Source organism: Taudactylus pleione, unplaced genomic scaffold (assembly GCF_031769625.1).
Source record: "Taudactylus pleione unplaced genomic scaffold, aTauple2 ptg000105l, whole genome shotgun sequence".
Lineage (NCBI taxonomy): Eukaryota > Metazoa > Chordata > Amphibia > Anura > Myobatrachidae > Taudactylus > Taudactylus pleione.
The window spans coordinates 7,983,092-8,271,449 of NW_028284507.1; the positions used below are offsets into that span (position 1 = coordinate 7,983,092).

Genomic DNA, 288,358 nt, shown 5'->3' on the forward strand with positions numbered 1-288,358 from the left:
GCAGGTTCAGGTACTCAGGCAGGTGGTAAGGTATATGGAGGGTGCAGGGTAAGTCCAGCAGGTTGGAGCAGGCAAGGTTCAGGCTAGTAGCGTAACAGACAGGCAGGCAGGCAGGTAAGGCACAGGTACTCTCTCTCAGCCACAGCTGAGAAACACGTTGCACTGGCAAAGAAGGAAGGCTCTGGACCTTCCTAAATACTCAGTGCCGCGCTGTGACTGGATGGAATGAGCACATGACCTACCGGGATTGGACAGAAGGAATCACATGGCTGCAGGCAAGATGGCGGCGCCCATGCCAATGGAACGGAAGCACTGTCAGACCTCACCAGGCCTAGTGACAATGTGCCTGCACAGAACCACGTGCAGCCAATGCCCCTCACCAAACACCAGCACCGCTGCCAGAGACCCCCCGCCATAACGACCTCACAGGTAATACCCGGTGACTACCATGCTGAGAAACCCTGGCCGTGACAGATAGATAGATAGATAGATAGATAGTAGAGATGAGCGGGTTCGGTTCTCAGAGAACCAAGGCCACCCGAATTTAGCATATCCGAGTCAAATTCAAGCAGGCTCGGAGGTTTCCGCCTTACTCGGTTCTCGAAACCGAGGCAAAACCATAGAGACGGAAATCTCGCGGTTCGCGAGCTTTCGTCTCTATGATCAATGTAGTATATAAGGGACCATGCAACGGACGCCATTTCCACTCTAGCTGTGTAAAGTGAACAGGGAGGGTGGGTAGTGTAGGGCTGGGAGAGGTATTGGTGCTATCTGCTGTGTCCTGGGCTGGTGACTGCTGATCCATTCTGGTCTCTCTGGTCACAGTGCTGTCACTGTGTTGTCTGGTGATCCATTCTGGTCTCTGGTCACGGTGCTGTCACTATCACTGTGTTGTCTGTGCTGATACATTCTGGTCTCTGGTCCCGGTGCTGTCACTGTGCTGTCTGGTGATCCATCTGGGCTGTCTGCTGTGTCCTGAGCTTGTGCTTTGTCCATCTCTGGGCCCAAGTTCTGGACTCCAAAAAAAAAAAAGAGTGTCTTTTAATATTTTTCTGTGTGTGAATGCGTGTTAGGCTTAACCACAGTAGTGCATAAGAGCCAGCCAGCAACGCACGTTGCACTTGCAACCTTGTACCGCCCAACTCCAGTCATTCTTAAAAAAAAAAACAATACAAGGGTCACTGTCTTATATATTTTTTTCTTCTGTGTGTGCGTGGGTGTTAAGCTTAACCACATTAGCGCACAAGATCAAGTGACTACAGTCGTGTTCAATAAAAAAAAAAACCAATACAAGGGTCACTGTCTTATATATTTTTTTCTTCTGTGTGTGCGTGGCTGTTAGGCTTAACCACATTAGCGCACAAGATCAAGCGACTACAGTCGTGTTCAATCAAAAAAAAAATTAAAGTGTCATATTGTTTTCTTGTTTGTGTGTGTGGGTTTTCGGCTTAATGTGAGTGATTATGACACTGCTTTTAGACTGCAGAAAAAATATGGAGGGCTGTCACATGACAGGAGAGCAAGGCCAAGAACCACATGTTGTAGCTGCCGCCAGCAGTGCAAGGCTATCAACTTCCTCGACCTCTAGGAAGGCCCATGCCCCAGGGCTTAAGTCACGCTATCGATATGGTAGTAATAGTAAAGCAGGTTTTACTGAAATTAAGAGAAAAAAATTGAAAGGATATTTGACTTTAGATAAACAAAAAACTGGCAATATGCCATTCACTACACGAAGTGACAAGGAAAGGATAAACCCTTGGCCTTCTTACTTTATGAGGAAGACTGCTGATTCTGATAGGCCTTCTGCTTGTAGTAGTAGTGGTGGTTGTCCAATTAAAAATGTGAAAGTTGTTAAGACAGCTCCTGAAAAACCAACTGTGTGCCCTGAGAAATCGAAATCACAATTCCCCAAGGAGAGTGCAAGTGTGTCTACGGTTGCCATGTGTGAGCCCGACCTAAATACTAGTGTACTGGAGGATCCTCCAAGTTCCAACATTTGTTTGCCCTCTGTAAATGTGGGGAAGGGCAGTCAACATCTTGCACACATAGTCATTGAGGATTCTTCTGTGGAATTGCACATGGAGGAGGAGGATATTTTGGTGGATGAAGGTGCTAAGGATGATGAGGATGCTGGTGTTGGTGATGAGGATGTTCATGCTGAGGATGTCCTTTGTGTAAGTAAGGCAACAGCTGTTGCCCATGGTTTGAAAAAGCCAAAGCCCATTCTTGTCATGCCGGGTCAAAAGACAAAAAAAATATACTTCTCACGTGTGGAATTATTTCCATCCCGATCCGGACAACAGTTGTCAAGCCATATGTGCCTGTTGCCATGCAAGAGTGAGTAGAGGGAGGGACCTAAACCACCTAGGAACCTCCTCCTTGTTACGTCACTTGGAGCGCATTCATCAAATATCAAAGTGTATGTTGCCAAGTTCCAAAACTCAAAATGTAACAAGTCCAGTGTCACCTACCTGCTCCCTCTCTGTGAGATCCAAGAGCCTTCGATCTCCAACACCAACACCTGCATCATCAACATCCTCATTCGTCATCGGGAGTAGTCCTGCTGCATCCAATGTTGGTATTCCAAACATGATTGACTCCTCTCCTATCCGTGATTCCGCAGAAGGATCCTTGATGACTATGCCTGTTGCTGCTGCTGCTGCTGTTGCTGTCAGTGGATCTTCATCCCAGAAGGGGACCAGGAGGAAGACTACTTGCAGCGTATCCTCCAAAAAGCAATTAACTGTTAAACAATCGTTTGCAAGGGCAAACAAGTATGACAGCAATCACACAGTGGCACAGCAGATTACTGACGCTATAAAAGCTATGCTGGTATTAGATGTGCGTCCAGTATCCGCCATTACTGCAGTGGGTTTCAACAGTTAATTCAGGTCCTGTGTCCTTGCTACCAGATCCCTTCTAGATTCCACTTCGCTAGAAGAGCAATTCCAAATCTGTACAAGGACATAAAAAAGAACCTTATTAATGTCCTCAGAAATGCCGTTGTACCCACTGTGAACTTGACCACTGATATGTGGACAAGTGGGACGGGGCAAACTAAGGATTACATGACTGTGACAGCCCACTGGGTAGGTGTATTGCCTACAACAGCAAAGGCAGCAGCAACATCTCCCAAAAGACAGGCTACTCTTTGTATAACTGGTTTCACTAAGAGGCATACCGCTGAGAACCTCTTAGAAAAACTCAGGGAAATCATTGCTAAATGGCTTACCCCACTTGGACTCTCCTCGGGATTTGTGATTTCGGACAATGTGACCAATATTGTGAGAGCATTACATCTGGGCGAATTCCAACACTTCTCATGTTTTGCTCACATAATTAATTTGGTGGTACAACATTTTTTTAAAAATGACAGGGGCGTGCAGGAGATGCTCTCGGTGGAACGTAAAATATCCGGACATTTTAGACATCCGGCGACCACTTGTCGAAGATTGCATGACCAGCAGGTACAGTTAAATTTGCCCTTCCATCAGCTGAAGCAAGAGGTAGTAACTCGGTGGAATTCTACCCTCTATATGCTTCAGCGGATGGAGGAACAGCAAAAGGCCATCCAGGCCTATACAGCGGACTATGGCCCTGATTCAGAGCCGGACGCTCTGACCAGAGCGCTCGCTCTGAATCAGGGCCCACCTCCATTAATATGGAGCGTCCTCCTGGACGCTCGTATAGCTGTGGGTCACCACCCACAGCATATACGAGCGTGCAGGATGATGGTCGCGATGGTCTTGACCATCGCGACCATCGAAACTGCGAGCAAAAGCCTGCGGTTGTGTTTTTCAACCCAAGGCCAGGAGTGATTTTGGCTCTATCAGAGCCAAAATCTCTCCCACTGACATCACTAGTGATGTCAGTGGGGCCGGCTTCAGACGGTAGGCGTTCCCTTGGGAACGCCTCCGTCTGGCAGGCACGCCCCCGGCACGCCCACCAAAGGGGGTGTGCTGTCAGTCAACATCGACAGCACGCCCCCTTTGATGAGACACTCCGAGCGAAGGAAAGTCCTTCGCTCATCGCGTCTCGCGCATGCGCACGACGGAGCTCGCTCTGTCGCGCGCATGCGCAGTGCAGACCATCGACCCACTTGCGAGCGGACAGCCGCTCGCGAGTGGGTCTGAATGAGGGCCTATGACATAGGCTGTGGAAGGGGAATACACCTTACTCAAGCGCAGTGGAGAATTATTTCCATGTTGTGCAAGGTTCTCAAACCCTTTGAACTTGCCACACGTGAAGTTAGTTCAGACACTGCCAGCTTGCGTCAGGTCATTCCCCTCATCAGACTTTTGCAAAAACAGCTGGAGAAACTGAAGGAGGAGCTGAAATGGAGCGATTGCGTAAAAGTATGTCGGACTGGTGGATCAAGCCCTTGACTCACTTCACCAGGATCCAAGAGTCGTCAATCGATTGAAATCTGAAAAATATATTTTGGCCACCATTCTGGATCCTAGGTTTAAGTCCTACCTTTTTAGTTTTTTTCCAAAAGACCAAAATTGAAAACTATGCAAAGAGCTGTTGGTCAAAAAATTGTCAGCTGCAGCCGCATGTGAAGCGCCTTCATCTCCTCCTTCAGTTTCAACAGCTGCCAGGAAAAAACTACATTTTCCTTACAGAATGCCTGCTGGTCATGCAGATCAGTCACCAAAAAATGACATCTGGTCGGGCCTGAGAGAACTGCCTGCTAGTGACATGTCTTCTACCGTGGCTATATGTGATACGGTCTCCATTCACAGAATGGTGGAGGACTATTTCAGAGATAACATCCTAATAGACATGTCAGACAGTCCCTTTCAGTACTGGCAGGAAAAAGAGGCAATTTGGAGTCCCATACACAAACTGGCTTTGCATTACTTAACTTGCCCACCGTCCAGTGTATACTCTGAAAGAGTTTTCAGTGCAACTGGCAACCTTGTCAGTGATCGGCGTAGGAGGTTACTTCCTCAAAATGTGGAAAAGATGATGTTCATTAAAATGAAATATATATTCCACGAGGAAGATCTCGACCAACAATTACATCAAAAAATGACAGAGGCGCCTATGGTGGAATCCAGCGGGGATGAATTGATATTGGGAGGACGAGGATGAGGATTATGACAACTTGTAATGTATAGCCAGTTTGTGTATGGGATTATTTTCTTTTCCAGGTCCAAAGCACATTGGCAACTTGTTTTATGGGGGTCCAAACAAACCAATCATTTCAGCCACAATTGGCAGTCCTTGTCGCTGAAATGATTGGTTTGTTAAACTGTCCTGTTGCGTATACAACATAAGGGTGGGTGGGAGGGCCCAAGGACTATTCCATCTTGCACCTTTTTCCATTTCATTATGTGCTGATTGGGACATTGCTGCCTGACATTTTAAATTAATGTTATGGTTGGTTTAGGAACCAATGATTTTTTTAAATTAATCTATGATCAATTTAACAGCCAGAGGTTGCAACCAATGAATTGTTTTTTAATTAATTTATGATCAATTTAACAGCCAGGGCCTGCAACCAATGAATTGTTTTTTAACTAAATTATGATCAATTTAACAGCCAGGGGCTGCAACCAATTAATTGTTTTTTAATTCATTTATTATCAATTTTACACCTGGCTGTCACTGTCATAGGCGTAGCTGCGCAGGGGTGCTGTGCTCCTGTCTGTCGAGGGGCTTCTGCCTAAAATAATAAATAAAAGGTTTATTTATGTGCATGTCAGCCACACCTGTCATCGGCATAGCTGCGCAGGGGTGCTGTGATGCTGTCTGGCAAGAGGCTGCATGAATATTGCAACGAAACTTTTTTTTAAGTTATTGGGTTACAAAAAGTTTTTTTGTTTTAATCTTAAACATAGCAGAAATTTTATCCTAACAGCTTATAAAGTTGTATGCACTAAAAAACTAAAGCCTATATTTATAATATTTGTAAAAAACTAAAGCCTAATTCTGCCAAAAGAGAGACTGACACCACGGCTAAATATAAGAGTCACCTTCTGGATGTGAATTGTCTCATTTGCATGGGGAAAACACAACCCTCAGATGAGATGGATCAGCCAGTGGACAACATTGAAATCACCATTAAAAAGTCACAATGGAAGACTACAGTGTGGAGAATCTTTCTTCACGGTCAGGAGAGGCCTCAGAGAACATGAAAAAAGATGCTCTAGGTGCTGAACTTCAAGGGATTTCTCCATCATGTTCTGCAGTATGGAAAGGTTTCATGCACATATTTTCTATAAAGCAATTCAAAGTTACAGCCTTCAAAGTGTCTGGTAATTCCTGGCAAAGGTGGCTGTTATAGATAGCCAAAGATTATTACAAGCAAAGGATTAATCTGTCCGTAATCTGTCTGGGAATTCATGGATTGTATTTGGCCTGAATGCACTAAGACATCCAGTTATTCTGTCACTGTGTTCTGTAGCCCACTAGTTTATTCCTACCTGAATGGCAAAATGAAATATGGAATAGTAAGCACAGACAACATGGAGGCCTTTGTTATTCCACTGCCTGCAATCCAACCAATACCTCCCAGACTACACCCACTGGGGGGACGAGGTCTTGATAATGACCTTCCCCATCTGTTGCTAGGCCTTCTTCCAAACCATCCATGCTGGACTTACTGTCCAAAAAGGGTAAGCAGGGTACAGAAAGAGGAGCTAGATGTCCCCAATGACATTTTTTTTCTTCTATCATAGATGATGTGGAGAGAATAAGAGCTTCAAATGTTTGACTTGGAACAGGGGCTCCCACCTATATGGCTTCCGTCCAGAGAACAGAGCTATGTTCCTCAAGAACTGTCTATGCCTGAGCTGATAGGTAGGTAGTCTCTGTCTGTTGGTAAACACCCTTCAGGAGATGGCAACCCAGAATAACAACAACTATAATAATGTGTCCACTGATAACCAGCCTGATCCCTTAACAGCAACATACCCCACATGGCCAACTCATAACATGACATCCAGTTTGCAACCTCCTCTTCCTTATGACACTAATTCAGTCGCCATGGTTGCTCCAGTCCAAGACAGTGGGAACAATGGCAATTTGAAGGCCACTAACTAACTCTGTTTTTTTTAATGTCCCTTTACAGGTTGGGAAACAGAACAGAAGATTTATTTTTGGAAAGCACGCTTCCTGGTCCCCTTCTGGGATGAGAAAAAAATGCCAGCAAGCAGGCTTGGCGCAGCCGCACAGCATAATACTTAAACCTTAGGTCTGAAATTTTGCATTTGCTGCTCAGTTCCGCTTGTTCACAATATATCTCATATGGTTAAGTGGACAGTGGGAACAACGGCAGTTTGAGCTAACTATGGTTTTTTTTATGACCCTCTACAGGTTCGGAAATGCCAGTTTATTTGCAAAGCATTATTTAAGTCATTTGTTTATTTATTTTTGGAAAGCACACTTCCTGGTCCCCTTGTGAGCTGTGAGGTGGTCAAAATTGACTGGAAAGGAGTGGAAATAAATGTTATTGAGGTTATTAATACTGTAGGAACAAAAGAAGGCCCATTTTATGTGATTTTAGCTCAAAACCAAAACACGAAAACAAAACACGGAGATGAGGTTTTGGCAAAACCAATCCAGATCCAAAACCAGGGGAGATCCAGATCCAAAACCAAAGCACGGGGGTCGGCGCACATCTCTAATAGATAGATAGATAGATAGATAGATGTAGAAACCCCACAGAGAGTGAGTCACTGTAGATAGATAGATAGATAGATAGATAGATATAGAAATGAGACAATGTAGATAGATAGATAGACCCCCCTAGAAAAGTGAGATGCTGTAGATAGATAGATATGTGATACCCCCACAGATATTGTATAAGTGTGGTGTGATGTGTTTCAATCTTACCAGGTTAGGATACATTTCTTGGTTGCTCGGAGAGGTAAGGAGGGATGTACAGGCATAGAAGTCACTAATTTTGCTTCAAATGAGTGTTTCAGTTTATTACAGAAGAAATGGTGCAGATTTGATTAACAACAATCTATAGTGCTAGCAGTTATGCATTAACAAATAAATTACCCTACCAAACAAAATAGATATTTTATTGTACTGGACACTGGAATGACTGAGTTCTCTTTGCATCCAGATGAAACAGCAAACTGGAGAGGCTGCAGATACTAATAGGTTATTGCAACAAACATGCATATTGGAGCAGATTGATATGCTACTGGTTACATTACATACGGTGTTACCCATCATACCCCAATACAAACAAGACTAAAACAACAATTTACCCTTAAAGTATATTCAGAACTTAATTTTATTATTTACCTGAGTAAAGTTACTGCATGCATGTAAATGACTGTTAGTAATAAAGGTCAGCGCTCTCTGTAGAGTCGGTGCACTTTCCGTTGCCCGGGTTAGTTTAATTGAAACATAACTATTCCTTTATGGCAATTGTTATTCATGCAATCTAATGCACAATTTTAGCGTGCTTGTGTCCTGCCTGAACGTTTCCTGCCTGCAAGGTGGTAGAGAAGATTGAATAGTTTTTAATGGCACATGCAGAGGCAAATTCATACTGGGACTTCCCTGTGAAGATAGCAGGGGTATGAAGGTGTGGGACCTAACCAGATGGTCAAATCTCTCAATGACCAGCCCCTGACTAAGTTTTATATACAGTTCTGCAGCTACCCTGGAAGGGGAAAGAATGGAGATATGTGGCTTGACCGGGGAGAATTAATTCTGACTGTCACAATGTCCTGTCAGGACTGATGGCTGAGCGGTGGGGATAGCGTGTGAGGTTATGATTACAGGTGTTTCACAGACCTCACTCCTGTTAGCTGCTCCGGATTTCCATAAGTGAGTTGCGGTGACGCTGTTTCTCTGTCCGTCTAGCTGCTCATGGCTATCAGTCACCGGGAAGAAGCGCTGAGAATCGGGTGAAACACACACACACCGTGCAGCTCTGCTCCCACCGGCAGTGACCTCAGCGCAAACCACCAACTGTCGTTTATCTCTAGCTCAATCCTTGAGCCTGCCACAGTACTCACTGGTCCCCTAATGTCCACCGCCGCTGAGAGATCCATTGCAAAGAGTCCCCGAAACCCAATGAAAAAAGTTATATAATGGTCTGTATTAGACAGTGGCAGGAAGCAGATTATTACTTAACATTTATGTAGGGAACATCAATGTGGGTAGGTACATTTGTAATACCGGACGTTTAGTAGTTCCCCAGTGTATAAATGGGTAGACCTTTTGTTAATAGCACAATTGTTTTATTATCCAACAAATTATGCCCAAATGTGTCAAGGACTAGATGGGGTGCCACATATACAGTAGATAGATAGATATAGAAACCCCCTAGAGAGTGAGACACTGTAGATAGATAAATTTATAGATATATGTAGAAACCCCTCAGAGAGTGAGACACTGTACATAGATAGATAGATAGATAGATAGATAGATAGATAGATAGATATAGAAACTCCCCAGAGAGTGATACACTGCAGATAGATATATGTACATACCCCCCAGAGAGTGATAGACTGCAGATAGATAGATAGTTAGGCAGATGTAGAAACCTCCCAGAGATTGTGACACTGTAGATAGATCGATAGATAGATATATAGATAGATATAGAAACCCCCTATAGAGTATTTCTACCTACAGTATATGCTGATGTGTACACATCTCAGGCTCTGCATTTGTAGTTTATACATTCATTTGTTAGCGTTCGCAATTATATTCCTATTTCAACAAGAGAACCAAGTCAAACTGAACTGCTCATCTCTAGTTTTAGATCTGAGTTCCGAACTGGGCGAGAAAACCTGAGTCAGAATTTGATTCGATTTGGAACTTCAAAGTTCGGGTGTGTTCGATTACCAGCAAAAGCAAACCGCTCATCTCTAATTGATGTCTCCTTGTAAATGGATAATGATAGATGTCATGTCGTAATCACAGTGTTAAACACACATTTGTAATTCCTGACGTTATTTAGTAGTTCCCCAGTGTATAAACGAGAAGACAATTTGTTAATAGCACAATTGTTTTATAATCCAACAAGTTATGCCCAAAGGCGTACCATATATTAATTCCAAGAAGAATTTATACATATAATGTACACATCAATAAATATTTAGAAAGAAAAGAGAAATGTACTCTCTTAGGGCCTCATTTATCAATGAGTTTTATCACTCACAACGAGTGATACAACTCGCTGCGTATGATAATGGAGTTCCAGCCAATCAGCTCCCAACTGTCATCTGTTTGAAAAATGACAGTTGGGAGAAGGGGGTGGCTGGAAAATTTTAGCCTGGGAGGAAAGCACATAGCACTGGCCCACAAGCAGTGGCCAGTCCTTCTTACGGCCCTATATATGCTGTCACGCAACATGAGCCCGCTGCAAGCAGCTGTGTGCTGGCGAAGGTGGTGACTCTGAGCATAGGCTCTTACCTAAGCATAGCAGTTATCTCACCGGCTCCTATTCCCTTCAGCTATGCAACATCATATGCGCAGTAATCATAGCTGAAACTAGACATTTGAGAATGGATGGTCCTAGTTCCAACCCCTCGCCAGAATTTATGTTACCTTGGAAGTGTTCCACTCTGTTTCGTGACCATTAGTTAGATGATGGAGGTAACCATTGTAGCCTATAGGCTACATTTCACAAAAGTACCGGGAGAGGGATCTGTAGGATCCCTATCCAGCACTTACCACTAGCGCATGCACAGCCAGCAGACCGCATATGCACAGTAGTGCGGCAGCTGCCAACAAATTAAGGTGATCGCTAAAGCAAATACTATTACACATCGCAGAGACAGGCTTCTATCGGAGTCCCTGTCCCTGATGTGTTCAATGACACATGCTAGCGGTATTGGGTCTAGGACCTACTAATTACTAAATATGCCCCACATACTGTACATAAATATATATATAGAAATGAGGGTTGGAAAGAACATGCGCCTGATAGTGTAATAGTTTTTAAGTAAGATGCACGTGCTCAAGTATAAAAAGTGCGTACCAAATAAAAAAACTTTTAGGCTTATCTGTAATACTTTACTGGAATTCCATGTGGTGGGATGGACCCGGGATTCCAAATAGCTGGAAACCTTAATAGGAGGGGCTCAATCAGAGCCAGATGAGACACATAAGTGTAGTACTTCTTTAAAAGTACAATAGCATAGTTAAAATATATTGCGTACCAGAAGAATACTTGGATATCTGCGTATAATGCTGCGTCTCCTAGTCACTCCTTCAATATCCTATATTGGCCCCAATAGTTTGCATACAGGTAGATTTTGGTCGGCTTCAAATAAGCAGAAAATGACCCTTTCTCAGAAATGCTTTTCAAAATGGGGTTTTAATGACACATAGTACAGGGGGATATGGAGTACACAAGGACTAATAAAACATTAAAACAAATAAAGTTATAAAGTGCTTATCTGCAAATGGTCAGCAGTATGGAGAGAGAAATTTGCAAAAATCTAAAAAAAACTTTTACACGTTGCCATTATGGGGTATTGTGTGTAGAATTTTGAGGACAAAAATGAATTTATTCAATTTTGAAATAAGGCTGTAACATAACAAAATGTGGAAAAAGTGAGGCGCTGTGAATATTTTCCAGATGCACTGTATATATAATATATATATATATATAGATATATATATATATATAAATACACACACACACACAGTGTATACAGGGCTGGATTAAGACTTGTGGGGGCCCTGGGCCAACTAAGTAGTGAAGACCCCCACCAAGCCACAGGGAGCCTCGGCAGGGTCACACCGACCTTATGTGGGCAGGGGCGAACGCAGGATTTTCTGGGGGGTTCTAATATATAAATATATATTGGTAAAGTATAAATTGACAGTTGAGGGACAAGTTTGCTAGATATATTAAACGTATTCTGTGATGTATATAATAAAGTATATCTCCTGTAAATTAGGTATATACCAAGTGAGCATAAATAAATAAATATAGATATATAAGGTTCATAACATTAGGAGAAATAATCCTGACAAGTGAATATTTATAACAGCTCAGGAATCAAAAAAGTGCTAGTGCAATAAGTTAAGTACAAAAAAAATAACTATTTAATAGAACACAATAAAAACATATGTATTTAAAAATTAATAGAGTACCATAAGGGTTCAGACATATAAGTTAAATATAAAACATATAAATGGCAGTAAAAGAACAATTTAATATTTTAGCAGCTTATCTGAATGTAAGATAGAGGCAGTATTCCACAGTTCATGAAGCAGCAGGTAGACCCAACGCATTTTGTCTTATGACTTCATCAAGGGGATGATGTATGGGTGTGGTGGTCCTGTATTTATACCCCACTAGGAGTTCAATGGAGGTCAGGTGTCCGCGTTACTTCCTGTATGTTGGAGAACTCCCATAACAATATATATGTATGTTCCATTAGTTCATCAGCTTGGGGATTGTATATTACAATAGATCCCATTCGAATATTGTCCTTATAAATAGTTTAAAACCAATTTTAGTTTGGGCTACTTCTGCCCTTTTTAACATGGCTTCCGCCCTCACTCCAGGACGTCATTTCCGTTGTTGACGGTTGTGTTGACCCAGGCGCACGCTTTCCTTGGATCCTTGCCTTGTGCCTAGCCGCACGTGTTCAACGCTAGCATCGTCACCTCCACCTCGGCACACATGTTCCTCCGCCACTTCCATCACTTGGTCCCGTATCTCGGCCGCATCCTGGGTTGGGTGTCACTTCCACCCTTACTTTGTACATGAGTGAATGGTCCTTCTGCCCTTCTGTTGTAATCGGATAATAGTTTCTCATTATTACTTCTTCTATATGTATTGGGCACAACATCCGCCCATATATGAAAAAACTTTTAGGGTAAATCTTCAGTGTTATTCTAAAACTAGAGAGTAAAAGATAAATATTAGAGTTTGATACCAATACATAACAGAAATGTTTGGTTATTGATTAGGTTAATTATCAAATTATACTAGTTCCACTGGGGCCATATATATTAATGACCAAAAATAGGTTGGAACGGAGTGCATTTCAAAAACAGAGTGCGTATTTGGATGGATTATATAGAATATATAAGGTAGATCTTTGTGGATATTTGTAAATAAATCAAGTGTAAAAAAAACTACTAGATATAAGTTCATATATAGTTTGAATAATAATTCTAATCGATAGGTGGTTAAAAAATTTTGGTTAACAATTTTTTGGTTAAAAATTTTTTTGTAGTCCTTAGTTATCTTCAAGGAAGAGCATAACTCTGCTTGGGATTCTTCAGGGAGGAGCATAACCTCAGAGAGGGCCATATCTGATGGTTAAGAGTTTAATAGTCCTTATTAGCTTCTCTTTGGAAGTACTTCTTGCCTTTGTTTCCTTCTCTTTCTTTTTCCTTCAAGGTGTGCACTAATTACAATACCTGGGATTCCCAAGATGTCTCCAATCTTGGTACTGGTCAGGCCCAAAACATGATCAGCTCTCGCCCACACAATTGGTGCTTACATGAGTTGGTATAGTTGTAAAAAATGCATAGTATTCTATGGTTCCCTTCTTAGGCAATGTCACCTTGTGACTTCATCTTGTTTCAAACGTCCAAGTATATTTGCAGCACCATGTATTCTTAAGAGGTTACCCTTCTTAGTACTGACCTGGCCTATCATGCTTTGCTTCCAAGATTGGACGAGATTGGGCTCACACATGATAGTATGGCAGCAAATAGATTCTCTAAATGGTCAGAAATGCCAGATTTTCTACCAAACCTGTACTTCCCCCAGACAATCGTCCTTCAGGGTACTGGTCAGGCCCATCCATAAATTGTGGTGGTATATTGGTAGATATGAATTAAACACATCACAGAAAAGGAGCGATTTCATAGTACTCATTGTAGCCTTTGGGTGTCAGTGTATCTAGTTCGAATAACCAAAACATTTCCCTTCTTGATCACAAATTTCCCAAATCTCCTACTCTCTCTTCCAGGGTCACATGTTCTATTGCTTTGAAGGTAATCTCTTCAGGATTAGAGTTATGCTCTGTCAAAAAATGTTTGGAGACTGCATGTCCCTCAACTTTATTTTTGACGTTCCGAATATGCTCTTGATTCCTCATTTTGAGTGGTCTCTTGGTTTTTCCTACGTACTTGAGTCCAAATGTACATTCCAACAAATAAATAACCGATGTAGAATTACAATTCATGAAGTTCTTTATGGTATACTCCTTGGATCCATCCGAGTTTGTAAATGTTTTTCTTTTAGGGTGGAGGAACTTACAGATGTTACAATGTCCACACTTGTAACTTCCATTACATTTTAAGGTGTTCGTAGTTAATTTGTCTTTTTCTTTATCCATTAGCATACTTGGTGCCAATATATCTTTCAGAGTTTTTGACTTTTTGTATACAATCTGTGGTCTTGCTGGCAAAATCTTTTTAAGTACTGGGTCCATCAGAAGAATATTCCAATTTTTGTTGAGGGATTTCTTGATTTGATTCTCATGCCCATTGTATGTGGTGACAAATGGTACCATCTCCTTTCTCTGTGATTTTGTCATCTTGTATTGCAGTAGATCTTTTCTTTAAACATGCACACACATATAAACATGCACACACACATATATATATTACATACACACATACTTACACAATAACACATATACAGTATTCACACACTAAAACATATATAAAAATTAATATGTACATACACATATATACATACTAACACATCCACAGTATGCACGCAATAACACATACACATACAGTATACTGTATATATATATATATATATATATATACACACACAAACACATACATACACATGCAGTGGGTAAAAAAAATATTGAACACAAACATTTTTCTCAGTAAATATATTTGTATTGGGGCTATTGTAATGAAATTTTCACCAAATGTCAGCAACAACCCATGCAATCCACACATGCAAAGAAATCAAACCATAGATGTCCATAAATTAAGTTTTGTGTAATAATGTGAAATGACACATGGAAAAAGTATTGAACACATGAAGAAGCCAAACATGTGCCTTCCGGCACACTGAGTCCGAGGGAGGGGCGCGCGCTGCTCACCACGCAGGCTGCACAGCAGAGAGCCTGTCACCTGTGAGACAGTGTGAGTGAGGATGAGAGAAGTGCTCTGGCCGGAATGTCTCTTGCCAGCATCCTCCTCTTATCCACACGCTTTTAACGGCCGATTTTGCCCCATTCGATGTCATTCGAGCTTAGTCAATTTCCCTATTAGGATTAAGCTAGCTACACACTGTCAGACTTTTTTGATTGGAACAAGAAACAGGGCGATTTTTCAGCAAATTGCCAGCCCCAATATCTGTGCTACGATTTGGGTATGAAATCCTAGTTGTCGGGATGCCGCTGGTCAGAATATCGACAGCGGTATCCCGACAGCCAGAATCCCAACACCCATAAGAAGTAAAGGTAAGGTTTTTCCAACCCCTACCCTAACCCTCCCTTCCCGGTGCCGTACCCTAACCTACCCCCCTAGTTCCTAAGCCTATCCTCCCCCTCCACGCACCCTAAACCTAACACCCCCTCCCTAGTGCCTAAATCTAACCTCCCCCCGTAGTGCCTAAATCTAACCTCCCCGCACCCTAATCCTAACACTCCCTCTCTGGTGCCTAACCCTCCACCTAATGCCTAACCCTAAACCCCCACCCTAACCGCCCCCTAACACCCCAATACTTACCTTCGTGATGCTGACGGTCGGGATGCTGGTGGCGGTATTTAGACCATCTTCATCCTGCACACCAGGGTGCTGGCTACATCCCCTGTGCTACACATTATGCAATTATTTATTAGAGGCTACGGATTTTCCCACCACACCACACTGATTTTGCATATGTCCGCCCACAAGGAGAATGACATAGTGACAGGAGAACACAGGAAATAGCAGATTATTGCTAGCTTCAGCATCATATCAACTCATTCACCTTACCCTTTAGGCAGAGTCGGCAGTTTAGCAAAAGACCAAGGGCCCAATTCAGACATGTTTTGCTAATGCAACCACAGCTGTAAATTTGTACACATCTGCTGTGTGAAGATATGTTAATGTCGCAGACGCCGGGATTTGTAATGTGATGTCAACAGATGGCATCGCAAATCCAAGTACTGCATACAAAGACGCAGCATCGGTTGCAGATCCTCCGTTTATCAACCTTCTGAGTATCCCCATGATCATGCAGAATGGCCATGTGTACTGAGACACCAGTCCCATTTATATTTCATATGGAATCATAGGCGCAGGCTGTGACAAGCCCCCCAAAACAGTCATATGTGTATGTATAAATAAATTAAAAAAGCAATGAAATTCCATAGACAAAAAAACTTTACTGTTTCACATGATCCATTAAGACTTTTTAGACATGATCTGAAAATTCACAAAACCTACTAAATTTCTGCCACTCAAACAAAAAAAAGCAATGAAATTCCGATAATTAAGGCTGACGCCTTAATGGACGTGTTCCTTGCGCAATACAGATAATGGTATGCCATCACACCCTCTGGTTACCTGCAGATTCAGCACTCTCACAGAGTGAGATTGCTGTCGCTCACAAAATGGTGGAGCTGCTAACTCACAGAATTGTTTGCTCATTGGAATACGCACATGCAGTCTATGCAACTGAGGTCTGAGCAGAAGATAGAGCAGCGCAGATGGGATAACAGTGGTGTGGATGGGGGAGGAGACAGAGTGGTGTGGATGGGAAGACAAAAAGCCATAGAGGGGGGTAGATTAAGCATAATAGATGGGGGGAGCCAAAGTAATGCAGATAGGTGGAAAACAGTGGTGTGGATGGGGGGGAAAAGACAGCACCGTGGATGTGGGGGAGACAGAGTGGCGCGGTTTGGAGGGACAGAGCAATGTGGATAGGGGCTACAGATTGGCATGGATGTGGGAAGACAGAGCAGTGCAGATTGGTAAAGACAGCTTGGTGCAGATGAGGGAATACAGACTAGCACAAATGGGAGAACACACTACAGTAGGTATTGGGGAAGACAGATTGGTGCGGATGATGGGGACAGAGTGGTGCGGGTGGGGGGGACAGAGTGGTGCAGATGGAGGACAAAAGAGTTGCACAGATGAGGGGAAGATAGAGTGGCGTGACTGGGGGGAAGGCAGTGGTGCAGATGGAAGGAGGTTGGGGGGAAGGCAGTGGTGCAGATGGAAGGAGGTTGGGGGAAGGCAGTGGTGCAGATGGAAGGAGGTTGGGGGGAAGGCAGTGGTGCAGATGGAAGGAGGCAGGGGGGAAGGCAGTGGTGTAGATGGAAGGAGGCTGGGGGGAAGGCAGTGGTTCAGATGGAAGGAGGCTGGGGGGAAGGCAGTGGTGCAGATGGAAGGAGGTTGGGGAAGGCAGTGGTGCAGATGGAAGGAGGTTGGGGGGAAGGCAGTGGTGTAGATGGAAGGAGGCTGGGGGGAAGGCAGTGGTGCAGATGGAAGGAGGCTGGGGGGAAGGCAGTGGTGTAGATGGAAGGAGGCTGGGGGGAAGGCAGTGGTGCAGATGGAAGGAGGCAGGGGGGAAGGCAGTGGTGTAGATGGAAGGAGGCTGGGGGGAAGGCAGTGGTGCAGATGGAAGGAGGCTGGGGGGAAGGCAGTGGTGCAGATGGAAGGAGGCTGGGGGGAAGGCAGTGGTGTAGATGGAAGGAGGCTGGGGGGAAGGCAGTGGTGTAGATGGAAGGAGGCTGGGGGGAAGGCAGTGGTGTAGATGGAAGGAGGCTGGGGGGAAGGCAGTGGTGCAGATGGAAGGAGGCTGGGGGGAAGGCAGTGGTGTAGATGGAAGGAGGCTGGGGGGAAGGCAGTGGTGTAGATGGAAGGAGGCTGGGGGGAAGGCAGTGGTGTAGATGGAAGGAGGCTGGGGGGAAGGCAGTGGTGTAGATGGAAGGAGGCTGGGGGGAAGGCAGTGGTGTAGATGGAAGGAGGCTGGGGGGAAGGCAGTGGTGTAGATGGAAGGAGGCTGGGGGGAAGGCAGTGGTGTAGATGGAAGGAAACAGAATAGCACAGTTGCATGAAGACAGTTTTAGTTTGAGTGGCAGAAATTCATTAGGTTTTATGAAATTTCAGATCATGTCTAAGAAGCCTTAATGGGACATGTGAAACTGTAAGGTTTTTTGTCTATGGAATATATATACATACACACACACACACATTAGTATAGCATTACTAATGGTGCATACACATGGTCAGATTTTCTTCAGATCTGAACGATAATGATTTAAAAAATCGTTCAATCGTTCATATCTGAAGGAAAATCTGACATATCTGTCAGATCTGTCAGATGAACGATTTGAACGATGCGCGTTCCCAATGGTCAGATAACGATATCTGACATCTGATGTGTTTGCAGTCAGACTTGGATGATTCCATTCATGTTAATGCAGTCAAAAATCATTCAAATCGTTCAAATCTGTGGTAAAATTGTTCAAATCGTTCAATCCTTCATCTGACAGATCTGATAAGTCTGACCGTGTGTATGCTCCACAAGTTGTAAAATATACAAATTCATAGAAAAGGAGCAGGTCCTGTTGCGTAAACAGAGAAGGCCGTCTGGCTTCTGTGTCAGCAGAGCAGCCGCAGGGATCACTGACACACTGACTGTATGACTCACTGTGGATAGAATGAGTCATACAATGGGACCAATGGGAAGTGGAAGTCCTGACTGGGGTCGCCTGTAATTACAGAACAGAAGGAGCAGCTGGCTCTGCAGTGGAGCCGGAAGAAGCTTCATTCATGAGCTGCACACCGACATTTAAGAGGTCTCCTTTCATGCCTGTGCTGCTAAACTGTGCAGCCACAGGCAGCGGTCTGGCTCAGCAGCATATTCTGACCGACCCAAGATGGCCCAATATGAGACCGGCCTGGGTAGCATATGGCCTCTGCTCCCTGGCCCCTGGTTGGGAGCTTGGTCGGGGAGCACAACAAAGACAAAAATGCAAAGTAAATCACATATCATGTAGAATCTATGCCTTAGTTGGGAGTAAATCAAAGTATCCCCATTTGCCTAAGTTGGATAATGTTCTAAAAGAATATCTGTGGACATGTTTGCTGCATAGGATGATTTACAATGTGTGAGGTGAAAAGTTGCAGTCCCAAAGCTTTCATCTGAATGAGAGATAGCTTAGGTGTTGGGCTGTCAGATAAGGTGCAGGCAATGTAATCACTTAGAATACCGGAATGGACAATAATACATACATACATACATACATACATACATACTACTAACTGCTATACCCTCTCAGGCTGAGCCCACCTTCTGGCTAGCAGTAAGCTAATGCAAATTGCAGGTATACATGAGAGCAGTGATTGGTGCACAGTAGGAGAATGTTGACGCGCGTTTCGCTGCTGGCCGCTTTGGGAACAAGCATGTGATCAAATGTGCAAGAACTCAGTCGCCCACTTTGAGCATCTTTAGATGCTGTAACGCTGCTTGGTACTCCACCATCGGTCGCACAAACGAAACTTGCACCAGTCCCATGCTAGGTGCAGATTCAGAGTATGGCTGCCAATATTACAGATAAAGCACCTATGTATGCAGCCTCTTCAGTGACACGCCCCTGAGATACTCCCATAACACGCCCATACGAGGGACCATTTTTGTTCGTTTGAATAGCCACATCCCAGTCACCGCCCAGGAACGCCCAGTACATTTCTGATACAGCGCACCTCACAACAATCACAACTGCACCTCGGTGCATACACACCATGTGACACATACGCTATATATGAGTTTTTAGAGATTTTTGCGCAATAGCAAGAAATCGCTGAACTCCCTGAACATCTGCATCGCGTGAGACTCAGAGTCAGGCCCTAAGACCGGGTACACACTTAAACGACATTGGCCTGATATGTCGGTTCTGGGGAAATTGGAGTGACAAATCGGCCATATCGTTAAGTGTGTATGCCCAATTTGCGTGCTCCTGTGGTTGCATGCGATATCTTCTGGTTAGATATCTTATACGATGCCATGCTGCATCATGCGGATCGGCCGGCTTCACTATATATATATATATATATATATATATATATATATATTGGTTCTGATGTGTAGCTAGCTTAAGTCTCTGGTATTCTACTTTAATTCAAAATTTTCTTTCATTTTTGTTTGCTGATCAGCATAAAGAAGATGATTTAACAACTTGCCCCCTTCACAGTTTAATCTCCTAAGACTACCTTACAGAAACAAGGCTGTGCCTGGCTGGGCTGCTGTCTTGATATAGAGTCTTTTCAGAAAGTAGGAAATCCTGCTGTTCTGTGTTAATGTCAACATCAAAGGCAATGACTGAAATTGCCTTCATAATACCCCATAATACATTATGTACGTTTAATGACAGCTCATTTATCAGAAGAATATTTTACCCCTTGAGTTCTATAACATAAATCAGAATTATTTTCTTCCTTTAAAAGCAACATAATCACTTGCATTTGAGAGACGTATCCTACGGTACCCATCAATGTGACAATAAAAACTAGAAGCTTTGTGCTTTTGAGGGACAACACGGGTGCAGCTTTTGAATATAATTGTTGCCTTGCTTTTTCCTGCTGTCTGAAAGTAAATTGATTTCAGAACCAGATAGAGGTTTCTTCCTATAGAGCTATAAAATAACAATCTCAACAAAAGATAATTTTCTCCTAGTAAAACCACAAAACAGTTACAGCAGGCATCCACAAATAAATACATACACAGAAGTCAAAACTGCAGATATTAGGCATACTGTATTCCGGTGTTATTATGCACTACAGACGTGTCTAACGCTTCTCTACATGAGGTACTGTAGCCTGAAAAATAAAGCAAGTAACTTGAGATTCCTATTGACAGAAATGATAGCTTAGCCATATAGAAGCAGATGCTAACACTTATTAAAGGGAGAGCTACTGTAGCTTTTAAAACTCTGGTGTTGATCCAAGCCTGTGGAACACTATAAAATACTGTAAGAGCTAAATATTTAGGGCCGGTTTCAATTAGACGCGAAAAGTCTATTGTCGCTTTTCACCTGTTTGCGGCTTATCTCCAATTCAATTCCAGGACTTTTTTGCCTAAGCGGAAACTTAATGAGCTGAAATAGGCGGAAAAGTTTATCCAATGAATGGCAGGCGTAAAAAAGTGCAAAATCTCTATTTTGGGGTGCAAATGTGAGGAAATTATTCAGAACCCTTTGGAACACCCAGGGCAAATCAGCAAAAGAAAACAAAAAAACTCAGAACCCCCCCAAATATGTAATTTTTGGGACACAAATGAAAAAAGTGGGGGACAAGGATAAAAACTAGCAAAATAGGTTTCTTGGGGAGCTGTGTGGATGGGCCAAGTGTTTTTAGGATTGTAGGCAGTAGGTGGATTTTTCACTGTATTTAAAAGTGCACTTTAGAGACACAAAAATATGCTAATACCCATTTTCAAGTACCCCAAATTTGAGGACTATTTATTTTACCCCAAAAATACTGTTTTATATCATTCTTCACCACGTTTAAAAAAGAAACTTCTAGAAAGCTTTTAGCACAACTTAAGAATACAAAGTATGTTTATTAGGGCTAATAGTACACATCTGTAATGATTTCCAGTGTCAGTGCGTCTTATTTTGGGGGTACAGACTGATTCCCCCATTCTATTCAGTACTCTCCGCCTGTTATGCATTCGCCTATTTGCTTTTTTGCCTGTTCTGCAATTGAATAGGGTGAAACGCGGGGACGCGCATTCCGTGAATTTGCGTCCCAAACAGGCGAAGGCGGCAGAAAGTACAACAGGTGAAAAGTCTGGGACTTTACGCAGCTAATTGAATGTCATGGTTGGTGTTTGAGAGTTACCTGCCACACAAATTTAACCAACTTGAACAATTTTCTTTGTCCTTTTTTCAGTGTTTAAAACCATATGATGGACGATGTCATTTGCTCCCATACATTACCAGGTTTTCATTCCAACCAGCCAGATTGGCTGCTGTGGTACTCAGTTTTCAACCACAAGGTTTCTATGGGGGCTGCTCTCTTACCAAATTTACCAAATTCCTGAAAACAATGCATTCTGCAGCTTAAGATGGGCATCCGCTATACAATTATCTGTCAGATATCTGTCCAATCTGGCTGGTTGGAATGAAAACCTGGTAATGTATGGGAGAAAATGACATCATCCATTTGCTCACAAACACTGGAAAATAGCCAAGAATGGACGTTCAGACAAAGTGGTTAAAACACAAATTTAACCAATTTGAACAATTTTCTTTGTCCTTTTTTCAGTGTTTAAAATCATATGATCGACTGTCATTTGCTCCCATACATTACCAGGTTTTCATTCCAACCAGCCAGATTGGACAGATATCTGACAGACAATTGTATAGTGGATGCTCAGCTTTAGTTGGATGTAAGTACAACAGCAGCCTCAGAACTGCTTTGCTGCACTATACAGTAAAATGCAGATGGATATTAAGTTAGGGGGAGTCTTATTTGTGGGTTCTAATGCCAGGGCCTAAGTATGTGTCTTTACTGTTTAAAGAAAGAATAAATTAATTGAAACACAAATTGTACACATCCTAAAATAATTAAACAGCGCCAGTGTTATGCCGTCTCTTGTTACTAATAGACGACCAAAGCAAAAGCTGCAGCCAGCACTGTGGTGCTTGAAGTTCTAGCAATTCCAAGTAACCAATAGCTGCCATGGCTCACTGGTAGTTATAGTTCTACTGCAATACTTAATCTATCTATCCAGTGCTTATTTGTGTTGGTAATCAGGGGAATAATTACAAAATTTTGTAACTAGCTCTGAAACAGGCAGAAATCAGTGAAATAATTTCATAAATAAATAGATTTCTGACTTGTACAGTCGGCTGCCAGCCACCGGGGAGAGAGGAGGGGGCCCTACACGGGGAGTGCACACGGGCCCCTGCACGAGGAGTGCACACGGGCCCCCTACTCTCTTTAGACGCCCCTGTATCAACTTATAACATAGTGCCGGCCAGTGGCGGCTCCAGAGGCGGGGCTGCAGCACAGTCCAAAATTCAAATAGGGGAGCCACACCAACTGACCTTTCAAACACTGCTGACTGGGACTCACTGCCAATTGGTGTGGCTCCCCTATTTGAATTTTGAACTGTGCTCTGGAGCCGCCACTGGTACCGGCACCTTTTTTTTCTGAATACTGGTACCTATTTTCAGGTATATTTCACTTATTAGCCTGACACCCACCAAGGGTGCCAAAAAGAGCTCAAAAGTAAATTGCCCTTGGTCTGGTTTTCCCTGGGGGTAAGAGATGTGCATGTTTTATATAGTCCTGATTTTCCTCAGGAATCCCACTCCCTCCTGACTGGGCTGGTTTCGACATGTTCCCGGTCTCTCTTACGGTGCGATCAGCCCAGCCTATCATAGCCTGGTTCTATCATAGGGGGACTCCATGCACACTGTCCCTCTACATTACTGGTAACCAGCCTAGTCTTTAGCACTGGTGTTGGTTACTTATTTTGGGTACAGGGGCATTTTTATTAATCTTTTCTCCAAATACATCAAGTTGATGATAATAACTGCTGTACCTTCATGCTGTCTGCCCCAAGATGCCCCAGAGTGTCCTTTCAGGTGGCCACATATTTACACTTTGAGGAGCACACAACCGTTTAAGACAAATCCTGGGTCCCACAGTCCCTTGTGACCAGCAGGGAGTAATTCTGACATGAGGGTGTTGGGAACACACTGACACATATTTTTCCCAGACACATTTCTTTCTTGTGTAAGTATCTCTGGGCAGTGTGCAGGCATTCATTACACTTTAGTTATGCCTATTTCTGTTTGAGGTATTTTATACATTGGATCAGGGCCGGCTCCTGGTCATCTAGTACCCCGTGCGAGAAATTGTGGAGCGCCCTCCCCCACCGAATCCATATGTAAATTTAGTGCCCCCCCCCCCCACAGTCACTGTTCAGCCCTCCCCTACCCTCAGCAAGTGCTCACTGCATAGCAGCCAGTCCCCTCCTCTCACTTTTCAGCAGGGTAGTGAATAGATCCCCTTCAGTATTTGTACCCTGACACAGAGGCCCCCTCCTCAATCAGCAGTGTGTGTCACCACCAGTAGCTCAAATTCATTAAATAAATACAATAATATTCAGTTTCAAACTCACCATCAAATTTAATGTCAGCCCCACTCCAGGAGTTCATGTAACTTCGCCAGTACTGCTGTACCATCTGCACCTGCGGCAGCACCGCGGTTCACTCCTGTCCCGAGTCCTCCTCCCACCAATACCCCCGCAGGTACCGGCCGCCGCCCACCAGACTCTAAACTACTCACTGCAGTGCACTGTGGCCGTCACTGACAGTCCAGGTTTCTCACCGCGTCCTGTCCCCTGCTGGCTGCCACTGCTTTATCGTGGTTGGCAAGGCATGTGTGCTCCTCCACTGCCTCTGTCTTCCTTCTTCTCTGTTGCTGACGATGACAGCCAGAGCAGTGCGCTGGCAGGGATGTCATCAAATGCCAGCAAGTTGGCGCTGGCAGATTCAGACGGAGTCTGTCACTCAGTAACTGTGAGAGACTCACTGCTGGGAGAGAAATCAGTGCGGCAGGCAGAGGGGAATAGGCACGCCCAAATTTGTTGACCGAGCGATGGTGGGACAGTCCCCTTAGATTGGGACTATCCCACTGAAATCAGCATGGTTGAGAAATATGACACAGGTGGTGGCGCTAACTGTTGGAGTTATGTAGACACACACCACACACAGAACAGCCCAGTTACTTAACCAGTGGTGTTGGTTTATTGACCTCAGTGGGTACAGCCGTACTCACTGTTACATACACACTGTAAATGGAGCGTGGTTCTATACAGCTCACCGGCCAGTGAGTGCATGCTGCAAATGGGTAAAGGTGCAGGAATGCTGAAACAGCGTTATATGCATGTATTAACCAGGTCTCTCCTGGAAGCTAAGTAGGAGACTTCTGTCTCTCAGTTGGGAGACCAGACTGCAGAGAACTATCACTCAGCTTGAAGAAGTGTAAAAACCTGATAAGGCATGCTGTGCACAAACACGACCTTCTACTACCGTAGCACCGACTTGTTCATTAAATTCAACATTTCTTCAAAATTACTCTACAGTAGTTATTCATTTTGGTACCAAATAATTCTAAAAGTAAATCAAGCATTTAATTGGACATTCTACAGGAAACATGCTTATACAATTATATCACTGGAGTGAAGCATAATAAATATTGCATATGCTATAAAGTATGTGTCTGTGTAGAACAATATTCATTTTAACACATTGAATTTTCTATGCAGTGTTTTTCAAATCAGCTGCATCTTTGGCAATTTCGGATGCTGGAATTAAAGGGGAAGTTCTATTCAATTCAAAACCAGGAGTCTTTTGTTTATAATGCAATTGCCTCTTTAAATCCAGTGGGCGAAATTGCCGAAGACACAGTTGCGTTGAAAAGCGCTGTATGGTAAATTTAGCCCTTCATCATCTTAGGAAGAAAACTTATAATAGACTGCATATTAATAGGGCAGTGACACTTTATGCAGTAGTTGTGCGATAAATACATTCAGTCTATGGCGGCTGGAGGGTGCTGCTTACTGCCTGTGTAGATGAATCTTCGCTCAACTTCTTGACACATTCTATTAAGTCAAAAACTGTTTTATAGATTCTTAGTTATACAACAAATACAAAGCCACTTTCCTTAACAGAGGAGATCCTTGACATTCAAAGTGCAATAAAGACATCAAAGTACTTATGTCTGTTATATGCTACATGTCATAAAATAACGAATACCAACACATATACAAATAATGTCAATTGTTAATAGACAGCTTACCATGTCTCCAATACACCCCAGAGTCTAAGACTGCTGCATGGGACTTCCTGAGTTTTACAAGTATGACAAATAGGTGCACTATAGGTTACACACATAGAAGGGCAATGTTGGCCACATACAGTAGGTTAAGTGATTCACACTTTTATAATGGGTTCAGTATGTGTGCATGAGATTTATATTTGTCTACAAAAGGGTTTTCTGAAAAAGATTTCATGATTCAAAGCATGAATAGTTAATGTTAACCTTCATGATATTGATATCTATGTTACTCATTTAACCCCATTCTTCCCAAAACATCTGCTTGTACAATATTGTCCTTCATACATGCATGCTCCCTCATCTGTTCAACGTTTACATGGGGACCTTACTCACAAGAGTACATGCGTGGCTAGTACCAAAACGTGATCACTTTCTGGCTCATACTTTGAGAGGTGTTTAAATTCCAGACCCCAGTCATTCTTTTCTGCCTCTGGATATGTGTGAGGACTGATGGTGTCAGTTAGTTTTCAACAGATATAAGCCGGCATTAAAATTAAATTGGGAGTTAAATAAAATAGCATAATACAATGTTAACAAAAGGCCTGGTGCATTTAAAGACACACTGAGATGGATTTACACAGCAGCAAGCCGCTGATAGTGGACGTCTCAGCATTTGGACCACGGTATTAGCATCGGATGCAGACACGTCTGCGTCCAATTCAGAATCAGGCCCAAAGAGTGAAATAAATTAGAGGCAGGATTTGGGTGTTTTGCTGGCTGCCGGACTGGTACCGGGGGGATCTTGCTGGTAGATTTTGTTTACCACCCTTTGCTAGTCATAAGTTGATTGAACCACTTGGCTTTACTTTCTTTTCCATTATCTAACTCCTGCCCGGTGATGAAAGAGCAACATTTCATTTGGGAATTTAGGTTAAAATGCTGCACAAGAAACACTCGGGCAACCTATCTAGAAACCAGATGTGTAAACCTTTAAGAGCTGTCCAAGGTATTTGAGGTCTTGAAGCAATGTTTCTATGTCCTGTCTCATTGTGCAGGAACCAAGTGTAAGGGCCTTTGGGAGCTAGAGCTTACTTGTGTTTCTCAGGATGCTTGTTTTACCCTCTGGCGCCCTCAGAGGTCATTTTGTACAGTGCAAGAAATGAGAGCAAAAAGACCTTCTGGTGGTGCACGTGGATAGTAGTGCCCCCCAACACAGCTCAAAGTGCATGTCTACTTGTCTACTACTGGGAGACACTTCTGCAACTGTACAGAACCTAGATGTGCTGAGAGGTGAGATTGGTTTGCATTAATCATGAGAGAGATGGGACATTTAATACATATGGTAAACCAGGCAGCTTCATGGAAATCTAGGCATTCTTCTGCCAGTCAATGGCATGGTGGGTTCCAAACTGTTTTGCCCTGCAGATCATCCATTCTCTAGACTTTAGAATGTAATGAAACCCAAATCCCCAGAATGAACACATGTGACACATAAAATGAATAAACAAGCAATGTACTGTATCATCAGTTTGTTGTTATGGTTCTCTTAAAAAAATGTATGGCACAAAGTACAAAGCAGTTGTTATGTTAAATATCTCAATGGAGCTTTTAAAATTACAAGAGGCATTTTTCATACTAGACGTACAGTATATATGTTAGGGTTAACGTCTTTTAATTGAAGAGTAAAACAAATAAATATGAAGACAAAACTGACATTGTAAGAAGTGCTGCATATCTGTTTCATGTGCATTAGATATCTGCAATAATATAATTAATATAATCTCTTTCTCTTCTCATCCTCTTTATATTTCCCCTGAGAGCTTGTTCTGGACTAGACAACTTCTGAAAGCATGCTTAGTCGTCTGACGGTTACTGGGAGGGACTGCAGATTATGTCATGCAGGGGAAGGAATGCAGTTGCTAATACACCTGCAATAGGACGATTGTTGTGTACTGCGTATGGATCGCAGTGCGTGTGCGCGAACCGGCCACTGCGATCGGGACTGCGATCACGGTAACTGCGCAGACCCATCGCAGAGTGATTGACAGGAAGTGCCATTGTGCCATTTGTGGGTGGTGACAGGGGGGAGGGTGGTCGACGAAACACAGACGTGCCAGTGCGTTTGAACGCCGTTGCAGGAGCGTGCATAAATTATCCATTGCGATGCCATACACAGCCTGAGGCCTGATAGTGTGCATGGAAGTTAGCAATTTCTGGGTAAGGTCAGGGCTTGTGCAAGTGTGCGTGAGGCTGTGGTGGTACTCGATTGTACCGATGGTTTCGCAGTCCTGCTAAACATTACGGATGTGTTTAAGGTAAAGTGGGCATCCTTATGTAGTGCAATGGCGGCATTGCAACCGCAATGAATTAGCATACTATCGAGGTTGAACTGCGTGCGTAATCGCTATTGCATTCGCAGTTGCGTTCCGTTGTAAATCAGGCCCTATAAAGCTTTATTTTTCAATCAGTCTTAACAAAATTTGCAATAAACAGGTTCCAAGATATCCATGTAGTGATGGCGTCATTAACTTGGCTACGCCAAGAAGTGGTCATTTAGAGAATTCTATTTTAAAGTGGCTTTGGTTTGTAAATCACAACCCATGGTTAGTAAAAAAAAAACATTTTGGTGTAGAAGAGAAGCAGATAAACCATAAAAGTGAGAAAGGTTCCCCCTGAATGTAACCAAAACTGAGTTGTGGTCCACTGTTTCGTTTGAGGTATCTTTGAGGTATATTGAATAAAATGAATTTACTAAACTATATGTAGGCAAAGTGTTCAAATTCTTGGAAACTGTGATTTTTAAAACCTTATTATAAGAAACATACAGTAGTGGTCTTATCTAATCAATTTTCAATTGTTAGCATGCCTGAGTCCTTCCTTCTTATGGAACGCGTTGTACAGGGACCATGAAGCATCTGTGTCAGGAGTAAAGGGGCAGCTAATCAGGCCATGCTGATAATGGAGAGTCACTGCTTCCTATGTACAGCATCTCATTACAATCATTTACTGCTTCACCTCCTGTTGACCACAGAGAGCAATCTGAATAAGTTATAGCTGTCCAGCGGTGGTTAAGAATAAATGTTTCCTAAAAAGCAGCCATATTCCTCAGCTTCCTGGACAAACTCCTGTGGTGACACTTTAATATAATCTGGACTTTATTTCCACAGAATTATTTTTCATTTAATTGTTTTTACTGAATAAAAGCCCTGCACAGATGCCACAGTCCTTATGCTGACTGTCCATTTGGCAGAAGGTCCTTGTGAGGGTTCACCAGAGGGTAAGTGACAGACTCCAGTTTGGCAGCTGGAAACTGCTCGTAGAGCCGCAGCTCCAGGTTCTCTGCGCTGAGATGACTGTGGGCGCTGCGGCCATCTCTCCTATGAGGAAAAACTGTTGCTCCAACTTTTGGCTTCTCCAGCTGCTGACTGTCCCTCTTGTCAGCTGTTTCTTGTGTGCGAAAGTGACAGAACAGAATGGCCACTAAACTCTTCTTGAAGTTTTCATTCATGAATGTATAAACCACAGGGTTGTTGAAAGAGTTAAAAAATCCAACGGCTTGTACAATGGCCACAATCATTTTAACTGTGACGTCATCGTACTCCTCGTCCAGGTCATCTGTGAACAGCAACAGGGATAGGAGTGCAAGGTTACTTACTTAGAGAATATATAAAACAAAGCTACTCCTGCTTTGTTGATGAATGAAAGAAATAGAACAGCGACATCAACTGGCAAAGGGTTTTATTGCACCCATTAAATTAATGTCCTATACCAGAATGTCGACATGGTCTGAATGTCGACATTAAGGTTAGGCTGCAGTTGGGGTTATCTTTGGGTTAGGCTGCAGTTGGGGTTACAGTAGGATTAGCATTGAAATCCGTTGAAAATTATATGTTGATATGCAGTCAACATTTACGACGCCGACATTCTGGCAATATTGACATTATGTCAATATCGACATTTGGCATGTCAACATTGCATTTTTAATAGATTTGTGCCCTAGCCATGACCCTACCCCAACCTAACAGCAGCCTAACACTAAGCTAACCCCAACTGCAGCCTAGCCACCACAGAGACTTGCCCAACCATTATAGAAGACATAGCCTGCAGACTACATTGCATGGTTAGTTCATCCATGTTTCTACTCTACCAGGTAACTGACCCTGTAATAGAGTAACAGTGTATAATTTGAGTGCACAGTCTGGAACCTGACATTAGGAGGAGGTGTGGCCCTCAGACAGTGGGGCCCACCAGCGATTTCCCATGTACGCCTGTGGGCCAGTCCAACCCATATTTATCTATGCTCACACATCTAGGCTTTATTACATAATATGCTGCAATATGTAATGTGGGCCATACAGTTTAATGAGGAATATCCTGAACTATTCCATAGTTTCCTCTCTTATGGTGCATACACACGATCAGATTTTTCCTTCAGATATGAACGATAACGATTTAAAAATCGTTCAGTCGTTCATATCTGAAGGAAAATCTGACATATCTGACATGCCTGAACGATGGACGATCAACGATGCGCGTTCCCGTTTGTCAGATAACGATATCTGACATCTGATGTGTTTGCAGTCAGACTTGGACGATTCCATTCATTTTAATGCAGTCAAAAATCGTTCAATCGTTCAAATCGTTCAAAACTTTGGTAAAATCATTCAAATCGTTCAATCGTTCATCTGACAAATCTGACAAGTCTGACAAATCTGACCGTGTGTATGCTCCATAAACCTGTCTCCTTGTTATTCTCCAGAACTTGTAAATCAAGCAAAATGGCAACGATTAGAACATTATCTATATTGTAAAATATGGACTTCTCAGAAGAGTATTATGGAAACCAATAAAATAACACTTGATAAATAATTTGGTAACCAATCGCATGTGAACTTTCACTAGTCTGACTAGACTACGTACATCTGCATAGTTGCTATGGGTTACAATACATAATTGGTCTTTCCAACATGTTATAAAATAAGCTTATATGTATCAATACGAATGCAGTAAAAAAAAATGTGAACCTGTGATGTCCATATCAAAATAACCCTGATACCTTCACAAATATTAAGAAGGATCTGAGTGTGATTGTTGAAAACAACATTAAACTACTATAATACAATTTGCTACAGTAGCTGCTCCCCCAAAGCACATTCCTTTAATCCAGCTGTCAGAGCAATTGGTATTTGGCTCTGTTACAGGAAATAAGGATGTATCAGACTCATGCTGTTTGTGCACTTACGTTTTTAAGAACTGTACACATTTTATTATGCCATTAAGATTCTCAAGGCTATTTCGTGTCTATTATGCATTTTCCCATTAGACACAGGCATATTATTTCTTAGAATAGGACTATTAGTGATAAGGAGAAAGCAGAGCAACAGGGATGAAGACCAGCACGACAAAAGAGCTAAGTAGAGAAAGGTAGGGAAACATTGTGGTTAGTTGCCCGTGGTCCCCGAGTCTTAATGAATGATTTTGCTGAATTATTAATAATTATTGTCCAGTATTCCATGCAGTAGGAGTACCATAGTTGGCTAATTACAGTTGTAATAGAAGGGGGAGTCTGTGACTTCCATTCGGCCGCTAGTTGACAGTTGGAGATTAATGTGATGTAATAGATAACTTTGGATTGGTGCTTAGCTGTGTCTGGGGGGTCAGAGGCAGCCAGTATTATTTGGGACATAATGGAAGATCAATTGAAAGGACCGAAAATATAATTTTTTTCAGGGCTGAGCAACAGCTGCTTAGTTTTGGGCAAATCCACCAGATATGTAAGAAGTTGCCAAAGGTTGGGCATCATCTCTAGCCTCTAAACTCCACTGGGGCAGGCTCTGATGAATTATTCCCTGTGAAGCACTGCGGCAACATACGATGGTTCAAAATATTTATATACAGGTGAGTGAGTTTAATTGAAAGGTATTAAAGTAAAGTGCACGTGTACATACACAGATGGAGCATGGTCCTTGTGCTAAATATAGATGGGATACAGTTATTGATGCTAAACTGCATTAAGATGAAGTGCAATTCCTCATTCTAATAGCAAATCAATACTATTAATCTCTGATCTAAATAACAAGCGCTCTGAAACAAATGTGTTGGATCATCCAGCATTGGCAATGCTCACTCAGATAGGCGGCTTAGCTGCATCTGTAACCTCTCTCTCATATATGAGCTTAGCATGGACACAACTTACTGTATTCAAACAGGATGTGGACCACATGGAACGGGGCCCAGCAGGCCGTGAAGAAGAGCACGACGATAACCATCATCATTACAGCTCGCTTCTTTTTCCTGGGAGAGGAGCAAGAGACATTTATTTTATTTATTTATTAACAGTTTCTTATATAACGCAGTATATTCCGTTGCGCTTTATAATGTAAACATTAATAGAACAAAACTGGGTATAATAACAGATAGATATATAGGTAGGAAGGCCCTGCTCGCAAGCTTACAATCTATAGGGAAATAGGCATTGATAGACAAGGATAGGTGCTATATATTGCATTTTGGTCCGGCCAGAAGGCACAGTTTCTTGGTGGGCCGCATGATCCATTCACACCGGAATGTCGGTCAAATGTCATGAGGTTGTGAGAGACGATGTCTGAGGTTGTGTGTGGACTGTGAAAGGGGTTGTAATTAGAAATGGAAGCTATGAAGGTTATGTGGGCGGTTCTAGGATCTGATAAGCTTGCCTGAAGAGGTGAGTTTTCAGGGATCGCTTGAAAGATTGGAGACTAGAGGAAAGTCGAGCCATACATGTGGATGAAATGTGCACTCACCAGGGATAACACCAGCACCATTCCCATGAAATTACTTGTTGCACTTACTGGAGATTATAAGGCCAAACAATGTTGAGCGGCCATTTTGGCAATGAAGGAGGCTGTACTATACATAACATGATAACATAAAGGCATCCATGTTCTAGAGCTTAACAGTCAATCTTTATTTTGCTGTAGCTCAGTGTTAAAGAGTAACAAAGCTCAATAAATACTCATTATCAAACTGCATGTACAAGGGAGGCCTCTCATCATGATTGTCACAATGACACAAATGTATTTATCATTATGTAATGCTGTTGCAGTACTTGTTGACATTGGGTCTGATTCAGGTCCGAACAATATTTTGTTTCTTCACACCGTTTCCAGATTGCTGGAAAACGGCGCATGCACAGGACCCGAACTCCGCATACACAGGCCGTGTCCTGCGTCCTTACAGTGCGGCGGTCAGGTGAGTGACAATCTGTGGCTATTTGGGTATGGGAAGGGGGTGGCCCTGGGCTGCATTTCTGGAAATGGGGCCATGTTGCCTCCGTTTCCTGGAATTGCCAAAGCCAGGGCCTCGCAAGCTGCCAAGCTTCGTCAATGGTGATCCAAGGTAACGTCTACAGGCGCTGGTCTTTTATCGCAAATGCATGTAGGAGGTGTTTCCTAGACATGTCCTGCTGAATTTGCATTTATGTGGACGGTATTGCTCTGCCGCTTCCCTGCAGCTGTACTATACTGTCCACAACAGAATTTGGCCCTTTGATGTATTATTTTCTAAATGGAGGTTTGGGGCCTATTTCTGAGTCTCTCAGGTCCGATTGCGGCCCATCTAGTGATTTTCAGCATACATGCTGCATACGCATCTGTGCTAACATACGTGCGAATTTAGAGCTGTACCCATCTCAGCTGTTTCTATGAGGCCGCTAAATGTGCATTTCTGGGTAGAAACTGCATGGCAATAATGCAAACTCATTCAAAAGATCTACTGTTACTTGCAATTGTGAGTCATGCATATCCATTGTGGACACAAATTCAGACATGGGGTGGGTTCAAGTGTTGCTGACAATGATGACGTATACTCTCACGGATGGAAGAGTGCGGTGATGAGATCGCATAGATGTGCACAACTCTGAATGTGCGTATGGTCACATTAGCATTCCATTTGCATTGCATTCCCAGTGGGCATCCAGAGTTACATTCACATTCACATTACTCAGAATCAGGTCCCTGATATCCTGTAGACCTCTAAGGGCCGTATTCAATTAACGGTGAAAACTGCGTTTTTTTTCGCCATTGGCGAAAACGGATGTTTTTTGCCAAAAAACAGCGATATTTTTGCCAAAAAACAGGCGAAAACGCTATTGGTGAAAAAAACTGGAGAAAAGTTTCCTCCATCCCAGACCAGGCGAAAAAAAATGCAAAATCCCTATTTTTGGCTACATATGTGGGGATTTCTTTCAGAACCCTTTGGACACCCCCCCTAATGATAAATGACCCAAAAATGTTTTCGTAAGTTGCGCACTTTGGCGAAAAACGACTGTGCAATTTTGGGTGAAAAAAAAAAAAGTTGAAAATAATACAAAGCTATTTTTTCTCCAGGAAATTACTGTTACATGTAAATTGGGGGTACATTAAAATGGGTGTAAGTATATTTTCGTGTCGTAAAAATGCAATTTTAAAAATTAAAAAAAACGCCTGCTGCGACCACGTGCAATGTTTAGAACACTTCACACATCCATACCACCCCCCGAAGAATAAGACCCAATACATTAAAACCATTTTCAACAACTGAGCAAATTTGGGTAAAAAAAAAATTAATTTTTCGACAAAGTTCGCAACTTACGAATTTTTTTTTGGGTCATTTATCATTAGGGGGAGTGTCCAAAGGGTTCTGAAAGAAATCCCCACATTTTTAGCCAAAAATAGGGATTTTTCATTTTTTTTCGCCCGGTCTGGGATGGAGAAAACTTTTCTCCAGTTTTTTATTGGCAATTGCGTTTTCGCCTGTTATTTGGTGAAAATATCACAGTTTTTAGGCGAAAAACTGACGTTTTCGCCGCTAGTCGGATACGGCCCTAAGTATGTTATATAAAATCTTGCATGTCTGCTTGCAATTTCAGGGTCTATATATTAAGCTGTAATCAGCCAAAAATCTGGAGAATGTCTACTGTAGCATATTACCCATCTCCAGGGCTGCCATCAGAAATTGTGGGGCCTGGGACTGACAAAATAGGCATCCACTTGCCCTCCCCCCCCCGTGTTTCTGAAACTCCAGCCCTGCAGTGTCACCAGCAGCCCCATTAAGCCTCCCCATTCAGCATTCCTTCTACCTCCCTAGCCAGCACCCCCTTCTGCCTCCCCAGCCAGCATCCCATTCTGTCTCCCCAGCCACCCTTTTGTGCCACCAGCCAGCCCCCCTTCTGTGTCTCCAGCCAGCCCCCCTTCTGCCTTTCCAGCCAGCCCCTTCTGTGTCTCCAGGCTGCCCCCTCTATGTCTCCAGCCTGCCCCCTTCTGTGTCTCCATCCTGCCCCAGCCAGTGTGTCTCCAGCCTGCCCCCTTCTGTGTATCCAGCCTGCCCCCCTTCTGTGTCTCCAGCCTGCCCCCCTTCTGTGTCTCCATCCTGCCCCTGCCAGTGTGTCTCCAGCCAGCTCCTCTTCATCTTGCGGCTCCTATGAGTAGCGTGGCGTGAGTCAAGATGGCAAGCGCACTGTGCAGCATTAAAAAAAAAGCTTTAATGCCCTGTACATGCCCCTGTCACCGGGCCCCTAGAATCTGCCCAACATGGGCCTGGCAAGTCACTTAGGGGAGCTTCGGGAACTGTCCCGAGCTCCTGGTGGCCTTTGGTGGTAAAAGCCAGGGGCAGACCCCCCCATTTCTGTCCCGGCTTCGGACTCCAGTCCTAGCAGTCCCCCCCTGATGGCGGCCCTGCCCTCCTCACAGGTGTGATATGTATTACCGCCGGCCAGCCCGACAAAGGAGGAGATCCCGATCCTCCTTACTAAAGGTAAGTATAAACTAATCTAATTCTACCCCCTAACCCTAACCCTCCTTTAGGGTGCCTAACCCTAACCTCCCCCCCTGTGCCTAACCCTAACCCCCCTCTAAGTGCCTAAAACTAACCCCCCCTTCCCCACTGCCTGAACCTAAGTCCCCCAGGGGGGTGCCTAACCCTAACCACCCCCCGGGGGTGCCTAACCCTCCCTCCCCCTAGCCTAACCCTAACCTCCCGGGGGGAGGGGCTAACTCTAAGTCCCCCCCGGGAGCCCTAAACCTAATCTCTCCACCCCCCCGCGGCTGTCCGCTGCCGCGCCCGGCATCCCTTTGATCGGGATGCCGGGCGCCGGTCTCCCGGCGTCGGTAAAATGACAGTCGCCTGTCATTCAACCCTCGCTGGGATTAAGCAGTCTGGAAGCCGGCGGTCGGAATTTAGACCGTCGGCTTCCAGACTACATCCCCTCCTCACTGTGGAAGCAAGCACATCCAGTGGACTGAATTACACTAGGAAATTTCAGGAGTCTCCTGGACCATCTGGCAGAGTAGGCAAGTATGGAATAAACCCCTTATTTCCTTAGTATGAAAACATATTTATATTTATGACATGCCACATTTCTCCTGCCTGTAAATGATTTGTTTCCAGTCATACAGTATTTATGAATAGTTTTGTCTGGCATGAAACAAATTTCAGCTCTAGTTATTATTAAACTGACCAACGAATATTTCTGTCAGCATAAAGTGATGTAGATAAGCAGCACATGGTAATGAAGAATGTGTGTTCCAGTGTTACACATGACCCCTGTCATTGGAATCCCAAGGTTAAGGACGTTAGAAGCCAAGAGCTAATTAATTCAGGTCATGTCTACCGGTTGCTGCAACACAGTGATTAACGTGAAGGTTGTGTCCTAAAATGACTATATTATGAGGCCATGTAAAGAAGCGGATTATCTTACATCTTCATCATACTATCTCAGAGTACTATTCCCATAGGACACAATAGCTTGTAACAAAATAATTTCCATATCTAAAAAGTCACAATGTTCCAGCTTGTTAATATATACAATACTTGCACTGTTATATCTGAAGCAATATTCAAATGCAGACAAATTTGTATAATTCTGCCTTTTGTTGGAGATAAGTCATTTTTTTTACCTTACGCTGCTTCATTGTGATTCTGATATATATAATTTAGAAAATATTTTTTTGCTTTTTAGATGAGAAAAGATGAGATTTTCCCAAATGTCTCCATATGATGGACAATAAACATCCTAACACCGGAAAGAGGGGAATATTCAATTAGCCACAGGCATTAACTCCCGGGTGTAACACCTGGAGCTTCAACTACCGGGTTTAACGCCTGGAGGTATTCAATTAGCAGCTTTTATTTGCGCAGTACGTCCTATTTACAGCGGATATCTGTTCACACCTCAGGAGAATAAATCCACTTTAAGTGCAGACAGCGGGCTGTGATTGAGAACTTAACCAGGAAGCAGTGGCGTCATGAGGGGGGTGTGGGCTGCACCCGGGTGTCTCCCTCAGAGGGGGTGACACCAAATTGCTTGCTCCTCTGCAGTGACAGAAGAGGAGCCACAGTGCAGACTGCCCAGTCTCCAGGGGAAGCCCAACAACTCCGGTTTAGCACTCACTAAATTAAAAATTTAATGAGGTGCGGATACATGCTACTACATTTAGCGCTTAGGGCCCGATTCAGACCCTAACGCTAAGCTGCGGATGCACGCCATGGGCGATTGTCGCCCGACTGCGCATGCGTAAGCATCACAGTGCGCGTACGTGAACTAGTCATTGCGATTAGGAGTCGTGCGCTCTTAGCATAAAGACTGAGCGCTACTTTGAGTGACAGATTGTGCCGTTTGTGGGTGGTAATAGGGGAAGGTGCTTGTGATTGGGGGAGTGGTGCTGCGAACGCAGGCATGTCTGGCCATCAAAACGGAGTTTTATGGATGTGAATAATTAGCATGGAAGCGTCATTGAACATGTCACTTGGTTGTATTTCAGCCTGCAGTGATCGCAGTGCTTGCGGTGGGGTAGGGTCTACCTCAAGCTCTGCGTGCAGCTCCGGTTGCTCTCAATGGTTCAGATTAATTACACACTTACTGTAGATGACGTGTGCTAAGTAAGAAAAGTGGGAGTCTTTATACCGGCGTGCGCTCACTCTGCCGTCACTCTCTAAGACATAGAGGGCATCCTTTCACCAGACAGTGCGATTGCGGAATTTGCATACCCGGCCCCTTTAGGATGCGAGCGATCACGGCTTAGCATCCTGGTCTGAATCGCCCTCTTAGTGCCTTATGAGAATTCGTTCAACTAATGTAGGGTTCATGCAAGCGGCAAACCCGCGCCATCCATTAATTCTACGTCGCCATGCAAGAGATACATCAAAAACAAGTTTCCCTTCCCTGTTCACATGGAGCTTTTGATGCATGCCCACAACACTCCCGCACGTCAGGGTGGTTACATGAGATCACTTTGTCAGCGCCCAGTTCACGCCCCAAAATGCCATTTTGCAGGGAAAGATAGTTCAGAATAGGACGGACATACAAAAAATGTGTAAATTCACTTCTGAGCATGCGCTGTATGCAAAAACCCGCAGTTTGCATCCGACTCAGAATCAGGCGCTAATCTTTCGCTGAGACGTTAAGGATAGTCCCTTATATGTTAGCTTGGAAATGTTCATTTTTTTCAAAAGTGTCCAATATCACAATATAACATAATATTTTATTCTGTATATAAAATTCAGTTTTCTTGCTATATTGGTATTTTTCAGGCTTCATATGGTAATATATACATATTACAGATTTGCATATTAAATGTAAAGCATGTCATTGTAATCATGTATGATGGTGGGGGTATAAGGCTCTTGGGTCCCCCCAGCCTGCACCACATATGCTTACATACAGCTGCCAGCACAAAGGGCCCCTCTGGCAACTATGCATTCTACATATTAAAAAGGTAATGGCCATAATTAGGCAGGTTCCCGATATAAACAAAGAAACATGAACTGTCATTCTAGCAAAGAACTGACTGCTGTATAGTCTGCCAACTGTGTTTTCTATATATATTTTATATAGCATTGTTAAGGTGCGTACACACGGTACGATTAAATTGCACAATATCAACTATAACGATCTCGATCATATTGTTATCGTTCAGATCGTGCATTTTTCGGTGCCTCCAACCCACCAACGACCTGCGATGCGTCCTTCGATTGTGTATGCAGGGCAGGTCGATATCGACCAGGCTTCTATAGCGACCCGCAATTATTGATTGTGGGTCATTGGCGGGTTGGTGGTGTGCGTTATCGTGTGTATGCACCATTAGTCTCGTACATGTGTCATATTTTTTTCTTACTATTTCTTACTAAAAGTGATTTCAGGTCTCACCAGTAACATACAAGGAAGCAATATAATCTACTGTACTGCTTCCTATTCAGCTACGTATTCCACTAGCTTATCCCAGGGTGTTACCACATGTCCAGATCATCTGCAATGATCACTGCTACGTCTCCATTGTTCTTGAGTCTTGTATTCTGAGATTCTGTTAATCCAATACAGGGCTGGCTCTAGGCTGTTCCAGCAGAGCGGCCGCATGGGAGCGCCACTCTTTAGGGGGCACCGTGCAGCTGCCACCTCCGGTTCCTTGGCCTGGCAGGCCGGCTAGCCATGCCCACCGTGTCCTCTAGAGCCTTCAGGGAGCAAATTTACTAAAGCTCGATTAGAGATTCATTTTTATGATTCAATTAAATCTCCTGAGATCGAATTGAATTTGAACAGCACAATCCCTTAGCAAATCTCAAATTTACTAAGAATGGATTTTGCTTTCGATTTTCAACTGGAATTTGATCTTGTTTCAGTTTAAGAAGGGATTTGCTGTTCGATTTTGCATATTCATGTCCAAATCGAACAGCAAATCCCACTCCAAAACGAACTTCAAAGCCCCAAATTAATAGAACTACTTCATGCTTTCATTTTCAGCATGAGCAGTTTGTTTTGACACAGATACATGCATACATCAGTGAGGCTCATGCATGTATCTTACTATAAAAAGCTTGTAAAGAGTTAATGTTTAAGCAAAAAATTACGTGGGGTATACATCTCATTGATGTATGTCTGTATCTGTGTGAAATCGAACTGATCATGCTGAAAACAAATGCATGAAGTTCTTCTATTCATTTGGGGATTTGTAGTTCGAGTTTGAGTTCGTTTTGTCATCTGATTTACAAATCGAATGTCAGTAAATTAAGGGATCCTATTGTCCTCTATGTGAAAACATCGATGTTTTTCAGACATTCGATTTCATTTCAAATTCCTTTTTTCTGTTCAATTTGGCCCTTAGTAAATTCCTTCATAAAAAAAAATCGAACCAAATTCGAATGCAAAATCTAACAGAAATCAAAATCGAACAAAAGTAAATATACCCCCAGGTATCTTAGAAACGGCCCGGGCCAGGAGTAATCCCATCGATGGAGAATTAGCAGCACAACATTATAGGTCACGTAGCCGCATGCCGCCCTGTCCGCACACAGTAGTGAAGCGCTGCAGTGACTTAGTGAGTGTGTTATTTTTTCCTGTCAGGGCCAATGTATGCTGTGTGGGCTAATGAATCTGTTTTTTTTCCCTATGGGGGACAATGTGTGTGTTCTTTTTCTCTAGGGGACAATGGCCCTCATTCAGAGCCGCTCGTTAGCGGCAGTACGCTCGTTCCGAGCGATGTTTGCACATCTGCGCATGCGTACGGTTTTTAGTACGCATGCGCGAACCAGTCAGTGCGGCCGAAAATCGTTGGTACGCAATATAGCGAGGGCCTGCTATTTTGAGTGACAGAATGAGGCGTATGTGGGTGGTAACAGGGGAAGGTGCTTGAAAATGGGGAGTGGAGATCCGAACGCAGGCGTGCTTAAAGGTCAAAACGGGCGTTTTATGGGTGTGCATATTTAAAACAGCAGCGTCATTGACCACGTCACTGGGTTATTTTATAGCCAGAACTGCTCGCAAATTTGTGGTAGCAAACACCAACCACAAGAATAGCGAGCAGTTCATACGCTGGTCGATGTACTCGATTAATCTAATAAATAGCGGACATGACGTAGGATGCGAGCGGCCAGGGGGCGTTTTTAACAAATAAACGAGCGTATGTTTTGCTCGCTCGTTCAGACTTAGAGGTGTGAACAGACTGCAATGTGCGTACGGATCATTTGAATAGCCACCCCTTGTTTTTAAACGAGCGACCACAAATAGCGAACGGCTCTGAATGAGGGCCAATGTTTGTGTTTTTCTTTCCTGACGGGGCTAATGTGTGTTTTTGTCCTGTGGGGGCCAATGTGTGTGTGTTTTTAATTATGGATATAGTTGGATTAAGGTGGGTTGGCGGTCCAAAATATCTTGCACAGGATGCTAGTAGACCTGGGGCCGGCCCAGATTTTCCCCCCATTATGTGTTGTCATTAGCCTTTGGTAAAACAATATTGTCATATAAAGCCCCAAGATTTAATCAATGTTGCATACATCATACATTTGTCTTTTTTAATAGTTTGCAAGGAACAATACTCAACTATTACATGGAACAAGTCATACTTATGTACAGTCATGTTTGCAAGAAATCAAGTGTAGCATCTAGAGTCTCATGTTCTAATACAACACTCAGTAATAATCCCATAAAATATTGAAATACCGCCATGCATGGAATATAAAAGGGTCACTATTAGGAGACAGTACATCTAAATGCTAATGTGTAACTTGCGGGGGATAGATGTTTTCAGATCACATTACACAAATATAATGAACTAGAATGTGTATAGGTAACTTTGGGCCTAATGTGCTGTTTGGCCACATTGGGAGAACTTGCACCTATTACTTTATATGTTGCTTTATCCTCTAGGGTTTTTTAATCATCTAGGTAGTGTTGTTTATGTCCGTTTCTATGACACTGCTCAGCTCTGCCCTGATCCGTGCATTGTGTCCAATTATATCTACGATGGATATCATTTAATTCCCAGAGCAGGGCTTTGGCCATTCTAATGGAAATGAAAAACATATGATCCGGGATAATATGAGGATTTTGCTGACAGGCTTAGAACGATATCAGAAAGATGTTCTTAGTAAAAGTCTCAGGAAGCAACTCATTAAAAGCTTTCTGGTTAGTTAAGAGGAGAAGTTACATATCCAGATTATAACTCATAATATAACTGTCAAATGGGGGGCATATAGTTCTAGGTTTGGTAAAATACATTCCAATATACTGAGATCATAGGCTTGAGTTGTACAGTTCTGAGCTGCAGGGGAGGTGTGTTACTCCTTATTGTTGCAAAGGACCTATAGCAAAATTTGTGGATGCTTCTTCATTCCTTGCATTGTCCTCCCTTTGCTCTAAGCATATGGGGATGAGGGGGGCCTCACTGTACATATGTGGCTCCCATACATATGGAAAAGATCAGAGTGAGTGCGGGCATAGCGGACTTAAAGGCCCCACCAGCACCCCTCACTGCTGGGCTCAGTAGCCATTTTACCCCCCTGCAATGTCCCAGGTTGTGTCCTTGAATAATTAAACACATAGGACCTGATCAGAGGTAGATGCTAATGCTGCCGCTACTGCCACTTTTTATGCCAATGCTGCTGCCACTTTTTATACTAATGCCACTGCTACTGCCACTTTTTATGCTAATGCTGCCGCTACTGCCACCTTTTTATGCTAATGCCATCGCTACTGCCACTTTTTATGCTAATGCTGCCGCTACTGCCACCTTTTTATGCTAATGCCACCGCTACTGCCACTTTTTATGCTAATGCTGCCGCTACTGCCACATTTTTTTTGCAGTCTTTATTCTAATGCTGCAACCAATGGAATTTGGACAGAGATGCCCACCGGCTGAGGCGCTATTCCGCCACTATGTGTAAAAAACGGCACGATCAGTCACACATTGATCACACCATCGAACATTGCAGCAGTCTTATGGAGATGCAAAATGTCTGCCTGAACGAGGGCACTGGAAACAGTGCAACTGTGGAAAAATTGACAGTCGCTGCGCACGACACACCCGCTCCTGGCCGGCCACCCACTAGTTACCACCTAGATATGCACATTGAAATTCTGCCTCTCTTCATCCAAATTTGCTCTGCATCACCTGGTGGTAACCAATGGGGAACATGCGCAGTGCGACTCCAATGGATGCACAGACTGAAAACATTGGCAGCTTGTGATTGACATCAACACTGAGCCCGCCTCTGAATCAGGTCTATAATGGACTTATATATAGGAGATTCATCTCCTAAGGAAACCACCTAAGGGCTACTAAGGCGGAGAAACGCGTAGAGACGTGTCCTGTTGCTTTTGTTGGATTGATGTGTGTGAGGATTTTGACAGAAAAGTGGGCTAACAGCTGCTATATGCATCGCTGTTTAGTGATATATACCACTGGCCATCACTGTCCTGCCTTGGATTTTACACACATTCTTATGGTGTACTAAATAAGGCATTTGAGTATTGAGATGGATTATCAGTATTACATGTACTGCCCATTTGCTTAAATAAACTCTCACTTTCTCCTGCAAATATCAGCAACATATAATACTGCTTATGTGCAAAAACTAACTTTTCACCTTTATCCTGAATGTTGCAAAAAGTTGCCTAACAACTGAGGGGTCTATGTACTAAGACTTGGAAAGTGATAAAGTACCAACCAATCAGCTCCAAACTGTCATTATTCAAACACAGCCTGTAAAGTGACAGCTTGGAGCTGATTGGTTGGTACTTTATCTTTCTACAAGACTTAGTACATAGACCCCGAAGCTCTAACTGTCGAATGTATCTTTATTTCTCATCTGGAACTAACCATTTAGTATGCTTTGCATGCTACAAAAAGCTAACATTTGAAACTGTAACAGCTTGTTATATTTTCATTCTGAAACTGCCACCAATTATCTTGGATTTATGCCATCTGCCAAAGCAAGGTTATAATAACTTCAAAGGCTATTGCCGCTAGTTTCTTTGGATTACGTAAAGCTTATGCTTTATGCTAGAATTATTTGCTATTAAGTTTAATGTAAATAAATATTTGTGCATTTTTAATGTATTGTGTGATGAGTTATTAAAGTAATATATTTCTAACTGACTAGCGCCTCTAGTTGTTTTTTGGTTCCTATATAACTGCTTCAGAGGATTCCAGTTCCTCTTATATTTATAGAGGCAGCTGTCAGTTAGTTCATTCATCCTGCCAATGAGTTACTGTACACTAATTTTATATATTTAGGATTAGATTTTTATATAGCCTTTTTAAATGGTTAGCACCTGTTTTTGCTGTGGTTTTATTGTTGTATTTTGAAGTGGAGGAGGTTGGCACCAGAGCGCGACTTCCGCCAGAGGCACTCAGCAGAGAACTTTGGAGAAAGCGGATCAAAATAAGGTGGCAGAATTAGAGAGGGAATCATTGAAGATTGATTGTAACAACTGAGGCAGCAGAGTAAAAGGCATTAATAAGGGGTGGTCATAGAAGAAGCCAGTTTGGACAGGGCAGGTAAGGGTATTCATGGAAGAGAAACTTATGTGAGCTAGCGCGACAAGATTCCACCTTGTAAGAATGGTCTTAAGGGAGTAGGGGAAATGTAATGCTGAAGGAAAGTATATGGTGGTCAGAGAGAGGCAGGACGGAGTTGTTGAAGTCAGAAAGTGTAAAGAAATGAGAGACCAGGTCAAGGGTGTGACTGTTAACGAGAGAGGAACTGTAATGTTCTGGTTTAGTTGTGGACCCGGGGTGGTGACAGGAGCTGACACAGAAGCGGATTGAAATAAAAAGGCAGATTCTTTAATGTGTGATTTGGCAGACATGAGAATGGCAAAAGCAAAAGTCCAGGTTTAGCACTAAAGTGCACTTGTAAACTGTAGTGAGGGTAAGGGGAGAATGTCCAGATAGTGGCAGGTGAGAACAGTCCAGTATGCAGGTTAGTGAGCTGAAAAAACACAGGCAGAGGTGATGAGTCCAGCTGGGAGTGAAATGGAGATAAGGTGCAGGGTGTCAGCAGGCTCAGGCACTCAGGCAGGGGAAAAGGTAGTGGAGGATGCAGGGTAGTCCAGCAGGTTTTCTGGAGCTGACAAGCAGGCTGGCAGGTAGCGTTTACATAGGTAACCAAAGGTGAGCACAGATAGCTCCCTCTCAGCTAGGCTGAGATACACGTTGCACTGGCAATGAAGGAAGGCTCTGGACTTTCCTAAATACCCCGTGCCACGCTATGACTGGCTGGAAGGAGCACATGACTCACCAGGATTGGGCAGTTGAATCACATGGTCAGAAGGCAAGATGGCGCGCCCATGCCAAACGGAACGGAAACACCACCAGGCCTCACCAACCCTGAATGACAATGTGGCCGCACAGAACCACGCGCAGCCAATGCCCCTCACCAAACACCAGCGCCACCGCCAGACGCCCCCCACCATAGTGACCTCACAGGCAATACCTGCCGACCACCATGCCGAGAAACCCTGGCCGTGACAGGAAGAGGAGGCCCATTGGCAGAGGCTAAGGGGTATATATTTACTAAAGTGCAGGTTTATAGACAAGTAGGTGTTGCCCATAGCAACCAATAAGATTATATTATCTTCTATAAGGTGCTAGATAAATGATAAGTAGAATATGATTGGTTGCTATGGGCAACAAATCTACTTCTATAAACCTGCACTTTAGGGAACATACCCTTAAATGAGGAGAAGAGGGAGAGACGTTTGGATGTATCAGGTTTAGAGCAATTGTTGATCAGTAAATTATAGTCCCGTAGGATGAGGAAGGAGAACTTCAAAGAAGAGGCGGGTTGAGTGGACCTCAAAGGAGGAGAATGAGAGCGATGGTTCCAGGGTAATGGTGCAGGGTCTCGACACTGCCACCATGATGGCCTACATGTTTGGGGGTGTGGGAGAAGGTGGGGCCTCATACGACAGCTGGAGAGGTAGTGTCAGTAGCAGTTACCAGTTTAACATGATAGTGAAGAGGTTCAGGGGGTTATAGATGAAAAGGTCATGGGTTGGGATCTGCTTGTTGCAAACTGACCTGAAATTCGAGAGGGGATGTGAGAAGGTGAGGGATGGAAGGAAAGAGATATGGTTGAGCTTGGAAGGTTTACAGGAGTGTTGGGAAGCTTTGGTGTATCTACAATGAATGCAGGGTGTGGGGCCAGGGGGGCCCGCACCACACACCCTGCATCCATAATTATACTTATCTCTCCAGACTCCCACGTAAGTCAGCACTTCAGTACAATGGAAAACATAAATAAATGAAATGGCACGGCAGACATTTTAAAGGTGTTTTGCACAAGTGCAATAGAGAAGTCTCTGGGAATCTGTCATGGGCACCATGTTCCTGGAGACCTGCACCTGCATTGTAGACTCTGGCACAAAGCCTGAGTCTACTGCGCTGCCAAAAAATATGGGAACCCGCACAGAGCCTGCACATGGGCAATCTCCTCTCTTACACCACCTCTGTGGAGAAGAGTATGAGGTGAGGGGAATGAGACAGGGTGAGAGTGGGGATAGGGTGTGATCTGGGGAATAGGGGTGAGAGAAGAAATCTAAGGGGAAAGAGAAGGAGAGAGGGAGGTCTAGTCATGATGAGGCAGTAAAGTAGCTAAAGTTTTAACAGTGGTGGTATTATACAGTAAACAGACAAAAGTAATCAATATATAACACAGTAATTGATGGAGGTAAATAAAAGAAGGATAAGTAGTATTGAGAGACAAAGCATAAATGTAACAATAGGAAGCACAATGAATGTGAGGGAATAGACAAATATGATGTGGTAGGCCAGGGACAATAAGGAGATGAGGGAGTGAGTGTCTATGGGGAGTGGATGCAAGACAGACAGATAATCCTAGCTGGCAGTGCGATTGGCATTAATGAGATTATGTATGAGCCATTATACAGTACCTGGTGATCTTTGCCATCTCATTACGGCTCAATGTATTCAGCACTGAGCAATCCCCAATGCGTTTTTTAATCCACAGTTCGTACCCGATACGGGTGTAGAGGAGCAGCATGGCAGCGAGGGGTACTAGGAACAGGGCCACAAGGATGAATATGGCATAAGCTCTGCGCAGGCTGGCATCGCTCCAGGACTCAAGGCAACACACATGGTACAAGTTATACAGCAAGTCATATTTCACCTGTAAGACAAAGGTCTGTGTTACCAGCTTAGTAGTACTAATACGAATATTACAAGTCATGAAAGTAATGTCCAGCCTAATACGGAGTCTTTTGTATGGACCACAGAACTTGCATGGCAATGCTGGCAGACAGTGGTGGCACTGGGGAGGTCCTGGGGATATAGTAGCCTGTTTCTTACCTCTAAAGTCTGTACATGCAGCATTGGGGAGCCGACAACAATAGCAATAGTCCACACAAATCCTGCAAGAGAGAAGAGAGTGGTCTACATCACACATTCCTTCTATGTGAGTAGAACAGAACACTGTGTATTCTGTATATAGTACTGACTTCAGTGGAATGATAAGTAAGGACATCAACTATCACGACTATCAGTAAATCTACTCTCAGTAAACAAGAAGCAAAATCTGAATCTTAGAGAATAAAGATAATTGATGCCAGGAAGGATGATCTCCTCCCTGACACTGCAATAAGACACCAAATGGAGACTATTCATTAAAGTGGTCATCCCTGGTAAGTTACTAATCTATCTAAGTAAGAACCTTATTTATTCAGGTAGCAAAGCCAGCGATATTGCAGATAACTCGTGCATTACTATAAATGTCAGAGCACACCTCAAACAATGTATCGACCTAAACGTTTTCTCAACTTCACTATGGTGGTTAACGCCATCTTTCCTATGGGAATAGGGATCAGAGTGCAAAGTGGGATCTATTTGGATCCCTCCGTCTCCCCTGGCCCTCACAGTGTGCATGAGCGGCCATGGCCTAAGGTTGAGCATATGCAGTAACACTTCCGGGACAGACCCTACCTGTGTAAACTTTTGCCGCTAATATTAGCAGTGAAAGTTTAGATGTTAGGCTTCATTGGGATAGCTGCTTATTGGAGCTGCTTTACCGTCACATGTCAGCCATTTGACAGAACTGGCCTGCACGAGGTATTTACTAAAAGTACTATACATCTTCTATGCAGAGATCCAAATTGCATTTTAAGAGTGTATATTATTCCACCTTGTTGATGGTCTTACATAATATCTGCATAAGACATTTGCTGTCAGTACTTGCACACAGATCAGCCATCTGATTAAGGGTTGACCTGCACGAGGTATTTACTATAAATACTATACATTTTCTATGCATAGATCCAAAATTGCATGTTAATACTGTATATTATTCCACCTTTTTGATGGTTTTTACATAATAAAATAGGACTGCTTTGCTGCTACTTTAACCGAATATTGCCTATATACCGACTGTTATCTGCTGCTATAATTATTTACACTCCTTTGCACTTTACTGAATATCAGTGTTTGCCTTAGTATTAACATACACTGGATGGTATATAAACATTGTTAATAATATCCTTTAAACTTTGGAACAGCATAATACCAATGAAACTATACTATTTGATATTTTGTTTGAATTAATATCATTATATGCATTTTGCTTATCTTTGTCTTCACACTCCTATCGTCTGCTGCCTGCAGCCCGGGAATCCTCTCATTTACTGTCCTATGTTTTTTAAGTAAGACCGTGGATAGTAGAAATGAACGTCTGCTACAGTGGGACGATATTGACTGTTGTTCCCAAGGGTCACTGTTGGACACTGGTCTCTTACTCTCCACCCTATGCCTTTGGTAAGATGGGAAGCAGCAGAACCTAGTGTCATTCAGGCTTTTCATACCTTGACTTTCATCCTTCTGAACTATATGGTAACATTTGGTGCAATTGGATAGATTTTTTAACCATAAGGAGTAAACAGCAACACAGTGCTACAGTCACGCCTGATATGATATAAAAATCTTATGTGATATTTTGTGATTAACCCAGGGAGTATTTTAATTAATTGTTTCTTTGTTATATGTATTTTTGTCAGTAATTGTATATGTGTCTTACCTATGGCCGTATTCAATTTGAGGCGAAAACGGGTGATTGGCGATTCAATTTCAATTATCCCCGTATTCAATCTCATAGACTTTTTGCTGGGGATAACTTTTCTCCATGTAATACATGGCGAAAAAATTGCAGAATTGGGGTTTAGGGGTGCAGGCTTAAAAAAAATAGCCCTGGGAGTGTCCCCTAAAAGTATTCTGGGTCAATTTAAAAAAAAAAAAAGTCTTCAGGACACCCCAAAAAAGGTACTTTAACTTTGGGGCGAAAAAAAAAATTTTGGGGACAAACTTCTAAACTAGCTAAATTGATCTCGGGGGGGGGGGTTCCCAAGTATCCGTCAGGTGTCTTCAAGAATGCGGCTGGTAGCGGCAGGTGCATTTTTTGAAGAATTTAAAAAAATAACTTTAGGGACTTAAAAATATGCTTACGCCCATTACCCATTTTCTTGTACCTCAAATGTGATGGGCATAGTTATTTTAGCAAAAAAAAAAGCTAAGTGGTATTCTTCACAGGCGCATTTATGCACCTGCCGCGGCTATTAAAAAAACCCTGATTACCTTCAGCAGGCAAAATCGGGGGTACCCATAGAGATCCCCCATGTCAGGACATCTTTAGGGGGATGCCAGGATGAATTCCCGAAAATTTACAGGACTTTTTGCCACTTACCTTTCCGCTGGGTTCCGATTCCGCAGCTTCTGAATTGAATACGGGGATAAGCGGCCACGCGCCCGATACTTTATCCCCTGTCAAACCTCCGATGTGGTGCGAAAAGTCCGGCATGTGAAAAGCCCTGACTTTTCGCACCTAATTGAATATGGGCCTTAGTAACTGTTTGTCATATTTCTCCGTCCCATGACTAATGATTCCTCATACCCCTCTGACAATTCGTTCACCCCCTATACCTCCTGTTTCAGATGTCTGTTCTGTAAGTCATTTTATTATATATCCTTTGATAATTAATAAAGGTTATGTTTTATAAAATTTAGCTATGAGAGTGCTTTGTTGGTCATTTTGGCCTTCTCCTTCTTTTGGAACTATGGTTGTTTACTCTGAGTAGCACCACCTCAACTCACTTATGCACCTTATTATAGAATAGAGGATATTTGTGGATATAGATTTTCTGATTCATAGAATTGCATAAAAACTGTTTATTGAATCACAGTAGCATTACCTGTGCGGTGGACCTTTTTCCCTTCCCCTCTTCATCCCTTTGTTTTAGCATCCCTAAATCCACTTACTCAGAGGCTATGCGGCTGCATCGGGAGCAATTCGAGGCCCCCCTCTCCCACCTCACTGTCTGAAAGGCAGTAGTAAGGGTATTTGGGTTCTCTCCATTGTTCTGTAGCTATCCACAGTATCACATCTTAGTAAGAGGACACACTGCTCCTTCTGTCACACCGTAAAGGGCATACTGCATTTGCAGACCTCTTATCCAAGTAATCCAGGTAATGTTTATGCATAGGTCAAAAATAACTGTGTTATCTTTGCCATATTAAATAATCATTTACTAATGACACTAGTAGTCCCCATATCATATTACCATATCTCATACATGCCGACTTACTGGAAGCCCCTTCCGTGAGGGGGCTGCCAGGTCGGTGTAGCAGGGTGGGTGGGGGCTGCTGAAGTGGGCGGAGCAGGGGCGTGCCCATGCATTTGCGTCATTGCGGCCCCGCCCCCCACTTTATAACGACGATATTACCGGCATTACAAAACATGGGGCGGGGCTACGATGACGCGATTCGGCGCAAATTGCATCACCGCCCACTGAACCGTCCAGTTTCACGTGCGGTTGCAGGGGGTCAGCGGACAATACGGGAGACTTGCCTCCTCTTGCAGTATACTGGGAGCGGCACCCGATTTTCGTGAGGCTCCCGACAGTTCCGGGAGAGTAAGCAAGTACTGTATGCCAAATCTGCAGAATACATTTACATAGAATGAAGTTTGTGCACCCATGTATCATCTGGGTGATTACATCCACTCACGCAGAGCAATATTTGTACCATGGCACTTATTTTAATTGTTGTGACTACATTACAAAAGATCATCTCATCCTTTGTTCTATCTTGACTTGATGTTAATATTCATTCAGTACCTTATAGAATTTTGCTATAATTATTATCATATGTTGCTATTTGCTTACCTGGTTTTATACATACTTTGCTTGAAGTGTAGTAATATACATATATTATTGATTTGTTTCTCTTGACTACCAAAAACTAACAAAAAAAGAGTATGTAGAAATTCATGTGTTTTGTTCGTGTTACAGATTTCGCTACATTCACTTTTAAAAATGATTTGTTATTAAGGTTTACAGCATCTAAAATCAAATGTTCGCATTTCATTCCACATCCAGGACAGGTCAGTATATCCACTGACTGCATTACAGGGCATACTTATCAATTATTGGATTTTAGCCCTGATAATTGTAATTTCTTATTGCCAATAGACAAGATTGCAAGACAACAGTAGTACAGTATATGTGAGTGGTTTACACCAGCAGGTGCAGGGGCAAACGCAAGTTTAGCAGAGGGGGAATGGTGTGTGTATATATACAATATGTAGACAAAAGTGATTGGACACTGAAAGCAAATAGAGATTGTATTGATGTCAGTACTTTGTAGGACCACCACATGCAGTGATTACTGCAGACACCCTTCTTGGCAAACTGTCCACAAGTTCCTGGACAACAGCAGGCGGTATGTTTTGTCATTCCGCCTTAAATGCAGTGACCAACTATGACACTGAAGAAGGTTGAGTCGGTCTAGAGTGCACCAGTCACTCCAATTCGTCCCAGAAGATCTCAATGGGGTTAATATCTGGACTCTGAGCTGGCCAGTCCAGCCGGGTAACCAAAGTTTCTGTATACCAGTCCAGCATTGCCCTGGAAACATGACAGGTGGCATTGTCATCCTGATAAATACATTTGTTGTTTCCGTAGAACTGGAAGTGCATGGGCCTCCCTACAAGGTGTTCTTGTCGAAACTGCTACATTAGTGGCCATTTGGAACTCGTGTGTAATGGTATGCATAGTATGCATTTCGCTTGCTACTGGCGGCACTGCATAGGGGGGGATTACTACTGGGGGCACTGCATAAGGTGGACCACTACTGGGGGCACTGCTTAGGGGGGACTACTATTGGGGGCACTGCATAGGGGGGGATTACTACTGGGGGCATTATATAAGAGGCTCTGCATAGGGGGGACTATTTCTGGAGGTACTGCATAGGGGGGATTACTTCTGGGGGCAATATATAAAGTGCACTACTGGGGGCACTGCATGGGGGGGATTACTACTGGGGGCATTACATAAGGCACACTGCATAGGGGGACCACTACTGGGGGCATTGGATAGGGGGGACCACTACAGGGGCCACTGTATAAGAGCTTGTGTAGCTATCCGAGGGGGGGGGCAAGGCTGAAGCTATGCCTAGGGTACCAAGAAACCTTGCACCGGCCCTGCTCATAGCAAGGTGACATGAATTATCAGAGTTCAAACAGGGCATGATAGTGGATGCCCAACGGATGGGACATTCCATTTCCAAAGTTGTGCGGACATTCAACATTCCTTGATCTATGGTTTCATGTGTGTACTGGGAATACCTCCTGGAAGGCATTATCACCCACTGTGGACAGCGGAGTGGTGACCATGGGTGCTTGTTGATCGTGAGCAGAAGCGTCTGCCCAGAATTGTCTGTGGTAACAGACAAGCGACACTGGCTCAAATCACATTCACATTCAATGCAGGAGGTACCAGACACATATCCTGCAGGTCAGTGCAGCTTTCTTTAGCTTCCATGGGATATGGGAGCAGAAGACCCACCACAATACCCCTATTAACACTACGACACCGGACACAGCGCCTCACCTGGGCTTGTGATGTCGCTAATTGGACCCTGGAGGACTGGCAACATGAAGCGTGGTCCGATAAGTGATTGTTGCAGCGGTTTCAGGCTGATAGTAGGGTTCGGGTGTGGCACAGACCCCATGAGGTCATGGAGTCTAGTTGTCAACAAGGCACAGTGCAGGTTAGTGGTGGTTTCAAAATAGTGTGTGGTGTGTTCACGTGGCACGGGTTGAGTCCACTGGCCCGCCTGAACACATCATTGACTGGTAACTGCTATGTTGTATTGCTTGATGACCATTTGCAGCCCTTCATGGACTTTATGTACCCCCACAAGGATGGAATATTCCAGTAGAATGATGCACAGTGTCATCAGTCCCAAGTTGTCCAGAATTGGTTCGAGGACCATTCTGGAGAGTACCAAAGAATGGTGTGGCCACCACATTCACCCAACATGAACCCAATAGAGCATTTATGGGACTTAGTGGAGAGGTGCATATGCACCCAAAATCCTGCACCTACAAATATCAGGGAGCTGTGGGAATCTAGATGGCATGGGTCAACATCTTTTCAGAGGTCTTCTGCCCACTTGTGAAATCAGTTCCATGTTGAGTTGATGCACTTCACTGGGCTAGAGAGGGTCCTACATGATACTAGGCATCTATGCCATAACTTTTAGCACTTTAGAGTCTTACACTAAAGACACTTTATTGTGTAAGACACTAAAGTGCCAAGTGTATTAAGTTCAAATCAATGCTGACACCTGTTGTCTTTCCAATTAAAATATGAAATGGGAATATGCTTTATTGTTGCAAACTGATTGCTAATATCACTGTAATAATGCATATTGATTGCAGAAACATTACTATAGTATTAACAAGATTCGGACTTGGAACGTAAAGTGACCCTGCATAAAATTCTGAATGTGGCCTCACGTAGGTGGGACCAAATCAGCTGAAGACGGGACTAGCACAAACCTCATTGGTGGTATGCAAGGCCTATTCAACTTGCAACAGCATGAGAGTCACAACAGTAGGCATTTTAAAGAACCAATCAGGTATTTTTCAGATCATTATATACAAGGCAAGCATTTGAGGGACCTATACATAATGTAGGCATTTTAAGAAACTGTAGATAATATTTGAATTCCAGAGGCCAATATACAATACAGAGTGCTCCCCCCAGTGGCTGCAGTAAAACTACAAAGGGCATCCTAGTGATAGTGCATTAGACTGACCAGCATACAATATAGAAAGCATGCAAGTGACCAATATAAAATACAGGGTGTCCTAGTGGTCATAATACAATAAATAGAACATCCATGTGATATTCATACAATACAGAGAACATCATTGTCACCAATATAACACTAAGAGAGCATCCCAGTGACCTCCATACATTAAAGAGAGCATCCTCATGATCACCATACAATACAGAGAGCATCCAAGTGACCAATATACAATATAAAGAATTTCTTGCTGCCCACCACAAAAACAATTCTAATGATCACCATACAATACAGAGATCATTCTCGTGGTCAATATAATATGCAGAGTGCATTTAGTGATAGTTATAAATAGCATCCTATTATCCAACAAAGGGGGGTAGTCATGAATGCTTGGAGAGAGATAAAATTGTGAGATAAAGCACCAACCATTCTGCTCCTAACTATCACTCTACAGGCTGTGTTTAAAAAATGACAGTTATGAGCTGATTAGTTGGTACTTCATCTCTCACAATTTTATCTCTCTCCAAGCTTTCATGAATACCCCCCAAAATATACTGAGCATCCCCTTTCCCACAATACAATACATAGTGTGTCCTTACAAATTCCAAACAATACAGAGAGAATCCAACTGGATGACATAGAATACAAAGAGCTTAATGGAGAACTCCACACAATCAAAAGTGACGTCCTGGTCAAAAACTCCTGACTTTCCAATTTCATAAGGAGTTAACAATTATGAGGATTGACCATATGATAAAAACTGAAATGTATGCTAATTAAATCAATAATAGAGTATGTCATTAAGGTTTTGTCTAGTCAATGATAATATGTGAAGCAGGAAACAAAACATCCTTACCAAGCATCTTGTAGGCTCTCCTGTTTGTGTACTGCCTCTTCATTTTCAGCGGGTGGACAATTCCCTGGTATCTCTCCACTGCAATGCATGTCATGGTTAATGTACTGGCCACCACGGCTGTAGTCTGTATAAAAGGAACCATCTTACAGACAAATGGCCCTTGGAGGAAATAAAATGAAGCAAATGATTACCTATACTGCTTTATAATAATTAGCATATCAGTATTACCATTGTTTATTTGTATATTACCAACATTTATACATACTGTAGCACTGTACAGAGAATAATTATCATTCACATCAGTCACTGCACGATTGGAGCTCACTGACTAAGGGCCCGATTCAGAGATGGCCGCTAAGGCGATCGCAGCTGCGATATTGCATGGAACGCAGCTGCGCAAATATGCTAATAATTCCAAAGCTTACCTGAGCATAAGGACGCCCATTGCTGCCTTCTCATATGTATTAGCTGCGTAAATATCGGTAACATCTACGCACTTCGAGCGGCCATCTTCCCTTGCGACAGGTCTGACCAGACGCAGAATGGGCAGCTCTCCTGACACACAGAGGGCTCTCATGCTGCATAGGAGATCTCAAGGGCTAATTTATGTATGCTCATGTAATGGCGTTCAAACAGTCAGACACGCCTGTTTTTTTCTGACCACCCCCCTGTTATTACCCCCAAATGCTGACTGCCTGTCACTCACTTTACGAGTGAATCCTCTGTGCGAACCTAATCGCAAAGTAAATGCGGCGTGTGCGCATTGCGACTTATATGCATGCAAACAATCGCTCGATCTGCGTAAATATCACCATTGCATTCATCTCTGTATCAGGGCCTACATTCCCTAACATACAAGCCCTAATACACTATAATTACATCATAGTTGCCGACATTCAGCTCCCTCCTTCAGGGAGGGAGCTGAATGCCTGCACACAGCGGGGAGCGTGGCGGTGCGCTGACTCCTAATGGGGGCGGGGCCAGGGCGTGTCCGCACGATCGCGTCATCATTGCCCCGCCCCCTTTTCACAATGCCGAAAATAAAGGCGTCATCGGGCCCCCCGCTGCGGGGGGTTTCTAGCTGTATTCGGGGGGTAATGCGGCAGCCGGGAGGCTTGCCTGCCTATCCGGGGGGTCGCGAGCGGCAGCTGATATTCGGAAGGCTCCCGACCAAATCGGGAGGGTTGGCAAGCCTGAATTACATTTGCCAGAATCCTATTAACCTACCAGTATGTTTTATGGAATGTGGGAGGAAACCTATGCAAACAGGGGGAGAACATGCAACTGGGCCCCAGGGTTGTGAGGCTGCAGTGCTCCCTTGTGAAACTGTGCTGCCCATAGTATAGATATGTCTTTGTAAATTTACATATCCTTATCCAATATCAGAGCTAGTCACTGTACCATGACTATCATACTTAATATTTTTTCATTAATTCCATACATATAATTTTATTTTTTATGACTTGGTTCTGTACTGACTGTGGGCCTGATTCAGAGCCGGACGCTCTGAATCAGGGCCCTCCTACCTAATATTGGAGTGGCCTCTTGGACGCTCGCATAGCTGTGGGTGACCACCCACAGCTTATGCGAGCGTCCATGATGATGGTCGCGATGGTCAAGACCATTGCGACCATCGGGCTTGTGACGAGACCCTGCGGTAGGGTCTCGGTGACCACAAGCCCTGGAGTGATTTTGGCTCTATCAGAGCCAAAATCACTCCCACTGACATCACTAGTGATGTCATTGGGGCCGGACCCAGACGGTAGGCGTTCCCATGGGAACGCCTCCGTCTGGGCAGCCACGCCCCCGGCACGCCCACCAAAGGGGGCGTGCTGTCACTCACCATCGACAGCTTGCCCCCTTTGGTGCGAGACCCCGAGCGGCAGCTACCCCGTCGCTCGCCGGGTCTCGCGCATGCGCACGACGGAGCAGCCTCCGTCGTGCGCATGTGCATTTGGGTAACATCGACCCGCTTGCGAGCCTCCTGCGCTCGCGAGCGGGTCTGAATGAGACCCTGTATTTGTTGATACTCATTGTGTGAAGGAACAAAACAATATACAGGTATCACAATTATTTTGTTAGATACATATTAAGATGCATTGCAATGATATTTAGTAAACTGTGGGTTTCAAATGCTAACCATAAACCCAAATAACTCATTTCCGTACAGTGAAAACAAACATTAAAGTTTTTGCAGAAAATTAGTATAACTAGGTGTGCTTTGTATTCACTGACTAATACTATATATATATTCTCTTATGGATTTGTGATAAAATACATGATGACACTTGGGACACAAGTGGACAAACTGTAGGACCTGATTCTGAGTTGGACACAGCACTGGCTGTGGAATCTTCTTGCAATGATCAGCAGACTGCACATGTACCGCACCATGCATCCACATCTAGCCAGAAGATATGAGAGCGGCTGCTACAGATCTCTACATCCGTGATACGACTGTTTCTGGGTGGAGGACAGCTACCTTGCAAATGCACAGAAGAGATCCAAATCTGGGAGTGCTGTGAGTGTATCGCCAGAGATCTGTGCTAGTTTCAGGCCTGCGTGTGTAGAGGGACGCCTATTTCTTATGGATCTTTGGTATGCGTTCATCATGTCGACATTCGGAATGTTTCCCCAGAGTGTCGACATGGTCTGAATATCAACATGGACAGACTATCAACACCCAACATGATGGCATCCACAATGTCAACATGGACAGAATGTCAACAGCCAATTTTAAGGACTAGGGTTAGTGTAAGGCAGTGATTATGGTTAGTTAATGCATCTATAGAAAACCGTATGGTTACCATGCCAACTGTTGACATTAAAGTCAGGTGATTTCTTAATTTTTTCAGCTTGAAATCGGGTGGTTTAATGCGGCAAATTTGGCCGTTTTGAACAATAGAAATGATATCACCATTGGCTCAATTCGGAAGTACTTTTCACTTATTTCATGCAAATCGGGATTTACCATTATTCGTTTTGCTAAAGTCACCTGTTTTACAGTCAGTTCGGGGACTCAATAGAAGTTTTCAATGCACCACCTCCTGAGCTGTGAGTTGTCATTCAACATACACAATTCAGCAGGGGCTGGCTGGCAACTTTCAGCCTGGGGGGCAAACAAGGGCAAGTGGCCCAGCTTTTCTACCAGCGAATGCAATTTTAAAATGGGCGTGACAATCATGTTGGGGGTGTGGTTTGCATAATATGGTGCTGCAGAGCACCAATTTTTTTTTTGCAGGGGTCCTATCCTATATGTGATAGCTATTTATGGGATGGGATGAAATATATTGCAGCTGTCCCATGTGTTTGTTACTTATGTATCATGCACATTGACATTTATGTAGTGGGGAAATGTAATAATTATTTAGGTGACATGCACATGTGCAAGTACAACCTACATAAATATCAATGTGCATGATATATAAGTAACAAAAACATAAGACACCTACACTATATATCATTCCATCACCTAAATAATTACATATAGTATAGGAGGACCCCTGCAATATATAATAGTGAAGTGTCCTATGTATTTGTTAGTAATATAAAATATGCTGGCAGTGGCACTTACGTTGCACTTGCGTGTGTAGTAATTGTTTAGGTACATTCACATGTACATGTCACCTAAATAAATACATGTGCAAGTGCAACATAAATGCATGATATTTTATATAATTAGTAAACATATAGGACCCCAGCAGTATTTATAATACATACAGTATGCACAGGGCTGGCAACAGGAACCTTGGGGCCTGGCACATTGATATCTCTGGGGCCCTCAACCCCCCCCCTTGCTCAGGATCCCGGCGGTCAGAATCCCGACGCCGGCATCCTGACAGGGTTAGTATATCGACACCTGTCAGTCGGTATCCTACCCTCCCCCTTCTTCCTACTCCTCCCTCCCTGATGCCTAAACCTTACCGTCCCCCCGGGAAGCAATCGAGAAGCCGACTGCCTAAATACCGGCAGCCAGCTTCCCGACTGTCTTATCCCGGCAATGGTGAAATGCCGGGCGTCTAGATGTATACGCCCGCATTTCCCCGACGCCGGGAGACCGGCGCCCGGCATCACGATCGTAGTGATTCTGGGCGCCGCGAGCGGACAGCCGCGAGGGGGGAGGGTTAGGTTTAGGGCTCCCGGGGTGGGACTTAGGGTTAGGCACCCCCCCGGGAGGGTTAGGGTTAGGCTAGGAGGAGGGAGGGTTAGGGTTAGGCACCCCCGGGGGGGACTTAGGGTTAGGCATCCCCCCCGTGGGACTTAGGTTTAGGCAGCAGGGAAGGGGGTGGTTTGGGTTAGGCACTTAGAGGGGGGATTAGGGTTAGGCACTTGGGGGGGAAGTTAGGGTTAGGGGGTTGGGTTAGTGGATACTCACCTATCCACGATCGGGATTTCCAGCGCTGTCGGGCTTCCGCTGCTTCTCACTCTGCTCCTGTCGGGCTGCCGCTGACAGGAATCGAACCGGCATTATTTCATACCCATTCCGTCCCCCCTAATACCTAATCCTAACCCCCCCAAGTGGTGCCTAACCCCCCCACCATGGATTCTAAAACTAACCCTCCCTGCCCGTGACTTACAACTACGCGCCCTGCTATACCTACAGGATTCCAGCATCGGTATCTAAACTGGAATTTCGACGCCTATGTTTAGTTACAGGTCGGGATTTCGATACTGGGATTTATCAGCTGGCATCCCGTCTGCTGGCAAACTGACTGTATCCTCTCTATCTAGCTCATGTATGGGTTAGTGTGAAAAATGAAAAAAATGCAGTGTATCTGTGTGTGTATATATATATATATATATATATATACATACATATATATATATACACACACATATATATACATTCACATACATGCACAGACACACAGCAAGAAAGAATGGCAGCGTCAGAATAAATTAGAGTATTTCTGATGTCGCCGAGTGCCGCCATTAATTCTTGCTGTGTGTGTACGTATGTGTGTATATATATATATATATATATATATATATAAAAAATTAACAAAGGGGGTGCACTCACCAGTCTTCTAAAATGAGTTTTTATTTCATCTTTTTAAAAAAATTTTACAGCATCATAGTAAAGCTCCGACGTTTCGGTCCTAGTCATGGACCTTTGTCAAGGTACCTTGACAAAGGTCCATGGCTAGGACCGAAACGTCGGAGCTTTACTATGATGCTGTAAATTTTTTTTAAAAAGATGAAATAAAAACGCATTTTAGAAGACTGGTGAGTGCACCCCCTTTGTTAATTTTTTGTATGCAGGGATACAGGTGATCCCATTTGGGTAGCTACCCCAGCGATTGGATTTTTAGACGTGAGTGTGGACTAATACTGGACTTTATATATATATATATATATATATATACACACACATACACACACACACAGCAAGAATGGTGGCACTCAGGAGCTCATTCAGAGTCGGTCGTGAGTGCTGAGCGCTCACGACCGATTCGATGTTGCTCCACAGCGCATGCGCACGACGGAGCCGGCTCCGTCGTGCGCATGCGCGAGACCCGGCTAACGACGGGTGATCCGTCATTAGGGGTCTCGTCGTAGACGGAGCGAGCTGTCGATGTTGAGTGACAGCTCGCCCCATTTGCTGGGCGGGCCGGGGGCGTGCCTGGCCAAACGGAGGCGTTTCAGTAGGAACGCTTGCCATTTGGCGGCGGCCCCACTGACATCATCAGTGATGTCAGTGGGGAGCTTCCTGCTCAATCAGAGCAGGAAGCTCCCTGGGGCTTTAGGTTGACGAGACCCTACCTTAGGGTCTCGTCATAAGCCCCGATGGTCGCGATGGTCTTGACCATCGCGACCATCACCCTTGTCGGTCGTTAGAGCTATGGGTGTTAACCCACAGCCTAACGATCGTCATGGAGGCGGCCGTTCAGGATGCAAGTGGCCGCCCTGTTTCAGAACGACTGCTTGCATCCTACGACCGCCTCTGAATGAGGCCCTCAGGGCCTAATTCAGACCCGCCCGCGAGCGAAGGACGCTCGCAAGTGGGTCGATGGTGCCCGAATGTGCATGCGCACGTTTCAGTCTCACATGACTTTTATAAAGAACACTGTTCTTGATAAAAGTCATGTGAGACTGAAACGTTGAACAAGGCAGACACAGTTGTCAAGTTTGATTCTTTCATTTCATCAGACCTGTGAGTGCCGCCTTTCCCTTTCTACATATATATATATATATATATATATATATATATATATATATATCTATATATATATACACACACATATGTATACACACACATACATACGTATATATGATAAAAAAAATTACAATGACAATTACTTACCTGGCCTGAGAGACTTTACTTGGAGTGTGTGGGTGGGTATGCAGCCCATTGCCATTATATAAAATAAATGTGTGACAGTGACACACTCAAGTGCCACTGCCCTTACCTGTTTGCTGGAGTTGCTGCTGGAGTCCACCGGACATGGATGGGGGTGGAACCGTGAGTTGTGGCTCACGAGCTCCGCAAAGGCCCATGGGAGGAAATGCTGCGGCTGGGCATGCGCGGCAGCCCTCCCGCGGCCATTTTAGTATAGGGAAGCCCAGAGCCAGGACTCTGATACCCGATCGGAGCTCCACTCGGGGTAGCTGCGGCGCCATGTGGCCGGGTAGGTAGTGTGGGCTGGCCTGGCAGAGGGGGACATGGGACTGGCCCAGCGCCGGTGGCCCAATCTCCTCCCTAGCTGGGCAGGGAGCAGGAGCTTCCGCTGCCTGCCTGCTGGAGCCTGGCGGCCTGGGAATACTAAAATTGTTCCGGCCTGGGGGCAGATGGCACCCTGCCGCCCGGCCCAGCCCGCCACTGCAAATCAGTGTGATTTGTGTATGTTTCTGAATGGAACGTGTGTTGTAAGGGTTAATGAAATAAATTATGTGAGGTCCCCCCCAAAAGGCTAACCAGCCCCGGACTTGTCAGCCTGTCCTGGTACCTAAAATTACGGGGAACATAATGTGTAGGGTTCCACCGTAAATTAGGTACCAGCATCAGGCTGCAGGGACAGTCCTGATTTTAACTATAGGGGGAAAAATATTGCGTAGGGGTCCCCCTATAATTAAAACCAGCTCTGGATCCGGTGTTTTTTTACACATTTCTTTACAGGTGAACTACAGTTACCAGTGGGCACTTAATGCCCCGCATGCTGGGACTTGTGGTTCTCCAAGTACCAGCATGTGGGGGAGGCTTGCTGGGGACCTGTAGTTCCACTGTAAAGACAATGTTGTTAAATCTATTTTCTACACACTACATACACCATCAACCATCTACCCACCATCCCAGGGTGGCAGGAAAAGCCCCGGGCTATCAGCCTAGGCCAGGGGTGCCGTGGAGAGGGGGACCCCTTTATTTGGGGAGTTCCCAAATCCCCAGGGATCCCTGTCCTGACTAACGGTCGGGACTGATGCTGCGGCTGGGGGACCCGGTGAAGTGCTCCCCTGGCTGTGGCATCACCTCCCCCGCTAGAAAGGGTCTGGTGCTGGTTTTAATTATAGGGGGATCCCTATGCAATTTTTTCCACCCTATAATTAAAAGCAGGACTGGCCCTGCAGCCTGGTGCTTGTACCTAATTTACGGTGGAGCCCTACACATTTTGTTCCCTGTTATTTAAGGTGCCAGGACAGGCTGGCAAGTCTGGGGCTGGTTAGTCTTTTGGGGGGGGAACTCACATCATTTTTGTTTTATAAATTTAATCCTAAAAATAAAAAAAAATAAATTTTCTGCACATATTTCACTGATATGTGCAGGCTGCTTGTTCGGGAGACAAATTCGGCCGTTTAAATCGGGACTTCAAATCTGACAGGATCGACCAAATACACCATCAATCAAAATGATTCTGTCAAAACCGGGAGCTCGGTAAATTGTCGATTTTGTTTGTGAAAAAAAATCCTATCCGAGTTGAAAAACGGGGCAAATCGGGACCAAATCGAATCTTAGTAAATTTACCCCATAGAGAGAGGAAATAAAAGTTGGTGGACAGCCCAACGAATGGTGAAGACTTATTCAGAAAACTAGTCCTCAAATCATTCTGGACTGCCTTCTTTGAAAAACCTGTACGAATAAGAGGTATCCTGCTAGTGTGATATAAAATGTTTCCCGTATATTAGAACGGTTATTAAAGAATACTTTTAAAGTTCCACTTAGGTCCAAACCACTGGTGTGGTGCAGGTTGTCTATTTAATTTTATAGTATGAAGATTACTTCAACCCACACAATGGCTTCCTCGATTGCATGTAGGCGGCAAGCACATTTAACATGCAATTGTGTCAGTGAATAAGTAGCGACAATCTTGTTCTGTATTGTATTACTCACTCCTGGGCAGCAGCAATTTGTCTTAGGCTGCTAATCATCTCATCGGAATAATCATGATCTAATCTGCTGCAAAATTTAGCACTAGCTGAATCTTGCAGTGGAATCAGCTGTTTCGCAGAGGTATTGATTTCAGTGATACAGTATTCATGCTTTGCCTCGCCAGTCCATGCTTTCACACTGTATTTGTACATTCACAGTTTGTGGAAGTTATGGAGCTGTAACTAGAGCCTACATGACGGCAGTCAATTTATTCTACTGTATACAGTCGGTCGTGGTACTGGAGGACAGGTTTATGCACGGGAACAAAATTAACAGAGGGAATTCAATGTGGAATCATAAGTCTCAATGCTTACATGTAAAATTTTGCCAACTTAATTCATATCTACTTAAGAATATTAAATTTACATAGTGTAGGGACTATCGGTTCTTCTTTCAAATTGTAGATCCAGTACATTTGCCCATAAGTTTACTTGCTCTTCTGATACAGAGACATCAGGGGCTAAAGCTATAACGAGATGGGGTGGAGGATTGAGGCAGGATTTGATGAGTTCACATAATAGGTTTCTGATAGTGTTGCTAAAAGTTAATAGAAGGAATATATGCCAAATTGTTGGGCTTTTGTGACAAAACAATCCAAAGAGCTGCCGGTGAGATATATTCAATCAAACATTTCTTAGGAATATCTCATCCTGTTTTATATTGGAAAATAAAAAAGAATGCCTATTTTGGCACAGCAATATTTGTAATACATCTGCACTGATTACGGGACCTTTTATGTTTTTTTTTCCTAACTAACCATATTTAAATATTTTCTTACTGGCTGTGGAGCACTGTGTATATTTCCTTTCCTTTAAGTTCCTTTACTAAAGAAATGGAAATGAAACAGGTTCAAGGAGTGAACCAATAGCATTGCATGCAATATACAGTATACAGTATGTGATAAGATGTAATACATTTTAAAAGTGAAAAAAATAGCATTTTTATGTGTGGCACCACTGTCCCCAAGAAGTCCTGGAAATCATAACTCATAACCTGCTGTGCACTATGCACCAGCATACCTATGGCAGTATGCTAGAACCTGCAAAGTACTACAGGCCGCAGCAAGCAATGGATACCAGGGAATGCATTGCAAGTGCTTATATTTAGAGTCACCACCTTTTTCATTTTCAGATTTCTGGACAAGGGACGTGGCCAAAACCACAGTCGGGTTACAACCATTTTATTTGTCAGATTTCAGGCCAATATCTAACCAGTCAACAGTGTGACTGCAATCTTTGCATTGCAGTCTGAGCTGCTGGGTGGGTGGGGGGTGATTAGCAGTGATCGGGAAACCCTGGCTGAGATTGGTGGCAGGTTATTTTCCAGTAGCCGCCCAGTGGGTGTTTCTGACTAGTTACATACGATGTGACCACAAAAGGCAAGTGGTTAAAAATGTCTAAATATGTTAATAATGGAAATGTTTTACTTACCTGGTGGTCCAGCAGGAATCCATGTGGTGTCCTCCTTGTCCCAAACATAAGGACCTGTGATTGACAACTCCAGGCTGCACATTGTTGCTGAGGTGAAGCTGGTTGCAAGGGTCCCATGTAGGTGTTGTCCTTGCAAGATGGCTTTGCCTACCGCTACACACACACACTGTCCACCCACAACTGGAACAGAGACCACCCCATAGAGGGCGCACCCCTTGCAACCATCCCCATTTCAGCGGGACAGTCTCATTTTTCAGGCACTGTCCCGCTGTTCCACCCGCAGGCCGAAGTGTCCCGTGGGCAGTCGGGAGTTTGTATGCAGAACGCAGCGGTGCCGGAGAAGCTGAATGGATGTATGCAGTGCAGGGAGACAAAGTGCTGGGCTTGCCCCCAGCCTGACATGAACAAGAGGCATGCCATGCATGCCCCCAAATACCATCGCATAGGGGGCGTGACCTATGGTAATTAGGCCACAGACCATTTTCTCCACACGTGCGTTATTTACAGGCACTGCCCCATTCCTGCACAGGGCGCGGCTCCTCTCGGAGATGGCCCTTTATGTGAGGGTAAAACAAGATCATGAGCGATGGATCATATCAGTGTGGAGCTTTACTGAGATAGAGACTGCCATCATATGAGCACTAACGGGTCCTCCTTTCAGGCCATGCAACGAGCCAGACACAATTGCATAGTGGGCAACTGCAGGAACTTGGCAGACAACTATATGACCTGGGTCCTCCTAAGCCTCTGGGCCACATAGCAACAGCACCCCCTGCACCCTTCATAGCTACACCAATGCGTGGGTTCCCCTGTATGACCAGGCCAGGCTACCGTGGGAAACCCCACGCTGTTCTTCCTGCCATGTTGGCAATAACCAGCCAAGTCTGTGAGCACTGGTGCACAGTTCACTTTTTTGGGGGGCTGGGGAGGTGAATATAACGCAACAACATGGACATGTGAAGGCACCATATTTGTGGCATGCATTTCACATGTAAGTTATGGAAGCAAATACTTCTAACTGTACCTGAGGCTCTATATGTGCATACTGTATATTTTGCTAAGTGTAATAAAAATGTAAAAAACTTAGTGCTGTTGTGATACGAGCTGTCTGATACTGTAGAACGTTTGTTTCTCATCTGTGAGCAGGGGAAGACTGCTGTGTGTGCATGATTTGTGTCAATGTAAAGTTGTTCTTGCATAGGAGTAATTTTTGATTAATTGCTAAACTGTCACTCACAGAATAAACAGATGCTTTGTTTGCCACATGAGATGTCATCCTGCTTGCCTTGATTCTCCCAGGTTAGAAGTAGAACATGCAACACTTGTTTCTTGATCTGCACACTATTAAAATAAACACGTTATCCCTGATCCAGCAACACTGTCATTCTTCAGGCACTGCCGATGGCTGTCCAAACACAAAAACACTCAATAATATTCAGACACACTTCCGATATAACCTGAGATCTATATTTTCAATCCAGTATATTGTATATCTAGCATAGTGTGCCGGTCTGCAAACTCTTTCCCAGGAGCACTGAAACCTGCTCTGCCAGTCTGTCTGCTCTTGTTAAATCTCACCTTTCATCGTTGGCACAAGCGTGCACATATTGGGGCTGATTCTGATTTCCAGGTAAAGTGGCTGTACTGTATTTGTAGGCAGCCGCGGAGCTTTGTTTTACTACCTTATGCAAGAATCCATACGCTAATGGGAGGGTTCCTGCATTTGCAAGAGGAAAACCGTGCCACCCACTGATTTTACATAAGGCACCATCATAATTAGTGTCTGCACTTGAACTAGCTCCATGCTTGGTGCAAAAGATCGACAGGCTTCCCTTCCCCGTACGCACAGCTCGCAGAGCACGACACTCACAAGTCAGGGCCCAATTTTATGGAAAGAAAGAACTGGCGAAGTTCTGTATGACTCATAATAGTATGTACATAAGCAAAAAATGCATAAATTAGCATTCACACATGCGTTGTATGCATAAATGTATCATTTGCATCTGCGAACAGAGGACCTCATTCAGAGGCGCTCTGAATCAGGGCGGACAAATTTTTTTTTTTACCCGGCCACCTGGCCGCTCGCTAAGCTTTGCGTGACCACCCACAGCTTTTGCGAGCGGCCAGGTGATGGCTGCGATTATCGGAACCATCGGGCTTGCGACAAGACCCTTGTGGTAGGGTCTCGTCTGCCACAAGCCCCTCAAAAAAAAAAAGCCCCTCAAATAGAGCAGGAAGCTCACTACTGACATCGCGAGTGATGTCAGTAGGGCCGCCCACAAATGGCTGGCGTTCCTTCAGGAACACTTACATTTGTCCAGCCTACCCCCTCCCCGCCTACAAAACAGGGTGAACTGTCGATCATCATCGACAGCCGCCCCATTTGTAGCGAGCCCCGGAGCGAGTGAATGTCTCACTTGCTACGGGGCTTGCGCACATGCGCGTCACGCGCTGCGCAGTGCCCCACCATCGACCCGCTTGCGAGCGCATAGCACTTGCGAGCGGGTCTGAATGAGGTCCAGATATAAATCCGACTTGGAATTAGAGATGAACGGTTTGGATTCTGTGGAATCCGAAGTGCTCCGAACACCAGGGATCAGAGTCCACCTAAGCCGCGGCTCGGGTGTTCCCGTCTGACTCGGATCCCACTTCGAGGCCGAATGTCATCCTCCCAACGTCGGATTCTCGTGAGAGTTGGTTTCTATATAAGATTGAGCAGTGTACAAATGAAATGGCGCAGAGTCCTGGTCTCAGCTTCATTTCACTTGCATGCTGCGCACTGCTCTGCTCTTTAAAGTGGCTGTATCCAAACTCACAAGTGGCTGTGCTGGTAAAGTGACTGTAGGGGGCACACTGCACGCTGATGTATGCTGCGCTATACTCTGCTGATTAAAGTGGCTGTGTCCAGACTCACAAGTGGCTGTGTGTACAAGGCATGCTGATGTATGCTGTGCTGTACTTGTGCCCATCTGCTCCAGTGTTAAAAAAGTTTAAAAAAACTGTTGTTTTTTTTTAGCTGTACCCCACTGTGTATACAAGCACTGTGACTCATTGGTCCGTAGCCCACTGTGTATACAATTACTGTGACTCTGTTGGTTATACCCCACTGTGTATACAACATACTTGCCGACATGTCAGCAGGGGGATCCGGGAGCAGGCTGGCAGGTTCGTCCAGCAGGGAGGGTGGGGGCGGTTCAAGTGGGCGGCCCGGGGGCGTGCCAACGCGATCGTGTCATAGTGGCCCCGCCCCCCGCTTTATAATACCAATATTACTGGCATTACAAAGCAGGGGGTGGGGCTACGATGACACGATTCAGCGTGAATCGCGTCATTGCCCCCCCCTGGACCGCCCACTTTTGCGGCTGGTGCGGGGGTTTGCAGGGTGCCAGCAGCCATTCCGGGAGACTTGCCTAGTCTTGCGGGGTGTCGGGAGTGGCACCCAATTTTTGAGAGGCTCCCGTCAGTCCCGGGAGAGTAGGCAAGTATAGTATACAAGCACTGTGACTCCTTAGGCCGTACCCCACTGTGTATATAAGCACTGTGACTCTTTGGGCTATACCCCACTGTGTATATATAAGCACTGTGACTCTTTGGGCCGTACCCCACTGTGTATATATAAGCACTGTGACTCCTTGGTCCATAGCCCACTTTGCAAACAAGCACTGTGACTCTGTTGGCCATACCCCACTGTGTATACAAGCACTGTGACTCCTTGGGCTATAGCCTACTGTGTATACAAGCACTGTGACTCCTTGGGCTATAGCCCACTGTGTATACAAGTACTGTGACTCTACTGGCTGTACCCCACTGGATGGGTGGGAGGGCCCAAGGACTATTCCATCTTGCACTACCTTTCATTTCTGCCACTGCTGTGTGGCAATGTTTCATAGATGTGCTTTAAACTGCGTTGTCTGTGCCGCTGCTCTGACGCTTAGTAACCAGCCAGCTCACTGCAGCTCACTTTGGCCAATAATGTTGGAAACAATTTTGTGAGCTGTGAAGTAGTCTAAATTGACTATAAATTACTAGTTATTAATGTTATTGAGGTTAATAACATTAGGAACAAAAAAAGCCCAAATTATGTGATTTGAGCTTTTATTGTCAATTTTTGTAAAATTTCTAAATCCAAAACCAGTCACGGCGCTTTGGCAAATCCAAATCCAGAAGACGAATCAGAGCCAAATCCAGCAAAAATGGTCCGGCGCACATCTCTACTTGGAATCAGACTACTTGGGCTAAATGTAATAGGGTGAGAGTTTAGAAAATGTGAGAGTAAACTCTCACACTTTTTAAACTTGGCCAATATAATAGAGTCCGAGAACATACAAACGCGCATGTTTTTCAGACTCAAAAAACTCTCACAATTTAAACTCTCATCCAGATGTTTTCAAATTTTGAAAATGCAACTCGACCAATGTAATAAAGAGAGAGTTTACTGCTAAACTCTCACATCTTCTAAACTCTCAACCTATTACATTTGGCTCCTTGTTTGCTTACCATAATGTTGATGCAGCAATACAGAATGTTGTACTGCCACAATTGTAAAATGCAGCAGAATATATTGGTACTATATAAATAAATATAATTATTTTATTTATTATTAATAACAGTTTCTTATATAGCGCAGCATATTCCGTTGCGCTTTACAAAAGGAAACATAAATAGAACAAAACTGGTTAATAACACACAGATATATAGGTAAGAAAGCCCTGCTCGTAAGCTTACAATCTATAGGCATATAAATATAATAAATAATGTAGAGATTATAGGAATATCTGGTCCTATTGCAAGTTATGTTCTTTTGAGATTCTGTTATAATTCTGCCCACGCAGATAAATAGGAGTTTTAATCCCACTCAGGAAACCTGAGGGGGACTTGTGTAGTTTAATTAGTATGTATCAATGATGGTATCCTGTCAGCAGGAAAATCAATTACCTGGACAGAAGATGGGTAAACAAAAGTCATTTCATCCATGTCTACATATAGAGGACTTGGACCTGATTAGATTGTACATGAAAGCCATCTCTGAGCACCAAAAAGAGCATTCAAATAGCAGTGGTGTGCTAAAACTTCAATCAAGAACAAAGACCAAAACAATATGTTACCAGTCTTGATGTAAAAATGTATATCTCTTTAATAGCTGCAAGCTTCAAAAATCATAGGAAAATACCTGACATGTGTGTGCTGGATAGATTTGATGTGGGGGCTCCTTAAACATATGGTTTGGGAGAAATTAAATATCTAATCCATTTACACATTCCAGAGCAGTTCACAGCTTAAATAATAGAGTTTAATGTAAACGTACCACATACATACCTATTTTTAAATCCTTCTCTGTGGTGACAGAATTTCAAAATAAGTAAGTATTTGGGCTGCTGAGGGCAACCCAGAAAATTGAGAGTCTCCCACAACCTCCGGGAGAGTAGGTAAGTATGACATAGCATATTTTATGAGGCAACTACACAAGGGAAATTATGTAGAGTTATTTGTACTTTGGTTAAAAGTTACTTTGGAGGTAATGGCATGGACCCTGGGTTATTAACTGGCCAGCCATTCATCTGGGACTCGGTCTTGATATCACTAAGGAAGGGGGGGGGGGGGTTGTAAGTATTTTGTAAATATAGTGTTCCTTCTCCAGTCTTTGAAGAAGCCATTAGATCTCTAAGGTTATGCTATGACTATTTTTTATTGCTAGAAGCAGAGGTAAACCAACTAACTCAGTGCCAGTTTGTGTCGCAGAGAGACTGCGCAATTGTGATAGAATGTTTGTGGACCTGTGGACCCTTTTATTCCCACAGGTGGTGGCAAACAAAATAGGTATATGGTATATGAGCAGAGTGATACAATAATAATTGTGAGAATTATATCAGGCTCTGCCCTCACTACATCAGGACTTGAGGAACTGTGCGACTGCAGTTCTGATGCTAGTGCAGTGCCAGTCCGGGTGACATGGGTATTGGCTCTGACCTAGTCTAAGTCAAACATGGATACCTATAGGCAGAGCTATTTTTCAGCAGGAACTGAGTTCCAAGCAGAAACTCACTTCCTGAACCTCTCATTAACCATGACGTAATGTTCTTGGCCAAAATGTGCTTTCCATAAGATAAGTTTTATTTTAAAGTCTATTTTGAGTGCCTTCTTTTCTAAGTACTAAAATATATATATTATATATATATATATATATCCATCAGATAAAGTGCAACAATACCACACAACCATCAAGGATTAAATAACAGAGGCAATACTTACAGGGTGAGAGCCATGCAATTAGAGTGTCACTACTCAGACCATGCTGGAGCGCACGCCCGTTAGTAAAAAAATATTCGCCACGGGCTTATTGCTGACCCCAGTGGTCAATGCTTGTCAAACTGAATTTCGATGATTAGCCAGCTGTTCACGGAAGGGTCTCATTGTGAGGCCAATATATACCAGGGAGCAAGGGCAGGTTAGCATATAGATTACAAACTCACTTGTACATGTCAGTCTGTGTCTAATTTTAATCGATCTCCCTGTATGGGGTTGTTTAAATGTATTGCCAATGTTCATACTCCGACAGGTTGTGCAGTTAATGCACCGAAAGCATCCTGTGAGCATTTCCTTGACATTAGATGGGGACTTCCATAATGTTGGTCTCATCAGAAGTTGCCTAAGGCTTGCCCCTTTATGTAGGGATAGAAGAGGAGTTTTATCCTTTAATGGCAGAGATGTATCAGTTCTTACAATCTTCCAGTTCTTGTGGATAGCCTTTTGAACACTGTTGGCATGAGTGTCATATAGACTGGAGAAGATAATGTGATTCTTCAATTTCTCTTGGTCCGTTTAACAGAGGCATGACTGAACAACCTTATGAGAATATCCTTGTTGTTAAAAAGCGTAGTTCAATCTCATGTAACTGAAGTTTGGCTATATCAGTTTCATTGTTATTTCTCAAAACATGTAGGAATCGTGACACAGGAAGACTAGATTTAAGATGTTCAGGGTGAAAACTAGTTGCAAGCAATAATGTATTGTGGTCCGTCATTTTACAAAACAAAGTAGTAGCAATCTTTGTATCAATCCTAAATACAGCCAAATCAAAAAAATCCACACGTTCATTGTTGACTGTATATGTGAACTTAATCGGGAAGGGTAGGTCACTGAGCTCACTCATCATTGCCACAAAACTGTCATGATCACCAGACCAAATCATAAATAAATCATCTATAAAATGTTTTAAATACATAATATTTTTTCCATACTTGGGGAGAATGTAGGTCTGCTCAAAGAAGTGCATGTAAATGTTAGCATACATAGGGGCACATTTGACCCCATCGCAGTCCCTGAGACTTGCATATAAAACCCATCTGTGACCGGATGCCTTTCGTCTAGGCCGGCCCTGGTCACGGGTTAGCACTTTTGGAATCCCAATCACCGTCAGTGACCACCTGTCACTGACTCCGCCCACTGCGCCGTGGTTGTGTAACGATGCTGCCACCACCAAACTCTACCATCGGTGTTTGGAACTGCTTCTGCTGTGTATGCGTTTGACTAGCTGCGGCTACACCCCCTGATTGGTGTCGGCTGATTCCTCCTGATCCCTCGCAATGGACGAGGTCTGCACGGTAGCTTGCCAGAGGGCTTGAACTTGGAGTCAGGCAAATGGTGTTTTATTGCTCACAGTCTTAAAGAAGACTCAACCTTCCGAATGAAGTGAAATAATTAGCATACAGAATTCTTATCAAGTCAGCAGTTCTCCTCAAAGAAGTTACAGGGTTGTACAATTTTACCAGGCACGAAGCCTCCTTTTATGCCACTCAGGGCACAGTGCCACAAGGGGTAAGTCCACCCTGGGTTCCTTCTAGCCAATCATGCTAGCTCACAAAATGTAAATTAACAACATATTACATTTCAAAGGAGTCACCCACACCTAAACAAAACTGATTTATCATACAGTGTAACTGTATAACATGTTGATATAACATTTCACAGGAAATAGTAAATGACATTCATCCTTCCCAGTGGAAGTATCAATCAGCTTGGCATTCCCAACCTTAACACATTCAGTGACATCCAAAATGTTCCTATAAAACAAATTGTCTTTTCAAAGGAAGTTCTGTAACTGAAGTGTTTGGCTATATAACACCATTCACACCTTCAAACAGAAACCTTCCAGCCAGAGTTCACTGACCACAACAGGTCTTCCTATTCATCAGACCTCCTGCTAGTTTCTGCAGACACAGAGGCAGGTCATGTCATATTCAGGCATATATTCAAGAAGTGCATTTTCTCTACAAAATATACATTTTAAAAACCATATAGTGCATAGCCTATTAAATATACGTTGCTTCATGCACTAATGCATTGCAGAGCAGCTGCAGTGCATTACAGCAATACATATATATTTTAATACAGTTTATTATAAACTGTGTGCAGTGTGCTTTTAAACTGTGTCCTCACTGGGACCGTAACTGTTTCAGTGCTGGTCGCAGTGGCTCCCAGCGTGCAGCCACACTCTACCTACACTCCCCCAGTGCAGTGGGTCCTGGCTGCGACATATAAAACATTAAAAAACACACTTATTAACACTCAGCTCGTAGCACAGGGTATACATTTAGAATGGGCGCCTGGCGCCTTTTTGTCCTTTTAAAAATGGCGGCACAGCACAGGGGTTAACCCCTTCAGTGCTGTGGCAGCCATTAACCCTGTGTGGCCTGAGTCCGGCCACACCATCCTTATACTGAAAATAGTTGTATTTCAAAACACATCTAAGAAGATCTAACATGAACTCAATCGGAGGCATAGATGTTACATTTTGGACATACATGAGAGATTTCCATGCTGCATCTACACCGTCATCATGCGGGATGACAGTGTAGAGGGACCCAACAACGATGGTAGCAAATAACATACTGTACACACATGGATCTCACCCACATCCTTCAACTTGCAGATAAAATCTCTTGTGTCTTTGATGTACAGTAAGTGGGTATCTGATCAGCAAAGACCTGCAAAAAAGCCATTCAGATATTGTGCTAATGGTTGTAGAATAGACTTCTGAGCCGATATTATCGGGAGTCCAGGAGGTTTTATAAAGGTTTTGTGCACCTTAGGCAGTGTGTACAAAATTGGACAAACATGAAATTGTTTCATCTAACCATCGATGGAGGACATCATCTATAATGTTATCCACTTTGCTTTTGATATAATTTGTAGGATTATACGTCAATCTTTTGTATGTGGTAAAGTCAGACAATTGTCTACATATCTCTGCATCGTAATCAATAAAATCTTGTATGACAATGGCTCCACCTTTATTGGCAGGCCATACCACCAGATCGCGTTTTTTGTTGTAAACTTTTCAAAGCCTTACGTTCATCTGTGGTTAGATTGTCAAAGTAGGTTTTACAATTGTTCTTATGATTGACATCAGTCAACCACTGATAAGTGTTAATACACGAATTCGTCGTGTTATGGTCAAAGAGCTAGGTTGTCTGAGAATAGGTAGGATATCCTTATAGGGAAGTTCATGCTTGTTACCAAAAAATTCACGTAATCTAAACTGCCTACCCGTTTTGTAATGGTCGACAGCCCACTGGAATTCACTATGTTTCTGGAGAGGAACAAACGATAAGCCTTTATTTAACAAGGAGATTTAACTGTTACTTAATGAGTGTGACAGCATATTAAATATAAGGTCTATATCTATTTTTTGCATCTTTTTCTTTTTGTGCCCACCTCTTCTCGGGTGGGGTCTAGTCCTCGTCCAGTTTCTTCCTGACGCCTGCTCACACCTAAAAAAGGCTCTTTCGGGGGCAGGCTCTGTTGAGAGTCAGACTCAGAGGCTGACTGGAATGAGTAAAAATCAGGTCTATTAAAACGTCTAGTGTGAGTAACTCACGGCTGTCTACATTGTCTAGAACTCTTTGAGTCAACGGTCAACCATTTATATACGGAATGCTCTTTATAATCATTATTTACAGTCTCCAACTTACGTCTCTTGAATGCAAGTAACTCACTATTAAAATTATCAAGGTTAGTCTGTAATCTATCAAACCATTTCTCAGTTTTATCATCAACCAAACATTTATGATAACTGTCACAGAAGTTTTTAATCTCAGGTTTGAGTTTACTCAATTCACTCCCAACCTTCTCGATCAACAAAAGAAGTAAATCAAGAAAACATTTATTCAACACCCCACACCATCAGCTGCGAAAATCTGGATTATTCCGGGCCGATGGTGAGGGTGTTAGACACACAAAATCCGCTAGGAATTTTTTTGGATCTGAAATATTCAGAGAGAAACTGGCCATGCAAAGTTAAATCAATTTCTCTTTTCCTCAATTTTAACAGCCTAAGATGTCTACTGGGGCTTCCGCTGGTAACTCAGCAAATTCCAGTTGACCAAACAGAACTCGCTCAGCATCATTATCAGTCAGGCTGATAATTCTATTTTCAGCCTCTTTCAAAATATGAAGATATTTTGAAAATTATAAACTATTGAGATATATATATATATATATATATAAAATTATTTTTCTATAGCTCCACCTCCAGTAGCCCCACCCACAGTTCCTGAACCTATTTTTCCAGACAAATAGCCCTGCCTACAATTTGCTACACTAATTACCTTATCACTGTTACAATATAGACCATGTTTGTAGTTTAAGTCTTTACTACTCGATAGTGTGATAAGCAGAGATGAGCGGTTCGGATTCTGTGGAATCCGAACTACTCCGAACATAGGGGATCCGAGTCCACCTGAACTCTGTTCGGGTGTTCCCCGCCTGACTCAGATCCCCGTTCGGGGCCGAACGGCGGCCTCCTGATGTAGGATTCTCACGAGAGAATCTGACGTCAGGGCTCCTCTAGTGTAGGGCAGACCGCTGTAATAGCGGTCTTCCCTACACAGACACAAACACACAGCCGCCAGCAGCAGCTGTGTGTTTGTAATAGCATCCAATGAGAGTCAGGCAGACTCTCATTGGCTGCTGCACGGAGGGAGCCGCTTGGAGCTCACTCATGAGCTCTGTCTTCCGGCTCCCTCCGTGCATAATACAGCAGAGCAGAGTGGACGGCGGCAGGAGCGGGGATTCAGGTACGTTTTTTTTTTTTTATATGTGTGTTTGTAAGGGGGTGCTACTGGGGGCATGCTAATGGGGGCACTGCTACTGGGGGGCATACTACTATTGGTGGCCTGCTAATGGGGGCACTTCTACTGGGGGCCTGCTAATGGGGGCACTACTACTGGGGGCCTGCTACTGGGGGCACTGCTACTGGGGGGCATACTACTACTGGGGGGCATACTACTGGGGGCACTGCTACAGGGGGCAATGCTACTGGGGAGCGTACTACTGGGGGGCATGCTAATGGGGGCACTGCTACTCAGGGGCATACTACTAATGGGGGCACTACTACTGGGTGCCTGCTATGGGGGTCATACTACTGGGGGGCATGCTAATGGGGGCAATACTACTACTGGGGGCATATTACTACTTGGGACCTGCTAATGGGGGCACTACTTCTGGGGGCCTGCTAATGGGGGCACTACTACTGGGGGGCATACTACTGGGGGCATTCTAATGGGGGCACTACTACTGGAGACCTGCTAATGGGGGCATACTACTATTGGGGGCACTGCATAGGGGGCCCTACTACTAAGGGGACTGCATAGGGGCACCACTACCGGGGGCATTGTGTATGGGACACCACTGCTGGGGGCATTGTATAGGTGGCACTACTACTGTGGGCATTGTATAAGGCGCATTACTACTGTGGGCTTTGTGTATAAGGGTCACTACTGTGGGCATTGTGTAAAAGGGTCACTACTGTGGGCATTGTGTAAAAGGGTCACTACTGTGGGCATTGTGTAAAAGGAGCACTACCGTGTGTCGTAACATGAATAAGAGACACTACTTTATGGTATAATGTGAATCAGGGCCTATGTGCGGTGTAATGTGAATAAGATTGTGCACTGTGACTCCTAGGGCCGTAGCCCACTTTGTAAACAAGTTCTGTGACTCTGCTGGCCGTACCCCACTGGGTGGGTGCACTACTTTTCATTTCTGCCACTGCTGTGTGGCAATGTGTCATAGATGTGCTTTAAACTGTGGTGTCTGTGCTGCTGCTTTTTCGCTTGGTAACCAGTCAGCTCACTGCAACCTTTGGCCAATAATGTTGAAAACTATAATTTAAACTGTAAGGTGGTCTAAATTGACTGTAAATGACTGGAAATTAATGTTATTGAGGTTAATAATACTCTAGGAAGAAAAAAAAGCCCAATTTATGTGATTTTAGCTTTTTTTTGTCAATTTTTGTAAAAAGATCCAAATCCAAATCCAAAGCCAGTCACCGCAGTTTGGCAAATCCAAATCAAAAGCCGGACAACGAATTAGAACCAAATCCAAATCCAGCAAAAATGGTCCGGCGCACATCCTTAGTGATAAGACAATTGTTTCACTATTTGTTTGTTTGGTATCAATAGGAGATTATTTCCCACATACTGTGGGTATGGATGCCATTTTTAATTAATGTCTGAAATATATTAACATTGGTTAACTGTTCAATTAATATAGTGGAAGCACATAATATGATTCCACAGGCATCTAATTATTGAGAGAATCCACTCTGCAAATGAATAGGGGTGATATAATAATAATAATAATAATAATAATAATTATTATTATTATTATTATTATACAGATTCCCTGTGTGACCCTCTTCAAAAAAGGGTCTTCTCCTGCAGATGAAATTGCCTAGGCATAACACTCCAGCAAAAGGCTTTTTGTCATTCATTTATTTTCTTCCTGGCGAGGCTACACATGTGCACTAAGCACTTTTCACAACCGGCAGTGCACTTGTTAGATCACACTAGGGGTGGATTGTAATCCTCAGGCTGCCGGGGGAAAGACCAAGAAAAGTCCTACTGGTCCTCCCAACCATCTCATTTCTGCTGAGCCGTCCCGATTTGATAGGACTGTCCTGCCATCTTATACAACAAGTCAAGGTGTGTTAGGATGAGGACCAGAGGTTGGGTGTGGCATAGCAGCACAGAAATGCTACGTATACCCACTGATGTATGACCACGGGCACTATAATATAGCCCTCTCCTTGCCATGCCATGACTCCATGACCCGATTTGGACATTCATAATGTTCGAAGTTATGTGTATAAGGGGCAGATGTACTTAGCTCTGGAAAGTGATTATTTGGAAAGTGATAAACTACCAACCAATCAGCTCCTAACTGTCATTTTTCAAATACAGCCTGTAAGTTGACAGTTAGGAGCTGAGTGGCTGGTAGTTTATCACTTTCCAATTTATCACTTTCCAGAGCTTAGTACAGATGTGTCCTGCTACATCGTTGCTGCTTACGCAGCAAATCGCAGCATGCATGGCACGAGGCAAGAGCCCGCGAGCGGATATGCGCACTGTGCTCGCACTCGTGCCTCCATAGGATAGCATGGTGCGATCACAGTGCGCGACATAGTGTACCGTAGCATATGCTGCTGCGAGTAAACCCTTCTATGGACGTGCCCTAGAAGAACAGACAAGGGAGGGCTGGAAAGTATACAAAATCGATGCTGCCGAGGGCCATACTTGCCTACTCAAGGCACCCGGAATAGTGGGCAAGTAACCAGCACCCCCTTCTAGTCACCCGCACCCCCCCTCCACCCGCTTGCTTCGCCCCAAGTGGCCACCCACTTATAGAGTGGGCAGTCCGGGGGGGTGTTGATGCAATTCATGCTTATTCGCATCATCGTAGTCCCGCCCCAACTATACAATGTCTTTTGTCCCTGATGAAGCAATCGTGCCGCCACACCCCCTGCACAGCTAATCTTTAGGGCCACCACATCTCCTCTTTGCTGACCTGTCTGCCCCCTCCCAGAGGAGGAGGCAGCAAAGTCAGCAAGTATGCCCAAGGCTTTAAATACACAAACTACTCTAGTTAACTTATCATGCACCCAAATGTTCTAACTACTCCATCCATGCACCCCCTCCTCCCCTCCTCCCCTCCTCCCCTCCTCCTGTCTGTACTAGAACAAAATATATTTTGAGCTGGCAAAGTGCTGTCTATGGTTGTAATAAATACAGCTGTGGGACAGGGCACTACAAAATAAAAAGAAAAAAGCACATATAGCCTAATTCATTATGGATTGCTATTGCGATTACGAATGCAGACTTGCGATTGTTGCGTACTGCGCATGTGCGATGGCTCCACTGTGATTGTTCATGCGATCGCAGAGACTACGCAGACCCATTGCAAAGTGATTGACAGGAAGAGAGCGTTTGGAGGTGTTGACGGGGTGGTGGTCGGCAAAACGCAGAGGTGTCAGTATGTTTGAACGCCGTTACAGGGGCGTGTATTAATTCACCACTGCGACAGCATACGTAGCTTGAGTACTCACTGCGTGTGATGAGGTTAGTAATTTCTGAAGTCAGACCTGCTGTAATTGTGCATGAGGGGCCGATGTTACTGATGTTCCTGATGTATACCCAGGATTGCAAAGTATTACCCATGTGAGGAAGCGTTAGTGGGCGTCTATATGCTAGCTTTGGGCGTCTCTATAATAGCTTTGCGATTGCAATCATTCGCATATTTTCGCAATGGACCTGCGTGCGCAATTGCATCTGCGATTGCAAGAGCGATCCGTAATGACACCGGCCCATGGTACAGTATGAATTCTGGCATAGGGGAGACAATGCTGAACAAGCTTTTAGAAGGAAACAACTCCGTTCTTCTTTCCACAAAATGGCGCAGTGTACTGCAATATGGGGGATTTTGTTTTGTAATAAATCGTAAAGAAACATAAAATATACAATAAAAAAACTAAATTCTGACAGGAAAAAACAGCAGTTTGATAAGATTTGGAACCAAGAGATAAAACCAGTATGAAGCAGTGAAAATGTTTAGATTTCTAGTCCTTATTTTCCCAGGATATACAGCCATTGACAGATTTACAGCCAGATAAAAGCAGTAGGTGCAGGCAGATTCATAGCTGGTTTTGGGAGATGCTTGTGTTTGATTAAATAAATCTTACCTTATCTAGCCAATGAATTATATTTGGTCACTGCTGCTAACACAATCATCTACAGTGACATTCAGTATAGAGCAGGCGTAATGCTGGTGAACAGTACACAATGCAGACATCAATCTGGTGGCTAGCATGTAAGGCAAATTCTTAACCCAGTGGTTCCCAAACGTTCTTGAATCACAGGGTCCTAGAGTACCATAATTTGTTTCACGACACTCTTAGGCCAAAAGTTTCTTATTGAGGAAAACATCAAAAAATATTAAATTAAGTAAATTGTGCTTATCCAGTTCTGCGGTGGTGGACAGGGTTGTGCTCCTGTTTGTCCATATTTTATGATAGGCGAAATCAGTGCCAATCACAAGGGGCACCAAGGGTGGAAGGAGTGGGTACTACTTACCTGCCGGGCTGGCTGGAGGTACCCGGGTCAGCGATCGCCTCTACTGCTCTGCTCACTACCAATAAAAATTTGATAAAATCAGACGCTATGCACCATCAGAGCTGCCAAGAGCTGGGCCAGGGGTATGGCCTAATCGCCCGCCCCTTAAGAAAAAAAAACATTGTTGCGGCTCTGCACGCTGGGGGGGGGCTTCTCAGCTGACAGGGAGGAGGGGGGACCACGACGGACACGGGCCCCCACTGGGCCCCTCCAGCAAGCCTAGGCCCGGGTAATTAGTACCCACCCCCCCCCCCCCTCTTGACCCTCCTGTGCACCATAACATAGTTATAGTGAACCACAGTTTCACCAGTTCTTAACCACTTAACTGACTAATATTTTTTCCAAAAAACACTCAGAAATTGTCAGGTTTTTGAATAAGGTCAAGAACAATAAGTAAAGCTTATCCAACACTTTTTTATATATAAAAAAAGTAAAATAAAATAAATAAAATTTGTAAAAAAAGAAAAGAAAAAAAAAATTTGAAAATATACATATATTGATTATTATCGGTGCAGATGATGGGTGCTGGGGCTGCTGATTCCCAGTCGGCTGCTCCTTTCTGCATCTGCCGGGTATTCATGCTAACAGCGGGCTGTGCTGGCTTCACTAAACCGGTGGCTGTTCTTCTCTGCAGCCACCGTGTACACACTGAGGACACAGCGGTCACATCGCTGTAATGATTTCCCAGCAGCTGCGAGAAGCAGCGCCAGGTACACATAGGCAGAGGCTCACTAGCCGACTGGACCATGAGTATTCTATTCATATATGAGTACTATATGCCTGTTTTTATATGTCTATTGTGAGTGCATTATTTTTAAATCATATTTACCCTTTTACAAAAAGGTCTCTGCACTAGCACTTTCTTCTGTGTATCTCCCCAAACTCATTTACCGTGGGGTATCTGAAAAGAGGGGTATACATTCCTATTTTTCAGATTGAATTTGGTGGTAAATATCCTATTGATCATATGAATAGGACACCTCCTGGATAATAACTTCTCGGTGATTCAAGTGCACAGAAAACACGCTTTTAAATAGGGTGATTAATATTTATTTACATACCGTACCAGAATATGTTTTTTAGTACAAGCGCCTATTGTGACATTTTATCTTCGTATTAACCATGTTCTTTTAGGGTGCTAATGAGAAGCCCTTTTAAAATGTTTAGTGGGCTGCTGTTTTACTAATATTGCGCAAATAATGATATTCATTTATACAGTAAACACTCAAAAATCTGGCACTGCACCTGCTAGGTGAATTATATTATACAGACTAGTTCTAACTGCTGTATATGAAACAAAGGTGGGAAATATACCCACCCACAAAATAGAGTAAACAAAAAAAGATAGTTCAAAGCGATGTCAGGTGTCTGAATTTAATTACATAAGAATTTCTAAAAAAAATCTATATACTGTATATTCCATTGACATTACATCATATCAACATAAAACATAAAATACAATAAAAAATCAATATTCACTTATAGCAAACAATCAATCACGATATATGTCTGCAGATTATAGGAGAAAAGAAGAGAACAATTGAATACTATATTGCCAGGTAATTTGTGTCTTACTAGACAGTAACAGTAACTTGTATCCACTTATATGAGCAAGTTATGGCCGCAGCATTTCTTTGGTCTTTACAATTGGCACATCTTAGACAGTTACTAAATATAAAGGATATCTAGTAGGCTGGAGATCTTCAAATAGACGTGCAGACTCTCATTCAGTCGTCATTAAGGGCTCCATTTACTAACGAGTTTTAAGGGTAGTGCGAAATATGTTTTTCACTCGCTGTGTTATTTATCATTTTATTGCCTTTATTTATTATTGCCCATGTCCGCAGCAAGCCCTAATGTTATTTTCCCTGTCATCGCTGTTTCTCTATGTCAGCTTAGCTGAAAAACGATATTTGAATCCTTGTTTGGGACATGCGCAGTGAGACTGGACACCGGAATCTATATGGGGTTTTTTTGTGTGCGGTGCTTCCCGGCCGGCTAATTGCATGGGTGCACTCCACGAACCCTGCTTGGCTGTGGCAGCTACCCAGTTTCCCAGCCCAGCACAAGATGTTGTTTGCTGGACAGGGAAGGCTGCTGCCAACGGGTGTTTCCATAGAAACCCGGGAGTCTCACTACATGCTGGGCATTCATCCGGGTGCCGGAGAGGAGAGTGCAGGGCACACACTGACGTGTGTCATAAAGTTAACGAGCGCTATTTTGACAAATATCGCTCATTCGTAAATAACAAATCTTGCCATGATCTACGAGGGTGCGAGGTACTGATAGCGCTGCTTAAAAACAGCTCTATCTGCAATAATAAATAAAAATATATGTTATTTAACACATAAAAGTAGTTTTAAGACCCTAAACTCGTTAGTAAATGGAGCCCAATGTCTGAATTATTGACACATGGGAGATAATGGATGCTCGTTTTGGTGTCTCTAAAATTGCAAGAAATCACCAAAAATGTATGTGGTCTGCTGGTTTATAAAAATCCTGCTTCTCCTATTGAACTTTAGTATGGAGGGCTTGTAAATAGTGAAAGAGTCTAGTAACTTCTGTACTTTAGCTTTCAACACCGCCACTCCCAGTTCGCGGCATACGTTGTACACAGCCACAGAGTGCAGAGAGCAGTGTAAAAGTATTTAGAATTGGTATCTCACCGCCATTGTTTGCCCTTAAGTGGTCCGAGTGATGCTGAGCCTGGGATGTTGTAGGCAATATTTCACCGCTGCCGCTCACCTTCTCAGGCTCAAATAGTAAAAATCCCTGCGGGATAATATCGATGTTTGACCGGCCAGCACTTCCAGACTTCCAGACACCTCGTATGACTCTGATTACTGGGCTTAAAAGAACTGGTGCAGAATCCGAGCATCACTGTTTCCTGAGGAAGCCACTGAAACAATTGGAGGAGGAGAAATGTGTAGAGACCTCTTCCTGCAGTCTCTTCTGCTTGCCTGCTGTCTGCTGTGTGGGGGAGAGTGGTCGCACTGATTCCCCAATGACCCCCCCCCAACCACACCCTCCTCCGATCTTCCACTGGCTGAGGGACGCAAGGCATCTATCTCCTGTGATAATATTATATATTACACCCAGTGCGACTATTCCAGCCTGACACCCCCGTTTGCGGAAGGGGTTATGCTCTCATGCTCGTGAAGTCAGACCCCCAGTTGTATGATATTTTGATGGCATGACTGTGCGTCATGCCCCCATTCATGTCATGCTGGGGGCCTGCCAGGTGCTCCAGAAGCTGCAGGGCAGCCCCCAACATCTCCAGGTAAAACATGAATCTCCGTTGCTTGGTGACACCATATGAGGGGGTGACACCGATATAGCAGAGGAGCTCTGTTGCATTGGTGTAACCTCCTCGGTTGGTGTCACCTAGTGCAACCTGCATGTCACTGAGGCTATTCATTTCAACTACTTACAAACCTTTGAGAGAGATAAAATGGAAAAGTTGCCCATAGCAACTAATCAGCTTCTAACTGTCATTTCATAGACTGTGCTAGATAAATGACAGTTAGAAGCTGATTGGTTGCTTTAAGGAACTTCTCCAGTTTATCTCTCTCCAAGGTGTGGACCCCCATGTTTTGATTTAGATTTTGCCAAAGCCACCCTCAATTGTTTGGTTTTGTATCTGGATTTCTTTAAACATTTATAAAAACACAGCTAAAATCATGTAATTTGGGCCTGCCTTTGTTCCTACAGTATTATTAACTTCAATAACATTAGTTTCCAGTAATTTCCAGTCATATTGGCCAAAGGCTGCAGCGAGGTGACTGGCTAAACAAAGCAACAGAGCAGCGGCACAAACACATGTCAATTAAAAAAATAATATAGCACATCTAGAAAACATAGTGGCACTGCAGTGGCAAACAGGATGGCAGTTTAATATAAACTATATGATGCTATAGAATGTTTTCATTAATCAAATTAATCATTAGTCATAGATCAGAGGCCTGAGGCCAGCACAGGTAAATGGAGGTTGCAGTGTTAGTGGAAGCCAGGTTACGGCTAATTGATTGATTGATTACAGAACATAACTATAAAGAAAAAAGATAAATGGAGCAAACTATTAAACAACAAAAATCTAAAATCACAATGAGATCAATTAATTGATTGATTAATTTATTAGTGTTAATAATTTAACTATAAAAAAATCAGAAAAATTAAAAACAAGCAACCAAAATCCCAATGAGATTGATTTCTCAGGATTCAAGGTAGAGTAACAGCCTAGTCAAATTTAATAATTATTAATTATGATTTGATACTACTACTCTATCTTCTGAGAAGCTGCATGAAACTGGGCCTATATGCCCAGATAAGAAGCTGGTGATGGATGGCATTACAAAAGAACATGTATTCCCTAGTAAATTACAGTATTATACAGTATATTGCCTATCAAACACACACAATTTTAGCAAAGCCCATAATGAAAAGAGGTGTAAGATGGAATTTTCCTTGGGCCCTCTCATCCCCTTTATGTTGTATATTAAAAAGGACATGCACAGTTTAACAAACCAAGCACTTCAGCAACAGGGACTGAAACTTTTTTGTCAGAAGTGTTTGGATTGTTTGGGCCCCACTTAACAAGTTACCAATGGACTTAACAGTGTTGTTAATCATCTCTACAGTTTAAAGATGTCATTATCATCCTCACCCTAATAAGTGTAAATGTCATCATTACCACACTATTAGCTCATCCCCACTGGAATACACCATTACAAAAGTCTCTGTGCTTTGTTGTAACTGATGGCAAAGGTAGTCTATTTTTTGTTGGGAGCCAATTAACCTAACAGTATATTTTTGGAATGTGGGAGGAAACCGGAGCACCCGGAGGAAACCCACGCAAGCACAGGGAGAATATACAAACTCCACACAGGGCCGTAGTGGGAATTAAACTCACAACCTCAGTGCTGTGAAGCAGTAATGCTAACCATTACACAGTCTATGCGGCCTATTTGAAAGTTGACACCTTTAGACTCAGAGCGAGAAGGTGTTGCATGCAAGGTTTTTATAGAAATGCCTGACTCTGTTTAGCCCCGACTTCTGCAATAGGCAGTAGCAGGAACATCACTCGCAAAGGAAGGACGTGGCCTGAGCCCTTTCTTGCCACTGCGGGTGATGTATGGCATGCTGGCAATTTTATGTTTTTTGACAGTACATTTTCCCTTTATTGTTAGAGGTGTTTTTTTCTTTAACATTGTGAAATATTTGTTCAAAAAGAGAAAACAAGGAGGCGCACCATAGTGTAGTAATTTAAAAGTATAATGTTTTACTAAAAGGAATATATAAACTGACATATAGGTGGTTTTAGGTATATGAAATCAAAAGTTTTTTACCAATCAAGATGTGAGCGATGGGTTGATTACTTGTAAGAATTTAATGTTTGTTTTAAATTATTGTTAGTAAAGACTACAACAAAATGGCGCCTGTAGTATACCATGCTGAAACATGGCACCTATGATTAAATAGGAATCGGTATGACATACCGCCAGACCTAAGTCCGGCGGATGAAATACCGATGCCGGAAGTCCAGCAGATGAATATCTCAATGGCGCCTGGTAAGTATCCTAACCCTCCCCTCTCCCCCCCTAACCCTCCCTTAGGGGTGTCTAACCCTAACCTCTCCCCCCCTAGTGCCTAACCCTAACCTCACCCCAGGGGTGCCTAAACCTATCCCTCCCTCCCCACTCCTTAAACCTAACCCCTCCCCCACGGCTAACAGGTCCTGATGTCCGGCTTACCCACGTTCGGTATGCTGGGCGTCAGGATTTTGGCATGGGGCTGATAGGCGTCGATATTTAGATGCCTATCATTAGTCCCATGCTGGGATTTCACAGTTGGAAAGCCGGTGGTCGGTATTTCAACCGCGGGCTTCCAGATTACATACCGATTAAATATATTGGTTTTCCCTCCAGTGAATGCCTATATATTAGTCCAATTGGTTATTAGAGATCATGTGACTGTATCTTGATTGATTGTATTGTGTGACATGTGGGTATATAATAGGGGTGAGCGGGTTCGGATTTCTGAAATCCGAACCCCCCCGAGCCCCCCCGATCCGAGTCTGATCCGAGTCAGGCTCGACTTTTCCCGCCTGACTCGGATCTGAAATCGAGGCAAAACGTCATCATCCCGCCTTCCGAGTCTCGTGGGTTTTGGATCCTATATAAGGTACCCGCGTCGGCGCCATTTTCTCACTCGGCTGTGGACAGTGAAGAGGGAGGGTGGGAGTTAGGGCTGTGTAGTGTAGTGTAGTGTAGTGCTGCTGTTGTCCACTAGTTCAAAGTCCATAGGGGCTGGCTGTGTTGTGCTGTGCTGCTGTTGTTAATAGGGGCTGTGTCCACTACTTCAAAGTCCATAGGGGCTGGCTGGACTGTGTTGTGCAGTCAGTTCTCCATAGGGGCTGTGTCCACTCCAAAGTCCTGTGCAGTGTCCCAATCCTAAAGGAGTGCTGTAGTGTTGTCCAGGGGGTGCTCTGTCCATCAGGGGTGCTCCCCCCAAGTGCTAAAAAAATAATATATTTTCTGTGTTTGTGAATTGTGTGCGCAGTAGCTGCACGTGCATCAACAAAGTAGTGCCAAGCGTGCGCCTGTGTCATAAGTAAAGGGCCGGCTGGCTTGACCGTTAAAGGGTGCTGTAACCCCCGAAAGTACACTCCAGTCCAAACCAAAAAAAAATTATTTTCTGTGTTTGTGAATTGTGTGCGCAGTAGCCGCACGTGCATCAACAAAGTAGTGCCAAGCGTGCGCCTGTGTCATAAGTAAAGGGCCGGCTGGCTTGACCGTTAAGGGTGCTGTAACCCCCGAAAGTACACTCCAGTCCAAACCAAAAAAAAAATTATTTTCTGTGTTTGTGAATTGTGTGCGCAGTAGCCGCACGTGCATCAACAAAGTAGTGCCAAGCGTGCGCCTGTGTCATAAGTAAAGGGCCGGCTGGCTTGACCGTTAAGGGTGCTGTAACCCCCGAAAGTACACTCCAGTCCAAACCAAAAAAAAAAATATTTTCTGTGTTTGTGAATTGTGTGCGCAGAAGCCGCACGTGCATCAACAAAGTAGTGCCAAGCGTGCGCCTGTGTCATAAGTAAAGGGCCGGCTGGCTTGACCGTTAAAGGGTGCTGTAACCCCCAAAGTACACTCCAGTCCAAACCAAAAAAAAAATTATTTTCTGTGTTTGTGAATTTTGTGCGCTGTAGCCGCACGTGCATCAACAAAGTAGTGGCAAGCGTGCGCCTGTGTCATAAGTAAAGGGCCGGCTGGCTTGACCGTTAAGGGTGCTGTAACCCCCGAAAGTACACTCCAGTCCAAACCAAAAAAAAAATTATTTTCTGTGTTTGTGAATTGTGTGCGCAGTAGCCGCACGTGCATCAACAAAGTAGTGCCAAGCGTGCGCCTGTGTCATAAGTAAAGGGCCGGCTGGCTTGACCGTTAAGGGTGCTGTAACCCCCGAAAGTACACTCCAGTCCAAACCCCAAAAAAAATTATTTTCTGTGTTTGTGAATTGTGTGCGCAGTAGCCGCACGTGCATCAACAAAGTAGTGCCAAGCGTGCGCCTGTGTCATAAGTAAAGGGCCGGCTGGCTTGACCGTTAAGGGTGCTGTAACCCCCGAAAGTACACTCCAGTCCAAACCAAAAAAAAAATTATTTTCTGTGTTTGTGAATTGTGTGCGCAGTAGCCGCACGTGCATCAACAAAGTAGTGCCAAGCGTGCGCCTGTGTCATAAGTAAAGGGCCGGCTGGCTTGACCGTTAAGGGTGCTGTAACCCCCGAAAGTACACTCCAGTCCAAACCAAAAAAAAAAATATTTTCTGTGTTTGTGAATTGTGTGCGCAGTAGCCGCACGTGCATCAACAAAGTAGTGCCAAGCGTGCGCCTGTGTCATAAGTAAAGGGCCAGCTGGCTTGACCGTTAAAGGGTGCTGTAACCCCCAAAGTACACTCCAGTCCAAACCAAAAAAAAAATTATTTTCTGTGTTTGTGAATTGTGTGCGCAGTAGCCGCACGTGCATCAACAAAGTAGTGCCAAGCGTGCGCCTGTGTCATAAGTAAAGGGCCGGCTGGCTTGACCGTTAAGGGTGCTGTAACCCCCGAAAGTACACTCCAGTCCAAACCAAAAAAAAAATTATTTTCTGTGTTTGTGAATTGTGTGCGCAGTAGCCGCACGTGCATCAACAAAGTAGTGCCAAGCGTGCGCCTGTGTCATAAGTAAAGGGCCGGCTGGCTTGACCGTTAAGGGTGCTGTAACCCCCGAAAGTACACTCCAGTCCAAACCAAAAAAAAATATATTTTCTGTGTTTGTGAATTGTGTGCGCAGTAGCCGCACGTGCATCAACAAAGTAGTGCCAAGCGTGCGCCTGTGTCATAAGTAAAGGGCCAGCTGGCTTGACCGTTAAAGGGTGCTGTAACCCCCAAAAGTACACTCCAGTCCAAACCAAAAAAAAAATTATTTTCTGTGTTTGTGAATTGTGTGCGCAGTAGCCGCACGTGCATCAACAAAGTAGTGCCAAGCGTGCGCCTGTGTCATAAGTAAAGGGCCGGCTGGCTTGACCGTTAAGGGTGCTGTAACCCCCGAAAGTACACTCCAGTCCAAACCAAAAAAAAAATTATTTTCTGTGTTTGTGAATTGTGTGCGCAGTAGCCGCACGTGCATCAACAAAGTAGTGCCAAGCGTGCGCCTGTGTCATAAGTAAAGGGCCGGCTGGCTTGACCGTTAAGGGTGCTGTAACCCCCGAAAGTACACTCCAGTCCAAACCAAAAAAAAAATTATTTTCTGTGTTTGTGAATTGTGTGCGCAGTAGCCGCACGTGCATCAACAAAGTAGTGCCAAGCGTGCGCCTGTGTCATAAGTAAAGGGCCGGCTGGCTTGACCATTAAGGGTGCTGTAACCCCCGAAAGTACACTCCAGTCCAAACCAAAAAAAAATTATTTTCTGTGTTTGTGAATTGTGTGCGCAGTAGCCGCACGTGCATCAACAAAGTAGTGCCAAGCGTGCGCCTGTGTCATAAGTAAAGGGCCGGCTGGCTTGACCGTTAAAGGGTGCTGTAACCCCCGAAAGTACACTCCAGTCCAAACCAAAAAAAAAAAAATTTTCTGTTTGTGAATTGTGTGCGCAGTAGCCGCACGTGCATCAACAAAGTAGTGCCAAGCGTGCGCCTGTGTCATAAGTAAAGGGCCAGCTGGCTTGACCGTTAAAGGGTGCTGTAACCCCCGAAAGTACACTCCAGTCCAAACCAAAAAAAAATTATTTTCTGTGTTTGTGAATTGTGTGCGCAGTAGCCGCACGTGCATCAACAAAGTAGTGCCAAGCGTGCGCCTGTGTCATAAGTAAAGGGCCGGCTGGCTTGACCGTTAAAGGGTGCTGTAACCCCCAAAGTACACTCCAGTCCAAACCAAAAAAAAAATTATTTTCTGTGTTTGTGAATTGTGTGCGCAGTAGCCGCACGTGCATCAACAAAGTAGTGCCAAGCGTGCGCCTGTGTCATAAGTAAAGGGCCGGCTGGCTTGACCGTTAAGGGTGCTGTAACCCCCGAAAGTACACTCCAGTCCAAACAAAAAAAAAAATTATTTTCTGTGTTTGTGAATTGTGTGCGCAGTAGCCGCACGTGCATCAACAAAGTAGTGCCAAGCGTGCGCCTGTGTCATAAGTAAAGGGCCGGCTGGCTTGACCGTTAAAGGGTGCTGTAACCCCCGAAAGTACACTCCAGTCCAAACCCAAAAAAAATTATTTTCTGTGTTTGTGAATTGTGTGCGCAGTAGCCGCACGTGCATCAACAAAGTAGTGCCAAGCGTGCGCCTGTGTCATAAGTAAAGGGCCGGCTGGCTTGACCGTTAAAGGGTGCTGTAACCCCCAAAGTACACTCCTGTCCAAACCAAAAAAAAAATTATTTTCTGTGTTTGTGAATTGTGTGCGCAGTAGCCGCACGTGCATCAACAAAGTAGTGCCAAGCGTGCGCCTGTGTCATAAGTAAAGGGCCGGCTGGCTTGACCGTTAAAGGGTGCTGTAACCCCCGAAAGTACACTCCAGTCCAAACCACAAAAAAATTATTTTCTGTGTTTGTGAATTGTGTGCGCAGTAGCCGCACGTGCATCAACAAAGTAGTGCCAAGCGTGCGCCTGTGTCATAAGTAAAGGGCCGGCTGGCTTGACCGTTAAGGGTGCTGTAACCCCCGAAAGTACACTCCAGTCCAAACCAAAAAAATAATTATTTTCTGTGTTTGTGAATTGTGTGCGCAGTAGCCGCACGTGCATCAACAAAGTAGTGCCAAGCGTGCGCCTGTGTCATAAGTAAAGGGCCGGCTGGCTTGACCGTTAAAGGGTGCTGTAACCCCCAAAGTACACTCCAGTCCAAACCAAAAAAAAAATTATTTTCTGTGTTTGTGAATTGTGTGCGCAGTAGCCGCACGTGCATCAACAAAGTAGTGCCAAGCGTGCGCCTGTGTCATAAGTAAAGGGCCGGCTGGCTTGACCGTTAAAGGGTGCTGTAACCCCCAAAGTACACTCCAGTCCAAACCAAAAAAAAATTATTTTCTGTGTTTGTGAATTGTGTGCGCAGTAGCCGCACGTGCATCAACAAAGTAGTGCCAAGCGTGCGCCTGTGTGATAAGTAAAGGGCCGGCTGGCTTGACCGTTAAGGGTGCTGTAACCCCCGAAAGTACACTCCAGTCCAAACCAAAAAAAAAATTATTTTCTGTGTTTGTGAATTGTGTGCGCAGTAGCCGCACGTGCATCAACAAAGTAGTGCCAAGCGTGCGCCTGTGTCATAAGTAAAGGGCCGGCTGGCTTGACCGTTAAGGGTGCTGTAACCCCCGAAAGTACACTCCAGTCCAAACCAAAAAAAAAAATATTTTCTGTGTTTGTGAATTGTGTGCGCAGTAGCCGCACGTGCATCAACAAAGTAGTGCCAAGCGTGCGCCTGTGTCATAAGTAAAGGGCCGGCTGGCTTGACCGTTAAAGGGTGCTGTAACCCCCAAAGTACACTCCAGTCCAAACCAAAAATAAAATTATTTTCTGTGTTTGTTAATTGTGTGCGCAGTAGCCGCACGTGCATCAACAAAGTAGTGCCAAGCGTGCGCCTGTGTCATAAGTAAAGGGCCGGCCGGCTGGCTTGACCGTTAAAGGGTGCTGTAACCCCCGAAAGTACACTCCAGTCCAAACCAAAAAAAAATTATTTTCTGTGTTTGTGAATTGTGTGCGCAGTAGCCGCACGTGCATCAACAAAGTAGTGCCAAGCGTGCGCCTGTGTCATAAGTAAAGGGCCGGCTGGCTTGACCGTTAAGGGTGCTGTAACCCCCGAAAGTACACTCCAGTCCAAACCAAAAAAAAAATTATTTTCTGTGTTTGTGAATTGTGTGCGCAGTAGCCGCACGTGCATCAACAAAGTAGTGCCAAGCGTGCGCCTGTGTCATAAGTAAAGGGCCGGCTGGCTTGACCATTAAGGGTGCTGTAACCCCCGAAAGTACACTCCAGTCCAAACCAAAAAAAAATTATTTTCTGTGTTTGTGAATTGTGTGCGCAGTAGCCGCACGTGCATCAACAAAGTAGTGCCAAGCGTGCGCCTGTGTCATAAGTAAAGGGCCGGCTGGCTTGACCGTTAAAGGGTGCTGTAACCCCCGAAAGTACACTCCAGTCCAAACCAAAAAAAAAAAAATTTTCTGTTTGTGAATTGTGTGCGCAGTAGCCGCACGTGCATCAACAAAGTAGTGCCAAGCGTGCGCCTGTGTCATAAGTAAAGGGCCAGCTGGCTTGACCGTTAAAGGGTGCTGTAACCCCCGAAAGTACACTCCAGTCCAAACCAAAAAAAAATTATTTTCTGTGTTTGTGAATTGTGTGCGCAGTAGCCGCACGTGCATCAACAAAGTAGTGCCAAGCGTGCGCCTGTGTCATAAGTAAAGGGCCGGCTGGCTTGACCGTTAAAGGGTGCTGTAACCCCCAAAGTACACTCCAGTCCAAACCAAAAAAAAAATTATTTTCTGTGTTTGTGAATTGTGTGCGCAGTAGCCGCACGTGCATCAACAAAGTAGTGCCAAGCGTGCGCCTGTGTCATAAGTAAAGGGCCGGCTGGCTTGACCGTTAAGGGTGCTGTAACCCCCGAAAGTACACTCCAGTCCAAACAAAAAAAAAAATTATTTTCTGTGTTTGTGAATTGTGTGCGCAGTAGCCGCACGTGCATCAACAAAGTAGTGCCAAGCGTGCGCCTGTGTCATAAGTAAAGGGCCGGCTGGCTTGACCGTTAAAGGGTGCTGTAACCCCCGAAAGTACACTCCAGTCCAAACCCAAAAAAAATTATTTTCTGTGTTTGTGAATTGTGTGCGCAGTAGCCGCACGTGCATCAACAAAGTAGTGCCAAGCGTGCGCCTGTGTCATAAGTAAAGGGCCGGCTGGCTTGACCGTTAAAGGGTGCTGTAACCCCCAAAGTACACTCCTGTCCAAACCAAAAAAAAAATTATTTTCTGTGTTTGTGAATTGTGTGCGCAGTAGCCGCACGTGCATCAACAAAGTAGTGCCAAGCGTGCGCCTGTGTCATAAGTAAAGGGCCGGCTGGCTTGACCGTTAAAGGGTGCTGTAACCCCCGAAAGTACACTCCAGTCCAAACCACAAAAAAATTATTTTCTGTGTTTGTGAATTGTGTGCGCAGTAGCCGCACGTGCATCAACAAAGTAGTGCCAAGCGTGCGCCTGTGTCATAAGTAAAGGGCCGGCTGGCTTGACCGTTAAGGGTGCTGTAACCCCCGAAAGTACACTCCAGTCCAAACCAAAAAAATAATTATTTTCTGTGTTTGTGAATTGTGTGCGCAGTAGCCGCACGTGCATCAACAAAGTAGTGCCAAGCGTGCGCCTGTGTCATAAGTAAAGGGCCGGCTGGCTTGACCGTTAAAGGGTGCTGTAACCCCCAAAGTACACTCCAGTCCAAACCAAAAAAAAAATTATTTTCTGTGTTTGTGAATTGTGTGCGCAGTAGCCGCACGTGCATCAACAAAGTAGTGCCAAGCGTGCGCCTGTGTCATAAGTAAAGGGCCGGCTGGCTTGACCGTTAAAGGGTGCTGTAACCCCCAAAGTACACTCCAGTCCAAACCAAAAAAAAATTATTTTCTGTGTTTGTGAATTGTGTGCGCAGTAGCCGCACGTGCATCAACAAAGTAGTGCCAAGCGTGCGCCTGTGTGATAAGTAAAGGGCCGGCTGGCTTGACCGTTAAGGGTGCTGTAACCCCCGAAAGTACACTCCAGTCCAAACCAAAAAAAAAATTATTTTCTGTGTTTGTGAATTGTGTGCGCAGTAGCCGCACGTGCATCAACAAAGTAGTGCCAAGCGTGCGCCTGTGTCATAAGTAAAGGGCCGGCTGGCTTGACCGTTAAGGGTGCTGTAACCCCCGAAAGTACACTCCAGTCCAAACCAAAAAAAAAAATATTTTCTGTGTTTGTGAATTGTGTGCGCAGTAGCCGCACGTGCATCAACAAAGTAGTGCCAAGCGTGCGCCTGTGTCATAAGTAAAGGGCCGGCTGGCTTGACCGTTAAAGGGTGCTGTAACCCCCAAAGTACACTCCAGTCCAAACCAAAAATAAAATTATTTTCTGTGTTTGTTAATTGTGTGCGCAGTAGCCGCACGTGCATCAACAAAGTAGTGCCAAGCGTGCGCCTGTGTCATAAGTAAAGGGCCGGCCGGCTGGCTTGACCGTTAAAGGGTGCTGTAACCCCCGAAAGTACACTCCAGTCCAAACCAAAAAAAAACTATTTTCTGTGTTTGTGAATTGTGTGCGCAGTAGCCGCACGTGCATCAACAAAGTAGTGCCAAGCGTGCGCCTGTGTCATAAGTAAAGGGCCGGCTGGCTTGACCGTTAAGGGTGCTGTAACCCCCGAGAGTACACTCCAGTCCAAACCAAAAAAAAAATAATTTTCTGTGTTTGTGAATTGTGTGCGCAGTAGCCGCACGTGCATCAACAAAGTAGTGCCAAGCGTGCGCCTGTGTCATAAGTAAAGGGCCGGCTGGCTTGACCGTTAAGGGTGCTGTAACCCCCGAAAGTACACTCCAGTCCAAACCAAAAAAAAAATTATTTTCTGTGTTTGTGAATTGTGTGCGCAGTAGCCGCACGTGCATCAACAAAGTAGTGCCAAGAGTGCGCCTGTGTCATAAGTAAAGGGCCGGCTGGCTTGACCGTTAAAGGGTGCTGTAACCCCCAAAGTACACTCCAGTCCAAACCAAAAAAAAAATTATTTTCTGTGTTTAGCCGCACGTATATATCAAATCGATATAACATAAATGGAGGACCAAACTTTCTCCGATAAAAATAAAATAGAGAAAGATCAAGAACCACTTCCTCCTAGTGCTGAAGCTGCTGCCACTAGTCATGACATAGACGATAACATGCCATCAACGTCGTCTGCCAAGGCCGATGCCCAATGTCATAGTAGAGGGCACATACAATCCCAAATGGCAAAGTTCAGGAAAATGACCTTGAAAAAGACATTTAAATCAGCTGAAGAGAAACGTAAACTTGCCAATATGCCATTTACGACACGGAGTGGTAAGGAACGGCTAAGGTCGATCCCTAGTATGTTCATGACTAGTGGTTCAGCTTCACATGACGATGGAAGCCCTCCTCCCACTAAAAAAATCAAAAGAGTTAAGCTGGCAAAAGCACAGGGAAGAACTGTGCTTTCTAAGAAGATATCACAAATCCCCAAGGAGAGTCCAAGTGTGGTGGTGGTTGCGATGCCTGACCTTCCCAGCACTGGACGGGAAGAGGTGGCTCTTTCCACCATTTGCACGCCCCCTGCAAGTGCTGAAAGGAGCACCCACAGTCCACTTGCTGATATGCAAATTGAAGATGTCACTGTTGAAGTACAACAGGATGAGGATACTGGTGTAGCTGGCGCTGAGGAGGAAGTTGGCGAGGAGGATTCTGATGGTGATGTGGTTTGTTTAAATCAGGCTCCGGGGGAGACAGTTGTTGTCCGTGGGATGAAAAAGCCCATCACGGTCATGCCTGGGCAGAAGACCAAACATTCCACCTCTTTGGTCTGGCAATATTTCTATCCAAATCCGGACAACAACTGTCTTGCCATATGTACCATATGTAAAGGTGAAATAAGTAGGGGTAGGGACGTCAACCACCTAGGAACATCCTCCCTTATACGGCACCTGCAGCGCGTTCATAAATAGTTACTGTCAAGTTCAGAAACTTTGGCTAAGACCGTAAGCAGTCCAGGGACACCTAAATCCCGTTGTCCTGTTGTATCCAAGCGCCTGCAAACCACAGTGTCAACTCCCTCCTCGTCAATTTCCTCCTTAGTCAGGATCGGAAGTAGTCCTGCAGGCCATGTCACTGGCATGACTGACTCTCCTATCCGGGATTCCTCTGGAGGATCCTGCATTGCTACGCCTACTGCTGCCGCTGCTGCTGTTGCTGCTGCTGGGAGTCGTTCATCATCCCAGAGAGGAAGTAGGAACACCACTACTTTTACTAAACAATTGACCCTCCAACAGTCCTTAGCGAGGAGGATGAAGTACGACAGCAGTCATCCTGAAGCAAAACGTATAACTGAGGCCTTGACTGCTATGTTGGTGTTAGACGTGCGTCCGGTATCCGCCATTAGTGCAGTGGGATTTAGACAATTGATGGAGGTAGTGTGTCCCCGGTTCCAAATCCCGTCTAGATTCCACTTCACTAGGCAGGCGATACCGAGACTGTACAGAAACGTCAGAAAAAGTGTCCTCAGTGTCCTGAAAAATGCCGTTGTACACAATGTCCACTTAACCACGGACATGTGGACAAGTGGAACAGGGCAGACTAAGGACTATATGACTGTGACAGCCCACTGGGTAGATGTATCACCTTACGCAGCAACAGCAGCAGCATCACCAGTAGCAGCATCTCAGAAACGCCAGCTCGTTACAAGGCAGGCTACGCTGTGTATCACCGGTTTCAGTAAGAGGCACACCGCCGACAACCTCTTAGAGAAACTGAGGGAAATCATCGCCCAGTGGCTTACCCCACTTAGACTCTCCTGGGGATTTGTGATATCTGACAACGCCACCAATATTGTGCGGGCATTACATCTGGGCAAATTCCAGCACGTCCCATGTTTTGCTCACACAATAAACTTGGTGGTGCAGAATTTTCTAAAAAGCGACAGGGGCGTGCAGGAGACACTTTGGGTGGCCCGAAAAATTTCTGTCCACTTTCGCCATTCAGCGACTGCGTGCCGAAGACTGGAGCGCCAGCAAACACTCTTGAACCTTCCCCGCCATCACCTGAAGCAAGAGGTTGTGACGCGGTGGAACTCAACCCTCTATATGCTTCAGAGGATGGAGGAGCAGCAAAAGGCCATACAAGCCTATACATCCACCTATGACATAGGCAAAGGAGGGGGTATGCACCTGACTCAAGCGCAGTGGAGAATGATTTCCGTGTTGTGCAAGGTTCTCCAGCCCTTCGAACTTGCCACACGTGAAGTCAGTTCAGACACAGCCAGCTTGAGTTAGGTCATTCCCCTCATCAGGCTTTTGCAGAAGCAGCTGGAGAAAGTGAAGGAGGAGCTAAGATGGAGCGATTCCGCTCGGCATGTGGGACTTGTGGATGAAGCCCTTCATTCGCTTTGCCAGGATTCCAGGGTGGTCAATCTGTTGAAATCAGACCACTACATTTTGGCCACCGTGCTTGATCCTAGGTTTAAAGCCTATGTGGTGTCTCTCTTTCCGGCCGACACAAGCCTGCAGAGGTGCAAAGACCTGCTGGTGAACACACTGTCAGCTGAAGCGGAACGTGACACGTCAACGGCTCCTTCTTCATTTTCTCCCGCAACTGGGGCTGCCAGGAAAAAACTTAGGTATCCTAAGCAACCCGCTGGCGGTGATGCAGGGCAGGCAGGACCAAGTTTGGACATCTGGTCCGGACTGAAGGACCTGGCAACAATTTCTGACATGTCTACTGTCACTGCATATGATACTGTCACCATTGACAGAATGGTGGAGGATTACATCGGTGACAGCATCCAAGTAGGCATGTCAGACAGTCCATACCTGTACTGGCAGGAAAAAGAGGCAATTTGGAGGCCCCTGTACAAGCTGGCTCTATTTTACCTGAGTTGCCCCCCCTCCAGTGTGTACTCCGAAAGAGTGTTTAGTGCAGCCGGGAACCTTGTCAGCGAAAGGCGTAGGAGGTTGCTTCCACAGAATGTGGAGAAGATGATGTTCATCAAAATGAATTATCAGCTCTTCCAGGGAGACCAGCCTCCAGAAGGTACAGAGGGACCTGTGGTGGTGGATTCAAGTGGGGACGAGTTAATACTTTGTGAGGATGAGGATGTACACACTGAAGAGGGTGAGGAATCGGTGGATGAGGAGGATGAGGATGACATCTTGCCTCCGTAGAGCCAGTTTGTGCAGGGACACATTAATTGCCAGCTTGTTTTGTGGGGGCCCAAACGAACCAATCATTTCAGCCACAGTTGTGTGGCAGACCCTGGCGCTGAAATGATTGATTTGTTAAAGTGTGCATGTCCTGTTTATACAACATAAGGGTGGGTGGGAGGGCCCAAGGACAATTCCATCTTGCACTTCTTTTTTTTCTTTGCATTATGAACAGTTTGGGGCCTAGTTTTTCTAACTGCCATCCTGTCTGCCACTGCAGTGTCACTCCTAGATGGGTCACGTGTTTGTGCCGCCCACTCGTGTCGCTTAGCATAGTCATCCAGCTACCTCGGTGCAACCTTTTGGACATGAAAACACTATTGTGAGGTGTTCAGAATAGACTGGAAATGAGTGGAAATTAAGGTTATTGAGGTTAATAATAGCATAGGAGCAGAGAAACCAACAAATTCTGTGATTTTAGCTGTTTTTATGCTTTTTTTAAAAAAAATACAGATCCAAAACACAAAACCAAGAACCCAAAACACGGAAGGGTGGTTTTGGCAAAACCAATCCAGATCCAAAACACGAAGAAAGATCCAGATCCAAAACCAAAACACAAAACACGAAAAGTGGCCGGTGCACACCCCTAGTATATAAGCATGGCCAGGGCTCAGCCCTAACATACCCACTGACAAAGTCCACCTGTGATGAAACGCATTTGGGCGGAGCTGAGATGCGGATGTGATGATGTCATAGTCTAGGACAAAACTTGGAAACACAAAAGGATGCCTGGGGCTCTGGCAGTTGCTGTGGACCAGGTTTTGTGTTACTGAGCATTTGTTGTGTTATTTTATACAATATCACATACACATATGTGAATTTTTTTATTCTTTTGAGTAAAACATACTTTTAAATTACTACAACCTCCTTGTTTTCTCTTTTTGAACAAATAGATTTGACCTTTGAGGAAAGCTTATGAAGGGGATCACCACTGGATTTTAAATCTTGCTGGATGAAATATTGTGAACATATTAGACTGTGCGAAATAATAGGAACCTATGTTTTATATTGTGAAATATTGTTTAGATTTCAGGTCCCCTTTCGTAAACCCTCTTTCCTCTTGACCACCTTTAGTAGATATTGAAGTACTATCCTGACTGGCAGCGGCCGCTGCACTAGTACTGGGTTGCTGCTTTTGCTCTTCTATTCACTGATCCATGACTGGTTCTAATTTTTGGCACCAACCAAGAAATAATTTTTCTACACTTGAGAATTGTTTTGGGGTGCAGATGATGGGGGGATACCACCGCACACACCATTGCTTACACTGAAATGAAAACACACTGTGCACATTTTTTTGCACTAATTTTTTTTTTATACACAAACATCACTGGCAATTGTTTTCACGCACTAGGAGGAACATGTCTGTTTTGTGAGAATTGTTTTGGGATGCAGATGATGGGGGAGCTACCACCGTACATTAAACAGTAGATGTCTGGAAACCAGTGCTGACTGCAAGTTTAGAAAAATTAACACTATTTGAAAAATGTATGCATAAAATAACAATTAGCATGTATTAAAATATATCTATTATTTATTTATTAACAGCTATTTATATAGCGCACACATATTCCGCAGCGCTTTACAGAGAATATTTGTCCATTCACATAAGTCCCTGCCCCAGTGGAGCTTACAATATAAATTCCCTACCACATGTACACACACTTACATACTAGAGTTGATTTTGTTGGGACCCAATTAATCTACCAGTATATTTTTTGGAGTGTGGGAGGAAACCGGAGCACGCAGAGGAAACCCATGCACGCACAGGGAGAATATACAAACTCCACACAGTTAGGGCCATAGTGAGAATCGAGCCCATAAGCTCAGTGCTGTGAGGCAGTAATGCTATCCATTACACCATCTGTGCTATTGCTATCATATAAAATCACTTAAAAAGGTGCTCAATACATGGTCATGTAATATAAGCCACTAAAATGACTCCTGAGCAGACACATTAGAATAAATTAGGACTTGCTCCCAAATGTCTCTCAGGGTTCGTTAAACAGAAAATATATACTAAGTGGTTAGATGATCAAACAGTCCTTTCGTGTAGATTCCGCAGATTGTGGGGCTGTTTAAATAGTCCAAATGTAGCTGTATAAATGGATCCAGATAGAGCAATGCCTTCCAAACTTGAATGAAGGGTTATCCAGGCAATTTAGTAGTCACATCCAATGATTGGCAGCAATGACCATGATACAGAACAATAATATATGTTACGTCACTCAACTGAACACACTCTTCTTGAAATATACAATATCATTTTTAAATTCAATTAGAAAAGACTGCAGGTTATTTGTTTTAGACAAGAACTAGAATTTTTTTTATTTTTTTGCAATATTTTATATAACTTTGAAAAAAACTCAAAACATAGATGTCTTCATGGGGTGCAGTAGCCTCAGACACAATAGGTGGCTTTTTGGACAAATAAATTATATATATATATATATATATATATATATATATATAATAGTATTCTGCAGTGATACATTTCCTAGAGACAAATAAAGCTGTAGGTTCACTTTAAAAAACAAAAACAATACCACCACCACACACAGACAGTAGCCTGTTTGTTTTAACTTCAGTGTGTGTGACAAATAAAACATAGGGACTCGGAATCACTAGGATTCCCTTCAGAGACCCCTGAATGGAGGTAAGTTTTATTGTATTTATTTTCTATTATAACCATTGATTCTTTTGCTTTTACACATACACATATAACTTTCTCCTGCTGCCCTGTGCTCTGGTGAACTCTGATGAATGGGTGAGCTCCCGGAAGCTGACGACTGATATTGGCTCAACTGTGTCTGTGATCTATGAGGCACAGCAGAGCAGTATAATGGGGGGAGGGATTTGTAAATATCCCTCTCTCCTAGCTGAAGAATGTAGGAAACCCTCTATAATGTAATCTTATGATGACGTTAATATCTTGTGGCTTCCTCCGGTATTATTTTATAATTTGGCTACAGTAAATCTGAACAAATCCCATTTCCCATTACAGGTATGGAAAATGCGATCAGCATTCGAAAGCTATGAGAATTTCAGGGCATGGAGGAGTTTTTTCTGAAATCAACTCCAAAAGCTCTTTAATACATTTAGGTGATACTAAAATAATGTGAAACTGGTAGGAACACTCTAATTTTCACATTATTTTAGTAGAAAGAAGGGAATCGGTATGGAATCCCGGCTGCCGCATGGCCGGCAGTTCAATTCCCGGCAGCGGCAGCCCGACAGATCATCAGAGCCCGGCAGCAGAAGCCCGACAGCGCTGGAAATCCCGATCGTCCCTAAGGTAAGTATAAACTAACCTAGCCTAACCCCCTAACCCACTTAGGGGTGCCTAACCCTAACCTCCCCCCCAAGTGCCTAACCCTAATCCCCCCTCTAAGTGCCTAATCCTACCCCCCCTTCCCCGCTGCCTAAACCTAAGTCCCCCAGGGGGTGCTTAACCCTAACATCCCACCCAGGGGTGCCTAACCCTAACGCCCCCTATCCCCCAGCCTAACCCTAACCATCCAGGGGGGGGTGCCTAACCTTAAGTCCCCCCCCGGGTGACCTAAACCTAACACTCCCCCCGCGGCTGTCCGCTCGCCAGTCATTTATCCCACGCCGAGATAAAGCAGCCGGCTGTCGGTATTAAGGTAGCCAGTTTCCTGACTGCATACCGAAAGAAGTCTGATAAATAGGGCCCTTTAAGGATAGTAAAGGGGTGTTGGATTACTTTACTAAATTATTGTTAAAAAGCTTTCTGTAAACATATCCTCACATATTCAGTTTTGTCTTATATTAAAATATTAAGTGTGCCTAAGAGAAGGAAAATGTATTTAAAAAAAAGTACAAAAAGAAATTAAGGCAACATATTTAATCCTTTGATTGTAAATCCATTTATCAGCTGAACTCAAGGATGATATTTTTTGCAGGGGAAAAGGTGTTCTAAGATTGTAAAAAAGGATTAATTGCTAGGCTCCAAAAGACATTACATTTCCACAGCTCTACAAGTTCTTGGAGAATAAATACAACCCTAGAGACATGTTTGTATGTGTCTGGCATTCCTTTCATTTTATTTTTACAATCTATTCAGAAAATCCCTTTTGTATGAGCAATTTATTTTCATCTGTTCCCTGCATTAAGTGATTCTGGGTATCGTAGTTGGGTCTCTACTAACAAGAAAAGCTGCTCCTTGTACACTTTTGTAAATCAATTCTGGGTTGTAAACCTTGCAGAGATCCATGAAAGTCACCCATTATGGATATAAATCAGACAGGATACAATGCTACCTGTCCCAGACCATCCAGAGCATATTACAGTATGGGTATCATTCATAGTAGCAGCCTGGAAGGGGGCATGCTCATATGCCTTTGGTGATGGGCGAGGGGGAGGGCATCGGCTCGGCAGGAGCTGCAATTCAGTGATGTTGTGGCTGTCTTCTTCACAGAACAACCATATTCTGAGTGTGTCTGTGTTGACAAAATGGCCGTGACATTTGGGTGAGGAGCCTGACCGGAGCTAGTCATACGCTGGTCAACTAAGTCTCTGCCCCCTGCTCCGCTCCATCCCCTCTCTGGCTGGCCCAGCACCCTCTCTTCTCTCAGCCTCTTTGTTCTCTATCATGTTGTGGCTCCGTCCTGACCCACCCCCATCATAGTTCCTTCCAGACTCCCCCCATGACTCCATCTGCCCCGTCATGGCTCTGTCCTGACGGGGCTGCTCCCTCTTTTCATGAAAAAAGGGTCTCTGATCTGAAGCGCGTCAGTGTTATTCGCTGTCGGTGACCACCCTATTATCTAACTGGACGATACACCACTGGCAACCCTGTGGACTTTATGCTTCTTGCAAATCCAAGATTTGTTCACCCTGGGGAGACTTGCAAGTATTTATTACCATTGTTTTAGTTCCAGTTTATATTGATATAGGTGTGGGTCCACATTTTTATCTATGTTTAATATTTTTGCATCTTTTAGAACTTTGTGATTTTTTTATGAATTTCTTGGTGTATATATTGTACATACGCCAAATAAATTTTTTAAACATAAGTTTCTGTGGAGTACTTACCTTGCGATTGAATAGGACATGAGAAGCCTACCCTACATGATGATGATGTTTATTGAGGCTGTTAAAAGGGTCCATTTGCTGTTAAAGGGTAATTTGCAGCATAAAGATAAATAAAATATAAAAGAAAATGATATCATGTCAAGCTCTAACTAAACAAATTATTCCCTTTCTCAGCATGGAGGAACCTAATGTTCCTCTTATAAAACAACAATATTAGCACAGTATTTACAGCCTGTAATTATAGCGTTTCTCAACAGGCCTACTGCATGTTCCCCAGGTAGTGAGAGACTGACAATAGCTACTGAAACACCTTGTGTCAACCTCTCACAAGTGTTCTGACAATCAAAATAGTCAATTAGCTTCTATCCACCAGACACATAGTTTCCATTTAAACTTTTCCTGTGCTTTTATCACTATATCCAAAAAGACAAGCAGCACTCAGGGACTGTAAGTCCGTGAAAAAACTTCCACACAGGGTGCTTTAATATAGTCTTTGGCCAGAGTCTACAGCGCATGCGCAGGTCACCGGAAAAATGGTGCGGCAGCCATTTTCCTGGTGTTTTCCATACTGCGCATGCTCAAAACGCCTGGAAAAAAAAGCAGCAACCATTTTCCAGGCATTTTTTACAGCGCTGACACCAGTGCTGATGTAGGATTTCAGAGTGGTAAGTATAATATGGGTGTGTGGTGTTGGCCCCCCAGGACCCAGGCCCATGTGCACCACACACCCAGCACCCATTATAAATATGCCTGTGATTATATAGGTATATATGCATGGACGTAACTACCATAGGTTCAAGGGGTGCAGCTGCTATGGGTACCAGAGATTAAGGGGTCCCATCTTCCTTTTCAAAGTTACATGTGTTAAATACAGTACATTTTTCATGATTGGATGGTACATAGGGGTCCTTACAAACTTTTGCTATGGGGCCTTCAAATACCAATTTACGCTATTGTATATATGTATATAAGTATATTCTTAAAATTGTTCAAAGGGTGGAGAGACTGAGAAAGAGGGTAAGATGCTGATCCAAATCAACAATGGGGAGATGTATCATGTGATACACCCTGCCCCCTATCACATGCATACCGGTTTTTATTAATTCCGTTTGCATAAAGTTTACATTTGGGACAGCTCTACCGAAAAGTGCTTTTCCTTGCAAAGTTATGACCTATCCTATTGTACATGCCAGGGGACCTGCTGTGTGGCTGTGATGTTCACTGCCTTATATGGCAGTCAGTGTAATGTATTCTGTATTTATGGCGGTCACTGATGCTCTGTGTATTATATGGCAGTCACTGTGATGGTCTCTGTATTATATGGTGGTCACTGTGATGATCTCTATATTATATGGTGGTCACTGATGCTCTGTGCATTATATGGTGGTCACTGAAATTTCTGTGTTTAAATTGTCAATGGTTTCACCCAAGCAAGCCGAGGTTGACTACTGTATAATACGGGGGAAGGAGGAGGGGGAGAGCACTGAGCTGACTCTTTGCCAGGGTGACAGAAATCCTAGCTGCACCCCTGGTATCATTGAAATGTTCTATCGTTCAAGTTCTGCCGTTTCTTGGAATACAAGGACATACCCTACACACTCTGTATAAGCAAGGTAGTTCTACCTACAGCATGAGGCCCTGAGATTCCAACCCCACCAGTTATAAAATTCCAAATCTATGTTATCAGGGGATGCAGTCAATATCCCGCATATGGGATACAGGTGCTTAGAATACCGGCACCAGAATCCCGACACCTGTCAGAATCTCTGTTCTGGCATCCTGACCGCTGGCATCCCAAAGGTAAGTAGCGGGGTTAGGGGGGAGGTAAGTCCTTGTTTAAAAGCATTGACCTGAATCTATTGAGATGTTATAATCCCAGTGACTTCTAACATTGTCAGATTGCCTTTAGAAGTCAGAGGTTTTTGTAAAAAGGCTCCTAGAGGTGATAAAATACATGCAATATGCAGTTAATTTTGCCAGGTAATTGCCCATTTCCAAAACAGTCTACTGGTGAACATACATTCAATTACTATTGATGCAAGACTAGCAGCTGTCATTTTCTTGTAGTCTCCCAGACGTGAAATTGGATTTTAAAAGGCACTGAGAGGGAAAAAGAAATAAAAAGTAAACCTATCACTGAATTAGTTGTATAGCTAACTGGGATTAGTGTGCCTATTCATGATAGAATGCTGTTTTGCCCTGATAGGCTGTATCTGTTTGCAGAGATAACAAATGTATTTTCAGAGGAATTTATCAAAATTCTCTTGTTGCGACATTGGCACCGATAAAAGAACATCCCTGGGAAGAGTGAAAAGTAGTAATAGCTTTTGCTATTTATGGACTGGCTTACCTACTGGGCAGGCATAGCCATCAGGCGTGTATTTGCAAGTATCGGCTGCCGGGGAGGGACCGAGAAAAGGCTACTTATAGGCTGCAATGGCTACAGCCATCTGGGACAAGCTCAAAAAGGCTCCTCTTTGGAGCTTAGTAAATTGAACTAATTCACTGTTCCCATAAAGGTTAATGAGAATGGCTGTGTCTAGCGAGTCCTTTATGCTGGAGATATGGGGCCTTATTTATCAACAAGTTCTATCACTCACAAGTGATAAAACTTGTTGCGTATGATAATGGAGTTCCAGCCAATCAGCTCCCAACTGTCATCTGTTTGAAAAATGACAGTTGAGAGCTGATTGAAAACCATTTATCAATGTTATCACTCGCTGTGACTGAGTGATAAAACTCATTGATAAATCAGGTCCCCATTATATCTCGAGTATAATACATTGCCCGTATACCTATATATCACAATCCACATTGTTAATGTGGATGTTACATTTTTTACACCTAAATTCACAACATAGAAAGGAATATTTTAATGGGAATTTAGTATCAAGCTCTTGCCGGGAGACAGGCTCCGATAAGAGCCCACCCCAGCGAAGAGCTGGAAGCAAATTGATAGTTTCCTGGTTTGGCTCCAGAGTTAGTACTGCGCATATGCGGCTGTCAGATGCATCAGTTGTGGGTAACGAATAGGGATCCTGGAGATCCCTCACCAAAAGAATCTACATTATAGCAGCCCATAGACTACTATAGCTAACGTCATCTGTAAATGGCGTTAGCTACCGAGGCCAAGCTCCAGAATGCTTTGCGTTTTGGAGCATGGTAAATCCAACTGCATAGTAGCCCCTATAGAATCCTATGGGTGATGCTTTGTAGTCGGAAATGAAGGGACAGTAGCCGCACGTGCATCAACAAAGTAGTGCCAAGCGTGCGCCTGTGTCATAAGTAAAGGGCCGGCTGGCTTGACCGTTAAAGGGTGCTGTAACCCCCAAAGTACACTCCAGTCCAAACCAAAAAAAAATATATTTTCTGTGTTTGTGACTTGTGTGCACTGTGGCTGCACGTGCATCAACAAAGGAGCAGCGTGAAGCGTGCGCCTGTGTCCCATAAGTAAAGAGCCGGCTGGCTCATTTCTTAAAGGGTGGTGTAACCCACAAAGTGCACTACTCTCCAGCAAAAATAAAAAAATATTTTCTGTGTTTGTGTGCGCTTTAGCCGCACGTATATATCAATATAACATAAATGGAGGACAAAACTTTCTCCGATAAAAATAAAATAGGGAAAGATCAAGAACCACTTCCTCCTAGTGCTGTTGCTGCTGCTGGGAGTTGTTCATCATCCCAGAGAGGAAGTAGGAACATCACTACTTTTACTAAACAATTGACCCTCCAACAGTCCCTAGCGATGAGGATGAAGTACGACAGCAGTCATCCTGAAGCAAAACGTATAACTGAGGCCTTGACTGCTATGTTGGTGTTAGACGTGCGTCCGGTATCCGCCATTAGTGCAGTGGGATTTAGACAATTGATGGAGGTAGTGTGTCCCCGGTTCCAAATCCTGTCTAGATTCCACCTGCATCCTCAAAGCAGCAGCGACAAGCGTGCGTCTGTCTGTTAAAGGGTGGTGACACCCTCAAAGTGTGCTACACAAACAATAAAAATATTGTTCGGTTTTTTTCAGACTTTGTGAAATGTGTGGGCTGTAGCCGCACCTGCATCCTTAAAGCAGCAGCGACAAGCGTGCATCTGTCTGTTAAAGGGTGGTGACACCCTCAAAGTGTGCTACACAAACAATAAAAATATTGTTATTTTTTTTTCTGTCTTTATGAAATGTGTGGGCTGTAGCCGCACCTGCATCCTTAAAGCAGCAGCGACAAGCGTGCGTCTGTCTGTTAAAGGGTGGTGACACCCTCAAAGTGTGCTACACAAACAATAAAAATATTGTTCTTTTTTTTTCTGTCTTTGTGAATTGTGTGGGCTGTAGCCGCACTTGCATCCTCAAAGCAGCAGCGACAAGCGTGCGTCTGTCTGTTAAAGGGTGGTGACACCCTCAAAGCGTGCTACACAAACAATAAAAATATTGTTGGTTTTTTTTCTGTCTTTGTGAATTGTGTGGGCTGTAGCCGCACTTGCATCCTCAAAGCAGCAGCGACAAGCGTGCGTCTGTCTGTTAAAGGATTACATCGGTGACAGCATCCAAGTAGGCTTGTCAGACAGTCCGTACCTGTACTGGCAGGAAAAAGAAGCAATTTGGAGGTCCCTGTACAAACTGGCTCTATTTTACCTGAGTTGCCCCCCCTCCAGTGTGTACTCCGAAAGAGTGTTTAGTGCAGCCGGGAACCTTGTCAGCGAAAGGCGTAGGAGGTTGCTTCCACAAAATGTGGAGAAGATGATGTTCATAAAATGAATTATCAACTCTTCCAGGGAGACCAGCCTCCAGAACGTACAGAGGGACCTGTGGTTGTGGATTCCAGCGGGGACGAATTAATACTCTGTGAGGATGAGGATGTACACACTGAAGAGGGTGAGGAATCGGTGGATGAGGAGGATGAGGATGACATCTTGCCTCCGTAGAGCCAGTTTGTGCAGGGACAGATTAATTGCCAGCTTGTTTTGTGGGGGCCCAAACGAACCAATCATTTCAGCCACAGTTGTGTGGCAGACCCTGGTGCTGAAATGATTGGTTTGTTAAAGTGTGCATGTCCTGTTTATACAACATAAGGGTGGGTGGGAGGGCCCAAGGACAATTCCATCTTGCACCTCTTTTTTTCTTTGCATTATGTACAGTTTGGGGCCTAGTTTTTCAAACTGCCATCCTGTCTGCCACTGCAGTTTCACGCCTAGATGGGTCACGTGTTTGTGCCGCCCACTCGTGTCGCTTAGCATAGTCATCCAGCTACCTCGGTGCAACCTTTTGGACATAAAAACACTATTGTGAGGTGTGAGGTGTTCAGAATACACTGGAAATGAGTGGAAATTAAGGTTATTGAGGTTAATAATAGCATAGGAGCAGAAAAACCTACAAATTCTGTGATTTTAGCTGTTTTTATGCTTTTTAAAAAAAAAAATATAGATCCAAAACACAAAACCCAGAACCCAAAACACGGAAGGGTGGTTTTGGCAAAACCAAACCAGATCCAAAATACGAAGAAAGATCCAGATCCAAAACCAAAACACGAAAAGTGGCCGGTGCACACCCCTAATATATATATATATATATATATATATATATATATATATATATATATAAAGGCAGCGTAATGAGTGGCACTCTGGCGGACTTGGCAATGATACAACACCACACACAGGTCCAGTGGTCAACGTTTCGGATTTTACTCCGTCTTCAGGACAATGAAAAAGCAAATGAAATATACAATACATGTATAAATACTAAAGTGAACACTCACCATAGCGAATCCCGCACGAGCAGCGCCGCCGCCGGGCCCAGTTCTCCAACACTTCCGGATCCTCGTCACATCCGGGACACATGATTGTAGTCCGTCTGCCTAAAACCGGAAGTGGAGTCATGGTAACCCTGCACCGCAGCGTCATCTCGTTGCTATGGAAACACATACATATAAACAGTGAAAAAAAACAGTGAGAAAAACAAACATACGTATAGATACATAAAAAAATCTCATATATACAGAAACATCCTCTAATAGATAAATCAGCGGACATTAATAATAGAGCCAGCATGAAATAGAGCACAACGCCATAGGCGTTTCTGGAGACAACTAGTATACACTATCCGCTTACGTGTACTAGTACCTTTATTGTGTATCTCATTAAGTGTCCATGCGGCTTATGCTACATTGGGAAGACTATCAGATCTTTCAAAGAACGGATGGGACAGCACCGTTCCGCCATTCGAGCAGCTTTGAATAATAAGGATATAGACCAACCTGTTGCAAAACATTTTGCAGCTGCCAAACACAGTCTTGCATCTTTAAGATATATTATTATAGATCAAGTTCAAGAAAACTGCAGAGGTGGTGATCGGGGGAAAAAACTAGTGCAACTTGAAACACAATGGATTTGGCGTCTGGATACGGTCAGACCAAGGGGTTTGAATGAACAATTGTCGTTCAATATGTTTTTTTGATTTAATCCTCAGATCGCTACATTTAATACAGAGACTCTTTTCATATGGGTGTATGTAGGTCTTTGTGAGCTCGATTTTTAGATCATCTGTATGAGCCTGCGCAGCCACTAATTTGTCTCTACCCTTTTTGGGATTTAACTAGTTGTCTCCAGAAACGCCTATGGCGTTGTGCTCTATTTCATGCTGGCTCTATTATTAATGTCAGCTGATTTATCTATTAGAGGATGTTTCTGTATATATGAGATTTTTTGATGTATCTATACGTATGTTTGTTTTTCTCACTGTTTTTTTCACTGTTTATATGTATGTGTTTCCATAGCAACGAGATGACGCTGCAGTGCAGGGTTACCATGACTCCACTTCCGGTTTTCGGCAGACGGACTACAATCATGTGTCCCGGATGTGACGAGGATCCAGAAGTGTTGGAGAACTGGGCCCGGCGGCGGCGCTGCTCGTGCGGGATTCGCTATGGTGAGTGTTCACTTTAGTATTTATACATGTATTGTATATTTCATTTGCTTTTTCATTGTCCTGAAGACGGAGTAAAATCCGAAACGTTGACCACTGGACCTGTGTGTGGTGTTGTATCATTGCCAAGTCCGCCAGAGTGCCACTCATTACGCTGCCTTTCTATACCCTATTGGAGTGGAGCACCTGCGGCCATTGCTGTTGTGATTGGGGAGTGCCGGCCTTCTAGGATTTGTGTATATATATATATATATATATTTTTTTTTTTTTTTTTCATGTTTTCTTCTGTCATTGCCATCTTGAGATGGTAATAATCCTTGTCTTATATTGAGATAATTAAAATTGAGTTCTACCGCAGATGATGATGCTTTTCACCCTTTCAATAGTTTTGCACCTTTGTACTAAACAACCTAGAATGACTCATTTCATCAGCGTTACTAAATACACAGCCTCTGACTGATAGGTTCAGGTCTTTCACAAATTGTCCTATTGGTTTACTTAAACTTTAAAAGTTTTTGTTGAATGTATATCTAATACCTAAATTTTATCTAATATCACACAGTCATTGTATTATTTATAGTGTGAGCACACTCACATACCACGACTGATGAGTCCCTCCTTGTCTCTCCACTTCTCTTCTCTAACTCCAAAGGGGAAATTTACTAAGAATTGTTTTTGGATATTGCATGTCAAACCTGACTTCACATACCAATTTGTAGAGATGAGCGGGTTCGGTTCTCTGAGATCCGGACCCACCCGAACATAAGGGTTCCGAGTAGGGTCAGAGTCCGGCTTGGGTTTTCCCGCCTAACTCGGAATCCAAAATGAGGCAAGACGTCATCATTCCGCTTTCGGATTCTCGCGGGTTTTGGATTCTATAAAGTCCCGGTGATCAGTGCCATTTTCACTCCAGCTGTGGAGAGTGTACAGAACAGATGTGCTGTGTGCTGCTCTGTCTGTGCACATGTTCTCAACTTCTCAAGGGTGCAGTGTTGTCGGGCTGGGGCTGCTGTCACTGTTGTCCTGTCAATCAAGCGGCTGGGGCTGCAGTACTTAAAGGGCTGCTGCTGTGTTGTCCATAAAGGGTCTGGGGCTGCAGTACATAAAGGGGTGCTGCTGTGTTGTCCATAAAGGGGCTGGGGCTGCAGTACATAAAAGTGTGCTGCTGTGTTGTCCATAAAGGGTCTGGGGCTGCAGTACATAAAGGGGTGCTGCTGTGTTGTCCTGTCCATCAAGGGGCTGTGGCTGAAGTACCATCAAGGAGCTGGGGCAGTTGTACATAAAAGGGTGTTGCTCTGTTGTCCGTAAAGGGGCTGGGACTGCAGTACATAAAAGGGTGCTGCTGTGTTGTCCGTAAAGGGGCTGGGGCTGCAGTACATAAAAGGGTGCTGCTGTGTTGTCCATAAAGGGTCTGGGGCTGCAGTACATAAGGGGGGCTGCTGTATTGTCCTGTACATCAAGGGGCTAGGGCTGCAGTACATAAAGGGGTGCTGTGTTATCCAGGGGTTCTCTGTCAATCCAGGGGTGCTCTTCCCCAGTGTAAAAAAAATAAAAGTTAAAATTAATAATTATCATTCCACAAAAAATAAAAATATAAGTTTTTTTCATTTTTGTTGTGTGTGCGCTAGCTACACTATTATTGTTCGGTGACACTGCCGGCCAGACCGCAGTTCATCATCCACGTATTTGTGACTCTCCAGGTGGTCCATCCGCACTCTACAGGGGTGCTTTGTTGTCCATAAAGGGGTGCTGTGTTGTTCATCAAGGGGCTGCTGCCTCATCCAGGATGCACTTCCCCAGTGTAAAAAAAATTAAAGTTAAATAAAATTAGCATTCCACAAAAAATAAAAAAATTAATAATTTTTTTTTTCAGTTTTTTTTTCGTGTGTGCTAGCTACGCTATTATTGTTCGGTGACACTGCTGGCCAGACCGCATTATCCACGTACTGTGACACTAAAAGTCGTAGCGCAGTGTGTTATTCTTATTCATAAAAAAATCTTGTGACACTGTAAGTAGTAGCGCAGTGTTATTTTCTTATTCAGAAAAAATCTTGTGACACTAAGTGCTAGCGCAGTGTTATTCTTTTCTTATGCATAAAAAATCTTGTAACACTGTAAATGGTAGCTCAGTGTGTTATTCTTTTCTTATTATTCATAAAAAAATCTTGTCACACTAAGTGGAAATGCAGTGTAATATTCAACACGTATTGCGACACTGTGTGGAAACGTAGTGTAATATTCATACACGTATTGTGAGACTGTAAGTGGAAACGCATTGTAATATTCAAAATTTTATAATTTAATAACACAAAATTAGCAATACAAAAATGCTTCTTTTCACTTCTTTCCTCAATTGTGAATAAATGATTGGTCTACAAAGTTCTAAATAACATGCGTGATATATAAAACATAATGACATCACAAATGTCTCAGCTGAGATTCACATAAACATATTTTCAAAAGGTGAAATTAGAGGATACGGTTTAAAAAAATGGAATAAAGCAGCTAAAACTGCATTCTCTGATATATTGTCCCTACCCGTGGGCCCCTCTACCTAAATTCCAGTGAGTCAGAGGGGCAACTCCATGCAGCCGTATTCCAGAGTGCATCTGCTCCTCCTGTAGCCCAGGTCAGAAGATGTGTAGGGGGTGTGGTGATATGGACTAAAATGGAGCTCACACCCACTGAACTGGACAATGAATCCCCAATCTAACAGGGAGCACAGCTGTAATTTATACACAACACAGGATGGGGTGACGATATAGGCTTGGGTGCTGGTATAATCTGGGGTGACGGTATAGGAAGGGATTATTATATACACTGTGGTTATAGGCTGGGGTGATGACACAAACTTGAATGACAATATAAAATTAAAATGGGGTTACAGGCTGGTGTGACTATACAGGCTTGGGTGATGGTATAGGCTGTAGTAACGATATAAACTGGGGTTATAGGCTGGGGTGAAGCCTGGGCATAAGACCAGAAAAGCCATGTGATGGTGTGGAATTATTTTAACCCAAATCCTGACAACAGTTGTGAAGGCATCTGTACCATTTGTGAAGCCAAAGTTAGTAGAGATAGGGACGTTAACCATCTAGGCACCTCCTCCCTGTTATGTCATTTGCAGCGAGTTCATGCAATTTATTTAACAAAATTATAATAATTTGTAAATTAATAACAAGCAGTCCAGTATCAGCTACCAGCAGTTTGGACCGGCACATGCAATCTCCACCACCAACACCATCATCATCAACCTCCCCCTTAATAATTGAAGGTAGTCCTTTCAAAATATTGTTTTGTGGGGGCCCAAACAAACCAAGGACTTCAGCCACAAAAATCTCAGTCCTTGTCGCTAAAGTGCTTGGTTTGCTAAACTGTGCATGTCCTTTTTAATATCCCACATAAGAGTGGGTGGGAGGGCCCAAGGACAATTCCATCTTGCACCTCTTTTCTTTACATTTTGCACAATTTGGGACATTGCCGACTGACATTTTTATAGTTTATTAAACTGCCATCCTGTCTGCCACTGCTGTGTGGCAATGTTTCCTAGATGTCCTATATTTTTTGCGTTTGTGCCGCTGCTATGTCTCTTACTTTAGCCAGCCAGCTCGCTGCAGCTAATGGCCTATATTGGTGAAAAAAAATTGTGAAATCAATATTGTGAGCTGTGAGGTGGTTAATAATGACTGGAAATGCCTGAAAATCATTGTTATTAAGGTTAATAACACTGACAGGGCCAAATTATGTGATTTTAGCTGTTTATCATATTTTTTTAGAAAAATACAGATCCAAAACCAAAACACGCGGTTTTGCAAAACCAAATCCGGATCCAAAACCTCCAAGGAGATACAGATACAAAACCAAATCCAAAACACAGGGGTTGGCGCACATCCTTACCAATTTGTGGCATCTTACCATCGAACCAAACATCCTTTGAATAACACTGACAGCAATGCAAATCATGAAATTACTAAGAATCGAGTTTGCCAACTCGAGTTTTCTCGCACCCAAATCGCTTCACAATGCACAAAATCAATGCACTTGTTTTAAAAATCTTGTTTGTAATTGTGCTAATTAAAATGGGTTTCACATACAATCAAGCTGCTTATAAAAGGTGACCAAATAAGCTGCAGCACTCTCTGTGTGCTGTTAACCATGGCTGCAGGCTACTCAGTTCTGTGGACCCAGACAGTTTTTTCATGTGGATTGCACCAGCTGACTGAAAGGGCCCAGGAGCAACAAACAGAACTGAGGAACCAGCAGGTAGGGGTGCCGCTTAGCCTACGTAGGCCAAGGTTCTTTTATGGGCATTTACACCTTAATGAACTGTTGGATGATGACGTCATACAGATGTTCCGCTTCAACAGCAACAACTAAATGAACCTGTATGACCTCGTCAAAACTCAACTTGACACCGCATGGTCACTAGCCTTATCAGGCCAACATAAATTGCTGGCTGTTTCGAGAGGATAGTAGGCATATCGCGAGTCACCTTCTCCCACTACCTGGGCCAAGTCCTATCCGCACTCAAGACCGTTTCCCATACCTATAACTGCTTCCCTAGCCAATAGTCACAGTGGCATGATGTCAGGATAGCTTTTTATACATGATCTCAGGCATGTCAAATGTCCTGAGTGCTATAGACTGCACACACATTGAGCTGAGACCACCTAGGGCACGGGCCCAAGTTTATCTAAATCACCACCATAATTATTCCACCAACATGCATGTGGTTTGTGATGCAAACCTAAGAATCATAAGTGTGGTTGGCTATCCTGGCTCATGTCATGATTCCTTTATCCACAGTCAGTCATCCCTATTTGAGGCAGGACAAATGCCAGAGGGATGGCTTATTGGTAAGTTCACATTCTGCTGGTTACTTCCTCAGTACACACTGGTTACTTCCTCAGTACACATCTATAAATGGCAGCACAGACGGTGTAATGGTTAGCGTTACTGCCTCACAGCACTGAGGTCATGGGTTCGATTCCCACCACGGCCCTAACTGTGTGGAGTTTGTATATTCTCCCTGTGCTTGCATGGGTTTCCTCCGGGTGCTCCGGTTTCCTCCCACACTCCAAAAATATACTGGTAGGTTAATTGGCTCCCAATACAAATTAACCCTAGTGTGTATGTGTGCACGCATGTGATAGGGAATATAGAGTGTAAGCTCCACTGGGACAGGGACTGATGTGAATGGCCAAATATTCTCTCTCTGTAAAGCGCTGCGGAATATGTGTGCGCTATATAAATAACTGTTAATAAATAATAATCTATAAATGTGGTCATGTTAACCTTTCAATGCATTTATTTATTAAACTTTCAATGCATTTATTTATTTATCTTACAGGGGATTCGGGGTATGGATGTCTCTACTGGCTTCCATTGTTGCTTCTTGATAGTCCTGCAGAGTGCAAGTATCTGTATAATGATGCACATAAGAGCACAAGGTCTGTGATTGAACATACATTTGAGCTAATAAAATCTAGTTTCCACTGTCTTGATAATTCTGTTGGGACTTTGTTGTACTCCTTTGATAAAATCTCTGACATTGTGCTCTGCTGCTTTGCATAATCCGGGTCTTCAGCAACCTACCCCGCTAGATTATGCAATGCACAGTGCGCAGGCAGGGCTATTTGTTTCACCTGGCGACTGTGAGCACAGAGAGTGAGAGTCAGGTTAGGGCTTCGGTGATAGCCAGCTATTTCACCTGTAAGTATATTACGCAACATTAAAATTTTTACCTTTTTTTCTTTTAAAATGTGTCTTAATTGTGTCTTAATTGTTCTAAATTACTAATCGTCCTGCAAAAAGCACCCATTCCAGTAAATGTAGAAATATATGTCTTGCCTTCTCTCTAAATAATTTTTAGACATTAAAGCAATTAAACAAATAACAGGTTGTTAATATTATTTATTGTGTTAACACCAGCATATAATTTTGATAGATGCAGTTTTTTAGTGGTGTTCAAAAGAACAAAAGGCTGGAAATAGACCATAAAAAATAATAAGAATAAATGTCCTATTGTTTTTCTGCTAACATATACTACTGACTAGGGAAGGGTGAAGAACAGCTTGGACATGAAACACCGCCTCTGGTGTGGGCCCCTAGCCTGGGTGGTGTTGGTGCAGGTGAGGGGTTTAAACTGGGGCTGTTACTTGTTGCCTCAGAGAACCGGCCAACAAATTGTGTAAGCAGCAATGACGTCATGTACCTAATGAGCTTGGAACATTCTTAAGAAACTTTCCTGTTTCAAGTATTTTTGGCATCATTTCAAAATTATCATTTCAAATTTGTATTGAACTTACTGACATTGTTGTGTGAAAGCATAATGCTGGCATTAATGACCAACAGTCTGCTGTCACGCTTACGCAAATGCCTGGTAATTTGCGACAATTGCCTAGAGGCAGCATCAGCAGGCGGATTTGTTGGGGTCTCTTGTTTGTTTGGGCTGGGTGGGCTATGTGTTTGCGGTGGTTGTGACATGGCAGGAAACATCAGTAATGTAATAATTTAATTGTTTGTTTCTTCAGTACCACCAAGTGGCTGTAATGTTGGGGACAGAGGATCTTCACTCTGTGGAACTAAAAGGAAAACATTATGCGAGTATGAGCAAAATGATGAATTACAAGTGACTCACAGCAGAATGGCTAATTGTGTACTGTGCACCAGAAAAACAAAGTAACAAAATCAGGCCAGCCAGCCACCCATACAACATTAATCTGTTTTCCAGGTCAATATGCTGATGATTGGTTTTGTGCATCCAATGTAAACTGGATGATGTATGAAGCTTTGCCTTCATTTTTATGTGAGTCATTTGTGCTGTTGAGTAGAGCAAACATGAAGCTGAGCAGAAGCATTGGTCAAGGAGTTAAATGCAGATTCTTGTCTATGTTAAACTTACCCACTGTGCCAATTCACCACTATTTTTAAATGATCAGACATGAAACCCAAAGTACACATTAAAAAAGTTATAAAGACATTTGCGTGAAAGAAGACATGCTAAGGCTTTTCACTATTCTTTGCACATACTCACCAAATGGCTGTGCACATGGAGGTGTCTGTTGTGTGCGCACCAATTGTGTTTGGTCTATGGGCCCGATTCAGCAAGGAACGCAACTGCGAATGCAATAGCGATTACGCATGCAGTTCAATTGCGATAGTATATTACTCCATTGCGATCACTATGCTGCCGCTGCACTACATAAGGATGCCCACTTCACCTTATACACATCCGTAATGTTTAACAAGACTGCGAAGCCATCGGTACAAGCGAGTACCATCACAGCCTCACGCACACTTACACAAGCCCTGACCTTACTCAGAAATTGCTAACTTCCACGCACGCTATCAGGCCTCAGGCTGTGTAGGGCATTGCAGTGGATAATTTATGCACGCCCCTGCAACGGCGTTCAAACGCACTGGTACGCCTGCATTCGGCCGACCACACCCCCCGGCACCATCCAAAAACGGCACTTCCTGTAAATCACTCTGCGATGGGTCTGCCTAGTCACTGTCCGGATCGTAGTGGCTGGTTCGCGCACTATGATGCATGCGCACTACGCAACAATCAGCCGATTGCGTGTGTATTAGCAACTGCGGTCCTTACTGAATCAGGCCCTGTGTCCCAACTCCTGATAGAAGGCTGTGGTAGCTGGCTGGCAGATTGGCATGCTGAAGATGGTCCTTTAAAAAATGAAACGTGTAAATAAATAGCAAGCCAACAATGTGTTTTGTCAGTTACCAAAGACCAATCCGGCAAATGTATTTACCCGGCTGCTCCTCATCCTGCCATAAGGGTGGGTGAGCGGTTTTCTTTCCACTGACACATTTGTCTGTGATGTCATATTGGGGTATAAAAAAATTTAATAATTAAGCATAAACTTAGACAACCATAAGCATACCTCACAAGCAACTGTACTTACAGGGCCGGTGCTACCATTAGGCAGCTTTAGGCAGCCGCCTAAGGGCACCGGCCACTGGGGGGCGCCACAAAAAAATAATAATAATGGCATAATTCACAGCTGAGTGGCATATAATTAATTTGTGGCACAGCTGTGTGGCATATTATACATTTGCGGCAGTGTTATGGGGTACACTATGATTTTGGCACTCTGCTGTGTGTAATATTCTATATAGTGTATTATGACATTATTGGGACACTGCTGTGTGGCATTTATAAACTGGGGAGACTGATGTGTGGCATTTATAAACTGGGGAGACTGATGTGTGGCATATTATGAATTGGAGGGAGCAGGGGTAGTTGGTGAAATGTTGCCTAGGGTGCCCGGAAACTTTGCACCGGCCCTGTGTACTTAGTATAACCATAATGTTTTCACTTTTTCACATGGAAACAGATTTTATGCATTTACTTATGGCAGAAATAAAGGTTATATTTTGTGAATTTCACATACCACATACAGTATAACATGCTTGTGTGGACACATATATTTGCTAAGATTTCTAAATAACATTTCCAGGTCTCCACAAAACACAGGACATGTTTATTACAATACTATGCAGATCTGCTTCCCAGTGGAGGAACAAATATAAAACTTTATATCATGACATACTGAACACATTAAACTAACATGACAAAGTTTAACATTAGTACATTACTCACTCTGTTCAGGTGGAGCATCCATATCGTGGACATGCAGAGCTTGAACCACCTGTGGTGGAGTTACTGAGAGCGGAGCCTGTTCTCCTGGAAGGCGGAGCCGGCACCACTCTGATTTTGATGTTGTACCTCTGTAGCCATCTTTTGCTTCACTCGCTTTATATATCGCATTATATAAGCTCTTCTTGTGCGCTCAACAGTGCGCTTCAATGTCCCTGAGCAATTTACATGCTCCAAAATTTTGGACCACATTAGGCTTATGAATACCCCTTAATCGCTAGTCGCTTTTAGCGCTGCAAGTCGCATAAGAAATAATTGCTTTCCAGCCCAACTGTGTTTCCAAAGCACAAAAGTTATATTATTCACATAAAGGATAATACACACTTTGATCTAAACAATTAGCGCAAAGAAGCAAGTAAATACAAAAGGTACAGCTTGCTACATACGCATGCGCACCGGTCCCAGTATACAGTCGTCCATCCAGAGGTCTGTGGTCATCCAAGAGAATGGCTACTGACTGGGACCGGGACACAGGTTATATACCCTACAGATCATGATAACAACAATGTAGACAGATAAACATAATTCCATTGGTTCTTGCTCTTGGTCTTTGTGGTACGCTGTAGTTCATAGGACAATTCATATGTTGTCACTAGGGGTATGTCCCAATTCTCCAACAATGTCTTGAGATTACATTGTCTTTCTTTAACTGGTTTAAGACACTACATACAGAGTATACATTCTAACCAATAATTGCCTATAATCCATAACCATCGAATGCAAGATGCGACTCCCTCGCTGATAGATTCGAATATCTGGAAATAAAGAAGGTGTCAGTATAGTACCAAGTCTAGTGCCATGTCTACCATGTTGTATACCTTAAATATCATATATGCACACTTTATACCATAGTGATTGTCGAACAAAACCTTTTTTATATGTGCTTGCATAAGTAATAGTGAGATATTTACAGAAATACAGACTTTTAATTATAACAAGACAACAGAAATAGACAAGACAACTTACTGTACAAAAATGGAAATAAACTCCTGCAAACTCTCCCCTCCAAATACAGTGCAAACTCCAACACAACACCAAAGATACACACGTGTTGCTCCAGTTTGGGTGCGTATTTATAAGGACATGATGATGACACAGTAGCATTTGTAGATTCAGGCCAATTGGAATGTTTGCGAAAGTGTTGCGATTTTTCTCAGATTTCATTTTTAATTTGCCATGCGAGTTCCGTGCCATCCACGATTTGCAAATTCATTAGCAAAAATTATCTTGCACATCATAATATGATTAGTATCACCATCGAATGACAATACGTACGCAAACATGACTCTTAGTAATTTTGACATTTCAGGCCGAAAATGTTCCGGCGATAAGTTGAGAGGACGGATCGCAGCCCAATACGATTCTTAGTAAATTTCCCCCCTAGTAACCACCTCACTCCCACTACTGTGCCTGGACAGGACCTTTGAAGATGAATTCCACTTTGACATTAAAACCTTTCCAATTCCCCTGAAAGGTTGATGCTGTTCATACTGGGAAGTTGCATGCTTGCAGAATACATGATTTCTGTTAAATGCCACAGGGTATAACTTAGTTTTTTCAGTTTCATGAGCTGCAAAGTGTCCATCTCCTGACACAAAGTGTATCTTTATGCTGTGGTTGCATGCTGTGAGCTCTCAGTAATTCAGAATGACACATGAGACATGCTTGCTGTATGCTAACAAGAAAAGTCAGATATAGCGAGATGGCTGTAACCCTTCACCAACACATCCTCATATTTAACATACACAACAACAACATTCTGTGTTGTACTTAGGGATGTGCGCCGGACCATTTTTGCTGGATTTGGATTAGGTTCTTATTCGTCGTCTAGCTTTGGATTTGGATTTGCCAAACCTGCCGTGACTGGTTTTGGATTTGGATTTTTTTACAAAAATTGACAAAGCTAAAATCACATAATATGGGCTTTTTTTGTTCCTAGAGTATTAGTAACCACAATAACATTAATTTCCAGCCATTTACAGTCAATTTAGACGACCTCACAAAATTGTTTTCACCATTATTGGCCAAAGGCTGCAGTGAGCTGGCTGGTTACTAAGCGACAGAGCAGTGGCACAGACACCGCAGTTTAAAGCACATCTATGAAACATTGGCACTCATTGCCACTCACTACTGAGTCACAGTACTTGTGTGTTATGGACACACAGAGGGCTAAAGCCCAAGGAGTCACGGTGCTTATACACACAGAGGGCTACTGCCCTAGGAGTCACGGTGCTTCTATACACAGTGGGCTAAGGCCCTAGGAGTCATGGTGATGTATATACAGTGGGCTAAGGGCCTGATTCAGAGCCGGACACTCTGACCAGATCGCTCGCTTTGAATCAGGGCCGGCCTACCTAAAATTGGAGCGGCCTCTTGGACGCTCGCATAGCTGTGGGTTACCACCCACAGCTTATGCGAGGGTCCATGATGATGGTCGCGATGGTCAAGACCATCGCGACCATCGGGCTTGCGACGAGACCCTTGCGGTAGGGTCTCGTTGCCGCAAGCCCTAGAGTGATTTTGGCTCTATCAGCTCCCTCCGTCGTGTGCATGCACACTAGGGCACCATCGACCCGCTTGCGAGCGCTCAGTATCAGGCCCTAAGGCCATAGGAGACACGGTGCTTGTATACACAGAGGGCTACGGCCCAAGGAGTCATAGTGCTTTTATACACAGAGGACTTATGCAAAAGAAGTCACAGTGCTTGTATTCAGTGGGCTAAGGCCCAATTAGTCATAGTACTTTTATACACAGAGGGCTTATGCCCAAGAATTCACACTGCTTTTACTTTATTTTAAATATATACACAGAGGGCTTAAGCAAAATACGTCACAGTGCTTGTATACAGTGGGCTAAGGCCCAATTAGTCACGGTGCTTTTATACACAGAGGGCTTATGTCCAAGAAGTCACAGTGCTTGTATACAGTGGGCTAAGGTCCAATTAGTCACGGTGTTCTTATACACAGAGGGCTTATGCCCAAGAAGTCACAGTGCTTGTATACAGTGGGCTAAGGCCCAATTAGTCACAGTGCTTTTATACACAGAGGGCTTATGCCCAAGAAGTCACAGTGCTTGTATACAGTGGGCTAAGGCCCAATTAGTCACGGTGCTCTTATACACAGAGGGTTTATGCCCAAGAAGTCACAGTGCTTGTATACAGTGGGCTAAGGCCTAATTAGTCACGGTGCTTTTATACACAGAGGGTTTATGCCCAAGAAGTCACAGTGCTTGTATACAGTGGGCTAAGGCCCAATTAGTCACAGTGCTCTTATACACAGAGGGCTTATGCCCAAGAAGTCACAGTGCTTGTACACAGTGGGCTAAGGTCCAATTAGTCACGGTGCTTTTATCCCCTGAGGGCTTATGCCCAAGAAGTCAGTGCTTGTATACAGAGGGCTAGAACCCAATTAGTCATGGTGCTTTTATACACAGAGGGCTAATGCCCAAGAAGTCACAGTGCTTTTTTGTATACAGAGGGCTAATGCTCAAGCAGTCACGGAGCTTGTGTACACAGAGGGCTTATGCCCAAAAAGTCACAGTGCTTGTATACAGTGGGCTAAGGCCAAATTAGTCATGGTGCTTCTATACACAGAGGGCTTATACCAAAGAAGTCACTGTGCTTGTAAGCACATTAGAGTACAGCACAATGTGCAACCTGGATAGTACAGGGCCAGGCTAATACAGCAGAGTAAGCGCAGCATACATCAGCGTGCTGTGTGTGCCTCCGATCAGCCCCCACCAGTCTAGACTCTCTCCCTCCGAAATCCTAACTAAGTAACATGCAGAGCTCAGCTCTGCACAGCGTGAGGCTTGAAATGGTGCCGAGTCCCAAGCGCTGCACCTTTTATCGAGGCTGAACGTCACCAAAGTCTCGCAAGAATCCAACGTCACCCGGGTGATGTTAGGCCTCGAGGTGGAATCCGAGTCAAGCGGGAACACCTGATCTTGAACTTGGGTGTACTCGGATTCCAGCTGTTCGGAGCAGTTTGAATTCCTCCGAATCCGAACGGCTCATCTCTAGTTGTACTGTGTCTTAATGAATAGATTATATAAATGATATATTAATTTATTAGAGATGCGCGGTTTGGTTTTCCTGAAGTACAAATACACCCAAACTTAGGGGTTCCGAGTCAAATCGAGTCCCAGTCCAGAATCACTTTGGGGTTCCAAGTCGAACCGAGTCCCAGTTCGGTTCTGTAGTCAGTTCAGAACTTAGATTTAAAAACCGAACTTAGATTTTGGATTTCATGTTAACAGGTCCAAACTCCATTATTTTCGCTGGGTTTTTTCCATTTCATTATAGATTTTTAATAAATTTTTAAGGAATCCAAAATCGAACCAAAACTGAATCTGAACCAAAACACTTGAGGGTGGTTTTGCCAAAACCAAAACAAGATGATGAATTAGAACCAAACCAAAGCATGGGAATCCGCACACATCTCTATTAATTATTAATTTGTGAACATTATTGTATACTCTCCTTATTTTATATTCCAGGCACGGGCAGTCAGGGGAGGCAGAGTCTCCCCTGTCATAACTTATAAATATCTTCTTTGTATTATTTTTAGAGATGAGCGGTTCGGATTCTGTGGAATCCGAACCGCTCCGAACATTGGGGATCCGAGTCCACCCGAACCCTGTTCGGGTGTTCACCGCCTGACTCGGATCCCCGTTCGGGGCCGAACGGCGGCCGCCTGATGTCGGATTCTCACTAGAGAATCCGACATCAGGTCTCCTCGCAGTGATAGCGCAGTGATAGCGCCTGATGTCGGATTCTCACTAGAGAATCCGACATCAGGTCTCCTCGCAGAGCGCAGTGATAGCGCTCTACCCTACACAGACACACAGCCGCCAGCGGCAGCTGTGTGTTTGTTACAGCAGCCAGTGAAAGTCACACAGACTCTCATTGGCTGCTGCACGGAGGGAGCCGGCTGGAGCTCACACATGAGCTCCGTCTTCCGGCTCCCTCCTCAGCGTGTGACAGAGCGGACGGCGCGGGAGCGGGGAATCAGGTAAGTTTTATTTTTTTAATTTTTTTACTTGTCAAAGGTCCGGGGGCGCTACTGGGGGGTGGTCTGCACTACTGGGGGGGTCTGCTACTGGGGGGGGCTATACTACTGGGGGGGCCATACTACAGAGGGGCCTGCTACTGGGGGGGGCTATACTACTGGGGGGGGTCTGCACTACTGGGGGGGGTCTGCTACTGGGGGGGCAATAATACTGGGGGGGCCATACTACAGAGGGGCCTGCTACTGGGGGGGGCTATACTACTGGGGGGGGGTCTGCTACTGGGGGGGCCATACTACTGAGGGGGATCTGCACTATTGGGGGGCCATACTACAGAGGGGCCTGCTACTGGGGGGGGGGCTATACTACTGGGGGGGTCTGCTACTGGGGTGGCGATACTACTGAGGGGCCTGCTACTGGGGGGGCCATACTACTGGGGGGGCTTACTACTACTGGGGGGGGGGGCTGCTACTGGGGCAGCCTACTACAGGGGGGCCATACTACAGGGGGGGCCCATACTACAGGGGGGCTACTACTGGGGCAGCCTACTACTGGGGGGGCCTGCTACTGGGGCCGCCTACTACTGGGGGAGCCATACTACTGGGGGGGCATACTACTGGGTGGCATGCTAATGGGGGGCATACTACTGGGGGGGCCTGCTAATGGGGGGCATACTACTGGGGGGGGCTGCTAATGGGGGGCATACTACTGGGGGGCATTCTACTGGGGGCACTGCATAGTGGACCCTACTACTAAGGGGACTGCATAGGGGGCACCACTGCTGGGGGACATTGTGTAAGGGACACCGCTCTTGTGGGCATTGTGTAAAAGGGTCACTACTGTGGGCATTGTGTAAAAGGGGCACTACTGTGTGTCGTAACATAAATAAGAGACACTACTTTATGGTGTAATGTGAATCAGGCCCTATGTGCGGTGTAATGCTAATAAGATTGTGCACTGTGACTCCTAGGGCCGTAGCCCACTTTGTAAACAAGTACTGTGACTCTGCTGGCCGTACCCCACTGGGTGGGTGCACTACTTTTCATTTCTGCCACTGCTGTGTGGCAATGTGTCATAGATGTGCTTTATACTGTGGTGTCTGTGTCGTTGTGCCGCTGCTTTGTCGCTTAGTAACCAGTCAGCTCACTGCAACCTTTGGCCAATAATGTTGAAAACAATATTATAAGCTGTGATATGGTCTAAATTGACTGGAAATTAATGTTATTGAGGTTAATAATACTCTAGGAAGAAAAAAAAGACCAATTTATGTGATTTTAGCTTTTTTTTGTCAATTTTTGTAAAAAAATCCAAATCCAAAGCCAGTCACCGCAGTTTGGCAAATCCAAATCCAAATCCAAAGCCGGACGACGAATTAGAACCAAATCCAAATCCAAATCCAGCAAAAATGGTCCGGCGCACATCCCTAATTATTTTATAGATAAAACTCGCCAATATTGCAGCACTCCCTGGAAATACAGGGAGAGACGAGAGATGAGGCAGTAAGAGCTCAGCCTCACCTCTGATAGCTCAGGGACTGCCTGGTGCTGGGGGCTGGGCCACAAAGCAGCCAATAAAACACAGAGACAAAGAACTAATGGAGGCATGCCTCACTGTGTGGGGGCATGACTTGAGCTCTGATGGACACCTCTGATGATCAGGTGACCTGTCCAGGAAGTACTCAGGCATCGGAGCTCAGCACCAGCACTGAGAAGCAAAGGAAATTGGCATATGCAGATATAGGAAACACACAAAGGAGAAAAAGGTGAGAAGGGGAAATCTTTTGTGCTGGGGGGGGGGATCTTCTGTGCTAGTGGGAGATATGTGTGAGGGGGATCTGTGCTATGAAGAATCTGTGTGTGTGGGAGGGATATGTGTGAGGGGGAGATCTGTACAAGTGGGGCAGGTTTATATATATATATGTGTGTAAATCTGATAATAGCCAGTGCCTCCCTATCCATTGACCTCACCACACGTCCCTATTAATATTCATATGTTTAATATCAGTTATTAGCGGAGCCACCCAGTGGACAGAAATGCTTTGGACTGAAGACTATCCATTAGGTTAGGGTTTCCAAAACTCAGTTCTCAAAGCACCAACAGTCCAGGTTTTAAAGGATATCCAAGCTTAATCACAGATGATAAAATCAAACTGACTGAGGTACTAATTAAGTTAGCTGTACTTATGCATGGATAGCCTAACCTGGACTGTTAGGGTGTCTTGAGGACCGAGTTTGGGAAACCCTGTATTAGGTATTTTGCAGTGATGAATATTCACAGTACATGTGTCTTTTTACTAAAATAGAGATTAGATTATGTAACTGCCAGCGAGTCTGGGTCAATTAAGTTACTCCAACTATGATAAAGCAAGATTCATTATTTTTATTTTATTGAATTACAGAGGGAACATTTTCCCAATTATATCTCAGTGAAATTAATGACAATGCATTTGTATGCCCCAGTGTGCTTGAGGACCTATTACAAAATGAAATTGCTAATAGTACGTGTCTCAAATTTACACTTGACAAACCAAATCATGACAAATTCAAACCAGAGTCTGGACCAAATTAACAAGTTTTGTATGGAGAATAAAACTGATGTTCTTCTCCCTTTAATAAATGTAATTTATACAAGTACCCTCAGGGAGAACACGCTAGAGTCGGAGAACACACATGGAGTCTGGGAACCCAGAGGTTCCCAGACTCCACTATCACAGTCCACGTTTTAAAGCTAGCCATGCTTGAGCACAGGTGACTAATACCCCTTTCATACATTAGACCCTGGAAATTCACAGGTCTCAGTCTGAGACCCCACCATTCACACTACACCCAAACCCGGGAAATTCCAGGGTTGGATATGTTCCCACTAAACCCAGGTCTGACCTGGAATTTGGTATGGATATAAAAGGGACACTTTGAATTTTGTTCATAGTAATGACATAATATAAAAATGTGCATTTTTAGAGTAATGCTACATACACACGTAAAGATTTTCTGTCCAACCATCCAACTAGTTGATTGGCTGGAATGAAAATCTGGTAACGTATGGGAGTAACTGATGATCAGCAATTTGCTCCTAAATGCCAGAAAACAGATGAAAATGGTCGTCAGACAAGTTTGTTAACTGTTTGATCTAAACAATTTGTTCAAACAACAGTTTTTGACCATTTTCCGGCATTTGGGAGCAAATTGCTGATTGTCATTTGCTTTCATACCTTACCAGATTTTCATTCCAACCAATCAACTAGTTGGATGGTTGGACAGAAAATCTTTACGTGTGTACCCAGTTTAAAGGACACAACGTTTGTTTGTTTCCAATGTTTGTTTTTTTAATTGAAAACCAATAATTTTTACTTTACTATAATACAATTATGAATATAGCCTTTAAAAAGTTTTGGTCTGTACAAAGACAAAATTTTCACATGAAAAGTTAAACATAAAATAATACACACTTAAATTAATTTGCTTCCCAGCCATGTGGTCCAGATGCCTGCAGTTGATGTCATCTGCAGGTGCATGAAACAGCCAATGAGAAAGTTTTATTAAAATCTGGGTCTAAAGTTCAGGTCGATTCTGTTCACACATAGCAAAAACCTGGGTTTATGCACGTTCACAGCCAAAAACTTGGGTTTTTGCTGTATGTCTGATACCACGTTCAGACAGAAAATGGCAAAAAAAAACAGATTTTACCTGGCATTTTGCGTGCCAGGTTTTTGACCATTTTCTGTCTGATACCCCTTTCACAAAGGAAAATGAAAATCCCAGGTAATTCACTTTTACCCAGTTATACCCCTTTTACACCGGAGCTAAAACCCGGGTTTTTGAAGGGTTAACCTGGGCAGCTCCCTGGTGTAAAAGGGCAGAGGGTTGGATCGCCGGGTCGAGTGACCCGGCAATCCAACCCAGGTAACTAGCAGGGTTTAACACGGGCGTAGCCCGTGAAACCCTGCCGTGAGAACAGCGCACTCCGGGTCACGATGACCTGGAGTGCGCTGCTAGCCAGCCGATTGGTCCGGCTTCAGTGGCGCTTGGAGATGACGTCATCTCCAAGCGACCACTTTCACTCTGCAAAAGCCGGGTCTATGCAGACCCGACTGCGGTGTGAGCGGCGCTGACTCAGGAATATCCCGAGTCGGCGCCGGCAAAATTCCGGGTCTGATCCGGATAGGAACTTTGTTCCAACTCCAGGTCAGACCCGGAATTTAGGTGGAAAAGGGGTATCATTTGCTAAAAAAGCATATTTAAGCATATTACTGGGTAAAAGTTAATTACCTGGTATTTTTATTTTCAACATGAAAGGCGTATAATTTAGTACCTCAGTCAATTTCATTAACCATCTGGACTCAAGCATGGATATCATTAAATAAAAAATATATAGCCCAGGCGCTTGAAAAAGAATAGTAAATTTATGATAACCCAATGGTTTTACAAAACCTTTAGATATTGGCTTTAGCTGCCGTTAGTATGGTTGCTAGCCAATATGCATTTTAAAAGAACAGAAAAATGAAAGTGTGGACCGCCATATGCATTGATCTCTACAGGCACGACTCGCGGCTCCACCCTCACTGTGTGTGCACAGATTCCCGGCACAGCACCAGAACAAGTGGCCACACATGCAGACTTCTATTACAGTCCAATCGACATACTGGCCGGCCAGCAAGGAGAGCCACACACATACTGTAGATTTAAGGTACAGCGCTGCACAGAGCCGTAACTAGACTTTTTGGTACCCTGTGCCAGCAGGGCCGTCTCTTCCATTGGGGTTTTTGGGCAGCTGCCCAAGGGCCCGAAGCTTCAAAGGGCCCGCCAGCCCCCCTGCAGCCGCGGCCAGTTGTTTAATGTATTTTTTTTTAAATTATGACTGTGTTCCGATCCGCCAGACCCCCAAACCCCCACCCCCCCCTGACCTTCCGGGAGCACTTACTAAGTTGGCTATGACAGCTGCACCCTCCCAACCCGCGCTCCACCTCCCCTGCCCGCTTCCTCAAATCAATGGGCCTTCCGAAGATGACGCGCAGCCTGTGCGGCGCAGGTGACATGACGATGTCACGCTGTGTATGACTGAGTGTCCATGAAGAAGAGCGGAGGCAGGCCCGCTGAGAGCCGCGGCGGGCCTGGGTAATAGGGGGCGTGGCCTAACCGCGGGAGGCGTGGCCACGCCCCCTTCCCCCCCCCAAAAAAGATTTGCAGCTGGGGTGGGGGGCGCTCTGGGTCCCCTCAGCCCTGCTCAAAGCCAGGGGGGGCGCGATCAGTGTGATTGCTCCCCCCCACAGGCATAGGAGACTGCTGTGGCTATACTGCTCACACACACACACACACACACACACACACACACACACACACACACACACACACACACACACTATACACATAACATACACACACACAGTATACACATAACATACACAGTATACACATAACATACACACACAGTATACACATAACACACACAGTATACACATAACATACACAGTATACACATAACATATACACACAGTATACACATAACATACACAGTATACACATAACATACACACACAGTATACACAACACACACAGTATACACATAACATATACACACAGTATACACATAACATATACACACACAGTATACACATAACACACACAGAATACACATAACATACACACACACAGTATACACATAACATACAGTATACACATAACATACACACTATACACATAACATACACTATGTTATGTATGTTATGTGTATACTGTGTATGTTATGTGTATACTGTGTGTATATGTTATGTGTATACTGTGTGTTATGTGTATACTGTGTGTGTGTATGTTATGAGTATACTGTGTGTGTGTGTATGTTATGTGTATACTGTGTATGTTTTGTGTATACTGTGTGTGTATGTTATGTGTATACTGTGTATGTTATGTGTATACTGTGTGTTATGTGTATACTGTGTGTGTATGTTATGTATATAGTGTGTATGTTATGTGTATACTGTGTGTGTGTATGTTATGTGTATACTGTGTGTGTTATGTGTATACTGTGTGTATATATGTTAATGTGTATACTGTGTGTGTTGTGTATACTGTGTGTGTGTATGTTATGTGTATACTGTGTATGTTATGTGTATACTGTGTGTGTATGTTATGTGTATACTGTGTATGTTATGTGTATACTGTGTGTGTAATGTGTATACTGTGTGTGTATATGTTATGTGTATACTGTGTGTGTGTATGTTATGTGTATACTGTGTATGCTATGTGTATACTGTGTGTGTATGTTATGTGTATACTGTGTATGTTATGTGTATACTGTGTGTGTGTGTGTGTGTGTGTGTGTGTATGTTATGTGTATACTGTGTGTATGTATGTTACATACTTGCCAACTCTCCCTCATTGTCAGGGAGACTCCCTGAGATAGCAGCAATCTATGTGTATACTGTGTGTGTATATGTTATGTGTATACTGTGTGTGTATATGTTATGTATATACTGTGTGTGTTGTGTATACTGTGTGTGTGTGTGTGTGTGTATGTTATGTGTATACTGTGTATGTTATGTGTATACTGTGTGTGTATGTTATGTGTATACTGTGTATGTTATGTGTATACTGTGTGTGTTATGTGTATACTGTGTGTGTATATGTTATGTGTATACTGTGTGTGTATGTTATGTGTATACTGTGTGTGTGTATGTTATGTTTATAGTATGTATGTTATGTGTATACTGTGTGTTATGTGTATACTGTGTGTGTTATGTGTATACTGTGTGTATATTATGTGTATACTGTGTGTGTATGTTATGTGTATAGTGTGTATGTTATGTGTATACTGTGTGTTATGTGTATACTGTGTGTGTGTATGTTATGTGTATAGTGTGTATGTTATGTGTATACTGTGTGTGTGTGTGTTATGTGTATACTGTGTGTGTTATGTGTATACTGTGTGTGTATGTTATGTGTATACTGTGTATGTTATGTGTATACTGTGTGTGTGTGTGTGTTATGTGTATACTGTGTGTGTTATGTGTATACTGTGTGTGTATGTTATGTGTATACTGTGTATGTTATGTGTATACTGTGTGTGTGTGTATGTTATGTGTATACTGTGTGTGTATGTTATGTGTATAGTGTGTATGTTATTTGTATACTGTGTGTCATGTGTATACTGTGTGTGTATGTTATGTGTATAGTGTGTATGTTATATGTATACTGTGTGTGTATGTTATGTGTGTACTGTGTGTTATGTGTATACTGTGTGTGTATATGTTATGTGTATACTGTGTGTGTATATGTTATGTATATACTGTGTGTGTTGTGTATACTGTGTGTGTGTGAGTGTATGTTATGTGTATACTGTGTATGTTATGTGTATACTGTGTGTGTATGTTATGTGTATACTGTGTATGTTATGTGTATACTGTGTGTGTTATGTGTATACTGTGTGTGTATGTTATGTGTATACTGTGTGTGTGTATGTTATGTTTATATTATGTATGTTATGTGTATACTGTGTGTGTTATGTGTATACTGTGTGTATGTTATGTGTATACTGTGTGTGTATGTTATGTGTATAGTGTGTATGTTATGTGTATACTGTGTGTTATGTGTATACTGTGTGTGTGTATGTTATGTGTATAGTGTGTATGTTATGTGTATACTGTGTGTGTTATGTGTATACTGTGTGTGTGTATATGTTATGTGTATACTGTGTGTGTATATGTTATGTGTATATACTGTGTGTGTTGTGTATACTGTGTGTGTATGTTATGTGTATACTGTGTATGTTATGTGTATACTGTGTGTGTATGTTATGTGTATACTGTGTATGTTATGTGTATACTGTGTGTGTGTATGTTATGTGTATACTGTGTGTTATTTGTATACTGTGTGTGTGTATGTTATGTGTATACTGTGTATACTGTGTGTGTATGTTATGTGTATACTGTGTATGTTATGTGTATAGTGTGTGTGTGTCATGTGTATACTGTGTGTTATGTGTATACTATGTGTGTATGTTATGTGTATACTGTGTATGTTATATGTATTGTGTGTGTGTGTGTGTGTGTGTGTGTGTGTGTGTGTGTGTGTATGTTATGTGTATAGTGTGTATGTTATGTGTATACTATGTGTGTATGTTATGTGTATAGTGTGTATGTTATGTGTATAGTGTGTATGTTATGTGTATACTGTGTGTGTTATGTGTATACTGTGTGTGTATGTTATGTGTATACTGTGTGTGTGTGTATGTTATGTGTATAGTGTGTATGTTATGTGTATACTGTGTGTGTGTTATGTGTATACTGTGTGTGTTATATGTATACTGTGTGTGTATGTTATGTGTATAGTGTGTATGTTATGTGTATACTGTGTATGTTATGTGTATACTGTGTGTGTATGTTATGTGTATACTGTGTGTGTGGGTGGGTAGGGGCCCCAGAGCATTGCTTTGCCCAGGGCCCACACGGCTGTTAAGACAGCCCTGTGTGCCAGAGAGAGCATTGATGCCCCCCCACCCATTTTTTTAAATAGGGACATAAGATAGTGCACCTGAAAAAGGGCCATGGCCTCATGGGGAAGGGCCAGGGAAGAGATAGGGGAGGCCTGGAAATGATGGGGATAAAAGAAGAGAAGCTACAAGTGCGAATGATAATAGACAGGAAAATTGACATGTCCAAACAGCGCCCCCCTGCCCTGCAGTGCCCTGTGCCATGGCACTGGTCGCACTACCCTAGTTCATACTTGCCTACTTTTGAAAAAGCATTTCAGGGAGATTGTGAAAGCAGCACCTATGAGCGCAGCGGTAAAGTGGGCGTGTACTGCTACATCTAAGAGGCGTGTCATAAAATTGATTCACATCCACATGTAAATAATCCCCAAAGCAGTTAGCAAGATCTACTTGTTGATGAAAACACACTGATACTACTCAGAAAATACATGTAACCATAGGGATCATTGTGCCCTATAACCAATGCAGGGAAATTATACTAATGATCCCATTTGAATGTATATATCTCTGTTTTTTCTTTTATATAACAGTGTCATAATGGGGGTAAGGTGAAATGAGGGAGATTGGTAGACTCTTCAGGGAGACAGGGAGATTGCTGCTATTTCAGGGAGTCTCCCTGACAATGAGGGAGAGTTGGCAAGTATGCCCTAGTTCCGGCCCTGGCGCTGCAGCACTTCTATAGTATTTCAACTTTAAACTGATCTTTTAACTTAAAGAGGCAACTTAACTATTTGTCTGCTACTACACCCTGTACAAAGCGACTACCTCCAAAAACCACAGATCCCAGTGGTGCAGTGTTACACAAATTACATGGGGTTACCTTCACTGTAGTGATTGCAAAAGTAGCGGCCTAACCAGTCCTCAAGTACAACCAACAGGTCATGTTTTGTGGATTTCTTAAATCATGCACAGGTGAGTTAATCTATTTTGTTGGCTCAATAATTATCCCACCAGTTTCCGCAGACAGAAATCCTCAAAACATGATTTATTGGGGATACTTGAGGGGTAAGGATGGGAACCACTGATATATAGGGGCGAATTTAATTAGCTGCAAAAAGCTGCGGTTTGGCGAAAACTTTTCGCACAAAAATGTGTATCGTGCAATCCTATCCTATTGCTGAAGTTTGTCTATGTCCATAGACAAAAAAAGGGGAACTGTATTCACCATCTCATAGCAGGTGAAAAGTTGTGCAAAATCCCAATTTTTGTTTAAAAATGGGGGGATTTGGTTCAGAACCCCTTGGACACTCCCCCTTAATGATAAATTAGGCAAAACTAATTTTTTAATTACCTTAATTTAGCCAATAATGATGTAAATTTTGGGGTGAAAAAAGTAAAAGTGTTGGAAAATGGGTTTAAAGTACTGTGTGAAGTATCTGTGGGCTGTATGGATGGGACATGTGTTTTAAACTTGCAGGTTGCTGCACCAGGTGTATTTTTTTTTTTTTTAAATTATAAGTGCACTTTTTGACTCAAAAATATATTTGCACCCATTTCACTGTACCCTTAATTTAGCTACAGCATTTATTTTGTCCAAAAAAATTGCTTTTTTATCATTTTCCCACATATATACAAATATGCATGAAACAGCCATTTGACACAATAATACCCCTTTTCCACCTAAATTCCGGGTCTGACCCGGAGTTGGAACAAAGGGCCTGATTCAGAGCCGGACGCAATTAGCGCTCGCTCGTCCAGAAAATAGGGGTGGCTATTCAAATCAACCGTTCGCTCTTTGCGGTCTGTTCACGTCTCTAGGTCTGACCGAGCAAACAAAACTTGCGGTCGTTTTTTTAAAAAATTCGCCCCCTGGCCGCTCGCATCCTACGTCATGTCCGCTATTTATTAGATTAATCGAGTACATCGACCAGGGTATGAACTGCTCGCTATTCTTGGTGTTGGCTTTTGCTACCACAATTTTGCGAGTTCTGGCGATAAAATAACCCAGTGACGTGGTCAATGACGCTGCTGTTTTAATTATGCACACCCATAAAACGCCCGTTTTGACCTTTTAGCACGCCTGCGTTCGGCTCTCCACCCCCCGTTTTCAAGCACCTTCCCCCGTTACCACCCACATACGCCTACTCCTGTCACTCAAATTATCAGGCATTCGCTATTTTGCGAGCACATGAATTTCGGCCGCACTGACTGGTTCGCGCATGCGTATAACGATCCGTACTCATGCGCAGTTGGGCAAACATCGCTCGGAGCGAACGAGCAGCCGCTTACGAGCGGCTCTGAATCAGGCCCAAAGTTCCTACCCGGATCAGACCCGGAATTTTGCCCGCGCCGACTCGGGATATTCCCGAGTCAGCGCCGCTCACACCGCAGTCGGGTCTGCATAGACCCGGCTTTTACGGAGTGAAAGTGGTCGCTTGGAGATGACGTCATCTCCAAGTGCCACTGAAGCCGGACCAATCGGCCGGCTAGCAGCGCACTCCAGGTCATCGTGACCCGGAGTGCGCTGTTCTCACAGCAGGGTTTCACGGGCTGCGCCCGTGTTAAGCCCTGCTAGTTGCCTGGGTTGGATTACCGGGTCACTCGACCCGGCGTTCCAACTTTCTTCCCTTTTACACCAGGGAGCTGCCCGGGTTAACCCTTCAAAAACCCAGGTTTTAGCTCCGGTGTAAAAGGGGTATTAAAGAACCCCAAATACATTTATTAGGGCCCCTAATACACTTCTAAAATGATTACCTATATCAGTTACCTATTTTAAGGTGTACAGACAGATTTCCCTAAATTCACCTGTACTTTTCGCTGGTTACTCCATGAACAGTTTTCGTGTAAATGCGTTTTTTCATATTTTGTAAAAGAATAGTGCGAGAAACGGCAACGTTCATGGACAAAAGATCAATGCACTAAAACACGCGACTTGTGTGAAAACTTCTCCGACGTTGAGTTTTCGCTTTTCCACGTCTATGAATTCCCCCCTAAGTATGGTTTTCCTAGGGGAGGATAGTTTCAGCAGAGGGTACACAAAGCTGCATTATTACATTGATATAAAACAATCGCATTCTCAGTTTATGTAAAAACATCGGTTAACATGATCTATTTAAAAGATAACAACGCCTAAATCAGTTTTGTGTGGATCCACCTACGTAAGTTATAATGATATACAATGAAAAGAGTAGACTTGCTACTCTTATACCCACACATACATGGAAATCCCGGGTTTTTGCACGTGAACGGGCATTGACCCGGGATTTTGGTATGCGTGAAAAGAAACAACCCAGGACTAAGTCTCGGGTCCACGACCCTGCTCTTTACCACGGTCAGGCTGAGACCTGGGAATTTGCTAGGTTGATAGAGATGGCAATTTACACGGAGCTTATGAAAGGGGTATTAGTAGAACAGTAAAATAGCTGCCTTACAGCACAGTGACATAGTAGTAGTTAGCATTGCTGAATCACAGCATTGGGGTTAAGGATCTGATTCAGACCAGGGTCCTATCGGAGTGGTGGTTGGATGCACTCCCTGTGTTTGCGTGTATTTCCTTTGGGTACTATGGGGGTCATTCAGACCCGGTCGCAAGCGCTGAGCGCTCACAACCGGGTCGATGTTCTCCCACTGGGCATGCGCACATCGGAGCCGGCTCCGACGTGCGCATGCGCGAGACCCGGCTAGCGACGGGCGCTCCGTCTCTAGGGGTCTCGCACCAAAGGGGGCGAGCTGCAATGGTGAGTGACAGCTCACCCCGTTTGGGAGGCGGGCCGGGGGAACGCTTGCCATTTAGGGGCGGCCCCACTGACATCAGCAGTGATGTCAGTGGGGAGCTTCCTGCTCGATCAGAGCAGGAAGCTCCTTGGGGCTTGCGAGTGCCGAGACCCAACCTTAGGGTCTCGTCGCAAGCCCCGATGGAGACCATCGCGACCATAGCGACCATCAGCCTGGTCGGTCGCTAGAGCTGTGGGTGGTAACCCACAGCTTAGCGATCGACAAAGAGGCGGCACTACAAGATGCAAGCGGCCGCCCTCATTCAGAGCGACCGCTTGCATCTAACGACCGCCTCTGAATGAGGTCCTATGTTTCCCTGCCACAACAAGCCACAAGCCAACAACATACAGTACTGGCAGCTTATTGACTTCTGACAAAAATGAACCCTAGTTTATATGTGTGTTCATGTAGTACAAAAATGTAGCTCGACTGGGTCAGTGTTACGGTTCTCACACCGAGATGAGACCGCAGGACTGCTGACAGAGGACTAGACAAGGTAATGATGTGGCAGTCCTTTCACTACAGGGACTAGCTGGAGTGTGGCTGCAGAAAATGACACAAACAGGTATCGACAGGGTGCACTAGCAGCGACAGATGATGGGTCTCAGGTGTGTCTAGGGATTAAAGTGCAGCTAGGACACCAGACAAGGAGTGGCTGGACAATAATACCTAGCTGCTAGGCAGGAGAGACCGGGACTGTGGTATTGCAGGATTTCACACTGGATTAGACAAGACAAGACTGGCAAGGTACAGACAAGGACAAGACAGGCAAGATATGTGAATAAACTGACACGGCTAGATGTGGCCTTGCATCCCGAGATGCAGGAACCAAGAGAGGTGTACTTAGATGCGGCAGGAATACAAACTGGAGGCAGCGAGGTGGAGAACACTGCAGGTAACATTAGCTGAATGCAGACTGACATGACTAGACAGGACTGTGGATTTAATACAGCAGGGCTGAATACTGTTGGGATCAGGATACCATAACAGTAGAACTTAGTAGACCGGCAAGAACTCAGGTAACTGTGAACATAGCAACATACACTGGTAGTCAAACAGTATAACCGGCACTGAGTGCAGGGCTGGCTGTAACTTAAGAGATGCAGAGACCAATCAGAGCCATTTCCTGCAGATAGCTTTTCCTTATCACAGTCTAGTGTGCACCTGAGCTCTGCACAGAGACAGATGATTAATTAGTGAGCACCTGAGATCTGCACACAGACAGGCAGGAATGAAAGGCTATGGGCCTGATTCAGACCCGGACGCTATTTGCGACCGCTCGCTGGCTAAAAGGGGCCAGCTATTTAAATCATGTGCTCGCACTGCGTCATGTAAAGCCGCCCACTAAGTAATAGCGAGCGGCCGCACTATGCGCTCGCACCTCTATAAAGACGCCCCTTTGCCACTTGCAACACACGTCATCTCCGGCAGTTGTAGGATTAATCGGGAACATCGAGAGCCATCAGAGCTGCTCGCAGTGCTTGTGGTAGCCTTTTCCCACCACAACATTGCGAACAGTTCTGGCTAAAATACAACCCAGTCACGTGTGTAATGACGCTGCTTTGCTAATTATACACACCTATTAAACGCCGTTCTGACGGTCGGGCATGCCTGCATTCGCACATCCACACCCCCGTTTACAAGCACCTTCCCCTGTTACCACCCACAAATGGCACTATCTGTCACTCAAAATAGCGGCCCGACTGTGGGCTACGGGTGAGCACTTTCCCATCGCAATGACTGGTTCACGCACGTTCATTGCGACTCATGCGCATGTGCAGATTGCGAAAAATCGCTCAATGCGAGCGAGTGCAGCAACGTGTCCGGGTCTGAATCAGGCCCTTTGAGCAGTACACAGACAAGACAGGAGTTCCAGCTGCCTGCAACAGCTGGAACAAGGACAGGACATGATGCAGTGTCCCAGTCGCAACTATGGCTGGGACCTGCCACCAAGATGATCCGCAACCCGCGTATCCTAACAGGCTGGAACTGATGTGAATGTCTTAATATTATCTGCAAACTGCTGTATAATATGTTAGTGCTTTATAAAAACCATAATAATAACTGTTCATAAGAGTTGTTTTTAACCAATGACCTTATTCCAGTGGTTCCCAAACTGGGTGCCGCCAGGGCCGGATTAACAATGGTGTGGGAGGAGCTTCAGCTCCCCCATTGAAAACAGACCTACACATGAACCACTGTAGGTTAGATAGTTCAGGCAGTGTTTTTTTCTTCTGTCCCTCCGGCTAGCAGCATTGCAAAGTCTCACTCTCCCCCGACCCCCATAGCCCTTAGCCACACCCATTCAAACCCACCAACCCCGGCTGTCCTTAGCCCTACCCATTCAAGCCCCATCTATTCGAATTGGCTGACAGAAGCCCACCCCTTTATGAGCATCATCCGAAGCCCTGCCCACTCGCACCAACAGAAGCCCTGTCCCCGTGGCTGCCCGAAATTCCGCCCACCTTTCCCTTGGCAGACAAGGTAACTGATTTGGTAGCTGGGCACTGATAATATGATAGAAGTTAAGCCACAGAGGCTGAGCTGCTGGTGGAAATACCAGGCTGAGGAACACATGGTGGACACAGGGCAGCTGTCACATCTCATGCAGCTACAGGTCAGTGTAATGTCTGGTGTTGTGATCTTAACCTAGGGCTGTGTGTGTGTGTTTATATGTACATATGCATACACACATATATACTGCCCTTTCTCTATCTACTGCTCTGCCCACCTCTGTGCTGCTCTGTCAGGCTCTACTATATAAATGTATTTAGAATATATGTTAAAAAAGATGGATGCTCAAAGATGGTCAATGTCGACATCATTTACATGACAATATACAATATGCAACAAGCGCCAAAAAGGAACCTTGTAGTGTGTGTACATATGAAAGACTTACTACACAAATCTATTAATGAAAGATATTTTACTGTTAAAGTAGTAAGTCTATATACAAATGCATTAAAAACAAAAATATATTCGCAATAGAGTATGCACAGATATACAAAGCACAAACGAGGACACAAACAAAGAACAAAAACAAATAAATAAACTCCAATGGCACAGGAATTATAGCACCGTTGGAAATGGGAAATATGATCCTTCTAGAGGTACATATAATAATCTCAGTCCTGCACGGATGCTGGTATAGAAAAAATGAAAAGTGGGGTTCACTAGTGACGAGAACCAACCTCTTCTTGTGAAATTATGTGTGCGCCCTAATGGAGAGTGGCGTCCCACAACTCCAAATGGGCTAGATCGTGTAGAGTTATAGTTTTAGTATTGATGCTGCAGTGTTCCTGTGGGGGTGGATCTGTTAAAGCTGGCCGGCATGGGTGTACGCAGAACCGGTATGACTGCCTTGACGGACCGGTAGCAAACTCTGGACTTGCTTATGGTAGTCGGGGTATGTGGGTACACAGTGTACTGCTCCTTGTGAAGGGGGCAATGCTACTGACCTGAGACCACCGAAACTGCCGCGGCAGTCTTGGAGAGACCGTGTCTGACGAGAAAGCCTTGCCGGGCCAAACGTCAGGTGGTCTCTCCTACGGAGTCTTACCTGTGTCCTGATGCAGGCATCTCTCACTACGTCTCTGTCTGTCTTCACAGTGCGTGCCGCCTGCGCGCTACTGCCCTTGCTGGGAATCTTCTATCCTGGTGACTTCCGGGTTCTCCTTCGATCATGTGATCGCGTCTCGGATGCTGGAAGTTGCCGCGGGCAAGTGTCTTGGATGCCGGCTGTGCAGATGAAGGGGGAGGGGGAACAGAATCCACTTCTCGTTACAGGTGCAGCTGTGTGGTAGCTGTATGTTGGAAACAAACTCTGTGCTCCTACGCGTATCAGCCTTACGGCCTTCGTCAGGGAGTATCTGGTGTCCATCTTGGATGTGGTCAACAAAATCTGTGCTCCTACGCGTATCAGCCTTTACGCCTTCGTCAAGGAGTAAACAAAATCTGTGCTCCTACGCGTATCAGCCTTACGGCCTTCGTCAGGGAGTACAAAATCTGTGCTCCTACGCGTATCAGCCTTACGGCCTTCGTCATGACGACATGATATCCCTGCTTCTGAGACAGATGGATCTCTGTGGTGAGTGTGTGCAGACAGTGCATGTGCAGGTGTAATTGTACACTTTATTGTGTATCTCCATTCTATTCTGAGTCAGACGATACTAGGACAGATCTGTCTGTGAAATAGGGCGTTTTAGGATGGGAACTAAGCGGCTGCAATACAATCGCACATAACCGACTTGATTTGTGGGAGTGTTGTGGTTGTGTATCGAAATCTCCATGCAATTCTGGGTTGTGTGTATGGGGAAGGTAAGCCATTTCTGATGGATCTTTTACATCTAGCATGGGGCTGGTGCAAGTACTGATGATGACCACCACATTAGTGCTACGGATTGTTTACTTGTAAAGTGGATGGGTATGGGTATGAAATCCCGGCAGTCAGGATGCCTGCTGTCAATATACCGACAGCGGCATCCTGATGCTCAGGATCCCGACAATGGTGGGGTAACTATAGTAACCCCCCCTTCTCCCCCTAACCCTCAGTTCCTACAACCTAACACTAATCCTCCCCACCCCACTCTAACCCTGCCCGTTAATGCCTAAACCTAACCCTCCCCCCTTGGTGTCTAAACCTAACCCTCACCCTTAGTGCCTAAACCTAACCCCCCCCCGTGGTGCCAAACCCTAACCCTCCCCAAGGGGTACATACCTAACCCCTAACCTTCCCCAGCCTAACCCTAACTCCCCCAGGATGCCTAAACCTAACCCTCGTCCCCCCGCGGCTAAGTCTTAACCAGTCCCGCTATACTTACTTTCGGTATCCTGGCTGTCGGGATTCCATCATTGGGATGTCACATCCTGTCGGTATTCCGGTGGTGCCGGTTCTCTAGCCGAGTAGTGGCATTCCAGCACCGGGATGTCTTCAGCCTTGATGCTGCATGTTGGTATAATAACTACATCCCCAGTGGATGTACAGCCAATGTAATGTATATTTTTATGTATATGAAGGAACATACCTGTCATGTCTATATGCATGTCTCAAACTGTCCGTTTTTTACCGGCAGCTGGTAGTGCCGGGCACGCAACAGAGCAATTCAATTGTTGCTCCATTAGTGTGATCAGAAATGTGTGATAAATCCTAGTTGTGGGAGTCGAAATGGTAGTTTGGGTGTCCTTACCTGGACTTTAGATGTGTTAAGCCTAGTTGATGACCTGGGTCATGTCTAAAAAAACTTGATTGGCAGGCAGAGTAGCACTTGGAGATTACATAATCTCCAAGCATCCACTATTAAATAGAAGCCCCAGATCACTGGAAGCCCCAGGTCTGGTATAAAGGGTGACATTTTTTGTTATAGATAGCTACACTATAAAGTAAACTGTCAGAAGGTGCCCTCTATGCCCTCCATGGAACTAGCCACATGCCATACGCTGACCTGACCACACACAGCACTGGTCAATCCTCTACATCACTAGTCACACCCCCTGCAGCGGCCCACAATAGGCCCTTTATAAATTTCAGCTCCAGGCCCAAAAGGACCTAAATCTGGCACTGGGTGCCAAAGGGCTCTTGCAGGGGTGTCACGGTTTGGTGGTCCAGGACCAAATCAAGTTGTTTATTGTCAATGTGATAGACAAAACCAGTGCTGGTGGCTGCCAATCAATAAATATGTGGACAAACAGAAGCGCAGTCCTGTCCACCACTACATAACTGAGCATAAGGGAGACATATAAGCACAATGTATTAAATTTACTTAATTTAATAATTTTTCTGAATTTGCTGTGAAGAAAATGTTGATACTCTAGGTCATCGTGATTCAGGAAAGTTTGGGAACCACTGGGTTATTCACGAAAAAAAAATAAAAAAAATGACAGATACATTTTCCAACAGGATGGTAACCTATGTAGGACTAAAGTTGGCAGGAAGAATAAATAATAAATAAATAAATGAATTATGAAGCCCTTTTTTTTTTAAGTTTGTGAAACTAGCCATGGATAAAGCCAGTAGAGCTCATTAGGTCCTTATTTTACATAAGTCCATTGGGTACTTGTTAAAGAGATTGTCAGCTATACATGATCTTAGGCTTAGACATAAGATTAGAAAGTTTTGATATCATCACGATGTGCTGGAACCGTCCATCATACAAAATTTATAATACAGATTCAGGAATTATTGCAGGGGGTCTATTCTGTATAGGAAGATAGTGTATATGTTTTTTTCTTTCTATCCTTAGCAAAAGATGTGTGCTGCTTTATGGAGGATGTGTGAGCAATTGCAGGAATTGTTTCCTAATGTCCCTGTCATAATTTAATTGTCGTTATGAAGCTCAAATCATTATACTGTACAGCAAAGATTATTTTGCCACTGCAAGTTTATTTTTAGAGAGGCTGTAAATGAATTCCTCTGTGACTCCTTCCCGTATCTTAGTTGAGCCATATAGGGTAATGTTAGCTTGAGATGATGGTGGTATAGTGATTCTTTATTATTTGGAGTTACTCCTTATTGCGTTCTAGGTTGGAACGCTATAGGAATGTGATGCAGTATTCATAATACTTTAATAATCACTAGTAATGACATTTTATAGTATGATATTAGAATACCATCTTGTGAGTCCATGTACAAACATTGGGGTTTTGTCGATCTGAATATCACTCAGACACTTCTGATTTGTGTTTCAAGCTGTAAGTCAAACAGGAAGTGTACGAGGAATTATCACAGTGGTTTTAGAATACAAAGCAGAACACTGGGAGCAGGGAGGTTTTAAGAGAGGAGGGGGGTCCATGTGCAGTCTCCGTCCGGGGCCTCCTCCTCTCTCTCCGGCGGCCGGCAGCGCACTGAGCGCAGTACCGCAACATTAGACTCTGGGCACCAGTCTGGGGAAGGTGAGTTGGTGCAGACTGCGGGTAAGGTAGATAAGACATTACCACTAGGGGGTCACACATGTACACAAATACCCCGGGATCTGGCGGAAGGAGACGGACTGGGCCGGATAGGGAAGGAGCGGGTTGCGGGAGCAAATGCCATCTGAAGATGGCGAATGCTTCAGCAGTCAAGCTCTGAAAATATTGTATTTTCGGAGCTTTATGAATTCTGTTCCCACACTAGTGTATGTGGACAGCAGGCCACATCGTGAGAGAAAGGTAAGCAAGAGATATCTGTGATATCTCCTGCATTACCTTCCTGATGAATGGCCTGGGCATTTAACTTCTACAATTGCAAGTGAAAATGTTAATTGTAGAAATTAAGTGATGATGAATAGACCCCTAGGACTCTATACTTGGACACACTTCCTTTTCTGGGGGCTCAGATCCAGAGCAGCGAATTGCTGCATAGGTGACAGCAAGTGCAGGCATTACCATTGCATGTAATCAGTGGTGGCACTGAGGTCGGAAACACCCAGTGCGTCAAGGAAACCCCCAGCGTGCACTGAATGCATGCTCGGACAAAAATCAGCTCGTAGCACACCCCCTGGGGGCCATGCCCAGCACTCCCGAAGAAGCCGGGGTCCCCAGAAATTCTCTCTGCACTGCCGGTTCCTCCTCAGTGACTAGGAGCCAGGCACTGCATTGTGATGTTAGCATGCCGCACCCGGTTCCCTCTTACTGAGGAGGAGCCGGCATTTTGGCGTCACCCCCTCGGAGGAGGACGTGCAATGTGGTCTGCACCCAAGTGATGCTAGTAATCAGCTAGTCTGGGCCATTGGCACACAGTGGGTACCTGTATCGGGCATCTGACAATCTAGTATTACAAAAAGCCAATGAAGATCAAGGTCTCCAACAAATCACTAAGGGGCCTATTCATCAACACAATAATGGTTTTAAGGACATTTTCCTTAATTACTGTTTTTTTTCGTATTCATTAACACAGGAGATATCACTGATATCTCCTGGTTAAATCCGTCTGCGTCAATATCCACTCTCCCCATACATTAGTACATTAGTATGGGGATGTAAAAATTAGACTATTCATCAAATTCCCAAAATTGTGTATTTTCGGAATTTGATGGTGTTACTATACGCCACTCTCAGAATTACCGCAGCTATAATCAGTGCTGCGCATGCGCCGCTTTTGTTAACGTAATGACGCATGCGCAGCACTGATTACAGCTGCTGTAAGTTAGAACAGAGAGGGAAAAGTATCTGTTTCCCGAAAAGCTGTCATCGCAAAAATGACAGCTTTTCGGAATAGATAGTTATGGAGAGGAGGAATTATGAATTCCTCCAGTAATTAGGTAGAACTACATGCCAGTTCTAAACCTAATTACCTCCAGAGATTTTTTTAGTAATGATGAATAGGCCCCCTCATAGACTTAATTATGAAATTTACACCAAAAGAAAAATTTTTATCGCCACATAATAAAATATATTACTTATACTCAATAATTATCATCTGACATAGCATAGATTACCCAGAGCTACAGAGTCCATGTTCTGCTACCAATTCCAATACCAGAAATGATATTACACATATTTACAGTGAAACAATTTACTTATTTCACCAATATTTTTTTTTCTCATTTGCTTCCTTCTGTTAACACTTAACACTATCCTTATACGGCGTTACTGATACAGGTTTCATTGCAGTACTTACAGTACCGTGCCGCAATATTTGCTAAATGCTCTCCCCCTTGCAAAAGCATGGGGAAAGCTTTGACAGAGATAATTACCAGCAGCAATGACGCAGTTCTCTTCTACAATAGGGTAGATTATTATTGCATTGTAGCTCTACCTTGTTACGCAATGCATTACATGAGTTATTAGCCAGGTCATAATGGGTGCAGGGTGTGCGGTCCAGGGGGGCACACACGGCACACCCTGCACCCATATACTTTTTATACATACCTGTCTGTCCCCCAGGGACAGTATGTTCACTCACCATCTGGGGTCCCCTTCTCTCCCCGGCTGCCATCAGCAAACTGACAGCAGTGGTAGACTGGGCACTAGAGTGTGCCCGGAGTCTACTACACATGCACAAATCACTGGGAAAATTTTCCCAGTGATTTCCTACTGGGCATGCGCAACATTTTCCAGGCGTATTGTGTAGCGCTACTCCGTGGGACATCGGATAGGTAAGTAAAGAATGGGTGCAGGGTGTGCGGTGCGGGCCCCCCCTGGACCCATTATAAATACACCCCTGCTGTTGTCTCCAGAGTGCTTCTCTGCAGTGCCGGGCTGTCACTGCAGAGCAGCAAAAATCACTGGGACAATGGCGGTGGCCATTTTCCCCGGAGACCCGCGCATGCGCAGTAGATTCTGGCACTAAGCCAGAATCTACTGCTGCACCCACTGGCCGCCTTGGCAGTGGCACTACTAGAGAGAGGAGGGGGCCCGCACTGAGGGTCTCATTCAGACCCGCTCGCTAGCGTCTGAGCGCTCGCAAGCAGGCTGATGTTTGGCTGCGCGCACGCGCAGCGGCCGCACTGCGTGTGCGCAAACCCCGGAGTGAGAGGGAAATTCTCTCGCTCTGGGGCTCACTACAAAAGGGGCGGCGAGCGGCCAGGAGGCCGGATCATTTTTTAGATGCGTCAGTCCTCATTCAGAGCGAGCGCTTGCATTTTGCGAGCGGATATGAATGAGGTCCTGAGTCTGCTCTCTTAAAATTCCCTGGCCAGATGCCTGACAACTGCTGACAATCATCCACAGTTCCTTCATGAGCTGTACTATTATCTTGGAGAGGATATTTGAAGTCGCCTTGATATGCCCGTCTGTTTCCCTCTCTGTACTGAAATACTGGATGTAAGATGTAATACCCCGACAGGTAGTGTAGGGTGGTTTAGTGATATTCAGGTATCTTACCAGAAGGAATAGATGGTCACACTTAGCATCAGAGGTAACGTCTCACTACAAGAAACGATGCCGGCTGTTGTCAAGTAAATTTCTATTTATTAACAATAGCAATCTCTCTAACTATTTAAAATTATGGCAAAAATATACAATTAATGTATTATAACAGAAAATACATGCAGAAACAATTTTGTACAGATGACATACACATGACAATTTTAGATTTATTTTACTGGAACTGCGCGGGAACTGCGGCTGTTCATATGCATATTAAGTGGGTTAAATAAGACAATAGTTAATCACTTTAACACTTTAAATAACTGTACTACCAATTTGCAAAAGATAACAAGCAATTATATAACCTCACACTACGGTTATTTCTTTAACCTAAACTATAACCTTAAGTGTTTCAGTCAATTCAGCACAAGCTAGCTCTGTAAAGGTGGTGCACAGCTGATGAATTTGTAATCCAATGCTCCTTGGATATGATCAGATACAAATAAATAGTTTTGGAAAGGCTTGAAGGATCCATATATTTGGAGCAACCAAAGAAGAAAGTTATCCTTAGCAATAGTTGTGACTGCCTGATTTTACTATGTGACTCTGTCTGCTGGGTCTGGCAGTTATCAGCTGATTATGGCAACAAGCAGGCTGAAGACAATCAATTATTAATGAATAATTACTGTAGCTGCTCCAAGTCTTTTAGTTTCTCTAAAGAGGGGTACAGCTACACTGGCAATAAGGGGCACTGTAAGGCGAGGAAATGCAGGATCACTTCAATAGGCAGCTATGTGTCACATTAAGATCTGACAGCTGGGTAGTGAGGCTGTAATGCAGGGTAGTGCTTGGTGTATTTACAGACCTCTCCTGAAGCTGGTTATCCAGAGATGGAAATCTCTTCCCAGGGGAATCACCACCCTTTCCACTTAGCTCCTCCATATATTGTACCAGCTCCTTCCCAGCAGGTTATCTCAGGAAGGCTGGTACCTCTGGTCCGTCTCCGCCTCCTCCTGACTCTTGTCCAGAAGGCAGCAGGTCTCACTGGGCACCTTCTCCCTGCTCTGTTAAAGGCAATTCAGAGCCGAAAACCGCCGTTCCACTAAGTCACCCAGCGCAGCTCTCACCAGGCCAAACGCTGCCTCAGCACTGCTCAATGGCCGGTGAGTCTCTATGCGTGTCCTGGACGCTTTCTGCCAGGACCGTGAGCTGGAGCAGCCAACTGTCACTTTCAGTTAACTGTCAGTTCTGCCCACACGCCCACTTCTGCAGTTGTCCTCAATGTCCACTGTCACCAATGCCAAACAGTGCAGAGCCGCATGCACATACATTACATTATATTTAGACACAAGGGCATACTAGCATAAGTGGTACTCCCAAGTCCTAGGGTACCACAAAGACAAACAGAGTGATTGAATAAGATCGACGTGGGTTAAACTTCGAGACTGGGGGCTGGCTTGGGTAACACCACGTGGCTTAGTTTGCCCTATTAGGATAGGTGTGTGTGTTTTAACTTGGTATGTGAGGCTGTGTGGGCTGAGACAAAGCCTCTTTTGTTCCTGTCTTCACAAGAGATAAGTGCGTATAGGATATCTGTCTAATTAAGTGCTGTTTTAATATTCTGTATTGTATTTGATTATTATTTCATTCTTCCACTCTTAGCTCTCTTTTATTCTATATTCTCCCTCACTGTTTCTTTCTTTCCACTTTTTATTTCCTTCCTTTCTTTCCTTTCCCTCTCCTGTGTCCTCCTTGCCCTTGTGTCCTCCTTGCCCTTGTGTCCTCCTGGCCCATGTGTCCTCCTTGCCCTGTGTCCTCCTTGCCCTGCATCTAGCTATTTCCCTATCATGTCTCACCCGCGCCGCTCTCAAACCCCCCCCCCGGCGTTACTTGGATGGAGCCGAGTCTCCTGCAGCATCAGCGGGCGTTGTAGAGCGCAGTGGTTTTCCCAGCGGCTGACGCCGGAGAGTCCACAGGGGCTTTTCCTCTGGTTGCTGTGACTGATGGCTCTCGTCAGCGGGCGGGTCAGCGCACTGCTACTGTGCCTGCCCACCCGCATGTCCCGGTTCGCGGCAGTGCTGCGATCCATGGATGCGCGCAGTCACGTGTTTCTGCATGGGTCCCGGCTTGGACACCCGCAAGTAGGGTGGAGGTGGCTGCGTGTACGAGACCAGCCCGGTCTCGAGCCCCGGCTCGTGCCTCCAGGGCCCACATAAGGCGCAGAGGCACTGAGGCCCGATTTCAAAATGGCGGCTCTGCTCAGCTCCCTGAGCCTGCTCAGGAGGCGGGGCTTAGCAGCCATTTTGGTAATCAAAATCAGAGCGTGCTGCAGGTGGGCTCTGCCAGCAGCTCTGTGGTAATGAATAATGCGGATCCATGGATGTTTATGAGTGCAGGGCCACAGTCACAGGGGGCTGATGTCAGTGTTGGGCTTCCCAGCTTAACTGCCGTTACTATGCCCAAAGGCTCTGGGGATGCTGCAGGAGTTGTAAATATCATGTCTTCCATGGCCACTTTGTTTGCCCCTTTTATAGCGGCTTTCTCACAATTACCTGGGCCCGGGTCTTCAGCTGGTGCACCCCCCGCAGATCTTACCTCGCAGTTGCCAGCGACCGTGTCCAAACAAATGTTGTCAGCGGTGCTCGCATTTGGGTCCTTAGTAGCGCATGGTACCTCAGGAGTGGTCCCTTCCCTGGTTTTGGCCAATTCAGCTGTTCCTTCTTCTGCACCTTTGTCTGCATCGGGGGCTGCGGCGCCAGATGCTGTTACCCTCTTTTTCAGATAGCGATGCCAGTGACAGTCCTGAGGATGCAGCTGTGGACGAGGAGGTGGCTTTGGCTGATTCTTTGGGTGGCGGGCAGCCGAGTACATTTGTGGGTCTACTTATGATGAGGACGATGATGTTCCTGTGGGTCTACTTATGACGAGCAGCTGTTGTTCCTCTTCATCGCTAGTGTCCGATGCCAGCAGCTCTGATTTTCTGTATCCGAGATTAAGGCTTTAGGCCGTTGGAAATCCTCCAGTAATAAGCTCTATATTCGGCCTCTGCATTGATTGAATTTCGCATTTAATAATGTTATGTTTACTCATTTGTTATGTTATTTGTTTGTTTACCTTCAACGTTTGGTCTTGTGTGTCTTGTTTGTCCTGTCTACCCGACTCGGGGATTAGCTACTTGCCGCTGTGGCAGCGGAAGTCTGGAGGCATTTGGCCTTTTATTTTTGCCTGAACTGATGGACCTAATTCGGCTAATTGGCATCACTAATTACAATTCGTATGTCCCTCAGCAGGTTTTTCGTTTTTTCCTCCAGCCGAGTTTTCCGTGTTTCCCTGCTTTACCCCTGCTCCCCCCTCCACTCCTCCCCACCCCCCCTCATGTGTCTTTATGTTTGCTTCGAATTGGCACTGAAGCTTGTCTAAATTTCAGCCTGGCAGCTGGTTACACCAATATTTTTCTTTTTGGCAGATCCTCTGCTACTTAATTATAATTGCAAATTAATTTCATTTTGCATTCTTTTTCTCCCCCTTCAGGTGTTAAAATTGACTTCCTCAAAATATGGATTGTTGGCCACTCCTATGTTTTCTGGGCTGCTAAGTTCATGAATGCTTGTGGTGCTCCTTCCTTCCCTCGCTCTGATTGTGTGCGGTGGATTGGTGTGAGAGGGATGTTGTGGCAGACTTTGTGTCCTAAACTTTTAGAATCTGCAAGGCGTTTTGGGACTCCCGAGGTTTTGCTGATTCACTTAGGTGGAAAAGATCTTGGTAAGATGACTGGGTTGGAATTGAGGAGCTCCATGGCTGATGATGTTGCTAGGATTTCGGCAGCATGGCCTTCTTGCAAGATTGTATGGTCGTGTATTGCGCCTCGGCTGGTCTGGCATGGTGTACAGAATGGTAGGGCAATTGATGAAGCCAAAAAGAAGGTGAATGCAGCAGTCGCAAAGCATGTGTTGGCCTCTGGTGGTGGTATTGTTGTGCATGACAGGATACGTTTCCGGCATGCATATCTGTATTGGGGAGATGGCGTTTAGTTGACTGAGGAGGGGGTTTAGATTTTTGTTGAGGATCTGTTCCAAGTTATTTCTTCAGTGTTTTAGTTGTGGTATGGTGGCGGTGCGTTGGTTCTCTAACCAGACCTTCGTGTTGGCGGGCAAGAATGGCAGGTTGCCGCTTAGGGTGCAAATAGCTTTCAGTTTGTAGTATTATAGTATTTGGGTGCGCTCACCCTCTTTGACTTGTTAAGTTCGCTGGATCACCCTGCTGGGGATAGCGTCATTACCCTTCCTGGTGGGTAGTCATGGTCATAGGGTTGAGTGGATACCTTTTGTTGACAGTTGTTTAAGTTACCGGTTGCTCTGCACCTTAGGCGGTGTTCGCTTGGTATGCATGTCTGTGTGCTGCATGGCTGGAGTAAGCTGTATGTTGCCGTCCTTTCTTTGCCACCATATCTCCAATCAGTTTAGATTAATTTAATACTCATTAGATAATTTTAATAAATTACCAACTAATTATTTTGCCAAATCTCATCGTAGCGGCCGCACGGTTGTAAAGGAAAAGGGGCCGGATATGCAAATGATGCACTCGCAAGTTGCGTCCTTAAGATCGGATTGGTAGCTGGCCGACCAAGGGAAGGATGCGGTTGTACGACAAAAAAAATGCCCCCTTCTCGTACGCATTACACGTCATGTCCGGGCATATAAGGATTAATCGAGACCATCGGTAACCATCGGAACTGGTCGTAGAGCTTAAGGTTGACCATACCCTCTCTTAAGCACTACGATCAGGTCAGTGTACAAACCACCCATGTCACGTGTGCCATGACACTACTTTGTTAATTATGCACTCCCATAAAACGCCGTTCGCATAATTAGGCACGCCTGCGTTCGGATCTCCACTCCCCCATTTTCAAGCACCTTCCCCTGTTACCACCCACAAACGCCTCAATCTGTCACTCAAACTACCGACCTAGCTGTGTTCAAGGAGAGAGAAATTTCTGATCGTAGCAGCTAGTTTGCGCACGCGCATTGCAAACTTTACGCATGCGCAGTTTAGCGAACATCGGTGGCGTACGACCGTGCAGCCGCTACGACTGACTCTGAATGAGGTCCTTTATTTCATATAATTTATTAAGAAGGTGTTTTATCGCATGGTGTTACACGAGGTACCCTTCTGACGATTGAAAGTTTATAGACACAGCTGCGGTGATCATGCCGTTAATATGACTTTGTGTTGCTAGACACATTGCATTCAGTGTCTGAGAATGCCAAGCTATAGCGAAGGGTTTTAGTATCCCAGCACTGATATTTTTTGCAGCCCCTAATTGAATTTGTAATTAGTACAAGCCTGCAGCAACAGATGAACACTGTAATTGTCAGAACAGGTCGAAAAGGTGAAGCCTTTCATTGATACAATGACAGCAAGGTTCTGGGTTATCTGCTAAATTACTGCCACTAACACCCACAGCCGTCTTTGAGATGGTGAAGTGTTGGAAAAAGCTTCTACCCATATGTACAAATGAAAACAAATTTACTGACTATCACGAGAGGGTGAAAGCAGCAACTGCAGTGGTTATAGCAATTTCTATCTTTGAGTCAGCACAGATCACAATTGCAACCACGTTACGCAGATTGGCCGATTGTTGAGTACTGGACGTGCGTGGCGATTGCAGGCGCGTCTGTCCTTTTGAACGCTATTGCATGGGCATGCATAAATTAGCCACTGTGATTGCCTACGCATCTTGAGTACTCACTGCATGTGACAAGACTTGCATGAGGTGCTGATGTGCTTCGATGTTACCAATGTAAACGCAGGACTGCAAGGTATTACAGATGTAAGAAGGCAGTAGTGGGCGTCTCTATGCTGGCTGAGCGGTGGCAGGCGTTAGCATATTTTCACAGCAGCATTGTGTGTGATTACGCAGCTGCGATCGCAATTGCAATCCGTGGTGAATCAGGCCCCATGCCAGTAATTGCATGAGATAGCACATACAGATACAGGGCTGGATTCATTGCTGTATGCCAACCCCACGGTTTGCATACAACACCGACGGTGAGAGAGCTGCAATTAGGATCAGTACTTCACATGTGCAGGTCACCTTCTGCGAAATTGACATGCTGCAGCCATTTGGGGGTGGGACGGAGGCAGCAACGGTGAGTGTTTTACTAAATGGGGTATGCGGACGCTAGTGTCTGCGTCTTCCAATGCAGATTTCCTGGCCTCGGCAGAGTGAAAACACTAGTCATCCTCCATAACCTGAGGATTACTCAGATGGTTGATATTTTCATAGATGATGCATTGCTGCATCCTCAGATGCATCAGCGGTTCACAGGAGCTTGCAGAAGGCATCTATTTGCATAAGACGCCTCTTGCAGTATTAGCATATTTGCATACAGCAGCTGCGTCCACCTCTGAATAAGCCCTACAGTTGCCTAATGTCAGTGTCCGTAAATTGGAGACAAGGGTGCAGAGTCTTTTCCACTGACTTGAAAATCTTGGGTTATTGCACATGAACGCACAACAACCCAGGATTTTTGGCAATGGAAATGGCTCAACCTGGGTCCAGTCACCCAGAAATCTTTCCCGGGTACCTAGCAGGGTTTTACACAGGAAGAACCCAGGTAAACTGCAGTGTAAACAGGTAACCCGGGTTGTCCGACTGTTTTCCCAGCACGAGGAGAGCCGGCATTGCATCCGTGTGCAGTGTGAATGGTGCTGATCCGGGAATAACCCTGATTGGGCGCCACGGTGGAAAAGGGGCCTGTCCCAGGTATGACCCGGTTTGGAACTGGTCAGACCCGGGACTTTGGTGGAAAAGTAGTATAATTCACCCGTGGTTTTCAACAAGGACTCCCGTAAGGAGGTTTGGTCCTTGCTACACCCTGTATTTAGGTTGCAGTCACCTGCTCTGGCTAGCAGCGTGATAGATTACAGGTAGCAATCACTAAGAGATGTCTGCAGACTGGGAACTGTTATACTTGAGGTCTCTTATAAGCCACAGGAACAAAAATAAGGAGAATCATGAAAGAAGCTGGAGGCAGTACTAAGGCTAAGCTCAGAATGCCAGGAGATCATGTATGGGTCACTGGGGTTATGCAGAGGGAAGTCATGAACAAGTAGAATCATTCACAGGAAGTCTCAATATGCTGGAGCTACGGAGTGAGACAAATACTCTGGCACTAATCTGCAACCAGAGCAGCACTTACATAGGAAAGCCAGATTTGATCAGCATGTCTCCAGTGACACCAGTGATTACATGACCATAGGGATAAAGTCAAGGAAGTGTCATGCTGAAGCCGCAGAAAGAGCTGCCTTACAGTGCATGGAACTTTTAGGCATTACACTGAATACAACGTTTTGTGACAGCCTCACTCATTCCTATCAGGGTTTCAGTACCACAACCTAAAATCAACCTTTAGTTATTATTTTTGCGAATGGCACCCCACCACCATCTGCTTCCTGTGTGCCACCATCTCCTTCCTGTGCGCCATCATCTGCTTCCTGTGCATCACGATCTCCTTAGTGTGCCACCGTCTCCTTTCTGTGCACCACCATCTGCTTCCTGAGCACCATGATCTGCATCATAAACACCACCATCTGCATCCCAAAAACTGCAATCTTCTTCCTGTACTACACCACCATCTGAATCCTAAAAGCTAACTAGATTGAGGTGACTGCCTACATCTCCATAAAGCCTCTTTTAATCCAATGCATGCCGGTTGACTATATGATTAAAAATTATATTAAACATTTCTTTTTTATGAAACTGCTGTTATATTATATTTAATTTCTGTTTAAAACCAAAAGCACAGTGACATGCTAATGTGGAATGGCCCCAGATTCTTCAGGTTACTAGTTAATATTCCATAAATGTGTATTTTAGTGAGCAGGCATTTTACACGCTCCGCAGAGTTTTATATCATCCCATTTTTCCTTTAAATTATTAAAGCTCAAGTGTTATAAAATGGTGAATTTTAACCCACGTGGCTGTGCCCAAAGGTTAGAAAACTCCAGAAAGTGCTAAAGCAGGGAGATACACAGCATGGGGTCCCCCTGCAATAATGTAAAGGGATCAGCCCACGGTTGGAAATGCTCAGAAAGTTGGGACCCCAAAAATAAAATGGCATCGCCCCTCCAAAGGATAAACCAGCCCCGGGCTGAAAGCCCAGAGCTCTTCTCTGCATCCCTTGTGTAAAGTATAGAAAATTATTTTTGTTCTTTACAGTGGGACTACAGGTCCCAGCAAGCCTGCCCTGACATGCTGGTACTTCTGGAACTACAAATGCCAGCATGCCCAGAAATTCTGGGCCTGCAGGCACCTGTAGTCCCACTGTAAAGAAATTATTAAAATGACAGGACAGGCATACCGACCATGTTAACCCTTTCTAAAAAAAAAATTAAAAAGAAAAATCTCACTCACACTTCATATTAACTTTCTCCTTGGATGTGCTCTGTCCCCTTCTCCATGTAGTAGTCCACTCGTCTTAGTAAAACAAAAAAAATGTTGTTACCCAATCCCACGTACATTCTGTACAGTGCTTCCCAAAATGACAGTTCCCATGTTGGTCACTGTCATAGGAATATAGGGGAAGCACTGATTGGTTAAGAGCCTGATGCTCTCAGCCAATCAGCTGACGCTGCCATAGAAACCGCCCAGACTGGCTGAGAATGTCGGGCTCCTATGACAGTGGCCCATGTGGCAACTGTTATTTCGGTTAAAGTCTAGTGTCTGTGGGATTTTGACACAGTGTTTTATTGTTTTACCAAGATGAGCGGACTACTACAGAAGAGGACCGAACACGTCCAATGGGTAGGTAAGTTGGAAGTGTGAGTGTAATTTTTAAAAACAGTTTTAAGAAAGGGTTAACAGTCGGTCTGCATGTCCTGTCATTATTTTAATATTTTCTTTACAGTGGGTCTACAGGTGCCAGCAGGCCCAGAATGCTAGAGCAGACTTGCTGGGACCTGTAGTCCCACTGTAAAGAACAATATTATTTTCGATATTTGACACAATTACCCCTGCATACAACACCAGAGAAGAGCCATGGGCTTTCATCCCAGTGTTGGTTGATCCTCAGGATGGGGTCCCCATTTTATTTTTGAGGTCCCGACTTTCTGGGGATTTCCAGCCCTGGGCTGACCAGTTTGTGGCTGGTTTTTGTGACGATCTCACATGATGGTGAGGCCGCAGGACTGCTGACTGAGGACTAGACAAAATGATGAGGTGGCAGTCCTTCCACTTCGGGGACTAGCTGGAGTGTGGCTGTGGGAGGATAGCACTACACAGAAAAATATGGTTGTAGGTATGTCGGGGACTGAGGAGCAACTGAGTAGTCAGGCAATGAGTGGCAGGGCAATACTAATTGCTGCATGGCAGGAGTGACCTGGACTGAGATGTAGCAGGATAACAGACTGGACTGGACAAGACTAGAATAGACTAGGACAAGACTGACAGAAAAACAGACAAGAAGTAGACAGACCCAACAAAATAAATACAAGGTACTAGATGTGTCTTAGAGGCCGTGGTGCGGCTGAGACAGCCAAGGTGCGGCTTTGGGAGCCGGGTAGTACTTGGCTACGAAGCAGCCTGCGGGCTGAGGTGCGGCTTTGGGAGCCGGGTGGTATTTGGCTAGGAAGCAGCCTGCGGGCTGAGGGATGGCTGAGGGACGGTACGCCTATTTTTCCCCCAATGTTCCAGTACCAGACTGGACTCAGATTTCCATGGCTGGTTATGCTTTTGGGGGAGGGGGCACACACATATTTTTTTTAACATTAACCCTTTATTTACACTGTCACATAACAAAGCCTACACAGGTCATACGGCTCTGTGCAGCTCTTTGGACAAACCTGCCACTAACAGGCAGGTTTATTTATTTCTTCTGGTGCAATTTTAAAGTGATTTGGATTATGTTTGGCAAAACAATTCTTAGTAAATCCGTGATTTCTATTCTTGTCTATGTAAACCATATGATGTTTGGTCCAATAGTCTAATGATGTCTATTGCTGTCTAAAGTCGTGTTTGACATGCGATTTCAGTGCAAGTTTGCCTTTAGTAAATCTATAATTTGCCAAATCTGGGGGACATTGCAGAAAAAGCCCAAATCAATCAGAAACTGTTCTTAGTACATTTACCACTATGAGCGATGACGAATCCTTCTTTTCAGGCCGGGCAACAGGCAGGAGACATTTGCTGGGCAGGTAATTCCGATAACCTGGTAGACAACTATATGACCTGGGTCTGGGCCCCCTAGGCCATACGGCCCTATAGCAATGGCACCCCCTACACCTGCTATAACTACGCCCATGCATGTAACTAATACATTTATAGTTCTCTTATTGGCTTTATTAATAGCATTTATGTAAATGTATAGAGGTTATCTGGTCATAGTGGTCTATGCTGTTTTAGAGTACAGAAAAATCTCATAATAATCAGTAGAGATGCTTAAAAATGTAAAATCATTGGAAACTTCAATTATATTTCACAAGTTTGATGGCTGCCAACATGTTTCCTGTACAATTGCATATTGAACCCAACTATGATTTGTGGTTCGAAATTCGCTTGCACTTGCCAATAATGACCGTTTTCAAGGCTTTCCATTATCATTTCAGATTTGCATTTACCATGGAATTTAATATTTGCCCTTTTAATGTGTGAACTGGCTTGGTCAAGGTCACAGCTGTTTGAGATATTTTGGTAGCTTTTTTTATTTCGGTACTATTCAACGAACCAAGACAAGAAACAATATGCGGCTGTCTGGAGTATCTCTGTCAATGGGCCAAATGTAATAGGGTGAGAGTTTAGAAAAGTGAGAGTTTCTGACACTTTTTAAACTTTGCAAATGTAATAGAGTCCAAAAACAAAGTAACAGAGCGAACTTGCATGTTTTTTTAGACTTAAAACACTCTCACGATTTAAAATCTCATTCAGATGTTTTCCCATTTTGAAGATAAAACAATGTGAGAGATCACTGCTAAACTCTCACATTTTCTAAACTCTCACCCTATTACATTTGGCCCAATATGTTTAATTTCACAGGTTATAAGGAACACTATTTCAGTTTCTGGCTTAGGCAGAACAGTGGCCAAGCTGAAGATCTCTAAGACCTGTCAGTTGAGGAACTTTTGAGCTGCTTTCCTGCAGTTACCAAAAAAGTCTTTATTTTAGCTGAAACCGGAAAATGTTTCTCTACTACATGCTCCTGATTACTTTTCTACAATGCAAACTTCACGGTACTAATGGTCAGGTCACACACTACAACCATAAAACATATCACCCATATTGTACGGTACCATACACTGTTGGAGGTCAGAACCTAAGGCTTGCATTCACAAATACTGACAATTGCTATGTGTGCTTGTGTTATATGTATGCATGCTACTCGCGTATGAACAAAATAGTGCGGAATGCCCACCTTTGCACCACAAGACTTTCCTCCATCCTCCAAACCTTCAAGTGTTTCCTGGAACTTAACATTTTTAGGCAGGCTTATCGAATTCCCAAACCAACCTCTAACCATGGTCTTTCTACCTAATTACCTATATTCTACACAGTTCACACAAAACTCACATGTGTTCTCACTCTATATCCAAAAATCTGATTCCTCAGACCAACATTGCTGTGTGACTGGATCATATAGTCCAGCAAACAGTCCAATTTGGCTGGACCAATATGCAATACAGCAGTTGTTCTCAAACTCGATCCTCAGGTCCCCACACAGTTCACTTTTTGCAGGTCACCCAGCAGGTGCACAGGTGTATTCATTACTCACTGACACATTTTAAAAGATCTACAGGTGCAGCTAACTATTTCAATAGTAATTATGTGAGGAGACCTGCAAAATAAGCACTGTTTGGGGTCCTGAGGACCGAGTTTGAGAACCTGTGCAATACAGTATTTCTGCCTTAAACTCATGTACCAAACTCCTATAGATTGTAAATTTGTGCATAGGGCCTACTTTCATATCTGTCTGTCTGTTAGTACCTACTGTAGTCTTGTTTTATTACTGCATTTGTTCCCAGTTGCAAAGTGCATCAGAGAATATGCTGGAGCTATATAAATAAATATGAATAAATCAAATAAATAGTGAGGCCTGGTGGAAAAATATACAGACACATGTAAATTGTAAATTTATAAATAACTATATTTAAATAACTATAAATAAATAACTATAAATAAATAACACCTTACTTGCACATACGTACGTGAGTACCATATCTGTGACCAGATTACCTCACTTGCCAGGTGATCACAAGTTTGTTGTACGAAGAGGATGTTACTCGTCCTTGAGCAACCTGAGTGGGTTTACTTCACCACTCCTAGGGATTCCCTCTCACCATCAGTAATGGCCTGTTACTGACTCCTCCAGCTGCATTATGGGCAAGTAGCTCGCTGTCACCACCAGGCTTCTACACCAGCACCTGGATTCTCTTGTTACGCCCAGGATCCTACAGCAGTCATCTGGAACTGCTTACTTTTGGGTATGTGTGATCACATGCTTGGTTGGTGTTGGCTTATTCACATCCCCTCACTATGGACCAGCCAGCAATGGGTAGCTGGCAGAGGGCTTGAGCTTGGAAACACTGGGCTCAACCTAGAACAACTGGAGATGGAGTAGAGTTTTGCGCTATTCTGGTGTTCACAGGACACAAGCAGATGCAGGCATCTTGAAGCAAGTAGATGTTTATTGCTAAAAGGGCATGTCTGTACAAAGACAGTTACTCCACAGCATACATGATACATAAGTACACTTATACACAAGTAGTCAGAGAATCTGCACTTAACTGAACCACCACAATAGCTAGTTGTACAGGACACAATACAGTAAGGGGTAATTCCGCCCATATACCTCTAAGACTAGTATATAAATCAGGAAATTGGGCCTGATTCAGACGTGGATGCAAATCCCATCGCAGCAGCGTCTTTGTACACAGTGGAATTGAAAAGATACATCAATGCCGCAGCCGCTATCTCTTGTAGAGAGACTGCCACCTCCTCATCTATAAATATGTAGCGTTGGTTGCACCATCAAAGTTCTGGGCAACCCTATGGTTGTGAGGTCAGTATCACTGCGTACAAGGATGCAGTTGCTGCATCTGAAAGGCCCCAAATGGGTGCATGCATTTCTCTTGCCACTCCCCCTATTACATCCCATAAACGCTCACTACCTGTCAATTGTTCTGTGTCCAAATCCACACGACTGCCATCTTAAATCCATTGCAACATGTGCACAGTGTGACTCGGATGCGTGCGTAGTAGAAAAAACATCGCCCAACTGTGAAAGCATCGCCTGTGTGTCTACCTCTGATTTTCACAGGAACTGGTCCATTGCGTTCCTCCTTTTATATATTTACCACACATCATTCTGAATATATAGGCATCAGGAAGCAAACTAAATTATTTTGACACAGTCTGTTTTAACACATACTGAGGGTATAGTTACTAAGCATAGTTTTTTCTGGGGTTTTGAAATTCTCCTGCCCATTGCTGGGAAACTGAAGCACCAAACCTCTGTATACACACAATTTTTTAATGAGGGAGGAAGCATTTATCATGCATTTATTATTTTATAGCAATATAAATGGTACCTATATTATAAAATATATCATTATCATAAAAAGCATTTTTAAACAACAATTAATAATTGCTTAATATTGCCCCTTTAATATAAGTAATAAATAATATTTCTCTCTTAACACAATTAAACAATAATTTTTCCACTTATATATTAATAAAATAGTATTTTGCTCATAAGAGAACTATCAATGTAACAGTTTCTGACTTCTTTTGCAATATATAATAACAATATATAATAATTGCCTTCATTATAATTGTATGGTCATTTCTCTCCTTCTGACTGACCAGGTAGCTCAAACAGTATGCTTTTAAAGCCATCTCACATGTCACAACCATAAAATTTATTTGGATGGGCTTGTCCCCGGTTTTTCGTCAGTTACTAAACCCGATACTTAGTACATTAAGGGTTCCGATACCTGTATTATTTTAATCATCGATGGTGAGCCGATGTTCTATTGTATTCTAAAGTGTGGTATTTCATCGGTTTCCCGTCGGTTTGAGCTTTAGTTAATCCGCGGATTGTCAACCTGCCAGAAACCCTACAACCAACACTTAGTAAATATAAAAAAAATTGTAGCTGGCACTGGCACGCACCTTGCAACCTGTGTAATGCTTGATCCAAATAATTAATAGGTTGCAGCTGCCGAAAAAAGAAAGAAAATTGTGTCTTATTTTCAAAATGTAAAGTTTAGAAATCGGCTGTGCAATCCTATATTATACAATGATCAAATTCCTTTTAGTAAAAATATCAAGATCTAATTTATTGCCACAATCCCCCATCAATAACAATTCCAAAATGTTTATACAATCTATCATTCGAAAATGTTAAAAATAACAAATGTTGTCAGTTATATGCATACACATGCAATGAAATGTAAATAATAAAGGATCCTAATAGCACAAGTATGTGCAAACTAGGGATGTGCGCCGGACCATTTTTGGCGGATTTGGATTTGGATTTGGTTCTAATTCGTCATCCGGCTTTGGATTTGGATTTGGATTTGCCAAACTGCGGTGACTGGCTTTGGATTTGGATTTGGATTTGGATTTTTTGCCAAAATTGGCAAAAAAAGCTAAAATTACATAAATTGGGCTTTTTTTTCTTCCTAGAGTGTTATTTACCTCAATAACATTAATTTCCAGTCATTTACAGTCAATTTAGACCACCTCACAGCTTAAATTATTCGTTTCACCATTATTGGCCAAAGGTTGCAGTGAGCTGACTGGTGACCAAGCGTCAGAGCAGCGGCGCAGTGGCACAGACACCACAGTTTAAAGCACATCTATGAAACTATGCCACACAGCAGTGGCAGAAATGAAAGGTAGTGCTAGATGGAATTGTCCTTGGGCCCTCCCACCCACCCTTTATGTTGGATCTTAAAAAGGACATGCACACTTTAACAAACAAAGCATTTCAGCGACAGGTACTGCCACTTTGTGGCTGAAGTGCTTGGTTTGTTTGGGCCCCCACAAAAAAATCTTCCAATCTACTAAAGGCAACAGGTCTACAGTGGCATGATGTCACCATCATTGCCATCCTCACCCTCATCAGTGTGTACATCATCCGATTCCTCACACAATATCAGTTCATCCCCGCTGGAATCTACCATTACAGAAGTATCTGTACTGTGACGTGATTGGTGGGAAAGGTTTTCCTCGTGAAATTTCCAGTTCATTTTAATGAACATCATTTTTTCTACATTTTGTGGAAGTAGCCTCCTTCGTCGTTCACTCACAAGGTTCCCGGCTGTACTGAAAACTCTCTCCGAGTACACACTGGAGGGTGGGCAGCTTAAATAATGCAAAGCCAGTTTATACAAGGGTCTCCAAATTGCCTTTTTTTTCTTCCAATATTCGAAGGGACTCTGTGACATGTCTACGTGTATGGTGTCCTGAAAATAATCCTCCACCATTCTTTGGATGGTAATCGTATTAGATGGAGTTGCGGTAGAGGTGTCACTGGTGTTGGGCAAATCTTTTAGACCCGACCAGATGTCAAAATGTTGACTTGACTTATCTGCATCACCACTGGGTCTTTTGGAAAAGGTGCATTTTTTTCTGGCTGCTGCTGCAGAAACCGAAGGAGGAGACGTCATCGTAGTGCCATGTGTCACTTCAGCTGCCAACTTGCTCACCAGGAGCGCTTTGGTTCTTTTAAGATCTGGGTCAGTTGTAAAGAAAGACACAGCATATGACTTGAACCTAGGATCAAGAATGGTTGCTAAAATATAATGATCAGATTTCAAGATCTTGGCCACCCGTGGATCCTGGCGAAGCGAACAAAGGACTTGATCTATCAGTCCAGCATACTTTGCGGAATCACTTTGTTTAATATCATCCTTCAATTTCTCCAGCTGCTTTTCCAAAAGCGAAATCAGGGGAATCACCTTACTCAAGCTAGCAGTGTCAGCACTCACTTCACAAGTGGCAACTTCAAATGGTTTGAGCACCTTGCACAAGACAGAAAGTACTCTCCACTGTGCTGGGGTAAGGTACATTCCCCCTCCTCTCCCAATGTCATGGCTTGTCGTATAGCTATGGATGGCTTTTTGCTGCTCCTCCATCCGCTGAAGCATATACAGGGTTGAGTTCCACCTCGTTACCACTTCTTGCTTCAGTTGATGGCAGGGCAAATTAAACTGCTCTTGCAGGTGCTGCAATCTCCTGCACGCTGTTGCTGAATGCCGAAAATGTCCCGAAATTTTTCGGGCCACAGACAGCATCTCCTGAACGCCCCTGTCGTTTTTTAAAAAACCCTGCACCACTAAGTTTATTGTGTGAGCAAAACAGGGGATGTGTTGGAATTCACCCAGCTGTAATGCTTTCACTATATTTGTAGCATTGTCAGAAATCACAAATCCTGAGGAGAGTCCAAGTGGGGTAAGCCATGTTTCTATGACATCTCTTAGTTTTTCTAAGAGGTTGTCAGCGGTATGCCTCTTATTGAATCCGGTGATGCACAGAGTTGCCTGCCTCTGAATGAGCTGGTGTTGTTTGTTAGATACTGCTGCTGCTGAAGGCGATTCACCCACCCAGTGGGCTGTCACAGTCATGTAATCTTTAGTTTGTCCACTACCGCTTGTCCACATATCTGTGGTTAAGTGGACAGTGGGTACAATAGCATTTTGCAGACCAATAATTAGGTTCTGTTTAACGTCCTGGTACAGCCGAGGAATGGCTTTTCGGGTAAAATGAAACCGAGATGGAATTTGGTACCGGGGACACATGACCTCAACTAGCTGTGTAAATCCCACTGCATTAATTGAGGATATTGGACGCAGATCTAATATTAGCATAGCTGTCATGGCGTCAGTGATCCGCTGTGCGACAGGGTGAGAGCTGTCATACTTGCTTCCCCTTGCAAGAGATTCTTTAACAGTCAATTGTTTTTTTGGTATACTACTAGTAGTCTTCTTTGTCCACTTCTGGGATGAAGATCCACCAGCAGCAGCAGCAGCAGCAGCAGGCCTAGCGCTCAAAGATTCAGTTTCTTCTGAGGTGTCCTGGAAATTGGAGGAGTCACCGTGACTTAGCACTAATAAATTGGATGTTGTACTACCACTGATCATTCCTGAGGATATTGAGGAGGAAGGTGTTGTCGGTGGAGATTGCAGGTGCTGGGATTTAGTAGAAAGAAGGCATCTAGCTAATGCTGGACTGCTTGTTGTTATTTTTTTTGCAGTAGTTTCTGTTATCAAACACCTGTCATGAGCTCGCTGCAGATGACGTAATAGCGTAGAGGTTCCTAGATGTTTAACGTCCCTACCTCTACTAACTGTGGTCTCACAGAGGCTACAAATGGCTTGACAAACGTTGTCAGGGTTTGGGTAAAAGTAATTCCACACAAAAGATGTGGATTTCTTGGTTCTATGCCCAGGCATGGCAATGGCCTTCTTATCTTGGCCAAGAGCTGCTTCCACTGGTGCCTGACTTATACAAATAATATCCTCATCCTCAACATCCTCATTAGTGCCAGCATCAGCTGCACATATATTCCTCTCATCCTCTTGCAATTCCACGGTGGCATCCTCAATTTCTATGTCCTCGGCAATACTGCTCATCCCCACAACTACAGATGGAAAAGAAACTGTGGAGGGCGGCTTCTCTGAAAGGTCAGGCTTACACATAGAAATGCCACTTGTGGACCCACTTAGACTCTCCTCAGGGATTTCTGACATTTGTGTTTCAAAAAACACAGTTTGTTCGACTGCCTTATTGGTTTTAAATTTTTTCACACTTCTATAGTCTGATTGAAAAGGTCTTTTATCATCACGAGAGGCACAAGATGCCTCACTGACAGCTGCAGAACCACCACTCAGAAATAAAGGGCAAAGCCTGAGTCTTTCCTTGCCGCTACGTGTGGTGAATGGTATGTTGCCAATTTTCTGTTTCTCTGCAAAAGTAGTAGTCTTTAGAGGTTTTTTTTTTGTCTTTACCCCTGTAAAATCTAAATTTTTTGATTTCAGGTTCCCTAAGGTTTTAAAGCCTCTACGCCCTTGAGCATCAGCTTTAGATAAAAGTGATGGACTTCCAGCCGCTGCAATGCTAGCATTTACATGTTGTTTCTGCTCTCCTCTCAGTTCATTCTCGTGATCCATATTACTTTATCACTATGAACTGGAGTCACAGAGCTTGTATACACACAGTGGGCTATGCCCTTTCACGGAGCTTGTATAATAGACACAGTGGGCTATGCCCTGTCACGGAGCTTGTATAATAGACACAGTGGGCTATGCCCTGTCACGGAGCTTGTATAATACACTCAGTGGGCTATGCCCTGTCACGAAGCTTGTATAATACTCAGTGGGCTTATGCCCTGTCACGGAGCTTGTATAATAGACTCAGTGGGCTATGCCCTGTCACGGAGCTTGTATAATAGACACAGTGGGCTTATGCCCTGTCACAGAGCTTGTATAATAGACACAGTGGGCTTATGCCCTGTCACGGAGCTTGTATAATACTCAGTGGGCTTATGCCCTGTCACGGAGCTTGTATAATAGACACAGTGGGCTATGCCCTGTCACGGAGCTTGTATAATACACTCAGTGGGCTATGCCCTGTCACGAAGCTTGTATAATACTCAGTGGGCTTATGCCCTGTCACGGAGCTTGTATAATAGACTCAGTGGGCTATGCCCTGTCACGAAGCTTGTATAATAGACACAGTGGTCTTATGCCCTGTCACAGAGCTTGTATAATAGACACAGTGGGCTTATGCCCTGTCACGGAGCTTGTATAATACTCAGTGGGCTTATGCCCTGTCACGGAGCTTGTATAATACACTCAGTGGGCTATGCCCTGTCACGGAGCTTGTATAATAGACACAGTGGGCTATGCCCTGTCACGGAGCTTGTATAATACTCAGTGGGCTTATGCCCTGTCACGGAGCTTGTATAATACTCAGTGGGCTTATGCCCTGTCACGGAGCTTGTATAATACACTCAGTGGGCTATGCCCTGTCACGGAGCTTGTATAATAGACACAGTAGGCTATGCCCTGTCACGGAGCTTGTATAATACTCAGTGGGTTTATGCCCTGTCACGGAGCTTGTATAATAGACACAGTGGGCTATGCCCTGTCACGGAGCTTGTATAATACACTCAGTGGGCTATGCCCTGTCACGGAGCTTGTATAATAGACACAGTAGGCTATGCCCTGTCACGGAGCTTGTATAATACTCAGTGGGTTTATGCCCTGTCACGGAGCTTGTATAATAGACACAGTGGGCTATGCCCTGTTACGGAGCTTGTATAATACACTCAGTGGGCTATGCCCTGTCACGGAGCTTGTATAATAGACACAGTGGGCTATGCCCTGTCACGGAGCTTGTATAATAGACCCAGTGGCCTATGCCCTGTCACGGAGCTTGTATAATACACTCAGTGGGCTATGCCCTGTCACGGAGCTTGTATAATAGACCCAGTGGGCTATGCCCTGTCACGGAGCTTGTATAATAGACACAGTGGGCTATGCCCTGTCACGGAGCTTGTATAATACTCAGTGGGCTTATGCCCTGTCACGGAGCTTGTATAATAGACACAGTGGGCTATGCCCTGTCACGGAGCTTGTATAATACACTCAGTGGGCTATGCCCTGTCACGGAGCTTGTATAATAGACACAGTAGGCTATGCCCTGTCACGGAGCTTGTATAATACTCAGTGGGTTTATGCCCTGTCACGGAGCTTGTATAATAGACACAGTGGGCTATGCCCTGTCACGGAGCTTGTATAATACACTCAGTGGGCTATGCCCTGTCACGGAGCTTGTATAATAGACACAGTGGGCTATGCCCTGTCACGGAGCTTGTATAATACACTCAGTGGGCTATGCCCTGTCACGGAGCTTGTATAATAGACCCAGTGGGCTATGCCCTGTCACGGAGCTTGTATAATAGACACAGTGGGCTATGCCCTGTCACGGAGCTTGTATAATAGACACAGTGGGCTATGCCCTGTCACGGAGCTTGTATAATACACTCAGTGGGCTATGCCCTGTCACGGAGCTTGTATAATACTCAGTGGGCATATGCCCTGTCACGGAGCTTGTATAATACACTCAGTGGGCTATGCCCTGTCACGGAGCTTGTATAATAGACACAGTGGGCTATGCCCTGTCACAGAGCTTGTATAATAGACACAGTGGGCTATGCCCTGTCAAGAAGCTTGTATAATACTCAGTGGGCTATGCCCTGTCACGGAGCTTGTATAATACACTGAGTGGGCTATGCCCTGTCACGGAGCTTGTATAATACTCAGTGGGCTTATCTTGTATAATACACTCAGTGGGCTTATGCCCTGTCACGGAGCTTGTATAATAGACACAGTGGGCTATGCCCTGTCACAGAGCTTGTATAATAGACACAGTGGGCTATGCCCTGTCAAGGAGCTTGTATAATACTCAGTGGGCTATGCCCTGTCACGGAGCTTGTATAATACACTCAGTGGGCTATGCCCTGTCAGTTGTCATGGAGCTTGTATAATACAGTGAGTAGTAGAGTACACATACACACAGTGGGCTTATTATGCCCAGTCACGGAGCACACACAAGGGCTTATGCCCAGTAAAGTCACAGAGCACTGCCTACTCTAATCTATCTAACACTAGAACAGACAGCGCACTAGCTAACTACCTAACTACGCGTCACGCGAGAAATGGCGCCGACTGCCGGGCGCCGCGCCTTTTTATTGAGGCCGAACGTCACTCGGCTCTCGCGAGAATCCGACGCCGGACGGGTGACGTTCGGCCTCGAGGTGGAATCCGAGTCAGGCGGGAACACCCGAACTTGCGTTCGGGTGGACTCGGATTCCATCTGTTCGGAGAGGTTCGGATTCCTCAGAATCCGAACCGCTCATCACTAGTGCAAACATAATCCCTCTTTAATGGATATAATTTCTTTTATCATATAATGCTTCTTTTGGTGATTTGGCAACTGGTATAAATAACTCAGTCTAATGGTGCATACACACGGTCAGATGTGTCAGATGAACGATTGAACGATTTGAACAATTGAGCGATTTCTGACTGCATTAAAATGAATGGAATCGTCCAAGTCTGACTGCAAACACATCAGATGTCAGTTATCATTATCTGACAAGCTGGAACGCGCATCGTTCATTTATTATTATTTATTTATTAACAGTTTCTTATATAGCGCAGCAAATTCCGTTGCGCTTTACAATTTGAATCAAGATTAACATTATACTGGGTTGTAAAAGACATACATACATGACATACATAAGGGTAAGAGGGCCCTGCTCGCAAGCTTACAATCTATAGGGAAATAGGTGTTGATACACAAGGAGAGGTGCTATTGCAAATTGGTCCAGCCCAATTGCAGATATTCTTGGTGGGCTGTATAATCCAATCACACTGGAAAGTTGGCCTAGGGTTAGGAGGATGTTCAATTGAAGAAAGAGAAGATGTGATAGGTGTTTACTATAAGAAGAGAGTTAGATAGGGAGCTATAAAAGGTTAGGTGGGCGGTCCTGGAATCTGATAAGCTTGTCTAAAGAGGTGAGTTTTCAGAGAGCGCTTGAATGTTTGGAAACTAGTGGAAAGTCTTATTGTGCATGGGAGGGCATTCCACAGGGTGGGTGCAGCCCGAAAAAAGTCCTGTAACCGTGCATGGGAACAAGTAATGCGCGGGGATGAGAGACGCAGATCTTGTGCAGAACGGAGATGTCGGGTTGGAAGATATTTTGAGATAAGTGAAGAGATGTATGTTGGTGTGGTTTGGTTAATAGCTTTATGTGTGAGTGTAAGTATTTTAAATTGAATACGGCAGAAGACCGGCAGCCAATGGAGGGACTGACAGAGTGGATCAGCAGACACTGAACGTTTGGTGAGAAAGATCAACCTTGCAGCTGCATTCAAAATGGATCGTAGTGGGGAGAGCCTGTTTTTGGGAAGACCAATAAGGAGACTATTGCAATAGTCAATGCGGGAAATTCTAAGTGCGTGTATAAGAGTTTTTGCAGTGTCTTGCGTAAGATATGGTCGAATTTTGGCTATGTTTCTTAGATGTATGTAACAGGATTTAGAGACAGATTGAATGTGGGGAACAAAAGACAGTTCAGAGTCAAGGATCACACCTAGGCAGCGAGCTTGTGGGGTGGGGTAGATTGTCGAGTTGTCAACAGTAATAGAGATATCAGGTTGGTAACTGCTATTGGCTGGTGGAAATATAATTAATTCTGTTTTGGATATATTAAGTTTGAGGTGGCGAGATGACATCCAAGATGAAATGGCAGAGAGACATTCAGTGACACAGACCAGCACAGATGGTGACAAATCTGGGGAGGATAGGTAAATTTGAGTATCGACCGCGTACAGATGATACTGAAAACCAAAAGAGCTGATTAGTTTGCCAAGAGAGGTGGTATAGATTGAGAATAGCAGTCCGATATGTCAGATTTTCCTTCAGATATGAACGATTGAACAATTTTTAAAATCGTTATTGTACAGATCTGAAGGAAAATCTGACCGTGTGTATGCACCTTATAAGTAGCCGATAACTACCACATCCATGCACCATATATGTCCCTCAGCTTATTAGCACCGTATAAGCCTCCGATGGCTAGTTGAAATATCCCGATCTCAAGCTCCAGTTAGTAGCACAATAGCCAGCAATGGTCCATTGACAAATGAGTATCCTACGCTCTCCGGCTTGCAGCTCTGCTCCGACTGAAAATATAGTATGCCTCTCGCTTTATTAACACCTGATCACCCATTCAGAGGTCGGTTCGGGTACTGGATAAAAGTCAGTCTGCAGAGACTTATTGCTCCCACTGCAATATATGCCGGCTGGACTCACCGCTATGGCGCTTGTAGCCGGTGTAATCTCCAGATGGTGGCTATATGCAGAAAGTGGGTCCGCAATCCATAGAGGGAAATGTTATTGTATGGGATCCCAAAGTTAGTAATAAAATTCCCAACGCGTTTCGGTGCTCACAAGCACCTTCGTCAGGAGCGTAATGTGTCGTTTGCAGGAGAAAACCTTTTAAAGCACCATGGGGGTCATTCAGACCCACTCGCGAGCGGCAGTACGCTCACAAGTGGGTCGATGGTCCCCACTGCGCATGCGCACGACGGAGGGAGCTCCGTCGTGCGCATGCGCGAGACCCGGCGAGCGAAGGACTTTCCATCGCTCCGGGTCTCGCACCAAAGGGGGCGTGCTGTCGATGTTGATTGACAGCACGCCCCCTTTGGTGGGCGTTCCGGGGGCGTGCCTGCCAGACGGAGGCGTTCCTATGGGAACACCTACAATCTGAAGCCGGCCCCACTGACATCACTAGTGATGTCAGTGGGAGTGATTTTGGCTCTGATAGAGCCAAAATCACTCCTGGCCTTGTGGTTGAGAAACCCGACCACAGGGTTTCACTCGCAAGTCCGATGGTCGTGATGGTCAAGACCATCGCGACCATCTTGTTGGACGCTCGTATATGCTGTGGGTGGTGACCCACAGCTATACGAGCGTCCAGGAGGACGCTCCATCTTAATGGAGGTGGGCCCTGATTCAGAGCGAGCGCTCTGGTCAGAGCGTCCGGCTCTGAATCAGGGCCCATGTCTATTAGCCACAAGTGTAGCTTTCCCCAGGTGCTCTTAATCACCATATTACTACATTCAAGGAATGTTTGTAAGAAAAAAGCATGAATCCAAAAAAAGAGACTGTTAATTATCCACAAATGCAGATATTTTCACATCCTTTTAATAATGCCCAACAGTTTAAACAGATGTTTATAAGGGAAGAACATGCATTAAAAACACATGATATATTTTTCTTTTTTATTTATTTATAACATCTACAAAAGACTATGAATTTGGCATATTTAGTTAACTCCTATTCCACTAATTAAGTGGCTCTATTCAAATGGTTCACACCTTTTTAAGTGTTACATTTCTATTTCTACATATAAAGAATCAGATTTAATTAATCATCAAAGAAAGTTTGTGTACATACATGACATTTATTAATGTTTCATATACACCTTATATACACAGTCTGAAGGTAATTTTATACAATAGGTTTAATAATTTTGTGCCTTAAACAAAGTTTGTGTACATTGACCCATCAAAAAGTAAAGGTTTCAATATGTCAGTCATGCTAAAAATATTCCGTATTTCGGAATATTCCGTATTTCGGAATATTTGGATATGGGAGACTCAAACTGTACCAATTGCCAAATCGCCAAAGGCTTTATATGATAATAGAAATTATATCCATTAAAGAGAGCATTTACATCTGTTATGTTTGCACATACTTGTGCTATTAGGATCCTTTATTATTTACATTTCATTGCATGTGTATGCATATAACTGACAAAGGCCCTCATTCAGAGCCGTACGCTCTGAGCAGAGCGCACGCTCTGCATGAGGGCCGGGCTCCATTTTCATGGAGCGTCCTCCTGGACGCTCGTATAGCTGTGGGTCACCACCCACAGGCTATACGAGCATGCATTTTGATGGCCACGATGGTCGTGACCATCGCGACCATCGAAATTGCGAGCCGGAGCCTGCGGTTGAGGTTTTCAACCGCAAGCTCCGGAGTGATTTTGGCTCTATCAGAGCCAAAATCACTCCCACTGACATCACTAGTGATGTCAGTGGGCCGGCTTCTGACGGGAGGCGTTCCCGTGGGAACGCCCCCGTCAGGGAGGCACGCCCCCGGCACGCCCACCAAAGGGGGCGTGCTGTCAATCAACATTGACAGCACGCCCCCTTTGATCGGACACAACGAGCGAAGGAAAGTCCTTCGCTCGTCGTGTCTGGCGCATGCGCACGACGGAGCTCCCTCCGTCGTGCGCATGCTCAGTGCAGACCATCGACCCACTTGCGAGCGGACAGCCGCTCGCGAGTGGGTCTGAATCAGGCCCAAAATTTGTTATTTTTAACATTTTCTAACTATAGATTGTATAAACATTTTGGAATTGTTTGTCTTATGTAACTTATTGATGGGAGATTATGGCAATAAATTAGATTTTGATCTTTTTACTAAAAGGAATTTGATCATTGTATAATATAGGATTGCGCAGCCGATTTCTAAGCTTAGTAAATATATCCCACTGGTCTCCTTCCTATGGAAAACATCTCCAGGGAAAACTCCCATATGCATGAATACCAAAATTCAATTATAGCCCTAGAGCAAATGGTTAATCAAAAGCTTAATAAACATGTCATTACATGTCTCAGTGTGACATATAACCTTCCCATAATACAGAGTTTCCCAAACATTGCCATTGCAGCCCACTTTTTAAGGATATCCATTCGTTAGCACATGTGACTTAATTAGTACCTCAGTAAATTTGATTTAACCATCTGGACTCAAGTATGGATATCCTTAAAACCAGGACTATAATAGAGGTGTTTGGAAACCTCTGTCTTAAAGGAGAAACTTTTCCACTCAGTACACTTCCCAAGGGCCAAACAGACTCTAAAAAAAAAAAATAGGAATATTACCTAAAAGTGCCCAGTCAATACATTTAAACATTTTCTGTACCCAGCGCTTTACAAGTGCAGCCCTGCAGTCTGGAACTTGCTCACTCAAGGCCAGTGGCATCAATGGGGTTGGTGACAACTGGTGTACACATCAGAAAAGGGGAAGCTGGGAAGGTGTGTGGCCCTGTGGAACGCCCCCTTGGTGCTGCAGTCACCAGATACTGTACAGATGCCATGGCTAGCTGCAAAAATATGTACATAGTACATCGTTACATCTTCAGTTTGCCTTTGATGATGGCACCGCAGAAAGAAAGTTTATGAAGTGGTGGCCATCTTAGCTGCGTGGCTAGGGCCCTCCACCACACAAATATATTCTTATTTGGGGGGGGGGTTACAGAAGAGAATAGAGAAATAATAAGACCAAAGAAAGAGAACAAAAGGTCTGTTTCCCATTGAGCGTGGCAAAGTACAGAAAGTAATCACAGTCTATAGAATGAGCCGTGTGAGTGAAGGAATTGTGCTCTGTGTATGACCATAGAGACATATTTATTATCCCTCAGATCGGGTCACAGAATGAAGAATAGCTTCCTGAGTGAGGTGACAGAGGCTAATGGAGTAAGGAATGGCAGAAGTCCGTGTGACAGACTCGTACAGCTACACTTCCTTTCAAGGAAGAAGTCAGGGATCAGAAAATGTATTAAATAATGGAGCAACTCAGGCAGAACAGGGCATTCTGTGCCCGAACTCTGCAATGTTCTCAAGTTATAAGTCCAACACGCAGCTGTGTCTTCATACAGCCGCAATAGTGTGCACAGTGCTTAGGTGATTTACTAATGCAAAATAGCTGGAGCTCTCCTGCTTGTACTCTGACAGGAAGGTAGGAAGTAAGGGCCTCATCCTACGTGGGACGTTACAGCTTCTGTGACTACGTCTTTTGCCGGTATTGCTTCTACCACTTTATGCAAATACTCCCTTTGCTGCTGTACAGCCATGCATCTGTATGTGCAAGGACTGAGACACCCACTTTGAGACTCTTCAGGCACTAAAATACCACTTGCTGCATCTTTAGATGCACCATAGAGACTTTCACCAGCCCTATGGCAGCTGCAGGTTATCTGCCCGCGACAATCCCATAAAACGCCCATAAGACGGACCATGTCTGTACGTCTGCAAAGCCACCTCCCAGTCCCAGGAACGCCCAATGGATTGTCCTGACTGGGACCGCGTATCACCCGTGTGCCTCAGTCAGTGTGCCTGACTTAGAATCAGGCATTATGTGTTTATATATACAGACCCATATGTTCTACCTTCCTATCCTAATTTAACAGAATAAAAGGGGCTGCACACATTTTGTGCAAAGGCATATCTATAATGGGTGCAGGGTCCGGTGGGGCCCACAACGCACACCCTGCACCCATCAAAATCACTGGAAAAATATTTTCCCGATGACTCGCGCATGCGCAGTAGATTCTTGAACTAAGCCAGAGTCTACTGCACCCAGTGCACCGCGGCACTGCCAGAGAGAGGAGGGGGTCCGCACGAACCCCCTCTTCTCTTAAAACGCTCCTGGTTTTATGGTAGTTTCTATGGTAATTTAACAGCAGGAAGTGAGAAGCTGTACTGAGAAGGTGAGAATGCACTTACATCTAGCTTGCTAAGTATCAGTAAGGAGGCAGCTGGATACTGTCCAAGCTGCCAGGTTCCTCCCTCAGCCACCTGGTACACAGCATTAATCTACACTGTTGCCAAGTAACTCCTACAGAACACAATGGCATGATAATGTATAGCTCAGCTCCACTCCTACTGATGGTCACTGTAATAATGAACATTCAGGTCAATGTAATTGAATTAGATTATTTATCTGTTCAAAATGCTGATTGTATTCGTATTTACAGGAATTATCTACTATAAATTTAATTAAGGAAATGTACTGTGAAAGTTTAATTAATATGGGTTCAGTATCTAGTATCATTATCTAGACATTTTTTAAAAACCAAAAACTTTCTAATACGCTTTGGAGAGAAAATGTATCGGGAGAGGGAAAATGTATGAACATTGTGTATAAAATATTTAGAAGTTGTTACAGGTTTGTAAAACTAAAGCCCTGTTACTTGACTATGGCAAGTCTAAATTTGTGACTGCATTAAGGATTTAAGATTTCCTTGTTTAATGGGGCCCATACATCAGCGATCAGAAAAAAAGATTCAACGATTCAGCAATTTTTCCCTTGATTTTCGATTCTCCAGTCCACCAATCTGCACCCATACGTTACAGATAGTTTTAATTGATTTGTGGGTCATTTTCAGCAAATAGATCTGCCAATCATAAAAGGCCTATCATTTTACTGGTAAACGGACTGCAAATCGGCTGATCGTTACTATACACTAGCAATCTACAGACCCGATTGGGCAGTGAAATCCAACATGTTGTACAACCTGATTTACTGATTCTGATCACTTTTTGGTCATAATCGGCAATCGGTTAATCCCGTACATTGCAGATATTGTTACACAATCATCTGCAAAGAAGGAATTGTTCCAACTGTTTGATGATGTATGGGCCCCAACTCTTTGCCTAAGTTATTCTGCAATTAAGATATAACATATACTGATTAAACTCAAGAAAAAAAAAGTGCTACTTTAACCCAATGTTTTGGATTTCATCAGATTTTATCATAATGGCTAACATCGCCACTTATCCAAACAATGCAGATATCTTAGCACTGAGATGTAATAAAAAAAGAGGTGGTACGATAACTCACCCCTCCAGCGACCTAGTGCTGATGTGGTATTGTACTGCTCCGATCGGCACACCACACATGCACAAGATCACTCCAAACCACGAGATCTCATTCTGGAGTCCAAGGGCACATGCACTAGGAAACCTGGATCTGGCGATGGGACTGGTGGGTAACAGAGCCAGCCTCAGATGAAGTTATGTGCTACAGGGCAAGCGACGAAAAGTTCAGATTTTCATCAATTTGTGAGTGCTGATCACTCTTCACTGCTATAACTAGTTATGGAGGCAGCATTAGCAACAGAGGCTAAAGGCGCCGCTAGGAGAAATCTCTGATTTCTCCATTGTCTGTCTCTTCATACATTTTGAAGAAAAATTGGTGTACAGTACATCAGCGCCCATGTCTAAATAAACTTACCTCACAGAGGATAAACCATATAAGTACTCATGTACTAGTTACCTAAGCAGTGATGTTATCCAGACAAGATACCCCCTACTTGCTGTAACTCTCCCCTCACTACACTGAACTTCAGTCCACTGATTCTCCTGCCTGCATCACTGTGTTTTCTCTTGCTGCTGCTGACTGTGCTCTGATTTGTATACACTGCAGTGCACTTCCTGGTCACATGACACATTCAAGGTGTCCAACGGTGCTCAAGGCACTTCCCCCATGCTATGAGGCATGCCTCTATTAGCTCTCTTTCTATGCAGCTTACTGCTGTGGTGTGGCCCGGCCCACAGCTCTGCAAGCAGTGTCTGACTATACACTGAGCTATTGCTGCCTCATCTCTCATGTCCCTGCAGTTCCAGGGAGCTCAACAAAGCTGGTGAGTGTTAACTATAAAATTGATTGCAATAAACAAAGACGATGTTTATAAGTTATAAATATTTTTTTTGTATTATTCTAATAATTTTGGGCTCTATTTACTACAATCCGCATTTGTAATGCAGATTGTAGTGTGATATTACCGAGAGAATTCGCATTGCGAATTCAGGCAATATCACAGGGATTTACTACAAATCCCTTGTAGGGACAGAGCTTGCGAGAAAGCTCTGTCGCTGCGAATCCCTTCTGCACACTAGTCATGGTATTTTCGCAAAAAAATACAGTGACAAGTGCCCCGCGCACGCACCGACCGGCCGCCGCTGCTACCCCCAGGCGCTAAGCCCTGCCCCCATCACTAAGCCCCACCCCGCGACCCACCCTCTCCCTTAATTGCACTTACCTGCATGATCCGTGCTTCGGTGATGTCCTCCATGTCCTCCGATCAGCTGACATCCCTGGGACCCTGTCAGGTGACGACTGGGCCGCAGTGCAGCATGAGAGACCAGCTGACCAGAGGGAGGACATCACCGGAGCCCCGATCACCGGTCCCTGGAGTCAGGTAAGTTTGGGGTTTTTTTACTTTTTTTTTTACTTATTTATTTTTTTACAGTAATCAGCTTGCAGTCTATTTAGACCACACAGCTGATCACTGGAGCCGGCTCCGAGCTCTGCTCTCCCCGTCAGAGCAGAGCAGGAGTCCGGTAACCGGGGAAGAACCTGGATAACGCTACACCTCCATGTGGCGTTATTATCACAGGGCTTTCCCTGGTATTTTTTCACAATTTATTTTTAGTAACTTTGGCCAGATCACATTTTCCATTACAATTATGGGAAATGCGATCTGTTTACTAAAAATAAGTGATACTTAGGGGTTGGAGTAGAATTTTACAAATTCTACTCCAATTGCCCTATAGTAACTGTAGGTGATACTAAAATAATGTGAAAAGGGTGTGAAAACACCCTTTTTCACTTTATTTTAGTAAAAATAATGTTAATAAATAGAGCCCTTTATATCAAATCTCAGGAGTATGACAGGGAAACTCTGCCTCCCCTGCCTACCCTGACTGCACATCCCTGTTGGACACTCATTGAAATGTTAAAACCTAGAGTACAGGAATGACAGGAAATTTATAAAGGCATCTGGAGCTTCACTGCAGTTACAAAATAACATAAATGTTGTAAATTACTCTTGTTATCCCAGACTGTCTGTGTGGTTAAAATGACAGCAAGGGATATGTGTAAAAAAAACATATAAAGTATTTGTGACAACAGAGGATTAAACACAACTGAGGGGCAGAGGGAGAGACGCTGCTAATGACTATGTTATTAAATGGCCCAATGCCATAGTCACTAAGGCAGCTTCATTACTTCCCATACCACGTCTACAGAAAATGGTGACACAATTTGTATGAGTGATAATGATATATAACTCCCAAATTCCCACTGAAGGTGTATAAAAAGTAATAGGGACAAACTTATTGCAGACCATTGTAGTAAAGGGAACAATAATCTATCAACTATAAGAAAAAAGTGCTTTTATCAAAAAGAAGGAACCAGCACTGAAACAATGTAGATACATCCAGAGCATAGTTGCGGTCTGCAAAGCTCGTAATTAGAACGCAGTTAACATCATATGGCCATTATAGTCATCTTGTTCTCTGTATTATCTGCTACATGAAAACCTTCATAAATGAATAGGGATTTAGGGGTCTATTTATTAAGTGAAAAATGTCCCCTTTGATAATTAGGGATTGAACTTGCTGAGAATTCAATTGGAGGCATTCATCATGTCTCCTATACTTAATTATCACTTTCTGAAAAGCTGCTCCTTATGCAGAGACAGCTTTTCGGAATAAGGGGACATTTCTCCTGCTTCACTGTCTCTTCACAGCCTGTCTTGAAGACAGGCTGCGAAGAGACAGCGAAGCAGCAGGAGGTCCCAGTCCCCCTCCCCTGTGCGCTCACCTGCTCGTCTGCTCTCTCCCGCCGCTGTGGCTTTGTTCCCGGCTCACTGGGGGAGAGCTCAGGAAACTGAAAGGCAGCGTCAGTAAGGTGAGAGGACACAGCAGGGAAGGAACGTTTCAGATCCCTTTGCTGCATCAGGTGCGCAGAGGGGCGTACAGTATCACTGTCACATTCCCAAAAAATGCTTGTTCAGAACTTGATGAATTTCATAATTTCCACTGTGGAAATTAACGAGGGTCAATTGTAACCAGGAGATATCAGTGATATCTCCTGAGTTTTGTAGAATAATGAATTATCCTGGCACTTCATTTCTACCAAAATACGTGACAATCTTAATTTTCACCTACTTTTGTAGAAATTAAGTGATGATGAATAGACCCCTTATAAAGGAAGTCTTTATTTTATCCATATGAATATGCTGTACTTAATATACTGTTGATCAGTAGTTTATTAAACAATAAATAAAAAGGAATATTCAAGTTTTTGTTTTTTTACAGATTTGCAGCCTGCAACAAAGTAACTTCTACATGTAATTATGTTGCTCCCCCTAAAGATGGAAATGAATACAACAGGTGAGACAACAGATGAAAAGTGCTTAGCCAAACTGAGGACCTCATTCAGAGTCGGTCGTAGCGGCCGCACGGTCGTAAGGGAAAAGGGGCCGGATATGCAAATGATGCCCTCGCAAGTTGCGTCCTTAAGATCGGATCATTAGCTGGCCGACCAAGGAGAGGATGCGGCCGTAAGACAAAAAATACGCCCCCTTCTCGTACGCATTACACGTCATGTCCGGGCATATAAGGATTAATCGAGACCATCGGGAACCATCGGAACTGGTTGTAGAGCTTAAGGTTGACCATACCCTCTCTTAAGCACTACGATCAGGTCAGTGTACAAACCACCCATGTCACGTGTGCCATGACACTACTTTGTTAATTATGCACTCCCATAAAACGCCGTTCGCATAATTAGGCCCGCCTGCGTTCGAATCTCCACTCCCCCGTTTTCAAGCACCTTCCCCTGTTACCACCCACAAACGCCTCATTCTGTCACTCAAACTACCGACCTGGCTGTGTTCAAGGAGAGAGAAATTTCTGACCGTAGCAGCTAGTTTGCGCACGTGCATTGCGAACTTCACGCATGTGCAGTTTAGCGAACATCGGTGGCGTACGACCGTGCGGCCGCTACGACCGACTCTGAATGAGGTTCAGAATGCTGACATTGTTAGGGTTATGATGCGCACACACGGGACGATCGACAACGATAACAATATCATTGTTCGATCTCCCGGGTGTGCTGGACGATCGATATCAATCATCCAGCACACCATGTACCCATCAACGATCGCGGGACCCTGTAGTAGCCTGGTCGATATCAACCAGGTTGGCCTGCATGCACGGGCGATGGGCGATATTGAGATTGACCATACGTGCCCGCGCATCGCAGGTCGTTGGTGGCCGAAAAATGCACGTTATGAATGATATCGTTATCGTTCATCTCATCCATTTAAGTCGTACCGTGTGTACGCACCTTTGGATTCCATTAGTCTTATGTGAAGTATGGCTGCGCGCACTTCTGAGTATTACATTGGGTAAAATATTGTTTATATTTGCTCGCTCCTCCATGTAGCACAGACAAAAATAAGCTATTTTTTACTACCCCAATATCCTGCGCGGTGTCTGACAGTACCCTGTGATTTAATTAATTTTGCCCTGTAGAGCTCTAAGTCTCATTAATAATAATATACTTTACACAAGTGCTGGGTGGATGAAATATATGCAGCTAAAATACTGCAGATAAAAAGAAATGATAACAGACATTGTAGTAATAATAATAATTGTGATAATCAGATATGCTAAGCATAACACTGGATTTAGCTATTATACTGTATGAGGCAGCACACAAAAAATGCAGGTGCACACTCTAAGTACAATATTTGTCAAAATAATCCTGATAAACTCTACAGCTGTCTATATATTAGAATGGACACTATTATAGGTAAGTCCTGGATAAATTGACATAATGAATTAGTATTAGGGATGTTAGGGACCCATATTATGGGGTTCACCTTGGCGCGGTGGACGGACAAACATTTTTGGGCAAACATGTACTAAGAACCTCAGTTATACTCCATGTTATTTGTAGAGTTTATCAGGATTATTTTGACTATTATTGTTCTTAGTACTTAGAGTGTGCACCAGGACTGAGTGGCGGATCCTCCCTGCTGCTCTGCCTCCGTATCAGCGTCATTGTGTGATTGCAGCAGGGGACGGGGTGGGAGGCTCTGAAGCACTGTGCTGGGGAATCAGGTAAGTAGAAGGGTGGGCAGAGGGGCCACAGTAGCCTGCGCCACAGGAAAGAAGAATATCAGTATACCCCACTCTGCAACTCCCAGTCCCGGAGCCCGGAGAAAACAGAGACTTATGATATGATTGATGATGTCATCATTCATCTCACAACTCAGACCAGTAGGTCTGCAGCAGCGCGGTGAATGCGTGGTATGCACTGCAGTAAAAAACACTAACTTGGAGGAAGGCAGGAACATAAAAGATAACTCGCCTCCTACCCATCGCACGCAGCGGTATACTGAAAAAACACTTTGAAATGAATGCAAAAAAAATCCTTGAAATGGGTACTGGTGTGCTTCAGCCCCCTGGCATGCCCGGGCCGGGGTAAATAGTACCCCCCCCTCTCGGAGCTGCAGGTTAAACCTTGAGCTGCAGCTGCGATATAAGCCCCAAAGCTAAATACGCTTCTTAAGATCCTCCGAATATTTCTGTCTCCTTAGAACACTGTCGCTGTAGTTTACGTTCTAGTTACATTGCACAGTATTACAAATTGGCATAATCATTTAGTAATTTAATACTCATGTAACATAAAATTTTATAGTTTTATAGTGCTATTATTGTGTTGTTATATTGTGTTGTACTTTAGAAATTGAACTACAGTAGTCTCTTATGCACTTTGGAATAATTAAATCAATCTATAATCCCAAAACAGTTGGTGTTTATTTTATATGCTTTAATTGATCAAAACAAATTCATTTTGTGGAAACAGAGTCAAAAGAAAACACTGTGTTGCTTTAGCTGTAATTGTTAATGTTCCCTCGCTGCCTATATATTGTTGAGGCAGCTGTCTTGTGGGTTGAACATTGAGTCTATAAAGTCACTATAAAGTAGAGATCTGCGCCGACCCTCGTGTTTTGGTTTTGGATCTGGATCTCCTTTGGTTTTGGATATGAATCTGGTTTTGGATTTTTTTCCTTGGTGTTTTTGTTTTTCGGTTTTGGATCTGGATTTTTTCTTAAAATATCATAAAAACAGCTAAAATCGCATAAAATGGGCCTGTTTTTGTTACTACAGTATTGTTAATCTCAATAACATTTATTTCCAGTCATTTCCAATCAATTTTGACCACCTCACAATATTATTTTTTTCATCTAGTTAAGGCCAAAAGGTTGCATCCAGCTAACTGGCTGACTAAGCTAAGCTTGGCTCGGATCGCCCCGGATCCCCGAAATTCGGGTGGGTTCAGTTCTTTGACAACTGAACCCACTCATCCCTACTATAAAGTAATAATATCATTGAGGCATGAGGCGCAGAGTGTTTTGATTTTATCACATGAAAAGTAAAATGTGTAAAGCGGTAACAGCAAGACTGCTTACCCAGTGACTTCCGAATGGGACAGACATTCACAGTAATATGGCAGCTTTACCGAGCAACTATTGATTACTTACTAGAGCTGTTCTGGCATTATAGAGATCATTCTGGTCTATAACTGATCATAGCTGTAAGTAATTATTGACAGTAATCTAGCAGAATGATTAATGTAAATAACATCCAGTGCGTCCTGATGCATACTTGCCTACTTTTGAAAAAGCATTCCAGGGAGATTGTGAAAGTACCATCTATGAGCGCTGCTGTAAAGTGGGCGTGAAAGGTTACATTTGAGAGGCGTACCATAAAATTGACTTACATCCAAATGTAAATGAGCCCCAAAGCAGTTAGTAAGATTTACTTGTTGATGGAAACATACTTTTTAGAAAATGCATGTAGCCATGCCATGCCTTATAACCAATGGAGGAAAATGATACTAATGATCCCGTTTGAATGTATATATCTGTTTTATTTACATATACCAGCTTCATGATTGGGGTAAGGTGCAATCAGGGAGATTGTTAAACTCTTCAGGGAGTCAGGGAGATTGCTGCTATTTCAGGGAGTTGCCCTGACAATCAGTGAGAGTTGGCAAATATGATTAGGGCTGGTATAAATGAAGCCCATTCTGATTATGCATAAGTTATGGGTCCTGTCCTTTTCATTGTTTTTATTAATAATCTTGTACTTGGTCTAGGAAGGACTCCATATTTACAGGTGACATTAAAATATGTAAATTAAAAACTTTTATTCTTATGCACCATGGTAATATTGTGCTGCCTGTACATACAGTGGGATACAGCTGCTAAGATGTGAGATAGAAGCTGACTTATGCTGGGTACAAATCTAGATGATGGATAGGTCAGTAGGCGGTACATGCAACAAGTGTACGGGTGGTCAGCAGATCACCCGTACACACCTGCAGATGCACTAATATATCTTTCAGATATATTGACATCGGCTGTGCTGCAGGGCCAACCTGATATATCTGTGAACAACATTGTTCTCAGACTTATCGGGTGTACACACCTGCCAATGTACTTGCAATATATCGCTTGTCGATAGAATGTGTGATATATTGACAAGTGTTTATCCAGCAATAGAGAATTACTGAGTACTAACACTCAGGAGCTCATTCAGACCCCCTCGCTAAGATGCAAACGCTCACTGCTGCCGATGGTATGCATTGTGTATGCATTGTGCGTATGCATCGCAGTGTGCATACCTTAGCGAAAGTTCACAATACGTTCGCGCGCTGCACATAGACAGCCCAGCAGAGTGAGTGACAGGGGAAGCCGTTTGTAGGTGGTAACAGGGGCTGGCCATTAAAAATGGGGGAGTGGCGGTGCAAATGCAGGCGTGCCAGAGCATCTCAACGGCGTTTAGAGGTGTGCATCATAGTACACGTCACCTGGCTTGTTTTTACACTGAAGTGCTCACAGTGCTTGCGGCAGGGTATGGTCAACCTAAAGCGCTGCGATCGCATCCGATGTTACCCGATGTACCGATGGTTGCATACACTTCCTGGACATGACGTGAACAAGTGGGTGTCTTAAGACAGTGTGTCTGCATACACTATGTCATCGCTCTCTAAGAAATACTGGGTGTTCTAATGCATTGCTGTGCGATTGCACTGCCTACACAATTTGCATACACCTCGTGCGAGAGATCACATCTAGCGAGCGGCTCTGAATCAGTTCCTCAGTGTCTGGCAGCAGAGCTAATAAAGTCCTGGGATGCATAGAGATATAGATGCACAAGAAACACATGCCATTTGGCCATTGTGTTAGAATACATTTTGAATATGGGGTATCTGCTTTCTTTGAGCATCTGTAGAAGACGTAAGAGAATTTAAGGTGACTTGGAGATACCTTATTACAAAAGCCAGGGAGAGATTCAATTATAACGAAGGGCCAGACAAATTGTTTATGCTTCGGGGAAGGGGGGGAGGGGGGACTTGGAGGTAACCTAATGCCTGCAAACAGCATAATGTTCGCTGCAAAGAGGAGTTTGAGAGCAGGTAACTGGGGGCATGGTTGTGGTGTAACTACATCTTACTATACACCTTAGTGTACACCTGGTTAAGGCAGTGGAATACCCCTGCTTAGGATAGTGGGATAATATTTGGAAATTTCTACCATCACACTGAAATTGGGATGGTTGGGAGATATGCAATGTTTTCGTTACCAAGCATAGGTAATGATTGTTCATTGTGGGGGTAGAGGTATCCACTGCGGGGGGCAGTAGCTGAACAATCACTGGCTTGATTTCAAAATGCATGTGATGCCTTTCTTACAAGAAAAGGTAACAATAGTTATAATGAGCAGATGAAGCAGTTGGGATGATTGATCCAGGGGATTAATCTGATTGCTGTGTCTGTGTCAGAAACTATTCTCCTCTAGCAACCCCCAACCCTCCCCGCCTTCCTTACACACGCTTAGGTTATATTGACAATTTGGTTTTGGTGCTTTTATTTAACTTCACACTGTGGGCTGATTCAGCAAGGAACGCACGCTAGCAGACGTACACACCCAGACGCTGTGAGAATATGCTAATCAATGCATACGCACGGAGACCGCAGTACAAGAAGCAGACACCCAGCAAAACATAAAGTCGCCCACCTATGCCGTGATTGACAGCGTAAAAATCGAGTGCAATCGAATCTGTGTGTAAGCTAAGGGTAGACCTGACCCTTGATAGATTCCTGCACACAGAGGGCGATTGGCTGCGTGTGGTGTCTGCTGAGATTAATTTATGCACACCCCTGTAACGGCGTGCCTTTCCACCCCCCTGTCACCACCCACAAACGACACTTACCGCACTCAGCAACCTGTTCGCGCACGCACAATGCGATGCATACGCAGATCGCAAACATCGTCTCGCACCGTTCGTTCTCTCACTTGCGTTGCTTGCTGAATCAGGCCCTGTGTCATATTTACATGTACATTTTATTGGAGGTTGGATCTGATGGACTTGTGTCTTTTATCAGCCACATTAGTTATGTATACTATGTACATTGTCATTACTACTATGCTGGCCAACAAAAAAGGCTGCACCATTATTTGTGTGTAAGTGATGTATGCAATTTAATGTAAATGTTATAGTTGCCTGGAAATTTCTTAGTTTCGTACATGAATTGTATTTAAAGTGTAACCAGATACAGTACAAAAAACATAAAAGTTTGTGAAAAAGCATTTTATACATAGTTACATACACACAAAACGTTCGGGAGATACTGAGATATGGGAATTATAACCTGGTTTATCAGTTCTATAACCTCAAAACAAAAAAAAATCGGATCTATGTGTTTTGCTTTGCTTCTATTACAGGAAAAATAAAACATGGCTGCTAAGTCAGTGACTTCCGATACGGGACTGATTTTCACAACAATATGGCAGTTTCGGGCAAACAACTTTCACACTAATCTAAGTTCAGGACCAGTAAAGTTTTCCAGGAACCTACGGCAAAGTTTCACAAAGCCGCCCTTGCACCTCATTAATACCGTCTTTCAAAAGCCTGACATGCCACAATATATTACCACATGCCCCTGACATGCCATCATACATCCTCATATTCCCCTGACCTCCTCACAATCTCCTGACATGTCATCAGACATCAACACATGTCACTGACATGCCATTACACCTCCTCATATACCCATGACATGCCTTCAGACCTCCTCATAGGCTCCTGACATGCCAGATATCCCCACATGCCACAAGACCTCCTCATATGAACTTGACATACGATCAGACATCCCCATGTAACCCTGACATGCCATTAAGCATCCCCACATGCCTTTGACATGTCACTAGATCTCCTCATATGCCCCTGACATACCATCAGACCCATTCCATTACTTTTAATACAGGAGAATAAATACATTGACAAATACTGTATGTGGAAAAATAAGAGATGTATATTTGTGCACTCTGGGCCTGATTCAGCAAGGATCGCAATTGCAAAGCTGCATGCAGGCTATAGATATATGATGTATGCACGCACAGGCTATAGATATATGATGTATGCACGTAGGCAGCTCTGCAATTGCGATCCTTGCAGATATGGTAATGCAGCAGGAGGCATCACGCCTCCTGTGCATTATTTATCCGAGCTGCGTTGTCCAACGCAGCATCGGATAATCTGCGTAACATCGGCCGGCTAAGGTGACCCATGGGGTCATGCAGCCAGCTGCTGCAGTTGAGAGGAAGAGGCTAGGAAATCTCAGTCAGCCGACGGAGATCCTGGCCTCTTCCCCCTCCCCCCTCCCAACTGTGGCGACATGCCTCTGTTTCAGGAAACGGAGGCAATTGCCGCCCCTTCCCCGTCCACAAATGGCAGCAGACTGTCAATCACAGACAGTTGGCTGCGAGTCTGCGAGCAGGATCGCATACCCGTTCTGCAAATGAGCAGAATAGGTCATGCGCCTGCGTAGATTCCTGAACATCTGGTGCACTGCTGAATCAGGCCCTCTATCTGTAAATTATATCTGAACATCAGAGTGAGAGGGTGATATTACCAACTGAATTCGCATTGCGAAATCAAGCAATATCACAGGGATTTACTAAAAATCTCTTGCAGGGACAGAGCTTGCGATAAAGCTCTGTCCCTGCTAATCCCCTCCGCAGCCTTATCACGGTATTTTCGCAAAAAATACTGTGACAAGTGCCCACGCATTCGCCAACTGGCTGCAGCTGCTACCCCCCGGTGCTAAGCCCCGCCCCCCGCTATCGCGGACCCCCCACGACCCCCCTCCCTTAATTGCACTTACCTGCATGATCCGATCTGCACATTAGAGCGGAGCAGGAGTCCGGCAACCCGGGAAGACCCTGGATAACGCCACCTCTGGGTGGCGTTATTATCACAGGGCCTCCCCAGGTATTTTTTCACAATTTATTTTTAGTAACTTGCACACAGATCGCATTTCCCATTACAGTTATGGGAAATGCAATCTGATTGCTAAAAATAAGTGATAATTAGCGGTTGGAGTAGAATTTAACGAATTCTACTCCAATTGCCCTGTAGTAACTTTAGGTGAAACTAAAATAATGTGAAAAGGGTGTGAAAACACCCTTTTTTACCTTATTTTAGTAAAAATAATGATAATAAATAGAGCCCACAGTGAGTTGTGGCTGTTTAGAGTCTGACAACCACTGTTACTGTCACTGTTATTGTGTGCCTGCATCAAACAGGTGAACAGTAGTAATAATTAGCAGGAGATTAATTTGTATATGCACACCAAGGTTTTGCAGAGTTTGGGGACTTGACATTACCATACTACAAACAGTTTCCACTTTATGCTCTGCCTATGTGAAATGTTCCTCCAGCATTAAATTTACCAGAACTTTCAGTAGGAGGCTTTAGATTTTGTATTCCCCCCCAGCCAGGGGCTGGCTGGCAACTTTTAGCCTGGGGGTCAAATGCATGCAGGCGGCCCTGGCAGAGGAGTAGCGTGTGTATCAGAAGAATATGCGTGCTATGGCACCCCCCCTCCAGTGTTCCAGGGAGGAGGCGGGTCCATATGGGATTAATGTAAGGTAAAAATAAAGATTAGGGCAGCCCCCTGTCGTAGTGCCCATATGCAGTGCCCCGTGTGCCACAGGAGAGAACACCCTTATGCAGGCCTCCAGTAGTGCCCCCAGTTGTAGTTCCCCCCCTTGTAGTGCCCCCAGTAGTAGTAGTCCCCCCCCTTTGTAGTGCCCCCAGTAGTAGTAGTCCCCCCCTTGTAGTGTCCCCAGTAGTAGTAGTCCCCCACCCCCTTGTAGTGCCCCCAGTAGTAGTAGTAGTCCCCTTATAGTAGTCCCCCACCCCTCTTGTAATGCCCCCAGTAGTAGTAGTCCCCCCCTGTAGTGCCCCCAGTAGTAGCCCCCCATTGTAGTGTCCCCATTAGTAGTAGTCCCCCCCTTGTAGTGTCCCCAGTAGTAGTAGTCCCCAGAAGTAGTAGTCCCCCACCCCCCTTGTAGTGTCCCCAGTAGTAGTAGTCCCCAGTAGTAGTAGTCCCCCACCCCCCTTGTAGTGCCCCCAGTAGTAGTAGTCCCCTTATAGTGCCCCCAGTAGCAGTAGTAGTAGTCCCCTTACAGTGCCCCCAGTAGTAGTAGTCCCCAGTAGTAGTAGTCCCCTCCCCCCTTGTAGTGCCCCCAGTAGTAGTCCCTCCCTTGTAGTGCCCCCAGTAGTTGTAGTCCCCCACCCCCCTTGTAATGCCCCCAGTAGTAGTAGTCTCCCCTTTGTAGTGCCCCCAGTAGTGCCAGACACCCCCCCCAGTAGACACACGTAAAATATAAAAAACAAAATAAAAAAAAACACTTACCTGAATCCCTGCTCCCGCCGCCGCCATCTGCTCCTCCGTCTGTTCTCCTGGGCCGGGCCGCTCTGCATTATGGGAGAGACGTCATATGACATCATGACGTCTCTCCCATTGCCCACTGCAGGAGCCGGAAGATGGAGCGGCTCCCACAGTGGGCGCAGCAGCAGCTAATGAGAGTCTGATAGACTCTCATTGGATGCTGCTTACAACAAACACACAGCTGCCGGAGCCGGCGGCTGTGTGTTTGTCAGTGTAGCGCTGACCGAACTCCGTCCGGTCAGCGCTACACACTCGGTGCAGTCTGTGTCACAGTGACACAGACTGCACCGGCCTGCGGCCCGCATGATGCTGCGGCCCAGGGGGCACATGGTACCCTGCCCCCTGGCCCAGCCAGCCACTGCCCCCAGCTCACTGTCCCCTCACATCTCACTGCTTCCCACCGCAGTTCACTGTCCCCCTTACATTTCACTACTTCCCCCACAGCACACTGCCCCATCACATCTCACTACTCTCTCCACAGCTCATTGCCCCCTCACACATCGTTGTAGTGACATCATGAGGGGGGTGTGGGTCACACCCCAGTGTCCCCCTCGGAGGGGGTGACACCAAAATGCCAGCTTCTCTGCAGTGACAGGAGCCGAGTACTGCAGTGTGACATTCTCCTGCAGCACCCGGCTCCTGGCATGGTGCCAGAGTCTACTCACATGGGTGGACTGAGAGAGAGGAGGGGGCTCACACAAGGACTGCACATGGGAAGAGGCGCTGAGAGGGGGAAGCAGGTACTAATTACCCAGGCTTGTTGGAGGGCCCAGGTCTGCTGCCAAACCCCCTTCTTACTTGTCAGCAACTTCTCTCCCCAGACCAACAAAATCCCCTAAAAAGTGCCTCCCGCGATTAGACCACGCAACCAAAAAGTACTGGGGCCCAGCTCTGTACGGGCCTGCACACGGGCCTGATCCTCTCTATTAAGCTACCGCTGCCTTGTATTGTACTTTTTGTCACATCAGTGATGTGAATAATACCCCTTACAGATATATGACCTGGGAAATACAGGCGTCTATCATTTCCAGGGTCTCAGTCCAACCCTGGTATAGAGCACGATCATGGACCCTGGAATTTGACCCTCGTCATCTCTATTCACATGCAGAATAGCAAAAACCCAGGTTGATGCGCATTCACGGCAAAAAAAAATGGTTTTTGCTGTATGTGTGAAAGGGCTATAAGATGAATATTTTGTGAAAAATCTCTGACTAGTGTCACATGAGTGTGATAGCCTGTCTTCAGATCCTGACAAAGGTGATTTTGTGATTTGCAGTTTACAAGTATTATAATGTCATGCTGGGTACAAACTGGCCCCCCAAATATTGAAATATTGGCCGATCAATTGATCGGCCAATATATTGTGCGCCCATCGGCCAGTGTGTACCAGCGATATGTCTCTGAACGACATACAACCAGTGGCGTATCTATAATGGGTGCAGTGTGTGCGGGGCACACGGGCCCCCTTGTCCAGGGGGGCCCCGCACCGCACACCCTTGCACCCATATTATTTTAAACTTACCTGTCCGTGGTCCCACGTCAGGTGTCAGCGCTGCTCAGAACACGGGAAAATGGCCACCATCCACGTAAACCACTGGCTTCCTGACTGTCTAATCCCAGCAGGGGTCTAATGACAGGCGTGGAAATACCGACACCTGTCATTAGACCTACGCAGGGAACCCGACATCTGGCTTACAGATCGAAGGTAAGCCGGGCTCCGGGCGCGGACAGCCACAGGGGGGGAGGGTTAGGTTAGGGGCTCCCGGGGGGGATTTAGGGTTAGGTTCCCCACGGGAGGTTAGGGTTAGGCTAGGGGAAGGGGAGGTTAGGGTTAGGCACCCCCGGGGGGAGGTTAGGGTTAGGCACCCCCCCGTGGGGACTTAGGTTTAGGTGGCGGGGAAAGGTTTAGGCACTTAGAGGGGGGATTAGGGTTAGGCACTTGGGGGGGGTTAGGGTTAGGCACCCCTAAGGAACTGTTAGGGTTAGGGGGTAGAATATGGTTAGTAAATACTTACCTTTGGACGATCAGGATTTTCACCCCTGCCGGGCTGCCGCTGTCAGGATTTGAACCGCCGGCCATGTGGCCAGCGGTAAATCATACTGATTCCGTACCGATTATCGACTTAACTACACATATGTGGACATGTGGTACTGGTCATACTAAAGATTACATGACTGTGAAAGCCTACTGGGTGGGTGTATCACCTTCAACAGCAGCAGTTTCTATTATACAACACCAGCTCATTCACAGGGAGGCTACTGTCTGTAGCACTTGCTTCACTAAGAGGCATACTGGCATCAGTCTTTTGGAAAATCTAATTTCTGATGATGCAAGTAACATTGTACTAGCATTACAATTTGGCGAACAAGTAAATGTTTTATGCACACAATAAACATTGTGTTTCAGAATTTCTTTAAAAATGACAGGTCCATGAGGGAGATGCTGGCTGTGGCCCAGAAAATTTCTGGGTATTTGGTATTCAGCAACCATATGTAGAAGATTGGAGCTGCTACAAGAACATTTCAATTTGCCATACCATCAACTGAAGCAAGAGGTAGTAACTAGATGGAATTCCACCCATTATTTGCTTCAGTGACTGGAGAAACAGCAACAAGCCACCCAAACATACACATCAAGCCAAAGCCATGACATAAGGAGAAGGGATAAATGTTGCCTTATTACGGCACACTGGAGAATAATTTTGGTTTTGTGCAACCTACTTAAACCATTTGAAATTGTAAACAGTGAAGTGAGTTTAGACACTGCCAGTCTGAGCCAGGTCAAATCCTTACTTAAGCTACTGGAAAAGCAGCTAGAGAAACTGAAGGAGGAGATGAAGCTAAGCGATTCCACTAAGTATGTTTGACTAAAGATCAAATTCTTTATTTGTTTTGCAAGGACCAAAGACTTTACAACATCTTGCAATTAAATCAGTACATCATTAAACATGCTTTGTCCTAGCTTTAAGAGATGCAAAAAGCTTCTTGCAAGCAAGTTGTCAGCTCAAATGGCACATGGCACGACAATTACTCCAGCTTCAGTTTCTGCTGCAAATGCAGGTGCTAGGAAAACACTGACCTTTTCCAAGAGACTCATAAGTGATCATGAGTAAACTCAGTGCACCACAGTGAAACATTGATATCTGGTCAGGCTTAAAAAAATTGCCAACATATATTGACAACTCTAGTGTGACCCAATCTGATACAGTAAGCATCAATAGAATGGTGTAGGATTACTTTAATAATACATTAGCATATCACTCAGTCTCTTTAACTACTGAGAGGAAAAAAAGGCAATTTGGAGTCCCTTGTAAAAATTAGCTATGGTTTACTAAGCTTTCCACTCTACAGTGTGTACTCTGAAAGAGTTCTAAGCACAGCTAGGCACCTTGTGAGTGATCATTGTTGAAAAACTGATGTTCATCAAAATTAAGTACAAATTCTATGAGGAAGACCTTTGCCACCAATTACAACAAACAGAGAACTCTGTAACGGTGAAATGCAGTGGGGGTGAGCTAATATTATGTGATGAAAATATTAACCACAGTGACATCAATATCTGAGGATGGGGGGGCAAACAAACCATGCAATTTGGCCACAAATGTGGCAGTCCCTGTCAGAGAGATGCTTGGTTTGTTATACTGTGCATGTCCTTTTTAATATACAACATAACAATTCCATTGTGCACCACATTTCATTATGGGCTTTGACAAGATAGTGTATGTGTTGACAGGCAGTGTATATTATTGTATTTTACTGGTGGGTTATGACTCTGAATCAAAATTATATTAATACAAAGCAAATTCTGATCCCATGAAGACAAGATTATAAGGGGTAAATTTACTAAGATTCGAGATAGGTCGAGATGACAATCTCAGGTGTTTTTAGGCATGTTTTTCATCTAGCAATTTACGAAGTGCAAACTCGGGTGGGTTTTTTAGTGAGTTTGGTTTTCTCACTTTTTTTTCTCTCCCGTGATGTAAATCTCGTCTTTACTCGCCATTGGCAAAAATCGGTCAGTTTTTTACTGTCAGATATACATCTCTCAAATTTACCAAGAATCGATATTACAATCTCGGGAGAGATGCCTGCAAACTCGCTGACAAATTGACGTTTTAAACACTCACCTCCTGATCAGCGAATTATGCAGAAACATGCCAAAATGTATTATTAATTTTTTTTTACATTTTTTGGTAAAAATGACGTGAGGTCCGCCCCCCAAAACACTAACCAGCCCCGAACTTGCCAGCCTGTCCTGGTACCTAAAATTACGGGGAACAAAATGAATATGGTTACCCTGTAAATTAGGTGCCAGCACCAGGCAGCAGGGACAGGGGTTTTAAATATAGGGGCAAAAATTTTGCACAGGGGTATCCCTATATTTAAAACCAGCCCTGGACCCTTACTAGCGGGGGGTTGATGCCACAGCCAGGGGAGCCCTTTCACCGGGCCCCCCAGCCGCAGCATCAGTCCTGACCGCAAGTCAGCCCAGGCCAGGGATCCCTGTGGAGTTGAGTACACCTCCAATCAAGGGGTACCCCTCTCCAGGGCACCCCTGGCCTAGGCTGATAGCGCGGGGCTATCCCCACAACCCCTGAGCGGTGGGTGGCAGGTCGATAGTGTCGGTGTTGTGTAAAATTAGAAAATTCTACATTGTCTTTCCAGTCGAACTGCAGGTGCCAGCAAGCCTCCCCCCATGCTGGTACTTGGAGAACCACAAATACCAGCACGCGGGGCATTAAGGGCCTGCTGGCACCTGTAAAGAAATAAGTAAAAAACCACTATACACACTGTGAAATTAAAGTCTTATTACACACATACATACACACACTGACTTACCTGCTGCGAGATGTTCACATCCACTTGTCAACATAAAGTATCCATGGGAAAAACCTGAAAAAAAAAGCCAATACTCACCCTTATGTCCTGCGATGTTCTCCGCAGATATCCAATTCTGTGGGCGGACACACTGTAACAGCATGTATCAGTATGCTGTTACAGTCTTGCTAATGAGTTCAGTTTCCCGGGCTCCAGCCAATCAGCAGTGGCTTCTATTAGCGGCCGTTCATTGGCTGGGACCCACGTGAAGGAGCTGCTGATTGGCTAAGTCCACGTGGGTCCCAGCCAATGATCGGCCGCTAATGGAAGCCGCTGCTGATTGGCTGGCACCCGGGAGACTGAACTCATTAGCAAGACTGTAACAGCATACTGATACATGCTGTTATAGTGTGTCCGCCCACAGAATTAATTGAATATCTGCGGAGAACGTTGCGGGACATAAGGGTGAGTATTGGCTTTTTCTTTCAGGTTTATCGCTTGGATAGTTTACGTTGACAAGTGGACGTGAACATTTGGCAGCAGGTAAGTCAGTATGTGTATGTATGTGTGTAATTAAACTTTAATTTCACGTTGTGTGTTGTGTTTTTTTTACACATTTCTTTACAGGTGAACTACAGGTCCCAGGGGGCCCTTAATACCCCGCATTAATTGCAGAAAAATGTTTTATATTTCCCATAACTGCAGTAAAACCGTATAAGGAGACTTTTCCACATAATGCCTCCAATCACTTGTTTTGTCCTGAGGTTTGTGATTTGCTGGTTGGAGACATTTGTAATTAATTAACTTATCTTTTTTACTAAGCTATTACTTTGGCTTGAATAATCTGTATTGACCTGAGGCCTGTGATCTGCTGTTTGGAATAGTGTGCTGGTAATACTGTATATTATATTTTTTACTAGGTTTTACTTTTAGGCTATTAATTCTTCAATAATGAAAACATTCTATAGGATCGTATACTTAATAAAATTTCTATCCTATTTGCCACTGCAGTTCCAATGTGTTTTATAGATGTGTTATATTTTTTAAACTTCCATGAGTTTGTGCCTCTGCTCTATCATTTACTTCAGCCAGCCTGCTTACTGCAGCCTTTGGTCAATATAGGTGAAAACAATATTGTGAGCTGAGAGGTGGTCAGAATTGGCTGGAAATTAATGTTATTGATGTGAACAATACTGTAGGAACATATGCAGGTCCAAATTACATGACTGTAGCTGTTTTATAAATTTTTAAAGAAATCCAAAACCAAAACAATTGGGCATGGTTTTGCCAAAACCAAAATACGACGATGATTTAGCACTAAAACCAAATGGTCTACTTATTGATTAATAGGAACATAAGCAGGTCCAAATTACATGACTGTAGCTGTTTTATCAATTTTTAAAGAAATCCAAAACCAAAGCAATTGGGCATGGCTTTGCCAAAACCAAAATACGACGATGATTTAGCACTGAAACCAAATGGTCTACTTATTGATTAATATATGTACCTGCAAATATTAAAGATCCCCAGGTTTTATCAAGGAGCGACCACACCATATCTGCTACAGTCCCTCCATTTGCAAAGAAGACTCTATAGGTTTCTGTGGGGACTGCTATGTGGTCGGATTTACTGCTGGTAAATCACGATGATGATTTAGAACCAAAACCAAATGGTCTACATATTGATTAATATATGTAGGATATCCCACAGATGTTTTCAGTAGAGATGTGAGCCAGGTTTTGGTTTTGGTTCTAATTCATTGTCCAGTTTTGGTTTTGCCAAAATGCAGTGACTGGTTTGGTTTTGGATTTTTTCAAAAATGTACAAAAAAAACCTAACATCACATAGTTTGTGCCTTTTTTGTTCCTAGAGTATTATTAACTTCACTAACATTAATTTCCAGACATTTGCACTCAATTTTGACCACCTCACAGCTCACAATATTGTTCACCAAAGGCTGGCTGGCTAAACTAAGAAACAGAGCAAGCGGCACAAATACACGGAAGTTATTTCTGTTTAAAATTTTTTAGCTAAATAGTAATGTGCTCAATCAGCCTTTTTGTTGAGCAGTTCCCCAAAATCCCTCCAACCATAAAAGCAGCATTCCGTACCTGTGGGTTGGATACAGTGCAGGTTACGGTGTGGGTTGGATACAGTACGGGTCGCATAGAATCCTGGTCGCATACAGTGGGGATGAATACAGTGCTGGTCAGATACAGTGTGGGTCGGATACAGCACGGGTCGGACACAGTGCAGGTTGGAAACAGTGCGGGTCAGATACAGTGCAGGTTACATACAGTGCAGGATACAGTGTGGGTTGGATACAGCGCGGGTCGGATACAGTATGGGTCGGGTATAGCGTGGGTTGGATACAGTGTAGGTCAAATACAGTGCAGGGTGGGTACAGTACAGGTTGGATACACCAACTGTGACAGAGGGTGCCGGCATTGTTCTCAGTGCGGGAGTGCAGCATGGGCTGTGCGGGGGTACAGAAGTGCTAGCAGTGTCGGCTGTTCCGGGGTGTCAGCAATGTCGGCAGTGCGGGGGGGTAGTGGTGTCGGCAGTGTGGGGGTACCTGCAGTGTCTTCAGTGCCGGTTGCTGTCAGCAGTTCCAGAATGCCAGCTGTGTCAGCAGTGCAGGGGTGGTGGCTGTGTCCTCAGTGCAGGAGTTCTGGCAGTGTCGGCAGTGCAGGAATGCTGGCAGTGTTCTCAGTTCGGGGGTGCCAGCAATGTCGGCAGTGCAGGAGTGCCAGAAATGTTCTGAGTTTGGTGTCGGCAGTGCGGGTTTGCTGGCGGTGTCCTCAGTGCTGGGGTGCGTTGGTGTTGGCCCTGCAGGGGGGTGCTGGCGGTGATGGCACTGCAGGTAGTGGTGTCCTCGGTGTGGTGAGGGCCGCCATCTTGCATCTGTTTGCCACATTTAAGTCTATGAGGAAGTGCTGATTGGCCGAGAGCCATGACAGATGGCTTTCTCATCCAATTAGTGGTCAGCCAAAATGCAAGATCCGACAGAGGGATCTCGAGGTTCTGGCTCGGGTAGGGATCCGAGGCAGACAGGGAGATCCGAGCTGCAACTTGGATCGCCTCGGATCCCAGAAGTATGGGCGTGTTCAGATTCCAAGGAATCTGAACCACTCATCTCTAGTTTTCAGGCGGGTACCTGCAAATATTAAATATCCCCAGGATTTATCAAGGAGTGACCGCAGCATATCTGCCGATATCCGCCAGTCTCTCCATTTCCAAAGCAGCCTCTATAGGTTTCTATGGAGACTGCTATGCGGTCAGATTTACCACTCTTGGAGCTGGTAGCTAACGCCATCTGAACATAGGCGTGCGCAGGTGCCAGCACAGGAGGTACCGCTTTCGGCACTTCCCCCGCCACCGAGTCATGGACAACCCCATCCACACCTCCGTCCGTCTGTCACCACATAGACTACTCACTTGGATGGCCAGTTGAGTCCAGGTGAGAAGTGTATGTCCCAGAAGGAGGGGGGACGGGGTTGTCCATGACCTGGCAGAGGGGGAAGTGTCGAAGGGGCACGCTCTGTGCCTGAAACTGCATACACCTATGCATCTGAAGTTGTTGTTAGCCTATAGTATGCACGGTAAGCCCTGACACCGAAGCAGGTAGTGATAGTGTAAGCCAGTGGCTCTGCAACTTGGTCCTCAGGACCCCACACATTTCACATTTTTCAGGTCAACCAGCAGGTGCACAGATGTATTCATTACTCATTGACACATTTTTAAAAATCCACAGGAGGGGCTAATTATTTCACTTGTGATTCTGTGAGGAGACCGGGAAAACATGGGAGTTTGAGAACTTGTGGTGTAAGCTATCACTCTGTTTCCAGATTTTTTATTAGAGCCTGTCTTCCGGCAAGAACAGAATGGCAAATTGTCGTGGAAATGTAAATTCCACATTGCGAATTTCAAAATGCAAATTGTGATGAATCTGCCCCTAAAAAGATTAAAGCAGTACTGGCTATGCAACTGATTTATCTAACTTGTCATTATTAAGGTGAGTAGCCCTCTAGGACTGGAAAAGAGCAAGTTGTCAGCAAGTACAGGCCAGTACGTCTGACATCAGTAATGAGGAAATAAATGGAAACAAAAAGTTCTCTGCCAGGAGATTTTGCTTCGATGTTGAAGAAGAGAAATAGATCTAAGAAGATTACTATAGTCAAAGCAAAAAAATAGGACATGTTATTGGATTGGGCCGGCTGTCAAAAGACCGACAGTGGCATCTCGATGCTCAGAACTCCGACAGGAGCTAGGTAAGTATCTTAGCCCTCCCCCCTTCACCCCCTAACCCTCCCTTCTTGTATCCTAACCCTCTGTACCCCGCACCCTAACTCTCCCAGTTAGTGCCTAAACCTGACCCTCCCCCTTAGTGCTTAACCCTAACCCACTCCAGGGGATGCCTAACCCTAACCTCCCCCCTCCCGCAGCCTAACCCTATCACCTCCCCCTTCCCCTGTGGTGCCTAAACCTAACCCTCCCTCCCGACCCTGTGGCTAACAGCTAACCGGGCCCGCTATACTTACGATCGGGAGGCCAGCTGTCAGGATTCCGGTGTCGGCATCTCCACTGATGTCGGGATTCCGGCGCCGGTATTCTGGCCACGGTTCGGGATTCCGGCACTCGGCATCCCATTGGTAGGTTTATTAACTACATCTCACTGGATCATATGCCAGAAATGTTTTGTTTTGTTAAGCTACACTGGGGAGCCTTGTTCTTGAGATGTACAGTATACTTTGTAACACATAAAACTGTGTATCAACATCATAGAGGGGGTAACTGATCTGGGAATAGAGTAAAAAAGAACAAGTAACTTGGCATCTTGGTAAAACCATGCTGCACTGCACGTAGGGCAGATGTAAAACGTGCCAAGATTTAGATTTGGGAGGGGTGTGTCCAAACTGAAACCTAAATTGCAGTGTAAAAATAAAGCTGTCCAGCATTTGTGGACCACATGCAAAAGCAGCCAGTATTTACCCTGCATTCAAAAAAAAATAAAAAATATTTGCTCCTATTGTACTGCAATATGGTTTTACCAGGTACACAGTTACTTGCTCTATCTTACTCTATTTCTAAATTTTAATCAGCCCCACAGTGCCCTGAAAGAGTGATCAACCCCCAAACTTTTCTGCAAACTGAAATATTTCTCAGCCCAGAATTTCACAGAATTATTCTTGAAATATCTATACTTAGGAAGCCATTTAACTCCAGTGAAAGTAAGCTGCAGGGCATTTCTGAGCCACGCACTGTTATTGATCCAAAGCATGATCTGCTGAAATGTACTATTCTGAGTATAGCTGTATGTATCCCAGGGTCCAGAATGATGGAGCTGCTGGAAGCGACTATAAAAGGCCACTTCTCCCGTGCTGCACCACATGGCTTTCAGCAAGAGTGTCCAGCAGGACTAATGTACACAGAGTAACTATAATACCCCTTTCACACATCCCTATTTATCGAAACCTAGTCCATGGTTTAGAACATTTATCCTTGGACTATGTGTGGCCTGGAGTTTTCATATTAACCAATTGTTCACTGTATACATTCTTCTAGATGCTGTTATATTATCATCATACAGGGAAAACATTATAATTTAGGATAAATTACACTATAATGCATTTCCACACTGCCCAGATTGTAAAATGTTCAATTAACATGACCTTAAATGGGCAGTTATTTCCATAATGCTTAAAAGAGCATCTTGTCACCTCTCATTCTGTAATCTAATTGTATAAATGAACAGAAAGGCTATTATTAGCTCCATGCACACAACTGTAATGGGAACAGCCCTTATGAGTAGTGAGAACATACTGTAGTTACCATAACAGCAGGCTTGTGAGTCTGCACAGACACACTGTACTCCTGTTCAAATGTTCTAACCTGCCCCATAGTGCAGGGTGTTGGTGCTCACTGTTTATTTATTTCATTTATTTATTAACAGTTTCTTATATAGCGCAGCATATTCCATTGCGCTTTACAATTGTAAACATTAATAGAACAAAACTGGGTAATAACAGACAGGTAGGAAGGCCCTGCTCGCAAGCTTACAATCTATACACTGTTCAGCTTGGTAGGCTCCTCAGCAACCTGGGTGAATTCTGATCAAGTAGAGCAATAAGGTAAGCCGAGGCTGCACTCCAAGCCACAGTTACGCATCACCATGGCACAGCCGTTCCTTTGGCTGCCATACCTCAGACCAATCAGGAAAAAGCACTTCCGGGACACTGGAAACTCCATGGTAAAACTTTTTCTTAACTCATTTATAAACTATTACTTGCCAATGCAGCATTGTGGCCTCTTTTCATTAATAGTTTACAGTGATACTGAAAAAAATAAGTAAATATATAATTCTGTCTAACTCCAGAAATAATGTGGTCAGCCATATTGCTGTATTATCAATTTTTATTACTGCAGAATTAGAATATAACCAGTACAATTCCCAGACTTACATGGTGCACAATACTTTGGGATCAGTATATAAAATCCTGCTTCAACCTATTCTAAATTCAAAATCAGCAGCAAAATAATCCAAACAATGGGCCAAATGTAATAGGTGACGAATCGCACCTTCTCGCTTTTTTTTTTAGGTGCGCGTTGGTGCCGGGATTCGCAAATGTAATAGGCTGCGAACTTTTCAGCTCAAGGCTACACTATGCGAATCTATGCAATTTTTTTCCTATGTAAACTAATACCTGTGTGTGTTTAAAAAAAGAAGCCTGTCCTGGTTCCAAAAATACAGGGGCCAAAATGTGTAGTGGGCCCCTGTATATTAAGTACCAGCACAGGGCTTTTCTGATTGTCCTGGTTGTGGAAATACAGGCGATAAAACGAGTAGGGGTCCCCTGTAATTTCCATAACCAGCACCGGACTCTTTCTATTTTAACTTCTAATTTTGACACAACACATTTACACTATCAACCCGGCACCCACTGGCAAGAGGTGCCGGGGATAGACCGGGCTATCAGACTAGGCCTGGGGTGCCCTGGAGAGGGGGACCTCTTTATTGGGAGGGTCACCTCCTCCCCAGAGATCCCCGGCCTGGGCTGACTAGCGGTCAGGGGTAATGCTTTGGCCGGGGAAACCGGTGAAAGGTTTTCCCTGGCTGTGGCATTACCCCACCCTTATAGAAAGAGTCCGGTGCTGGTTATGGAAATTACGGGGGACCCCAACTCGTTTTGTCCCATTTTTTCACAACCAGGACCGGCTAGGAAAAGCCCTGTGCTGGTACTTAATATACAGGGGCCTCTGTAATTTTAGAACCAGGACAGGCTTTATATAACTCGGTGCTGGTTATACTTTTGGGGCGGGGGCGCACATCTTTTTTTTTTAGTGTTTTTATATGTACATACAGAAACATGCACGGATCTTATGGATATGTGCATGTTTCTGTGTTACTCTGACCTGCTCAGGATAAACTCGCCTATCTGAACCTGGTCTAAAGTTCTGGCAAATTTTAGTCAAGTTTGGCTTGAGAATTTGCAAATCGCAACCTATTAGAATGGGAAAACATCTGGATGCGATTTGGCAATTTGCAATTTGGGGGAAAAAGTGAAAAATGCGAAAAAGCCTGTTCTCACACTCTATTACATTTGCGATTAGCCAAAACATGAGAATTTACTGTCAAACTCGCAAAAAAACCTAAATCGCGACCTATTACATTTGGCCCAATGCGTGCAGGACTGGTCAGGGGCACTGAGAGGTGGGGGGAGAGCGGGTACAAATTACCCGGGCTCAGGCTTGCTGGAGGGGCCCGGCGGGGGCTGGTAACGCTCCCCCTCCTCTTTCATCACAGCAGCCCCGCACACACCGCTGTGTGCTGGGCTGCGCTGGGAGACTGCTCGCGGCTGCTATGAAGCAGCCACAGCAGTCTCCTATGCCTGTGGGGGGAGCGATCAAGCTGATCGCGCCCCCTCCACTTGTTATGCACCGGCTGAGGGGGCTCAGAGCACTCCCCTCACCAGCGCGCTGCAAAACTTTTTTTTCCCTCGAAGGGGTCGTGGCCACGCCTCCCGCGATTAGGCCATGCCCCCCTTTACCCAGGCCCACCGCAGCTCTCGGCGGGCCTGGACTTGGTGCCTGATTCAGAGAAGGAGGTAATGTCGATGATTGCGCAGTTGGGTGAATGTCGCTGGTCTGCGTCTGAGTCTCATTGTGTATGTGTCAAATGTCATAACCGATGTCGCTTGCAGTGATGATTTAGTCGCAAAGTGATTGACAGACGGGGACCGTCTGTGGGCTGCAACAGGGAGGTGGCGACTCGAACGCAGACGCGTCACAACCATTTTTGGGGCTTGCCTCTGTCTGTGATAGCGATCCCATACCCACTCAAAATGGCTCCGGCGTCTCAGTTCTCGTGCCCATTCTGCGTGACCACAGGATTACTCATAAAGCCATTTTTCGACTGATCTGTGGCCGATGCTGCGTCTTTGTACGCAGTCTCTTAGATTTGCAAAGCCGCCGGTGGGCGTCTCAGTATAATTCCCAGCGGCTGAGACATTTGCATATTTTCGCACAGCCGCTACGTACATATTAGCAGCTGTGAAGGCACAAGTAACCTATATCTCTATATCAGGTCCTTAATACGCTTTCATGGCATAGTATAGTGCAGGGAAAGCACCTAGCACCATTACCTCAGCTATACTAACTGGCAGATCCATAACAGCCTGAGAAGAGATACCAACAGAGACATACTGTATAATGCAATGTCTGCATGACCTCCAAAGAAGGGGAATTGCTCTGGACGCCAAGTATACGAAGACTATGGGGCCTTTTCATCATGGAGTTCTACCTAATTACCTGAGGAATTCATCATTCCTTCTCTCCATCAGTATCTATTCCAAAAAACTGTCATATTTGCGATGACAACTTTTAGGAGAATAGATACTTTTCCCTGCCTGTTCCTACCTTACCGCAGCTGTAATCAGTGCTGCACATGTGTCGCTTCTATTCAGAGAAGCTGTAGTGCATGCGCAGCACTGATTACAGCTGCACTAATTGAATATACTGTATATATATATATTTTTTTCAAAATACTTATCTATGTTCACCCCGCCACTGCATACTTCTACTGACGGGAAGCGTCTCCCCTCTGTTCCCTGGTGGCACTTGTAAGTGCTTCTTCAATTGTTAAGCTTACTTATAAGTGTCACCGGGGAACGGAGAGGAGACGCTTTCCTTCAGCAGTAATATACACTGGCAGGGAGAACACACAAGTGCCGCTGGAGCCGGAGGAGGGAGCCAGAAGGACACAGAGGAGGGAGCCATAGGAGAGACCCGAAGTAGGAGCCAGAGGAACTTGGAAAATGAAACTGTTGGAGGGACCTGGAGGAGGGAGATGAAAGCAGGTGAGTATGTCCCTTTCCTATACCAGCTGCCGTGTAGACCGCAGCTTGTGTACACTATCAGGGGCTGAGAAAGTGAGAATGGAGTACAGTAACACCATCAGATTCCGAAAATACATAATTTTCGGAATTTGTTGAATAGCTTAATTTCTACATCCTCATACTAAAGTAGTATGAGTTTGGTGTTGATGAATAGGCCCCAGTGAGAGAAGACCAAGTGGTAACCTGTGTCAAATGCCACCAAACGATGAGAGTAATAATGGAATAGGGGATTATGGATTTGCCCAGAAATAGGTAATTCATACTCTTTCAAAGATAATTTCTCTTTGAGTATTGAGAGCAACAATCCCAGTAGAGAGGTTCTTGTGGGTTACAGACGTGCAGGACATCTTTCAGCAGCTCAGTCGTGATACTGGGCAATAACAAGACATAGAAGCTATTTCCAGGGAATTTATTCAAAAAAAGTCTGAAGAAAATGGAAATTCTACATAATATAGAGTAAAAACAAATATAATAAAGAAGCACTCTGTTGTTCAATCACACAGGAAGATGATGAAATGCTAAGGGCATAGATCAGAGGGCCAGGGGCCAGCTCTCTACAGACAGAGATAAGCGTGCGGATGAAAAGCAGATGAATGTTCCCCCTGGAGGAGAGAGGGTTAATGAATATCCAGGAGAGAAGGAGGAGATCTGTAAACATATAGCAGACTTGTCATTTTGTATGCTTTGTATGAGCTGCTGGCTGTGACACACATGGGAGATAGATTGTATTACATATACTGCCAGGATAAAGTCTGTGCACCTTATTAATTCTAAAGGATTCCTTGGATTACTGAAAAAATGACATGACAGCATGGAGACAGAACAAAGCTCAGTTACACACGTCCATGGTGTCAGGCACAGGACAAAGGTCTTACTTGTGACTGTGATGAAGAGGCTTTCGAGAGTGAGCAGGCAACATACATCGGCTCTTATCACTACTTATCAGCCTATGGGGTATGTGCAATAGGCTGCTGACTTCAAGCATGCTTGAAGTCTGCAGCCTATTGCATATACCCCTATAGCAGAGGCTCTCCAGCTGTTGTGGAACTGGAAGTCCCAGCATGTCCTTTCTGCCAAATATAGACATGTAATGGTGGTACTACAGTACCATGGAAAATCACTGGATGCCTATACCCAGTCTATAATGGCATACATAAATATGTATATAATAGTTTTATACAATATATACACAACAAAACTCTAACCTAGGAGTATAATATAATAAGTAGGGTTTCATCAAATCTGTATGACAAGAAGTTTAAGCAGTTTAAAATTATCCCTTTTGGGCATAAAAAGAAGTAAAACAGTTTAAGGAAACTCTTCACGATAACTCTTAAACTCTTTAACTATTAAACAAGTCGGAACCCTGGGGACTTATTTCCTCAACCAAGGATTTCCAGTGGCCAAGAATTAGGACTGACCTAGAAACACCATAACACATGGAAGCTGTAGATGATATATATGTTGCTCTTATCTATAACTCCTACTGTGAACCTTTTAATAAGTACTGGGAGTTTTGGCAAAATAATTGACAGAAATATTCAATAATAAGGCCACATGCGCAAACACATATACATACTTACAAACATGACAAGTATATTGATCAAATGCTCAAAAGACATGCCACAGACAGACAAGCAAGAGGTTCTGCAGCAGGTGATGTTTTGTTTTACTTTCTTATGAAAATGGTCTCATCCCAGACTGATACACATAATAACTGCTATTAAGTGCTTATCTGAAGTATCTCCACATTCTCTCTCTTAGTCTCTTTGTTCCAATGACACAGTGACGTTGGAATATAGAAATTGATCTGTAATTATTATGGGGCACTGCTACTTTAAAAGCCTCTTACAGTACATGGACAGAGCAGGTTTATAATAATGCAATTACCAGAACAATTGTCATCTCCATTTATGTTCCTTAATGGTCAGGGTTTATATTTAAAGTAACTACACAGCATCAATCTCTGAAATAAAACATGAGACAGCTGCAAGACAAGTTCATACCGCATATGTCCACCAAAGCTTTACATTGTGTCTGTAACTATACAATGCGTGCTAAAGGGAGATGGTAGATTGCATGGAATACATACTGCAAGCAACAATTTCAGACACGTACACTGTGCATGTTTAACTCTTCACCCACTAGGATCCTGAGCAGAACATTTCTGAAAACTAATTGCAGATTTGGACAAGGTGGGAAGTTTATGCAGGCTAAGTAAAAAGGGCATAGCATCTTACCTCCCAGCCACTCGGATGAGATGTTCTGCAGAAGAGTGAAAGGGATGCAAAAGAAAGTTACCAGCAAGTCACTACAAGCCAGAGAACATATAAAGATATTGGTGGCTGTCCTCATCGCCTTCTTCCTGATAATGATGTAAACCACAAGGCTATTGCCAAACAAAGCTAGGATGAAGATAATAATGTACAGTACCAAGAAAATGACCTTGGCGTTGAGGGGCAGCTCTGGGATATAAACCAAGGGCTTGAGACCATAAGCTGCAATGAACTCAAGTCTACTCATGTTGTGCTCTTTCAACAATTGGTTCAAGGCTTCTGGAGTTATATTGAGTCTTCTGTCCATGGTGCTGAAGTTCCTTGTTGAAGCCAACTCTGAACAATGAGAGGAGTCCACCTGCTCAATAGAGCAATCTCACGTGGCCGTTCTAGAACCCATGTGACCAGAGTATAGATGAAGAGCAGTAAGGGCTTCAAAAGTTTAATTGACATAGTAATGCAGTACGTCCAGCCATCAATCCATTGTCTTTCAGTAGACCAAATGGTCCATGAAGAAAACACTTTCCATACAAAAATCTTTCACTGGTCTAACACATCACACTTTTACAGTTTGATGTCCAGATAGTGATGGATTGCATGTCTCCTCTTTCCACAGGGCATCTCTACACATGTTCCTCCTTCTTCTTAGGTCTGAGAATTTGTACTCCCCCCATCCCCTCCTTCTTTCTCTCTCTGCTAATGCATAGCAGCAGCCCATGAAATAATGTCTGTGTTGTGGTGCAGACCAGCTTTGTTGGCAGAAGAAACACTGTCTGGTTACTGCAATGCTGCTTCTATCAGAAGATATAATGCTTTTGTGTCCAGGATCTTGTGCACACACTGATCATTAAATGTGTGACTGACAGAGCCTGAGAGAGCTAAGTACGGATGTGCAGTCAGGAAGATGAAGAGCATTAGAATGTATTCGGACTTCATATTCCATCGTAAGAGGCACGATTATTGGATACAAGCACACTTTTCTACAGAATCAGATTATAAGATCATAGTTTCAAATAGTCTTGGAACAGGAATAACATGTTAACCCTTTGGCAAACGTAGCAAAAGTGTTGGAAAGTTTCACTGATGTATAATCAGTATGTAACAAACCTAAGGGTGATCATTTCCTAATATTGTATTTATGTGCAAATTTCCCAATAATCATCATCAGCCAAATAGGCAATTAGTTATTATTATTATTATTATTATTATTATTATTATTATTGTTGTTGTTTTTAATACAGTGCCACCAATTGTGCAGTATTTAACAGTGACTATTTGCCATTCACATCGGTCCCTGTCCCAGTGGAGCTTGCAGTCTAAATTCCCTGACACAAAAGCACACACACTTGGGTACATTTTAGTCAGCAGCTAGTTAACCTTCCAGTATGTGTTAGGAGTGTAGGAGGAAACCAGAACACCTGGAGGAAACCCACGCAAACACGCGGACAACATACAAACTTCACACATAAAGGGCACTGGTAGGGAATCAAGATGTTGACCTCATTTCTGTGAGGCAGCAATGCTAGCATTTATGCCACCATGCTGCTAGTTATTCATTTTATTTAATTGGTTTTGTTGACCAGTCCACTGCACTAATATAAAAATGCTTACTTTCAAGCACAGTCTGGGTAAAAAGTAAATTACAGAAAATTAGATTAGACTCTACAAGGATGCGGGCATCTGACCTCTCTACTGAAGGGTGAAGTTTCCTTGAAATTAAAAAGAGTTCTCATTTAAGATGTCAGCTGAATGAAACAAGTGCTTCTGACAGAAAATTTTACTTGAAAAAATTGCCTTTCAAATGCCCAAAAACCTGTCACATCCAACATGTACAAACACCTAAAGATAAGCTGTAAAAAACGCATGAAGAAAAAACATCACATACACTCGGTACACAGGTACTGGAGTCACTATTATGCTGGGTACACAGGTACTCAAGTCACTATTACACTATGTACACAGGTACATGAGTCACCATTACACTCAGTACACAGGTACTCTAATCACTATTACTGTACACTTCATACACAGGTACTTGAGTCACTATTACTGTACTCTGTACACAGGTACTTGAGTCACTATTGCACTCACTACACCGGTACTTACTGTACACTCGATACACAGGTACTTGAGTCACTATTACACTTGGTACAGTAGTACTCAAGTCACTATTACTTTACTCTGTACACAGGTACTCGAGTCACTATTACACTCGGTACACAGGTACTCGAGTCACTATTACACTAGGTACACAGTTACTCTAATCACTATTACTGTACACTTGATACACAGGTAATTGAGTCACTATAGTACTCGGTACACAGGCACCCGAGTCACTATTACTGTACACTCTAATTAAGTCACTATTACACTCGGTACACAAGTCACTATTACTGTACTCAGTACACAGGTACTCGAGTCACTATGCGCCAGCATCCAGAATAATCATCTTCCTGGGTCTGATTCTGAGTTGCACACAGGGGTGTATCTAGGGGTCCAAGCGCCCCTGGCAAAGAAAGGGACTGCCGCCCCCCTTCCCCCACGGACCCATATTTTCGGAAAAACAAAAGACAAAACAGAGATTAGTGCCAGCAAACATGGTGAGTGGCATCCTGGTCTAGGGGTAGATACAACCCTGGATGACACACACAGAAGGTGACACACACACACAGAAGGTGACACACACACATCGGAGGTGACACAGAGAAGGTGACACACACAGGAGCTCACACACACAGGAGGTGACATACACATATAGGTGACACACACACACACAGGAGGTGACACACACACACAGGAGATGACACACAGAAGGTGACACACACACACAGAAGGTGACACACACACACACACACAGGAGGTGACATACAAAGGACGTGACTCACACACACACACACACACACGAGGTGACACATACACATAGAAGGTGACACACACACACATAGGAGGTGAGACACACACACAAATAGTAGGTGAGACACACACACATAGGAGGTGAGACACACACACACACGAGGTGACACACACACATAGGAGGTGACACACACACATAGGAGGTGAGACACACACGAGGTGACACACACAAACAGGAGGTGACACACAGAGGTGACACAAACACACATAGGAGGTGACATACAAAGGACGTGACTCACATACACACGAGGTGACACACACACATAGAAGGTGACACACACACATAGGAGGTAAGACACACACAAATAGTAGGTGAGACACACACACATAGGAGGTGAGACACACACACACGAGGTGACACACATACATAGGAGGTGACACACACACATAGGAGGTGAGACACACACACACGAGGTGACACACACACATAGGAGGTGAGACACACACACACGAGGTGACACACACACATAGGAGGTGAGACACACACACACGAGGTGACACACACACATAGGAGGTGACACACACACAGGAGATGATACACAGAGAAGGTGATACACACACATAGGAGGTGACACACACAGGAGATGATACACATAGGAGGTGACAAACTTACGCAGAACGTGAGATGCACAGAAGGGGAAACTGGCATCAAAGGGTGTGGAGGGAGCACAGGGATCGCTCAGTGCCAGCAGCCGCCGTGCAGTGATGAAAGAGGATGGTGTACAGGTTACAGAGACCCGGGAGCTCCTCCAGACACCAAGGTTGGGGAAGTCACATGGATAAAGTATTTTATGAAGATGAGGGTGCAGCAATCTCCATACCGCCGCCAGCCTAGAGCACTGCTGCAGCCAATCCACCACTTCCTCACCACACACGTGGCTTTGACCGCTGCGCTGCACCCTGGGACATGTAGTCTTCTTACTTTAAGGTGCCACGCTGCACGTTAGGGTGACATTAAAGTGTTATGGTGGGATGGAGTGAAGTGATTCTATCCCCGGCAGAGGGTAGCACTGTCAGGTGGCGCCCCCCCTCCAGCAGGCGCCCCTGGCAAGTGCCATCCTGGCCAATAGCTAGATATGCCCTTGGTTGCACACTTCTGCAGCCACTTTCCACTATGGCCGCAGCATTGTACTGACAAAGCAAATCAGCAAATCTGTGCACCTAAACCAATAAAAGTAAAGGAAAGTAAAAAATTAGTGTGAATAAAAAGGCATTGCAAGTAAAAATGGTATATATAAGACAAGATGCATAGCGAGAGGGACAGACACTAGGAGAGATGTTAGATGGTGGAGTAGTAGGTTTCCTAGGATAAGGGTTGGAAGAAGTACCAGTTCAGGGTGCGTTTACACAGGTGCAAGGGCTGGCAGTGAGGAGCTGTTCACAGTGATGTTTCTTAAAATTGACATGGGTGTTTCCTTTAGTAATAAGATGGGCAAAGTGTTCATAAGGTTAGGGATAATTAGGTAGAGAACTTTCTGTAGTTCAGAGCAAATTTGGATCTTAAATGTAATTTTTAAAAATAATGTCTTTAATGTGACTTCAGTAAAATAACAGAAGACTAACAGCAGTAAAATAACACATAAGAGCATTACTGCCTCGCAGCCTTTAGGTCATGAGTTCCTAGCCAAGGCACTATCTGCGAGGGGATGTTCTCCCCATGGCTGTGTGTGTGGGTTTCCTCCCACATGGCACATTCCGAAAGATACTGGTAGATTCATTGGCTTCTGACAGAAAACAAATATATAACCCTTTCTTGCATGTTTGTTCTTGTGACCCACTCCTCTCTTAAGAAGACCCTATATAGGGAATATATATTGCAGACACTACTGTGGCAAAGACTGAATGATTGAGATATTTGCTGTGAAGCACTGAGGAATATATGTGCTCTAGATAGATAATGCTGTGAAGCACTGAGGAATATGTGTGCTCTAGATAGATAATGCTGTGAAGTACTGAGGAATATGTGTGCTCTAGATAGATAATGCTGTGAAGTACTGAGGAATATGTGTGCTCTAGATAGATAATGCTGTGAAGCACTGAGGAATATGTGTGCTCTAGATAGATAATGCTGTGAAGCACTGAGGAATATGTGTGCTCTAGATAGATAATGCTGTGAAGCACTGAGGAATATGTGTGCTCTAGATAGATAATGCTGTGAAGCACTGAGGAATATGTGTGCTCTAGATAGATAATGCTGTGAAGCACTGAGGAATATGTGTGCTCTAGATAGATAATGCTGTGAAGCACTGAGGAATATGTGTGCTCTAGATAGGTAATGCTGTGAAGCACTGAGGAATATGTGTGCTCTAGATAGGTAATGCTGTGAAGCACTGAGGAATATGTGTGCTCTAGATAGGTAATGCTGTGAAGTACTGAGGAATATGTGTGCTCTAGATAGATAATGCTGTGAAGCACTGAGGAATATGTGTGCTCTAGATAGATAATGCTGTGAAGTACTGAGGAATATGTGTGCTCTAGATAGATAATGCTGTGAAGCACTGAGGAATATGTGTGCTCTAGATAGATAATGCTGTGAAGCACTGAGGAATATGTGTGCTCTAGATAGGTAATGCTGTGAAGTACTGAGGAATATGTGTGCTCTAGATAGATAACAGTTAAATAAGAACAATCCAGAGTGATACATGTGAGGTGAAGTGAATATAATAGAGTTGGATTCAACTGTCAAAACAGGCACAGTAATGTGAAGCACAGAAATAGGCATGGTTTTAAAAGTATTTGTGAAAGTCAATATTTTTTGCAGTCTCCTCATCACTAACAAAAAAACAAAACAACAAAGGTGTCTGGACAAGTCCTTGAGTTTAAGGCTGCAAAGAAACAAAATACATATATTAATGTCTAATGGCACACATCCACTAGATGACAGTCAAAAGACTGCACAATTATGACATTGTAATCGTGCAATCATTTGTCTGTCTGTAATGTGCCTACACTGAACGAGTAGTCGTTCAGGCTCATCAATCATCTGCAAACATGCTGAACCTGACGTTATCGTCAGGTTGACCAGCTTGTTTGCACGATGATAGATATCACAAATGACCACTCTTTGAAGCATGAGATAGACAGGCATTTAATAATGTAAGTATTGCACTCCTGCGCTGCCTCCCTCCAGCATTCTGTTAGTTGCACTGAGCCAGTGGTCTCTAGGACCTACCGGAGCTGTCAGAAGGGGTTCGACCTCTGACATGTGCTGCTGCTCATGTGCGGCGTCTCAGCACGTCTTTACTCTTTACTCCATGGCATCCACTACTGGACGGACTCTGAGACTCTCACCACAGCCAGATCCATTTCAAAGCCCAAACATAACCACAAGTACCCTAAACCACCATCACTATATAGTAGGATACCAGGGCTATCATCCCCTGATGCATTCACCTATCTCACACCAGACACACTACATTGCCCAGCATTGCCCTAAACTCCAGGCAGCTATATTCCACACAGATTGCCTGCCGTTGTTACACCTGTGATATCCCTGTGTTATTTGTTACTTGTTGTTCTACCAGATTACAATAAATCTAAGAACTGGTTAAGCATACCACATGTGGCCCTACCACCACCCAGTGGCGCAACTAGAGATTGGTGGGCCCAGGTGGAAGAATATGTTTTGGGCCCCAACACCCGTGTGTGTATCCTGATGCAACCCCGAAACATTGAAAATAAAACATTTGTTCACAGAGGTAGAAGTTTCTAGAGTGCCGCCTATTTATAAATATATATATGTTAACTGAAAGATATGCCAGCCTTTAAATAAAGTAAAAATACACTATGACTTAACACATTGTCTCTCTGTCACTGATGATGCAGGCTGTAGTTCTTGCCTTCCGTCTCTTGCAAGGTCTTCTTGATGACAGTGCTGTGAATGCCTCAGGGGCAGGAGGGATGGTATCTGCAGCCATCCTTAGTTGTCAGCCCCTCAAATTCAGCCTCTCATCACTATCCTCCAGGCCCGGCAGTCTTCTCCTGCTGGCAGTGGGTACTGTGGCGCTGTCGGATGCAGGTGGCTATGGGCCCCTGCACCACAGCGGGCCCCAGTACAAGGCACTGGCTGCACTGCCGCTAGTGCTGCCACTGCCACCACCAGCACCTGCATTACACACAAAGTACCATCAGTACCTTGGCCAATACATGTGTGTAATAACCCACTTAGGGTTCAGGACGAGTGCACGGGTAAGTATGTGTAGATGGTGACCTTACCTCCGTCTACCTCCCTCCCAACATTTGCTTCAGTTGGTTACTACTCGTAATGTGGTTAGCACTTACAGTATTACAGCAAGACACTTTGCACCATGAACACGGGTTCTTTTATTTGCACTCAAATCGATTAGAGTAATAACAATGAAAATTATCTGCAGGTGTTACCTATCATACCTTTTAGACCATTTGCACATAAGGTAATGATAACTAACAAGATTTGGTATTTTATTGTACTGGAACCGCCTCTTATTCCGATATTAGTATCTGCGGAAAAATGGTTAATACAATGCAATTCACGATTCAAAACACAACCTGAATACCTGACCTCTAAAAATAGTAAATAACGCTGAACAGCTGTTTTAACGATTAGTCAATAATTTACTAAAGTCCACAAATGGCTGGCCAGCTAATTCTGTACGGTGGTGTACATTTGATGACTGGTAACAGGAATAATGGTGTAAGTAATTTTACTTTGTAAATAGACTATATCCTGCAACTTTCCCTTCCTTGCTTGTAAGATTGCTGTTTATTGAAAGTTTGCTTTAACAAAGCAAGGGTTCGCTCTGCTCTGTGTTGGTTACACTGTTGTTCCCTGTAATCTGGCCAACTGGCAATAATGGGCCTGATTCAGAGCTGAATGCTCTGACCAGAGCGCTCGCTCTGAATCAGTGCCCTCCTACCTGAAAATGGAGCGGCCTCCTGGCCGCTCGCATAGCTGTGGGTGACCACCCACAGCATATGCGAGCGGCCAAAAAGATGGTCTTGGACCATCGGGCTTGCGACGAGACCCTGCGGTAGGGTCTCGCTGCCGCAAGCCCAGGAGTGATTTTGGCTCTATCAGAGCCAAAATCACTCCCACTGACATCACTAGTGATGTCAATGGGGCCGGCTTCAGACGGTAGGCGTTCCCATGGGAACGCCTCAGTCTGGCAGCCACGCCCCCAGCACGCCCACCAAAGGGGGCATGCTGTCAATCAACATCGACAGCACGCCCCCTTTGGTGCGAGACCCGGAGCGACGGAGAGCCCGTCGCTAACTGGGTCTCGCGCATGCACACGACGGAGCTCCCTTCGTCATGCGCATGCGCAGTGGGGCAGCATCGACCTGCTTGCGAGCGTCCTTTGCTCGCGAGCGGGTCTGAATGACCCCCAATGTTCTAATTATATCCAACACTAATGATTCCTTTGCAGTGTTTGCTTCACAGTACTAATATCGGTGTAGGGAAAGGATGCATATAACATAGATGTTCGTTTGTAGAATGCCTGGGATACTCCTAGGATCAAGCAATTCCTGCACTCATGTAATGTCTGCAATACAGTTAACTCCAGCTGTCACTATATGCAGGTAGCATTTGACTGCTGTAACTGTAGGATATGGCTACAAGGCAGCTAACCGGTGGACCGTAACGGTATTTACTCTCTGATACACAACAATAGCTGTTCCTGTGTAGTAAACTCTACTTTGAAAACTGCAACTCTGCTGATGGTGGCTGATATTTTGATATAAGAAATTAATAAGTCCCTTCCTTTATTAATCAAGGAGCTATGGAGCTGAATGTCACTGTCCTCACAGGCTGGGGCTGTATACTGGGTGCTTGTTATGGCAACTAACAGGCTGTGGGCAAAATACTAGATGATCACGGTTTCTTTCCTGAATAAGGTGTTATTTCTGCCTGAATTATTATTAACTGAAATGAATAACTGCACTGGATTTGACAGGCTGAATCTCTAATGCTATTAAGATTAGTGTTCAGGTCTGATCTAATTGCTGGGAGCACTTCTCTGAGGTGAAGTGATGTTTTGTGATTTTTACAGACCTCTCTGGCAGCTTTTCATGTGATGGAAGGAATCCCCAGGGGAATCACCGCCTCCGATACCCTCCTTCTCTCTCTCCGGCCAGCCTCCATCACTTGCCACTTCCCACAGCCTGCATTTGCGTCCCTCCAGCCTGCCTCTTCTCCAAGTAGGCACAGGACTCCTCTGAGCACTGCCAATGGCTGCATTCCAGACAGCGGACCAGCATCACAGCTCCCACTGACAATCTCCACGGGTCTCCAAGGTAAGTGCGCCCTGGATCTCCTCCGTCTGGGTCCTGATGCACGCGCCGGCTGTATTCCTGCCGGGTGTGCATGTCATGATACAGTCACTGGCCATAACTCACTACAGGAGGGCAAACCGAGCTCCTGTGTAAGTCCGGTGGAGGAGTCCTAGCCTCGTGCCCCTTCATTACGAATAGTCTACGGCAGGGGCTAGTCCACAAGCTCAGGGGAGGGAAGGGACATTTTGGCTAACTTACATGAGCATCACAAATGCCTATTTAAAATATACATGCAAGGAAACACAATTAAACAGTACCCTAAAAACACATGGATACATATATGGAGTTCTACATCGGAAGGTGTTCATCAGTGGTACTCCAAGACTGGGGGTATCACATTTGTACCTGGGTTTAATTTCTCATCTAGAGGACTACAGCACAAAGCACATTCCGCCATTGCCATAACGGAGCTTTTTTGTGCCCTGTGCAGGCCACGCCGCCATAACATTTGATGTTATGCAAAGAGGGTAAGGGCAAACAGCGCTGGGATTTGCAGCACTGATCAGAGCATCCTCAGCATGCTCCGGGGGGCTGTAAGAGCTGTAGTATGCCCATTTGGAGCACCCTCAGGACCATTCCAGGCACCCTGCTAGCAAGGTTAAGGGGCCAAGGGTGAGCGGCGGTGCTGTCCACAGAGCCCTGCGTTCTGTGCGGTGACACCGCCTGCACACCCCTAGTTATGGCCCTGCATTCCACTATGCATATCTGTGACAGCTTACTCTGCTACTACATCTGCTGTCACCATACTACTTTGCTAACAATAAAGACAGGACTTGCATAATAAACCGTCCCCAATCGCATTGCCATGATGCAAATCAAGTCATTAAGCCGCAATGTCTGGAGCTTGATGACACAAATCAAGACATCAATGCAAGTCATTCTGGCCCAACTTCAGGGATGTGGACAGTCTCTCTCATGAGTCTGGAAGATCTCCCACTATTTCTGGAGTCTCCTAGACTTTCCTTGGAGAACCAGCTAGTATGGTTCTCCTATTCATAAACTACTATATTAAAGTAAAAATAAACACAGCGGGCACAAAGTCTTCTCTTCCAAACTACATAGATTTACAAATATAGATGGTTAATTTAACACGATTTAAAAGTATCTAATCATACATGTTGTGATACTTTTAAACATCTGAAACAAAAAATATTAGGAAAATTAAGACCCACCCACATTTCTCCATTACACCGAAATACTGTCTCCATTACACCCAAATACTGGCCAGATTTGCCGGGATTGCGCCCATCCATGTAAAGCCACACCTACTTCCCATTAGATTTCACCCCTTTTGGAGTCCAATAGTTTGGGAATGTTGTTCCAAAAACAGACTGCTGTATGGTGAAAGGAATAATCTAATATTATATAAAATGAATGTTGTGTCCCATAATCTCAATTGATTGGGAACTGCTAAAAGAATTTATTTTATTTCATATTCACAAAAGTGTATTTTCCCTATGCCTTTGTATGTGCTGTTTATAGAAGATTCAGAATTAGGAATTTTCACAATAGTGAACCTGTGTTTTCACAATGTAATGTTTTGGAAAGCACACATCATCAGAACTATATACATTTGTACAAGAATGGTTACACTTGAATCCAGGAGTGGAAGGCTTATGCAATGAAAAATTTCAGTATATAGAAAAATGTTATGAAAACTGGTTCTATAATTCTGAGCATATATATCAAATTAAAAATGTTATATAAACTTACTACTCCAAAAATACATTTGATTTAAATCAATTCAATGATTAAAACCATGATTGTATCATACTGTTATGAGTAGAGGTACCTCCACAAATTAGTCCCGCAACAGCCTTTAGGGCTGGATAACTTGGCTAGCTGCAGCTGTGTAGCAGCCTTGAGGACTGGTAAATCTTGAGAAGTTGTGGCCAGTGGGCCGTAGAACAAGGTGCGGCCTTTGGGCCATGTAGCAGCCTTGAGGGCTGGTAAGCCTTGGCTAGTTGTGGATGATGTGTGGCTGGTACCGCCGGGTTGACACAAACGGAAGTATGCTGAGTTGCGTACTCTGGACGCTGGAGTGCGGCCTATGCCTCTGGGTTGACACAAGCGGCGGTACGCTAGATTGCGTGCTCTGGACGCTGGAGTGCGGCCTGTGCCACCGGGTTGACACAAGCAGCGGTACGCTGGATTGCGTAGTCTGGACGCTGGAGTGCGGTCTGTGCCCCTGGGTTGACACAAACAGCTGGACACTTGATTGCGCACTCTGGACACAGGAGTGCGGTCAATGCCACAAACGGCAGGCAGCTAGTATGCGGACCGTGCCGCCTGGATGACTCAAACGGCAGAAAGTTAGTATGCGGACCGTGCCGCCTGGATGACACACACGGCAGGATAACAAAGCTGACAGGAGAACTGGGTACTCGAATGAACAAAACAGGAGACGAAGCCAGAACTTGAAACACGTGAAACACTATCACCGGCACCAGAGCAGCCTTCCCTCCAGCAGGAAATAGCCACAGGAGCCAGTCCAGATCAGACTAGGGATGATGGACAACTGGTAGGAGGCCAGCGTTCGCCTCACCCAGCGTTCGCAATGTGGCGGTTTGTGACACATACTTACCTACTTATTGTTTTTCCTCCCTGGGAAAGCCCGGGGAGAAGAAGCAGGTGGGTGGTGATGTCATGCAGACTTTTCACTAGGAAGTGCCTACTCTTTTTGGGGGTGCGGGGGGGGTTACCCCAAAAATCGTGATCCTCCCGCAGGTTCCGGGTGATTAGACAAGTATGGATTGTATTGATGTTTAAAGTTTCTGTAAATGTGCTAATCTATCATAGCCATGACTACTAAACTGGTTATAATGGGCCTGATTCAGGGTTAGGAATAGAGTAAGAAATAGCAAGTAACTGTGAACCTGGACAAACCATGTTGTAATGCAAGGGTGCAAATACATAAAACAAATTTGCATGTGGGGTAAATACCGGCTGCTATTGCATGTAGCCCACAAATACTGGACAGCTTTAGTTTTACACTGTAATTTAGATGTAAGTTTGGACACACCCCTCCCAAATCTAACTCTCTACACATTTTACAACTGCCCCACCTGCAGTGCAGCATGGTTTTACCAAGGTGCACAGATATACCGCTTTTATACCAAATTTCCGGTTCTGACCCGTAGGTTGGAACAGGGGGGGGTCATTCAGACCCGCTCGCGAGTGCAGGATGCTCGCAAGTGGGTCAATGTTGCCCCACTGCGCATGCGCATGACGGAGGGAGCTCCGTCGTGCGCATGCGCGAGACCCGGATAGCGACGGGCTATCTGTCGCTCCGGCTCTCGCACCAGAGGGGGCGTGCTGTCGATGATTGACAGCACGCCCCCTTTGGTGGGCGTGCCGGGGGCGTGACTGCCAGACGGAGGCGTTTCCATGGGAACGCCTACCGTCTGAAGCCGGCCCCACTGACATCACTAGTGATGTCAGTGGGAGTGATTTTGGCTCTGATAGAGCCAAAATCACTCCAGGGCTTGCGGCAGCGAGACCAGACCGCAGGGTCTCCGTTGCAAGCCCGATGGTCGCGATGGTATTGACCATCACGACCATCATCATGGATGCTCGCTATAGCTGTGGGTGGTAACCCACAGCTATGCGAGCGTCCATAAGGCCGCTCCATTTTCAGGGAGGAGGGCCCTGATTCAGAGCGAGCGCTCTGGTCAGAGCGTTCGGCTCTGAATCAGGCCCTGGATTCCAGTCCGGATCAGAACCGGAACTTCCCCGGCGCGACCCAGGATATTCCCGAGTCAGGGCCGCTCCTACCATATAATCAGACTGCAGCCTAGGGCACCAGGATTTTTCCTGGAGAGGACGACTTGTTTTATTTTTATTGTGTTCAGTGGGGAAGGCAGAAGGGCAGTCTGCGGCCGCCTGAATAGAGTAACTAATCGCTCCCCTTGTAGGGACCGTGCAGCTTACTGCTACAGTGCCCGGTCACTTTCTCATCTCTTAGACGCTCTCTATATTGATTGATAGTCACTGGGGCACTCTCTGTGTCGTATGGTGTTCACTGAGGCTTGTCTTTGAAGCTGTGGTTTGCATCAGTTGCGGCAATCAGTTTGCAACAAAGGGTTCAGGTTGCTGTATACAAATGTAAAAATGTGGGGGCACGCAACGTGCATATTAGCATAGGGAGACCAGAATCCTTACTCATGCCCTGCAACAGATTGACTATTTATTTACTAGTAAAATCTCTATCTGGGTAAAGATGGGGCTAATTTGCTTTTCAGAATAAAAACTCTGCTATATAGTAAGTATCGATCTATCATCATTGCACAATGGCACAATTTGGGTCTGCCAGTGTTGCTTTGCACCTGAACCTGGTCCTGGTAGATTCCTTGTTACTGTGTATGACCCAGCTTACTCCTGGGGACATACTGTTTGTGTTGACCCGAATTGTGTCTGACTACCTGAGTGCCAACCTGGCTTATGCCTGTACCAGCTGCAACCACTTGATATTTCAGTACTTTCAAGTTAATTCAGTATTCTATTTGAAATAAGCTCTATTGTCTGATGGACTTTAGAATGACACACCAATGTCATGGCATGAATATTTAATACATATCTGTGTGACTAATCTGCTGTAGCTGTTGGTAGCAGGGTGTTGGTAATTGAGGGCAACTCCTCTCTTGTGCTTTCCTATCCAGTTCACAAGGAAACTGTGCATGGCCTGGATAGTAATGAATATGGGCAGAATGTCTTTTATTGCAGGAGTCTCCTACTAGATTCTTCTAGATTCCAGGTCTATAGTACGTGCATCCGTAACTGTCCCACGGTGGTGGCAGGCTAGGGGGCAAAAGGTGAGGGGAAGACAACAAAGAAGTACCTCACATTCTCCTCTGTTGACTGCACTAATGGACTACTTTGGGCAGCATAGTAATTAGAGATGAGCGGTTCGGATTCTGTGGAATCCCTACTGCTTCGAACATTGGAGATCCGAGTCCACCCGAACACTGGGCCTGATTCAGAGCCGCTCGTAAGCGGCCGCTCGTTCGCTCCGAGCGATGTTCACACATCTGCGCATGCATATGGGTCGTAATGCGCATGCGCCAACCAGTCATTGCGGTCGGAAATCGAGCGCTCGCAAAATAGCGAGTGCCTGCTAATTTGAGTGACAGGATGAGGCGTTTGTGGGTGGTAACAGGGGAAGGTGCTTGAAAACGGGGAGTGGTGATCCGAACGCAGGCGTGCCAAACGGTCAAAACGGGCGTTTTAAGGGTGTGCATAATTAGTCCACGTCACTTGGTTGTTTCTTAGCCTGAACTGTTCGCATGATTGCAGTAGGAAAATCCTACCACAAGCACTGCGAGCAGTTCAGATGCCTTTCGATGTAGTCGATTAATCAAATAAATAGCGGAGATGAAGTAGGATGCGAGCGGCCAGGGGGCGTCTTTACAAAATAGCGAGCGCATGTTTTGTTCACTCGCTCAGACATAGACCGCAAAGAGCAAGCGCTCAATTTAAATAGCCGGCCCCTTTTTCTGAACGAGCGAGCACAAATAGCGTCCGGCTCTGAATCAGGCCCACTGTTCGGGTGTTCCCCGCCTGACTCAGATCCCTCTTCGAGGCCGAACAGCGGCCTCCTGATGTCAGATTCTCATGAAAGAGGGTTACTAGTGTAGGGCAGAATGCAGTGATAGCGGTCTGCCCTACACAGAAACAAACACACAGCTGCCAGCGGCAGCTGTGTGTTTGTTATAGCAGCCAATGAGAGTCACACAGACACTCATTGGCTGCTGCACGGAGGAAGCCGGCTGTAGCTCACTCATGAGCACACGCAGAGCTGTGTGTAAGGGGGCGTCCTGGGGCATATTACTTGGGGCACCACTGGTAATGGGGGCATACTACTGGGGGCACACTACTGGGGGCACTACTAATGGGGGCATACTACTGGGGGCACTGCTAATGGGGGCATATTACTGGTGGCACTGCTAATGGGGGCACACTAGGGGTACTATTAATGGGAGGGCATACTACTGGGGGCACTACTAATGGGGCACTGCTACTGGGGGCATACTACTGGGGGCACTGCTAATGGGGGCATACTAGCGGCACTACTAATGGTGGCATACTACTGGGGGGGCATACTACTGGGGGCACTACTAATGGGGCACTGCTACTGGGGGCATACTACTAGGGGCACTGCTAATGGGGGCATACAACTAAGGGCACTACCACTGAGGGCATTGCTACAGGGGGCATTACTATTGGGGGCACTACTACAAGATGCATTACTACTGGGGGCACTGCATAGGGGGCCCTATTACTAAGGGCACTGCATAGGGGGCACCACTACTGGGGGCATTGTGTAAAGGACACCACTGCTGGGGAATTGTGTAAGGGACACTATTGCTGTGGGCATTCTATAAGTGGCACTACTACTGTGGGCATTGTATAAGGGGCATTACTACTGTGGGCTTTGTGTATAAGGGTCACTAATGTGGGCATTGTGTAAAAGGGGCACTACTGTGGGCATTGTGTAAAGGGGCACTACTGTGTGTAGTAACATAAATAATAGACACTACTTTATGGTATAATGTGAATCAGGGGCACTATGTGCGGTGTAATGTGAATAAGATTGTGCACTGCGACACCTTGGGCCGTGGCCCACTTTGTAAACAAGTACTGTGATTCTGCTGGCCGTACCCCACTGGGTGGGTGGGAGGGCCCAAGGACAATTCCATCCTGCACTACTTTTCATTTCTGCCACTGTTGTGTGGCAATGTTTCATAGATGTGCTTTAAACTGTGGTGTCTGTGCCGCTGCTCTGTCGCTTAGTAACCAGTCAGCTCACTGCAACGTTTGGCCATAGTGGTGAAAACAATACTATAAGCTGTGAGGTGGTCTCTAAACTGACTGGAAATTAATGTTATCGAGGTTAATAATACTCTAGGAAGAAAAAAAAACAATATATGTGATTTTAGCTTTTATTGTCAATTTTTGTAAAAAATCCAAATCCAAATCCAAAGCCAGTCACCGCAGTTTGGCAAATCCAAATCCGGACAACGAATTAGAACCAAATCCAAATCCGGCAAAAATGGTCCGGCGCACATCCCTAATAGTAATACCTTCTATGGTAAAACAAAACTAAACATTTTGTTCTCTGTAGGATATAAAACAATTTAAGAAAAAAAGACAAAAAAATAAAAACATAAACATACAAAAATACAACCTCTAATAAGGTACACATATCTAGTATCTCTGTAATTGTTACAAGTCGCAGAACAGAAATGGGTCTATGTTTTGTGAGAATAATTAATTGTGCAAAAGTTGCTAAGAAAATCAAGAACAAGAATCTATATAATGTCTATAAATGTAAGATATGTTTGTCAACTATGGTACCAATTGAAAGCCCAATTTGTCCTTGAAAAACACAAAATTTACTTGGTTGGAGAAAACAAATAAATGTAATTCTTGGTGGAACTGACTGTGACATAGCACTGAATCTGCATTGTACAGCAGTAGATGAATATATCACTTCCGAGCTTTTTTACATGTCTGCTCTGTGAAGTCTAGCTCATTTCAATATCACAGGGGCTCATATAGAGCTGAGGGCCAGATGCGACTCCAATGTACATTTAAAATGAGGGCAAAAAATGTGGACTTTACTTCTTTAGTTTGAGTTGCGCAGCTGTTAAGGTAACACACATACAACCCAAAATAGTGTGTTACAAATTATTTATTTATTATTACCAGTTATTTATATAGCGCACACATATTCTGCAGCGCTTTACAGAGAATATTTGTCCATTCACATCAGTCCCTGCCCCAGTGGAGCTTACACTCTATATTCCCTATCACATGCACACTAGGGTTAATTTGTGTTGGGAGTGTGGGAGGAAACCGGAGTACCCGGAGGAAACCCACGCAAGCACAGGGAGAATATACAAACTCCACACAGTTAGGGCCGTGGTGGGAATCGAATCCATGACCTCAGTGCTGTGAGGCAGCAATGCTAACCATTACCCCATCTGTGCTGCCCCAAATGTGGTTGCACACTAAATACACCAACTGATGCTGATCCATGGTGTTTTCAGTTTGTTTAAATAGATGCACACTTACGGGGATTCCAGATGCCCATAACCCCCTCCTATGTGCAAATCATCAACTCCTGATGCTGGCTTCCAATAGGATATCACCGTATAAATAAGTAACGAACAGCCATTTTAATCACTCCCCTTGGGCCACCGCTGTGTAGGCAAGGGCCTATTGCTGCAGTGAGTGGCCCACTCCTTCTAACAAGTCACGGCGGGGCACTCATCCTCCGAACCAAGTAGCAGCATGTATTGATGACTTAATGTAGAATGCAGTGACCTGAGGTCTTGGGTTATAGGAAAGCAGTAGCGACACGTGCTAGATTTGCAGCTTGGAGAACATAAGAGGACATAATGATTATGGAGAACCGGAATCATCAGCTATGCCTTTTTCCTTTTATATCTGTTTCTATTCCTTAAAAGCCTTATTTATTTCACTATTTGCGTATACATGTTTTGTGCAGTTAGAAAACAAATGCAACCATTTAGTGCTGGTCCTGCAGTGTTATAGCCATTGCTAATTATTTTTTGCTCTACTAATTTAATTCAAATAGGATGAGAAAAATAAATACAAAGACTGTTTCAAAGTTATATAAAGTAGTCTGTGCATACTTTTGTTCTCTTATCTGTGTACTAGAAACAAATTTAGCGTTCCTTCCAGGTTGCCAGAACCACACCACCCCAGTGCTCAAATAAACCCCTCCTGATCATTAAACAAAGTATAACATATTTAAAACTTTCCTTCACTAAACCTAATTAAAAGAATAAAGCTCCCTGAGAGGGCGATAACAGAACAGATATTGTAGATTACAAGTATAACCACAATGATTGTTAAATAGGATTGTTAAATAGGATTTTCTATGCAAGAATTTGGAAACCCTACTCTAGAAATTCTGTGTTTGCCCCTGGAATTACCAAGGGGGATCAATCCTCATAAAAATTAGCCATTCCCATACTGAAAGCACTGAGACATATCTCAATCACTGGCAGCCCTTACCTGCTTGGATATGCTGGCTGGCTATTAGTGTTGTGCAAGAACCACAATATTAATAGCTACCAGTGCATATTGCCATGTGCAGGACTACAACTATCACCATGCCTTGGCATCTCTAGGGCCCACTGGGATGGGGCTCCCACAACTTAGTTTCCCTGGGGCCCCCACAAGCCTAAATCCGGCCCTGGTGTGTGGGTGTGTTTGTGTGAGGCTATGGCGCACTGTGTGTGTGTGAGTCTATGGGGCACTGTGTGTCTGTGTGAGGCTATAGGGCACTGTGTGTGTGAGGCTATGGGGCAGTGGGGATGTAGTCAGCATCCCGGAGTGTGGCATGCCGAGGATATAAATACCGGCACCGAAATTCCGACAGTGTCGGAATTCCGGCACCACTATCCTGGCCGCCGGCATCACCAAAGGTAAGAATCAGCAGTTAGGGGAGGGTTAGGGTTAGGCACTAGGGGGAGGGTTAGGCACCGAGGAGGGAGGCTCTGGATTAGGGTTCGGAGAGGGAGAGGTTAAGTTTAGACACTAGGGGGGAGGTTAGGTTTAGGCACCGGGGAGGGAGAGTTAGGTTTAGGGTGCGGGGAGGGGGAGGTTAGGCTTAGGCTCTAGAGGGGGGTTAGGTTTAGGCACTGGGGAGGGAGGCTAAGGGTTAGGGTAGGGGTTAGGGTTAGACTTACTTTGTTTCCTTATGGGTGTCGGGATTCTGACTGTCGGATGCCGCTGTCGGTATTCAGTGTATGTGTGAGGCTATAGGGCAGTGTGTGTGCGTGAGGCTATGGGGCAGTGTGTGTATGAGGCTATGGGGGCAGATTGTCTGTGAGGCTATTGGGCAGTGTGTGTATGAGGCTTTGGGGGCAGTGTGTTTGTGAGGTTATGGGGGCAGCATGTGTGGTTGTGTGTGTGTGTGTGAGGCAATGGGGCAGTGTGTATGTGTGAGGCTATAGGGCAGTGTGCGTATGAGGCTATGGGGGCAGTGTGTGTGTGAGGTTATAGGGCAGTGTGTGTGTGAGGCTATGAGGGCAGTGTGTGCGTGAGGCTATAGGGCAGTGTGTGTGAGGCTATGGGGGCAGTGTGTGTGTGTGAGGCTATGGGGGCAGTGTGTGTGTGAGGCTATAGGGCAGTGTGTGTGTGAGGCTATAGGGCAGTGTGTGTATGAGGCTATGGGGGCAGTGTGTGTGTGAGGCTATAGGGCAGTGTGTGTATGAGGCTATGGGGGCAGTGTGTGCGTGAGGCTATAGGGCAGTGTGTGTGTGTGTGTGTGTGTGTGTGGCTATAGGGCTGTGTGTGTGTGTGTGTGTTTGAGGCTGTGGGGCAGCTTGTGTGTGTGTGTGAGGCTATGGGGCAGTGTGTGTATGAGGCTATGGGGCAGCTTGTGTGTGTAAGGCTATGGGGGCAGTGTGTATGTGTGAGACTATAGGGCAGTGTCTGTGTGAGGCTATGGCAGGGGTGGATTGGGATGTAAAACCAACCCGGGAAATTTCTGCAGGAGTCCTAAATGGGAGGAGGTGGAGTCTGTGAAGGGGGCAGGATCTGATGACATATCTAAATGGTCTAATGGTATATAGGGGGCAAGTGGAGGAGAGACAGCAAGAAATCTCAGAGAGAGATGGGGAGGGAGAGAAACAAACGAGAAAGATAGAAATAGAGAGACAAAAGCTGTTTTTTTCTTCATCATTTATCAATTTACTGGCAGCTGTGAGAGACCGTGCTGTCTCTGCACGGCCCAGCCGCATGACATCTTCGGCTTCTCCACCGCCGCTTCTCACATGCGCGGCCACAGCAGTGAAGGCCTAGAAGGGGCTGCTAATGACAGAGATATCATGGCCCAGCGGGAAGTACCCTGGTTTCCCGGCGTCCCAATCCGCCCCTGGGGCAGTGTGTGTGTGAGGCTATAGGGCAGTGTGTGTATGAGGAGGCTATGAGGCCAGTGTGTGTGTGAGGCTATGGGGGCAGTGTGTGAGGCTATAGGGCAGTGTGTGTGTGAGGCTATGGGGGCAGTGTATGTGAGGCTATAGGGCAATGTGTGTATGAGGAAGCTATGAGGCAATTGTGTGTGTGAGGCTATGGGGGCAGTGTGTGTGAGGCTATAGGGCAGTGTGTGTGTGAGGCTATGGGGGCAGTGTGTGTGAGGCTATAGGGCAGTGTGTGTGTGAGGCTATGGGGGCAGTGTGTGTGAGGCTATAGGGCAGTGTGTGTATGAGGCTATGGGGCAGTGTGTGTCTGAGGCTATAGGGCAGTGTGTGTGTGAGGCTATGGGGCCAGTGTGTGTATGAGGCTATAGGGCAGTGTGTGTTTGAGGCTATAGGGCAGTGTGTGTGAGACTATAGGGCAGTGTGTGTATGAGGAGGCTATGAGGGCAGTGTGTGTGTGAGGCTATGAGGGCAGTGTGTGTGTGAGGCTATGAAGGCAGTGTGTGTTTGAGGCTATAGGGCAGTGTGTGTGAGACTATAGGGCAGTGTGTGTATGAGGAGGCTATGAGGGCAGTGTGTGTGTGAGGGCAGTGTGTGTGTGAGACTATAGGGCAGTGTATGTATGAGGAGGCTATGAGGGCAGTGTGTGTATGAGGAGGCTATGAGGGCAGTGTGTGTGTGAGGCTATGAGGGTAGTGTGTGTGTGAGGCTATGAGGGCAGTGTGTGTTTGAGGCTACAGGGCAGTGTGTGTGAGACTATAGGGCAGTGTGTGTATGAGGAGGCTATGAGGCCAGTGTGTGTATGAGGCTATGGGGCAGTGTGTGTGTGAGGCTATAGGGCAGTGTGTGTGTGAGGCTATGGGGCCAGTGTGTGTATGAGGAGGCTATGAGGGCAGTGTGTGTTTTGAGGCTAGAGGGCAGTGTGTGTGAGACTATAGGGCAGTGTGTGTATGAGGAGGCTATGAGGGCAGTGTGTGTGTGAGGCTATGAGGGCAGTGTGTGTGAGGCTATAGGGCAGTGTGTGTGTGAGGCTATGGGGCAGTGGAAATTATTGCCCTGGGTTCCACTTGGTCTAGACTTGGCCCTGTTATTAAATAATAATAATAATAATAATAATAATAATAATAATGATAATAGTAGTAATGATAGACTCTGACATCAGTATTATCATTAAGTAAGTAATCAGTAAGTATCAGAATTCTGCAAGATTCAGAATTCATCAGATCATGTCCATATTAGGGGTCTTGAATTTACATGTAACCCAAAAAGCCTGGGTGTTGCTAGGTCTCAGCACCAGGGAGCAAAGTACTGAGCGCCTGATTCAGAGGTGAACGCAAATCGCGTCTGTGCTATGTCTTCATTTGCAGCGGATCTGAATATTCCACAGGAGCCGTATTTTGGAAAGACAAATATCATAAACATTGGTCGCAGCATCCAACTTCTCAACATGCCTATGGTTGCTCAGAATGACCGTCGCAACTGAGACACCGCGGCCAGAACCACTGCATCCAAAGGTGCAGTCGCTGGCTGCGATGTCCCCAAAACGGTTGTGACATGTCTGCGTTTTAGTCGCCAGTACAGGTCATAAGCAGGCGCAGTACAGGTCAGAAGCATGCGCAGTACAGGTCATAAGCAGGCGCAGTACAGGTCAGAAGCATGCGCAGTACAGGCCAGAAGCATGCGCAGTACAGGTCAGAAGCATGCGCAGTACAGGCCAGAAGTATGTGCAGTGCGGCTCAGAAGCATGCGCAGTACAGGTCAGAAGCATGCGCAGTACAGGGCAGAAGCATGCGCAGTACAGGTCAGAAGCATGCGCAGTACAGGTCAGAAGCATGCACAGTACAGATCAGAAGCATGTGCAGTACAGGTCAGAAGCACGCGCAGTACAGCTCAGAAGCATGCGCAGTACAGGTCAGAAGCATGCACAGTACGGCTCAGAAGCATGCGCAGTACGGCTTGGAAGCATGCGCAGTACAGGTCAGAAGCATGCGCAGTACAGCTCAGAGGCATGCGCAGTACAGGTCGGAAGCATGCGCAGTACAGTGCAGAAGCATGCGCATTACGGCTCAAAAGCATGCGCAGTACAGGTCGGAAGCATGCGCAGTACAGCTCAGAGGCATGCGCAGTACAGGTCGGAAGCATGCGCAGTACAGTGCAGAAGCATGCGCATTACGGCTCAAAAGCATGCGCAGTACAGGTCGGAAGCATGCGCAGTACAGGTCGGAAGAATGCGTAGTACAGCTCGGAAGCATGCGCAGTACAGCTCAGAAGCATGCGCATACAGCTCAGAAGCACGCGCAGTACAGGTCATAAGCAGGCGCAGTACAGTGCAGAAGCATGCGCAGTACAGGTCAGAAGCATGCGCTGAACAGGCCAGAAGCATGCGCAGTACAGGTCAGAAGCATGCGCAGTACAGGCCAGAAGTATGTGCAGTGCGGCTCAGAAGCATGCGCAGTACAGGTCAGAAGCATGCGCAGTACAGGTCAGAAGCATGCGCAGTACAGGTCAGAAGCATGCAAAGTACAGGTCAGAAGCATGCACAGTACAGATCAGAAGCATGCGCAGTACAGGTCAGAAGCATGCGCAGTACAGGTCAGAAGCATGCGCAGTACAGCTCAGAAGCAGGCGCAGTACAGGTCAGAAGCATGCGCAGTACAGCTCAGATGCAGGCGCAGTACAGGTCAGAACATGCGCAGTGCAGGTTAGAAGCATGCGCAGTACAGCTCAGAGGCATGCGCAGTACAGGACGGAAGCATGTGCAGTACATCGCCGAAGCATGCGCATTACGGCTCAGAAGCATGCACAGTACAGCGCAGAAGCATGCGCATTACAGCTCAGAAGCATGCACAGTACTGCTCAGAAGCATGCACAGTACAGCGCAGAAGCATGCACATTACAGCTCAGAAGCATGCACAGTACTGCACAGAAGCATGCACAGTACGGCTCAGAAGCATGCGCAGTACGGCTTGGAAGCATGCGCAGTACAGGTCAGAAGCATGCGCAGTACAGCTCAGAGGCATGCGCAGTACAGGTCGGAAGCATGCGCAGTACAGTGCAGAAGCATGCGCATTACGGCTCAGAAGCATGCGCAGTACAGGTCGGAAGCATGCGCAGTACAGGTCGGAAGAATGCGCAGTACAGCTCGGAAGCATGCGCAGTACAGCTCAGAAGCATGCGCAGTACATGTAAGAAGCATGCGCAGTACAGCTCAGAGGCATGCGCAGTACAGCGCAGAAGCATGCGCATTATGGCTCAGGAGCTTGCGCAGTATGGCTCAGAAGTATGCGCAGTATGCCTCGGAAGCATGCGCAGTACAGAACGAAAGCATGCGCAGTACAGGTCGGGAGCATGCGTAGTACAGCTCGGAAGCATGCGCAGTACAGCTCAGAAGCATGCGCAGTACAGCTCAGAAGCATGCGTACGTAGTACAGGTAAGAAGCATGCGAAGTACAGGTAAGAAGCATGCGCAGTACAGGTCGGAAGAATGCGTAGTACAGCTCAGAAGCATGCGCAGTACAGCTCAGAAGCTTGCGCAGTACAGGTAAGAAGCATGCGCAGTACAGCTCAGAGGCATGCGCAGTACAGCGCAGAATCATGCGCATTACGGCTCAGAAGCTTGCGCAGTATGGCTCAGAAGTATGCGCAGTATGCCTCGGAAGCATGCGCAGTACAGAACGAAAGCATGCGCAGTACAGGTCGGGAGCATGCGTAGTACAGCTCGGAAGCATGCGCAGTACAGCTCAGAATCATGCGCAGTACAGCTCAGAAGCATGCGTATGTAGTACAGGTAAGAAGCATGCGAAGTACAGGTAAGAAGCATGCGCAGTACAGCTCAGAGGCATGCGCAGTACAGCGCAGAAGCATGCGCATTACGGCTCAGAAGCTTGTGCAGTTTGGCTCAGAAGCATGCGCAGTATGCCTCGGAAGCATGCGTAGTACAGCTTGGAAGCATGCGTAGTACAGCTCAGAAGCATGCGCAGTACGGCTCAGAAGCATGCGCAGTACAGCTCAGAAGCTTGCGCAGCAGACAAAACATCGGCCATTTGTGAAAGAATTGCAACTGCGTCCACTTCTGAAGCAGTTCCTTAGTCTCAATTATGGTGTCCCTGACAAGTCTTACAATTGCTTTTTTAAAAATCGTTTATGCCAGTTTATATACAACTTTAAGGGGTAAATTTACAATGCTCTTTGTTGGTCCGATATTGCAATTACGGGCGTATTTTGGCATTTTTACAAACACGGAAATTTACTATGGAAAAACAAGTGTTTTTACAGAGGTGAACACTGCCGAATTCGAAGTTAAAATGCACCCGTATATACAAATAGAAAGGAATACACCATCTAAATACACCAGTACTTTCCATAGAGAGGAATACAACATGGGAATTTACCAAGAATCATGATTATAATCACAAGTGTAGTTTCAGCAACTCAGTTAAGAAATAGAAGTTTTAAATAGACCCCCTTCTGTCTTGCAGAAACATACACAGATCAATGTGATCTGTGTATGTTTCTGGCAGGGCATGCACGCTGACACCTGTAGTCCCACTGTAAAAAACAATGGTAGAAATTTTATATTATCACTATCATCCCTGCACCCACCGGCCAGGGGTCCAGGGAAGAGTCCCGGGCTTCAGCCTAGGCCAGGGGTGCTTAAGAAAGGGGGGACCCCTTTATTGGGGGGTTCCCCACCTCCCCAGAGTTTCCTGGCCTGGGATGATTAGCTTGGGGTGTTAATGCTTTGGCTGGGGCGACCCAGTGAAAGGGTGCCCTGGCTGTGACATTACACTCCGGCTAGTTTGAGTCCGGTGTTGGTTTTAAAAATACGGGATCCCCAACACCATTTTTCCCTGTATTTTTAAAACCTGGAGTGGCTCACAGAGCCCAGTGCTGGTTTAGAAAATACGGGGGACCCCTACACATTTTGTCCCCGTATGTTTAGAACCAGGACTGGCTCCTGGAGCTCGGGTGTTGGTTATGATTTTGGAGGGGAACCCCATGTAATTTTTTTTTTTTTTAATTAACTATTTATACACACAAGCAGCCTGCACATATCTCACTGATATGTGCAGGCTGCTTGTTTGGGTGTGTTGGGCTAGGGAAACACGGGCAGAAACCACGAGTAGGAATGATCACATGCACCATCGGAAAACACAATCCTGTCAAACACAGGAGCTTAGTAAATTTCAGACTTTCTTTCATAAAAAAAACCCTGTGTACGATCGTTCCTACCTGTGTTACATGGACAAAAGCGCCAAAACGTGATTCTTAGTAAATTTACCCCTAAGTGTATCAATTTATTTTTGCACTTTCTAAGTATCTCCCATATCCCCGTATTAATAGAATAACACAGCAGATATCTCCTATAGACTACTACTAGTCACATTGTTTTGGCCCGATTCAGAGGTGGACGCTAATGCCACGCGTCTGTGAATTTTTGCATAGCGAGACTGCGTCTTCTTTATATTAATGCTGCAGCCAATGGAATTTGTGGTGCTAATCTGCCGATTTGGGTAAACAGCAGCACCATCGGTCGCACAGTCAAACATTGCACCAGCCCTATGGAGGAGCAGAATGTTCACGTGAACATGGCTGCTGAAAATAGGGCGACACACACAGGGCCGGACTGGCCATCGGGCAGTTCTGGCAAATGCCAGAAGGGCCGATGGCCAAATGGGCCTTCCCCTCCAGCTCAATCACTGCTCCTCCTCGTCCTTCACCAACTGCTAGGAGTGGAGACAGGACATGGAGCTGCTGCTATGGGGGGGGTCATCTGGTGGGAGAGGAGACACAGGACAGGGAGCTGCTTTTATAAGGATGGGGTTAGGCCTAGAACAAGATACTTCACAGGACCTTTGATGTGACCGGTGACCAAAGGGGGAGGGGCAAGGTTTAGAACCTGGGGCTAAAAGTGTTTGCTCCTCACACTTCGGGCACGGTTTATATTTCCTCTCTATGCCCACGTGTCTAGTAATACTGGTAGCAGTCCGGCCCTGTCATAACGGTCATGTGGTTGTGACATCAGAGGTCCTTTCTTCAAGATGGATCTAGCAACAACCGACGGGGTATAATCTGCTGGGAGAGGAGACACAGGGCAGGGAGCTGCTGCTATAGGGATGGGTGGTTGGATTCTGGTGGGAGAGGAGACAGAGGGAGCTGCTGCTAGAGGGATGCGGGGGTGTTGGGGGGGTTACTCTGGTGGGAATGGAGAGACACAGGGAGATGCTGCTAGAAGGTCATGTTGCGTTGGTGGGGTCGAAGCTGCTGGTCAGAGAAGAGTCATATACACACTTCATGTATTTCAAAGGGGCATTACTGTGTGTGGCATAATGTGTTTTAAGGGGCATTGCTGTGTGGCATAATGTGTTTTAAAAGGTATAATGTGTGAAGAAGACCTGACCATCTAAACCAGTTACACTGCCTCCCCAGGCAGAGGACACAGAGCTGGTATCCTGTGGACAGTGAGGGGTGTTTCAACCAGGTGCAGCTCTGGTCCGCACCGTCAGCGTCTGTGCCCTTGTCTGGAGTCCCTGCTTCTCGACCCCTCCAGACAACCTCGTATTCAACCTTGATCACCCTGGGCAACGGACGCTTCACTGTGGTATCACAAGGACTAAAAGCATCTAGAGGGGTGAGTAGCGGGACACCGCTCCTGCTCCACACCGAAGTTCTCCAAGTACTGACTCTTATACTATTCTGCGCATCACCGTTCTATTTATATTAATCATACTGGGGTGGACTATAATCTACAGCGACTCCACTGCAATTGTAAAATTTTAATATGTTTTTGTTTCCTACTCTGAACATGTATCCTACAGTTTATTGTTTTTAGTCACGACCATTGAACACTCCCTATTTACCCCTCACCTGATCTGATATGTAGTTTCAGTTTATCAGGTCAGGTTTGTACATGTATCTTGAGATTTGATTGCATAAAAGTTTGATCATTTTCCAGTTTTGTAATAACCCTTTTTTTTGGTCAATTACGGAGCTGACACGACAGGCCATCTAGCTGCATAGCATACTTTTTGTATATATACAGTAGGGAGAGCACCCTTCTTTGTAGATGCAGCACACCCCGTCTATTACATCAATCCCATGTGCGCAGTATAATTACTCATTATTTTCTATAATGTTTTTTAAGTGGCATGCCTGTGTGTGGCATAATGTGTGTTAAGGGGTGTTCCTGTGTGTGGTATAATGTGTTTTAAGGAGTACTACTGTGTGGCTTAACATGAAAGGGTTCTGTGTGGCATGTGTGGTGTAATTTCAACTGGAGGTACTATCCAGGGGCGTATCTACCCATTGGCCAGGATGGCACTCACCAGGGGCGCCGGCCGAGGGGGGCGCCGTCTCGCAGTGCCTCCCATGGTCAAGAGGTAGAAATAGACAGGACTGCCGTGGAGTCCTATGTACGCCCCTATGAAGTCCGTCCAGGACCTGGGAGCCGCTGGTGGTGGAGAGGGAGTCACCCACCCCCTACTTCCCGGCACCACCTCCTCACCCGCCTCAGCACCTCCCCGTCCGTCCTCCCCCACCCTCTTCCTCCCTGTCCCCAGATCCTCCCCCGCACGGCCTCGCCGGCAGCCGCGGCTGACTCTCCTTCTCACATGCCGCCAGGCACCGGGGAGCGGAGGATGAAGGAGGGTACCTGACGGTTGCTCCTGTGTGCATGACAGCGAGACACCCGGGCTCGCGGCTGACTCTGTCTCACATGCCGCCGGGGAGCGTAGGATGAAGGAATGTACCTGCCGGCTGCTCCTGTGCGGGCTGACAGCGGGACCCCCGGGCATCCATCTCACATGCCGCCAGGAACCGAGGAGCGGAAAATGTGGGAGGGTACCTTCCGGCTGCTCCTGTGTGGGCGGACAGCGGGACCCCAGAGGTATGTGACAGAGTATAGTGTGACAGGCTGAGTGTGAGTATGTGACAGCGTGTAGTGTGACAGGCTGAGTGTGAGTATGTGATAAGGTGTAGTGTGACAGGCTGAGTGTGAGTATATGACAGGGTGTAGTGTGACAGGCTGAGTGTGAGTATATGACAGGGTGTAGTGTGACAGGCTGAGTGTGAGTATATGACAGGGTGTAGTGTGACTGGCTGAGTGTGAGTATGTGACAGGGTGTAGTGTGACAGGCTGAATGTGAGTATATGACAGGGTGTAGAGTGACAGGCTGAGTGTGAGTATATGACGGTCTAGTGTGACAGCCTGAGTGTGAGTATGTGACAGTGCGTAGTGTGAGTGTGTGACAGGGTGTAGTGTTACAGGTGACAGGATGAGTATGTGACAGGATGTAGTGTGAGTGTGTGAGAGGGTGTAGTGTTACAGGTGACAGGGTGTAGTGTGAGTGTGTGACAGGTTGTAGTGTTACAGGTGACAGGGTGTAGTGTGAGTGTGTGACAGGGTGTAGTGTTACAGGCGACAGGGTGAGTTTGAGTATATGACAGAGTGTAGTGCTACAGGTGACAGGCTGAGTATGTGACAGGGTGTAGTGTGAGTATGTGACAGGGTGTAGTGTGAGTATGTGAGGGTGTAGTGTGAGTATGTGACAGGGTGTAGTGTTACAGGTGACAGTGCGTAGTGTGAGTGTGTGCAGGGTGTAGTGTGAGTGTGTGAGAGGGTGTAGTGTTACAGGTGATAGGGTGTAGTGTGAGTATGTGACAGCTTGTAGTGTGAGTATGTGACAGGGTGTAGTGTTACAGGTGATAGGGTGTAGTGTGAGTATGTGACAGGGTGTAGTGTTACAGGTGATAGGGTGTAGTGTGAGTATGTGACAGCATGTAGTGTGAGTATGTGACAGGGTGTAGTGTTACAGGTGATAGGGTGTAGTGTGAGTATGTGACAGGGTGTAGTGTTACAGGTGATAGGTTGTAGTGTGAGTATGCAACAGGATGTAGTGTTACAGGTGATAGGGTGTAGTGTGAGTATGTGACAGGATGTAGTGTTACAGGTGATAGGGTGTAGTGTGAGTATGTGATAGGGTGTAGTGTTACAGGTGACAGGGTGTAGTGTTACAGGTGACAGGGTGTAGTGTGAGTATGTGACAGGGTGTAATGTTACAGGTGATAGGGTGTAGTGTGAGTAAGTGACAGGATGTAGTGTTACAGGTGACAGGGTGTAGTGTGAGTATGTGACAGAGTGTAGTGTTACAGGTGATAGGGTGTAGTGTGAGTATGTGACAGGGTGTAGTGTTACAGGTGATAGGGTCTAGTGTGAGTATGTGACAGGGTGTAGTGTTACAGGTGATAGGGTGTAGTGTGAGTATGTGACAGGGTGTAGTGTTACAGGTGACAGGGTGAGTATGTGTCAGGATTTAGTGTGAGTGTGTGACAGGGTGTAGTGTGAGTATGTGACAGGATGTAGTGTGAATGTGTGACAGGATGTAGTGTTACAGGTGACAGGGTGAGTTTGAGTATGTGACAGGGTGTATTGTGAGTATGTGACAGGGTGTAGTGTTACAGGTGACAGGGTGTACTGTTACAGGTGACATGGTGTAGTGTGAGTATGTGACAGGGTGTAATGTTACAGGTGATAGGGTTTAGTGTGAGTATGTGACAGGATGTAATGTTACAGGTGACAGGGTGTAGTGTGAGTATGTGACAGAGTGTAGTATTACAGGTGATAGGGTGTAGTGTGAGTATGTGACAGGGTGTTTTGTTACAGGTGATAGGGTCTAGTGTGAGTATGTGACAGGGTGTAGTGTTACAGGTGATAGGGTGTAGTGTGAGTATGTGACAGGGTGTAGTGTTACAGGTGACAGGATGAGTATGTGTCAGGATGTAGTGTGAGTGTGTGACAGGGTGTAGTGTGAGTATGTGACAGGATGTAGTGTGAATGTGTGACAGGATGTAGTGTTACAGGTGACAGGGTGAGTTTGAGTATGTGACAGGGTGTATTGTGAGTATGTGACAGGGTGTAGTGTTACAGGTGACAGGGTGTAGTGTTACAGGTGATAGGGTGTAGTGTGAGTATGTGACAGGGTGTAGTGTATGTGACAGGGTGTAGTGTTGCAGGTGACAGGGTGTAGTGTGAGTATGTGACAGAGTGTAGTGTTACAGGTGAAAGGGTGAAGTGTGAGTATGTGACAGGGTGTAGTGTGAGTATGTGACAGGGTGTAGTGTTACAAGTGATAGGGTGTAGTGTGAGTATGTGACAGGGTGTAGTGTTACAGGTGACAGGGTGTAGTGTGAGTATGTGATAGGGTGTAGTGTGAGTATGTGACAGGGTGTAGTGTTACAGGTGATAGGGTGTAGTGTGAGTATGTGACAGGGTGTAGTGTTACAGGTGACAGGGTGTAGTGTGAGTATGTGATAGGGTGTAGTGTGAGTATGTGACAGGGTGTAGTGTTACAGGTGATAGGGTGTAGTGTGAGAATGTGACAGGGTATAGTGTTACAGGTGACAGGGTGTAGTGTTACAGGTGATAGGATGTAGTGTGAGTATGTGACAGAGTGTAGTGTTACAGGTGACAGGGTGTAGTGTGAGTATGTGACAGTGTAGTGTTACAGGTGACAGGGTGTAGTGTGAGTATGTGACAGGGTGTAGTGCTACAGGTGACAGGGTGTAGTGTGAGTATGACAGGGTGTAGTGTTTCAGGTGATAGGGTATAGTGTGAGTATGTGACAGGGTGTAGTGTTACAGGTGATAGGGTGTAGTGTGATTATGTGACAGGGTGTAGTGCTACAGGTGACAGGGTGTAGTGTTACAGGTGACAGGGTGTTGTGTGAGTATGTGACAGGGTGTAGAGTTACAGGTGATAGAGTGTAGTGTGAGTATGTGACAGGATGTAGTGTTACAGGTGACAGGGTGTAGTGTTACAGGTGACAGGGTTTTGTGTGAGTATGTGACAGTGTGTAGTGGTACAGGTAACAGGGTGTAGTGTGAGTATGTGACAGGGCGTAGTGTTACAGGTGATAGGGTGTCGTGTGAGTATGTGACAGGGTGTAGTGTTACAGGTGACAGGGTGTAGTGTTACAGGTGACAGGGTGTAGTGTTACAGGTGATAGGTTGTAGTGTGAGTATGCAACAGGATGTAGAGTTACAGGTGATAGGGTGTAGTGTGAGTATGTGACAGGATGTAGTGTTACAGGTTATAGGGTGTAGTGTGAGTATGTGATAGGGTGTAGTGTGACAGGTGACAGGGTGTAGTATTACAGGTGACAGGGTGTAGTGTGAGTATGTGACAGGGTGTAATGTTACAGGTGATAGGGTGTAGTGTGAGTATGTGACAGGATGTAGTGTTACAGGTGACAGGGTGTAGTGTGAGTATGTGACAGAGTGTAGTGTTACAGGTGATAGGGTGTAGTGTGAGTATGTGACAGGGTGTAGTGTTACAGGTGATAGGGTCTAGTGTGAGTATGTGACAGGGTGTAGTGTTACAGGTGATAGGGTGTAGTGTGAGTATGTGACAGGGTGTAGTGTTACAGGTGACAGGGTGAGTTTGAGTATGTGACAGGGTGTAGTGTGAGTGTGTGACAGGGTGTAGTGTGAGTATGTGACAGGATGTAGTGTGAGTGTGTGACAGGATGTAGTGTTACAGGTGACAGGGTGAGTTTGAGTATGTGACAGGGTGTAGTGTGAGTATGTGACAGGGTGTAGTGTTTCAGGTGACAGGTTGTAGTGTTGCAGGTGATAGGGTGTAGTGTGAGTATGTGACAGGGTGTAGTGTGAGTATGTGACAGGGTGTAGTGTTACATGTGACAGGGTGTAGTGTTACAGATGATAGGGTGTAGTGTGAGTATGTGACAGGGTGTAGTGTTACAGGTGATAGGGTGTAGTGTATGTATGTGACAGAGTGTAGTGTTACAGGTGACAGGGTGAAGTGTGAGTATGTGACAGGGTGTAGTGTGAGTATGTGACAGGGTGTAGTGTTACAGGTGATAGGGTGTAGTGTGAGTATGTGACAGGGTGTAGTGTTACAGGTGACAGGGTGTAGTGTGAGTATGTGATAGGGTGTAGTGTGAGTATGTGACAGGGTGTAGGGTAGTGTTACAGGTGATAGGCTGTAGTGTGAGTATGTGACAGGGTGTAGTGTTACAGGTGACAGGGTGTAGTGTTACAGGTGATAGGGTGTAGTGTGAGTATGTGACAGAGTGTAGTGTTACAGGTGACAGGGTGTAGTGTGAGTATGTGACAGGGTGTAGTGTTACAGGTGATAGGTTGTAGTGTGAGTATGCGACAGGATGTAGTGTTACTGGTGATAGGGTGTAGTGTGAGTATGTGACAGGATGTAGTGTTACAGGTAATAGGGTGTAGTGTGAGAATGTGACAGGGTGTAGTGTTACAGGTGACAGGGTGTAGTGTTACAGGTGACAGGGTGTAGTGTGAGTATGTGACAGGGTGTAATGTTACAGGTGATAGGGTTTAGTGTGAGTATGTGAGAGGATGTAATGTTACAGGTGACAGGGCGTAGTGTGAGTATGTGACAGGATGTAGTGTTACAGGTGACAGGGTGTAGTGTGAGTATGTGACAGAGTGTAGTATTACAGGTGATAGGGTGTAGTGTGAGTATGTGACAGGGTGTTTTGTTACAGGTGATAGGGTCTAGTGTGAGTATGTGACAGGGTGTAGTGTTACAGGTGATAGGGTGTAGTGTGAGTATGTGACAGGGTGTAGTGTTACAGGTGACAGGATGAGTATGTGTCAGGATGTAGTGTGAGTGTGGGACAGGGTGTAGTGTGAGTATGTGACAGGATGTAGTGTGAATGTGTGACAGGATGTAGTGTTACAGGTGACAGGGTGAGTTTGAGTATGTGACAGGGTGTATTGTGAGTATGTGACAAGGTGTAGTGTTACAGGTGACAGGGTGTAGTGTTACAGGTGATAGGGTGTAGTGTGAGTATGTGACAGGGTGTAGTGTATGTGACAGCGTGTAGTGTTACAGGTGACAGGGTGTAGTGTGAGTATGTGACAGAGTGTAGTGTTACAGGTGACAGGGTGAAGTGTGAGTATGTGACAGGGTGTAGTGTGAGTATGTGACAGGGTGTAGTGTTTAAGGTGACAGGGTGTAGTGTGAGTATGTGATAGGGTGTAGTGTGAGTATGTGACAGGGTGTAGTATTACAGGTGATAGGGTGTAGTGTGAGAATGTGACAGGGTGTAGTGTTACAGGTGACAGGGTGTAGTGTGAGTATGTGATAGGGTGTAGTGTGAGTATGTGACAGGGTGTAGTGTTACAGGTGATAGGGTGTAGTGTGAGAATGTGACAGGGTATAGTGTTACAGGTGACAGGGTGTAGTGTTACAGGTGATAGGATGTAGTGTGAGTATGTGACAGAGTGTAGTGTTACAGGTGACAGGGTGTAGTGTGAGTATGTGACAGAGTGTAGTGTTACAGATGATAGGGTGTAGTGTGAGTATGTGACAGGGTGTAGTGTTACAGGTGACAGGGTGAGTTTGAGTATATGACAGAGTGTAGTGCTACAGGTGACAGGGTGTAGTGTGAGTATGTGACAGGGTGTAGTGCTACAGGTGACAGGGTGCAGTGTGAGTATGACAGGGTGTAGTGTTTCAGGTGATAGGGTGTAGTGTGAGTATGTGACAGGGTGTAGTGTTACAGGTGATAGGGTGTAGTGTGATTATGTGACAGGGTGTAGTGCTACAGGTGACAGGGTGTAGTGTTACAGGTGACAGGGTGTAGTGTGAGTATGTGACAGGGTGTAGAGTTACAGGTGATAGAGTGTAGTGTGAGTATGTGACAGTATGTAGTGTTACAGGTGACAGGGTGTAGTGTTACAGGTGACAGGGTTTAGTGTGAGTATGTGACAGGGTGTAGTGGTACAGGTAACAGGGTGTAGTGTGAGTATGTGACAGGGCGTAGTGTTACAGGTGATAGGGTGTAGTGTGAGTATGTGACAGGGTGTAGTGTTTTAGGTGACAGGGTGTAGTGTTACAGGTGATAGGGTGTAGTGTGAGTATGTGACAGGGTGTAGTGTTACAGGTGATAGGTTGTAGTGTGAGTATGCAACAGGAAGTAGTGTTACAGGTGATAGGGTGTAGTGTGAGTATGTGACAGGATGTAGTGTTACAGGTGATAGGGTGTAGTGTGAGTATGTGATAGGGTGTAGTGTTACAAGTGACAGGGTGTAGTGTTACAGGTGACAGGGTGTAGTGTGAGTATTTGACAGGGTGTAATGTTACAGGTGATAGGGTGTAGTGTGAGTATGTGACAGGATGTAGTGTTACAGGTGACAGGGTGTAGTGTGAGTATGTGACAGAGTGTAGTGTTACAGGTGATAGGGTGTAGTGTGAGTATGTGACAGGGTGTAGTGTTACAGGTGATAGGGTCTAGTGTGAGTATGTGACAGGGTGTAGTGTTACAGGTGATAGGGTGTAGTGTGAGTATGTGACAGGGTGTAGTGTTACAGGTGACAGGGTGAGTATGTGTCAGGATGTAGTGTGAGTGTGTGACAGGGTGTAGTGTGAGTATGTGACAGGGTGTAGTGTGAGTATGTGACAGGGTGTAGTGTTACAGGTGACAGGGTGTAGTGTGAGTATGTGACAGAGTGTAGTGTTACAGGTGACAGGGTGAAGTGTGAGTATGTGACAGGGTGTAGTGTGAGTATGTGACAGGGTGTAGTGTTACAGGTGATAGGGTGTAGTGTGAGTATGTGACAGGGTGCAGTGTTACAGGTGACAGGGTGTAATGTGAGTATGTGATAGGGTGTAGTGTGAGTATGTGACAGGTTGTAGTGTTACAGGTGAAAGGATGTAGTGTGAGAATGTGACAGGGTGTAGTGTTACAGGTGACAGGGTCTAGTGTTACAGGTGATAGGATGTAGTGTGAGTATGTGACAGAGTGTAGTGTTACAGGTGACAGGGTGTAGTGTGAGTATGTGACAGAGTGTAGTGTTACAGGTGATAGGGTGTAGTGTGAGTATGTGACAGGGTGTAGTGTTACAGGTGACAGGGTGAGTTTGAGTATGTGACAGAGTGTAGTGCTACAGGTGACAGGGTGTAGTGTGAGTATGTGACTGGGTGTAGTGCTACAGGTGACAGGGTGTGTTTGAGTATGTGACAGAGTGTAGTGTTTCAGGTGATAGGGTGTTGTGTGAGTATGTGACAGGGTGTAGTGCTAAAGGTGACAGGGTGTAGTGTGAGTATGACAGGGTGTAGTATTTCAGGTGATAGGGTGTAGTGTGAGTATGTGGCAGGGTGTAGTGTTACAGGTGATAGGGTGTAGTGTGAGTATGTGACAGGGTGTAGTGCTACAGGTGACAGGGTGTAGTGTTACAGGTGACAGGGTGCAGTGTGAGTATGTGACAGGGTGTAGAGTTACAGGTGATAGGGTGCAGTGTGAGTATGTGACAGGATGTAGTGTTACAGGTGACAGGGTGTAGTGTTACAGGTGACAGGGTGTAGTGTGAGTATGTGACAGGGTGTAGTGGTACAGGTGACAGGGTGTAGTGTGAGTATGTGACAGGGTGTAGTGTTACAGGTGATAGGGTGTAGTGTGAGTATGTGACAGGGTGTAGTGTTACAGGTGACAGGGTGTAGTGTTACAGGTGATAGGGTGTAGTGTGAGTATGTGACAGGGTGTAGTGTTACAGGTGATAGGTTGTAGTGTGAGTATGCGACAGGATGTAGTGTTACAGGTGATAGGGTGTAGTGTGAGTATCTGACAGGATATAGTGTTACAGGTGATAGGGTGTAGTGTGAGTATGTGACAGGGTGTAGTGTTACAGGTGACAGGGTGTAGTGTGAGTATGTGACAGAGTGTAGTGTTACAGGTGATAGGGTGTAGTGTGAGTATGTGACAGGGTGTAGTGTTACAGGTGATAGTGTCTAGTGTGAGTATGTGACAGGGTGTAGTGTTACAGGTGATAGGGTGTAGTGTGAGTATGTGACAGGGTGTAGTGTTACAGGTGACAGGGTGAGTATGTGTCAGGATGTAGTGTGAGTGTGTGACAGGGTGTAGTGTGAGTATGTGACAGGATGTAGTGTGAGTGTGTGACAGGATGTAGTGTTACAGGTGACAGGGTGAGTTTGAGTATGGGACAGGGTGTAGTGTGAGTATTTGACAGGGTGTAGTGTTACAGGTGACAGGGTGTAGTGTTACAGGTGATAGGTTGTAGTGTGAGTATGTGACAGGGTGTAGTGTGAGTATGTAACAGGGTGTAGTGTTACAGGTGACAGGGTGTAGTGTTACAGATGATAGGGTGTAGTGTGAGTATGTGACAGGGTGTAGTGTTACAGGTGATAGGGTGTAGTGTATGTATGTGACAGAGTGTAGTGTTACAGGCGACAGGGTGAAGTGTGAGTATGTGACAGGGTGTAGTGTGAGTATGTGACAGGGTGTAGTGTTACAGGTGACAGGGTGTAGTGTGAGTATGTGATAGGGTGTAGTGTGAGTATGTGACAGGGTGTAGTGTTACAGGTGATAGGCTGTAGTGTTACAGGTGATAGGCTATAGTGTGAGTATGTGACAGGGTGTAGTGTTACAGGTGACAGGGTGTAGTGTTACAGGTGTTAGGGTGTAGTGTGAGTATGTGACAGAGTGTAGTGTTACAGGTGACAGGGTGTAGTGTGAGTATGTGACAGAGTGTGTTACAGGTGATAGGGTGTAGTTTGAGTATGTGACAGAGTGTAGTGTTACAGGTGATAGGGTGTAGTGTGAGTATGTGACAGGGTGTAGTGTTACAGGTGACAGGGTGTAGTGTTACAGGTGATAGGGTGTAGTGTGAGTATGTGACAGAGTGTAGTGTTACAGGTGACAGGGTGTAGTGTGAGTATGTGACAGAGTATAGTGTTACAGGTGATAGGGTGTAGTGTGAGTATGTGACAGGGTGTAGTGTGACAGGTGATAGGGTGTAGTGTGAGTATGTGACAGAGTGTAGTGTTACAGGTGATAGGGTGTAGTGTGAGTATGTGACAGGGTGTAGTGTTACAGGTGACAGGGTGTAGTGTTACAGGTGATAGGGTGTAGTGTGAGTATGTGACAGAGTGTAGTGTTACAGGTGACAGGGTGTAGTGTGAGTATGTGACAGAGTATAGTGTTACAGGTGATAGGGTGTAGTGTGAGTATGTGACAGAGTGTAGTGTTACAGGTGATAGGGTGTAGTGTGAGTATGTGACAGGGTGTAGTGGTACAGGTAACAGGGTGTAGTGTGAGTATGTGACAGGGCGTAGTGTTACAGGTGAAAGGGTGTAGTGTTACAGGTGACAGAGTGTAGTGTGAGTCTGTGACAGGGTGTAGAGTTACAGGTGATAGGGTGTAGTGTGAGTATGTGACAGGGTGTAGTGTTACAGGTGACAGGGTGTAGTGTGAGTATGTGACAGGGTGTAGTGTTACAGGTGACAGGGTGTAGTGTGAGTATGTGACAGGGTGTAGTGTTACAGGTGACAGGGTGTAGTGCTACAGATGACAGGGTGTAGTGTGAGTATGTGACAGGGTGTAGTGTTTCAGGTGATAGGGTCTAGTGTTAGTATGTGACAGGGTGTAGTGTTACAGGTGATAGGGTATAGTGTGAGTATGTGACAGGGTGTAGTGTTACAGGTGACAGGGTGAGTTTGAGTATGTGACAGGGTGTAGTGTGAGTGTGTGACAGGGTGAGTTTGAGTATGTGACAGGGTGTAGTGTGAGTATGTGACAGGGTGTAGTGTTTCAGGTGACAGGTTGTAGTGTTGCAGGTGATAGGGTGTAGTGTGAGTATGTGACAGGGTGTAGTGTGAGTATGTGACAGGGTGTAGTGTTACAGGTAACAGGGTGTAGTGCTACAGATGATAGGGTGTAGTGTGAGTATGTGACAGGGTGTAGTGTTACAGGTGATAGGGTGTAGTGTATGTATGTGACAGAGTGTAGTGTTACAGGTGACAGGGTGAAGTGTGAGTATGTGACAGGGTGTAGTGGGAGTATGTGACAGGGTGTAGTGTTACAGGTGATAGGGTGTAGTGTGAGTATGTGACAGGGTGTAGTGTTACAGGTGACAGGGTGTAGTGTGAGTATGTGACAGGGTGTAGTGTTACAGGTGACAGGGTGTAGTGCTACAGATGATAGGGTGTAGTGTGAGTATGTGTCAGGGTGTAGTGTTACAGGTGATAGGGTGTAGTGTGAGTATGTGACAGAGTGTAGTATTACAGGTGATAGGGTGTAGTGTGAGTATGTGACAGGGTTTTGTTACAGGTGATAGGGTGTAGTGTGAGTATGTGACAGGGTGTAGTATTACAGGTGATAAGGTGTAGTGTTACAGGTGATAGGGTGTAGTGTGAGTATGTGACAGGGTGTAGTGTGAGTATGTGACAGGGTATAGTGTTACAGGTGACAGGGTGTAGTGTGAGTATGTGATAGGGTGTAGTGTTACAGGTAATAGGGTGTAGTGTGAGTATGTGACAGGGTGTAGTGTTACAGGTGATAGGGTGTAGTGTGAGTATGTGACAGGGTGTAGTGTTACAGGTGACAGGGTGTAGTGTATGTATGTGACAGAGTGTAGTGTTACAGGTGACAGGGTGAAGTGTGAGTATGTGACAGGGTGTAGTGTGAGTATGTGACAGGGCGTAGTGTGAGTATGTGACAGGGTGTAGTGTTACAACTGATAGGGTGTAGTGTGAGTATGTGACAGGGTGCAGTGTTACAGGTGATAGGGTGTAGTGTGAGTATGTGACAGGGTGTAGTGTTACAGGTGATAGGGTGTAGTGTATGTATGTGACAGAGTGTAGTGTTACAGGTGACAGGGTGAAGTGTGAGTATGTGACAGGGTGTAGTGTGAGTATGTGACAGGGTGTAGTGTTACAGGTGATAGGGTGTAGTGTGAGTATGTGACAGAGTGTAGTGTTACAGGTAATATGGTGTAGTGTGAGTATGTGACAGGATGTAGTGTTACAGGTGATAGGGTGTAGTGTGAGTATGTGATTTGGTGTAGTGTTACAGGTGACAGGGTGTAGTGTTACAGGTGACAGGGTGTAGTGTGAGTATGTGACAGGGTGTAATGTTACAGGTGATAGGGTGTAGTGTGAGTATGTGACAGGATGTAGTGTTACAGGTGACAGGGTGTAGTGTGAGTATGTGACAGAGTGTAGTGTTACAGGTGATAGGGTGTAGTGTGAGTATGTGACAGGGTGTAGTGTTACATGTGATAGGGTCTAGTGTGAGTATGTGACAGGGTGTAGTGTTACAGGTGATAGGGTGTAGTGTGAGTATGTGACAGGGTGTAGTGTTACAGGTGACAGGGTGAGTTTGAGTATGTGACAGGGTGTAGTGTGAGTGTGTGACAGGGTGTAGTGTGAGTATGTGACAGGATGTAGTGTGAGTGTGTGACAGGATGTAGTCTTACAGGTGACAGGGTGAGTTTGAGTATGTGACAGGGTGTAGTGTGAGTATGTGACAGGGTGTAGTGTTTCAGGTGACAGGTTGTAGTGTTGCAGGTGATAGGGTGTAGTGTGAGTATGTGACAGGGTGTAGTGTGAGTATGTGACAGGGTGTAGTGTTACAGGTGACAGGGTGTAGTGCTACAGATGATACGGTGTAGTGTGAGTATGTGACAGGGTGTAGTGTTACAGGTGATAGGGTGTAGTGTATGTATGTGACAGAGTGTAGTGTTACAGGTGACAGGGTGAAGTGTGAGTATGTGACAGGGTGTAGTGTGAGTATGTGACAGGGTGTAGTGTTACAGGTGATAGGGTGTACTGTGAGTATGTGACAGGGTGTAGTGTTACAGGTGACAGGGTGAAGTGTGAGTATGTGACAGGGTGTAGTGTGAGTATGTGACAGGGTGTAGTGTTACAGGTGATAGGGTGTAGTGTGAGTATGTGACAGGGTGTAGTGTTACAGGTGACAGGGTGTAGAGTTACAGGTGATAGGGTGTAGTGTGAGTATGTGACAGAGTGTAGTGTTACAGGTGACAGGGTGTAGTGTGAGTATGTGACAGGGTGTAGTGTTACAGGTGATAGATTGTAGTGTGAGTATGTGACAGGGTGTAATGTTACAGGTGATAGGGTTTAGTGTAAGTATGTGACAGGATGTAATGTTACAGGTGACAGGGCGTAGTGTGAGTATGTGACAGGATGTAGTGTTACAGGTGACAGGGTGTAGTGTGAGTATGTGACAGAGTGTAGTATTACAGGTGATAGGGTGTAGTGTGAGTATGTGACAGGGTGTTTTGTTACAGGTGATAGGGTCTAGTGTGAGTATGTGACAGGGTGTAGTGTTACAGGTGATAGGGTGTAGTGTGAGTATGTGACAGGGTGTAGTATTACAGGTGACAGGATGAGTATGTGTCAGGATGTAGTGTGAGTGTGTGACAGGGTGTAGTGTGAGTATGTGACAGGATGTAGTGTGAATGTGTGACAGGATGTAGTGTTACAGGTGACATGGTGAGTTTGAGTATGTGACAGGGTGTATTGTGAGTATGTGACAAGGTGTAGTGTTACAGGTGACAGGGTGTAGTGTTACAGGTGATAGGGTGTAGTGTGAGTATGTGACAGGGTGTAGTGTATGTGACAGGGTGTAGTGTTACAGGTGACAGGGTGTAGTGTGAGTATGTGACAGTGTGTAGTGTTACAGGTGACAGGGTGAAGTGTGAGTATGTGACAGGGTGTAGTGTGAGTATGTGACAGGGTGTAGTGTTACAAGTGATAGGGTGTAGTGTGAGTATGTGACAGGGTGTAGTGTTAAAGGTGACAGGGTGTAGTGTGAGTATGTGATAGGGTGTAGTGTGAGTATGTGACAGGGTGTAGTGTTACAGGTGATAGGGTGTAGTGTGAGTATGTGACAGGGTGTAGTGTTACAGGTGACAGGGTGTAGTGTGAGTATGTGATAGGGTGTAGTGTGAGTATGTGACAGGATGTAGTGTTACAGCTGATAGGGTGTAGTGTGAGAATGTGACATGGTATAGTGTTACAGGTGACAGGGTGTAGTGTTACAGGTGATAGGATGTAGTGTGAGTATGTGACAGAGTGTAGTGTTACAGGTGACAGGGTGTAGTGTGAGTATGTGACAGAGTGTAGTGTTACAGATGATAGGGTGTAGTGTGAGTATGTGACAGGGTGTAGTGTTACAGGTGACAGGGTGAGTTTGAGTATGTGACAGAGTGTAGTGCTACAGGTGACAGGGTGTAGTGTGAGTATGTGACAGGTTGTAGTGCTACAGGTGACAGGGTGTAGTGTGATTATGACAGTGTGTAGTGTTTCAGGTGATAGGGTAGAGTGTGAGTATGTGACAGGGTGTAGTGTTACAGGTGATAGGGTGTAGTGTGATTATGTGACAGGGTGTAGTGCTACAGGTGACAGGGTGTAGTGTTACAGGTGACAGGGTGTTGTGTGAGTATGTGACAGGGTGTAGAGTTACAGGTGATAGAGTGAAGTGTGAGTATGTGACAGGATGTAGTGTTACAGGTGACAGGGTGTAGTGTTACAGGTGACAGGGTTTTGTGTGAGTATGTGACAGGGTGTAGTGGTACAGGTAACAGGGTGTAGTGTGAGTATGTGAAAGGGCGTAGTGTTACAGGTGATAGGGTGTAGTGTGAGTATGTGACAGGGTGTAGTGTTACAGGTGACAGGGTGTAGTGTTACAGGTGATAGGGTGTAGTGTGAGTATGTGACAGGGTGTAGTGTTACAGGTGATAGGTTGTAGTGTGAGTATGCAACAGGATGTAGAGTTACAGGTGATAGGGTGTAGTGTGAGTATGTGACAGGATGTAGTGTTACAGGTGATAGGGTGTAGTTTGAGTATGTGATAGGGTGTAGTGTGACAGGTGACAGGGTGTAGTGTTACAGGTGACAGGGTGTAGTGTGAGTATGTGACAGGGTGTAATGTTACAGGTGATAGGGTGTAGTGTGAGTATGTGACAGGATGTAGTGTTACAGGTGACAGGGTGTAGTGTGAGTATGTGACAGAGTGTAGTGTTACAGGTGATAGGGTGTAGTGTGAGTATGTGACAGGGTGTAGTGTTACAGGTGATAGGGTCTAGTGTGAGTATGTGACAGGGTGTAGTGTTACAGGTGACAGGGTGAGTTTGAGTATGTGACAGGGTGTAGTGTGAGTGTGTGACAGGGTGTAGTGTGAGTATGTGACAGGATGTAGTGTGAGTGTGTGACAGGATGTAGTGTTACAGGTGACAGGGTGAGTTTGAGTATGTGACAGGGTGTAGTGTGAGTATGTGACAGGGTGTAGTGTTTCAGGTGACAGGTTGTAGTGTTACAGGTGATAGGCTGTAGTGTGAGTATGTAACAGGGTGTAGTGTTACAGGTGACAGGGTGTAGTGTTACAGATGATAGGGTGTAGTGTGAGTATGTGACAGGGTGTAGTGTTACAGGTGATAGGGTGTAGTGTATGTATGTGACAGAGTGTAGTGTTACAGGCGACAGGGTGAAGTGTGAGTATGTGACAGGGTGTAGTGTGAGTATGTGACAGGGTGTAGTGTTACAGGTGACAGGGTGTAGTGTGAGTATGTGATAGGGTGTAGTGTGAGTATGTGACAGGGTGTAGTGTTACAGGTGATAGGCTGTAGTGTTACAGGTGATAGGCTATAGTGTGAGTATGTGACAGGGTGTAGTGTTACAGGTGACAGGGTGTAGTGTTACAGGTGTTAGGGTGTAGTGTGAGTATGTGACAGAGTGTAGTGTTACAGGTGACAGGGTGTAGTGTGAGTATGTGACAGAGTGTGTTACAGGTGATAGGGTGTAGTTTGAGTATGTGACAGAGTGTAGTGTTACAGGTGATAGGGTGTAGTGTGAGTATGTGACAGGGTGTAGTGTTACAGGTGACAGGGTGTAGTGTTACAGGTGATAGGGTGTAGTGTGAGTATGTGACAGAGTGTAGTGTTACAGGTGACAGGGTGTAGTGTGAGTATGTGACAGAGTATAGTGTTACAGGTGATAGGGTGTAGTGTGAGTATGTGACAGGGTGTAGTGTGACAGGTGATAGGGTGTAGTGTGAGTATGTGACAGAGTGTAGTGTTACAGGTGATAGGGTGTAGTGTGAGTATGTGACAGGGTGTAGTGTTACAGGTGACAGGGTGTAGTGTTACAGGTGATAGGGTGTAGTGTGAGTATGTGACAGAGTGTAGTGTTACAGGTGACAGGGTGTAGTGTGAGTATGTGACAGAGTATAGTGTTACAGGTGATAGGGTGTAGTGTGAGTATGTGACAGAGTGTAGTGTTACAGGTGATAGGGTGTAGTGTGAGTATGTGACAGGGTGTAGTGGTACAGGTAACAGGGTGTAGTGTGAGTATGTGACAGGGCGTAGTGTTACAGGTGAAAGGGTGTAGTGTTACAGGTGACAGAGTGTAGTGTGAGTCTGTGACAGGGTGTAGAGTTACAGGTGATAGGGTGTAGTGTGAGTATGTGACAGGGTGTAGTGTTACAGGTGACAGGGTGTAGTGTGAGTATGTGACAGGGTGTAGTGTTACAGGTGACAGGGTGTAGTGTGAGTATGTGACAGGGTGTAGTGTTACAGGTGACAGGGTGTAGTGCTACAGATGACAGGGTGTAGTGTGAGTATGTGACAGGGTGTAGTGTTTCAGGTGATAGGGTCTAGTGTTAGTATGTGACAGGGTGTAGTGTTACAGGTGATAGGGTGTAGTGTGAGTATGTGACAGGGTGTAGTGTTACAGGTGACAGGGTGAGTTTGAGTATGTGACAGGGTGTAGTGTGAGTGTGTGACAGGGTGAGTTTGAGTATGTGACAGGGTGTAGTGTGAGTATGTGACAGGGTGTAGTGTTTCAGGTGACAGGTTGTAGTGTTGCAGGTGATAGGGTGTAGTGTGAGTATGTGACAGGGTGTAGTGTGAGTATGTGACAGGGTGTAGTGTTACAGGTAACAGGGTGTAGTGCTACAGATGATAGGGTGTAGTGTGAGTATGTGACAGGGTGTAGTGTTACAGGTGATAGGGTGTAGTGTATGTATGTGACAGAGTGTAGTGTTACAGGTGACAGGGTGAAGTGTGAGTATGTGACAGGGTGTAGTGGGAGTATGTGACAGGGTGTAGTGTTACAGGTGATAGGGTGTAGTGTGAGTATGTGACAGGGTGTAGTGTTACAGGTGACAGGGTGTAGTGTGAGTATGTGACAGGGTGTAGTGTTACAGGTGACAGGGTGTAGTGCTACAGATGATAGGGTGTAGTGTGAGTATGTGTCAGGGTGTAGTGTTACAGGTGATAGGGTGTAGTGTGAGTATGTGACAGAGTGTAGTATTACAGGTGATAGGGTGTAGTGTGAGTATGTGACAGGGTTTTGTTACAGGTGATAGGGTGTAGTGTGAGTATGTGACAGGGTGTAGTATTACAGGTGATAAGGTGTAGTGTTACAGGTGATAGGGTGTAGTGTGAGTATGTGACAGGGTGTAGTGTGAGTATGTGACAGGGTATAGTGTTACAGGTGACAGGGTGTAGTGTGAGTATGTGATAGGGTGTAGTGTTACAGGTAATAGGGTGTAGTGTGAGTATGTGACAGGGTGTAGTGTTACAGGTGATAGGGTGTAGTGTGAGTATGTGACAGGGTGTAGTGTTACAGGTGACAGGGTGTAGTGTATGTATGTGACAGAGTGTAGTGTTACAGGTGACAGGGTGAAGTGTGAGTATGTGACAGGGTGTAGTGTGAGTATGTGACAGGGCGTAGTGTGAGTATGTGACAGGGTGTAGTGTTACAACTGATAGGGTGTAGTGTGAGTATGTGACAGGGTGCAGTGTTACAGGTGATAGGGTGTAGTGTGAGTATGTGACAGGGTGTAGTGTTACAGGTGATAGGGTGTAGTGTATGTATGTGACAGAGTGTAGTGTTACAGGTGACAGGGTGAAGTGTGAGTATGTGACAGGGTGTAGTGTGAGTATGTGACAGGGTGTAGTGTTACAGGTGATAGGGTGTAGTGTGAGTATGTGACAGAGTGTAGTGTTACAGGTAATATGGTGTAGTGTGAGTATGTGACAGGATGTAGTGTTACAGGTGATAGGGTGTAGTGTGAGTATGTGATTTGGTGTAGTGTTACAGGTGACAGGGTGTAGTGTTACAGGTGACAGGGTGTAGTGTGAGTATGTGACAGGGTGTAATGTTACAGGTGATAGGGTGTAGTGTGAGTATGTGACAGGATGTAGTGTTACAGGTGACAGGGTGTAGTGTGAGTATGTGACAGAGTGTAGTGTTACAGGTGATAGGGTGTAGTGTGAGTATGTGACAGGGTGTAGTGTTACATGTGATAGGGTCTAGTGTGAGTATGTGACAGGGTGTAGTGTTACAGGTGATAGGGTGTAGTGTGAGTATGTGACAGGGTGTAGTGTTACAGGTGACAGGGTGAGTTTGAGTATGTGACAGGGTGTAGTGTGAGTGTGTGACAGGGTGTAGTGTGAGTATGTGACAGGATGTAGTGTGAGTGTGTGACAGGATGTAGTCTTACAGGTGACAGGGTGAGTTTGAGTATGTGACAGGGTGTAGTGTGAGTATGTGACAGGGTGTAGTGTTTCAGGTGACAGGTTGTAGTGTTGCAGGTGATAGGGTGTAGTGTGAGTATGTGACAGGGTGTAGTGTGAGTATGTGACAGGGTGTAGTGTTACAGGTGACAGGGTGTAGTGCTACAGATGATACGGTGTAGTGTGAGTATGTGACAGGGTGTAGTGTTACAGGTGATAGGGTGTAGTGTATGTATGTGACAGAGTGTAGTGTTACAGGTGACAGGGTGAAGTGTGAGTATGTGACAGGGTGTAGTGTGAGTATGTGACAGGGTGTAGTGTTACAGGTGATAGGGTGTACTGTGAGTATGTGACAGGGTGTAGTGTTACAGGTGACAGGGTGAAGTGTGAGTATGTGACAGGGTGTAGTGTGAGTATGTGACAGGGTGTAGTGTTACAGGTGATAGGGTGTAGTGTGAGTATGTGACAGGGTGTAGTGTTACAGGTGACAGGGTGTAGAGTTACAGGTGATAGGGTGTAGTGTGAGTATGTGACAGAGTGTAGTGTTACAGGTGACAGGGTGTAGTGTGAGTATGTGACAGGGTGTAGTGTTACAGGTGATAGATTGTAGTGTGAGTATGTGACAGGGTGTAATGTTACAGGTGATAGGGTTTAGTGTAAGTATGTGACAGGATGTAATGTTACAGGTGACAGGGCGTAGTGTGAGTATGTGACAGGATGTAGTGTTACAGGTGACAGGGTGTAGTGTGAGTATGTGACAGAGTGTAGTATTACAGGTGATAGGGTGTAGTGTGAGTATGTGACAGGGTGTTTTGTTACAGGTGATAGGGTCTAGTGTGAGTATGTGACAGGGTGTAGTGTTACAGGTGATAGGGTGTAGTGTGAGTATGTGACAGGGTGTAGTATTACAGGTGACAGGATGAGTATGTGTCAGGATGTAGTGTGAGTGTGTGACAGGGTGTAGTGTGAGTATGTGACAGGATGTAGTGTGAATGTGTGACAGGATGTAGTGTTACAGGTGACATGGTGAGTTTGAGTATGTGACAGGGTGTATTGTGAGTATGTGACAAGGTGTAGTGTTACAGGTGACAGGGTGTAGTGTTACAGGTGATAGGGTGTAGTGTGAGTATGTGACAGGGTGTAGTGTATGTGACAGGGTGTAGTGTTACAGGTGACAGGGTGTAGTGTGAGTATGTGACAGTGTGTAGTGTTACAGGTGACAGGGTGAAGTGTGAGTATGTGACAGGGTGTAGTGTGAGTATGTGACAGGGTGTAGTGTTACAAGTGATAGGGTGTAGTGTGAGTATGTGACAGGGTGTAGTGTTAAAGGTGACAGGGTGTAGTGTGAGTATGTGACAGGGTGTAGTGTTACAGGTGATAGGGTGTAGTGTGAGTATGTGACAGGGTGTAGTGTTACAGGTGACAGGGTGTAGTGTGAGTATGTGATAGGGTGTAGTGTGAGTATGTGACAGGATGTAGTGTTACAGGTGATAGGGTGTAGTGTGAGAATGTGACAGGGTATAGTGTTACAGGTGACAGGGTGTAGTGTTACAGGTGATAGGATGTAGTGTGAGTATGTGACAGAGTGTAGTGTTACAGGTGACAGGGTGTAGTGTGAGTATGTGACAGAGTGTAGTGTTACAGATGATAGGGTGTAGTGTGAGTATGTGACAGGGTGTAGTGTTACAGGTGACAGGGTGAGTTTGAGTATGTGACAGAGTGTAGTGCTACAGGTGACAGGGTGTAGTGTGAGTATGTGACAGGGTGTAGTGCTACAGGTGACAGGGTGTAGTGTGATTATGACAGTGTGTAGTGTTTCAGGTGATAGGGTAGAGTGTGAGTATGTGACAGGGTGTAGTGTTACAGGTGATAGGGTGTAGTGTGATTATGTGACAGGGTGTAGTGCTACAGGTGACAGGGTGTAGTGTTACAGGTGACAGGGTGTTGTGTGAGTATGTGACAGGGTGTAGAGTTACAGGTGATAGAGTGAAGTGTGAGTATGTGACAGGATGTAGTGTTACAGGTGACAGGGTGTAGTGTTACAGGTGACAGGGTTTTGTGTGAGTATGTGACAGGGTGTAGTGGTACAGGTAACAGGGTGTAGTGTGAGTATGTGAAAGGGCGTAGTGTTACAGGTGATAGGGTGTAGTGTGAGTATGTGACAGGGTGTAGTGTTACAGGTGACAGGGTGTAGTGTTACAGGTGATAGGGTGTAGTGTGAGTATGTGACAGGGTGTAGTGTTACAGGTGATAGGTTGTAGTGTGAGTATGCAACAGGATGTAGAGTTACAGGTGATAGGGTGTAGTGTGAGTATGTGACAGGATGTAGTGTTACAGGTGATAGGGTGTAGTTTGAGTATGTGATAGGGTGTAGTGTGACAGGTGACAGGGTGTAGTGTTACAGGTGACAGGGTGTAGTGTGAGTATGTGACAGGGTGTAATGTTACAGGTGATAGGGTGTAGTGTGAGTATGTGACAGGATGTAGTGTTACAGGTGACAGGGTGTAGTGTGAGTATGTGACAGAGTGTAGTGTTACAGGTGATAGGGTGTAGTGTGAGTATGTGACAGGGTGTAGTGTTACAGGTGATAGGGTCTAGTGTGAGTATGTGACAGGGTGTAGTGTTACAGGTGACAGGGTGAGTTTGAGTATGTGACAGGGTGTAGTGTGAGTGTGTGACAGGGTGTAGTGTGAGTATGTGACAGGATGTAGTGTGAGTGTGTGACAGGATGTAGTGTTACAGGTGACAGGGTGAGTTTGAGTATGTGACAGGGTGTAGTGTGAGTATGTGACAGGGTGTAGTGTTTCAGGTGACAGGTTGTAGTGTTACAGGTGATAGGCTGTAGTGTGAGTATGTGACAGGGTGTAGTGTTACAGGTGACAGGGTGTAGTGTTACAGGTGATAGGGTGTAGTGTGAGTATGTGACAGGGTGTAGTGTTACAGGTGATAGGGTGTAGTGTATGTATGTGACAGAGTGTAGTGTTACAGGTGACAGGGTGAAGTGTGAGTATGTGACAGGGTGTAGTGTGAGTATGTGACAGGGTGTAGTGTTACAGGTGATAGGGTGTAGTGTGAGTATGTGACAGGGTGTAGTGTTACAGGTGACAGGGTGTAGTGTGAGTATGTGATAGGGTGTAGTGTGAGTATGTGACAGGGTGTAGGGTAGTGTTACAGGTGATAGGCTGTAGTGTGAGTATGTGACAGGGTGTAGTGTTACAGGTGACAGGGTGTAGTGTTACAGGTGATAGGGTGTAGTGTGAGTATGTGACAGAGTGTAGTGTTACAGGTGACAGGGTGTAGTGTGAGTAGGTGACAGGGTGTAGTGTTACAGGTGATAGGTTGTAGTGTGAGTATGCGACAGGATGTAGTGTTACTGGTGATAGGGTGTAGTGTGAGTATGTGACAGGATGTAGTGTTACAGGTAATAGGGTGTAGTGTGAGTATGTGACAGGGTGTAGTGTTACAGGTGACAGGGTGTAGTGTTACAGGTGACAGGGTGTAGTGTGAGTATGTGACAGGGTGTAATGTTACAGGTGATAGGGTTTAGTGTGAGTATGTGACAGGATGTAATGTTACAGGTGACAGGGCGTAGTGTGAGTATGTGACAGGATGTAGTGTTACAGGTGACAGGGTGTAGTGTGAGTATGTGACAGAGTGTAGTATTACAGGTGATAGGGTGTAGTGTGAGTATGTGACAGGGTGTTTTGTTACAGGTGATAGGGTCTAGTGTGAGTATGTGACAGGGTGTAGTGTTATAGGTGATAGGGTGTAGTGTGAGTATGTGACAGGTGTGTAGTGTTACAGGTGACAGGATGAGTATGTGTCAGGATGTAGTGTGAGTGTGTGACAGGGTGTAGTGTGAGTATGTGACAGGATGTAGTGTGAATGTGTGACAGGATGTAGTGTTACAGGTGACAGGGTGAGTTTGAGTATGTGACAGGGTGTATTGTGAGTATGTGACAAGGTGTAGTGTTACAGGTGACAGGGTGTAGTGTTACAGGTGATAGGGTGTAGTGTGAGTATGTGACAGGGTGTAGTGTATGTGACAGGGTGTAGTGTTACAGGTGACAGGGTGTATTGTGAATATGTGACAGAGTGTAGTGTTACAGGTGACAGGGTGAAGTGTGAGTATGTGACAGGGTGTAGTGTGAGTATGTGACAGGGTGTAGTGTTACAAGTGATAGGGTGTAGTGTGAGTATGTGAAAGGGTGTAGTGTTTAAGGTGACAGGGTGTAGTGTGAGTATGTGACAGGGTGTAGTGTTACAGGTGATAGGGTGTAGTGTGAGAATGTGACAGGGTATAGTGTTACAGGTGACAGGGTGTAGTGTTACAGGTGATAGGATGTAGTGTGAGTATGTGACAGGGTGTAGTGTGAGTATGTGACAGAGTGTAGTGTTACAGATGATAGGGTGTAGTGTGAGTATGTGACAGGGTGTAGTGTTACAGGTGACAGGGTGAGTTTGAGTATATGACAGAGTGTAGTGCTACAGGTGACAGGGTGTAGTGTGAGTATGTGACAGGGTGTAGTGCTACAGGTGACAGGGTGTAGTATGAGTATGACAGGGTGTAGTGTTTCAGGTGATAGGGTGTAGTGTGAGTATGTGACAGGGTGTAGTGTTACAGGTGATAGGGTGTAGTGTGATTATGTGACAGGGTGTAGTGCTACAGGTGACAGGGTGTAGTGTTACAGGTGACAGGGTGTAGTGTGAGTATGTGACAGGGTGTAGAGTTACAGGTGATAGAGTGTAGTGTGAGTATGTGACAGTATGTAGTGTTACAGGTGACAGGGTTAGTGTGAGTATGTGACAGGGTGTAGTGGTACAGGTAACAGGGTGTAGTGTGAGTATGTGACAGGGCGTAGTGTTACAGGTGATAGGTGTAGTGTGAGTATGTGACAGGGTGTATTGTTACAGGTGACAGGGTGTAGTGTTACAGGTGATAGGGTGTAGTGTGAGTATGTGACAGGGTGTAGTGTTACAGGTGATAGGTTGTAGTGTGAGTATGCAACAGGATGTAGTGTTACAGGTGATAGGGTGTAGTGTGAGTATGTGACAGGATGTAGTGTTACAGGTGATAGGGTATAGTGTGAGTATGTGATAGGGTGTAGTGTTACAAGTGACAGGGTGTAGTGTTACAGGTGACAGGGTGTAGTGTGAGTATGTGACAGGGTGTAATGTTACAGGTGATAGGGTGTAGTGTGAGTATGTGACAGGATGTAGTGTTACAGGTGATAGGGTCTAGTGTGAGTATGACAGGGTGTAGTGTTACAGGTGATAGGGTGTAGTGTGAGTATGTGACAGGGTGTAGTGTTACAGGTGACAGGGTGAGTATGTGTCAGGATGTAGTGTGAGTGTGTGACAGGGTGTAGTGTGAGTATGTGACAGGATGTAGTGTGAGTTTGTGACAGGATGTAGTGTTACAGGTGACAGGGTGAGTTTGAGTATGTGACAGGGTGTAGTGTGAGTATGTGACAGGGTGTAGTGTTACAGGTGACAGGTTGTAGTGTTGCAGGTGATAGGGTGTAGTGTGAGTATGTGATAGGGTGTAGTGTGAGTCTGTGACAGGGTGTAGTGTTACAGGTGACAGGGTGTAGTGTTACAGATGATAGGGTGTAGTGTGAGTATGTGACAGGGTGTAGTGTTACAGGTGATAGGGTGTAGTGTATGTATGTGACAGAGTGTAGTGTTACAGGTGACAGGGTGAAGTGTGAGTATGTGACAGGGTGTAGTGTGAGTATGTGACAGGGTGTAGTGTTACAGGTGATAGGGTGTAGTGTGAGTATGTGACAGGGTGTAGTGTTACAGGTGACAGGGTGTAGTGTGACTATGTGATAGGGTGTAGTGTGAGTATGTGACAGGGTGTAGTGTAGTGTTACAGGTGATAGGCTGTAGTGTGAGTATGTGACAGGGTGTAGTGTTACAGGTGACAGGGTGTAGTGTTACAGGTGATAGGGTGTAGTGTGAGTATGTGACAGAGTGTAGTGTTACAGGTGACAGGGTGTAGTGTGAGTATGTGACAGAGTGTAGTGTTACAGGTGATAGGGTGTAGTGTTACAGGTGATAGGGTGTAGTTTGAGTATGTGACAGGGTGTAGTGCTACAGGTGACAGGGTGTAGTGTGAGTATGTGACAGGGTGTAGTGTTTCAGGTGATAGGGTGTAGTGTGAGTATGTGACAGGGTGTAGAGTTACAGGTGATAGGGTGTAGTGTGAGTATGTGACAGGATGTAGTGTTACAGGTGACAGAGTGTAGTGTTACAGGTTACAGGGTGTAGTGTGAGTATGCGACAGGGTGTAGTGTTACAGGTGATAGGGTGTACTGTGAGTATGTGACAGGGGGTAGTGTTACAGATGACAGGGTGTAGTGTGAGTATGTGACAGGGTGTAGTGTTACCGGTGACAGGGTGTAGTGTTACAGGTCATAGGGTGTAGTGGGAGTATGTGACAGGGTGTAGTGTTACAGGTGATAGGGTGTAGTGTGAGTATGTGACAGGATGTAGTGTTACAGGTGATAGGGTGTAGTGTGAGTATGTGACAGGATGTAGTGTTACAGGTGATAGGGTGTAGTGTGAGTATGTGACAGGGTGTAGTGTTACAAGTGACATGGTGTAGTTTTACAGGTGATAGGGTGTAGTGTGTGTATGTGACAGGGTGTAATGTTACAGGTGATAGGGTGTAGTGTGAGTTTGTGACAGGATGTAGTGTTACAGGTGACAGGGTGTAGTGTGAGTTTGTGACAGGATGTAGTGTTACAGGTGACAGGGTGTAATGTGAGTATGTGACAGAGTGTAGTGTTAGAGGTGACAGGGTGTAGTGTGAGGATGTGCCAGGATGTAGTGTTACAGGTGATAGGGTGTAGTGTGAGTATGTGACAGGGTGTAGTGTTACAGGTGACAGGGTGAGTATGTGTCAGGATGTAGTGTGAGTGAGTGACAGGGTGTAGTGTGAGTATGTGACAGGATGTAGTGTGAGTGTGTGAAAGGATGTAGTGTTACAGGTGACAGGGTGAGTTTGAGTATGTGACAGGGTGTAGTGTGAGTATGTGACAGGGTGTAGTGTTACAGGTGACAGGGTGTAGTGTTACAGGTGATAGGGTGTAGTGTGAGTATGTGACAGGGTGTAGTGTGAGTATGTGACAGGGTGTAGTGTTACAGGTGACAGGGTGTAGTGTTACAGGTGATAGGGTGTAGTGTGAGTATTTGACAGGGTGTAGTGTTACAGGTGACAGGGTGTAGTGTGAGTATGTGATAGGGTGTAGTGTGAGTATGTGACAGGGTGTAGTCTTACAGGTGATAGGGTGTAGTGTGAGTATGTGACAGGGTGTAGTGTTACAGGTGACAGGGTGTAGTGTGAGTATGTGATAGGGTGTAGTGTGAGTATGTGACAGGGTGTAGTGTAGTGTTACAGGTGATAGGCTGTAGTGTGAGTATGTGACAGGGTGTAGTGTTACAGGTGACAGGGTGTAGTGTTACAGGTGATAGGGTGTAGTGTGAGTATGTGACAGAGTGTAGTGTTACAGGTGACAGGGTGTAGTGTGAGTATGTGACAGAGTGTAGGTTTACAGGTGATAGGGTGTAGTGTGAGTATGTGATAGGGTATAGTGTTACAGGTGATAGGGTGTAGTGTGAGTATGTGACAGGGTGTAGTGTTACAGGTGACAGGGTGAGTTTGAGTATGTGACAGAGTGTAGTGCTACAGGTGACAGGGTGTAGTGTGAGTATGTGACAGGGTGTAGTGCTACAGGTGACAGGGTGTGTTTGAGTATGTGACAGAGTGTAGTGTTTCAGGTGATAGGGTGTAGTTTGAGTATGTGACAGGGTGTAGTGCTACAGGTGACAGGGTGTAGTGTGAGTATGTGACAGGGTGTAGTGTTTCAGGTGATAGGGTGTAGTGTGAGTATGTGACAGGGTGTAGTGTTACAGGTGATAGGGTGTAGTGTGAGTATGTGACAGGATGTAGTGTTACAGGTGACAGGGTGTAGTGTTACAGGTGACAGGGTGTAGTTTGAGTATGTGACAGGGTGTAGTGTTACAGGTGATAGGGTGTAGTGTGAGTATGTGACAGGGTGTAGTGTTACAGGTGACAGGGTGTAGTGTTACAGGTGATAGGGTGTAGTGTGAGTATTTGACAGGGTGTAGTGTTACAGGTGACAGGGTGTAGTGTGAGTATGTGATAGGGTGTAGTGTGAGTATGTGACAGGGTGTAGTGTTACAGGTGATAGGGTGTAGTGTGAGTATGTGACAGGGTGTAGTGTTACAGGTGACAGGGTGTAGTGTGAGTATGTGATAGGGTGTAGTGTGAGTATGTGACAGGGTGTAGTGTAGTGTTACAGGTGATAGGCTGTAGTGTGAGTATGTGACAGGGTGTAGTGTTACAGGTGACAGGGTGTAGTGTTACAGGTGATAGGGTGTAGTGTGAGTATGTGACAGAGTGTAGTGTTACAGGTGACAGGGTGTAGTGTGAGTATGTGACAGAGTGTAGGTTTACAGGTGATAGGGTGTAGTGTGAGTATGTGATAGGGTGTAGTGTTACAGGTGATAGGGTGTAGAGTGAGTATGTGACAGGGTGTAGTGTTACAGGTGACAGGGTGAGTTTGAGTATGTGACAGAGTGTAGTGCTACAGGTGACAGGGTGTAGTGTGAGTATGTGACAGGGTGTAGTGCTACAGGTGACAGGGTGTGTTTGAGTATGTGACAGAGTGTAGTGTTTCAGGTGATAGGGTGTAGTTTGAGTATGTGACAGGGTGTAGTGCTACAGGTGACAGGGTGTAGTGTGAGTATGTGACAGGGTGTAGTGTTTCAGGTGATAGGGTGTAGTGTGAGTATGTGACAGGGTGTAGTGTTACAGGTGATAGGGTGTAGTGTGAGTATGTGACAGGATGTAGTGTTACAGGTGACAGGGTGTAGTGTTACAGGTGACAGGGTGTAGTTTGAGTATGTGACAGGGTGTAGTGTTACAGGTGATAGGGTGTAGTGTGAGTATGTGACAGGGTGTAGTGGTACAGGTGACAGGGTGTAGTGTGAGTATGTGACAGGGTGTAGTGTTACAGGTGATAGGGTGTAGTGTGAGTATGTGACAGGGTGTAGTGTTACAGGTGACAGGGTGTAGTGTTACAGGTCATAGGGTGTAGTGTGAGTATGTGACAGGGTGTAGTGTTACAGGTGATAGGGTGTAGTGTGAGTATGTGACAGGATGTCGTGTTACAGGTGATAGGGTGTAGTGTGAGTATGTGACAGGATGTAGTGTTACAGGTGATAGGGTGTAGTGTGAGTATGTGACAGGGTGTAGTGTTACAGGTGACATGGTGTAGTGTTACAGGTGATCGGGTGTACTGTGAGTATGTGACAGGGTGTAATGTTACAGGTGATAGGGTGTAGTGTGAGTTTGTGACTGGATGTAGTGTTACAGGTGACAGGGTGTAGTGTGAGTTTGTGACAGGATGTAGTGTTACAGGTGACAGGATGTAGTGTGAGTATGTGACAGAGTGTAGTGTTACAGGTGACAGGGTGTAGTGTGAGTATGTGACAGGATGTAGTGTTACAGGTGATAGGGTGTAGTGTGAGTATGTGACAGGGTGTAGTGTTACAGGTGACAGGGTGAGTATGTGTCAGGATGTAGTGTGAGTGAGTGACAGGGTGTAGTGTGAGTATGTGACAGGATATAGTGTGAGTGTGTGAAAGGATGTAGTGTTACAGGTGACAGGGTGAGTTTGAGTATGTGACAGGGTGTAGTGTGAGTATGTGACAGGGTGTAGTGTTACAGGTGACAGGGTGTAGTGTTACAGGTGACAGGGTGTAGTGTGAGTATGTGACAGGGTGTAGTGTGAGTATGTGACAGGGTGTAGTGTTACAGGTGACAGGGTGTAGTGTTACAGGTGATAGGGTGTAGTGTGAGTATTTGACAGGGTGTGGTGTTACAGGTGATAGGGTGTAGTGTGAGACTGTGACAGGGTATAGTGTTACAGGTGACAGGGTGTAGTGTTACAGGTGATAGGATGTAGTGTGAGTATGTGACAGGGTGTAGTGTGAGTATGTGACAGAGTGTAGTGTTACAGATGATAGGGTGTAGTGTGAGTATGTGACAGGGTGTAGTGTTACAGGTGACAGGGTGAGTTTGAGTATATGACAGAGTGTAGTGCTACAGGTGACAGGGTGTAGTGTGAGTATGTGACAGGGTGTAGAGTTACAGGTGATAGAGTGTAGTGTGAGTATGTGACAGTATGTAGTGTTACAGGTGACAGGGTGTAGTGTTACAGGTGACAGGGTTTAGTGTGAGTATGTGACAGGGTGTAGTGGTACAGGTAACAGGGTGTAGTGTGAGTATGTGACAGGGCGTAGTGTTACAGGTGATAGGGTGTAGTGTGAGTATGTGACAGGGTGTATTGTTACAGGTGACAGGGTGTAGTGTTACAGGTGATAGGGTGTAGTGTGAGTATGTGACAGGGTGTAGTGTTACAGGTGATAGGTTGTAGTGTGAGTATGCAACAGGATGTAGTGTTACAGGTGATAGGGTGTAGTGTGAGTATGTGACAGGATGTAGTGTTACAGGTGATAGGGTATAGTGTGAGTATGTGATAGGGTGTAGTGTTACAAGTGACAGGGTGTAGTGTTACAGGTGACAGGGTGTAGTGTGAGTATGTGACAGGGTGTAATGTTACAGGTGATAGGGTGTAGTGTGAGTATGTGACAGGATGTAGTGTTACAGGTGACAGGGTGTAGTGTGAGTATATGACAGAGTGTAGTGTTACAGGTGATAGGGTGTAGTGTGAGTATGTGACAGGGTGTAGTGTTACAGGTGATAGGGTCTAGTGTGAGTATGTGACAGGGTGTAGTGTTACAGGTGATAGGGTGTAGTGTGAGTATGTGACAGGGTGTAGTGTTACAGGTGACAGGGTGAGTATGTGTCAGGATGTAGTGTGAGTGTGTGACAGGGTGTAGTGTGAGTATGTGACAGGATGTAGTGTGAGTGTGTGACAGGATGTAGTGTTACAGGTGACAGGGTGAGTTTGAGTATGTGACAGGGTGTAGTGTGAGTATGTGACAGGGTGTAGTGTTACAGGTGACAGGTTGTAGTGTTGCAGGTGATAGGGTGTAGTGTGAGTATGTGATAGGGTGTAGTGTGAGTCTGTGACAGGGTGTAGTGTTACAGGTGACAGGGTGTAGTGTTACAGATGATAGGGTGTAGTGTGAGTATGTGACAGGGTGTAGTGTTACAGGTGATAGGGTGTAGTGTATGTATGTGACAGAGTGTAGTGTTACAGGTGACAGGGTGAAGTGTGAGTATGTGACAGGGTGTAGTGTGAGTATGTGACAGGGTGTAGTGTTACAGGTGATAGGGTGTAGTGTGAGTATGTGACAGGGTGTAGTGTTACAGGTGACAGGGTGAAGTGTGAGTATGTGACAGGGTGTAGTGTGAGTATGTGACAGGGTGTAGTGTTACAGGTGATAGGGTGTAGTGTGAGTATGTGACAGGGTGTAGTGTTACAGGTGACAGGGTGTAGTGTGACTATGTGATAGGGTGTAGTGTGAGTATGTGACAGGGTGTAGTGTAGTGTTACAGGTGATAGGCTGTAGTGTGAGTATGTGACAGGGTGTAGTGTTACAGGTGACAGGGTGTAGTGTTACAGGTGATAGGGTGTAGTGAGAGTATGTGACAGAGTGTAGTGTTACAGGTGACTGGGTGTAGTGTGAGTATGTGACAGAGTGTAGTGTTACAGGTGATAGGGTGTAGTGTGAGTATGTGACAGGGTGTAGTGTTACAGGTGACAGGGTGAGTATGTGTCAGGATGTAGTGTGAGTGTGTGACAGGGTGTAGTGTGAGTATGTGACAGGATGTAGTGTGAGTGTGTGACAGGATGTAGTGTTACAGGTGACAGGGTGAGTTTGAGTATGTGACAGGGTGTAGTGTGAGTATGTGACAGGGTGTAGTGTTACAGGTGACAGGTTGTAGTGTTGCAGGTGATAGGGTGTAGTGTGAGTATGTGATAGGGTGTAGTGTGAGTCTGTGACAGGGTGTAGTGTTACAGGTGACAGGGTGTAGTGTTACAGATGATAGGGTGTAGTGTGAGTATGTGACAGGGTGTAGTGTTACAGGTGATAGGGTGTAGTGTATGTATGTGACAGAGTGTAGTGTTACAGGTGACAGGGTGAAGTGTGAGTATGTGACAGGGTGTAGTGTGAGTATGTGACAGGGTGTAGTGTTACAGGTGATAGGGTGTAGTGTGAGTATGTGACAGGGTGTAGTGTTACAGGTGACAGGGTGAAGTGTGAGTATGTGACAGGGTGTAGTGTGAGTATGTGACAGGGTGTAGTGTTACAGGTGATAGGGTGTAGTGTGAGTATGTGACAGGGTGTAGTGTTACAGGTGACAGGGTGTAGTGTGACTATGTGATAGGCTGTAGTGTGAGTATGTGACAGGGTGTAGTGTTACAGGTGACAGGGTGTAGTGTTACAGGTGATAGGGTGTAGTGAGAGTATGTGACAGAGTGTAGTGTTACAGGTGACTGGGTGTAGTGTGAGTATGTGACAGAGTGTAGTGTTACAGGTGATAGGGTGTAGTGTGAGTATGTGACAGAGTGTAGTGCTACAGGTGACAGGGTGTAGTGTGAGTATGTGACAGGGTGTAGTGCTACAGGTGACAGGGTGTGTTTGAGTATGTGACAGAGTGTAGTGTTTCAGGTGATAGGGTGTAGTTTGAGTATGTGACAGGGTGTAGTGCTACAGGTGACAGGGTGTAGTGTGAGTATGTGACAGGGTGTAGTGTTTCAGGTGATAGGGTGTAGTGTGAGTATGTGACAGGGTGTAGAGTTACAGGTGATAGGGTGTAGTGTGAGTATGTGACAGGATGTAGTGTTACAGGTGACAGAGTGTAGTGTTACAGGTTACAGGGTGTAGTGTGAGTATGTGACAGGGTGTAGTGTTACAGGTGATAGGGTGTAGTGTGAGTATGTGACAGGGGGTAGTGTTACAGGTGACAGGGTGTAGTGTGAGTATGTGACAGGGTGTAGTGTTACAGGTGATAGGGTGTAGTGTGAGTATGTGACAGGGTGTAGTGTTACCGGTGACAGGGTGTAGTGTTACAGGTCATAGGGTGTAGTGGGAGTATGTGACAGGGTGTAGTGTTACAGGTGATAGGGTGTAGTGTGAGTATGTGACAGGATGTAGTGTTACAGGTGATAGGGTGTAGTGTGAGTATGTGACAGGATGTAGTGTTACAGGTGATAGGGTGTAGTGTGAGTATGTGACAGGGTGTAGTGTTACAGGTGACATGGTGTAGTTTTACAGGAGATAGGGTGTAGTGTGAGTATGTGACAGGTTGTAATGTTACAGGTGATAGGGTGTAGTGTGAGTTTGTGACAGGATGTAGTGTTACAGGTGACAGGGTGTAGTGTGAGTTTGTGACAGGATGTAGTGTTACAGGTGACAGGGTGTAATGTGAGTATGTGACAGAGTGTAGTGTTAGAGGTGACAGGGTGTAGTGTGAGTATGTGACAGGAAGTAGTGTTACAGGTGATAGGGTGTAGTGTGAGTATGTGACAGGGTGTAGTGTTACAGGTGACAGGGTGAGTATGTGTCAGGATGTAGTGTGAGTGAGTGACAGGGTGTAGTGTGAGTATGTGACAGGATGTAGTGTGAGTGTGTGAAAGGATGTAGTGTTACAGGTGACAGGGTGAGTTTGAGTATGTGACAGGGTGTAGTGTGAGTATGTGACAGGGTGTAGTGTTACAGGTGACAGGGTGTAGTGTTACAGGTGATAGGGTGTAGTGTGAGTATGTGACAGGGTGTAGTGTGAGTATGTGACAGGGTGTAGTGTTACAGGTGACAGGGTGTAGTGTTACAGGTGATAGGGTGTAGTGTGAGTATTTGACAGGGTGTAGTGTTACAGGTGACAGGGTGTAGTGTGAGAATGTGACAGGGTGTAGTGTTACAGGTGACAGGTTGTAGTGTGAGTATGTGATAGGGTGTAGTGTGAGTATGTGACAGGGTGTAGTGTAGTGTTACAGGTGATAGGCTGTAGTGTGAGTATGTGACAGGATGTAGTGTTACAGGTGACAGGGTGTAGTGTTACAGGTGATAGGGTGTAGTGTGAGTATGTGACAGAGTGTAGTGTTACAGGTGACAGGGTGTAGTGTGAGTTTGTGACAGAGTGTAGGTTTACAGGTGATAGGGTGTAGTGTGAGTATGTGATAGGGTGTAGTGTTACAGGTGATAGGGTGTAGTGTGAGTATTTGACAGGGTGTAGTGTTACAGGTGACAGGGTGAGTTTGAGTATGTGACAGAGTGTAGTGCTACAGGTGACAGGGTGTAGTGTGAGTATGTGACAGGGTGTAGTGCTACAGGTGACAGGGTGTAGTGTGAGTATGTGACAGGGTGTAGTGTTTCAGGTGATAGGGTGTAGTGTGAGTATGTGACAGGGTGTAGTGTTACAGGTGATAGGGTGTAGTGTGAGTATGTGACAGGATGTAGTGTTACAGGTGACAGGGTGTAGTGTTACAGGTGACAGGGTGTAGTGTGAGTATGTGACAGGGTGTAGTGTTACAGGTGATAGGGTGTAGTGTGAGTATGTGACAGGGTGTAGTGGTACAGGTGACAGGGTGTAGTGTGAGTATGTGACAGGGTGTAGTGTTACAGGTGATAGGGTGTAGTGTGAGTATGTGACAGGGTGTAGTGTTACAGGTGACAGGGTGTAGTGTTACAGGTCATAGGGTGTAGTGTGAGTATGTGACAGTGTGTAGTGTTACAGGTGATAGGGTGTAGTGTGAGTATGTGACAGGATGTCGTGTTACAGGTGATAGGGTGTAGTGTGAGTATGTGACAGGATGTAGTGTTACAGGTGATAGGGTGTAGTGTGAGTATGTGACAGGGTGTAGTGTTACAGGTGACATGGTGTAGTGTTACAGGTGATCGTGTGTACTGTGAGTATGTGACAGGGTGTAATGTTACAGGTGATAGGGTGTAGTGTGAGTTTGTGACAGGATGTAGTGTTACAGGTGACAGGGTGTAGTGTGAGTTTGTGACAGGATGTAGTGTTACAGGTGACAGGATGTAGTGTGAGTATGTGACAGAGTGTAGTGTTACAGGTGACAGGGTGTAGTGTGAGTATGTGACAGGATGTAGTGTTACAGGTGATAGGGTGTAGTGTGAGTTTGTGACAGGGTGTAGTGTTACAGGTGACAGGGTGAGTATGTGTCAGGATGTAGTGTGAGTGAGTGACAGGGTGTAGTGTGAGTATGTGACAGGATATAGTGTGTGTGTGAAAGGATGTAGTGTTACAGGTGACAGGGTGAGTTTGAGTATGTGACAGGGTGTAGTGTGAGTATGTGACAGGGTGTAGTGTTACAGGTGACAGGGTGTAGTGTTACAGGTGATAGGGTGTAGTGTGAGTATGTGACAGGGTGTAGTGTGAGTATGTGACAGGGTGTAGTGTTACAGGTGACAGGGTGTAGTGTTACAGGTGATAGGGTGTAGTGTGAGTATTTGACAGGGTGTAGTGTTACAGGTGATAGGGTGTAGTGTGAGAATGTGACAAGGTGTAGTGTTACAGGTGACAGGGTGTAGTGTGAGTATGTGATAGGGTGCAGTGTGAGTATGTGACAGGGTGTAGTGTCACAGGTGATAGGGTGTAGTGTGAGAATGTGACAGGGTGTAGTGTTACAGGTGACAGGGTGTAGTGTTACAGGTGAAAGGATGTAGTGTGAGTATGTGACAGAGTGTAGTGTTACAGGTGACAGGGTGTAGAGTGAGTATGTGACAGAGTGTAGTGTTACAGGTGATAGGGTGTAGTGTGAGTATGTGACAGGGTGTAGTGTTACAGGTGACAGGGTGACTTTGAGTATGTGACAGAGTGTAGTGTTTCACGTGATAGGGTGTAGTGTGAGTATGTGACAGGGTGTAGTGCTACAGGTGACAGGGTGTAGTGTGAGTATGACAGGGTGTAGTGTTTCAGGTGATAGGGTGTAGTGTGAGTATGTGACAGGGTGTAGTGCTACAGGTGACAGGGTGTGTTTGAGTATGTGACAGAGTGTAGTGTTTCAGGTGATAGGGTGTAGTTTGAGTATGTGACAGGGTGTAGTGCTACAGGTGACAGGGTGTAGTGTGAGTATGTGACAGGGTGTAGTGTTTCAGGTGATAGGGTGTAGTGTGAGTATGTGACAGGGTGTAGTGTTACAGGTGATAGGGTGTAGTGTGAGTATGTGACAGGATGTAGTGTTACAGGTGACAGGGTGTAGTGTTACAGGTGATAGGATGTAGTGTGAGTATGTGACAGGGTGTAGTGTGAGTATGTGACAGAGTGTAGTGTTACAGATGATAGGGTGTAGTGTGAGTATGTGACAGGGTGTAGTGTTACAGGTGACAGGGTGAGTTTGAGTATATGACAGAGTGTAGTGCTACAGGTGACAGGGTGTAGTGTGAGTATGTGACAGTATGTAGTGTTACAGGTGACAGGGTGTAGTGTTACAGGTGACAGGGTTTAGTGTGAGTATGTGACAGGGTGTAGTGGTACAGGTAACAGGGTGTAGTGTGAGTATGTGACAGGGCGTAGTGTTACAGGTGATAGGGTGTAGTGTGAGTATGTGACAGGGTGTATTGTTACAGGTGACAGGGTGTAGTGTTACAGGTGATAGGGTGTAGTGTGAGTATGTGACAGGGTGTAGTGTTACAGGTGATAGGTTGTAGTGTGAGTAAGCAACAGGATGTAGTGTTACAGGTGATAGGGTGTAGTGTGAGTATGTGACAGGATGTAGTGTTACAGGTGATAGGGTATAGTGTGAGTATGTGATAGGGTATAGTGTTACAAGTGACAGGGTGTAGTGTTACAGGTGACAGGGTGTAGTGTGAGTATGTGACAGGGTGTAATGTTACAGGTGATAGGGTGTAGTGTGAGTATGTGACAGGATGTAGTGTTACAGGTGACAGGGTGTAGTGTGAGTATATGACAGAGTGTAGTGTTACAGGTGATAGGGTGTAGTGTGAGTATGTGACAGGGTGTAGTGTTACAGGTGATAGGGTCTAGTGTGAGTATGTGACAGGGTGTAGTGTTACAGGTGATAGGGTGTAGTGTGAGTATGTGACAGGGTGTAGTGTTACAGGTGACAGGGTGAGTATGTGTCAGGATGTAGTGTGAGTGTGTGACAGGGTGTAGTGTGAGTATGTGACAGGATGTAGTGTGAGTGTGTGACAGGATGTAGTGTTACAGATGACAGGGTGAGTTTGAGTATGTGACAGGGTGTAGTGTGAGTATGTGACAGGGTGTAGTGTTACAGGTGACAGGTTGTAGTGTTGCAGGTGATAGGGTGTAGTGTGAGTATGTGATAGGGTGTAGTGTGAGTCTGTGACAGGGTGTAGTGTTACAGGTGACAGGGTGTAGTGTTACAGATGATAGGGTGTAGTGTGAGTATGTGACAGGGTGTAGTGTTACAGGTGATAGGGTGTAGTGTATGTATGTGACAGAGTGTAGTGTTACAGGTGACAGGGTGAAGTGTGAGTATGTGACAGGGTGTAGTGTGAATATGTGACAGGGTGTAGTGTTACAGGTGATAGGGTGTAGTGTGAGTATGTGACAGGGTGTAGTGTTACAGGTGACAGGGTGAAGTGTGAGTATGTGACAGGGTGTAGTGTGAGTATGTGACAGGGTGTAGTGTTACAGGTGATAGGGTGTAGTGTGAGTATGTGACAGGGTGTAGTGTTACAGGTGACAGGGTGTAGTGTGACTATGTGATAGGGTGTAGTGTGAGTATGTGACAGGGTGTAGTGTAGTGTTACAGGTGATAGGCTGTAGTGTGAGTATGTGACAGGGTGTAGTGTTACAGGTGACAGGGTGTAGTGTTACAGGTGATAGGGTGTAGTGAGAGTATGTGACAGAGTGTAGTGTTACAGGTGACTGGGTGTAGTGTGAGTATGTGACAGAGTGTAGTGTTACAGGTGATAGGGTGTAGTGTGAGTATGTGACAGGGTGTAGTGTTACAGGTGACAGGGTGAGTATGTGTCAGGATGTAGTGTGAGTGTGTGACAGGGTGTAGTGTGAGTATGTGACAGGATGTAGTGTGAGTGTGTGACAGGATGTAGTGTTACAGGTGACAGGGTGAGTTTGAGTATGTGACAGGGTGTAGTGTGAGTATGTGACAGGGTGTAGTGTTACAGGTGACAGGTTGTAGTGTTGCAGGTGATAGGGTGTAGTGTGAGTATGTGATAGGGTGTAGTGTGAGTCTGTGACAGGGTGTAGTGTTACAGGTGACAGGGTGTAGTGTTACAGATGATAGGGTGTAGTGTGAGTATGTGACAGGGTGTAGTGTTACAGGTGATAGGGTGTAGTGTATGTATGTGACAGAGTGTAGTGTTACAGGTGACAGGGTGAAGTGTGAGTATGTGACAGGGTGTAGTGTGAGTATGTGACAGGGTGTAGTGTTACAGGTGATAGGGTGTAGTGTGAGTATGTGACAGGGTGTAGTGTTACAGGTGACAGGGTGAAGTGTGAGTATGTGACAGGGTGTAGTGTGAGTATGTGACAGGGTGTAGTGTTACAGGTGATAGGGTGTAGTGTGAGTATGTGACAGGGTGTAGTGTTACAGGTGACAGGGTGTAGTGTGACTATGTGATAGGGTGTAGTGTGAGTATGTGACAGGGTGTAGTGTAGTGTTACAGGTGATAGGCTGTAGTGTGAGTATGTGACAGGGTGTAGTGTTACAGGTGACAGGGTGTAGTGTTACAGGTGATAGGGTGTAGTGAGAGTATGTGACAGAGTGTAGTGTTACAGGTGACTGGGTGTAGTGTGAGTATGTGACAGAGTGTAGTGTTACAGGTGATAGGGTGTAGTGTGAGTATGTGACAGAGTGTAGTGCTACAGGTGACAGGGTGTAGTGTGAGTATGTGACAGGGTGTAGTGCTACAGGTGACAGGGTGTGTTTGAGTATGTGACAGAGTGTAGTGTTTCAGGTGATAGGGTGTAGTTTGAGTATGTGACATGGTGTAGTGCTACAGGTGACAGGGTGTAGTGTGAGTATGTGACAGGGTGTAGTGTTTCAGGTGATAGGGTGTAGTGTGAGTATGTGACAGGGTGTAGAGTTACAGGTGATAGGGTGTAGTGTGAGTATGTGACAGGATGTAGTGTTACAGGTGACAGAGTGTAGTGTTACAGGTTACAGGGTGTAGTGTGAGTATGTGACAGGGTGTAGTGTTACAGGTGATAGGGTGTAGTGTGAGTATGTGACAGGGGGTAGTGTTACAGGTGACAGGGTGTAGTGTGAGTATGTGACAGGGTGTAGTGTTACAGGTGATAGGGTGTAGTGTGAGTATGTGACAGGGTGTAGTGTTACCGGTGACAGGGTGTAGTGTTACAGGTCATAGGGTGTAGTGGGAGTATGTGACAGGGTGTAGTGTTACAGGTGATAGGGTGTAGTGTGAGTATGTGACAGGATGTAGTGTTACAGGTGATAGGGTGTAGTGTGAGTATGTGACAGGATGTAGTGTTACAGGTGATAGGGTGTAGTGTGAGTATGTGACAGGGTGTAGTGTTACAGGTGACATGGTGTAGTTTTACAGGAGATAGGGTGTAGTGTGAGTATGTGACAGGTTGTAATGTTACAGGTGATAGGGTGTAGTGTGAGTTTGTGACAGGATGTAGTGTTACAGGTGACAGGGTGTAGTGTGAGTTTGTGACAGGATGTAGTGTTACAGGTGACAGGGTGTAATGTGAGTATGTGACAGAGTGTAGTGTTAGAGGTGACAGGGTGTAGTGTGAGTATGTGACAGGAAGTAGTGTTACAGGTGATAGGGTGTAGTGTGAGTATGTGACAGGGTGTAGTGTTACAGGTGACAGGGTGAGTATGTGTCAGGATGTAGTGTGAGTGAGTGACAGGGTGTAGTGTGAGTATGTGACAGGATGTAGTGTGAGTGTGTGAAAGGATGTAGTGTTACAGGTGACAGGGTGAGTTTGAGTATGTGACAGGGTGTAGTGTGAGTATGTGACAGGGTGTAGTGTTACAGGTGACAGGGTGTAGTGTTACAGGTGATAGGGTGTAGTGTGAGTATGTGACAGGGTGTAGTGTGAGTATGTGACAGGGTGTAGTGTTACAGGTGACAGGGTGTAGTGTTACAGGTGATAGGGTGTAGTGTGAGTATTTGACAGGGTGTAGTGTTACAGGTGACAGGGTGTAGTGTGAGAATGTGACAGGGTGTAGTGTTACAGGTGACAGGTTGTAGTGTGAGTATGTGATAGGGTGTAGTGTGAGTATGTGACAGGGTGTAGTGTAGTGTTACAGGTGATAGGCTGTAGTGTGAGTATGTGACAGGATGTAGTGTTACAGGTGACAGGGTGTAGTGTTACAGGTGATAGGGTGTAGTGTGAGTATGTGACAGAGTGTAGTGTTACAGGTGACAGGGTGTAGTGTGAGTATGTGACAGAGTGTAGGTTTACAGGTGATAGGGTGTAGTGTGAGTATGTGATAGGGTGTAGTGTTACAGGTGATAGGGTGGAGTGTGAGTATTTGACAGGGTGTAGTGTTACAGGTGACAGGGTGAGTTTGAGTATGTGACAGAGTGTAGTGCTACAGGTGACAGGGTGTAGTGTGAGTATGTGACAGGGTGTAGTGCTACAGGTGACAGGGTGTGTTTGAGTATGTGACAGAGTGTAGTGTTTCAGGTGATAGGGTGTAGTTTGAGTATGTGACAGGGTGTAGTGCTACAGGTGACAGGGTGTAGTGTGAGTATGTGACAGGGTGTAGTGTTTCAGGTGATAGGGTGTAGTGTGAGTATGTGACAGGGTGTAGTGTTACAGGTGATAGGGTGTAGTGTGAGTATGTGACAGGATGTAGTGTTACAGGTGACAGGGTGTAGTGTTACAGGTGACAGGGTGTAGTGTGAGTATGTGACAGGGTGTAGTGTTACAGGTGATAGGGTGTAGTGTGAGTATGTGACAGGGTGTAGTGGTACAGGTGACAGGGTGTAGTGTGAGTATGTGACAGGGTGTAGTGTTACAGGTGATAGGGTGTAGTGTGAGTATGTGACAGGGTGTAGTGTTACAGGTGACAGGCTGTAGTGTTACAGGTCATAGGGTGTAGTGTGAGTATGTGACAGTGTGTAGTGTTACAGGTGATAGGGTGTAGAGTGAGTATGTGACAGGATGTCGTGTTACAGGTGATAGGGTGTAGTGTGAGTATGTGACAGGATGTAGTGTTACAGGTGATAGGGTGTAGTGTGAGTATGTGACAGGGTGTAGTGTTACAGGTGACATGGTGTAGTGTTACAGGTGATCGTGTGTACTGTGAGTATGTGACAGGGTGTAATGTTACAGGTGATAGGGTGTAGTGTGAGTTTGTGACAGGATGTAGTGTTACAGGTGACAGGGTGTAGTGTGAGTTTGTGACAGGATGTAGTGTTACAGGTGACAGGATGTAGTGTGAGTATGTGACAGAGTGTAGTGTTACAGGTGACAGGGTGTAGTGTGAGTATGTGACAGGATGTAGTGTTACAGGTGATAGGGTGTAGTGTGAGTTTGTGACAGGGTGTAGTGTTACAGGTGACAGGGTGAGTATGTGTCAGGATGTAGTGTGAGTGAGTGACAGGGTGTAGTGTGAGTATGTGACAGGATATAGTGTGAGTGTGTGAAAGGATGTAGTGTTACAGGTGACAGGGTGAGTTTGAGTATGTGACAGGGTGTAGTGTGAGTATGTGACAGGGTGTAGTGTTACAGGTGACAGGGTGTAGTGTTACAGGTGATAGGGTGTAGTGTGAGTATGTGACAGGGTGTAGTGTGAGTATGTGACAGGGTGTAGTGTTACAGGTGACAGGGTGTAGTGTTACAGGTGATAGGGTGTAGTGTGAGTATTTGACAGGGTGTAGTGTTACAGGTGATAGGGTGTAGTGTGAGAATGTGACAGGGTGTAGTGTTACAGGTGACAGGGTGTAGTGTGAGTATGTGATAGGGTGCAGTGTGAGTATGTGACAGGGTGTAGTGTCACAGGTGATAGGGTGTAGTGTGAGAATGTGACAGGGTGTAGTGTTACAGGTGACAGGGTGTAGTGTTACAGGTGAAAGGATGTAGTGTGAGTATGTGACAGAGTGTAGTGTTACAGGTGACAGGGTGTAGAGTGAGTATGTGACAGAGTGTAGTGTTACAGGTGATAGGGTGTAGTGTGAGTATGTGACAGGGTGTAGTGTTACAGGTGACAGGGTGACTTTGAGTATGTGACAGAGTGTAGTGTTTCACGTGATAGGGTGTAGTGTGAGTATGTGACAGGGTGTAGTGCTACAGGTGACAGGGTGTAGTGTGAGTATGACAGGGTGTAGTGTTTCAGGTGATAGGGTGTAGTGTGAGTATGTGACAGGGTGTAGTGTTACAGGTGATAGGGTGTAGTGTGAGTATGTGACAGCGTGTAGTGCTACAGGTGACAGGGTGTAGTGTTACAGGTGACAGGGTGTAGTGTGAGTATGTGACAGGGTGTAGAGTTACAGGTGATAGGGTGTAGTGTGAGTATGTGACAGGATGTAGTGTTACAGGTGACAGGGTGTAGTGTTACAGGTGACAGGGTGTAGTGTGAGTATGTGACAGGGTGTAGTGGTACAGGTGACAGGGTGTAGTGTGAGTATGTGACAGGGTGTAGTGTTACAGGTGATAGGGTGTAGAGTGAGTATGTGACAGGGTGTAGTGTTACAGGTGACAGGGTGTAGTGTTACAGGTGATAGGGTGTAGTGTGAGTATGTCACAGGGTGTAGTGTTACAGGTGATAGGTTGTAGTGTGAGTATGCAACAGGATGTAGTGTTACAGGTGATAGGGTGTAGTGTGAGTATGTGACAGGATGTAGTGTTACAGGTGATAGGGTGTAGTGTGAGTATGTGACAGGGTGTAGTGTTACAGGTGACAGGGTGTAGTGTGAGTATGTGACAGGGTGTAATGTTACAGGTGATAGGGTGTAGTGTGAGTATGTGACAGGATGTAATGTTAAAGGTGACAGGATGTAGTGTGAGTATGTGATAGGGTGTAGTGTGAGTATGTGACAGGTTGTAGTGTTACAGGTGATAGGGTGTAGTGTGAGTATGTGACAGGGTGTACTGTTACAGGTGACAGGGTGTAGTGTGAGTATGTGACAGAGTGTAGTGCTACAGGTGACAGGTTGTGTTTGAGTATGTGACAGAGTGTAGTGTTTCAGGTGATAGGGTGTAGTGTCAGTATGTGACAGGGTGTAGTGGTACAGGTGACAGGGTGTAGTGTGAGTATGTGACAGGGTGTAGTGTTACAGGTGATAGGGTGTAGTGTGAGTATGTGACAGGGTGTAGAGTTACAGGTGACAGGGTGTAGTGTGAGTATGTGACAGGGTGTAGTGCTACAGGTGACAGGGTGTAGTGTTACAGGTGACAGGGTGTAGTGTGAGTATGTGACAGGGTGTAATGTTACAGGTGATAGGGTGTAGTGTGATTATGTGACAGGATGTAATGTTACAGGTGAAAGGGTGTAGTGTGAGTATGTGACAGGATGTAGTGTTACAGGTGACAGGGTGTAGTGTGAGTATGTGACAGGGTGTAGTGTTACAGGTGATAGGGTGTAGTGTGAGTATGTGACAGGGTGTAGTGTTACAGGTGACAGGGTGTAGTGTGAGTATGTGATAGGGTGTAATGTGAGTATGTGACAGGGTGTAGTGTCACATGTGATAGGGTGTAGTGTGAGAATGTGACAGGGTGTAGTGTTACAGGTGACAGGGTGTAGTGTTACAGGTGATAGGATGTAGTGTGAGTATGTTACAGAGTGTAGTTTACAGGTGACAGGTTGTGTTTGAGTATGTGACAGAGTGTAGTATTTCAGGTGATAGGATGTAGTGTGAGTATGTGACAGGGTGTAGTGGTACAGGTGACAGAGTGTAGTGTGAGTATGTGACAGGGTGTAGTGTTACAGGTGATAGGGTGTAGTGAGAGTATGTGACAGGGTGTATTGTTACAGGTGATAGGGTCTAGTGTGAGTATGTGACAGGGTGTAGTGTTACAGGTGACAGGGTGTAGTGTGAGTATGTGACAGGGTGTAGAGTTACAGGTGATAGGGTGTAGTGTGAGTATGTGACAGGATGTAGTGTTACAGGTGACAGGGTGTAGTGTTACAGGTGACAGGGTGTAGTGTGAGTATGTGACAGGGTGTAGTGGTACAGGTGACAGGGTGTAGAGTGAGTATGTGACAGGGTGTAGTGTTACAGGTGATATGGTGTAGTGTGAGTATGTGACAGGGTGTAGTGTTACAGGTGACAGGGTGTAGTGTTACAGGTGATAGGGTGTAGAGTGAGTATGTGACAGGGTGTAGTGTTACAGGTGATAGGTTGTAGTGTGAGTATGCAACAGGATTAGTGGTACAGGTGATAGGGTGTAGTGTGAGTATGTGACAGAGTGTAGTGTTACAGGTGATAGGGTGTAGTGTGAGTATGTGATAGGGTGTAGTGTTACAGGTGATAGGGTGTAGTGTGAGTATGTGACAGAGTGTAGTGTTACAGGTGATAGGGTGTAGTGTGAGTATGTGACAGGTTGAAGTGTTACAGGTGACAGGGTGAGTTTGAGTATGTGACAGAGTGTAGTGCTACAGGTGACAGGGTGTAGTGTGAGTATGTGACAGGGTGTAGTGCTTCAGGTGACAGGGTGTGTTTGAGTATGTGACAGAGTCTAGTGTTTCAGGTAATAGGGTGTAGTGTGAGTATGTCACAGGGTGTAGTGCTACAGGTGACAGGGTGTAGTGTGAGTATGTGACAGGGTGTAGTGTTTCAGATGATAGGGTGTAGTGTGAGTATGTGACAGGGTGTAGTGTTACAGGTGATAGGGTGTAGTGTGAGTATGTGACAGGGTGTAGTGCTACAGGTGACAGGGTGTAGTGTTACAGGTGACAGGGTGTAGTGTGAGTATGTGACAGGGTGTAATGTTACAGGTGATAGGGTGTAGTGTGAGTATGTGACAGGATGTAGTGTTACAGGTGACAGGGTGTAGTGTGAGTATGTGACAGAGTGTAGTGTTACAGGTGATAGGGTCTAGTGTGAGTATGTGACAGGGTGTAGTGTTACAGGTGATAGGGTGTAGTGTGAGTATGTGACAGGGTGTAGTATTACAGGTGACAGGGTGAGTATGTGTCAGGATGTAGTGTGAGTGTGTGACAGGGTGTAGTGTGAGTATGTGACAGGATGTAGTGTGAGTGTGTGACAGGATGTAGTGTTACAGGTGACAGGGTGAGTTTGAGTATGTGACAGGGTGTAGTGTGAGTATGTGACAGGGTGTAGTGTTACAGGTGACAGGTTGTAGTGTTGCAGGTGATAGGGTGTAGTGTGAGTATGTGACAGGGTGTAGTGTGAGTCTGTGACAGGGTGTAGTGTTACAGGTGACAGGGTGTAGTGTTACAGATGATAGGGTGTAGTGTGAGTATGTGACAGGGTGTAGTGTTACAGGTGATAGGGTGTAGTGTATGTATGTGACAGAGTGTAGTGTTACAGGTGACAGGGTGAAGTGTGAGTATGTGACAGGGTGTAGTGTGAGTATGTGACAGGGTGTAGTGTTACAGGTGATAGGGTGTAGTGTGAGTATGTGACAGGGTGTAGTGTTACAGGTGACAGGGTGTAGTGTGCCTATGTGATAGGGTGTAGTGTGAGTATGTGACAGGGTGTAGTGTAGTGTTACAGGTGATAGGCTGTAGTGTGAGTATGTGACAGGGTGTAGTGTTACAGGTGAGAGGGTGTATTGTTACAGGTGATAGGGTGTAGTGTGAGTATGTGACAGAGTGTAGTGTTACAGGTGACAGGGTGTAGTGTGAGTATGTGACAGAGTGTAGGTTTACAGGTGATAGGGTGTAGTGTGAGTATGTGATAGGGTGTAGTGTTACAGGTGATAGGGTGTAGTGTGAGTATGTGACAGGGTGTAGTGTTACAGGTGACAGGGTGAGTTTGAGTATGTGACAGAGTGTAGTGCTACAGGTGACAGGGTGTAGTGTGAGTATGTGACAGGGTGTAGTGCTACAGGTGACAGGGTGTGTTTGAGTATGTGACAGAGTGTAGTGTTTCAGGTGATAGGGTGTACTTTGAGTATGTGACAGGGTGTAGTGCTACAGGTGACAGGGTGTAGTGTGAGTATGTGACAGGGTGTAGTGTTTCAGGTGATAGGGTGTAATGTGAGTATGTGACAGGGTGTAGTGTTACAGGTGACAGGGTGTAGTGTTACAGGTGACAGGGTGTAGTGTGAGTATGTGACAGGGTGTAGTGTTACAGGTGATAGGGTGTAGTGTGAGTATGTGACAGGGTGTAGTGGTACAGGTGACAGGGTGTAGTGTGAGTATGTGACAGGGTGTAGTGTTACAGGTGATAGGGTGTAGTGTGAGTATGTGACAGGGTGTAGTGTTACAGGTGATAGGGTGTAGTGTGAGTATGTGACAGGGTGTAGTGTTACAGGTGACAGGGTGTAGTGTGAGTATGTGACAGGGTGTAGTGTTACAGGTGACAGGTTGTAGTGTTACAGGTGATAGGGTGTAGTGTGAGTATGTGACAGGGTGAAGTGTTACAGGTGACAGGGTGAGTTTGAGTATGTGACAGAGTGTAGTGCTACAGGTGACAGGGTGTAGTGTGAGTATGTGACAGGGTGTAGTGCTTCAGGTGACAGGGTGTGTTTGAGTATGTGACAGAGTGTAGTGTTTCAGGTAATAGGGTGTAGTGTGAGTATGTCACAGGGTGTAGTGCTACAGGTGACAGGGTGTAGTGTGAGTATGTGACAGGGTGTAGTGTTTCAGATGATAGGGTGTAGTGTGAGTATGTGACAGGGTGTAGTGTTACAGGTGATAGGGTGTAGTGTGAGTATGTGACAGGGTGTAGTGCTACAGGTGACAGGGTGTAGTGTTACAGGTGACAGGGTGTAGTGTGAGTATGTGACAGGGTGTAATGTTACAGGTGATAGGGTGTAGTGTGAGTATGTGACAGGATGTAGTGTTACAGGTGACAGGGTGTAGTGTGAGTATGTGACAGAGTGTAGTGTTACAGGTGATAGGGTCTAGTGTGAGTATGTGACAGGGTGTAGTGTTACAGGTGATAGGGTGTAGTGTGAGTATGTGACAGGGTGTAGTGTTACAGGTGACAGGGTGAGTATGTGTCAGGATGTAGTGTGAGTGTGTGACAGGGTGTAGTGTGAGTATGTGACAGGATGTAGTGTGAGTGTGTGACAGGATGTAGTGTTACAGGTGACAGGGTGAGTTTGAGTATGTGACAGGGTGTAGTGTGAGTATGTGACAGGGTGTAGTGTTACAGGTGACAGGTTGTAGTGTTGCAGGTGATAGGGTGTAGTGTGAGTATGTGACAGGGTGTAGTGTGAGTCTGTGACAGGGTGTAGTGTTACAGGTGACAGGGTGTAGTGTTACAGATGATAGGGTGTAGTGTGAGTATGTGACAGGGTGTAGTGTTACAGGTGATAGGGTGTAGTGTATGTATGTGACAGAGTGTAGTGTTACAGGTGACAGGGTGAAGTGTGAGTATGTGACAGGGTGTAGTGTGAGTATGTGACAGGGTGTAGTGTTACAGGTGATAGGGTGTAGTGTGAGTATGTGACAGGGTGTAGTGTTACAGGTGACAGGGTGTAGTGTGACTATGTGATAGGGTGTAGTGTGAGTATGTGACAGGGTGTAGTGTAGTGTTACAGGTGATAGGCTGTAGTGTGAGTATGTGACAGGGTGTAGTGTTACAGGTGAGAGGGTGTATTGTTACAGGTGATAGGGTGTAGTGTGAGTATGTGACAGAGTGTAGTGTTACAGGTGACAGGGTGTAGTGTGAGTATGTGACAGAGTGTAGGTTTACAGGTGATAGGGTGTAGTGTGAGTATGTGATAGGGTGTAGTGTTACAGGTGATAGGGTGTAGTGTGAGTATGTGACAGGGTGTAGTGTTACAGGTGACAGGGTGAGTTTGAGTATGTGACAGAGTGTAGTGCTACAGGTGACAGGGTGTAGTGTGAGTATGTGACAGGGTGTAGTGCTACAGGTGACAGGGTGTGTTTGAGTATGTGACAGAGTGTAGTGTTTCAGGTGATAGGGTGTAGTTTGAGTATGTGACAGGGTGTAGTGCTACAGGTGACAGGGTGTAGTGTGAGTATGTGACAGGGTGTAGTGTTTCAGGTGATAGGGTGTAGTGTGAGTATGTGACAGGGTGTAGTGTTACAGGTGACAGGGTGTAGTGTTACAGGTGACAGGGTGTAGTGTGAGTATGTGACAGGGTGTAGTGGTACAGGTGACAGGGTGTAGTGTGAGTATGTGACAGGGTGTAGTGTTACAGGTGATAGGGTGTAGTGTGAGTATGTGACAGGGTGTAGTGTTACAGGTGATAGGGTGTAGTGTGAGTATGTGACAGGGTGTAGTGTTACAGGTGACAGGGTGTAGTGTGAGTATGTGACAGGGTGTAGTGTTACAGGTGATAGGGTGTAGTGTGAGTATGTGACAGGGTGTAGTGTTACAGGTGACAGGGTGTAGTGTTACAGGTCATAGGGTGTAGTGTGAGTATGTGACAGGGTGTAGTGTTACAGGTGATAGGGTGTAGTGTGAGTATGTGACAGGATGTAGTGTTACAGGTGATAGGGTGTAGTGTGAGTATGTGACAGGATGTAGTGTTACAGGTGATAGGGTGTAGTGTGAGTATGTGACAGGGTGTAGTGTTACAGGTGACATGGTGTAGTGTTACAGGTGATAGGGTGTACTGTGAGTATGTGACAGGGTGTAATGTTACAGGTGATAGGGTGTAGTGTGAGTTTATGACAGGATGTAGTGTTACAGGTGACAGGGTGTAGTGTGAGTTTGTGACAGGATGTAGTGTTACAGGTGACAGGATGTAGTGTGAGTATGTGACAGAGTGTAGTGTTACAGGTGACAGGGTGTAGTGTGAGTATGTGACAGGGTGTAGTGTTACAGGTGACAGGGTGAGTTTGAGTATGTGACAGAGTGTAGTGCTACAGGTGACAGGGTGTAGTGTGAGTATGTGACAGGGTGTAGTACTACAGGTGACAGGGTGTGTTTGAGTATGTGACAGAGTGTAGTGTTTCAGGTGATAGGGTGTAGTTTGAGAATGTGACAGGGTGTAGTGCTACAGGTGACAGGGTGTAGTGTGAGTATGTGACAGGGTGTAGTGTTTCAGGTGATAGGGTGTAGTGTGAGTATGTGACAGGGTGTAGTGTTACAGGTGATAGGGTGTAGTGTGAGTATGTGACAGGATGTAGTGTTACAGGTGACAGGGTGTAGTGTTACAGGTGACAGGGTGTAGTGTGAGTATGTGACAGGGTGTAGTGTTACAGGTGATAGGGTGTAGTGTGAGTATGTGACAGGGTGTAGTGGTACAGGTGATAGGGTGTAGTGTGAGTATGTGACAGGGTGTAGTGTTACAGGTGACAGGGTGTAGTGTTACAGGTCATAGGGTGTAGTGTGAGTATGTGACAGGGTGTAGTGTTACAGGTGATAGGGTGTAGTGTGAGTATGTGACAGGATGTAGTGTTACAGGTGATAGGGTGTAGTGTGAGTATGTGACAGGATGTAGTGTTACAGGTGATAGGGTGTAGTGTGAGTATGTGACAGGGTGTAGTGTTACAGGTGACATGGTGTAGTGTTACAGGTGATAGGGTGTACTGTGAGTATGTGACAGGGTGTAATGTTACAGGTGATAGGGTGTAGTGTGAGTTTGTGACAGGATGTAGTGTTACAGGTGACAGGGTGTAGTGTGAGTTTGTGACAGGATGTAGTGTTACAGGTGACAGGATGTAGTGTGAGTATGTGACAGAGTGTAGTGTTACAGGTGACAGGGTGTAGTGTGAGTATGTGACAGGATGTAGTGTTACAGGTGATAGGGTGTAGTGTGAGTATGTGACAGGGTGTAGTGTTACAGGTGACAGGGTGAGTATGTGTCAGGATGTAGTGTGAGTGAGTGACAGGATGTAGTGTGAGTATGTGACAGGATATAGTGTGAGTGTGTGAAAGGATGTAGTGTTACAGGTGACAGGGTGAGTTTGAGTATGTGACAGGGTGTAGTGTGAGTATGTGACAGGGTGTAGTGTTACAGGTGACAGGGTGTAGTGTTACAGGTGATAGGGTGTAGTGTGAGTATGTGACAGGGTGTAGTGTGAGTATGTGACAGGGTGTAGTGTTACAGGTGACAGGGTGTAGTGTTACAGGTGATAGGGTGTAGTGTGAGTATTTGACAGGGTGTAGTGTTACAGGTGATAGGGTGTAGTGTGAGAATGTGACAGGGTGTAGTGTTACAGGTGACAGGGTGTAGTGTGAGTATGTGATAGGGTGCAGTGTGAGTATGTGACAGGGTGTAGTGTCACAGGTGATAGGGTGTAGTGTGAGAATGTGACAGGGTGTAGTGTTACAGTTGACAGGGTGTAGTGTTACAGGTGAAAGGATGTAGTGTGAGTATGTGACAGAGTGTAGTGTTACAGGTGACAGGGTGTAGAGTGAGTATGTGACAGAGTGTAGTGTTACAGGTGATAGGGTGTAGTGTGAGTATGTGACAGGGTGTAGTGTTACAGGTGACAGGGTGACTTTGAGTATGTGACAGAGTGTAGTGTTTCACGTGATAGGGTGTAGTGTGAGTATGTGACAGGGTGTAGTGCTACAGGTGACAGGGTGTAGTGTGAGTATGACAGGGTGTAGTGTTTCAGGTGATAGGGTGTAGTGTGAGTATGTGACAGGGTGTAGTGTTACAGGTGATAGGGTGTAGTGTGAGTATGTGACAGCGTGTAGTGCTACAGGTGACAGGGTGTAGTGTTACAGGTGACAGGGTGTAGTGTGAGTATGTGACAGGGTGTAGAGTTACAGGCGATAGGGTGTAGTGTGAGCATGTGACAGGATGTAGTGTTACAGGTGACAGGGTGTAGTGTTACAGGTGATAGGGTGTAGTGAGAGTATGTGACAGGGTGTATTGTTACAGGTGATAGGGTCTAGTGTGAGTATGTGACAGGGTGTAGTGTTACAGGTGATAGGGTGTAGTGTGAGTATGTGACAGAGTGTAGTGTTACAGGTGACAGGGTGAGTATGTGTCAGGATGTAGTGTGAGTGTGTGACAGGGTGTAGTGTGAGTATGTGACAGGATGTAGTGTGAGTGTGTGACAGGATGTAGTGTTACAGGTGACAGGGTGAGTTTGAGTATGTGACAGGGTGTAGTGTGAGTATGTAACAGGGTGTAGTGTTACCGGTGACAGGTTGTAGTGTTGCAGTTGATAGGGTGTAGTGTGAGTATGTGACAGGGTGTAGTGTTACAGGTGATAGGGTGTAGTGTGAGTATGTGACAGGGTGTAGTGGTACAGGTGACAGGGTGTAGTGTGAGTATGTGACAGGGTGTAGTGTTACAGGTGATAGGGTGTAGTGTGAGTATGTGACAGGGTGTAGTGTTACAGGTGATAGGGTGTAGTGTGAGTATGTGACAGGATGTAGTGTTACAGGTGATAGGGTGTAGTGTGAGTATGTGACAGGATGTAGTGTTACAGGTGATAGGGTGTAGTGTGAGTATGTGACAGGGTGTAGTGTTACAGGTGACATGGTGTAGTTTTACAGGTGACAGGGTTTAGTGTGAGTATGTGACAGGGTGTAATGTTACAGGTGATAGGGTGTAGTGTGAGTATGTGACAGGATGTAGTGTTACAGGTGACAGGGTGTTGTGTAAGTTTGTGACAGGATGTAGTGTTACAGGTGACAGGGTGTAGTGTGAGTATGTGACAGAGTGTAGTGTTACAGGTGACAGAGTGTAGTGTGAGTATGTGACAGGATGCAGTGTTACAGGTGACAGGGTGTAGTGTGAGTATGTGACAGGGTGTAGTGTTACAGGTGACAGGGTGAGTATGTGTCAGGATGTAGTGTGAGTGTGTGACAGGGTATAGTGTGAGTATGTGACAGGATGTAGTGTGAGTGTGTGACAGGATGTAGTGCTACATGTGACAGGGTGAGTTTGAGTATGTGACAGGGTGTAGTGTGAGTATGTGACAGGGTGTAGTGTTACAGGTGACAGGGTGTAGTGTTACAGGTGATAGGGTGTAGTGTGAGTATGTGACATGGTGTAGTATGAGTATGTGACAGGGTGTAGTGTTACAGGAGACAGGGTGTAGTGTTACAGGTGATAGGGTGTAGTGTGAGTATGTGACAGGGTGTAGTGTTACACGTGATAGGGTGTAGTGTATGTATGTGACAGAGTGTAGTGTTACAGGTGACAGGGTGAAGTGTGAGTATGTGACAGGGTGTAGTGTGAGTATGTGACAGGGTGTAGTGGTACAGGTGACAGGGTGTAGTGTGAGTATGTGACAGGGTGTAGTGTTACAGGTGATAGGGTGTAGAGTGAGTATGTGACAGGGTGTAGTGTTACAGGTGACAGGGTGTAGTGTTACAGGTGATAGGGTGTAGTGTGAGTATGTGACAGGGTGTAGTGTTACAGGTGATAGGTTGTAGTGTGAGTATGCAACAGGATGTAGTGTTACAGGTGATAGGGTGTAGTGTGAGTATGTGACAGGGTGTATTGTGACAAGTGATAGGCTGTAGTGTGAGTATGTGACAGGGTGTAGTGTTACAGGTGACAGGGTGTAGTGTTACAGGTGATAGGGTGTAGTGTGAGTATGTGACAGAGTGTAGAGTTACAGGTGACAGGGTGTAGTGTGAGTATGTGACAGAGTGTAGTATTACAGGTGATAGGGTGTAGTGTGAGTATGTGACAGGGTGTAGTGTTACAGGTGATAGAGTGTAGTGTGAGTATGTGACAGAGTGTAGTGTTACAGTTGATAGGGTGTAGTGTGATTATGTGACGGTATAGTGTTACAGGTGACAGGGTGTAGTGTGAGTATGTGACAGAGTGTAGTATTACAGGTGATAGGGTGTAGTGTGAGTATGTGACAGAGTATAGTGCTACAGGTGACAGGGTGTAGTGTGAGTATGTGACAGAGTGTAGTGCTACAGGTGACAGGTTGTGTTTGAGTATATGACAGAGTGTAGTGTTTCAGGTGATAGGGTGTAGTGTGAGTATGTGACAGGGTGTGGTGCTACAGGTGGCAGGGTGTAGTGTGAGTATGTGACAGGGTGTAGTGTTACAGGTGATAGGGTGTAGTGTGAGTATGTGACAGGGTGTAGTGTTACAGGTGACAGGGTGTAGTGTGAGTATGTGACAGGGTGTAGTGCTACAGGTGACAGGGTGTAGTGTTACAGGTGACAGGGTGTAGTGTGAGTATGTCACAAGGTGTAATGTTACAGGTGATAGGGTGTAGTGTGAGTATGTGACAGGATGTAATGTTACAGGTGAAAGGGTGTAGTGTGAGTATGTGACAGGATGTAGTGTTACAGGTGACAGGGTGTAGTGTGAGTATGTGACAGAGTGTAGTGATACAGGTGATAGGGTGTAGTGCGAGTATGTGACAGGGTGTAGTGTTACAGGTGATAGGGTCTAGTGTGAGTATTTGACAGGGTGTAGTGTTACAGGTGATAGGGTGTAGTGTGAGTATGTGACAGGGTGTAGTGTTACAGGTGACAGGGTGAGTATGTGTCAGGATGTAGTGTGAGTGTGTGACAGGGTGTAGTGTGAGTATGTGACAGGATGTAGTGTGAGTGTGTGACAGGATGTAGTGTTACAGGTGACAGGGTGAGTTTGAGTATGTGACAGGGTGTAGTGTGAGTATGTGACAGGGTGTAGTGTAGTGTTACAGGTGATAGGCTGTAGTGTGAGTATGTGACAGGGTGTAGTGTTACAGGTGAGAGGGTGTATTGTTACAGGTGATAGGGTGTAGTGTGAGTATGTGACAGAGTGTAGTGTTACAGGTGACAGGGTGTAGTGTGAGTATGTGACAGAGTGTAGGTTTACAGGTGATAGGGTGTAGTGTGAGTATGTGATAGGGTGTAGTGTTACAGGTGATAGGGTGTAGTGTGAGTATGTGACAGGGTGTAGTGTTACAGGTGACAGGGTGAGTTTGAGTATGTGACAGAGTGTAGTGCTACAGGTGACAGGGTGTAGTGTGAGTATGTGACAGGGTGTAGTGCTACAGGTGACAGGGTGTGTTTGAGTATGTGACAGAGTGTAGTGTTTCAGGTGATAGGGTGTAGTTTGAGTATGTGACAGGGTGTAGTGCTACAGGTGACAGGGTGTAGTGTGAGTATGTGACAGGGTGTAGTGTTACAGGTGATAGGGTGTAGTGTGAGTATGTGACAGGATGTAGTGTTACAGGTGACAGGGTGTAGTGTTACAGGTGACAGGGTGTAGTGTGAGTATGTGACAGGGTGTAGTGTTACAGGTGATAGGGTGTAGTGTGAGTATGTGACAGGGTGTAGTGGTACAGGTGACAGGGTGTAGTGTGAGTATGTGACAGGGTGTAGTGTTACAGGTGATAGGGTGTAGTGTGAGTATGTGACAGGGTGTAGTGTTACAGGTGACAGGGTGTAGTGTTACAGGTCATAGGGTGTAGTGTGAGTATGTGACAGGGTGTAGTGTTACAGGTGATAGGGTGTAGTGTGAGTATGTGACAGGATGTAGTGTTACAGGTGATAGGGTGTAGTGTGAGTATGTGACAGGATGTAGTGTTACAGGTGATAGGGTGTAGTGTGAGTATGTGACAGGGTGTAGTGTTACAGGTGACATGGTGTAGTGTTACAGGTGATAGGGTGTACTGTGAGTATGTGACAGGGTGTAATGTTACAGGTGATAGGGTGTAGTGTGAGTTTGTGACAGGATGTAGTGTTACAGGTGACAGGGTGTAGTGTGAGTTTGTGACAGGATGTAGTGTTACAGGTGACAGGATGTAGTGTGAGTATGTGACAGAGTGTAGTGTTACAGGTGACAGGGTGTAGTGTGAGTATGTGACAGGATGTAGTGTTACAGGTGATAGGGTGTAGTGTGAGTATGTGACAGGGTGTACTGTTACAGGTGACAGGGTGAGTATGTGTCAGGATGTAGTGTGAGTGAGTGACAGGATGTAGTGTGAGTATGTGACAGGATATAGTGTGAGTGTGTGAAAGGATGTAGTGTTACAGGTGACAGGGTGAGTTTGAGTATGTGACAGGGTGTAGTGTGAGTATGTGACAGGGTGTAGTGTTACAGGTGACAGGGTGTAGTGTTACAGGTGATAGGGTGTAGTGTGAGTATGTGACAGGGTGTAGTGTGAGTATGTGACAGGGTGTAGTGTTACAGGTGACAGGGTGTAGTGTTACAGGTGATAGGGTGTAGTGTGAGTATTTGACAGGGTGTAGTGTTACAGGTGATAGGGTGTAGTGTGAGAATGTGACAGGGTGTAGTGTTACAGGTGACAGGGTGTAGTGTGAGTATGTGATAGGGTGCAGTGTGAGTATGTGACAGGGTGTAGTGTCACAGGTGATAGGGTGTAGTGTGAGAATGTGACAGGGTGTAGTGTTACAGTTGACAGGGTGTAGTGTTACAGGTGAAAGGATGTAGTGTGAGTATGTGACAGAGTGTAGTGTTACAGGTGACAGGGTGTAGAGTGAGTATGTGACAGAGTGTAGTGTTACAGGTGATAGGGTGTAGTGTGAGTATGTGACAGGGTGTAGTGTTACAGGTGACAGGGTGACTTTGAGTATGTGACAGAGTGTAGTGTTTCACGTGATAGGGTGTAGTGTGAGTATGTGACAGGGTGTAGTGCTACAGGTGACAGGGTGTAGTGTGAGTATGACAGGGTGTAGTGTTTCAGGTGATAGGGTGTAGTGTGAGTATGTGACAGGGTGTAGTGTTACAGGTGATAGGGTGTAGTGTGAGTATGTGACAGCGTGTAGTGCTACAGGTGACAGGGTGTAGTGTTACAGGTGACAGGGTGTAGTGTGAGTATGTGACAGGGTGTAGAGTTACAGGTGATAGGGTGTAGTGTGAGCATGTGACAGGATGTAGTGTTACAGGTGACAGGGTGTAGTGTTACAGGTGATAGGGTGTAGTGAGAGTATGTGACAGGGTGTATTGTTACAGGTGATACGGTCTAGTGTGAGTATGTGACAGGGTGTAGTGTTACAGGTGATAGGGTGTAGTGTGAGTATGTGACAGAGTGTAGTGTTACAGGTGACAGGGTGAGTATGTGTCAGGATGTAGTGTGAGTGTGTGACAGGGTGTAGTGTGAGTATGTGACAGGATGTAGTGTGAGTGTGTGACAGGATGTAGTGTTACAGGTGACAGGGTGAGTTTGAGTATGTGACAGGGTGTAGTGTGAGTATGTAACAGGGTGTAGTGTTACCGGTGACAGGTTGTAGTGTTGCAGTTGATAGGGTGTAGTGTGAGTATGTGACAGGGTGTAGTGTTACAGGTGATAGGGTGTAGTGTGAGTATGTGACAGGGTGTAGTGTTACAGGTGATAGGGTGTAGTGTGAGTATGTGACAGGATGTAGTGTTACAGGTGATAGGGTGTAGTGTGAGTATGTGACAGGATGTAGTGTTACAGGTGATAGGGTGTATTGTGAGTATGTGACAGGGTGTAGTGTTACAGGTGACATGGTGTAGTTTTACAGGTGACAGGGTGTAGTGTGAGTATGTGACAGAGTGTAGTGTTACAGGTGACAGGGTGTAGTGTGAGTATGTGACAGGATGCAGTGTTACAGGTGACAGGGTGTAGTGTGAGTATGTGACAGGGTGTAGTGTTACAGGTGACAGGGTGAGTATGTGTCAGGATGTAGTGTGAGTGTGTGACAGGGTATAGTGTGAGTATGTGACAGGATGTAGTGTGAGTGTGTGACAGGATGTAGTGCTACATGTGACAGGGTGAGTTTGAGTATGTGACAGGGTGTAGTGTGAGTATGTGACAGGGTGTAGTGTTACAGGTGACAGGGTGTAGTGTTACAGGTGATAGGGTGTAGTGTGAGTATGTGACATGGTGTAGTATGAGTATGTGACAGGGTGTAGTTTTACAGGAGACAGGGTGTAGTGTTACAGGTGATAGGGTGTAGTGTGAGTATGTGACAGGGTGTAGTGTTACACGTGATAGGGTGTAGTGTATGTATGTGACAGAGTGTAGTGTTACAGGTGACAGGGTGAAGTGTGAGTATGTGACAGGGTGTAGTGTGAGTATGTGACAGGGTGTAGTGGTACAGGTGACAGGGTGTAGTGTGAGTATGTGACAGGGTGTAGTGTTTCAGGTGATAGGGTGTAGTGTGAGTATGTGACAGGGTGTAGTGTTACAGGTGACAGGGTGTAGTGTTACAGGTGACAGGGTGTAGTGTGAGTATGTGACAGGGTGTAGTGGTACAGGTGACAGGGTGTAGTGTGAGTATGTGACAGGGTGTAGTGTTACAGGTGATAGGGTGTAGTGTGAGTATGTGACAGGGTGTAGTGTTACAGGTGATAGGGTGTAGTGTGAGTATGTGACAGGGTGTAGTGTTACAGGTGACAGGGTGTAGTGTGAGTATGTGACAGGGTGTAGTGTTACAGGTGATAGGGTGTAGTGTGAGTATGTGACAGGGTGTAGTGTTACAGGTGACAGGGTGTAGTGTTACAGGTCATAGGGTGTAGTGTGAGTATGTGACAGGGTGTAGTGTTACAGGTGATAGGGTGTAGTGTGAGTATGTGACAGGATGTAGTGTTACAGGTGATAGGGTGTAGTGTGAGTATGTGACAGGATGTAGTGTTACAGGTGATAGGGTGTAGTGTGAGTATGTGACAGGGTGTAGTGTTACAGGTGACATGGTGTAGTGTTACAGGTGATAGGGTGTACTGTGAGTATGTGACAGGGTGTAATGTTACAGGTGATAGGGTGTAGTGTGAGTTTGTGACAGGATGTAGTGTTACAGGTGACAGGGTGTAGTGTGAGTTTGTGACAGGATGTAGTGTTACAGGTGACAGGATGTAGTGTGAGTATGTGACAGAGTGTAGTGTTACAGGTGACAGGGTGTAGTGTGAGTATGTGACAGGGTGTAGTGTTACAGGTGACAGGGTGAGTTTGAGTATGTGACAGAGTGTAGTGCTACAGGTGACAGGGTGTAGTGTGAGTATGTGACAGGGTGTAGTACTACAGGTGACAGGGTGTGTTTGAGTATGTGACAGAGTGTAGTGTTTCAGGTGATAGGGTGTAGTTTGAGTATGTGACAGGGTGTAGTGCTACAGGTGACAGGGTGTAGTGTGAGTATGTGACAGGGTGTAGTGTTTCAGGTGATAGGGTGTAGTGTGAGTATGTGACAGGGTGTAGTGTTACAGGTGATAGGGTGTAGTGTGAGTATGTGACAGGATGTAGTGTTACAGGTGACAGGGTGTAGTGTTACAGGTGACAGGGTGTAGTGTGAGTATGTGACAGGGTGTAGTGTTACAGGTGATAGGGTGTAGTGTGAGTATGTGACAGGGTGTAGTGGTACAGGTGACAGGGTGTAGTGTGAGTATGTGACAGGGTGTAGTGTTACAGGTGATAGGGTGTAGTGTGAGTATGTGACAGGGTGTAGTGTTACAGGTGACAGGGTGTAGTGTTACAGGTCATAGGGTGTAGTGTGAGTATGTGACAGGGTGTAGTGTTACAGGTGATAGGGTGTAGTGTGAGTATGTGACAGGATGTAGTGTTACAGGTGATAGGGTGTAGTGTGAGTATGTGACAGGATGTAGTGTTACAGGTGATAGGGTGTAGTGTGAGTATGTGACAGGGTGTAGTGTTACAGGTGACATGGTGTAGTGTTACAGGTGATAGGGTGTACTGTGAGTATGTGACAGGGTGTAATGTTACAGGTGATAGGGTGTAGTGTGAGTTTGTGACAGGATGTAGTGTTACAGGTGACAGGGTGTAGTGTGAGTTTGTGACAGGATGTAGTGTTACAGGTGACAGGATGTAGTGTGAGTATGTGACAGAGTGTAGTGTTACAGGTGACAGGGTGTAGTGTGAGTATGTGACAGGATGTAGTGTTACAGGTGATAGGGTGTAGTGTGAGTATGTGACAGGGTGTAGTGTTACAGGTGACAGGGTGAGTATGTGTCAGGATGTAGTGTGAGTGAGTGACAGGATGTAGTGTGAGTATGTGACAGGATATAGTGTGAGTGTGTGAAAGGATGTAGTGTTACAGGTGACAGGGTGAGTTTGAGTATGTGACAGGGTGTAGTGTGAGTATGTGACAGGGTGTAGTGTTACAGGTGACAGGGTGTAGTGTTACAGGTGATAGGGTGTAGTGTGAGTATGTGACAGGGTGTAGTGTGAGTATGTGACAGGGTGTAGTGTTACAGGTGACAGGGTGTAGTGTTACAGGTGATAGGGTGTAGTGTGAGTATTTGACAGGGTGTAGTGTTACAGGTGATAGGGTGTAGTGTGAGAATGTGACAGGGTGTAGTGTTACAGGTGACAGGGTGTAGTGTGAGTATGTGATAGGGTGCAGTGTGAGTATGTGACAGGGTGTAGTGTCACAGGTGATAGGGTGTAGTGTGAGAATGTGACAGGGTGTAGTGTTACAGTTGACAGGGTGTAGTGTTACAGGTGAAAGGATGTAGTGTGAGTATGTGACAGAGTGTAGTGTTACAGGTGACAGGGTGTAGAGTGAGTATGTGACAGAGTGTAGTGTTACAGGTGATAGGGTGTAGTGTGAGTATGTGACAGGGTGTAGTGTTACAGGTGACAGGGTGACTTTGAGTATGTGACAGAGTGTAGTGTTTCACATGATAGGGTGTAGTGTGAGTATGTGACAGGGTGTAGTGCTACAGGTGACAGGGTGTAGTGTGAGTATGACAGGGTGTAGTGTTTCAGGTGATAGGGTGTAGTGTGAGTATGTGACAGGGTGTAGTGTTACAGGTGATAGGGTGTAGTGTGAGTATGTGACAGCGTGTAGTGCTACAGGTGACAGGGTGTAGTGTTACAGGTGACAGGGTGTAGTGTGAGTATGTGACAGGGTGTAGAGTTACAGGTGATAGGGTGTAGTGTGAGCATGTGACAGGATGTAGTGTTACAGGTGACAGGGTGTAGTGTTACAGGTGATAGGGTGTAGTGAGAGTATGTGACAGGGTGTATTGTTACAGGTGATACGGTCTAGTGTGAGTATGTGACAGGGTGTAGTGTTACAGGTGATAGGGTGTAGTGTGAGTATGTGACAGAGTGTAGTGTTACAGGTGACAGGGTGAGTATGTCAGGATGTAGTGTGAGTGTGTGACAGGGTGTAGTGTGAGAATGTGACAGGATGTAGTGTGAGTGTGTGACAGGATGTAGTGTTACAGGTGACAGGGTGAGTTTGAGTATGTGACAGGGTGTAGTGTGAGTATGTAACAGGGTGTAGTGTTACCGGTGACAGGTTGTAGTGTTGCAGTTGATAGGGTGTAGTGTGAGTATGTGACAGGGTGTAGTGTTACAGGTGATAGGGTGTAGTGTCAGTATGTGACAGGGTGTAGTGGTACAGGTGACAGGGTGTAGTGTGAGTATGTGACAGGGTGTAGTGTTACAGGTGATAGGGTGTAGTGTGAGTATGTGACAGGGTGTAGTGTTACAGGTGATAGGGTGTAGTGTGAGTATGTGACAGGATGTAGTGTTACAGGTGATAGGGTGTAGTGTGAGTATGTGACAGGATGTAGTGTTACAGGTGATAGGGTGTATTGTGAGTATGTGACAGGGTGTAGTGTTACAGGTGACATGGTGTAGTTTTACAGGTGACAGGGTTTAGTGTGAGTATGTGACAGGGTGTAATGTTACAGGTGATAGGGTGTAGTGTGAGTATGTGACAGGATGTA

The 288,358-nt window shown here is 45.0% G+C and overlaps 1 protein-coding gene and 1 pseudogene across 1 annotated transcript; both read right to left on the reverse strand.

Moving 5' to 3' along the window:
* Nucleotides 1-13,542: 13,542 nt before the first annotated feature.
* On the reverse strand, nt 13,543-13,660 carry LOC148525551 (5S ribosomal RNA; annotated as a pseudogene).
* A 15,071-nt stretch (nt 13,661-28,731) lies between these two features.
* LOC148525552 (pyroglutamylated RF-amide peptide receptor-like) lies at nt 28,732-202,556 on the reverse strand. Its single transcript, XM_088470880.1, has 6 exons — nt 202,214-202,556; nt 54,445-54,603; nt 46,806-46,867; nt 46,391-46,626; nt 31,904-32,001; nt 28,732-29,322 (listed from the first exon to the last, which is right to left on the reverse strand). Exons 1-6 carry the CDS (start codon nt 202,554-202,556, stop codon nt 28,934-28,936), a joined length of 1,287 nt encoding a protein of 428 aa, XP_088327006.1. The 3' UTR covers nt 28,732-28,933.
* Between the last annotated feature and the right edge of the window lie 85,802 nt (nt 202,557-288,358).

What these genes read in the sequence shown, in the direction of transcription:
- LOC148525552 (XM_088470880.1), bottom strand. Translation starts at nt 202,556, where the DNA reads ATGGACAGAAGACTCAATATAACTCCAGAAGCCTTGAACCAATTGTTG. An exon ending in GAGAGCCTACAAGATGCTTG is followed by an intron (nt 46,868 to 54,444) that starts GTAAGGATGTTT and finishes TCTCTCTTGCAG; the next exon opens with GATTTGTGTGGACTATTGCT. An exon ending in TGCATGTACAGACTTTAGAG is followed by an intron (nt 46,627 to 46,805) that starts GTAAGAAACAGG and finishes TTTGTCTTACAG; the next exon opens with GTGAAATATGACTTGCTGTA.